General features: G+C 36.9%; 2 protein-coding genes and 2 long non-coding RNA genes across 13 annotated transcripts; 2 read left to right on the forward strand and 2 right to left on the reverse strand.

Moving 5' to 3' along the window:
- Positions 1–248: 248 nt before the first annotated feature.
- Positions 249–4,703, forward strand: PpV (Protein phosphatase V). Its single transcript, XM_012289638.2, has 7 exons — positions 249–625; positions 765–860; positions 996–1,203; positions 1,292–1,371; positions 1,447–1,552; positions 1,639–1,800; positions 2,024–4,703. Exons 1-7 carry the CDS (start codon positions 557–559, stop codon positions 2,212–2,214), a joined length of 912 nt encoding a protein of 303 aa, XP_012145028.1. The 5' UTR covers positions 249–556; the 3' UTR covers positions 2,215–4,703.
- A 2,286-nt stretch (positions 4,704–6,989) lies between these two features.
- On the reverse strand, positions 6,990–220,051 carry Hr4 (nuclear hormone receptor 4). Of its 10 annotated transcripts, none has more exons than XM_076531306.1 (12): positions 218,681–220,050; positions 213,934–215,038; positions 34,835–34,939; positions 25,233–26,258; positions 24,354–24,900; positions 22,220–22,430; positions 21,350–21,703; positions 14,473–14,607; positions 13,748–14,011; positions 13,248–13,440; positions 11,965–12,092; positions 6,990–11,229 (listed from the first exon to the last, which is right to left on the reverse strand). In XM_076531306.1, exons 3-12 carry the CDS (start codon positions 34,932–34,934, stop codon positions 11,149–11,151), a joined length of 3,039 nt encoding a protein of 1,012 aa, XP_076387421.1. In that variant the 5' UTR covers positions 34,935–34,939; positions 213,934–215,038; positions 218,681–220,050; the 3' UTR covers positions 6,990–11,148. The 10 variants fall into 10 exon arrangements, with proteins under 10 accessions (XP_076387421.1, XP_076387419.1, XP_076387420.1 ...); XM_076531304.1 differs by having other exon boundaries at positions 213,934–215,256; XM_076531305.1 differs by having other exon boundaries at positions 218,538–220,050.
- LOC143264387 (uncharacterized) lies at positions 43,053–186,981 on the forward strand. The gene is made up of 2 exons (XR_013038106.1): positions 43,053–43,107; positions 186,489–186,981. It is a non-coding gene; the product is annotated as an uncharacterized LOC143264387 (long non-coding RNA).
- Positions 220,052–224,754: 4,703 nt separating the features above from the next.
- On the reverse strand, positions 224,755–226,956 carry LOC143264388 (uncharacterized). The gene is made up of 2 exons (XR_013038107.1): positions 226,819–226,956; positions 224,755–226,684 (listed from the first exon to the last, which is right to left on the reverse strand). It is a non-coding gene; the product is annotated as an uncharacterized LOC143264388 (long non-coding RNA).
- Between the last annotated feature and the right edge of the window lie 6,260 nt (positions 226,957–233,216).

The following is a 233,216-nucleotide window of genomic DNA, read 5'->3' on the forward strand; positions in this document are numbered from 1 at the left end:
GCTTCTCCCATTATACTTAATTGTTATTCAATGAAAATCTAAATTATACCTAAGAATACAAAGTAAAATCATTAAGAATTAAAAATTATGAAACATTCTGCACGTTGGATGTATTTTCGATATCACAATCATTGTAACAGCGCATGTGTATTACTATAAAGTACAAAGTGTGTAGAAACGAACAGAGGAGATGCGCAGAATGAACGAAATCTCGTTACCTAGTTAGTATAATTTCTCGTGTAACAGCGTACACTTTCATTCTGTAAAGTGAAAATCCTGAGCCAATGGGGTGAAAGGTTTAAAGAGAATGAAAGTTGGTCTTGTTTAATCTTCTCTCACAGGAGATTATCTGTGTTTGCGTTTAACACAATGAGGAGGAATCCTTTGTTAAATAAAACGTTTACAATTTTGAGTGTAAAATGAACAAACTTCGTAAAATTAGTTTAAATTAAATGTCCAGTGTAATCTTTAAAAATACAAATCAACTATAAATTCAGCGTATCTATATGTAGTGAGTGAGGGCGCGATCGGTATTTTCCTACGATACGAGTCCAAAATGTCAGACATCGATAAATGGATAGAGATTGCAAAAGAGTGCAAATACCTTCCCGAAAATGACCTCAAGGTAAATAACGTGTACGAAATATTATTTTTTATTATTTTAATCGTAATATATTTTATCGACATGTTTGACAAGATGTTAAACATACGCTAATAAATCACTTCTGTTCGTTGTATTTCTTTTGATAATTAACTTTGTTTAGAAACTTTGTGACATCGTATGTGACTTACTGTTGGAAGAGTCTAATATTCAACCCGTACCCACACCCGTAACAGTATGCGGAGACATTCATGGCCAGGTAAATTTCATATCATTGTTCTAACCTCAACATAACATCGATATCTACAGTGCTACTGATAACTACGTCGATAGTAAAAGTTACAGATGTTTTTAAGTAGCTTACTAAACGTTATGATTGTTTCTTGTTTTTCAGTTTTACGATCTAGAGGAATTATTTCGTAATGGGGGTCAAGTGCCCGATACAAAGTATATATTCATGGGAGATTTTGTAGATAGAGGGTATTACAGCGTAGAAACGTTTACTCGCTTACTTACACTTAAAGCTAAATGGTCGGATAGAATAACATTGCTTCGAGGGAATCACGAATCCAGACAAATTACACATGTTTATGGTTTTTATGGTTAGTGTGCATTGTATGATATATCTTATAAAATATTAAAAATTTATTGTTTATACATGTGTTAAGTTTGTTACATCTTTCTTTGCAGATGAATGTCAAAATAAATATGGCAATGCTAATGCATGGAAATACTGCTGTAGGGTATTCGACTTACTCCCCATTGCTGCCGTAAGTGTTAATAAATATTGACAAAATTTCATATAGTCATATGTACACATATTAAACATAAACATTTTGATTTAGTTAATCGATGAACAAATATTTTGCGTGCATGGAGGATTGTCCCCAGCGATTAGGACATTAGATCAAATTAGGACGATTGAAAGAAATCAAGAAATTCCACATAAAGGCATGTATACCATCGTGGTGCAATTATACTTTACTTTACTTTACCTTTACTAACTTACGCTAATAAACGATTATTTTTCACTTCAGGTGCTTTCTGTGATTTGGTCTGGTCTGATCCAGAAGATGTCGACTCATGGACCGTCAGTCCACGTGGAGCAGGGTGGTTATTTGGAAGTAAAATAACATATAAATTCATGGAGATCAATTCTCTTAAGCTCATCTGTAGAGCTCATCAGTTAGTTCATGAAGGTATACATTTTTATAAACATACACTTATTTAATAATATATTAACTTTTTGTAGTAAAAAGTCATTTGTTCATAGAATTTTATTAGAGAAAGAAAATAAATTTAATACGTTTTGCAATAAAAAATTGCTGGATGTATGTGATTCTGTGACCAAATAGCTTTTGACCACAAGGGGTTATTGATAAAACACAGTATTTAAAATTTTTCTTTCCATTTTATTTTCAGGTTATAGGCACATGTTTAATGATAAACTTCTAACAGTATGGTCAGCTCCAAATTATTGTTATCGTTGTGGTAATAAAGCTAGTATTTTAGAGTTGAGAACTGTCGATCAAAAATGCATAGTGCTATTCCGGGCAGTGCCTGATTCTGAAAGAGTAATTCCGCCTTTAACAACTACACCATACTTTTTGTGATCTAACTTAGTGCTCCATTTGTTTGGATGCAGAAGGGTGGTATCTGCGTCTAGACTTTACGGAATTACATGACTGTTTCTTCACGTTGATAGACACAGGCTGGTACTCTGACGGAGCATAATATTTTTCGGTGACGTATCGAAAGACGGTACATTATTTAGATTTTCAGTTTTTAAAACGTTATTTTTTTATGTTTTGTAAAAGAAAAAAAAATTGTCATTTAAAATAAAAAAGAAGCAGAATTATCATGTGATTATCTATTCAGGGAATATTCTTACGCGTTTTTTAAAGAGATTTACCCATTTTTGTATGTTGAAGAATTAACTTTTATACATAGTACGTCTGCCATTGCATCAGCCTGATTTCTTTAGTTCAAAGAACGTTTCGAATTGGAACGTGAACACTCTGTGGTCTAGACGCTTTTGCTGTCTACTGTGTACATTCTGAGCATTCGCATCTCAGAGCAGTATTGTGAACGTATTGTTTCAGAGGTTAAGAGCTTTTAAGTAAGTTGCGAACGCGAACAACAAACGGTTCAGTACTATAAGAATGAATAAATGAAGAAAAACATTTAAACATTCCGCGGTGGGAGAGTCTCTGAGTATAGTGAATGCTTAACTGATATTATGATCGTTGTGCGTAGAATTCAGGTTTATTAAAGCGTGAGCATATATACTACTGTTAAGGTCTTCCTGAGTATGTAATTGATCTGTTTCTGGTTTAGATACTGTGTGTGCTGCGTGCAATTCTTTTAATACTACTAGATGCGCAATCAGTGTTCTTAGCAGCATAAATTCGGCATCCGCCGAGGTACAAATAGTATGTAGCCAGTAGCCAAAGTTTTCCTGCCTAGGTAAGGAAATTCAGTAGAAAAAATTGTATTATATAATAGGGTTTTTGTTAATATTTTTATGCACATGATAAACTTTATATTCCATTCTTTCTTTCTTCTTTATTACGAGCTCAACGTACCGTTTGCAAAATATTTGAAGAAAACAAAATATATATATAAGATATATATTGTTGCGATGGTATAAAGTTGTCCGTCGCATTCAATATATATACATTGAAATTCTTTCCTAGTATCGGCCTTTCCAGCCACATTTCACTTCTATGTACACAGAGCAATAGTTTGAGTACTTTATCGTTATTCTCGGAAGCTTTGTACAGTTTCCATATTATATGCCAAATCGCTGTCGTACTGAATAATTATAATAGCTAGATTGTCATAAGTTCATTAATGTAGGGAGCAATTTTTAAGAACCGAGACCCTTAGCAATGTGCCTCTAAATTAATAAGCGTTTGTGTAATATAATGGTATGATGATATTGATACATAATTAATAGAACGCACCGGCCATTGCGTATCATAAGCCTGAATTCTGACCATCGATTTGCTAGCTCATGATAATTCCTAACCGATCACAGACCCGACATATATGGCATTGGCATTGGCACTGGATGTCAAGTTGAAACTACTCTATTTTGAATTTTGTGATATAGTTCAAGTGAGGCGTGTGAAAATTGCGTCGATGTTTGTAACGATTTTCCATGTCGAGTCGTTCGGGGATGTTTTGAAGACTTGTTATTTCAAGAAGTATAATCAACTTTTGAACAGTGCCTTCAGAACTATAACATTGACGGTCTACTAGAAGTAACACTTTCTACTGACAGAGATAATCATAGACGAACTAGGACGGATTCATAATAAATAACAGAGAGCTTAATGAAAAAAAAAAAGGGCGTGTATTAAGGAATTCTCTTCATCTTTTTTATATTCCAGGAAGTATTATTAACAATCCCTTTATGATAATTCGTCGTTTATTATTATTATTATTATTATCTCTCATAAGATATTTCGGCGTCCATTTCGATTGCTTTACATACGAGATACTTTTTACATTTTACAATATTATCGATAAAAATATTTATATATATATTCAGATTGTTAACGATATGCAATTGCACGATTTTACATTTAATCAATGCTTTATATTTACATTATCGATATTGTATTAGATAGATTATTATACAAGTTAAGACACGGAGTTTACGTTACAAACTCGACCCGTCGATTTTTCAGCCTCTAATATATATCGTGAAACTGAGGTGAAGCATGAAAATGCCTATGTAGTACGGACATCCTAGGAATCGTAAAAGTATTAGCCTCTGTGTCTACTTAGGTATTCGCAGTATTCACCTTTGAATGCCTCTGTCTGTGATCGCTTTAATCTTATCGAAGTGTCCAAGCGCTTGCGACGATTGTACATCGGGTAAGCTCCACGTTAATTAAAGACAATTACATTAAATAAACGAGACTAAATAATTTAGCTTAAACTAATATGTTCTGTGCAGGAGCTTGAACACTGCGCATAATCCTTAAAGATCTCACAGGTAGACAACATTTTAACGATCATGTACCTTGAAAGTATAGACTTTGTTATGTTAATGTAATGAAACGTCTGTAATAAAAATGCGGAAAAATTGCAACTGACATTATCAATAATACTCCCGTTATTATTGTGATAAATAAAGTACAAATATATACACACATATCTATATAACTATACGATATCGTGAGGTGTTGAAGGAAAAAAAAAGTTATCATTATGTAGGCATGGGTGTGGAACAATAAAGATATCATCAAATCTGTTCATCTTTAATTAGTTTATTTACTTGTAATAATATTATTTTCATCGCATATGTATATATATATCATTCTATTATGATATATATATATCATTCTATTTACTCCTTACTATTTATATATAATAATATAGTGTATTTATGTTCATTATGTATAATATATTATCTACATTTATAATCCCTATGAAAGGCATCTCCAAACAGACTTCAGATTTACTTTTTTTTTTAAAATATCTTATTTATTCATAAAAATACAGGGGGTTTACGCGCCACCTGTGAAATCTAGCCTGTTTTGCCCGGAACCGATAGCTTCCGATTATTGGTCGGACGAATAACATTATTATATCTTACAAATCTTTCATTCTTGCAATAACAACGAATTTATTATGTTTCTCAACATCATCTATATGTACACATCCTTACGCAAACAAGTTAAAGGATTTTTCCGTTCAGCTACGAGTCTGTAAGCGCATACGCGTCTTTTTTTACTTCTCGCGTTTATTATTCAATCACGTAATTGATATCATTCACCATTGGGTTAAACGACGAAAAAGAAAAAGATCAAACGATTTCAAGAGCTCACGATACGATACGGAGAACGAAATGCAGTAAAAATGCAACGGGATAAGCTAGACGAATATTAACAAAATCGTTAGCTAGACGAAAAATAAATAAAAACTAAAACGTAAATCTTTAAAATAAACGCATATATTCTCTTCTCCACCGACTAGACTGTTTAATTCGAGACGTGCATCGACGAGATAAAAGGAAAGCACAAGAGAAGATCTCCGCTCAGTCTCTCGATAATTTAAAACAAATAAAACACGTTTCCATAATGCTTCGATTAAAAGTAAAATTTCAAAGAAAATTGCAAGTGTTCAGAGTAAAGGGACTATAAGTACAATCTCGTTAACGATTCATCGAAGACCTACAAAATGTATAAAAACTATAAAAAAATGCATAGAACCATGTTCGAACGCTTCCCAGGGTGTAATAATGATTCTTTTAAAAATACGCTCAAAGCTCGATAATATGAACAATTATTAACAATCGAATCAAGCGTAAACTTGCAAAACGTTCAATGAAAATTTCGTAGCGATCAACGGGAATTTGTAATTTCGCGCGGAAAAAATCGATTTGAAAAAACTTGTTTAGTGGCAACGCAGCATCCGGTTCCCGGCAGAGCGGCGATTCACACGGCGCTCAAATCTCAGTTACAAAAGGAATAGTCGAAGGTAAACGAGACGATAAAAATGTACTTCCTAAACGTAGGTAGAAATTGGTAACTTTGACTCACTCATTGAAAAAGTATTTCCTCTTGCCAATCCGGCATTCGTGCTTTCTTTCTGCCCGTCGTTTTTGGGTTAACGTTTGTATTGCGCGCGCCTTCGGCTATCACGTGACAAGCAGCATACTTCAGTGTTCGCCAATCCGTTCAAAGTGACAGTCCGCGTTAGTTTCGAAGTGAGTTTTTTAACAGTGAAATCAACGACTGAATTGGAAAAGTGATTCAATATTGATGACTGATTACGTGTTATGCAACGCTTCAATATATAAAGGTATGTCGTAATTGTATAAGCGTAATTGTTAGTGACGTACAAGTGATCGAATGTTACAAATTTTCTACATTACAAATTCTTTAATTTCTCGTCTTTTATATTGCAAATCTTCAATTTTCTGAGTTCTCAAACACTAAAATTTCTAAATCTATGTTTTTAAATTCATAATTTTACAATGTTGAAAGTTCCGAATTTTTCATCGAGACCGAAGGGATTTATGGCGGGCATTAGTCCGAATTCGTCCGACTTCTCCCGAGAGTAACCGAGTCCGACATAGGCTACTTGTACATCTCTAATAATTATAAATCAATGATTATTATTAAGTTTTGCGCAAAAGAGACATATTTAACATATTAGATTTAACATATTTGGACGATCAAGAACGAAACTAGAGTCCGTGTTATTCCGTTACAAAATCTTGAACGATATTATCCTGCGTGAGCAATCATGTTGCTCGGAGATCACCGAACTTTATGCACGCGATTAGAAACACTGCGCGGCCGCTTGACACCGTATATAATATATATATAGAACAGGTATAACACGGAATTATACAAAGAGACAGGACTAGTACTTTCAACGTAGTTATTATTAAACCTTTCGTACAATATGTACAAAGTTAAACCCACAAACGAGAGGCATATGTTTTTTTTATACTTTTAAATTTCTTCTTTCTTTCTTTCTTTCTTTCTCTCTCTTTTTTTTCGTTTTTTGTTGTTTCTTTTTTTACTTTTTTGCTCAATAGACTCTCACTCGCACTTAAATATTAAAGGTTGGGCATGATAATACTCGCGGTAGTATAATGCCCTAAGTCTTGCTGATCCAACGCGTAGCTCTCCCGTAAGCAGCTACTGTACTCCCAGACATCGATGCACATTTTCATTTTTATACAATATACATATTTATATTTATATTTATATTTATATACTTATATGTATATATATATAACGTAATATTAAAGACAGTCCAACTCGGCGCTTTTATCTTTTCTCACGCGGTGTTCATTAACCTCCCCTCCCTCACCCCTCGTCTTTCCGTGTCCGACACTGCCACTCTATGTACATGCTAACAATAAATAGAACGCGACAAGAAAACGAGTTCTCCGCGGGGAAGTACGTAACGTTTAATCGATCTAACGAGAATAAAAAGATTGATAGGCGATTGAGGAGGCGGTTATGATCGGGGTTGGAAAATTCAAGGGAGCAAGGGATGGAACGTGAAACATCTACAAAGAAGGGTGGAGATGAAAAAGAACGAGCCCGTGTCGTCGCTTTCTCTCCCGGTATATTGCACTATTTATAAGAACGGTAACTTCGAAGCAAATTGTTTTTCGACACTCAACATTCCCTTTTGGAAGAAGCCTAAAAAAGATCCATTCCTGGCCAATGTTATCGAGACTCTTAAACTAAACTCAGCGAGGTTCTTTGCTTATTAATTTCGTATCTCGCGGGGTGCGACCTCATCGACCGTCCAATTGAACACAGAGACAAGTGTACGATGATGTCCGGGGAATACAGGAACCGTTACCCCCAGTTCCTTAACCGCAAATAATATACATTGTTTACCGTATTGAAGTATCCCATCGTTAGTTAAGTCTTATAGTATGGACAAGTATCCTTAGGCTAGTAGGCCCAAGGTTTTTTGCGTGTACAGTTCTCGTGTTGATTTTTTTTTCGTACGTAAGCTCGCGACCACGAGTCCGGCGAAAATACTTTTCGACGAATTAAAAATATGATCAATGAACAATGTTACGCAAAAGTTTTGAGCATGAATTCGGCTGGTAACGCTACGGTAACTGTCGTTCCGATCCAGAATCATTCGTAGATCGATACGCGAAATCGATTGAAACGGGGATAAATGCAAACACGACCAAAGACATCGAAAACACGACACGGATCTTTGGGAGTGAAATAAAGGGCATTCATTTTCATCGTACTCGTGATCGTACGGCGTACAGGTGATTTAGCGCGTGTTTACGATAACTTCTATGGAGGCAAGATGAAATAATCACGTCGTGATAGAACGTGCGCTGATTAATCGTTACATGCGTATACAGGGAGCGTTACTTTTTTATTTCTTTCATTGCCTCTGCCAAGACACCGAACGACGTTTCGAATGGCGTCAACCACCGGTTTTCAGCTTGTCTTTTGTGAAGATTTTCTCCTACAATGAATGGGTTTCGATATCCTAAATAATTGAGCCAATCCCGAGCTCCTGGAATTTCTGCGCGGCAAGGAAATTTAATATCACACGTTTCGATGATATATGTTTACGTGTAATCTCGCTATATGGCACTATTTCGTTTCTTTCAACAATTTTCACTTATAAAGCTTCTTAATATATATAACAAAATTTCTTTATATAGAAATTCACAAAATTCTGAATTAAAAACTTAAAATTTCACGAATTCAGAAATTCAAAATAAGTCTAGTTTAGAACATCTGAATATTGAAATTGTTAGGTTTAAATTTCAAAATGTAAGGGTTTGGGAGTTTTTAAATGAATGAATTAAGAAATTTATATACTTAGAAGTTTTCAAATTGGAATATCTAGTAATTTTTTAATTAGAAAATCTAGAAATTTTTAAGCTAATATAAAAGTATACAAATTAGGAAATTTAGTGGTCTAGTAAGTTTCTAAATTCAGAAATTAAAAATTTGTCTACTCTTCTGACATCAGAACTTCAATACTGAATGCATAGAACTCTTATAAGGCCAAATCTATACAGTGTCCCGCTACAACTCCAGAGCCATATAGCGAGATTGCACTATATCTATATCTACGCTAATAAAATGATGGGAACACATTTGTTCGAATTGACATAAAGGGAAAAGAATATCAGAAGTTTCCCCGCGAAACAGAAATACCAAGTATCTGTTCATCTTTCGTTCTACGCGTTTATATCTTTCTTTTTCCTATCATTGACATGTATGTACATGTATAATACTATGAAATTATCGCAGTCATTTGAACGAGGAATCACAAAAAAAGAGAATCTACGATGAACACCCGACAACGAGAAACGGAAGCGCGCTCATTCGAACGATCCGATCCTCGTCCCACCGTTTTGCAGAATAAATTGCATCACGATAACAAGCTACGAATTACACTGGAATATAAAAAATCGTTAAAAAATCCACGTCAGTCGAAAATCAGCGAGTTCGAACGTTTCGTATCGCAAGGCGAGTTTCCAGCAAAAAGCGACGAAGATTCTTCGAAAGCGTTTGAAAAGCAATGCTCGAAAAGTCTCGGTACCATTTTTTTCCTTTTTTTATTTTATACTATCTGTAAGCTTCTCCGTGAATCTAGGAAGAGGATCAGTTGGTTCGATTGACGAGATAAAAGGATGAACATCTTCGACCGGTGAATGATGCACGTGTTACGCGTAAACGTTACGTCGATGGTGATCGAATGTAAATGAACAAAAACAGTGAATATATGTATATATATAATATAATATAGTCTTCTGTGTTGCGCGCTTGGACCATGATTCGGAGCCGTGAACGACGACGAGGACGACGATAACGACGAGGATGATAATTAGATTTCCTTACGATTTCCGTTCAATGGCAGCCTTCAAAATGATATTCCTTTCCCAGAATCCCTGTATCTTCTCTCAATGATAATGTCGCACTTACATTTACCGCAGGGTCGACGAAAGTGTGCAGGCATTTTTGGAGTCCGTTTCGCGTATTTGTCCGATGATGCGCAAAGTGGCAGTCGAAGTTTACCGATCGTTTTAGTTTCTTGTGTTTGTTCGTCGTCGATCATCATCATCGTCATCGGCGTTATCATTACAGTCAGGGGATGGATCATCAACATCGGTCGATGGATCTTTCGGTCGTTTTGGTAGCCTGCTATTTTTATCTGATAGTGATGGAGAGTAGTAGTAACAGTAGCAGTAGTAGTAGTAGTAATAGTAGTAGTAGTAGGTGGTAGTAGGTGGCCTACAAGTGAGCGTACGTAACGAGAGTCTTATTATCGATCGGATTATGCAACGTGAACACACAATGACGTAGTTGCGTGGTACTGCGTACAGAAATATATTATTATAGTCTTTTAGTTTCGATAAAAAAGTTCAGTTCCCTCCTCGATTGATTTTCCATCTCGAGGTGGCGCATCTCTCTCTCTCTTTGTCTCATTCATTCGTTTCTTCTTTCTCTCTCGCATTTTCACGCTCATTCGTTCACTCTCATGCGAATTCTTTTATATTCTTTCATTATTTCTTTGTTTCTCTTATCTAACGCATTCTCTCCGTTTTCGTTTCCATCACGATCTTATTTATTTCTCTCTTATTCTCGTTTTCCTTTCTTTTTATCTTTCGATTTAATTTTCGTTTTCTCTTTCGCTCTCTTGTATTGTTTTTTATCACGTTTTTTCACGGGTTTCCCGTTCCCTTTTACGTTCCCTCTTCGTTTGTACAACGCAACGAACACACACATTTATATTATTTATATTATTTATATGTATATATATATGTATATATATATACTTTTTATATAATTATTATACATACGCAAACAAAGCCTTTCCCCTTTCTTTTTCTTTTATCTGCACGAGACTTCTTGGTCTGTCCTTTGTTTGCTGTTACGCTCGTTTTGTTCGATTCTATCTTTCATACATACATATATATATAGATTTCTTTTTCGTATATATATGTATATATATTTATATGCGTAGTATGCGTATAGGTATTCAGCTTCGTTTATCGTCAATTTATTTTTTATTTACTATCTTTGAATTGTTGAGTTCAATAGGAAAGGAACGTAGAACATTTTACTCTCGAGTAGAAGAGCTGCCGCCGATTGTACCTGGAATTCACCAGAAACAAACAAGGATCGAGATAAATTAAAGGGTTTCTTTCATTGTTCTGTCTGTCAAAGTTAAGAATTTCGTATCGGTAATTAATTATAACAATGGCGCTTTCAAATTACTTGCCTATTGCGTATCAAATGGCTGATAGGGAAGCGTACGAAGTATGACATTCGACATTGTATCATTTCACAGACTTTAAGCTTTAAGTTGATGCGAGACCAACATTATTTTATGTTAATTAATCTCATGAAATTTTGTTAGACTTTATATAGCTTATTCAAAATGGCTGACTGTTTAGTGTAAATTGCAATCAGATGTTTTTTTATAAAAAGAGAATCAATGAGATGCTTATGTAGTTATTTTCTATGTACTTTAAGCTTTAAATTGATATATCATAAGTGCTATTTAGTGACACTTTTATTTCATCAAATCTTGTCAGACTTTATAAGATTCAAAATGGCTGATTGTTGAACGTAAATTGCAATCAGCTATGTTTTATAAAAAAGACAATCAATGAGATGTTTATGTAGTTATTTTTTCTGAACTGTAAGCTTTACATTGATATATCATAAGCGCTATTTAGCAACACTTTTATGTCACCAAATCTCATCAGACTTTCTACATTTCAAAATTTGCTATTTGATATGCAACCAGCAAATGCGTCAGTACGCTTCGAATCAAAAGTTTGAACCCGAAATATCGATTATTTTTCCGTGTTTCGTTGAACTTACTTCAGGCAACCTGACGAGAAGATCGTGAAATCGATTCGGCTGTTGAGGCGCGCTGTGTTCGACAAAACTTCGCAGACAGCTCATGTACCGTTCTTGTAGATGCTCTAATTCCATTGTACCTCCACGTGCTAAGAGAGGACAAATACAAGAGAAAGTGTCGTGAATATGGTGTCGTTAGAAATTTGCGTACACTTATGATTCTCTTGGTCACGCTTTTGTGTCTAATGTTTGACTTCATTAATTATTCTTCTATTATGGATGAACTTGCACGTAATCACATATGGTTGGACAACTACTTCATTGTTGCTCGCAATCAATCGAACGTATTAATATTAACGGATGTTAAAAGCGGTTAAGGACATTTATTATATTGGAGAAGTTCAAATATTTAATTAACATATATTTTTGCATCAATTTTTTCGATGTAGCAACTTTCATATTTGCAAGTATTTAATGTATTTTGTGAGTGTTATTGTAACATTTAGCAGTGTTGTAATTATAGTATGTTGTCACATATGTAATATAGGAACACATGTAATATATGTGATATTATAATTGTACTTACATATGTAACATATGAAACTCATGTAGTATATGTAATATAATATAATTGTACTTTTATATATAACATATATATACAACATATGTAACATACGTATCATATGTAACATGTGTATTATATGTAACATATGTAACATAAATGAATACATACGTAACATATATGTATCACAGTATGTAATATACTAAATATCTTAGGTTAGGTTAGGTTACATACTAAATATGTTACATATGTAACATACGTAATACTATAACAGATATACTTTAGCAAAAATTTATAGACACACTCAAAGCAATAAAAATGTCATGAAAGATTTATTCATTTTAGCATAGTAATTAATAAAGCATTTTTACTCTCCATCTTTCTTAACAACTATATTTAACATCGAAGCAATTGATTTTAAGATTTATGTTCATCAGACATTTTTTACTTCTCTCGCTATGATTCATAGTCTCAGGTCATTTTCAAATGTCCCCATATTTTAAGCAAATTAATCATGATTAATTGGTACATACATTGATGACTATTATGAAATGAAATATCGTTCGAATGATCGCAAGCAACTCTACACGCTAATTTGTCAAACTTACATTTTGCTTCGCCAATTGCAGCATTAGCAAAAAGGATGCATTTCTTTATATTTTAAGTATCTCAATAGAGCGTCGGAAAGTATAGCAAGTTTTCCGATCGTTCGTTACGGTAATGTAAATTAATCGATACTTACCTTGCGAGAGCATGGTGATTACTTTCAGACAGACATACTCTTCCATCCGTAGCCTCACCCTCCTGAACATTAACGTGACGTACGTGATTTTTTCCACCATGAGCCCTACGTCTTGCTGTAATTGGTCCATGGTTATCGGTCGGCCCATCATGTTCGTTAGGCACGTTTGTAACGTATACATGTTGTTCGAAACCTGCACCAATACTTTTCTTTAACAAGTTATCACCTGAGATTACTTTAGAATTAACAACTCAATAACTATAACCACTCAAAATAATTACAACTATTTTCAAGATTTATTTATTATTTTCATTGCACAATCAATGTGCAAAAAATAAGTCTAAAACACGTAACTAAAAATATTTTCTGCCATACAACGTTATCGATGTCTCGAAAAAGTTCAATGTAAGAAATTGCCAAACCGTATTGTTCAGAAGTGAAAGTTCAGTATCGAATTGATTAGATCGGTAACAACGCAAAAAATTAAGAAAGTGAATTACTTCTTGCATAAAATCCGCCCCCATCACGTCGGAACCGACATTGGAGAACTTGTGCTGACCATGTATCGCTTGATAGGCGGAGGTGGTCAGCACCAGGATTTCGTGCCATTTGTGGGTGAGCAACGTCGTGTGAACTTCGACCGGTAGCTCAAGGTAAAAGGGTAACCTTTTGGTCCACTGCACCAACTTGTACACTATGCTGTCTCCTATCTGACACAGCTTGTCGCTTAGGTTTGATTTATGGTCCAGCAGCTCGTCCAAGTTCTATGGTACGAGAAAATCCCTTTTATTCAACATTTTTAAAATGCACCTAAAATTTTTATACTACTATTTTCACGCCAACATAAGATTTTGTAGGACTAGAGACCAAGTTGCTTAAAAAATTGATACTGGAAATTTTGAAATTTAGGGCTTGATAGACCTCAGTCTGAGTTTGGTTTATGAAGGATTTCTGTCGATAGAAAATTACTATTAACTATTGCTAATAAAATTCAGTTCATATAATGATTTGCAAGTCGGTTGAAAATCTGTGTCTGAAGGCACTTGTATGAATATTTGTAATTTACAAGAATTGAAAACTGTGATCAAACGGTAAAGACTTTGTTTCAAGTAGAACACCAGAGTCTGGATTAATTACGAATAAAAAATAGCTGTGTTTTCTAAAAATTCTCGAATTAATTTGTGTGTTAAATTGCAGCCTACAAGTTATTGAGAATAAAACGTACCCTTAACGTGGCGATATCTTGGAACTCGTCGCAGTCTATGAGGGACTGGATCATGGCGACGGTTGCATCGAAAGGGAACGATCGATCCCTCGAACTGCTCACTGTGTTGTCTAGCCTCTGTCTTAAATGTACCACCTTAAACAACAGAGATTGTGCACTTAGATTCGATACCCTTCGGAGGATTTATACGGTAGATTATAAGTAACTGTAATTAACGTGTTCCTTGACTCGTGGGTCAGCATAATCCCTATTTGTACTACGTCTCGTATGTGGGTCAGAGTCGTGATTCTAAGGTTATACACTTTTGATAAAGAAGGCAATTTATTAAGGGCATACATTACCTTCTATGAAGTATTTATACTGAATGTCCCACTTAAGTCATTTAAATTATTTTCATCGTTAGCTTACTGAAAGAAGTACGCAAACTGCGGCTTATTTAGTTTTGATATACAATTGAGAATAAAAATATGTCAGAACGATTTGAGATATTAATTATTATTTTTATCTGGTAATTATTTATAATTTAACTAAATATAAATAACCTCGTAAAATGTAATCGAAGAAAACGAGCAACATATACTTAGCGTAAGAAACACTTAAAGTTTAATAGTTTATTTTACTAGACTTCAGAACTAATTAAAGCTAACGCGGAACTGAAAATGTAGAATGTGATTTGTTTATAGAACACGCTTATTCCTTTTTAGAAAGTGAAATTGAAGAGTATCGCTGCGTTCGAAATCAGTTAGAAACGTGCGAAGGCATGGTTTTGCATATGAAAGTGTTTAAAAAATGGCAGAAGTTAAGAATAATATTACGTAATCCCTTCGTTAAAAAATTATTAGAGTTCCAGTTTGAATGAATACTTTCTACCAAACAACTATCTGATACTTCGCGTGATACGTTGGTTTTGCTGACTTTTATAGGCGAAATGGAAAATACGTTCTATGGTTTCACTTTTTAGTGTCTGTCGTAAAACAAATGATTTACTATCGTGTTTACTGCCTGTCACTCTTCCACCCGCGGAGCTGATTTTAGAGTGTCATTATCACGTCATGATAGGTTTATATATTCTTTGAAAATAAATATTTAAGCATTCTGCAATTTTTATATTATAAGCTTCTAAAACCCGAATTTCATAGTTATCAAATTTCTGAAGTTCATAGTTTTAAGTATTCAAATCTCTAAATTGTCAAATTGTCAAATTTTCAAATTTTCAAATTCCTAAATTCCGAAGTCTAAAATTCACCAGCTTAAATTTCTTAAATTTCCAAATTCTTCTTCGACATAATATCCACATCCACGTTAACCCATATCTTTAAGTCTTCCTAATGCCATCATCTTTATCTAAGAAGTCCAACAAAACGATAAAGAGCCAAATCTCCCCAACTTCGTCGACCAAATCGCTCCTGAATCGAACAGAGACGTAAAGTTAGAGTACGATCGCTCGTCATCCCGGTAGTTGAATAATTTCGATCGATCGATCGAAGAATCGCGAAGCGGTGCTTCCTACGTCAATCCGGCCTTTCACTGACCTTTCGGACCCGCTGGTACTTCCTCGAGGTCGATATTCGTCGTAGCAGACGAAGAGGGAGAGCGGCCTCGCTCGGCGATACCTTCGGGGAAAGCTGCGATCCTCACCTCCGCGGATATACCCTTAAGTTTTCTACACACGGTCGCGAACCGTGGGACACGTTCTCGTTGCTGAAGGCGATCGAGTTGGAGGTGGAGAGACGAAGGTGTTGGAGGAGGAAGAAAAGGAGGTAGGGTGAGGTCAGTGTCCCTTGTGTGCAGACTTTCACGAGTTACGAAACTGCCGGAGAACTGCCCGTCCTTGGCACCGGCTGTCGCTGATTTTCTATTGTCCCTACCTCGCAGTCCTCGTCATCGTCGCCGTGTTTCACCTGGTGATTCCTCTGTTCCACCTCCGCGGTTAACCCTAATCTAACCCATTACTACCCTTTCTTGTCAACGTCTCTCTTTTCGTACGTACTTCGTAACCCCTTTCGTCTTTGTGTTTTACTTTTCTGAATAATGGGTTAGTGATTAGTCCATTAATGGGTTAGTTAATGGACTGATGTCAGGCTAATATTGAGTTGATGATGATATCAATGAACAGGTGTCAAGCTAATATCAAACTAGTAATAATATCAATGTACTGATGTCAATTTGACATGAAACTAGTGTAAAAGGTATCCTTAAGTCGAATATCATTATTTTCATTGTAATTAATGGTATGAAAAAGTAACTGATGGGAAGATACATGAAGAGTGAAAATTTCAGAAATGTATATTAAAAGACGATAAGAAATGTTGAAACAGTATAACCTTCCATCTATTATCTTATTCGGTAGCCTGCATAATGTTATTCTTCAGTGAAAATAATTTAGATGTTCAACTTAGGTGACACCCTCCACATCAAGTGTACACTAAACTATCTATTATAAAGTACATATATGTCAAACTTTATATTACAAGCTATATTATAAAATATGTCAATTGTACATCATATTGTAAACTTTTGTAGTAATTTTTAAAATTAATATGTACAAGTCCTGGAGTTCCCTTGCAAAGTATTGTGCACGCGACACAAGATGAATTCAGGTCTAGTAGTCTGGGTAAATCTTAAGCTCATTTTTAAGAGAGAGTTTACTTTCCCTAAGTGAATGCAGACCTTTTCTTGTGAATGTAAAAAATTGTTCCTAATTGTTCCACATTGTTTTGCCAAAAATATGTGCAAAGCATGGAACATAATTTTTCATTCAGTCGAATTTCCTTCTATTGGGTCATCTTGTGGTGTGAAGAATTTCAAAAGCCTTCCATGCATCTTTTAACTTTGTAACAGATTTATGATACATAATTTCAATCTTTAGAACATGAAAGAATCTGAGACGTGTTTCAAAGTACGATAAGACGAATAAAATCATAATAATTCAGTAGAAGTAGTTATTTTATATTGTAAATTAAGGGGAATTAGATAGTGATCATACTAGCACGAAAAGGTGTAAGTCTTTCCTCGAAATTCTAGCGCAAAAGTTCATGTTTTGAAGAGAGTATCCGCGTTTTGCAGCGACATGCAATGATTCGGCCGGAGATGGAAAGTGACCTCCTTAATGGAGCTCCACCGGCAATATTTATCCGGTCCTCGAGTCATCGATTTCACTTTTGGCAATGGCCTCTAGCGGGCCGACTGTTCCCGGTAATTCTTCTCGTTGTTTGCATACCTCACGTGCTCGACGCGCATAACAACATCGATTAACCTTTATTATCGCCGGCGATAATACCACGCACAGTAATCCGCGTTTAACATCGGCGTGAACTTTCGTGCAACGAGTTGCAACTAGAGATCGAGTACTGGTGTGGTGCAATAAATTAGAATCTGAGTGGAGATTTTCAGATTTGTGTGCTTGGCGAATTTGGGAGTTGGGACTTTGGGGATTTGGGGAGTTGGGAATGGGAAGGTGGTTATTTTTAGATTTGGGGATTTGGGGATTTGGAGATTTAAGGGACTTTAGGGAGTTGGAGAATTAAGGAGTTAAGGAGTTAGGGAGCTAGGGAGTTAAAGATAAGGAGATTTAGGCATTTAAGGAGTTAGGGAGAGGGAGACTTAGGAAGTTAGGGATAGGGAGATTTAGGGATTTAAGGAGTTAGGGATAGGGAGATTTAGGGATTCAAGGAGTTAGGGATAGGGAGATTTAGGGATTTAAGGAATTGGGGATAGGGGGATTTAGAGATTTATGGAGTTAGGGATAGGAAGATTTAGGGATTCAAGGAGTTAGGGATAGGCAGGTTTAGAGATTTAGGAATATAGAGATTTTGGAGTTTAGAGACATAGGTGTGTAGAGATTCGGGGATGTACGAATTTAGGACTATAGGAATTTGGTTGTTCTAGGATTTAAAGATCTGGGGATCTGGAGGTTTGGAGATTTGGAGATTTGGAAATTTAGGAATTTAGAAATTTAAAGATTTGATGATTTGGTAATTTTGTGGTATGGAGACTTAGAGATTTGGAGTTTTGGAGTTGTGGCGATTTGGAGATTTGGAGAGTTGGTGATTCAGGAATTTATAGATTTAAAGATTTGATGATTTGGTGATTTATTCAGTTTATAGTATGGAGACTTGAAGACTTGCAGTTTTGGAGATTTTGAGATTTGGGAGATTTAGTTTAAGGTTATTTTTCATCGTCGAAACGTAACAGTTGCGACCACACAACGAACACTTCCATGGTGTTAAAGATAATATAATGCAGGTTTAGAAGAGCACGAAAAAGCATGCGAGACAACGACGACCAGTCGGCTCTCGAACTGCTTACTCGTTGTATCTATTGGCTTTCGTAATGTGGGAAACCTTGAAGCTTGCGCAAGCGGACTCGTAAGAAAGTGAAATTGCAACGGAGAGTTCATTCATTTCAGGATCGTTTTGCTGAAAACAGATTGAAGTTACCCGAATCTGACCGCTTTTCTTTATCGCGTCGTTTTTCTACCTGTATCACATTTTTTAGCCTTTTTACCATTCGAATGGTACACAAACTTCTTATACTTTCACAACGTGATAAGTATGAAACGTTTTTATTTAAATTTACGTCTTATGAGGTAAAGTCGAGTATCTTGTTTAAACTTACGCTGAAATCTTTTAAGATTATGAATCTTTATGTTGGTCGATTTTTAAATTTTCAAGTTTCCAGATTTTTGCTGTTACAAATTTAAAAGATTTTATATTGGAAAATTCTTTTTCGAATATAATATATAGATATTTGAAATCCTGAATCATTAAATTATCAAATCCTTGATTTCCAAATGTCCTCATTTCCGAGTTCCCCAAATATCCCCAAAGAGAACGACCATTGCGCCAACCGCAAACTACACAGAAAATTCCGCGATTTCATAAGAAAATAACTTTTCCTTATTCTTAATGAATTATCTATAATTTTATTGCAAATTCATCTGATACGAGAAACGTACTTCAACACGAATATATGTTATTAACGACCTCATAAGAGTTGCAATATTTTGTATCTGTTTCCGACAAAAAGAAAAATTCATACGTGTTTCACAAGTGGTAGATTCGAAGTGTTAATTTCACCGGGTGAAATGATCATCCCGCGATTTAGATCGATTTACGAGATTAAACGGTGGAGATAAACAGCGGGTAGCCAAGAGAAAGAGCGTGTACACGGGGTCTCGAATCTGTAGCGAATCCAGAGGGAAGAAAGATTTCGACGAAGCATGTGATCCTCGATCGCGTGCAGCTGCTCCGAAAGTGAAAGTAAAGATGCCTTCAGGACGTTCTCATCGACGCTGAATTCTCTCGCGAAGAGATCAACTTTTGTCGACCCGAGCTCGATTTCTAGCGAGCCGACACGAATAAATCACTGGAATCGTTGTTACGTCGCGGACGTTGATCTATATGCGCTCCGACCAAAGAAGAGGCAGTAAAAAAAGAGAGACACACACAGGCAGAGGGAAGGATGTTTCGCACGTAGAATCGGCTCGTTAGATAATCGGTTTGATGGAGCTGATAGAGAAATCCCGTGGAATCTGTTGATGCAACGCGAGCTTGTACGAGTTATCACGCAGGAACATCGCGTGAAATCGAATGTGTTGCGTCACTCGCCGCGAAGAAATGATCAAACCGGTAGAAAAACAAGTGGAAATTACTTTACTCGTTTCGGAGTTTCACTGGATACGCGGTTCCCTAGGGAAATTCGTGGTGGAGGAACTCCGCGATGTTGACGGGGAATCTTTGTAACGATAATTAAGTAGATTTTCATGTCTTCTTTATACACTTTTTTTTATTTGGAAATTTATGATTTTCTTAATTAAGTTCTTAATTTTTCGAATTTAGGGAGTTTAGAAAATTAAAAATTTTCAAGTTTGACAATTTTATATCTTTTAAATTTTTAAGTGGTCAAATTTGAAATTTCTTATCGAAAAAAAACCTACATCTGGATATACACTGTATACATATGTACAAATATGCATACATGTGTACTCACTTCCGTCAACATATAATGGAAAATGTACAACCTCAAAATAAATCTCGATCGCGAAACAAATTCAATTATTATCTCCTGTTGTATTACAAATAATTTTATATTTATGCATAATAACAAGTCTAACTAGTATTTAAATATCCTGCATAATAACATTTCATCATGACACTCAAAGCTTCCAAATTATGCTGATAAAATAATCACGTGTGCATTGAAATCGAATATACTGGCAGCGCCAATAAAATAAATACACACTTTATTATTATGTAATTCAATGGTCGAAACGAGCAGGGGTTAAATTGATATAATACGTGTTTCAAAATTACAAATATTAAAAATTATCTTCATTAACATGCACGTTTATTATCTCAATTATTATTGTGCTTGAAATTTTGATAAAGTGTTTACTAAATATTAAAGAAATGCAACTTGTACTGACAACAATTTTTCAATTTATATTAATAAAATTCATTAGAGTTTATAGCATTTATTATATTCGTAAAATTCATCAATTTATATTCATAAAATCTGTAAATATCCATAAAATTCATCAACTTATATTCATAAAACTCCTCAATTTATGTTGATAAAATTCATTAACTAATATTTATAAAGTCCATCAATTTACACTGATAAAATTCAACTTATATCCACAAAATGAATCAGTTTATGTACAACAAAATTTGTCGATTCTTATAATCTTATAACCACCCCTTCAATCACGACCGCCCTAACAGAATATCTTCACTCGACCTAATAATCAAGAACTACAAAAATGCAACCTAATAATCAAGAACTACAAAATTAGACCTTGAATCCTTAACCCGAAGAAAAACAAGACAAGAAAACTATTCAAAAAAATGATGAAAGAAGTATTTAAAGTACTTACTTCGGAGGGGTTGGTAAGCGCCGTCTTCAGGATCGTACCGTTAACAAGGTGGCCCGAATGTGCAGGGTGACTCGAGTGACTGGTGGTAGATTGTGAGTTGAGCGGGTCGCCCGACGAAATTTTATGATGGTGGAGAAAACCACTGGCTAACTGAGCATGTTGCTGTTGGCTATGGTGTGCGACTGCAGCCACAGCCATATGCTTTTCGAGCATCGTCGAGCCCATGGTGTTTTTATTACCACCAAGGGATCCCGACCCGTTAACGCCACCAACGTTACCGCCGCTACTCATGCCACCCATACTTCCACCCACTCCGCTTGCTTTGTTACTTTTCTTGTGCTTTTTGTACTTCACCTGAACAAATATTTCCTTTATTATATCAAATATTATATTATATATTTTATGTGTGGAACATTAAATTAGATACATTATTAAATAACGATTGAAACTTATTTTCAGAAACAATAACAAGACTCTTCATTTTCAGGTTGGTTTTCTGCTTTTTCATACTTTATGGAACTTTTCTCGTATTTTATGGTTATAGTAATATTGAAGAACCTTACTAAAACTCTCAAGTTCTAAAATCCACAAAATCCTAAATTCTCAAATCCTCCAATTTCGAACCCTTAAAATTTCGAATCCCCAAATTACCAAATCCCTTAAATTTGAAAATCTATCACCAAAAAATTAGAGAACAGCCCCCTTCTCCCACGTTTCAAATTCTCCTAGAGAAGTCCACCATGCAACCAATACACATATTCTAACTATCAAGTGCTTCGAGTGTTCAGAATTGATTATCGCACGTAATGTATCGCTTCAACAAAAATAATGGAAAGTAGCAAGTAAATGTGAAGTGAGGTTAATACATACCTTGTAAAGGTTATACACAGCACCAGAATTTCTTCCTCCAGGCATTCGATCCTCTCGAACGGCCTGAAGAACCATACCCTGTTCAATGCACTTTTTGAAGCGACAGTACTGACACCTGTTCCTTTGGGCTTTCGTGATTTCGCAGCCACCTTCCGCCACGCACGTGTACACCCGCCTATTTTGCACGGTTCTCTTGAAGAAACCTTTACACCTGCGCACAAATAATTCATACCCTCTTACACTTCATTCCATGAGTTTCTTCACCAAAATTTTTACGTTTCTCTCATTTACTTTTTTAACATTCTATTACATTCGATTGTGTACCATTTCTGATGCATTTTGTTGCAAATATAAAAAACAATATTTCACGAACTGGATTTTGTCAAATATTAATTATTAGCAAAATTATTGAAAAAAAATTTGTTGAGAATACTAGATTAAACTAGAATACTAAACTAAATTTTACAAGAATATGCAAAACAAATTTTTTAGCGATATCTCCAACGAATTTAATCGCGAAAAGATCTCTTCTCTAGGTAATTAATAGTCCAAGCGAAGCATCATAATCAAATCAGTAATCTACATATCTCGAAATACCCAAGCCGGTTAGCACGTCTTCCGGCAATGCGTAACACGACAGAGATTCAGAGGATCCGCTTAATTAGAGATAATTACACAGAACTATGTAAGGAAAGTTAGTATTACACGACCCTAAAGGGAGGATCACGGCGAACTATGACCTTTGGGTATCCTCGAATTGCACCTGCGTGATAGCATTGAACTATATCGTTCGAGCAATATATTGTTTCGAGTGTCTTCGAGGTTAATGCGTCACAGTTCAACTATGAATGTAGATACATAGATATCCTCCCACGACGCAAAACAACTCTCTCTGTGTGTCATCGTTTTCTCTTTCAAGATACTCGTAACTCGATACGCTATCTTTTTTATTCTATCGTTGCTTTGTCCTTTGTACGCTTTCCACCCTCAAACGAACTCGATCGTACTCGTCAATCTCTCGACGCTGAATTTTTCAGTGGTACAAAAGTATCTTTGAAATGGAGTTTCGGAAATGATCACTTTGATAAACCTTTTTCACAAATCAAGTAATCTTGACAATTTGCGGTATACATACTTTAGCTGGCAAATTGTTGGAAGTAATGTCTCTTTAGTTTTTAGAGATTATGCATATCAAATTGTATTTGATGTTAAAACAAGTGATCAAAGTTGATGAAAGCTACTTATTGATAATTTATTGACTTATGATTATCTGATAATCATTTCACATGTCCAATTTCGTCACCAAAGTTCAACACTAATAAAAAGTTAACATCGTTACATCAAATTTCCCGGTGGGTAAAAATGTACCACTTCTCGAAGCTAATAATAGCGGTCTTTCAACAAGGTGAACTGAAAAGCGTATTTCAAGGTGTATCTCGTTCTAATATATCCAGCGACACGGTTGATTAGTTTCTAAAGTCACAAGAGGGTATCGTTATACTGTTTTGCGTCAGTTTATCCAATGTGTATCGTCGTATCCAACAAATCCGGCAAATTAGTTGAGAAAAGTCGACGACGAGTTTCTCTATGCATCCCAGCGTAGCCGTAATTCTGCTAGTATGAATGTTTAATCTGTTTCTAGTACCGACCCGGTCCCCCGAGAAGCGGGAAGCAAACTTTCAAACTTAATTCGTCCGACAAAAAACTCGTAATGACTAATCGCATCATTCGCTTCGTTTCGTTTCAAAATTGTGTTAAATTCGCAAAAATAAGCTTCGTTTCAATACACAGTAATTTGGCTGTGTTTAATATTAAATGAGCTAATTATTAATTCTAAATAGGTATCATTCATGTATTTAGATTTCTGGATTTCTATATTCAAGATTATTTCTAGATCGTTATACAGAGATACCTAGACACCCACATTCTCAAATCACAAAATCTCTGCATTACTAAATACACATACTCATATGTGTACTTCTCCATATCTACATTCTCAGATCACATATCCCTTAATCCCCATATCTCTAATCACAGTTCCGAATAACTCCAACTACTACGAACCTACTAATCTACCGATATATTAACAAATACTTAAGCACCCCAAAATTGCATACGAGTAAAATAAACTTACCCTTCGCACGTGATGATACCATAATGCAAACCAGTAGCCTTGTCCTCGCAAATCATGCATATCATAGGCGTCTCGTCTTCCTCGTGTTCCTGAGGTGGCATAGGTGGTGCAGGGGGTGCGACCGACAGCGACTGCGACGCCGACTCGGACTTGACAACACCTCCGTTCCTCGCCCACGTTTGACCGGAACCGGAAGCCGTCAGGTTCAATGCCTGCATCTGTTGCGCAGCCGGTAGCTGCGTGAGCTCGCTGGCCCATAACCTCTCCATGTTGAGCGGAGGGCCGGACGAGTAGGAAACAGAGGGTGGTTTGCCCCTGGACTCTTGCCCGAGGTTCAGGAGCAGCTGAGCAGCCGACTCCTCCGACGAGGAACAGGATGCTGCCGCGGCCGTGGTGGTCCACGATGCCGCTGGCGGTGGTACGGGATCCAAAGGTGGCGCTGACCATATCATCGTTCTGACGCCACCGATTTCGCCCATGATCACCGTCGGTGGTGGTCGCGGGGGTGCCGGCGCGGGCCTCTGCGCCGGTGGTTTCATCGTTTCGCCTGAAATCGTATATAGATTCGTCCAATACCATTTTCACAACATTTCGATGCTTTTCAGAAGTGATGGTCACAGTAAAATATTTAAAGACTTCTTTTGAATCTTGCAAATCAATCTGGTTAGAAACATGGGGTTTAATGAACCGCAGCTACTTCTAAATCTGATGCACACGAGCAACATCTTTCTAACTTGCAATCAAATTCGTTTGCTTTTGACTAATACAAAGACATGATCGTATGCAGAAAAGTCACCCACGTGAAACATACAGTGAGTCAGATTATTGCAAAAGATCATGTTTCCAAATGTAGTTAATATGATTTGAAAATGAACTTACACGAGGAGGCAGTACTAGTCGACCCAGTGCTGGTGGAAGTAGCTCCGCCACTACCCGTACTGGTGCTCAAACTCGTGCTGCTACTAGTGGACGCGACAGCAACGTTCTGCCCGTAGGACACTGCGCTGTTGATCACCCCGTTAAGTAGCCTCTGCGTGGCGAATCCTTGAACACCGTTGTTTTGCGACCAAAATTGATGATGAGCCAGAAGATGAGGCGGTACCGAGGGTACCCGGGGTCTGGGCGGCGTCGGGGGTGTCTGCGGTTGTTGCTGCTGCTGTTGTTGTGAGCCATGCGTGGTGCTCGCGCTGGGGCTCATACTCTGGCTAGGGCTGTACTGGGAAGATGGACTGCTCCGGTGACTAGGTTGACTGGAGGTCTCTGAACGACCACCACCGCCGCTACCACCGCCGCCTCCTCCATCGAAAACCGAGTTATCGGACTCCTCCTTGGTCTGGGCCGACGAAAGGTCACCCTTGTCGGGGCTGTCGCTCCTCGAGGTCGGTTCTTGGGGCATGGGAGTCGTGGAGACCGCTTGCATCGGCGAGTAAGGCGACATTCTGGTTGGTATCGGGGTACCAGCACGCTGTTGTTGATGCTGCTGCTGCTGCTGTTGTTGCTGCTGCTGCTGCTGTTGTTGCTGCTGCTGCTGTTGCTGCTGTTGGTGCTGATGGTGCTGTTGTTGCTCTTCGACCACCCTGAAGCCCACCATCGAAGTGGCATCCGGGAAGACTGAATCGGGCGACGCACGGTCCGAGCAGGATGTGTCGCGAGCTTCCATGCCACTTGCCAGCCCAGTTCCGCGGAGAGGATCTCGCGGTGTCCCTGGACTCGGGATGCCTAGCAGATACTCGCTTTTCACTTTGACCACGGGGCAGCCCGGCGAGCCCGGCATGTTAGCCTCCGGCGACAGGGTCGAGGTGTCAGCCATGCTCTCCCCTGGAGCAGGAAAGTTTATGGGTGAAGGAGCGTCCGCCGGCTGGATCCCGAGCGGCGAGCCTGCTGATCCGAGGGATACCGGGGAGTCTGAGAAATAAGGCGTTGGTCTCACGTTTATACTCGGTGGAACATTTGCACACGTTTACCTCGGGAAGGCCGCGATTACGGGCGTGGATGAAGCGCGATTAGTCCTGACACGCGTGTCGTGTGCACATGATTATGGACTGCCCTGGCTTTTTATTTTCGTGATGATGGGCGTGGTGATGGTGGTGGTAGGGCGATTTTTTTTTTAAAGAATATTCAGCGAACGATAGGTTTGCCGGTTTTGTGGTGAGTTAGTGACGGACGCATCGATGATCGAGGTTCAGCGCTGATCATCTTTGGAGCAAATGAACTGGTTCGTGAACAGTTTATGATTGTTACCTTAGATAAGCTTGATTGTCATGCGGCGAGAATGATGATGGGTATTGCGAATATAATTTGCGAACTTTGTGAGATGGTGTCCCTGGCTATTAGGCTTCTTTGGACCAGCTTTAATCTGAGAGGGTCAAGTATAGTTAGAAATTTGCAAATATGCTTCTCGATTTCTGGGTTCTCAAATTCAAATCCCTAAATCTAGATATTCTCGTGTTTTCACATTTTCGAATTCTATAAAAGTTTTAATTTCCTAAGTTCTTAAAATTTGCAAATTGGTAAATCTGCAAATTTTTTTAATCTCCGAGTTCTCAAATCCCAAAATTCCTAAATCTTCAAATTCTCAAACAGATTCCTAAATCTCCAAAACCTTAAAATTCACAAATTTTCACAAAGTTAGAAATATGGCAAATCTGACTACTTCCATCCCTAGAAATCCTACGAATAGCAAGTTCTTCTCACCAAAACCATAACTCCCCTAATTGAACCTACATATCTCACCAACATACAATACACATGATACAAGATTCACGTCTGATTATAATCTGTATCGATCAGATTGTCCCAACAGAGATGAACACGTTAGCCAGCGTTCTGTTTTGACACCTCAGTACGTAACACTTAACGAGTATTGTTCATTACTATTCTTCTTAGATTGGGCAACCACGTTTCACCGTGCATTAATAACAATTACTGCGAGCCAACGATTCCATCCTTATATCTGATTCGCACGAGATTATGAAAGTTACATGGCATGAAATTCTTCTTCGTTTGAGAGTTGAACTATTCGGTTCAATGATCTCGTAACCATCTCGAACTGCTATATTCACGTTAATGGGTTTGGTCTTTCGTGTTCAAGCCGTTATGAAAATGTTATTAATCATCGTGCATAAGCATGCCCGGTGGTCTATCGCGATGATGAATAACATTTATTATGGTATGCAGTCGATCTGCTTTATGATGTTGACAGACGCATTTCGAAACCTATCGTATTTTCTTCTTCCTGTTCGCATATGAAAGTAAATACCCTGAGAATAATATATATTAACAAACTTTTAGGAGCAAACTCTATAATAGTTGGAAGCGATACAAGTCGATCTTTAGGATTTTTTTTTGCAATTACATATCGAAGATAAAAAGTCAATATAGTGTTCCAGGCTTGTTATAGTAGTATACATATGTATACATGTGTATGTAGATATACATATAGACACAATAGAAGTACATAGATGTGATTGACAATATAAATAAAATTTTTCTATTTGCATCGTTTGTATCAAATTTAAATTATTTGTATCGGTATTAAATGTTTACGTCTAGTACTTGCATATCATTTCAATTTTTCAATCTCCTTAATCATTCATAACAAAATTAGAGTAACTTGATGTGAAGATATTTGAGAAAAAAAATGTCAAATTTGCTAATTTAATAATTTTTGAAAATTTTACAAGTAGAAGAACAAAAGTGTTTTTATCCGTCAGCTAACCATGTGGTCTGACTTGCTTTTATGCCACATCCAAGGGTGCGAGATTACATGCGCGGCAACAAGGATATTTCACAGCCAGAGCAATTTACCGAAACGAAACTGTAATACTCGTTCGAGGCGTTTAGGTGGCGAAAAGGATGTGGGACTATGGCGTGTAGGTCAAGGAAGGAATGCAGTTGACAAGGCCGAGCTATGATTGTAGGTACCTAGGTACCAGTTTCCAAGCTATTAATAGCTCGATCACCGTGAATATCGGTTCCCGCGGATTATTCATTTACCGACTCTTATCGTCCTCCTCTCGTTTTGATTTTCTCGCGAGATGGAATCGATTCCCCGGGTTATTCAATCTTATTTTCAACCATTCCCATTCCGATCGCGCGTAACCGTACGATTATTCATTCATCGATGTCGCAGTCGATCGACGAGTCACGAACAATGCATGATTGATGAAATTAGAGCTTCGATTCTCAGGTATTCTGGGATTCGCTATTGTTAGGGCTGTTTGTCTTTCGGGTGTGAATAGAGTCGTGTTTTAATAGTCGATGATGTAGATGCAAGTGAATTTTGGGTTCTTTAGAATTATTAAGATTTTCGGATTTTGAGACTTAGAGATTTCGGGACTTTGAGACCTATTTTGAAACGTTAGTCATTGAAGAACCAGTGTTAGTTAACTATTGATATACAGATCAAAGTTACCAACTAATCGTTAATAAGCACTGTATGAATTAATACAATCAATATAGTCCTCCCATGAATTAATCATAAATATACACATCAATATTATCCTGCATGAATTAATCATAAATATACACATCAATATTATTCTTCATAAATGATTCATGAAACAATGTTATCCCTCTTTAATCAACCTCTGCGTACAAGTTTCCATAACGAACAACAAAACTGAAAAATCCTCCCCATCACATACAGTCTAATCCGTCTAATCCACATTCAGTAAATGTCCACATGTGACGAGTTAACATATCCTATTTACCGAATATCGAAGAGCAATAGTTCTTCGAATCGTAGTAGCAGTATCGATGATCGAAGATCGAGTGGACACCCATCGGTCCCGATCTAAGGAAATCGAGGCTGTGATAAGACGGCACGTGGAAACCGTAGTAAGGATGATAGAGATACGGGTTAAAGGGAGGGAAATTATTTAACGGTGTTCGTTGAAGCGCTCTCAAATCCATGTTTAACGAGTTCCAGTATTCCAGCCAGTGGAGATTAGACACCAGGAACATGTTGCCTTTCAATGGAGAGTTCATTATGCCGGTAGCGTAGGTAGCATTATCCTTGGTACTTCTCTGTATATCGTCGAATATTCGTTGAACCGTGAGAACGTGTGTACTTGTTGCGTGTCGTTAGAATATCGAGTTCTTCGTTAAGCTCGATTACTTTCATCGATTGTCTCCGTTGTCTCGGAAATCGTTGCACTTTTCCACTGTCGATTGATTGTCCTCGTGTTTCGATCTTGAGAAATGTTTCGATACAAAATAAGTATGTAACTTTTTTAGAATTTATAGTTGAAGCGATGTTAGAGTCACAGTTTGTACATGAGAGTTCATATGAGAGCTTGCATATTAGGGCTCTTAGAAGTCTCTTTGACAATACGTTTTAAAGCAGATTTAAATCAGTGATACGAGTGAAATATGTATAACTAGACAATGAAATATTTAGATAACGGTACATGAATTATTTCTGCAACATACAGTTACGCACAGTCTAACTATTTTATCCCTTTTATTTTTTAAGCAATTTTCTAATAAACTTGAGAGATTTTAGAGACATTTTAGAAAGCGTTATTATACTACAAGGCTATTTTTTTAAGATTATTATACTATTTTTTGTATTTGAACAACATATTTATGTAAAGCAGTACAATGCTATAAGAAGATATAAGTTTGAGTTACCGCATTTAAATTTAAAATTAGATTAGAGGAACTGGTTTCCACTAAGCAAAAGTAAATAATTTCGTCCATTAATATTCAAAATGTTTGTTAATTATATATGTTAATTTCAGTTTTCTTGCATAATAACTCTATTACAAATAAATTAACAAATGTAATGAGGTATATAAATCTTTTTCGAGTCTATGTATAATATATCGCTTGGTGCTATAATTATAATATTCTGGTTTTGATTATAATCTGATTTTGGTGCTGTTTACAGACAGGAAAACCACTGTTTAAATTAAATTACAGGTACCAGTTGATATATAAATACGTACTCTATGACAATAAAGAAATTCTGTAAGTAGAACTGTCTTTATGTAGCGATGCAAAGCGTTAAGTAGAACGAGCATAGCACTGATCAGACGTACCGAAAAATATCACAGTTTCTTTCCTTGTATGAGCACAATTCATTTTAAGGTAGAGGCCAACGAAACTTTCAATTATCTTCACAAAAATGTTTTCATACGAAAAAGTTTGAGCTTAAAATTTAACCTTGTTGTCCTACAACCATTCAAGATGTCAAAAATATTTATACAAAAATTTACGTATACACTGCAACTACCAAAAGATTAAATATAATTAAATACACAATTTGTAGTATAATTAAATACAAATTGCACTGTATAGAATTAATTTCAATTTACATACAAAGATGCAGAGGTCAAAGATCTCAACCCTCAAAAAATATTCACCTCTATTAAAATCGTCCTAAAACTTTACAAGCTGTCTACTTTAAAATATTCATGAAAAGATTTAGCATGTGCTTGTCAAATATTCCGAGGTTTGTAATTGAAGAGAGGAAATAAGGCTTTTAAAAACTTTGTAAAAGGTTCATATGAAAGCTAATGTTATTACATTTAGTACCGTTTTTAAGCAACAAGTTTTAACTCCCTGTAAACAATCTGGGTCGTTGACACAAATAATTTTATAATTCTTTTTATTAATACTATATCTGATACAACGATTGCATAACGTCCGATAAATATCCCAGATTTCAAGGATTTCTAAAACTAAAATAGTAAAGATGCACCTTGCCCGCAAAGCCCGATATATTTTATCAATAAATTTTGAGTCCCTCGCTTTGGCACGTATAACCTTAATTATTTTCACTCTTCAATAAAATCCCAGACAAAGTCGCACCACAGCCAGAAAACGAAGAAAACATTTATCAGACACGGTTTTCCGCGTGCGCTATCACTTTGAACTATTCCGGTCTCCGGAGGCTTTCCATATTGTTGCATTCGTCGCACGGTTCCGCGTAATTACTCCGTCGATTTTTTCGCGTGTGACGTCGTTCGCGTGTCGTCGCGAAAGATCAATGATTCCCCGAGACGCGTCGCTCGAAAAAGCCCATTCATGTCGCTTCCGCGTAAATCTTCGAGATACGACGCTCTGAAGCGGGACACGCGAAGCGCGAGAAACTGCGCGTTCTTCAGCGCTGATCCTCGTCCCGACATCGCTGTCTGCGTAACAACAATCCAGGTTCAGCATCGATTCCGCTTCCCGCCAACGGCGATCTCTGACCTTTAATCGCCGGTAGGTCGAGGGTCATTGGTATCGCTCGAAAAATCGATACAGCCTAACGCACAGCTGCACAGCCTCTTTGGTGCCTCTTCGGCAGCTGGTTTCGTTGCGACGCGAAAAAATTCCGCGGACGAAACGTTACGCGTGTTGACGCGAGTTCAGGCGAAGCCGAACTAGCACCGGGAAACCGCGTGGGTTGATATTCAACCCTGCACCGACGCAACCACCCCCTCTATTCCTGGACCTACCTTCCCCTCGACACCAACGTCTCAACTACCCCCATGGTAACCAATTTCTTCCTAACTGATAACTCGAAACCAGAATTGGGATAATGGCACGTATGTTGCTTCTGGGAGGTGGACATGTATGGTGCAAACGTGGATGACGCACAAGTGGAATTTATGTGGGATTCAGAGGGGATACTGTTATGCCGTTGACTGTACGAGGATACATCGTGTTGCTTATGTGAATACAGTAGGATATTTTATATTGACTGTATGAAGTGATATGCATGAGATATTTCATTGTGTGGACTGTATAAGGTGATAAGGTATTTTGTGACATCAACTGTGAGAACTGATATGCATAAGATTTTGTAGCATTGATAGTATGAGATGATGTAAGGTATTTCAGTGTTGGCTGTATGAGCCGATATGCATAACATGGTGTCGAACATATGAGGTGATATGCATAAGAAATTTCATGATAATTGGAGTGATTAAGATTGCTGTCGGAACCTTGCCACAGATTATATTGTCGTGCATAGTATGATCGCATTAGACATTATGTATTGAATGGCTACGTGTTAAAACTCTACGCATGGTATCATATGTTAAGTCTTCACATGTGGTATCATCATATGTTAAGTCTTCACATGTGGTTTCATCATATGTTAAGTCTTCACATGTGGTATCGTCATATGTTAAATCTTCACATATGTTATCATCATATGTTAGGTCTTCTCGTACCGCTATGTTAGGTTTCCACACATGATATCGTCACATTTATATCTCTGTACATATCATCATATGTTATGATTCTTTACATGGTATTGTCAAAGGTTAAATCTCCATGAGTTATATCGTCACGTTACATTGTCACACGTGTTATCATTAGATGTTAGATCTTCAAGCGTTGCATCGTCACATGTTATATTTCCTTGCGTGGTATTGTCACATAGTCTCCACGCATGATGTCATAGGTCAAACCTCCATGTTATATTGTTACATATGTTTTCACGTGGTGTCGTCACATATTAGATCTTCATGTATAGTGTGACCATACATTAAGTCTTCATATGAGGTATTAGATTTCCATGCGTGGTCTCTACGTGTTAAGTCTCCACGAATCATATGTGATGCGTACTATTATTCATAGGTTAGGTCTCCACATGTAGTGTATCCACACATTGGTTTCAACGTGTAGTATAACTACTCGTATAACTGGTACGTATTTTCACGTGTAATATAGTCATGCGTTACATCGCACATGCTGCCACGTGTTGTCCACCCGTTAGATCGTCATGTGTAGTATGATTATGCGCTATATCGCCACGTTACGTCATATCGTCCATTCAGATTCTTAACTTGTTACGCTACCGTCTGTAATATTTTCCTAACCCTACTGTAGTCCTCAATTTATAAGTCATTTTTAATTTTTTTTTTTAATAAATTGCTGCTTATGAATTCCTATACTTCAAGATTAATTCTTCTTTGGATTTTCTAATTTACCTCCATAATTACTTTCTTAAGGTTAGTATCGCCACAGAACGTTTCAAAAAAACCTTTTCCTTTTTAACACAATTTTGCTTTTCATCTATACACAGATTGTTCTCCTTTCCAAACTACAGCTACTTAGCTCAATTTTTAAACGATAACTTAAAACGATAAAAGTTTAAATAAAAATATATTGCCCGAAGAATTTCATAAAGTAATGAAAAAGAAATTGAGAAACTTTTACATGTTCCTTGCAAAGTATATAAATACAGCAAAGCCAAAGAAAATGATGAAATTAAATTGAAGCAACTATTTCTAAGAACTCAACTTCCCAAGGAAAATTGTCTCGACTAAACAATTTTTGCCTGCATATCCCGGTAAAATGAAACTAAAATAGAAGTAGATATCCCCGAACGATCGAAACCGGGTAACAGACTCGAGGGTCCAAGTTTAACGGAAACTCGGCTACATTGTTGACACCATTATGCAAATAAACTCGTATATATTTTGTTGCAGCAGCATTGGAGAAGATCCAGAGATCCATCGAGTCGAAAGAGATAATAAATTCGTGGTTCGAACTAGCCTGCCCGTAAAAGTTGCGCTCGCGTAATGATACGTTCAAGCGTTTATGGCGTTCAAAGCGGAACAGATGAAGCATGATTGATGTTACACGCGAGTTCCATGCGCTGTACGGTGTAATGTACGCGGCTTATGAAAATCGGGCCAATAAAGGGTATCAAATGTGGCATTATGGGCGGTAACTAATCATTACAGTTGCGCTGACCAGTCTCACAACTCGTTCCCAGTATTCTCAATAAGAAAAGATTGCCTGCGTGTTTTACTTTGCACAATGATATACGATCTTACTCGAACGCACGATTACGCCTCCCGTTGTTGAAATCACCATACGCATTGTTTGCCTGTCGGGTTTTACAAACAACCATTACGTGCGGGACAATTAGAGATTTATGATCGTTTAAGATAATTAGAGGGGACAGTTTGTAGGGGATTTAATTCTCGGTTGATTGTCAAACTTTTCTATTTTTATTTCCTGTAGATTTTCTATTTAGATATTTGAGAATTTGTGTGCTTTTTTAGGTTCACAAATTTTGGAGTATTTAAATTTTTAAGCTTTTAGGTTCTTTAATTTCTAAGCTTTCAGCTACCCCCTATTTCAGTTACTCAGTTACTTAACTAGTCTTACTAGTTGTAAGACACCCTGTAAACTTGAAAATTTAAAACTGCATAAATACCCTAAAACTCTTTATCAAGCATTGAATTTGCCCACCATCGATCAAACTAACTATACAAAAATAGTTTCTATTCGAAATCCACCCAAACACGAATACCTGTCGTTATAATTACGAGAACCACTGCAACGCGCAATGGAAGCTGAAATTACATCGTTAGACACTTGGACGTTGATCGCAGGAGCGTTGACGATGGAATATTAGTTACGTGTCGACAGCGAAGATGTAGATGATGCATAAATGAGGTAAATTTTGCACACGATCGTATAGGGATATTCTGATAAAACAGAGCGAAGAAGGAAACAGAATTTCTTACCGTCGCTACTACATCGGGAGTCGACCTTTCTCCTTTTCAACTTGAGGTCTTGAAACAAGCTCATGTTGTCTAGCTCACACGGGCTGCTCGTAAGGGTCATAATTCCTGTGAACAGAACACAAATGTTAGAAAATTTAGAGTTTGTATAAATGCAAAATGCTATAAACGCAAAAGGTTTGAGCGGGTCATGTGCTCTTTGTCTGGTCGCAAGGGAAAGGACAATAGTCAAGGGCCACGGTGTCCTCGCATGTTTTACCCAGGCATTCTTTTGTCGACACAGAATAAATATTTCATCGAGTCAATTTCGTATCTTAAATTTACAGACCGCTCAATTTTTCCAAATTTTTCCTAATTTTCTTACGCGAAGATTAGCCTAGCTTCGTAGCGAAGCTAACGGAATAAATAGTCGAAGGTAATCAACGATGACGGGTTCAAAGGATCGCGCAAATCAAAGTCGCGATAGACGCGTCTCGCTGGTGTCTGCTGTGAAAAACATCTTCGTTAATCACGAAATGTCTAGTCACGTTTCTCTTTCATTATACAAACTGCGATGCATAACGAAGCTTTCGCGGATATTAAGTTTCAACGATTCATGAATGAAGATTATCTCGGACGTTTAGTATTGTTTTATTGTTGCGGGTATGTTAGAAAAGTTGGCGTTCTGTCGAATAAATTGTTTTGAGTAATTGTTAGAAATTTTAGAATGTCTTAACATATACAGTGACTCTCATTTGTAACTAGTCTCTGCTGTGTTAGTCTCTGATATGTTATTATATGCTATAAGATTTATTTATTCAAATTAATTTGTCGTGCAACAAATGTTAAGTAAGTGTTCTCAACTCTATGGTAGCATGGTATTATCGTATGTTAAGTCTTTATATGGGGTGTCGTCATATGTTAGATCTTTGCTGGTGGTATTATCACATGTTAAGTCCTCACATGTGGTACTGTCACATGTGGTACCGTCACATGTTAAGTCGTTACATATGATATTATTGTATATTAAATCTTTGTTGGTGGTATCATCACATGTTAAGTCTCCACATATGGTATTGTCACATGTGGTATCGTCACATGTTAAGTTTTCACATGTGGCATTGTCATATGTTAGGTCTTTGCTGGTGGTATCATCACATGTTAAGTCTCCACATATGGTATTGTCACATGTGGTATCGTCACATGTTAAGTTTTCACATGTGGCATTGTCATATGTTAGGTCTTTGCTGGTGGTATCATCACATGTTAAGTCTGCACATATGATATCGTCACATGTGGTATCGTCACATGTTAAGTTTTCACATGTGGCATTGTCATATGTTAGGTCTTTGCTGGTGGTATCATCATATGTTAGGTCTCCACATAGAGCATCGCCATGTTAGGTTTCCATATGTGATATCATCACATGTTATGTTATCTCTGCAAGAGTATTTGGATCCATACATATATCATTGTTTGGTACAGATACTAAAAAGAGCAAACTTAATTTAAAATCTAAAAGATCAGACTATTCTTAGAAGACTATTAGAAATTCTTAGAGTCAGATTTTTATATTATTTTTATAAATTCCTCGCATTGTACTACAAACGACATGTCATTAGTGATATGTGACACGTCTTGAAATGTCAAGATACATGGAAATTATTCTCGACACTGATATGTCAGGTACCGATATTCATTTAATCACAGTCCACTCACCTTGACCGTATTAATATACCTCGCAAGAAGAGTCTAAAAATTAATAACCTTGTTATTAACCAACGTTTATCAAATGTGATATACTCTTGTCAAATCTTACTGATGCTATATGACATCCAAGTTAATTCTTATTTGAGGAAGCTTCTGAAAACATTGTTAGTCATTCGGTTTCGTTGAAAATATCGGCTATCGCAAAGAGAATGGACTGAATGTGAAAGTACATACGTGTATTGGACGCACGCGTTCGCGATTACGGCGAACGCATAGTTCGCCATTAACCCCTCTTTAGCCAATAGCATACAATTGGATCGTTTCATGGCAGTGTTTTTCAACGGTGCAACGCGAGAAACCCTGCGATTTTATAGCGAGAGCAAATCTTGGAATCTTTATTACGATGTACGATCAATGCTGCATCTGACTTCCCTGGGGCAAATCTGGTAACGCTTTGACTACCGGGACGTTCACATATGGTGGTACAGGACCTTTACGAGGTATACCAGTTATACTTTATAAGTGATAAACTTCATGAATGATAGACTTCATAAGTCACTTTTGATATTAAAAATTTGTGCATTTAATTGGAAATACGTTTACGATGTACTTGGAACAAATAATAAATGTAACAATTGTGGAAAGATTTAGTGCAAAAAAATTGGATTGGTAGATATGTTAAGAGAGGGTTTTTATTTGAGAATGGTAGTTCAGTTGGTAGTTTTGCAAATTTGGAACTTCAGAAATTGGAAACTTTGGGAACTTGATAATGTGAGAACTTGGGACATTAGAAGTGTAGGAACATGGGGACTTCGGAATTTGAAGAGTTGTAAACTTTGAGGATTTCAGAATATCATTGGAAGCGTTTGAAGTTTAAAAACTTGAGAGTTTTTGACTTGAAACCTTCGAACTTGGAAAATATAGAAATCTACAAATGTGGAGAGATGAATGTATCTACAATATAGAGACATAGAAACCTAGAAACTTGACAATTTGGAAATACAGAAATTTAAGAATTCACAAACCTAAATTCACTTTCATAATCCAATAAGTGAATCGAAAAATATAGAACCCAAAAACAGCAAAATAAATACTGCAATAAAAATGACAGAACTATAAACTATAAATTTTTGAGAGTCATTATTCTCGATCCAACGTGATCCACAAACTGATAGCCATAATTTTCCGCCCTTCTGAGGAATCAAAAGTAGTTAAACAATCGTAACGAAGAACTTTATAGAATCGCTCTGAAAGCTGAACAAACGGTGCACTCTAATGGAATAATTAAGGACGTCGTTCAATGGACCCAGTTCACAAAATCGTCTTCAGATGAGTCTTAGGAACGGGAACGCGACGATTGCCACACCGGGTCAGTCAGTTAAATAATGTCTGCCCGGTACTTCTGATAATGACAGATCGCGACCGATTGCTGACTCTTGGTTCGCAGTAATTAATAACGTAGCAACATCAACAACGGTTTTACAAGCCGTTACTGCTGCAACGGTCCATGACACACGCCATGAGCCGTTTCAATAAACGGCGAACATGCCGTGAACAATGCAGGCCAATTGTATGCGATCGCTCGCATGCAACTATGTTCACCGTTACGCGAACATACCATCGTTGTATAATCGACGTTACATTGTGTTAACACCTTGACTGTCGCTCGACCGTTAAATGGAGGGACGTTAGTACAATGTTGCAAAATTAAAAAGAATATGTCGCGTCGTAACTCGACATCAATTTTTTAACTTTTTAGTATATTGAAATCGTAGTTCTTCATTTTATTCATTTTGGTGGATATTAAGGATTTGGATAGGGAGATTGGGATATGAGGGTATAAGGATTTAGGGATTCAGGGAGTTTGGAATATAAGGAGTTAGAGATCTAGGAATTTATATAAGGACTTAGGAGTTTGAGGATTTTTGGATATGGCAAATTTAGAGTTTAGAATTTTTTGAACATAGAGATCTGAGGATTTAGAAATTTTGATATTAGGGGTTTGGGGATCTAGGGATTTTTGTATATTACAATCTGAGATCTAGAGTAATTCGGGACGATGGAAACTGGGATCTAGGGATATTCGGAACGATGGATATTGGGATCTAGGGATACTCGGGACAATGGATACTAGGACGTAGGGATATTCGGGATGATGGATACTGGGATCTAGGGATACTCGGGACGATGGATACTAGGACGTAGGGATATTCGGGACGATGGATACTAGGACGTAGGGATATTCGGGATGATGGATACTGGGATCTAGGGATATTCGGAACGATGGATACTGGGATCTAGGGATACTCGGGACGATGGATACTGGGGTTCAGGGATATTCGGGACGATGGATACTGGGATCTAGGGGTACTCGGGACGATGGATACTAGGACGTAGGGATATTCGGGACGATGGATACTAGGACGTAGGGATATTCGGGATGATGGATACTGGGATCTAGGGATACTCGGACGATGGATACCGGGACCTAGGGATATTCGGGATGATGGATACCAGGACCTAGGGATTCAGGGATATTTGGGGCAATGAATACTGGGATCTAGGGATATTCAACTCGTAAGATATCGGGAAGTAAAAATATTAAGATCTGAGAAAATCAGAACATGGAGATATCGGAATATAGAAATCTACGGATTTAGGGATCCACGAATTCAGAGATCTAGGGATTTAGGAATCTAGATATTTAAGTGCATATTGACTAAGAGTAGTAGTACCATAAAAGACTAGAGACTTTAATAACTTAAAAACTTTGAATTTGATGATTCATAACCAAAAATTCCTAGGTACGCAACAATGTTACGCTTACTAAACAGACCTTGAATAATTGTAACTTATTGCTGTTTTATCACTATCTTACGTATGTTTTATCATAATTTGTCACTATCTTATGTATCTATGTCAATTATTATTGTATGTATCTGTGCTTATGTCATTGAAAAGAAAAGAAAAACAGCAATTCAAAACACGTATGCAAGGCTGCAATTAGCATGATACGTTTGATTTGCAACTTTGTGCAAGTTTCAATTTAAAGAACCGTTCACATACCGGTCAGTCGTGACTGCCGATTTATAACCAAGTCAAGCTTCCTGTTCCGAAGTTTAAGTAAATATTCGCGGCTCGTAAAATCGTGGGGGAACTTTCTCTGTCACGTCGAGTGCTCTTAATTCCAACGATTTCTCTTATCCGCGGCTCTACACGTTAAATGATTTCTCTTATGTTCCTGCTTACACACGGTTCGTGCTATAACCACTTTCTTCTCTCTTCTGTTTCCCCTTTCGAACACGCCAACTACGTTCACTGGGACGATCTACAACTTTGGACTCTAAAGCTTCGTCTCCACCGGTGACCACGTATTAACCTATTCTTTCTAATTTTGTCTACTAATTTGCCTATTATAAATGGGAGAATAATAAATGGGGACTCATGGGAGAACAATTTAATATTGCATGTAATTTATCGCTGAATTAAAGGCAAGTGTAAGATCGCACAATGCAAACATAAAAAATAAAAGTTATCGAGTTTTGTGATAAAATATGAGAGGAGATTAAAGGATTAAATCCTCACAGTTCATTGTAGTGACAATAAAATGAATTATATAGAAAGTCGTACGAAATTATGAAGCAAATGAAAATTTGGAAAAACGAGACGAAAAGTAATTCGATTAGGACGAAACACGTGTAGATGAGAGTGGAAGGCGTGCAAGTGCAGCTAATCTGGTTCTCGCCTAGATAGAATACCGTCGGCGTTAAATAGCGCAGCAATTTAACGCAAACTATCGATCCTCACCCTCCGTCCACCCTATATTTATCGAAACACGCCTTCCACCTTGCAACGTCCCACTCGATCGCAAGAATTACACCGCACCGGGCCATTCTCGATAACCGCGAAGCCACTTGAACGCGTAGCGGCTGGAGCCGCGTGCTCGTCGACCTCTCGAAAGAAAATAGCGACTAGCAGCAACCACTCCGGGAACCTGAAGAAACCGAGCCCCTTGGCCGCGATCGAAAACATCGCAGGGCGAAACGTTCGTCGCCCTGGGCTCCGATAGCCGGTCAAGTACACATTGGCGTCGCTAACATTCTACTCTAAAGTACACTACTTTTACAATACCGCGCGTTATATTGCAATCCCTTGAATAGCTGTGCGATTAAACTTGCTCTGCAGCAACATATATTGCTACGAGCTTTATTGCTGTTTACTGTATTGCTACGTTCTATTGCCTCGCGTTATATTGCAATTTCTTTGGTTAGATGGTAGAGTGATATGTGTTCTGTAGATACATGTTAAATTGCTGCGAAGTTTATTTCTACACGTTTGTTATAGGTATTGCTATATGTTTTTTAACCTCGCGTTATATTGCAATTTCTTGTATGGTTAAGTGATAGAGTGATATGTATTCTGTACATATATGTTAAATTGCTTCGGATTTCGTTTATACACGTTTATTATAAGTATTGCTATGTGTTCAATAACCTCGCGTTATATTGCAATTTTTCGTATGGTTACGTGATAGAGTGATGTGTGTTCTGTAGGTGCATGTTGAATGGCTACGAGTTTTATTGCTACACGTTTACCATAGGTATTGCTATAGATTCTATTGCCTCACGTTATATTGCCGTGGGTTAGATTACTACGCGTTTGATTACGGTACATTAATTTCCAGCAATTATATTGGTAAATTGGCAAATCGAAGAGCTTGAAAATTTAAAAAATGAAGAATTTTGAAATTTGAAAGTTTGACTTGTTCAAATTTAAAAATTTGCAAATTTTAATAATTCCTGCCCAGGGTGTCTAATAACCGTTTCAAAATAAATCCCAAAAATGTAAAAATCAGCTAGAAGAGAATACAAAGATGAGAACCCATCGGCAAGGAATAACGGCCTAACGAAAATTACAGTAATCCGAGAGTGTTAAGTGAAACGAAAAGAAAAGTGTGAACTAGCGGTACAGGTACCCTATCGAGATACGCCAATGAAAGTGCAGAGAACCTTCGAGAAAAGGAGGGCGCTTGTGCCGTTGCGAACGGCGCTTAATCGTTCTTCACAACCACGTGGGCGAGTGTGTGCACGGTAATCGCGTGCAACGCCAGATGGCGGCTACGTGCACCAACACAGGTACAAGGCGCATCCACGACCGAGCTGTCACACGCGCTTGCGCGGGCAAATACTCGCACACGGTCTCACACATGCAAGCTCGCACTCGAGTCGGCACTGAGCGGGTATATACGTGGTGCAGCGGGGTCCTTGCTCCCTGACGTATGTGGGTCAGCAGTCTCACACACGTTACTATTCTTGCGTAACCAATGCATGCATACAACCGAGAGCTGCCGCCACTGCGGCGTGCACATGCACACACCGAGACGGAAAGTGCAGCCAATGCACTAACCTACGGTCTCTTCTTGAGAGGCCGCCGGCGATCTTGCTCTATGTATACACACCTATACGTACATGTGTGTACACGTGTGTGCAATCGCGCTCGTGAGCGTTCTTCTGTGCCGGGCTCAAAGCCACGCAAGCCGCTATATCTCGGCCAAGCTTTTTCGAGGTTCAAGCTTTACCCTGATACTCTCCGTGGTATTTGCTTCATTAAACGCGACGCTGTCGCGAGAACGAAGAGGGTTCACAGGCTTTTCAGATATCACTTTTTCCCCTGCCATCGTCCCGTTGCACGTTCGCCTGGCTACGCGGTTTCTAATTCAGCGTCGCGACCGCTGCTCGATAATTGGAAAGTTGTGTAACGCGTTATTATCGCGTTTTAGGCGTGTTCTCGACGCTCATTCGGGATCTACGAGATTCACCGCTCAATTTGTTCAGCTGCTTTCGGATCTACGCTTTCGAAACGCTAGCAACTTTTGTTGCGGATTTGGTTAAGCTGATGCAACGGTGTTTCTTAGTTTTATCTTGCAAAAATCTCATGTTTAGTTACGTTCATTCTTCATATTTAGGAGCTTGGAGTATCTGTTGATAATATGGCGATATTGGTGTTTGATATATTGTGTTTGATTTGGGGATCGAGGGATTTGGAGAACTAGTAAAATTATTAAAATTATTAAAAATCATCTTCCGAGTATTCTTCAAACAAAATTTATTAAACAAATTAATTTTCTAAACCTCAGTATCCCCAAAAATAATTGAATCTGTCCTAACAAATTTAATAAATCCTAACACATAGTATCGATTGTATAACACTAAAAATCGATACTATAATAATAGAAGCAACACGAATGGCAACTCTAACATAATCACAAGATATTCGTAGAAAAATACTTTCCCGTGCACGAGCGTACACGAAAATTGTTCATGCCTGCAATGTTTAGTACCATCGAGTCCGGTGTTTATGTAACCAAACGAAAGGTTAGAGATTTTGTTTTACATAACGAAGAAAGTAAAAATGTTGCCTGATCGATCGGCGCTCCGGGCAATCGGCTACCACCTCTTTTCGCCTCATCAACCAATATTTGTTCACGTACCGTGCAATCGTATAATTATTTTCGTACATTTATTTTCAGATCATCGCCGCCATGATAATCATCGCGACAGGAAGCACGTTGCATAATTCATCGCTCGGTAAGCGAACCTGAAGCATTGATTATCAACTTCGATATTCGATTTAACATTCTCAAGTGAAATCAACAGATCATTCGTTATATCTTTCGTTGCATTTTTTCAATTTTTTGAAAGGGTATCATTTCTGAAGAGATAGTACATAATATCTTTTTAGGTTTATTTATATTCATTTTTTTTTTTTAAGAAATGGTTGTAATGTATTTTTAAAAAAAAATTGTTAAAATGTTTGTCATAATGTATGAAAGATGAAATTTAATTAAAAATAATTAAGAATTTTTCTGATAATTTTAGTTGTAGTAGAATGTTTATTTATAAAGAGAATTGCATAGTTTATTTTATAATAGCAACACATTGCAACGAAGGGTTGAAACATAGTTAATATTAGTTATTAACTATGTCACCAATTATGTATTTCGTTATGTTATTTTTAATCTTAAATTATTATGTACGTTGAAGTATACAAATTTTTATTGAATATCTTTTTTAATTACTACAAATTTTTATTGTATACCTAAATGTTTATCACATAATGTATGTCCAAGTATACTATAAAATTTTGTACAAAAAAATGTAAGTATAAATTCGAGCAAGTTCTTTACAGTAATGTAAGAATAGAAAATCTCGTAATTTCTGTGGGTGACATATTTTCGGTCAAGTTGGTACCATCATCGCGAATCTAGTGGCACAGAGCGTAATTTTATGTAGCACGGTAGATTTTACCGGTATAGGGGCCGACGATGGTGAAAGTGACTCTCCCACGCCATGACATCCTAGATCTACAACTCCCCACTCTACTGTCTGACTCTAACTGTCTGTTTCTCCTAGCCGGAGCCTCTCTTCCTTTTTCTGTCCTCGGTTAACTCCGGTTCAAGTACCCTGCCTCGCGATTGGTTCTTGCAACAAGGAAACGAATTCTTGACAATGGTAATGAGTCGCGGATAAAATAATGTTGACTCGAGCAACCAGGAAATAGCCGAGATTAATTAGCGATGGTCCGATATGCGCCATGCAAAATTCAAGTCGAGTCGATCGTATCTTCGGGCTGTGAAACTGGGATGTTGAACATATTTACTTTGTTGATTATTGGATGGGGAGGGGAATTTTGGAAGTTTGGGATTTGGGGATTTGGGGATTTGGGGATTTAGGGATTTGGTGATTTAGGGATTTGGGAATTTAGGGATTTGGGAATTTAGGGATTTGGGAATTTAGGGATTTGGGAATTTAGGAGTTGGAAATTTAGGATTTGGGAATTTAAGAGTTGGGAATTTAGGATTTGGGAATTTTAGAGTTGGGAATTTAGGAGTAAGGGATTTGAGGAGTTGGGAATTTGAGGAGTTGAGAATTTAGGAGTTGGGGATTTGAGGAGTTGAGAATTTGAGGAGTTGAGAATTTAGGAGTTGGGAATTTAGGAGTTGGGAATTTAGGAGTTGGGAATTTTGGAATTAGGAATTTAGGAGTTGGGAATTTACGTATTTTGGATAATAGAAATTTGGGAAAATAGGGAATTTAGGATTTGGGAACATAGGGATTTGAAAATTTAGGAATTTGGGAATGTGGAATTTGGAAACTTAGAAATTTGTAAATCTATTGATTCGAAAATTTTCTCCTTGACAATTTTAGAGTACAGTAATCCTAAAACTTGAAAATGCAAGAATTTCAGAAAAGTTCTTCTACGTTAAAACTTCATAATTGAGAACCTACTTCTATTTCAACATTTATGTATTTGTGAATTTAACAAAATAAAAATTTGAAAAAGAAAATAAGACTATAAAACATGAAGAAAGAAGTTAGTTGCCGTCTTGTTTCCTCATACTGTTATAATTGTATAAAAACAAGAAAATATTTCTTTTATAGTAGAAATTGAAGACGTGAAAAATTGAGCTAGCCTCCATTATCGCAGCTCGAGTAGTACCGTTATTTGAAAAAGCGATATGTCGCTTATCGGAGCGAGTCCTCGCGGATGTGCAACCTGGTTTTCAACCACCTTCGAAATCAGTCGACTTATCGGAAGGGACGATATATTTCGTGTAACGGTACACCACGTGGGAATACTAATTTGGGAATGAATCACTTCTCACGTTGCTGTCGTAAAAGACTCTTATCACTGTTATCGTCTTTAAGGAACATTTCCCGTTTCGTGATTGAATATTTTGCTAACAAGACTTGCAAGCTTCTGTATGTGTTTCTTGTAAGAAGACACTCGCTAATTTTAGAAATTTGGGGGTTTAGGGATTTGGGGATTTGGGGATTTGGGGATTTGGGGATTTGGGGATTTGGGGATTTGGGAATTTTTGGATTTGGGGATTTAGGGATTTTGGGATTTCAGGATTTGGAGATTTGGGGATTTGGGAAGTTGAGAATTTGGGGATTTGGGAATTTTAGAACTTGAGGATTTGGAAATTTTGGAACTTGTGAATTTGGGGATTTTTGGGTTTGGGAATTTTGGAATTTTGGAACTTGGGAATTTGGGGATTTTTGGGTTTGGGAATTTGGAAATTTTTTACTTCAGGGATTTGGGAATTTGAGGACTTCTGTACTTTGAGAATTTGGGGATTTTTGAATATTGGGAATTGTGTATTTGGTAAATTGAGAAGTTGGGGCTTGAAAATTTGGGATTTTGCAAATATGACATTTAAGAATTTAAAAGTTTCGAAATTTGGGAATTATGGAGATTTGATCATTAGGAGAATTTGTAGATGTGAGAAATTAAAAATTTGACAATTTGGAAATATGAGAAATTGACTAATTTAGAATTTGAAAATACCATAAGCTAGGGATGTGAGACTTAGGAAATATGACAAATCAAAAACTACAAAACCTAAAAATACACAATGCCAAATATAATACAGCGTATAAATACCATAATTCGCATACCAAAAATGAACTAAAAAATCAGAAAATTTCAGAAGTCACCACAAACATATCAGCCCTATTAAAAAATCCAAATAAAAATCCGACCACCAGTTAGCATCGTTCTGTTACGGGTAGAATCAGAGCGAAAGAAGGGTTGCGTTACCCACGCAGCTATCGAGAAATTTCACCGGCGGTTAGCAGCGATGTTATAAATATCCCCCTTCTCTCCGTGAACTTTTCTTACGCGTTTTTCGAGGGAGAAAGGAGAAGGAAGAGGGAAACAGAGGGACAGGAATGGTGTCTGTTGGATGGTCGTGAGTCGGGTAAGCAGTGAGAACGGCCAGTGAGAGTCAGAGCTCGGTACGTTGAACCTCTGCAGTGAAAGTTTCTATTATACCACTGGCCTTACCTTACTTTTCCTACGGCAAGCTGTGCCGTGTTGTGTCATAAGTCGACGAGCAGCGTGGAAACATCGAAATTCGCTTCGTCGATCCCTCTTATCGTTTATTTTCAGTATCGTCGCAATACCCACACCTAACATATGTACTAATACCGCTTTTCATTTGGACTTTATCTGTTTAGGACGTATTTATGATATTTAAACGTATTCCATTTCGAATTGAAATGGAGCACTTTTGAATCGTATGGATTTTATTCGATTATTGTGATTCGAATCGATTTTTCCCAAATTTGGGAAATTTGGAGAATTCGGGGAATTTAAGGAATTAGGAGAATTTAGGGAATTTAGAGAATTTGGAGAATTTGGTGAATTTGGTGAATTTGGTGAATTTGGTGAATTTGGTGAATTTAGAGAATTTAAGGAATTTAGAGAATTTGGTGAATTTGGGAAATTGGGGGAATTTAGAGAATTTTGAGAATTTAGAGAATTTAGAGAATTTTGAGAATTTAGGGAATTTAGAGAATTTGGTGAATTTGGAGAATATAGGGAATATAGGATATTTAGAGAACTTAGAAAATTTGGAGAATTTGGGGAATTTAGGGAAATTTAAGAAGTTGGGGAATTTGAGGATTTAGAATGTTAGGATTTGGGTATTTAGGTACTTGAAGAATTTGAAGAATTTGGGGACATTTGAAGTTGGGAAATTTAGAAATGAAGGAAGTGATGAATGAGAGGAATTTTAGTGAATTCGATGAGTTTTAGAAAATTTGGAAAATTTGAAGAAACTGTAGAATTTAGGGAACCTAAAAAATTTAGAAATTTGGGAATTTTTGGATCTAGGAGTCGGATAATTTAGGAATTTGAAAATTTGGAGATATGGAAATTTGAGGATTTGCAAAATTGAAAACATGGAAATTTGAAAATTATGAGACCGTCAAACGACTAATTGTGCACTATGTGATTCTGCAACATGAACCCACCAGTGTTTAGAATTTCCCCTAATTTCACCCTCGAAAAATACCAAAGCGTACCAACTCCTAAAATAATAAGTTAAAAATATACTACATTTGCAAATTGTAAATGCTTGCACTTTTCGCTCTCCATTGTCATACCACTCCCAAAGATTCCTCAGCAAAACCCATAAATCAAGCACAAGTCAGCAAAGATTTAAAACCCTACTCAATTCTCCAGAAATATATCCCAGTTTTTCCAAGGCTACTAATTGACATAATAACAGAAGTTGTACTTGGTCAAGCATTCCGCGATACGAATGCAGAGAATTTCGACGGATCAGCGCATAGCTGTTTCTGACGGTTGCAACACGCTTTGGCCGCGTGACGAAACAGCAGGAAGCCCGTAGAAACATTCTCGTTCGCGTTCTACGAAAAATCTCGCTAGCTCGATGTTGCTCGAGCAACGCTCGCGAACTTCGCTTCGTTACGACACACGGTGCAAACGAAGTTGCCGATAGAGCCTCGAAACTGTTGCAATCTGGAGCAAAAGTCCCGTCTTGTTGCGAAGCGACCAAGAAACCCCATGGTTTCAGATTTCTGTTTGCGCAATTCGCTATGATTCATAGTTAATAATCGGCTGGACAAACGATTATTTATATCTTCCGCGTTTAACCCTTAACTCGGGGTTTCAAACCATTGTAGACAATTTTACTTCAATTTTAAATGTATACATACTTTTTGATATTTTTGTATTTTTATTATTTTACAGCGAACTCTCTCAGGAATTTTTAGATAAAATTTTAGCTGTTTATATTGAAATGGAAATTGTTTTAAATTTTTCTGTGAAGACCTTTTGTCTATTTCTTCACATTTAACATTTTTTTGTTATATTCAAGTTTACTGAAATCAGCTGTGAACGTCTTTCAAAGATAATATAATTTGAAGGTTGAAACTTTCAAAGATTATTTATATAATTTTTTATAAGTTAAACTGAGCAACTTTTTTTATAAAAAATAGTTTAAGTGGCTGGTTAAGTGGCTTCTTAAACGTATTAAAATGTAAATGTACATATTACACATACAGGTACATTATACACATGTCATTCGCTTCATTTTAATCAAGTGATTAAGAATTAAATGAGTCATAAGCAAATTTTGTGTACAGACTTGATTTTACGCACAGATCAAAGATGGCTACGATTAAACGGCGGTTTCGGTTACATTTTAGTGGAGGTTTCCTCGCCGCGATTTCTAATCGATTCCTTGAAGTTGGAAAGGGAATAATAATTCTGGTTGTATTCCCACCGCCACACGCGGTCGCGTCGCTGAGTCGCAATTGTGATTTGCAATTAGCGAAGCGTGCAATTGTGAAATCGCGTCGCGCGGTGTTATTGACCTGGAGGACGCTGGCTAACTGACACCCGGTTGCACCACGGGAACCGTTTCTATGTAACTTCCTCGGAATTCGTGGTTATAGCGTTTGGAGAAAGAAACATTCATGGGGAATGGTTTAGGTTCGGTGACATTGTGTGTTATTTATGGTTGGAGGATTTGAGTATTTGCAGATTTGGAGGTTTGGAGGTTTGGAATAAGTGGGGTGTTGTGAATTGACAAGTAGGAAATTTGGGAATTTAGGGATTTGGGGATTTGGGGATTTAGAGATTTGGGAAGTTTGGGATTTTGAGGTTTGAGGGATTAGAGAGTTGGTGACTTGGGAATTGAGGTATTAGGTACTGAAAAGTTTGCAAATTTGGATGTGACAATTTAGGATTTGAGGTTTGAAGATTTAAGGATTTGGGATTTGAGAAATTTGGAAATTCGGGGATTAGAGGTTTGAGAATTAAGAATTGGAGGATTAGGAAAATTAGGGATTTGGGATTTGGAGGATTGGGTACTGGGAAGTTTGCAAATTTGGATGTGACAATTTTGGAACTGAGGATTGATGATCTGGGAGTTTGAGAATTAAGAGTTGGGAATTTGGTGAATTAGGAACTAGAAAATTTGGCAATTTGAATACGACAATTTAGGAATTAAGGATTGAAGCCTTAAGGATTTGCTTATTTTGGAATCTGAGAATTTATGAATTTGGTAACAGCAGAACTCGTAAATTTGCATATTTGGGAATTAAGAACCTGACAATTAAAAATTTATAAATTTAAAAATTTAGTCTTCTCAAAATTTCAAAATTTGAACAAACTGAAATTTGCAGAGTTGAATATATAAAAATTTGTAAACTAAAAAAATTAAAAACTTAATTCTTCCAAATTTAATATTTGCAAATTTGCAAATATGAAAGAAGTGGGACTTCGGAATCTAGAAATCTAGTAACACACAAACTTGAATTAGAAAGTAGAATTGCAAATTCGTGAATTTGAACTTGTATATCTCAGAATTTAATTGATTAAGTAGCCATTAAAAATTCGCAAATTTCTAGCCTAAAAATATCTAACTTTCTAATAGGAAGTTTGACACAGTCTAATATGAATTTAATCTCTCTAATCACCCACTTCGACATTCGTTTAATTTTCGCGACAAAATGTACACTTCAGCCAAAAGTTAAATATTCATCACTAGAAGCTTCTTACTGCGATCATTCTAGAACCCTGGCTTATTCGAACGCGCGTCTCTTAATACATTTCCTTGTGTTCTTCTACCTATTCCTAACTAGTCACTTCCTTCTCAATTGTCTCCACATTCGTTTATACTTCAGAAACCTTTCGACGAATATGGACATCATAAAACTCTCCACTTTATAGATACAATCATTTCAAAATTAGTGATCATCGAAATGATTTGGGTCTTAATCTATTTGTTAACTTATTCCAAAAAAATATATCAAGAGATTGGTCCTGACAGTGATGATCAGAATAAGCTAGGTCTCAATCTACTTACTAATATGTTTAAGAAAAAATAGTCAGATCAAACAATTTGTCTTTAGTGTTCAGAATCACCCAAGTCGCACTGTATTCACTCATTCCAACAAAATAGCTAAATCAAACGATCTGTTCTCGGTAATCATCAGAATTACCCAGGTCTCTATTTGCACCCATTCCAAAAAATATCCAGATCAATCAATTTATCCTCAGCGATCATCAAAATCACCCAGGCCTATTCGCACTCATCCCAAAAAATAGCCAAATCATTTGTCCTCAGATCGAATTAAAATGTTGCACCAACGTCGGATGCCAAACCGTATAAATATAGAACTCGTACCTATGTGACGACCTTGCAGAACACTCATCTTCGCGCACATGGTATGACACAGATGAAGAACAGATTATCCAAAATCGCCGTCACACCGTGATTGGCCGTAAATCGATCACCAATCGTTCGTCCATGCGACACCGGGTACAGGTTCGCGACATAGATCAGCTGGTCTATAATTAAACACACGTTGCTTCGTGCACCGATCGTTCTCGCGAATTGAATTCATTCTTCGAGGTTCACATCGACCAGGTCACTGTCAGATGCTGGTGAAAAATCACTACACGGTTCATCGCGAGACACTTTCGCGATATCACGAACGATAAACTTGTGAACAACTTGTGGATAGACTTGTAGATTTTAAACTTGTGGATAGACTTGTAGATGATAGACTTGTGGATAGACTTGTGTACAGACTTGTGGATAGTCTTGCGAACGACAGACTTGTGTCCGGAAGAGACCTGGGCACAGAGGAGCCGAAGTGAACGGCTCGCACGGCCTAAAGTTTTTGGGGCAGCCAGTGGTGCGGGCCACGCGATCCACCGAACTCGTGGATCCACGATGGGTGGTGGTGGCACCAGTGACCTCGATACCAACCGAGGCCCTCCAATCCCAACGCCCAATGCCAAAAACTCGACACGCGTACACAACGGAACTTTCACTCTCTCCGAGTTCCCTGTATCGGCTGGAGGAACACGGGGAACGGAAACCGAGGATGCGCTCGAGACCAATCAACCGATAATTTACGAACTCAACTTTTATTTAGGTACTGAATTTTTCAATTTACCTAGAAGACGGGAAATATTTCGCGAACTTGTAGAAAGTTCAGGTTCTCATTTTCGAATATGGAAAGAAATTTGATAATTTGGAAAGTTGGGATGTTGAATTTTGGGAAGTTGATGTAGAAAGTAGGGAATGAAGATTTTAGTACTTGTGAATTTAGGGATGGTTTTAGGAGTTTTATGATAAGGAGACTTGGTGATTTATAAATTTGTAGATGTAGAAATTTGAAAATTTGAAAATTTAATATATACACTTCTGGATCAATGTAGAAGATATCGACATCGATAGTTTCATTATAAGTTAAAAAGGAGACCTAATCCTCAACAGTGACCTAACTACCCTAAATTCTACGTCCAAAAACGTAACTGTGCATTCTCACAAGATTACCTTTAAGAATTTAGCAAGTCCTCTTACACTGAATTTGTATATGTGATCACCACAGTTCACACATGTGGACAATATATGCAAAGCAATGAAGTTTCTGTTTTCAGTCATTTATTGCTCGAGAAACATCATATGCTACCCCCTGTGAGTATCATACCCTATCTCGTGAGTATCATAAACATCCTAAACGCCAAGAATGTCTTCCTCGAATAAAAAAGCTAATGAAAATGGCGTTATACGAGCAATTGCGAAACGTATCGATGCGGAAGAGTCAGCGTAAATCGTCGATTAACCCCTGTGGTTACATAAGCGTGCTCTCGCGATTATGCACGAAATGTTGGGAAAAAAAGGAAAGAAGTCGAGTACCAAATAAGGAACGGAGAAGGCGACGTTACTCTCTCGCGTCACCTTTTCTTCTCGTTGCGATTTCACTTTCGATGATCGTCCGGGAGAGCATCTTCGGAGTGAAAGAGCGTCAATCGTTGTTTCGCCGGTAACCGATAAGAAAGTAATACGAAAGTCTGGCAGTGGATGAAAGTTGTCGATGCAACGTTCGCTCGATTTCGGAGTGGACCTGTTGTTTTGCTCGGCCGTGCCGTATATATTCGATGAAAGTAAAAGTACGAGGAGGACCTTGCGGCGAAACGTCGTCATCGTACATGACATCGAATCCTCCTTCTGCGTCTTCTTCCTCCCCTCTCTCCTCGCCGGGCTGCTCCACCTGGCCGGCTATATACCGGTTTTTTGGACGAAATGATACCATCTTACAGGAAGATCGGACCTGGTGAAAACCGCGTCCTCGATGGAACAGGGTTACATTACGTCACGCGTGTCACGCTATTGCGATTCGATTCTTGATCATCGTCGATCCATTTCACTTGGAGATGATCTTGGTTAAAGTTCAGGGAGCAGATGGTTTTAGTAGTGGATATGATATAGTTTTGGAGTATTTGGAAACTTTGAGGTATGGAAAGGGATGTTTAGGGAAGTCAAGTTTGAATTTGAGAAATTGGGAATTTAGGAATTTTGGAATTTGGGAATTGATGGTTTGGTAATTTTGGAATTTGGGGGTCTAAGGATTTTTGGATCAAGGGATTTTGGGATTTTTGGATTTGGGGATCTTGGAATTTTGGGATAGAGGGATTTGAGGACCTAGGGAATTTGGGATCTAGCAAATCTGGGGATTTGAGCAGTTTGGAATTTAGAGAATTTGGGAATTGAGGAATTTGGAAATTTGGGAATTGGGGATTTGATGATTTGATGATTTTGGGATTTGGGAATCTAGGGATTTTTGGATCTAGGAATTTTGGTATCTAGGGATTTGAGGACTTAGGGAATTTGGGATCTAGGGGATTTAGGAATTTGAACAGTTTGGAATTTAGAGAATTTGGGAATTGGGGAATTGGGGAATTGGGGAATTTGGAAATATAGAAAATAGGAAATTTAGGGATTTGAAGGCTGATTATTAGGTTTGAGCACACAGGAGTTAAACTGAAAACTTGAAAATTTAATTCATTAACAATTTGAAAACAAAAAATTAAAAGCCACAAAATTTGAAATCTTGAAAATTAAATTTGCCACCATAAAAGCTAGCAAATCCAAAATCTTGAAACCTGAAAAATTTGCAACCTTGAAAACGTAAAAACATGCAAATAATAAAGGATCAGGTCCTAATGTAGAGTTGCAACTCCCTCCCCGTTCTTGATCAATTTACTCCAAATTGATTATCTCGATCACGAATGAATGGTACCACTTTTCGGTTACGTAACAAAGCGAATGATGAACTTTTACATTTAAACAACGGTGTAGCAAGATTGTGCGTAGGAATGCCGGCTAGGTAAACCGGCTTACGGTCTCGACGAGCGTAAAGGAATTTAAATTTCCTACAATGTTGACTAGGCTTTACGCGAAGTGAACGGCGACCAAGATCGACGTGCACATATCGATATCGACAATACACCGAGCTTCTGTTTATCGGGAGAAACACGTCTCTCTTATAGATGAATACCCCTTCTCGACATCGTGTTTTCCTCTTTAGTGTTTAATCTTGTGATAAACCTTGCAGAAAATCGAGCCTGAGAGTTTCTGTAGCTCTGTTGGTTCTCTTCTAGCTCTGTTAGTTCTTCTTTTACTAATTCATTTTTTTAATACCCTGTATTATTAGAGATCAGTGAAAAAAAGATTCTCTGAAGAATTTATATACTTTGATAATATGTACAGTCATTTTGTATAAATAACATAAATAATTTTTGTGAAAATGATTTTTATTTTCATATGGATGAAAGGATTCCATACAAAGAAAGACAAAATTGGTAAAATGAAATTATGGTTATAAGTAATTATTAGTTCAGCAATTCACTGGTCCTTGAAAATTACTGGTCTTGAAACGAATACAATTTGAATCAATCTGAGTACAATGTGAGTCCCAACACTTCTACCCTTATTGCACAAAATGTCCCATCTTTCTACAGTAAAACCTTGAGTGATTTCCAACTACAAAGACAGCAAATTTAATCAGACAATAGAACAACCTATAAATCCAATAATTTTTTCCGAAAACCAGGTTACCTAAAAATCATTGAGAAACCTAACAAATTGTCCCGTCCTTCGCAATAAAATTCTACATACCACATCGCGCAGTCAGACATCCCAATCTGTTCTATGAAGCATCTTACACACCTAAATACAGTCACCCAGATACAATAGTCAGAATTTGAAACGTAGCCAAGAAATTCCATAATGAAAGCTTGCGCATTTTATCATGTGATACTGTTAAAAGTCACACACGGTGTATTAGTCATGTGTTACATTCTTTGCGAACAAATAATACAAGAATTAATGTGGCAAGTAAGACCACATTAATATGCTTTTTATGTCATACATCATGTGTTGCGTTAGACCTTCGGAACTCGAAGACAGTTTTATTTGTAGTTGGATAATTGCTGTTGGAAATGTAGTGAGATCTTCATCTGAAGCAATTTTAGCAAGGTTTAGATAAATTTTTAGGTTTTATTTATTATTTGGGTAGCTGGTAGTTTATGTCTCATATCAGTCATATTAGCAAATTTTAGTAAAAATATTATAAATTTTTAAGGTTTATTTATTAGGAGGTTGTTTGGTTTTTCATATCTCATATCAATCATCCTTAGCAAGTTTTAATGAAAACATTATAAATTTTTAGGTTTTATTTATTAGGAGGCTCATATTCATACCTCATATCAATAACATTGTAATTAATTTGTGTTTATGTTAGAGTCACAATGTTGGTCATTGGTGTTGGTCAATAATATTCGTGTTAGATCATACCGTTCATCAAATCATACTATTCATCAGAACATGTTTACAGACATTAGATGTCGATACAAAAATCAAAGAGACGTACCCTTACATATCTAACACAAATGTATTTCATCAGTTCCATCATTTATTAATCATCCACTCCATAATGAATGAATAACATTAACCTAACTAAAAAATAGTTAATGGTGATACATATGACAGTGTTTCAGTAAGAATCTCTAACGATTCTGAAATATTCTTCCTGTAGTTCCAGCAGTTCCTAAATAACTAGTAGCTCAGTGGATTCCATTCCTATATCACACTTGCAGTAGTAACCGAAAGCACCCCAAAAGCTTAGGTCCACTTAAGAAATACGTTATTCGGGAAAATCCTCTTGATCCAGAGAACAAAACACAGTTTCTCGTGTCGCGTGCCGTCCCACCACCTGTTACACTCGGTTCACCGGTTGCGTAACCGGTTCGACGATTCATCGTTCTACGAAAGTGTTCCACAAAAACAACGAAAAGGTCTCTGAGACATAGCGTTTCCATTTCTATATTGAAACCATTACGATTCTTGTCAAGTAGCACTCTGACGAGTTTCTTAAGCCTTAAGGAAATGTAGGTGGAGGGTAAGCCATTATTTATCGATTTTAACGTCTGGCAAGTTTTACTTTTGCAATTTTTCAAATTTTTTGATTTTCACATTTTTAACTTTTACATTTGGAAATTTACAAATTTTTATATTTGCAATATTTGAAATTTCTTAATATTCACATTTTGGATTTTTGTATCTGGAGATTTTCAAACTTTTATGTTTGCAATATTTAATTCCAATTTTTTTTAATTCCAATTTTTTAATTTCCACATTTTTGATTTTTATATCTGGAAATTTTCAAATCATATTTGCAGTACTTCCAATTTTTTAATATTCAAATTTTTTATTTCTATGTCTGGAATTTTTGAAATCTTCACATTTGCAATATTTCAAATTTTCAACTCCTAGTATTTTTACATTTTCAAATTTTCAACTTCTCGTACTTTTACATTTTCGAATGATTGTATCTAGAAATTTTTAAAATGTGGACTACCTCTAAAAGAGGAAGTGCAAGATTTTTATTAACCAAGGTCCATAGAAATATGACCAGGAAAGATAGAATCACCTTAGAAAGACTCCTAACAGGCCACTGCAAACTCACGCATGACTATTTGCTTAAAAAGACCGACCCTCCATCATGCAATCTATGTAATCAACCACTATCAACGAACCATCTCCTATTCGAATGCGAATCACTGGATATAAAGAAGAAAGTACAAGATAGAACCAGTCACAGCTTTAACGTCGCGAGAACACATTGCAACCCAAGTACCTGAAAGAGATAAGGTACAAATTTGAAGAAAGCATACAAATCTCTTCACACAAACTTTTACGTTGTTAAAAAAATGTCAAACTTTCAAATATTCAATTTTTCAAATTTAGAAATAATTTGCAAAATTCATAAAATTCTTTTCATATTTCTCAAATTTAATTTCTTACACTTTCAGTTTCCAAATTCACATATTTTCAAAATTTGTAAACTTTTGCAATTTTTCAAAATTTTCACATTTGTCCTATTACAAAAAATTTGCATGTTTATAAATTTTTCATTCGCAAATTTTCAAGTTCCTTAATTTTTATATTTTTGAATTTCCAGGTTCTCAAATTTCTTGCAAATTTGCAGGTTCTCAAGTTTCTACATTTTCAAATTTTCAGAACCCCAGATTTTCAAACCTAAACTTCTCAAATTTTTCCAATTCCGAAATTCAAAAATATAATTTCCTCTTCCTGAAGCTTCCGAATTTCTTTGAATGAAGTATACTTTAATCTCGTTAAACAATATCAATATCGACAGTTTCGAAGGTATAAAATAATATCCGATTTCTCAGCGATAGATTTTGAGATAATTTTTGCTCGATGGCGCTCGCGGATCTGTTCGTCCTTCGCGATCTTTCGCGAGGCACGTTGATCGGTCCGATGGTCACGGTTCAGAGACGGCGAAATCATTTTTCCGCAAGAGGGGCTCGCCAAGTTCAGATCTAGATCGTCGCATCGGCGCAGCTGCGACCCGATATCAATGGTCGAGGTAATTGCACGGGTTAAAGGCCAAAAGGCTACGAGATTCGATGGCGAGAAGCGACTTCTCTCGTTGTGTGTGCGCGCCTCTCTGTGTGTTCGTTCGCGCGTGTGTGCACACACACACACACACGTACGTCCAGTGCATGCCTGCCGGTGTGATTGACATCGGTAAGTATGCCATGGCCGACCGCTCACAACGTGCTGGTACGAACGACTGTAGCACTGCCCACACTGCCACGTACGAACACATCGATCGACACTCTAACACCGCCATCCGTCTGCCTAGAAAAACCAACCGAGAAAATCCTGATCGGCCAACGCGTTTCCGTCCGTTCAGCCATCTTCGTCACTTTTTTAACAGCGCTCTTTCGGAATCGTGTTAACGCTTTTACGAAAAAGTCGAGGTTTTTTTAATTGTGGGTATTTTGTCGAAGTGACATGGACATGGTGGTCATGGTGCAGATTAAATTAGACACAGAAAAAGAAAGATGAAATGGGAAGTACCCTTGTTCTTATATCATATGTGGTATATGTGGAGCTGCAAATTTGGTTAAATTATTTATGGGGAAGTAAACGGGGTTTTGTTGAATTCTTTATGTTGAGAGAATGATGCGCTGATAGATTAAGAGGTGAAATTGAAAGATTAAGTACCCAAGTTCATATGTGACCATGTGTCATATGTGACCAATACTGCAAATTCAGATAAATTATTAATAGGAAAGGAAAACGAATTCTTGTTGAATTTTTAGTGTTGAGATAATTATATACAGTAATAAATTAAGAGATGAAATTGAAAGATTAAGTACCCTTGTTCATATGTGACCATGTGTGTCATATGTGACCAATGCTGTAAATAAAAATATGTTATTAAAAGTACATTGTCAGAAAAATACAATACTTGTATTATACAAGACATGGTTTAAAGATATCTCAGAGAAGAATCACAGAGTATCAGAAAGTACAGTTGTTTAGTGTAAAAATATTATATGTTTTTTAGTAACAGATTTACACATTAAATATAATATTTACTTTACAGCAAATGAATACATTATAATTTTAAATATGCGACACAACGATAACTCATGTTCAATTAATGACACAAGTTGTAGACTATAAAATTTTAAATTTTCGTGCCACCAAAAAAATTTGGACACAGAATAAATATACACTTGATATAATTATGACTTTTATATAGCATAAAAGTTATTCCTGCGCAAAAACCAGTACAAAAAATCTGGCAAAAAATGGACACTAATATAAGCCATCGATCATGCAGTGACCTTGACAAGTCCTGTGAAGAACATATATAAACTAAATACAATTACTTATCGTTTTTACATGAATTCCTCCTATACAAAAAAATTGTAATAAAAAGTAATCAAAAGTCAATAGTTTGTGAGATAATTTAAAAACGCTTCCTTCTAAAATGTTAAACTACTTCACGTACCGATATTCATGAAACTGGCAGAGAATAAGATAATCAAATATACGAATTATTTGTTCATAATCATTTTTAAGTATAATACCCGTGAATAAGACATGTGGATATAGATTTAGAAGCATGTTTCTTGTTTTATTTCGTTCTCATTCAGAAACATTAAACGACGCTCATTAAAAGCCTGTCGTTAATCGACGAACGGGAGTCCGTGATCTTGATGGAATTTCCTTTGATCGAAGACGATTCGTCCCGCTTGATCGTCGTGTCTATCACGAGATGTCGGAACGACGAGCTATAACGAGTTAGAAGCTATAAGGCCAGCTAACGTCCATGAGAATCGACCTCAAGAGTTGTTGCTGCACTGTGTGTCATCGTGATCGTTCTGTGTACACAGCTTCTGTTAAACGTGACGACTAACTAACACTCTTTTGATACTTCTACTTCTACCCGAAAATAGGGGACAATTCTTAGCACTTCATTTCATTTATTCTTAACACTAGCATTTCATTTCATATTATGTAGAATACCCTCTTAAAAATAGGATGGGTTAGGTTAGGTTAGTACTCTTATAATACTTTTAGTTCTACACAAAAATTAGGGACAACAATTCTTTGTATTGTTTTATTTTATATTATGTAGTACTCTTTTAAAAATAGGGTAGGTTAGGTTAAGTTTGGCTAGGTTATAGTAGGTTTGGTTAGGTTAGGTTAATTTGTTATTATACAATTTTTAGAATATTCTCTTAAAAATATAAGAGAGGTAGTCTTTTCTGAGTCAGTAATTAAGTACATAACTTAACACGTATAAACTAGCTAAATATTTAGGTATACCTAACCTATATACGTATTACATACATAACTTAAAAACGTAAATACTAGCAACCTTATTTATTGACGATGTCACTCAAAAGTAATACAACATCATTTATACTAAATTCTCAAACTTAAGACCCCTAATTCTACTCATCTAATGCTAAGAAGATAAAAAGCTTCATATCAAAGCATGCCATGAATTATTCCACAAATATCTGCATTTGACCTTCATACAATTTGGTCTTCACATATACATATATCAGTACCTTCATTCCTATACCTTCACTACAGAAAAATAATTTTTCTTCCCATTTTTAAAATTCAGTTTTTGTAAATCATGCGAAGACATACGAAGACTATGAAGATCATATGAAGAATCATATGAAGATTTGATATGTAATGGTATATAATATGGAGTGAGTTATAGTAATCACAAAGAGAATTGTATATGTGACAAGACTAGTTGCAGAAAATGAAAATGAGAATAGTTAGGCGATATTAACTACTATTTCCCGAAACAGACGGTCTTGTTTACATAGGGTTCTGCCAACTCGCAGCGATTATGGCGCCGAGTGTCAGCGGGGAACGTGACCGAACCAACGATATTGTTCGCTTCTCCTGAAAGGAATAAGCTCGGCTAGAAAACAAAGTGGCCGAGAAACGTGCAATGGGAACAGAGTCTAAACTGCTATTTATATACCGTGTATACTCGGGTGCAACGTAGGCTTTCATCTCGGTATGGATAGAGACGTAAATGTGGATGTTTTCGAATTTTCAAAAAATTTGTGTTTTTATGTTTCTCTTGGATTTGTATATTTGCAAGTTTTTTAATTAGGAGAGATCCAAATTTCTGGGTTCCTGAAATCTTTGCATTTTGAATTTGTAATTTTTCATATTTTTAAGTTTCTAAATTCGCAAATATTAAATTTGGTAAATTTCCAAATTTCTACGCTTCTAACTCCCCAAATTATCAAATTTCTAAATTTCCAAATTTCTACGCTTTCAAATCCCTAAATTTCCAAATTTCTACGCTTCCAAATCCCTAAATTATCGAATTCCTAAATTTCCAAATTTCTACGCTTCCAAATCCCTAAATTACCAAATTTTTAAATTTCCAAATTCCAAAATTTTCAAATCTCTAAGTTTCCAAATTTCTACGCTTCCAAATCCCTAAATTATAAAATTCCTAAATTTCCAAATTTCTACGCTTCCAATTTCCTAAATTACCAAATTTCCAAATTTCCAAATTTCCAAATTCCAAAATTTCCAAATCTCTAGGTTTCCAAATTTCCACGCTTCCAATTCCCTAAATTACCAAATTTCCAAATTTCCAAATTCCAAAATTTCCAAATCTCTAGGTTTCCAAATTTCTACGCTTCCAAATCTCTAAATTATCAAATTCCTAAATTTCCAAATTTCTACGCTTCCAATTCCCTAAATTACCAAATTTCTAAATTTCCAAATTCCAAAATTCCCAATCTCTAAGTTTCCAAATTTCTACGCTTCCAAATCCCTAAATTTCCAAATTTCTACGCTTCCAAATCCCTAAATTTTCAAATTTCCACGCCTCCAATTTCCTAAATTACCAAATTTCTAAATTTCCAAATTTCTAAATTTCCAAATTCTCTAAATTCCCAAATTTCTAAATTTCCAAATCTCTTATATACAATTTCTCTACATTTCCAAATTTCCACGCCTCCAATTTCCTAAATTACCAAATTTCTAAATTTCCAAATCTCTAAATTTCCAAATTCTCTAAATTCCCAAATTTCTAAATTTCCAAATCTCTTATATACAATTTCCAAATTTCCAATTAATAAGAAGATACTAAAATCGAAATAAGAACCAAAAAATATTAAAGTAATAATAAAATAAGAAAATATTAAAGTAAGAAATCAACGTATGAATAACTGTGAAGCTAGACAGAAGTTAGTTGTTTAGTCGTATCAATAGACTAGAAAAATGATGGGAACAGCGTGTTCAATTGGTAGGCGATACGTGCGTAAGACAAATATGTTATAAACGCTCGAGCCACGATATCATATCGGGGACTGGAAGCGATTGCACTTTTCAGTCTCACGGATAAGAAAAGAAACCGCGATCGATGCTCGTCATTCTTGGAACCAGATCGAAACGTGCTGACCTAGACTTGTTATTTCAATCGAATTATTTTAAAACCGTTACTCGAATGACACATTATTCTAATCCGTCGGAAAATCTGGGCTACTTTGCATGGTTATGGCGATTCATTCTCTTGGGCTGTTTAGATAAATCGATGTTTATGTTTTATTTTATGCTTTGAGGAAAGTATGAAGTATAAGTGCTTACAGTGAAAAGATGGGTGGAGTAAAATATAGAAGTGTCTTTTAAGTTGTTTTAAGTGGTTTTAAGTAGTTTTAAGTAATGTAGTTTAGGTTGGTTTTAAGTAATGTAGTTTAGGTTGGTTTTAAGAAATGTAGTTTAGGTTGGTTTTAAATAATTTAGTTTAGGTTAGTTTTAAGTAATGTAGTTTTGGTTAGTTTCAGTAAGTAGTTTTAATAAGAGGTTAGGTTAGGTTAGAAAAGTGATCTTTCATTGTAATTTTGTGATACAAAATTACGATTTGTAAATTTTTCAAGCTTTCAAGTTTCCAAATTCCTAAATCTTTAAAAATCTATAAATTCCTAAATTACCAAAAGTTCAATTTTTCCAATCTATAAATCAGTGAAATCATAAGTGCAAATTACTCAATTTCTAAATTTTTACATCTGTAAATTCTCAAATTTATCAATTCCCAAATTTCAAATACCTCTTTGCAATTTCTAAAACTTCCAAAAGTCCAACTCATCAAGTTTCCAATACCCTAACCGACAAATCTCCAAATTCCCAAATTTACTGATCCGAGATTTACTCAATTTTTGAATTTCTAAATCTCTAAATTTTCAAATTCGAAAATTCCAGTCTCCAAATCAGTAAGTCGGTCAATCAATAAATTCTTGTCTCCAAATCCCAAAATTTCCCAAATTCCAATTTCCCCAAATTTCCAAATTTCTAGATCCAAAAATCCCTAGATCCACCAATTCCAAAATCACCAAATCCCCAATTCCCAAAATTCCAAATTCCCAAAATTCCTCAATTGTTAAATTACCAAACTTCTCAATTCCCAAATTTTCTAAATTCCAAACTCCTCAAATCCCTAAATTCCCTAGATCTCAAATTCTGTAAGTCCCTAAATCCCTAGATCCCAAAATCCCTAGATTTCCAAATTTCAAGGTCCCAAAATCGCCAAATCCCCAAATCCCAAAATCCCAAAATCCCAAAATCCCAAAATCCCTAAATCCCAAAATCCCAAAATCCCAAAATCCCAAAATCCCAAAATCCCTAAATCCCCAAATCCCCAAATGCCCAAATCCCCAAATCCCTAAATCCCTAAATCCTCAAATCCCCAAATCCCCAAATTCCCAAATCCCCAAATCCCCAAATCCCCAAATCCCCAAATCCCCAAATCCCCAAATCCCCAAATCCCCAAATCGCCAAGTCCCCATCTCCCCAAATCCCTCAATCCAAAAATTTCCAAATTCTCAAATCCCAAAATCCCCAAATTCCCAAATCCTCAAATCCCCAAATTCCCAAATTCCCAAATCCCCAAATCCCCAAATCTCCACCTCCCCAAATCCCCCAATCCTCAAATCCCAAAATCGTCAAACCCCCAAATCCCCAAATTCCCAAATCCCCAAATTCCCAAATTTCCAAATCCTCAAATCCCCATCTCCTCAAATCCCCATCTCCCCAAATCTCCACCTCCCCAAATCCCCCAATCCAAAAATTCCCAAATCCTCAAATCCCAAAATCGTCAAACCCCCAAATCCCCAACTCCCCAATTTTCTCAAAATCGTAAAAACTCACATCGCAACGCAATTACCACCAAAGAAAGACTATAATTGTTCTTCAGAGAATTACAACAGCAGTGTCGAATTCCGTAATTGCACAATGGAAAAATATATTCGCACGCAGATGGTAGGCTCCCGTCCATATACGCGATTCGCGATGCATGAAACAACGTTCTCGCTCGCACACCAGTAACGAGCAGTTCTTCGTTACCGAGCGAAAAAATGAACAGTCGATTTTGCAAGCGCGTTCCCATAGATCGTTAGATCGATTTCGATTCGTTGACGGGTCTGTTGCATCTAACGACGAAGGTGCAGTGTCATGCACCTCTCGAGAGCGTGTTTCTCTCTGTAAGAGGCCCGAATGGAGCTACGGGGATTCGAATACCGGTACTCGCTGACTGCACGTGTCAGGGTCAAATGACATCATTCAGACGCAAGGATCTTCGCGATGGTGTGCCGACGTTTCTGTCGTCGTAATTCATCCCGTCGATTGTTCGTGCTTCTGGTAACGTTCAGAGGAACAACGATGTTAAATCGATCGACAACTCTTGAACGATGATAAAAAATTACTTTAGAGTCACGTCTCTCTTGATTAGTCTACGATAACACTTTTTTGTAACATTTAGCTGCGGTGTTAATATATCAATTTATGTGAACGGTGTTGGGTTGTGTTTCATGTTTGATTCAGTAAATGTAGGATAGGAAGACTGTAAGTATAATCACTATAGGATAGTAAGATTGTAAGTATAATCACTGTAGTATAGTAAGATTTGTTCATTAAGGAAGTATAATTGTATGGAAGTTACTGTAATTAATATGGCGGCAAGATATTGTTATTAGTTACACGAGGGCAATATAGGCTTTGTTTGGGTAAGGACACATAGGTAAACTTGACTATTTTGAAAAATTGTAGAACTGCACATTTTTAGAAAATGTTTAGACTTATGTATTACCTTTTGAAAGCTAGGTAGTACTTCTAAATCTCAAATTTAGAATTCTCAAATTCCTGTAATTTCAAATCTCCAATTCTCAAATTTCCAATTCTAAAATCCCCAAATTTTTAATTCCCGAATTCTCAAATCCCCAACTCTGAAATCCCCAAATTTTCAAATTTCAAAATTTTAAAATTCCCAACTCTCAAATCCCCAAATACTAAAATTCCCAAAATTTCAAATCCCTAAATTCTCAAATTTCCAAATTCTCAAATTCCTAACTCTCATATCCCCAAATTCTCAAATCCCCAAATTCTCAAATTCCTAACTCTCATATCCCCAAATTCTCAAATCCCCAAATTCTAAAATTCCCAAATTCTCAAATTCCAGCTTTCAAGTCCCCAAATTCTCAAATTTCCAAATTCTCAAATTCCTAACTCTCATATCCCCAAATTCTCAAATCCCCAAATTCTCAAATTCCTAACTCTCATATCCCCAAATTCTCAAATTCCAGCTTTCAAGTCCCCAAATTTTCAAATTCCAAAATTCTAAAATTCCCAACTCTCAAATCCCCAAATTCTCAAATCCCCAAATTCTCAAATCCCCAACTCTCAATCCCCAAATTCTCAAATCCCCAAATTCTCAAATCCCCAACTCTCAAATCCCCAAACTCTCAAATTCCCAACTCTCAAATTCCCAAATTTAAAAATCCCCAAATTTCCAAATCCCCAACTCTCAAATCCCCATTTCCCGATCCACTAATCAACTCACAAAAATAAAAATATACAAACACATGAATTTGCAACGGCACAAAAGTAGTCCTCCGTTCGGATTGGTTTAAACGAAAGAAACAATCGGTACAGAGAGAAACTAGAACAGAGCTTGGAAAGTATACCTTGTAATTGTTTTGTTCAGCAATTAGAACACCGTTTTATCGTAAAGGATGCTTTTAAGCACGCCGTATCTCCCGGTTCTATTCTGGTCCCTGTGTCAGATCGTATTATAAAGCCTTTAGTTTTAATCCACTGCAACGGCAACATAACGAAGCTCGCACTCCTGCTTGCATTCGTTAATGAGTCACAATAAGGTCGACCACTCGTTAAGTCATTTTTCTTCAATGCGTAAAAGCGACACTATCGTCGACATTATAGTATGAACAAGTTGCATTATTCACTAGACGTATCTCTTTCATGGTGTGTACAACTCTTTCGCTTGTTGACGATTTTATTGTTTTTTAATGGGACACTTTCGAATTTTTTAGATGGTTGTTTGGTGGAGTGGCTTTGGAACTTTTTTTGGGTTTAGGGTTATGAAGTTTTTAATTTATAAATTTACTAATTTTCCGCTTTTGTAATTTTGTAATTTTTTGATTTTTTGATTTTCTAATTTTCTGATTTGTTAATTTTCTAATTTCCCGATTTTCTAATTTTCCAATTTTTTAATTTTCCCATTTTCCCATTTTCCAATTTTCCAATTTTTTAATTTTCCAATTTTCAAATCTCTAAATTTCCAAATCTCTAAACTTCCAAATCTCTACATTTCCAAATCTCTAAATTTCGAAATTTTTACATTTCCAAATCTCTAAATTTCCAAAACTCTAAACTTCCAAATCTCTAAACTTCCAAATCTCTAAATTTCCAAATCTCTAAATTTCCAAATCTCTAAATTTCCAAATCCCTAAATTTCCAAATTTCTAATTTTTCAGCTCTTAAAATTCCCAAATTTCCAACTTTCTAAATTTCCAAACTTAATTTTGAAATTTCCAAAATTAAAAAATTTCCTAATTTCATTTCCAATACCCTATATTCACAAACTTCTTTATTTCCAAAATCTCTTACAAAACTTTCACAATTTTCGTCCAAACCCAAAATTGTAAAATATGAAAAGTTTTAAAAAGAAACTAAGATTGTCGTTCAGATCGTAACGACAGAAGTTTAGTTTCACTAGTAAGCGTAAGATGATGATGAAACACGTCCCGTGTACTCCGTAAGCCCGTCTGTTTTTCTCGTGAGAACCACGAGAGATTTGCTGAATGGTAATCGTGCACGAGAAATCAGAATGAGAACACATCCATTCGCATCACGGAAGCGAGTTTCCTGCTCGAAGGTCGATTTTTCAAGCAGCTATCGATATCGTTGGCAACTATTCGTCCTCTGCCATTGATCGCGATATAACGACACAATGTTACTTTGGCTTTTGTTCGTAACACCTGGCAACGTTTGGTCTCTGGTGAAAAACTGCGTTTATTAAGACTGGATGCACTTTCAATTTCAATGTTTATAATTTATAGAAATTACGGAGGTTTATATTGGAAATTTTTGGGTTTTGGAACTTGAAGTTTAAGTATTTGGTATTTTTAGATTTGAAATTTCTGTATTTTTAGACTAGGAATTTTCGTATTTTTAGATTGGAATTTTTTGTATTTTTAAATTGGGAATTTCTGTGATCTTAGACTAAAAATATTTGCACTTTCAAATTTGAAATTTCTGCACTTTTGGACTAGAAATTTTTGCTTTTTTAATTTTACAATTTCTACATTTTTAAATTTACTAATTACTGGATGCTTAAATTGATATATTTTCGAATTTTGAAGTATCAAATTTAATAATTTTCAAATTTCCAAATTCTCAAATTCCCAAATTTGCAAATTTCCAAATTCCAAAATCCCCAAACGCTAAAATTTCAAGGGCCCCAAATTCCTAAATCCCTAAATTCCCAAATCCCAAAAATCTCAAATCCCCAAATTTCCTAATTCTAAAATTCCTAAGTCCCCAAAATTCCTAAATTCCCAAATCCCCAAATTCTCAAATGTTAAAATTTCAAAACCCTCAAATCCCTAAATTTTGAAATCCCTATATCCCCAAATCCCCAAATCCCTAAATCTCTAAATCCCTAAATCCCCAAATTCCTAAATCCCAAATCCCCAAATCTCCACATCCCAAAATCCCAAAATTCCAACTCTTCAAATACCAAAACCAATTCCCCCAAATAATAAAAAATTCCAAACGTCCAACTCAGTCAACCAATTTGCCGAGTTTCGCAATCGCCCGTGGCGCGATCACCGGGCATCCGATCTGCCCACAAGCGCGTTAAACCACGTCAGTTTTGCGTTAGAACGACACCAGAGGTACGACAAGCATGGCGGACGTTCGTGTACGTAATGCCGCGATTACTGGCCGGTATATTTAGTTTGCGATTGGCATAGGTCGCGAAGTGTCTGCTGGTTGTTATCTATTTTCTACGCACGTGGCCTCTATAGGCCGAGATCTAGCCGGTTATAATCGGTGACACAGTATGGTCGCGACGCAAAGGAACGCCTTGGTGACATTTTCGGGATAAGGTTTCTTCTCTGGCCACACCGAAAACTCGCAGTCCCTGAAATCGGTTCATCGGATAAGGTCGATCTTTTATCACTCAAGAATTATCGACGATCTATGTTTACGATGAGACTTATTTAATCGATGAATCTGTTTTCATGTTGTACTATACGTTATGCTGGATTAATCTTTTCCAGTACGTATGTGTTTTGATCTCGAATGGGTTCCAGGTTTTTATCGTGGCTGATAGAAAAGAACAATAGGATTAAGTGGATGATATGCAGTATTACCTTATCGGTGCTCGTGTTCGAGACGTTCAATGTTCTTGGGTAAAATTAATAGAGGAAAGAAAAGCATTTTAGTGTTTTACCTTTATGGAAAATAGAATTCTTGTTCTGTATGCATTAGAAAATATTTTATTATTTCATTGTAGGAGTATGATAGATACAAAGAAGGTAGAAGTGCTTCTATGGCGTATCGAAAGAATTTGCTGACGTGGTTGATAAAATGATTGCAATATCAAAGGAATCATACGACTGATTTGTAAATAATTTATTAGAATTAAACAGGAAATGAAATAAAATTAATAAAGTATTTGAAATAATTAGTTATTTTATGCAATGTAAAATTATACATTATAAATAGTATTATTTACTATTGTATTAAGTTATTCAATACATTGTATTAACACTTTGACTGCTACGTCACATATGTACATATGCGATCCTTAAATCTCCATACAAATCTCTTACTATTATTGAGAATTTCTTAAGTCACTCAATTTAAAATATTAGTATTACTTGAAATTGTAAATAGGAAGTGTAAAAAAATATTTGCTAAGATTTGTTAACAATTAAATTACCTAATCGAAGCTTCATATGTGACGTTTAAATTTTCATATAAGTCACATATGTTATTGAGAATTTATTCACTTATTGAAGTACACTCACTTTTAATTGAAACTACTTGTACAAACTATTTGGAATTGTGAGTAATAAATGTAATGAAATATTATGAAATTATTTGTTAAGGTCGATCAATACATAAAATACTACCTAATCAAACTTGTGTTACCGCCATACTAGTCAACATGTGAATTAACATAATTTATCTTAAATAACATATTGAAATAGTAATTCATCATATCAACTAACAAAAGTCATCATATTAACCAATAGAATCCATCAAATTAACTAACATAATACATCATATCAAGTAACATAATTCATCATATCAAGTAACATAATTCATCATATTAATTAACATAATTCATCATATCACTTAACATAAGCCATCATAACAATTAATAAAATTTCCCAAATTACCACAATAAAAAATAATTTCAAACGATTACATTTCAAATAAAATACCTCCCATATTATATAGAATTCGACAGTAATCGATCAAAGATCAATCGATAGATCAGATGGATAGTAAAATAACCTCAGAAAAGTATGAGGAAAGTGCAATGAATAATTGCAGCAGCGAGGCGGATCGTAGTACGCTGGTACGACTATAGTGGAGCAGGCAAGCTGCACGTATAGATATAACGTGCATTCGTACGAACGTTTGTACCCGACCTATCCCAAGCTCCGTCATCGGGAGAGGGCGCCCGTCGAGCAGCGGAGGTTAGGATAGGTTAGGGACGTCACCGGCTACTGCGCTCATCCGCCAGAATAACTTGAAGCGGGGTTGCACAACTCTAGTTCCCGCCATGTGCCGCGTGCTCCTTACTTATCGTTTAACGCGTTCAACGTCGGCTTACTAACGCACATTTCTATCGACATACTAATTACTCATCTATTTTTTATTATTTTTAATTATTATATTCTTTATTTATATTTATTATTCTTTGTTTGTTTATGTGGATATATGTCAGGTGATGTTAGTGATCAATTTATTAAACTCATTTAATCAGCATAAATCAATTGCTGATTTATTGTTATTTTTAGCAGCAACAAATTTTATTTTGTTTATGTATTTTATTGATATATGATTATGCACATTATGTAAGTTAATGATCAACAAATTTTATATTGTTCATATGTGTTATTGATATATTGTTTATGTACATTATGTACATTAGTGATCAACCAATTTCATATGGTTCATATGTGTTATTGATATATGTGTATGTACATCATATGCATTAATGATCTACAAATATTATATTGTTTATATGTGTTATTGATATATGTTTATGTACATTATGTACATTGGTGATCAACCAATTTCATATGGTTCATGTATGTTATTGATATATGTTTATGTACATCATGTACATTAGTGATCAACCAATTTCATATGGTTCATATGTGTTATTGATATATGTGTATGTACATCATGTACATTAATGATCAACAAATTTTATATTTTTCATATGTGTTATTGATATATGTTTATGTACATCATGTACATTAATGATCAACAAATTTTATATTGTTCATATGTGTTATTAATATGTGTATGTACATCATGTACATTAATGATCTACAAATTTTATATTGTTCATATGTGTTATTGATATATGTTTATGTACATTATGTACATTAATGACCAACAAATTTTATATTGTTTATGTATGTTATTGATATACGTTTATGTACATTATGCGCACTATGTACATTAATGATATAAATTCATATTGATATATACATATGTAAATTCACATATGGTACTGATATATTGATACATACTAAGATGGTTGTTATAAATAAACCAAGAATAATTAAAGAACGAAAATAACAGCTAAAAATATCAACGCAAACAGTTATTATCTCCAAGACACTTTTGGCAGTTCCATCCTTCAATTAGGTAAATAACAATGTAACGAGAGGTGTGACATTTAGCAAGTGCCGTTACTCTAAGCGCCATCATCCTTCAAGAAACCGTCATCATCCTGTCGCGATCTGACAAGCTAACTTCTGATGCATTTACATGTGCCAAAGTTTGTTAACTTGAGGTAGCTCGCAGATTATCGGGCTAGCCTCAAAAGTGGGGCAATTGGATCGCACGTAAATCACGTTACAGACACGAGTTTCGATAGAATTTCATTTTCACCGGAGAATTCGCTTTTAATCGGGTTAAACGTTTCCGTATCGTATCCGTTATCGTTGTACGATTGTTTGTCGACAATTTCGCAAACGCATATGTCATACACGTTTATGCAACGCCACCGCGAACGGTGTTTAAAAAGTAATTTACCGAAGGGCGATGCGTCTTGCACTTGTTTTCGTGACGCAATCGAGAGAGCTGGATCCTTACGTAATTAGCTGAATAGCTCTCTTGAAGGCATTCTTCAACTACCTATGAACATTCGTGCATACGTGCATTTGACTAACAATCGTACGTACGTATAGACGAGTATTTATAGATTACAGAGAAACCGTTCCGCCCTACCGTGAACGATCGTGCAAACTGAACCACGATGATCCTGAGAATAGATAGCGACCAATTAAACGGAAACAATAGCCTTAGGCTAAGAGAACGTGTCGCCTGTAAATCAATGAAATCGAACAAAGAGAAAAACATTACTAGTGTAGTCTTTTCTTTTGTGGAGCATGGTGATTAGATACACGTGTTTTGGGTGTTAATGATACTCTAGCGAAAACTAGTGTCATGATTTTTACGTGAGTTCTAAATTTTTCAAATTGATTTTTAGTTCTAATGTTATCAAGTTTCAAATTAGTGATAGAAATTGCAATGTTCTGATGTTTCATAGACTTAAATTAATGAAATTTGTATTGTCAAGACAATCTATTTGTTAATGTCTTAAAGTTCTAAATTCCTAAATTATATTAACTTGATGACCCAATGTTCATATGTACCAAAGTCTGAAATTAGTGAGATTTTAAACGTCAATGTTTCAAGCTTGTAAATTAGAGAAAGAAATCCTAATGTACTAATGTCTCAAAGTCCTGAATTGATGAAATTTTGAAGTCTAATGACTTAAAGTTCCCAATTTCCAAATTAAATTAATTCTGAAGACCCAATGTTTGAATATACCAAAGTTCCAAGTTAGTGAAATGCAGAAGTCCCAATGTTCTAACATTTTAATATTCCAAAGTCCCAAAGATCTAATATCTCAAAAAATCCCAAAGTCCCAAATAATTAAAATTTCAAATCCCCAAATCCGAAATATCGAAATCAATAAAGTTGCAAATCCCTAAATCCTAAAATCCCAAATAATTAATACTTCAAATCCCAAATCCGAAATATCGAAATCAATAAAATTGCAAATCCCTAAATCCCAAAATCCCAAATAATTAATACTTCAAACCCCAAATACGAAACATCCAAATCCTTAAAATTATAAATTCCTAAACCCCTAAACTGCAAATCCCGAAATCCCAAATAATTAAAACATCAAATCTCCAAATCCAACACCCCTAAATCAATAAAATTGCCAATCCCTAAACCCCAAAATCCCAAATAAGTAAAATTCCAAATCCCCAAATCCCTAAAATTACAAATCCCAAAAACCCCAAATAATTAAAACATCAAATTTCCAAATCCATAACCCCCAAATCAATAAACCTTCAAATCCCACTTCCCAAACTTCTAAAGTCCCAAATTCCAAATCCTCACATCAAAAAATAAATTTCACTCCTTTATTCCCAATTTCCACCAAAGGTAATCCAACCATGTTAACACACGTAACGAGCGCGGTGAAAAGATTTTAATTGAAAAGTTTTAATTCCGCAACGTAACAGTTACGTTAACACGTGTTCATACTGCACGCATCCCATAATTTAATGACACCTTCAAGGTTTCCGGAATTCGTTAAAAAATTATTTTTGTATATTTGACGCTTGCATCAGCGTTGTATAGTCGACGTTTGCCTTCGATGTCTCATCTCTTCCTGATCTACTCAGTCGAAGCGTATATAGAGAGACGGGGAAAGGAAGGTTTTATCCTGCGGCAAAATTTGTACAAGAAATTCTCACGAATTTCGGTGAGCCGGAAGGCAAGCATCTGTCAACCAGCGAACGACCTAGACCTTTCGACTTGCACGAAACTTGTACGACAGATTTGCATCCGTCATTATTGTTCTTTTCTTCCTGCTTGTATTTCATAATTTCGGTAATCAAAGCAAATATTTCATTCCTTAACCTTTCGTGAATATCTACAGATTCTAAGATCTATTCTTGGTAATTAGGAAATTTAAAAATTTAGAAATTTACAACTTTAGAGATTTAGAAATTTGAGAATTTGATGACTCGAGAATATGAAAATATATAAATTTGAAAATTTATTCAAAATTATATTATTCAATATGGATGCATACAATGCTTCACAAAGCCCGCGAAAACTACCCCTTACAGTAAGTCCGAAGAGTCCGAAGTCAAATGACCAAAAATCAATACAAATCATACATTCAACTTTCTTACATCTTACGAAATAAAATCGAAGATTCTCGCAGAATGAGAATTTCACGAAATGAAAAGAAGTGACTTACATCTTTTTCCAGTTAAGACATCCAAAATACGAAAATCGGTGGCACAGGCAGAGTCTTTCCGAAATTCTGGCGACGATACCGTCGGGACCGGTATTAGCAGGGTCACCGACGTGTCTACGACGTATATCGTCGATCAGGTGTCAAGGGGAGGTTCGTCGTGTTACGTCAGCGTTTATACACTGTCGACACCCACATGTATCTATAACCCGTACACAGGCACACATACACGTATACACGGGTCACAAACGTCGCTCTACCAAAAAATCCGTGGTGCTCGATGGACAACGTGTTTCCGGCGTCTCGTCCGTTTTCTCAGATGTTTGCACGTGCACTTGCTCTTCATTTGTTCCACGATCACCCAGAAAGTTCAGTTCACCGATTTGCGGGAATAATCAGTCTATCAGATCAATAAAATCAATCAAAGCTGACTAAACGAAGCCGAGAAAAAAAATGCATAAAGAAATTGAGCGAGCAAAGTTTCGAACAACCCTTCTGAGATATCGATCCTGTTTCTTAAGTATCGTTCAAGCAGCGTGTCCAGTTGTACGACCCAGTTGCACGTGCGAGCTCGTCCTCAAAAGTGGGTTATCCTTTGTCTTGCGAGGAAACGTTTACGCGTCCTCGTCTTTTCGTTACCACCGATATCCTCTCGGTTTACCTCCTGTTTTCTTCGCAGACTCTCTTTGCCATCCGTTAAAAATCCGTATGCGACGAAATCTCGATAATCCCGGTAAATAAGGGTTCATCGATCGTTCGCGATCCTCCTAACGCGGCGGTTGTGCAGTCCAGAGGATTCGGGTCCGCACACGTTTCCCCGCGAAGCACAGGCTACGAACTACGAAGCTTCGTGATCGGTTAACGAAACCGACGTCGTTCGTAACTCGTTCGTCCACGTTTTTCTTCACTGTCCATTTCACTGGACGGTGCACCACGCGACCGCGTTCACCTTTCGAAACGGCGTGCAAAGTCCAACTCCCTTTCCCGCAATTTCTTCGCTCGGCCGTTGGTCTAGGCACGAAAAAGTGTCCGGCGGTGACCAGCTCTCCACTCTTCACGGTGGCGTATATTTTCGAAAATAGCCAGACGAAATTCCCTCGGAGTTCGTTGCACCCTCGGCCGGTCGCGTATTCAGACTCGAATCGGGTTTATCCGAGCGTGGTGGTAACCCTGTCGTCGTAACATTATCGGGCGACAGCGTGCTTATCGCCGGGTCACCGTTCACGCGTCCGCTTTCACGGAGACGAGACGCGTGCGGTGCGTGTGCGTGGACCAAAATGGCAGCCATGCAACGGTTACGTAACGAGGCTCGTTCTTTTTTTCCCTCCCACTCCCGCGGATCGTTGCACGACTCGTTTAGCAGGAAGCCACGAGGTACACCCGCGACCGGGTTCCGCGGAAAACGATCAATCGACGCGTAACGACGGAGAGCGTCGACGATGATTCGATCGGAACGCGGCTCGGACAAAGAAGCGCGTCGATATCGATCGGCAGTGTGGTCGGATCGTTCGAATCTGGTCTAGCGAAATTTCGCATTTGACCCCGTCACGTGATCAGTCGAGCCTCCCTCTGGCAGTGCGATTATACGAAGGTCTCGTGTACGAGCTAGTTGGCAGTGTAATGAAAACGAAGTCGATCGATTGTTCCGCGCTCGAGATCCTTTCCCCGGTTCTTCAAGGGTTGCGCCTTTCGAACGGCTGATCGCGAACTTCCTTTCAGGACAGCGCATGCCCGCCGCTGCCGCACGAATCAGAAGACATACGGTGACTTTGGCCGTGGGACCAGCGAATTCCGGTCGTCCCGTTAGAAAAGAAAAACACGATAAAACGAATAAAAATCACAGCAAAGAAGTAAGGTGCGCCACCGATCAGGCGGCGATATTAGTCGCTATTGGCAGTGCTGGTTACGAGATCAGACAAACGGGAGGATCAGTCGCGTTCCATCGGTCGTTTCTGTGCCACTGGGCTGACCAGCTAGCCCGTCGACGACCTTTTCGGGTTAAGGACAACCCTTTTCGCGAAGGGACGAGGCAAGCTTCATCATCGATGCGGGACCGCGTGTACGGAACGCAGAAGCGAGAGAAAGGGACAGGACGCTGGTGCGTTGAATATTCTCGCTCGATGGCACTTCCGGATCGTGAGCCCCATGCACTTTCTCCCGATCGTTTCCCGGTTTAGCTACTCGATTTCTCGGCGCGTTGCGCGGTCCGATCGTCGAATTCGACGAAACTATTCCGAATCGATTCGGCGGTGTGCCGCATCGGAGTGCAACGTCCGGCACCGATAATTCTAGAAATCGTGGCGCGCGCGTGACAGCCGCTCGTTAATTCTCTGTCGCGATCGCGTCACCGATGGAAACGATCGCGGCTGGCCCGTCGCGAGAGGGTTGCACCGGACGAGCGTCGAGCACCGGCCAGCAGCAGGTTGTCGTAGGTCGCAGGACGGTCCGTTTCGTCGGTTGGAACTGGTGCTTCCGGTCGAGGCACGTGGCTCCACGCTCCGGACCGTGTCAAGCAAGGGACGGCTCGAGTTTTCGCGCGGGACACTTCCGGTTTCTGGTAAAACGACGACGTCCATCACCATCACCATCACACCCACCACCATCGGCACCACCTCCACCGTCGCGCGTGTCTTCCTTCTCGCCCCGACTTCTCCCGTGTACACGCGCGTATACCTGGCCCACCGTAACGCGTACCCGCGTATGCGTGCCTGCGTACGTGCCCGCTCGCGTGCACGTGTGCGCGTGTAAGTGGACGTGTTTCTCTCTCGTCGTAGCGAGGTGTAAACCGAGTGTCGAGCTGAGTTGGCTTCGACAAAGTAGGGCGACGACTGGGACAGCGGCCACGGGCACCAGCGCTCACCGACGAGGAACCCGTGCGCCGTGCGGTGGAGGAACTGTGGAAGTGGAAGAGAGAACCCTCCTCGTAAAACGGCAGCGTAGCTCTACTACGTTCTCCAGTAGGGGAACCTCTAACACCGCTGCAACCAGCCTAGTCGATCGCTTAGCGTTACGCGAGCCGCTCCGCTCGCGGAACGACTCTATCTGCATCCTATCTACCGAACCGTTACCGAGATCGAACCGAAGAGCTTTTACCTTAGATCTCTTATCAACCTACCTACCTTCTCCGCACCATTTCATCCACGAACTTGCACTTTCGTTTCGACCGATTTCTAACGCTATGATACTCTAACGATACTTCGACTCCTTATCGATCGATTCGACCGGCTCTTCCAATTACTTTCGAACAATATTCTTCTTGGGACCTTTTCAAATTTTCATCTCGTTCTAACTTTAAGTAAACTAACGTATCTCGTTCTATTTCAGAGAATCTAAATTCTCGAGAGAATTATGTTACATTCTTCTATTTACATTTTTAATGCATAAGGTAATGCCTTGTTTGCATAATGTCTATATTTTTAATAATTAATCTATATCGACATTATTACGTTTCGAACCCTTGGTATATTTACAGTAATTATATTTGCGACTTTTGATCAACGTTTCGGTTTAATTTTATCATGAAAATCTTGTACAGTGTAAACCTACTTTTACCTGCAACAGAGCGTTTCTATCGATTGTACGACTTGTTACGTATCGATTATACGGCGGTTACTTATCGAGCGTGTATCGCGGCGTGAGGCGCGCGAACAGACATCTAATTAAATGGCTAACGGGCTTATTGTATCGTTTTATAAATGAGAACGCTTGTTACGTAACCGGCTGGTCGCATTGTTGACAGAAGCGTGGTTATTGTGCGGCAGGGAAACGCGAACAGCCATCGCATCGAGGTTTATCGTTGAAATTTACCGCAGCTAATGGCCGGTATTGTAGGATTTTAGCGAGGCCTGGCTACGCCGCTCGGCATCGATATCTTGATTGAAACGCGAATTTCAAGTGTCGAACGTGCGAATTTCGCGTGATCGCGTGACAACGACACTTGCGAAACAACGGGAACTAGTGCGGACCTTATCTTAAATAGTATGCATCGTTCTGGAATGTTGCGTTGAATACTTTCCATGGGAATGTCTTGTTCGCTATATGCAAATTTCGCTTCTTCAGGATTTCAGGATTTGGACATTTTCAAATTTATTATGTTGGAAATTTGGAACGATGCGAAATGTTAGGTTGTATATTTCTGTATTTTATATGGGAGAATTTTGTTAAGGTACCACATATGAATTTTATGTCTCTGAAGATTTGATTTGAAAATTTAGAAATTCAAGTCCCTGTCGATTGTCGTTTTATCATATTAATACTTGCCGATGTGCAAATAATATTCGTAGCTAATGATATAAAATGATATCATAATAACTGTGTTTATAATAAACTACAAATCTATCTTAATATAAGTGGTAAGTAATTATACGAGCAAGTTTTGAATGTAGGCCAATCCATTTGACGCAGAAGTTTCTCAAATAAATCATATTATTAAAGCTCCGCTAAATACAATTTGAGGTTAAAGATTCGAGAATAATTAGATCTGAAAATTGTCAAGTTAAATTTGCACTTTTCTCCTGTCATTCTTCGATTGCGCAATATTTAGATTAGCAAATCGACGTGTTAACCTTTCCAGGTCTAATCTTTCCTGCAATTACAGGAATACATTATACTCGTATGACAAGATCAATACCCGTTGAATATCAGACCGATTATTGCAACACTCCAATTTCTCGATTTTAGAGCTGTCACACCAAAGTTAAATATTTACGAAAATCAATGCAAAAATGTTTTTTAAACGCGAAAGAAATGTTTCGAAAGTGTCCGAGTGAATTACGAGTAATTATTTTGGAAAAGAAAGGCTTAACGGTTCTAGGAAGACTTTCATTCGGTAGGCAGTGATACTTTACGATGATTTGGCTGGGAGGAAACAATAGATTGTCAGAGAGAAGCCGAGACAAAAGCAGACCAGGAAAACAGCTCGAAGGGAAGTGTTTAGAATCAAAAGAGAAAGCAGCAGCGGTATAAACTGCTTACGAGAACTCTCGTCAGGCTGTATACGCGTTCCTGTTATTCTTTTACGGTCTAGGCCACGATGTTCGATAACCGAAAAACTTTCACCTTCCGAACCACGTTACACTCGCGAGTCCATGACCAAAAGGATCGTATCGTGTGTTTTAGCACAGCTGCGAGCAAGCCCTGTCCACGATATAGCCTCGGTTCTCTTGATCTTGATCTCTCAATCGGCCCGTTACATAAAAACGCGTCCGAAATATCTTGGTTAAAACGGCTCGTGAAAAGGTTACGAGCGAATTCCTCCTCGTCTTTGGCGCGAGAAACGGCCGACCTGACCTTAGCGTAATTAGAACTATACAGATGATTCATTTTTCTTTCTTTCGATCAGAAATTTTAATGTAATGGCCCATGCAATTCGTGGATTATTGGTGGTTATGGTAAGTTTTTTCGGAAATTTTGAAATTTTAGAATTTTGGGGATTTTGGGAATTTTGGAATTTGATGGAATTTTGGGAATTTTAGAATTTGATGGAATTTTGGGAATTAAGGATTTGGTGATTTGATCATCTAGGGATTTTGGGATCTAATGATTTTTGGATCTTGGTATTTTGGGATCTAGGGATTTTTGGATTTAACTATTTTGGGATCTAGCGATTTTTGAATCTAGCTATTTTGGGATCTAGGTATTTTTGGATCTAGGAATTTTTAGATCTAGCTATTTTCGAATCTAAGGATTTGGGGATTTTGGAATTTTTGGATCCAAGGATTTGGAGATTCAGTAACTTTTGGAGCCAGCTATTTTTGGTTCTGGGAATTTTGGGATCTAGGGATTTTGGAATCTAGGTATTTTGACATCTAGTGATTCGGGGACCTAGGGATTTTGGGATCTAGGGATTTGGGAATCTAAGGATTTTGGTATCTAGAGATTTTTGGACCTAGGGGTTTGGGGCTTTTGAAATGTTTATATTTAGGAGTTTGGGGATTTGGAGATTTGGGGATTTTGGGAATTAGGAAATTTGGGGATTTGGAAATTTGACGATTTAAAATATTGAGAATTTGAGAATCCCTAATTGTAGAAAATTTGTAAGTTAACAATTTGATGCTTTGGAACTGTGGTAATTTAGGAAATTTGAAATTTTGGGAGTGTAGAAAACTTTAAAACTTGAGAACTAGAAAATTTGAGAATGTAGAAATTTAATTATTTCCAAATTTGAGATTTTACAAATCTACGAACGTGAGAATTTGGGACTCCACAAATTTGAGATCTAGACCCAACTCAAACTTGTAAGCTTACAATCCTCCATATTAAAGGATCTAAATGTATGACCAAGACAATTCATAAACTTGCTATCTGGACCAACCATTCTTTCCAAAGATTCTTAAACGATCTGCGAACTCTAAAACCCACGTTTCCACCAAAAGAATCTGGAGTTCTTTCCATTCGCAGAAAATTGAATCACTCTAATTATTCGTTTAACAAGCATCAGAGTAGCGATCATTCGTGAAGAGTCGTAGCGTCGTTTAATTTTAAAGAAAAGACGTAGCATAACCCAGTTATTTTTCATAGAAATTGAAGGGAATCCTTGCTGTAAGGACATTCGCCGAACAGAATTGCAGTAGGAAGAATAGTCCTGTGAAAAGGAGTACCGCGAGTGGGGGATCGTTCAGGTCGAAGGCCAACCGGAGCGCTCCTTGGAGCACTGCACGTCACAAGGATCCTCCACGTCGTTGCCCTGACCTCAAAACTAGCTGACTCTCGCTATCGCCGTTACAATTACGTTCTCGCTATGTTCAACCAGATAGAACTTTGAACGATATTGCTCAACACTGTCGTTTCGTATTCTTAAAATTCACTCGAAACTTTGTAATTACATGTCTCGTTACGCGTTAAAACAGCGCTTAAACCTTTCTAAGAGACATTCCTTTTATCATGTATCTCACTGGCTAATGAAATTTGTGGTTTCTAGTAAAGTTACGAGACATTCCTTCGCTTTTCACTATAGCGGGTTATCTGTTAGGATTTGTGGTTAGGTCTCTCGTAAGATTTCTAGTTAACTAGGAAGATTTCTCATAAGATTTGTACTTATGGAACTTGTAGGATTTCTATGATTTGCAGTTACAGAACTGGTTTTTGGTTACAAAATTAGGAAGATGTTTCGTTCTTACATTTATTTTTTCGTAATAGTTTGAGGATTATTTGTTGAGATTTGAGGTTAGGTTTTTAGTAAAATTTCTAGCTATAAAACTAGTAAGGTTTTTTGTAAGATTTGTAGTTACCAAGCTAGTAAGATTTTTAATAAGGTTTGCAGATTAATAAGATTTGCAGGTTATTTGCTAAGATTTGAGGTTAGATTGCTAAGCTTCATAGTTAAACTAGTAACATTTCTATTCATAAAATTAGTAAACTTACTTGTAAGATTTCTAGTTACAAAACTAGTAAGGTTTACTAGTAACATTTCCAGTTACAAACCTACTAAAATTTGAAATTCTTCCATATATACCTCCCATATATAAACATCATAATTTTAATCAACACATAAATCAAACAAAAAATTTCTCCCAAACAGATATCTTAATTTTTAAAAACTATTATATTAAAACTCCCATAATGAAATTTCCTGTACTTTTAAGTACAGTGGGGTTAAAAAACGACAGCGGAGATTAGAAATGCACGTGTGTGGTACAAACGATCACACACGAGGGAGCCATAAAATATGGCGTACAGCTAAAGGAGACAGAAATATCTTGTCCTTTTTTGTCGTGATTTAAAAAAACGATTAACCATTGTAGTACCGCATGTTTGTACCTCGCGGACGATTAATCTTGCGGTATTTTAATAGTACAGTTTCGAGTCGTAAAATGTGGGAAACAGGAAATTTTAGCGCGATGAAACTTTTCGACGCTGCAATAAAAGTCTGTTTGACGTGAAAACCGTGTATGCTGCGATTCAATTCGAGAGTTTTATATACCGAAAGTAATTTTCATTGTTAACGAGGTTATCTTGACCTGGGGCATTGAATCGATAATTTGTAACGGTCAGTCAAATTGCTCGGTTAAAGTTGTTTACCCTTCGACTCAACATTCAGAGGAAGCGTTCTACAATGAAGCTCTCGCAAAAAGCAAGATTCAGGTTAAACAAATATGTTGTTCAAGGTAGAACATTGCCTGCTCAAATGACGTTGTTTGCTCGGGTATTTAATACGCTGAAAGCTCCTGACCTCTGAATTACAGTCAAACTCGCATGAAGAGAATATAACGTGTTGAATTCAGTCGGTCACACACTTATGGCTGAAAGATAATTTTCTTAGAAAGAAGTACAGTTTATTTATTTTAAGTAATGTTATTATTTGGAAAATTATTACGGGAAGATTATTCGGTAGTTATTTTTATGAGGTAATTGAAAATAAATGTCATTAACAGTATTGGTAATTTGTGAATTTGAAGATTGAAAATTTGCAAACTTCTCAATTTCTAAGTCCCCACATGTGAATATCTCCAGCTCAAAAAACGTATGAATCTGTACCTTGAAACTTGTCCAAGTCTCTCACTCTCAACTCAAAGAAAATTTGAGTTCTAAAATTTTAATCGCAGAATTTAGCAGCACAAGACTCACTGACGCTAAAAGTATTCGAAAGGTGACTTCGTCAGAATCGGTACATTTGGAAATATATTTCATCTAAATCTGCAGTATCATACCACACACGCAAAAAAGCAATACTGACAATTAGCAAAATTCATCAAACTTCCCACCCTTCAAATTCTACACTACCTAACCAAAAGTACCTTCAGCCATGTCACATCAAAATGGTCCCCTTACCAAATGATATCCTCACACTAATTTTAAATTCTCCAGCCTTTAAATTACCCAAGTTGCAAAATAAAAAGAGTCCACCAAGAACCTAGGTAAAGAGTCGAAACGTAGAAGGTTATAGTCGAGGATTTTTAGGTGGGCTGAACGGTCACGTTGTTCCGTGGGAAGGCTGAGTTCGGTATACAAACGTTTCACTCTCGACGAGCCGGCTGGATAACGGGGCTCTGTTCACGATGGAGGTAGAAGGTAGCTCGTCGAGAAAGAAGGGAAAGTAGTTCTGTGAGTCAGTGGGGCTTGCGGTACCCCGCGACGTTCAACGGTTAAGCAGCCTCGAGTCTTGGAACGGGAAACGGTAATCCAGATGAGCCACATCGTTTATCCTTTTCGAAACGCGATGCTCCTCTGCCGAAAACTTTCCTTATTTTTTTCAATCAACCGTACGTGAACTTTCTTTACCTCGACATTCTTTTTCCTAGGTCTTTAATAATTCATGTCTAGGAAACTACCCTCTGAGATGCAAGTCCTTAGGTGCATGAAATTTTCGCGATGGTTGTATTCAGGGAATTTTGGCAATGTTTGTGGAAATGAAGTTTTAGTAACATTTATTTAAATGAAATTTTAGCAACGTGTCTATAAATGAAATTTTAGCAACGTGTTTATAAATGAATTTTTAGTAACGTGTTTATAAATGAACTTTTAGTAACGTTTGTATAAATGAAATTTTAGTAACGTGTCTATAAATGAAGTTTTAGTAACATTTATATAAATGCAATTTCAGCAACGTGTCTATAAATGAAATTTTAGTAATGTTTGTATAAATGAAATTTGAGTGACGTTTGTATAAAGGCAATTTTAGCAATGTTTGTGTAAATAAGATTTTAGCAATTGTTTGAGTAAATGAAATTTTAGTAATGATTGTATAAATGAACTTTTAGTAATGTTTGTATAAATAAAGTTTTAGTAACATTTATATAAATGAAATTTTAGTAAGGTTTGCATAAATGAAGTTTCAGTAACATTTGTGTAAATGAAGTTCAGTAACATTTGTGTAAATGAAGTTTCAGTAACATTTGTCTAAATGAAGTTTCAGTAACATTTGTATAAAAAAAATTTCAGCAACATCTGACTATAGTTGAAAACTCCAGTTCTCTTCAACTACGAATTTATGATGTGTGAGCTAATTTGTTCCCGAACGTCACTAGGTCTAAAAATAGCAAAGGTATAAGGTTGAAGTTAAACCATAGACGGTTGTCCGCTTAATTCAGCTTCGATTCTCCGTAATTACATGTCTGTACAAATAAACGAGTATCGACACTACAAGCAGCAATACGAGTAGCATAATGTCTCCACATTGATTTCCGTAAACTTATTAAAAGTAGAATCCCGTAAAAGTAGCTGAACTATCTCAGTTTGGATCTGTTCGATCTACATTAAAGATTCGTGAAGGCGCAATTTGTAGCAAAGCAAATAGAGCGGCAAAATTCGTTCTACCTGCAGCAAGTTAGCTAACGACTTAGTGCAAAAAGACTTTTCTATTTATTCTTTGTCAATTGCGTTGACTACTATGTCAAGGATACACTGCCACTTTGCTGTTGCTACCAGCGTTGCTTGCATTCGATCGGTCAAACACAATCGCTGCTAAAGCATCGTAATAAATCAACGAACCTATCGAAACGATAAATCGATATTTCGATCGGTTAGAAATCGATGCGTGGTTGCTTTTTTCGTTCCTTATATAACGCACGCTTGCGAAACTGTTACGCGATATTGGAAGAGCAAAACGATCATTACAACACGACGATAGCAGGAAAATGAAATTGTCGTGCAGTCGGCCAAGAGAAACTGCTACCTTCTCGTAATCTTTCCTTCCTGTCTCTCCACTTAATACCATGGTGGTTATTTTACGATTAGATACCGTGTGTACCGGTTCAAACTTATGGTACAATGTCCCGGTTCTAAATCATGACAATTACCATTCTAGAAACTTTTATGCGTTTACTGGAACGCTGGAAACACTGACAGTATGCCACATCACGATATGGATTATTCAGGACGCAAGGATTCATTTTCTTTGAAAGTGCTGTAAATTCGGTGAAAGAGTTATTCTAGTTTTAGACGTTCATAAGATGAAAACGTAAATGATTGTAGATAGATGGATAGGTAGATAGATATGGTGTAGATAGACATATATGTAGATGGATACACATGTAGATGGACATACATGTAGATAGACATACATGTAGATAGACATACATGTAGATAGACATACATGTAGATAGACATACATGTACATAGACATACATGTAGATAGACATACATGTACATAGACATACATATAGATAGACATACATGTACATAGATATACATGTAGGTAGACATACATGTACATAGACATACATGTACATAAACATAAATGTAGATAGACATACATGTACATAGACATACATGTAGATAGACATACATGTACATAGATATACATGTAGGTAGACATACATGTACATAGACATACATGTACATAAACATAAATGTAGATAGATATACATGTACATAGACATACATGTAGGTAAACATACATGTACATAGACATACATGTAGATAGACATACATGTACATAGATATACATGTAGGTAGACATACATGTACATAGACATACATGTACATAAACATAAATGTAGATAGATATACATGTAAATAAACATACATGTAGATAAACATACATGTAGATGGACATACATATAGATGAACATTCATGTACATAGACATACATGTAAACATACATGTAGATGAATAGATAAACGCAGAATATTCGAACACTTAATAAAGTTGATAGAAAGTTAATCTCTCAGCGAAACTAGTCAAGAAAGTGTACAGCCTCTTATCTTAGACTTTGGCTAGAAAAGTTCATGGGTCCTCAAAAGACAATAGATGCAAGATTCAGTTTATCTCCAATCATATCCACATAGATCTAGTCTCAATCTGGCAAAACTGTCCATCGTAGATGTAACCGCAAGTCGGACGATTCATGGTAGACAATAAATAGAACGGTTTAGAGGAACCAGAGCTTGCATCGCGAATTTCATTTTCCATAGTGCGAAACGCAATTCGACACGCTTTCCTTTGCTCGGTCACACCGGATGCAAGAATAGCGAACCGAAGTGAACGATCTGACGGTCGGAAGAAACGACGAAGACGATGGTCGTGCGAACCGTGGCTCTGCTCAGCACGCCGTCACGTTCCATTTAGGCGGGAGCCTGCAGAAGAAGCCACGGTTTCACGAGCCCCTCTCGACAACGTGTAAGTAGAAAGTGTTCCTTTGCTTATTATCGCGCCAGCGGCCACTTCCTCGTCGGCCTGACCTTTCCCTCCGCTTCTATTTTTTCACCGCGAAGGAGGAGCGCGAGAACTGCATCCGCGATCGTTAACTGTTAACCAGTTCAACTGCACCTTTTCGTTTCTGCCAGATGCAAGACTGATATTTTAATTACATTTTTGGGATAGCACGATTTCGGGGTTTGGCAAATTTTGGGATTTAGACATTCTCAAATAGGAAACTTTGATTTTTGTCGATTATGGAAATTTAGTATCTGAAAATTTAACAATGTGAGGATTTAAAAATCGCTAAGTCCACAAACAATATTTGATCTCAGGTTACAGAAAACTTTTTCGCTTATACTAATTATTACTCAAAGAAAATGTACACTCCAACTGTACAATTAAACCATTACTACACACATACATCTAATAAATTAACAGTCAGAATTAACTCATATCATTCAACGCCTTAATACCATTTTTTCTCAATTACCACCTAACCTTACCATGCAAGGTCCCCTATTCCTATTCCGCGGATACGGGGTTCTAAGCTAGCAATTGTGAACTGGTTAATCTCGTATCTGGTCCTGGCACAATTTTCCGTTCTATCGGCTGACGGAATCGATGCTGGCTGGTCGTCGACGCGTTGCTCCAGACAACCGGGCACCGAGATGCTTAGGTCAATCTACGTCGACGGATCGTCCTTCGGTTTTGTTTATTCGCCAAAGGGGATTCGTTGCGACACGAACGGTTTCTCGACGAGGTGGTATCGTTCCACGGTGTTTACGAGTTGCGAATAAGCTTTTTCGCGGGCGAACGCGGTGGAGCGAAAGAGAGCGAAGAAACCATGGGAACGAGGAGAAGTCGAAACTGGAACGTGGCCGGAGTAATCGGGGAAATCAAGGAGGAGCATCCTTGAGGCTCTCTCTTCGGTTTCTCCTGCGATACTTCAACTTTTGTACAATCGACAATTTCCCTAAGGAAAATATTGCTGGGATAAGATTCACCACGTATCAATTTTTAGGGAAGGCTTCAAAATTTGTGGGTACATTGAGGGCTTTGAGGGGTTGTGGATTTTGAGGGTGGAGACATTTATGTTTCATATAAAAACTATGTCAAAATTTTCAAGAACCTAACTTGACTTAAACTTGACTTTCCTCATATGTTACAAGAATTCTACTTTAACTGAACTAATCAAATAACATCTTATCAGCTTCACATAAGAAATTATGTCACTAAGAGGATAAGAGCTACATCCAAATCTATGACTGAATGAACGGAACCGTTTGAAACAGTGAACCCGTACAGGTTGAACGACCTGTTCAAAACGCAATTGTTCGGATCGGTTGAACGACCTCGGGACGGCCGCGACTTTATTTTTTTTAAACAATGGGGAAAGTGTTGCGAAAGCAACAAAGCCGGCATGTAACGTTGGCCTCACGTGCGAACCCGAAGCAGACAGACTTCGTAAAACCGCCACGGTGCCGAGGGAATCCTTTCGTTTTCGCGTGTCACCGGTCGCTTTCAAGCTCGTTCTCTTGCTTCTAGCGAAATATTTAAGCCTTTCACCGCGGTCAACGTGAAACTCAGACTTAATGGACGGTGTGCTCGACTCGTTACGAAACGAGTCCTCGACGGTTCGGCTGGAATTCGGACGAGGGAAGGTCAAGGGCTGCCGGGCACCGGCTTTCACCAGAAACTCGATCGGTGCCCAGGACATCTTGTACAATTTCCAATTTACGCTAGTTCCACTAATTTCGACACGTTTTTTAATCATTTTAAAGGTTGTTTCAAACGTTTACGATCGGTGAAATGTGTCACTTTCGAGATTTGTTGATAACATTTTTTGAGGAATGTTAGTTATATCGGGGTCATTGGTGTACTTGTTTAGGGTTTTTTGAATAGCTTTAATTTTATGTTTTTGTTTGCAGTAGTTTACTGGGGGAATTGACTTTGGAATATGATATTTAAATATCATATTAACTGTATTATTAAGAAAAAGCTTGAGAGGGGTTGAAAGGGGTTGATATTTAAAATACATCATTTAATTCTGCTGACAATATCTTGTTAAAATATGTCTTCACATAGAATTTAAATATCAACCACTTATTGCATGATTATGTCTATTTTCATTGAGAAGTAATGAAGGGGTTGATGTATAAAAATATACCATTTAATTTTGCTAACAAATTTTGTCAATATTTTTCCTATAAACATCTACAATTCCTAAACATCAACCCCTTATTACATGACTCTAAATACCTTCATAAAATCGAAGTAAAATAAAAAACTTATCAGTACATTTGCCATAAGAGATATACGTTCTAATTTTTATCAACCCCTTGCACTTCTAACATAGTACATAGTACATAGTACATGCAGTGAAATGATATTTAAAGATTATACATAAGGAGGTAAATCTCTAACGAGAAAAGCATGGAATTTGTTAGCAGAATTAAATGTTTTCTTACCCTTGCTACCCCTACAACTCTACAATGCTTGCACTATAAATTATTCTAAGAATATTTACTAGAGCTTATCTGATGCACAGTCACGCGATGGATAACGACTGATTTCCGTAACTTACCCTTAATTCCTTACCTACCTTGAACATTTTTACAAACGCACCCCTTTGTGTGTAGAAAGTAATCAATTAAAAGAAAATAGAAACGTTACTTTATACAAACCTTTTCATTAAAAATAAAGCATCAAACTTGGAACGTTTCGTTCTAATTAAAATTTACTTTAATTTATTAAAAAATGTAACAACCATGAATTGTTATAACAAAATTTCCTGGTGAAGATTAATGTCTTATTAGAAAATTAATTCTCTGTTAGTCATAACTAATTATTTTTGTCGTAGGTATCAATATTATTTTTTACATAAACACCCTTTTAATAAAAAAGCAATTTAAAAACTGATATCATTTTGTTACAACCCCCGTAACTTTACAACCCCGTATTTACTATAAAATGAGGTAACAAATTATCGGAGAACGCGAAGAAAATCGATAGAGTGGTTGCCGAACATCATGTAGAAGGATTGTAGACAAAGTTCGCAGCTGATTTTCATTACCCGCGAGTTCCCGGTTCGATTTTGCCTTCGAGCAGATCCCGGTTCGTTTTAGCGAAACTAAACCGCCCCTTCATTCACGTTTATTGTCTTCGGCACACTGAATGAGAGTGCGTTGCCCCGTGGATCCATGAGAAACGATTATTTCCACGTTCGTGTTCGCACGATATCGCGATGCCTTCGCTCGTGTAAGGCGACCGACTCGCGAACGCGTATGCCAGCTTGTCGATTCCTACGTGCGAACCACGTTCGAGGAATCGATTGCGTAAATGTAGGAAGCGACGATGCATTCACCTTTTGCGAGCTGTAGCCTTGTTCGAGCAGCGGTTCTCAGCTCGATGGTTTCGTTCTTGTACGACGAAAATACAACCGAGATTTCCTGCGCTGATCAATTCATTCATTCAGAAGGACGTTAGTATTTGGATGTCTGCCAAATTACCGCAAGAAAAATATGCGACATGTAAGTTTGGTGGTTTGGGGAAATTAACAAGAGGTAAATGGAATGGTTTGGTGGACTGTTTGGTTTTATTTCTTAGTTAGTTTAATTGAGGAAGATAATATTTGATATAATAATAAACTTGACGAATATAGAAAATGAAGGTTGAGCAAATGTGCAAGATATGGGACATTTTTTACATTTTTCAATCGTTTAAGCTTTTCGCTGGTACACTATTCAATTTCCCAATTTTTCAATTTTCGATTTTTCAGTTTTTCAATTTTTCAAAATTTCAATTCTTCAATTTTTCAATTCATCAATTCATCAATTCATCAATTCATCAATTCTTCAATTTTTCAATTCTTCAATTTTTCAATTTTTCAATTTTTCAATTTTTCAATTTTTCAATTTCTCAATTTCTCAATTTCTCAATTTTTCAATTCCTCAATTTCTGAATTTCCCAATTTCCCAATTTTTCAATTTTTCAATTTCTCAATTTCTCAATTTTTCAATTTCTTTATTTTTTTATTTCTGAGATTGCAATAATTTAAATTTTGAAATTTATTATATGTAAATTTCCCAATTGTTAATCTGTGCAATTTGTAAATTCCCAAGTTCTCAAATCCCTAGATCCCTAAATCCCTAGATGCAGAAATCCCTAGATCCGGAAATCCCTAGAACCCAAAATCTCTAAATCTCCAAATCCCTAAATCCCTAAATCCCTAAATTCCTAAATCCCTGAATCCCTAAATCCCTGAATCCCTGAATCCCTGAATCCCTAAATTCCTAAATTCCTAAATCCCTAAATTCCTAAATCCCTAAATCTCTAAATCGCTAAATCCCTAAATCCCTAAATCCTTAAATTCCCAAATCCCCAAATCCCTAAATCCCTAAATCCCTAAATCCCCAAATCCCCAAATCCCCAAAATTAAAAATTGCTATATTTCCAAATTTAAAAACCTAAAAATTAAAAAACTTGAAACACCTAAATTTCCAATTTCCCAAGTTTCTTAATTCATAATCGAATTTTACTAATTTCTAATAAAACGTTCACGCTATGTGGTATAAAAATTCCCGAACAAAAACGAATGTTACGCTTTCGAACGATTTAACGAGGTCCAAGGATCTGATTACGAATATCGTCAATTAAAATCACTAAAACGTTACAATGAAACAATTTCCACGACGAAGATCAAGATCCTAATGCGACTTTATATAATCCGAAGTCACGAAACACGCGAATAAAACGCGGATAAGATTTCTTCGTACGATCTATATTCTTCGATAAAATTGACTTTAAAATCACGTGTTACGCAGTCTCGTTTAATTAAGTTACATGGATCATTCTGATGGTTTCGACTGTTTCCATATATGATGTGTGTACAATGTTGTGGATAAGGAAGTAACGTTTCTTTACGAACAAACACTATGCAACACTGCGTGCGAACGTGATAACGATTTAATTAAACACGGACGTAACTATCTCCAAAACGAATTTTTACGCAAACTTATTCCGTGAAGGGAGTGTGATTTTCCATTTTTATCTTCCTTTAGAAACTTCGAATTAATTGTATATATTTGTTTCGAGTATGAGTCAAGGTGGATTAGTCTTTGTTTTTAGTTATAACAAATTATTAAATTAAGTCCAAAGGAGTAGCCGTGTTTAATTAATAAATTAAGTATCAACACTATGAACAGAGACTACGAAGACTATCAATGTTGCAGTTTATGAATTTTCATATGCAAACACATTTGTTTACATTTCGTACATGAATCACATAGGTATGTACTCACATATGTTCCACTGTTTTCATGTTCCTCAAAAGTGTGACAAAATTCTAAAATACCGAAGAGTACCATAGGTGTCCAAAAAACGTGACAAAATTTAAAAATACCGAAGATTATCATACGTTTCTAAAAAATGTTAAAATAGCGAAGATTATCATAGGTTTCCAAAAAACGTGACAAAATTTTTAAATACCGAAGGCTACCATATCTTCCCAGAAAATCAGACAAAATTCTAAAATAGGGAGACCATCAAAGGTTTCTGAAGAACGTGACAAAATTTTGAAGTAGCGAAGACTATCATAGATTTGTGAAAACTTTGACAAAATTGTGAAATATCGAAGACTTTTATGCCATAAATCAATCATACCTTTTTTCAATAAAAATAGAAATTTGAGAGAAAAGCAAAATGAAAGGTGTCGAAGGGTTAATATAACAAAAAAATAATTGCAGAAATTATGGAATATTATTATAGTTTCTTGTAGAACGTCTGACAAGTCGATTTTTAGAAAAATCTTTTTACCGCCAGAAACGAGATTTTTTCGAAGACCGTATATGTAACCTGTCGCAAAATCGATACGTCTCCGTTAAAATCAGTCACGATACGGTTTTGCGACACCGCAGCTTTTTTCCAGTATGCACCCCGGAAGAACGGTGAACTTTGATACTCGAAGCAGGTCAACGTAGCCGATCGGTTCGCGTGGAAACTCGAAACGAACGGCGAAATGCTGGAACACGATACGACGCGGAAGCGATCGCAGTCGATTTTCGAAATCGAGCTACGATGCCGCAATACTCTTAGTATTAATCCGCGAACTCACTGGATTAGCAATTTGATTGCCACAGACCTCCTAAATTACCGAGGATTTCAGATCGAAAACTCTAATCAACGCGGGTATTATGGGGAGACATCTTGGATATTGAAACTATAACAGCAAAATGGCTGACATAGATTTCTAACCTAAAATTATAAACGATATTGGTTTTGTGTATATTAATTAATAGGGACACATTTTTGAATGCTATTGAAACTATAACAGTAATTGAAAATGGCTGCCATAAATTTAAAATAGAAAATTATAAAGGATAGGTTTTGTACATATTAATTAATAGGGACACATTTTTGAATGATATTGAAACTATAATGATAATTGAAAATAATTGACATAAATTTAAAATAGAAAATTATAAACGATATTGGTTTGTGTATATTAATTAATAGGGACACATTTTTGAATGCTATTGAAACTATAACAGTAACTGAAAATAGCTGCCATAAATTTAAAATAGAAAATTATGAAGGATATTGGTTTTGTGTACATTAATTAATAGGGACACATTTTTGAATAATATTGAAAGTATAACAGTAATTGAAAATGGCTGATATAAATTTAAAATAGAAAATTATAAAGGATAGGTTTTGTACATATTAATTCATAGGGACACATCTTTGAATAATATTGAAACTGCAACAGTAATTGAAAATGGCTGCCATAAATTTAAAATACAAAATTATACATATTATTAGTTTTATGTATGTTAATTTATAGGGAGACATTTTTTAATTACATTAAAATTATATTGTTAATTGAAAATGGCTAAAATAGATTTTAAATTGAAAATTCTGAACATCAGCAGTTTTGTGTATATTTATTAATGTAGACATTTTTGAATTTCGTTAAAATTGTAGTAATAGTTCAAAATGACTGACATAGGTTACAAAGTGAAAATTCAGAACATGACAAGGTTTATGTATGTATGTTGATAGAGAGACATGTACCCATCTACCTAAATTACAATCCTTCCAAACACTCAAATCCTCCAATCTCATCAAACATAACCTTAAACATATTAATAACTAAACTGATCACCCATAACCTAAAAAAGTATACCTAACCTCAAACACTCAACTAAACAGTCAAAAACCCAATTAAAGTCCTCCAATTTAAAAATCTGTTGTTCTCAAATTTATCTACTTGCAAATTCAAATACCCAAAAAATTTAGAGTAATCCAACATCCACTGTCTACGATTACAAAGATGTGTGAAATGAATGACAAGTTACGTAAGAATAAATAACAATAGGAGTACGTCTTTTATATTTGTTATAAGATAGCCTCACTTTATTAGTCCGTATATAGATATTCACACGCTGACTCCTCGATGACGAGGCTATCTGACATCGAGTCATTGAAGCACGGCTGACTCATAAATAGTGGGTAGAACAACTATTATCCACGTTCTATGCACTGTGAACGATGGGATTTGTACGGTGTTTGACAACGAAGAACCGAGGAGAAAGTTGCCGACACGGGAGAACCAGCAAGATGCGCTTCTATTTTATAACGTTTTATCTTCTCGATTATCATAGATCTCGTGAGAAATTGAATTTTCTCGTAGACGGAGATCAAACTGGGGGAGAAATGTGGGTCAGAAACCATGGGATCATCAAAAGTAAAAATTTAATACTGGAATATGGAATATAAACAGGGATGTAATTTTATATAATCACCTTTTTCGTAAACATAATTTTTTATTTTAAATTTTAATGAGATCAAGGTGGAGAACGCAGAGAAATGTGGGTCGGAAACCATGGGATCATAGAAACTAAAAATTTAATTTCTCAAAAATTAGTACTGGAATATGTCGATTAAGCAGGGGTGTAATTGGTAATTTTGTACCATCACCTTTTCCGTAAACATAATTTTTTATTTTAAATTTTAATGAGATCAAAATGGAGAACGCAGAGAAATGTGGGTCGGAACCCATGGGATCATAGAAACTAAAAATTTAATTTCTCAAAAAATTAGTACTGGAATATGTCGATTAAGCAGGGGTGTAATTGGTAATTTTGTACCATCACCTTTTCCGTAAACATAATTTTTTATTTTAAATTTTAATGAGATCAAAGTGGAGAACGCAGAGAAATGTGGGTCGGAAACCATGGGATGATAGAAACTAAAAATTTAATTTCTCAAAAATTAGTACTGGAATATGTCGATTAAGCAGGGGTGTAATTGGTAATTTTGTACCATCATCTTTTTCGTAAACCTAAAATTGTGATAGCATGAGGGACTTGGAGAGTGCTATAAATTTCTCATGACTAAATTTTTCTGTAATTAAGTATTACAGTATAATGAATTTTCAGTGACACAGCAGAAACACGTAAGACGCACAATAACATTAATTAACTAGGATATTAAGTATGATTATTCAATATTTTTATTTACGGCGGTAGCTTAGATGATACTTGATTTCCTTCTTATCTGATGATTTATTAGTAAAATTATACTGTTAAATTCATGATGGTATGTTGTAAAATGCCACTGATATTTAGAATTCTTTCTGAATAGCCATTAAGTGTTCTCAGTTTATTCTATAATTTTAACTGTATTGAAAATTGTGTATATATTAATTAATAATAAAGTGTATTTATTTTTTTATTTTTGTTATCTAGATTAGCACCTACCCACTTACAAATTTACAAACTCATAACTTGCAAATATAAAAATTTTAAAAATTGAAAAATTGAGAACCAAAACCTTAAACCATCTAAATCTTTAAATTTCTAAATTCAAAAACCCTTCCCTAAAGAACAATCTAAAGAACCCCCAAACAACAGCAAATTATTAATCGAACAAAATAAAGTACTAAAAGATAGCGTTTAATGCTTATACATTCTACCGTTCGACGTGGGTGGTAAGCACAGCAGAAAGTGAAATGATAAGACGGGAAAGTCAGGAGTAGACTCAGGAGAAAGGAGCCACGACTCAGTATAGTGGCATTAGCATAATCGAATGATAATGAGGCTAGAATTTTATGCTATGGTCATTGGTTATTTCCGTAAATTGATCCCAAGAACGAGGTGAACTCCGCGAAACGAGTGTTACGAAGATTTACGTGCCGATTAGGAAATCGAAAGTCGAAGCGTAGGATCATTCAGGGAGTTCGAACGGTCGGTGAAATTCCTGCGGGTCAATTTTGCACGCTTGTGGATGCAAGTAAAAAGCGTTTCGTTATTTCACACCATTATAGATAAAGGTGCTAAATAGAATGATGGTTTGGCATTCGGTGCTTTGTAAATGTCAGATTCTTTTTTTAGAAAGCAATCCTAAGAGAAATTTAGGAGGTCGATTTTGTTGCAATAATGATTGTTCGAACAATTAAGGGAACAGAAAAAGTATAGTGAATGATTAATTGAGATTCAGTGTTTGGAAAAAATTTTCATCGATTCATATTTTCTGTGAAAAATCTTTTATAATTGTAAGGTTTATATTTTATAAATAATATTTATTAGAGTCATTTATATTTTTTTTACAATCAGTTGTTTCATACTTTGTAAATTTTTTTTAGAATTTTAAGAAATTATATTTTTCATCATTTTATGAATTATATTTTTTTAGATTTACTTGTTTCTTCTTGTGTAAATTATTTTTCAGTATTTTAGGAAATAATATTTTTCATAATTATATGATTTACATTTTTTTACAGTCACTTATTTCATGTTTTGAAAATTTTCTTTAAAATCTTAGAAAATTATAATTTTCATAAACATACGATTTATATTTTTTTACAATCACTTGTTTCATGTTTTCTATTTTTTTTTTTAATTTATAAGAAATAATATTTTTACAATCATTCGATTTTTTTTTAAATCATTTGTTTCATATTCTGTAAACATTTCTTTTATAATCATACGATTCTATAAATACTTTTTACAGTCATTCAATTCATATTTTTTACGATTATACGATTAAAGGTATTCGCGAAAATTTATATTTTTTATATCATTGTAAAAATATTTACGAAACATTTGATGATGCACAAATATCGTACAACAAAAATTATACAATAAATAGCACCACTTTTAATATTTGTGGATAACATATTCCATTAATATCCCCGATACAAAATGGCTGACTTTCAGTTACAGCAAACAATGGGCCAAACGTTGCTTTACATATTTCGATCAGCACATTTCATAACGAACGTTGCAGCTAATTTACTGCAATGTTTACGAATTTTAATTAAATGATGAAAAATGATTTTCTTTGTACTAACACTTTCATTTAGAACAATTCAACGAAATAATTGATCGTAAATGTAATTAAATATAAATAAAAAATTAATTTCAGAGTTATGCGGAAATAACAAGGAGAAACATAATAAATATATTAATGAATCTACATTACAAATTATACGATCTTTATAAAAATTAACGAGATATAATTAAGAGAAATCTGATATTAAGAGAAAATCAGCAAATTAAAACATCATAAATTTTCTAACAATTTACTGATGAAATTAATGAAACTTAGTGCTAAGTAAAAATTAAGAAGTCTACATTCTGATTGTACGATTCAGTTCTGTCAAAAATTTGTTCATCGATCTTATTAAAAAAATGATTAAAATAAATACTAACCAGACTTGTGCAAAATTACAATTTCAATTTTTAATTATTTCCATAAAAATTCATTTAAAGTCAAGATACTGTAAGAAATAGTTTCACTCCATTTTATAATGTAATAGAAATTTTCATTGCTAGTTTCCTTCATTCGTCTGAGACTATGAAGTCATTGTACCTCGTTACAACCTTATTTTTAATTTTTAGAAATAATTTACATTCACATGAATAATACCTACATGTACCGATTTAAACTTGCATAATAATACAAGTAATAGACAAGTAAAAAAAAGTGCAATTTAGACAATAACCCCTTTGTAAATAACCTCCACCGAAAAAATTCAATTCGCGTAAAGAAACGTTAACATAGTAAATGAAGCTAATAAAATCTCACCTCGAATTTCCAAGCACAAGATCACCGACACGTCCCCATCGGACGCGAATCTTTAAATTCGATGCACCCCCTGATCCTACGCCACTGTTGATGTTCCCTCTTCGTCGAATCCACCCTCTCGCTCCGCCAACGTCACATCCTGCGCTCTCGGTGTATCATAGAGGGAGGGTTTCGCCCCGTTCGGTGGGGACCACTTGAATGACGTCACCGAGCGAATAGGGGTGGAAGTGGATGCGAGAAGAGGGGCGTCAGTTGCGCGCGAAGGGTGGTGGAAGATCGTAGGGGTTCGGTAGGGGTTGCTGGGTAATGTTGGGGACGGTGACGGGGTGAATGACCGACCTAGACTCGAAGTCAGGGGTGTGCAATGTATGAAACCATCCGTAATAGCAACCCTCCTTCAAAGCAATCTACAAGGGTAGGCTTTACACCCTCTTTCTTCGTGTTTGTGTTCTTCTTGTTGCCTATGCCTGTGACCGTTGTATGGAGAGATGCTAGCGCGTTACTCGCGAGGGTTGGAGTGCTTTAACGAACGGAACAGTGTACCGAGAACACATTTTTTTTTCTCAAATTATATTATTCATTTTCAGATTAATGACTGCCGACGAAATTTTTATTAGAGCGGATTATAATGATCGCTGCGAGGTTTAAGTACCTCGATCGATTTATGAAATTTTTACTGCAACGTTTCATATTTATTCTAGTACACACTAGACTTCCTTCGAAAATATTGAATTTGAACATTTTTCAAAAATTCTATAACACATTGTTTCAACCCTAGTTAGACTACAGAAAGTTCGTGCGATGCAGCGCAGATATCGAAATGTTAAATCGAACTTGTTTTTACCTGGAAGTATTGTAAGACAGTATCACGTCAATCGTTTATTTGCCTTTTCAGATGCAATCTCTCGTATCGCGCGAATCATCTCTGATCGACGCCATCGTCGCGTGTCGATCCATTTCGAAAACTTCGCAAAACGGTATTTATAAACAGAAATCGAGCTTCCTCGTCCGGGGATCGCGATTAGGCTGATTTGAAAATTCAACGAGACTGTAGTGTTCGGGGTCAGAAGATCATCGATGCAGATCGGCTTCTGTGCACCGATGACTCGGTGTCCCAGAAAGATAAAGGCCGTTCCCGTGGTCGGTAAACTGACTTAAGCGGGACTTAAGCCCCGGGGTGAATCGAGTGCACGAACACACAGTAACACGATCGATGAACGAACGAAAATGGGATCGCGGATCCGCGAGTTCGTGAAAGCTTCATCAGAGTTCTCATTAAAGCTCACCAAACGGTCAAAACAACCAGATTGGAGCTTCACTGAATTATTCAACCAATGGACTTTTTTAAGCAAAACAGATTTTTAATTTCACAAATCTTTTGAATTTTTTGAGGAAGTTTTTAGTAACTTATAGAGGTCGTTACTTGTAGAGTTACTCTAAATAATTTTATCGATTAATTGTTAAATGTGATTATCAGGACGTAGGCGTTTGTGCAAATTTTAATGAGCTCGGGTTGATTTGTATTCTACCATTGTATCTTTTCTTTAAATCCCATTGGATACATAAGATAACATAGAGAGAACTATCTTCAAGATAGTAAATAAAATATAGCTATGGTATACGAAATTAAGCAAGGAGCCATTAGTATGTGTGACAGTACATCAGCGTTTCATGATTCAATGATTAGAAATGTCATATATGAAACCAGTCTGTAATACGATTGACGAGCAAATCGAAGGCAGAGATTTGTGAAAAAAGGTGCACAATGTGATTGTCCCGTCGGTTTTAGGTTGTTGCATGCACGAGGGTTAGACTGGTCGTTCTTCGTGGCGTTACTGCTACACCACGTGGTTCGTATTGATCCTCTTCGGTGGGCACGATGAAGGAGAGCGAAAGAGGGATGGAGAAAGAGGGGCGAGGGGGTGAGAGAGCAGGTCGATGTATTCTCTCTCTATCGAAGCTTCCCTCGTTCCTTCTCGCTCGTTCGGTGTCTTTCTCTGAACAACGCGTCACCGACATGTTTCGTTCTCTCTCGTCGCAGAGGGTAGCAGCCTAGTGCCCCTGCCTCTCGGTCGTTCACCCTTCGTACACACTCGATTCCGATTCTATGTTCTCGTTCCCGTTCCCGCTATCGCTTCCTCTCTTTCCCTGTCTTCTGTACACCAACGATCTTAGAACTTGTCCCGGACTGTACTTGACCCCACCGAGACGCGTGAGGAATTAACAAAGCGAACTTATGGAAAAAGAGGAATCCTCGTTATCCTCGAGCTAAATACTTCTTTATACTGTCATTGATACTTGGACGGTATTGATACTTTGAACTATGTTTCGTTTTATTTAATTTCCATTTTCTGGGAAAATGTTCGATATTATGGAGTTTATAGAAAGCTTGATCCTTTTGAGTGTTATGCATGTATGGTAACATTGTAACGTATTGTGACATATGTGGATAGTAATGAACATATAGAATACGTATCGTGATGAGCATATGAAATATACTTACGCATAATAAGCATATAGGACTTATATTATACTTAATAAGCATACATATATTCTATACTCATATGGTAATAAGCATATGTAGAATACACTTACATCTACACAGTACATAATGAACATACAGAACATACTTATATTAATGAATTAATACTAAGTATATAAAATATGTTATAAAATATATAGTGACCCATGAAAGTATGAACCATAAACCCTTTCTGCACCCCAGAATAATTTTGTTCCACCATGAAAGAATTACCCCGTAAAATACGAACGTAAAAACTTGTAATAAATGTTTAGAAAAGTAAATATTTGTCGAAGGATTTACTCACGATTATTCGGAGAAATTAACGCGAGACGATGCGATAGTCGAAGAGCAAATGACGTGGGCTTACCTGAAACAGAAAAAACATTACGTAAATCTCTTGGTCAACAACTCTCCGCGAAACCGAGCACTAATTTATCGTTTTGTCCTCCCGTGCATCGCAACCTCGCCCTCCGAAAAAGGTTAAGGTCGTTAAAGAACCGTCAAGATATTGCGACAGGTAGTCGAACACGCACGCGCTCGCACGTGTCCTCGCTAGGTGCGTACATGTTGTAAAATAACATCGCTTCGAAAGCGGTATTCTTTGACCTTGTTTTGCAGGAACTTAGGGCAAACATTGTACAGTGCTGATATAACGTTTAACGTGATTTCACTCCCGAGTCGCATTTTATTTCTGACATTTAACTACTGCCTGTTTGTTTTCTTTCTAAATCTAGATCTACCTATACGCTTATGCAAGTTCTACGTATCGGGTAGATACTGCGATTGGTTTCAGGTTTATGCAGCCTAATCTGATTCGAGTCTACTGTAATTACTCAGCTTCTCAAGAAATTTATTTCATCCTACAGAATTTTACAGAATTACAGATTTTAGAGAATTTTTTGAATTTTAGGTCTTTTGATGGTTGCGAATATGAATGCTTGAAGTGCGTGTTTTAAGCACTTTGCAATGTGGAGCTTCTCGAAAAACATTTCTGACGTTATACTTTATAGCTGCTTCACAATTTTTTAATATTCATGTCCATACATAAGAATATTGTAGAATATTATACATATGGAACATATACATATGTGTTGAATATTATCTGTTCTAAACATTTTGCTAGTCAAACTTGTCAAGCTTTGAGCTTGTCAACAAATATTTTGATGCTATATTTTATTGATATTTTAGAATTTGCTAACATTTGTGCAAATCGACATATATGAACGTCAATATGTTGTACATAAACATATGTCCATATTAACACATTTCTGGTATAAAATTAAATAAACAGATATTGATGTCAATACATTACAAGTAAACATAATTAATATCAGTTGCAAATAAATATGTCCCTATCCACATGTTGCAATGAACATGTATGAACATATGTGTACACATATGTCAATATCAGCATACCATAAATAAAAATATATTTCCCTACAAAATCTACTTGTATATCTACAAGTATTGCATACTTATATTTCTATAATTTATTAAACAACTAAAAAATATCAAGTACCATAAAATGCAGAGTTCAAAAGCGAAATGAAAATATTCGAACAGCAGAACAAAATTAAAAATTTAGAATAATTCTCTTGCAAAATTCGATGAATTCAGAAATAATTTAAATGTAAACGAATTTTGTAAACGGTAAGCGCAACTTTAACCGTTTTCGTGACATTCGTGTCACAGTATAAAATCGAGCCATTTCCTATGCGTTTGCTGCGTCTGGCACGGGTTGAAAAGAGGCTCACCCCCAGGAAAACTTATACGCAGAGGATAAAAGGTTTCACCACAGCCTCCTAGTATTAGAAAACTTTCGGTGAAATGCGAGCAAGCGACAGAATGGAACAACACCTCGAAAGAGCTTATAATGATTTTCCATGTTGCACTCTTAAGAAATCTTGTTCCGAGTTGCTCGGAATATAATTAACGTAATATTTATGGGTGTTTTGTCAAACCTAAGAGCGCTTCATTCTGGCAATTTTAAACGGATTTTTAAGACCATATGGACGTCTCCACAGTTTGACGTTCTTAACTATTGACAATAGCTTTCTAACAGGCCAGAAAAACACGTTTTCCTAATGCCAATATATCTTTCCTTAAAGAAGTTTATTTCCATGGTCCTAAACTGTGCACCCCTGCGGGGTGCAATGTTTACGAAAATCCTTGCGTACTCGGCGGGCCAAGGCACTCGGGCTCGATCATTCAGCAGTCTCGCAGTGTGCCCCATTACTCAGTTCTTTTGAAGGACCCAAATCACTTAACTGTTTGGGTCACCTTATTAACAAAACGTTATTTACAACCTTGGAGTGAGGGCTAAAAGCCTTACAATCTCATTCGTTGAACCATCTCACCAAGCACTACTTTTTAAGGGTTACATAAAAGTTACGTTTGCTCATTTTGATTTTCGTCTCAAAATATAGAAAAATATGGGATTGTTCAACCCTTTGTACCCGAGTACCTCTTTGAGAAGTTATTTTGATTACCAAAATAAATTTTTGAGCACAATTGTTTCGGTATCTACAGTTTTCTACAGAATTCAGTTTCCATACAAATTCCACTGTTTCGAAAATCTGAGTGATAGAATTTTTGTTCAGTTAAACACGGTGTATCGATGTCAATGATACCCCGCAGGGTTTTATAATTTCAGTATCGATTAATTCACACGGTGTTGTTAGTAAAACCAGATGTCAGTGAACCGACCCTAAAGAGCATCCTGATTCATAGCTTGCGAATGGAGGGATTCGACCCCAATGGGAGAACCGATCAAGGTCATTGACCTTCGAAGGGGATATCCTTTCGTTGCCATCGACCTGATGAAAACGTTGCGGGTTAAACGTGGCCTCCCGAATTTTACTCTTTTGTTGGAACACTACTCCCCTGATTAACCATATCCCACCATTTACCGTGTACTACCCTCATCAATCATATCCATTCATTTCAACTTACATTAATTCAAATATTTGTATGTTTACACATTTTTTAAAAATATTTTTTTAATTTCTAAACTGTGTACTTTATTTAATTTTTAAGTATGTGTATTTTATTTCATTTCTAAATATGTGTAATTTATTTAATTTCTATATATGTGTACTTTATTTAATTTTTAAGTATGTGTACTTTATTTAATTTCTATATATGTGTACTTTATTTAATTTCTATGTATGTGTACTTTATTTAACTTCTATATATGTGTACTTTATTTAATTTCTAAATATGCGTACTTTATTTAATTTCTAAATATGTGTACTTCATTTTCAAGCTTAAAGTATGCATACTTTATTTTTAAATTTAAAATATGCATATGTTTAAACTTAACATATGTGTTCATTTTTAAATTTGATATACGATCATACACATTTCATTTTTGCTCGAAATACGATCACATACGTATTTCATTTTTAGACTCGAAATTTGACCATATTTCATATTTTAACTTGAAACGCGAATACGAGCACTTTTTATTATGCAAGATTATATATCTTCCCCCATCGAGCACAATAAAATACTATCTTTGATACAGTTTGTTAATCCGAATCAGTTTAGGGTGCAGCAGAATCATGTCTGTCAACTTGAGTTTAAATATTAATTTAACTTCTTAAAATATAAAATAGCTGACCTTTATGAAATGTAGTCATATGAATATATAATTAGTTACATATAATGCAAAATAATTCTGAATAGTAATAAATGTATGAAAATAAATAAATGAAGATAGATGTGGATAGATGTGGACATACATTGATGTGTATAAATAAATATAGATAAATAAATGTGGATAAATAAACGTAGATAAATACACGTGTAAAAATAAATACGAATACATGCAAATAAATACAAACTACACATACAAGTAAACATATTGAACATATGACAAATTCTAAAGATGCTTCCGTCATATATCTTCTGCATATCAAATGCGATAGCTAATTCCAGTCGACAGTTATAGCGTTATCTAATGTTCAATGAATCATCGTTATCGATCGTACAAGAATAAAACCCCTCGTGAAATGAAAAATCCGTTATTTTAAAACGAATTATTTAACTGTCGGGGGTTGCGTGAACGTTCGTTTTAATGATTCGATTAAGTATCGGAGATTCGCAATTAGGCCACGCCTAGCCTACTTTCGTAGAGTGCGTTCACCTCGTCGGGAGGGGGTGACTCGCCCCCACGAAGTCTTTTCCTGGGTTTGCACTTGCGCGGTGTGTAAAAGCCATCCACGTGGCCGCCACGTGGTCGCCGAAGAAAAGCAACGGACGTTGCCAGAGGGTGGCGTTCACGCCGGAAAAAAAATACTCGAGGGGATGAGTATCGACCAAGGGCAAGGACGAGGGCATGCGTACATCACGCACACTTTCCCGAAACTTCGAGTCTGAAGATCGTCAAATACGATTATTCGAAAGGGCTCATTTATCTTTTAGAACTGGGCGGTACATTTTGAGGACTATAGGTCATAGTTTGATAACTGATTACTTAATATTATGGTCTGATGACTGCTGTTTCATTGTGCAACTCTTTACAAGTTTGTAAATGTAGTTTGAACAGAATATTTTCTTATGCAGTTAAAATTTAGAGAAACTATGTAACAGGACAGGGGGTGAACGTTCAAATCATGAGAATGTTAATTTCATTGCCTCTGTTCAATTCATAAGAAGATTAAATATAAGCATATGTGATCATATGTTATTCTTGTAAGTACTGTATTTATCAACAGATAGAAACCACTTCAGTATGTACACTTTACATATGTATTACATATGTATGTTTACATATGTACCTTACATATTTTTATATCTTGCTATCACAAAATAATTTAACTTCAAAGTAATATACAAAATGTCTACTATCGCCAAACTTAATTGACAATATTTAAAAAATCAAGGTTTCGAGTATCGAGTATCAAAAAGACACCCTCATCTAAATCTCCAAAAGAAAGATTTAATAATCATCCAGATTTAAATCTTCAATCCAAAGCATCGACAAAATCTTACATAAAAAAAGAATGATTTTCAAATGGAAAAGTTTGAAGAAAAAGCAGATTGAAATTTAATGTCCAAAATCGAAAATAGGGAACCTTGAACGAAAGTGGAAGGAACGTATGATCGATGACCGTATCTTTTCTGCCCGGTTGAAAGACAGAAAAGTGTGACGTGGTCGGTCGCGGAAACGACAATCGTGCCGCTTGGTAGAGAAACGGAAATTGATGTCCTCTTTCCAGCTCATTTCCGGCAGGCATTCGTGCGCGAGGCTTACGCGCACGTTAAATTGCCTCGGCACCGTTTTGGACAGCCCTGACTATTCGTATCGAGCGGCAATGCCAAGGGCAAGGGCGCCCTTCTCCCACCCTTCCAACGGCCCTCCAAACCCCCATTTCTCTTCCTCGTTCTCTTCCTCTTCCGTCGACACACACGCACAACAGGAGGCCAGGGCCACGCACTTCGTGTTCCTTCCTTTCCGACATCCGCAGACGCTGAATTAACCAATCAGCGAAACCGCTTGCTTGAGACGGTGGAGAAATGTGGGGGCACTGTATACATTTTTTGGGGATGTTGTTTTTTGTACGATTTATTATTTTTTTCATATTAGGGATATCAAGCTAATAATATTAGGGATATTAACCTAATGATATTAGGGATTGAGATGACGTTAGAGAGATTTAATACAATTGAGCACTACGGAGGATGCATGTCTGTCTCTATTATCATTTAAAGATGCATGCTATGGAAATTTGAAAACTTGTTGAATTCTGCAATTGTTTAATTTTGAATATTGGGGCAAAGTTAAATTAAAGATTTTTAATTGGAGCGTTCATAATCCATTTACCCAATTAATTAATAATCATTACGTAAATGTCCGTGTAGTTCTACCATCATACGTAATAACAGTATCTTTTGACCCTTCTTTGTACTCTGTCGCAAATATGGAACAACCCTCTATGACATTCTTGTACTAAAAATAAACGACAAATTTCATGATTACATAAATTACAAAACATATTTCTTGCCTTTCATAATTAACTCTTTGAATTATATTATGGTGACGCATTCGTGACGCACTCGTGACGGCGCCATTCAAATTAAAATTCAAACGTGACTGAAATAAATCATATTTATACCACTACTCAGTTTGAAGTTCAATCACTAACTATAATTTACATGAATCCAGAATATACCTAACACTTCAACTTTCTTTATTAGCCTCAAAATTACAGAAAATCCTCTCTGAGCAAGTGTCGAAAAAATTATAGGTTATACAGTTAAATACGATTTCTTCTATTATCAAAGCATCAACACTGTAAATGCACCCGATGTAAGATGTGCAAATAACAATGTACACAACACAAGATAAATAACAATATAGTTTATACAAAATATATACCCAATGGTATCAATCCGTTTCGAATTTCAATTCCCAGTTCCATCATAGTACAATTACAAACTGGTCGATAACGTAACGGATCACCGTCGTTTCGGCTCACAATTTCCGTCTCAAACTTTCCTGCGTCGATCGAGTGTCTTATAAATCCCGGCTGGAACTTCTCTCAGCATTCGATACCGCCACCACCCCATAAATCTGCGCCTCTCGCTTCCGCGTACACGGAAATAACCAGATCGTTCAGGTGACAGCGGGAACGTTCGAATTAAAAACTCGCGGGTATAAATAGAGGCAGGGAGAAGGAAAAATTGGAGAACCATGACAACGAAAGTGGGGTTCCGTTACGGACGAGGTAGGGGACAAGGAGAAGGTGAATTTAATCGAGCTGCGAGAGGAAAGGGGAAAGTGTAGGAAGGCGAAGCAGGGAAGGCAACATTCGCCAACGGAGAAAGCCGCGTTCGGCTTCAACGGGGTTAACGCACTTGACGTTATACTGTCTCTTGCGACTAACGATGATGTTTCTACCATTACGTAAAAGCAATGGCGAACCGGCTCCCGGACTCTCTTCTTTGCACGCGCAGACGGGATCGGAATAGCTGTTTCCTAGTATCGAGGAGAGAGCTGAGAAAGAGGGAACGGCCGACACCGCCGTGTTTTGTCGCGATTTCGCGTACGTACCTTCTCCAAACAAAAAGCTACGTTGCGGTCGCTATGTGAAAGCACCTTTTGTATGCGTTCTTTGGTAGTCGCGAGTCGCTTTGGGGGATATTTTGGATGTTGAGGTAGGGTGGTTCTGATTGGAGGGTTTTGGGAATTTTGGGATGTGGAAAATTGAATTGTAGGAATTTGGGGATTTAGGAGGGACTTATTAGAGAATTTTGGAAATTCTTATTTGGAAATTAGGAAATTTGAGAACTTGGGAATTTGGGGATTTGAGAATTTTAAATTTGAGAATTGGGGCATTGAAAATTTGGGAATTTGAAAACCTTTTAATTTGGAACCTAGGGAATTTTAGAATTAACAATGAAGAATCTAGGGAATTTGTGAATTTGGTAATTTATAACTAGGGGATTTTAGAATTTTAGAAAGAAGAACCTAGGGAATTTGAGAATTGTTTAATTTAGGAACTAGGGAATTTGAGAATTTTTTTAATTTAGGAACAAGGGAATTTGTGAATTTTGTAATTTAGGAACTAGGGAATTTGAGAATTTTGTAATTCAGGAATTAGGGAATTTTAGAATTAAGAATCTGGGGAATTTTATAATTTTATAACTGGCAATCTAGGGAATTTGAGAATACTGTAATTTGGAAATTAGGGAATTTTAGAATGTCGTAATTTAGGAACTAGGGAATTTTCGAATTTTGAAATTTAAGCACTAGGGAATTTTAGAATATCATAATTGAATACGTAGAGCATTTGAAACTTTTGAAGTCTTGAAATTGAATTTTGAAATTGAATTTTTGAAGTCTAGAATTTCTGAATTTTAGAATTTCTGAAATTTAGAACTGGAAACTTGAGAATCACAGATTTAAATTTTATTGAACCTCGAAATTTTAAACAAAATTTGAAAATTAAAAAATTTGTTTTGTTTCTCTTATACACCATCTGATGTCCTAGATATCTCACCCTAAATGCGAACCAGTCCCTATTTCGGGATTTCAGACTCTCACTGATCCCTATCTAATACTATAGCAATTAACTTGATTTCTTCGATTTCGTGTTCAAAGAAGGAACACTTGTACCAAGCATCCATTAGTAGAGTAATATTGGTACGATGTTAGCAAGTAGTAGATTATGTACCTCTAAGTAGTTATGTCTTGTTGCTTCATGGAAAGCTTGTAGGAAGTGGATCAAGACTCTTGGAAAACGTCAGTGTCGTAATCAGACTTGGCATTAAATTAATCCTCTATAATCCTAATATTTTTCCGTGACTAAAAGAAAACGTACGTTACGTGAAACCAGGTAACGAGTTTCTAATGCGAACTCGTTACTAATTTACAATTTGAAAAATTAATTATTAAGAGGAAGGTATAATATTTGTATTTAATATACATCTAATTTTACAGTACTCTACAACTTATATTAAAAATTATAATTTCTGTTGTAAATTACACTGAAACTTTGTACTATTCTATAGTGACTTATTTTAAAAAATATTGTATGTAACTTCTTCATTAAGCAATCTTCTGAATTAGAAAATGAATGAGTAAAATTTATAAAATTCTTCAAATATTCTTCTAAAAAATAGATTTGTAAAAATTAGACGTAATTTAATTAGATATCGAATTGATTGAATTTTTTTTAAAATCCTGCACGAAATATTAACATTTATGATTAGCACATCTCAAGTAAAAGATTTGTTAAATTCGATAGTGAATTGAGTTAAGGTATCGCAGGTGATGAAGTAGCTTTTTCGTAAATTGACCTCGAGTTTCCAGGGAATTTATGCCTGTTTCCCACCGAATTGAAAATGTATATCGAACCGAATTTTTCCACAGGAAAAAAAAATTCTACGTCGAAAGTAAAAAGGGGTAGACTGTCAGGTTGCGAAAGTGGAACCTTCTATTTATGGTGTACCCAGCAGCCCCGTAGATTCCTAATATGATAAGCTATAAAACGGAATTCTAATTTCCATTCGAAAACACAAATTGTAAAACAATTTTCTCAATTTCCTAAATTTCTAAAAATTTCTAAATATCCCTAAATTTCTAAATTTCTTAAATTTCCCAATTTCTACATTTTTCAAAATTTTGCAAATTTCCCAAACTTTCTAATTTTCCGAAATTTCCTAAATTTCTTACCTAAATGTATATCAATAAATTGTTTTAATAAATAGATAAAAAATGTGCAATTTCTTATCATTCATCTGTGGTACGAAAATGCAACGAAGTTAAATTTCACTGATATTCTACACGTTAGTAAATATTGCAGTCATAGCAAGTTAGAAAGTAGCATGTCTGATCTTACGGAGATTAATTATTAAACCCGTTTCCAAATACACTAAGAGTTATGTCTAACCATAACTTCGAGTTCCTGAACTATTTGAAACGGTTAATAGATAGCAACAAGTTTGCCACAGATTACTGAAGATATTACGTTCAACTCATTCATCAGAAATATTCTGATGAAGATGTATGGAGTTGAGGACGTGAGAATTTGACGATGGAGAAATTCGGGGGTTTAGATATTTGGAAATGTGGGAATTTGGGGATTGAGATATTTGGGAAATTGAGAATTTGGAGAAATTTAGGAAATTTGAGAAAATGAGGATTTTCGGGAAAATTATGAAATTTGGGAAATTTAGGAAAATTGGGCAATTTGGAAAATTTGGGAAAATTTGGGAAAATTAGGGAATTTAGGAAATTTAGGAAATCAACTAAATTTAGGAAATTTAGGAAATTTAGGAAATTTATGAAATTTGGGAAATTTGAGAAATTTAAGAAGTTTCAGAATTTCTAAATTTAAGTCTGAAAATTTGCGTACTTCCAAACTAAATAATTTGTAAATTCATAAATGTATAAATACAGTACTGCAGAACTTTATATTTCCGAGTAATTACAACTTCATAAACCTTCAAATAATAAACCTTAAAAATTTCACAAAAACCTATAAAAAAGACAGGTAAAACCAAAAATTCTAAAAATGGTCAAGTTCACATTCCTCATTCAAAGTACGCCATAGCATCCGTCTACATTCATACCGCACATAATTTCGCAACAAATCCGTCAAAACCGAACGGCGCGCGTGCACTCGAAAGTTTGTAAATAACTGTACACTTTGTATATAGCCGTTTCTCCAGGCGAAACGTTCGCAAAAGCAGGAAGCATGTCTGAGAACCGCTGAGCAAAGAGAAAGTTGCGACCGACATATTTTGCGTTCGCGCAACCGTGCGATGTGTACGTTAGTTGGCCCGTTAACATGGAAGACACCCGACAGAGAGATGAAACGAACGAACGAACGGTCTGGACGTACACCAGGAGAAAAAAGGAGCGAGCCGGCGGCGCTAATAGCTTCATTCGTTGCCGTGGAAAGCAGCCCTGCTAAAGCATCAATTAAGGTGTTACGAGCGAGCCGTGTTCGCGCCATTTGCGGCGATCGAGTGGAATTCCTTTTTGCGTGACCGCAACGAACGCTTCCTTCTGACTTCTCCGTTGCGACGACAAACCTCGTTTGCTCCCTTAAATGTACACGTACAGGGTGTTAAGCCTTAACTGGCTAATAAGGACAATCTAGTAGAACATAACTTGTAGTACACTTTTACTCGAATGTTTATTGAGGTTTAATGGGGATTTGGGGGTGAAGGAATTTTGGGATATGTGGATTTGGGGACGTGTGAATTTGGGATATGTGGATTTGGGAATAGAGGAATTTTGCGGTATGTGGATTTGGGGGTGTGAGATTTGGGGATATGTGGAATTTGGGGATGTGGGAATTTGGGGATGGAGATATTTGGCACATAGGAGTTTGGGGATGTAGAGATTTGGGGACAGGTGGAATTTGGGATATGCGAAATTTGGGATATGTGGAATTGGGGGATGTGGGAACTTGGGGATGTAGGAATTTGGGGATGTAGAGATTTGGGGACATGTGAATTTGGGACATGTGGAATTTGGGATATGTGGAATTGGGAGATGTGGGAATTTGGGAATGTAGGAATTTGGGGATGTGGGAATTTGGGGATGGAGAAATTTGACACATAGGAGTTTGGGGACATGTGAATTTAGGACATGTGGAATTTGGGATATGTGGAATTGGGAGATGTGGGAATTTGGGAATGTAGGAATTTGGGGATGCGGGAATTTGGGGATGGAGAAATTTGACACATAGGAGTTTGGGGACATGTGAATTTAGGACATGTGGAATTTGGGATATGTGGAATTTGGGATGTGTGGAATTTGGGGATGTAGGAATTTGGGGATGTAGAGATTTGGGGACATGCGAAATTTGGGATATGTGGAATTGGGGGATGTAGAGATTTGGAGACATGTGAATTTGGGACATGTGGAATTTAGGATATGTGGAATTGGGGGATGTGGGAATTTGGGGATGTAGGAATTTGGGGATGTGGGAATTTGGGGATGGAGAAATTTGACACGTAGGAGTTTGGGGACATGTGAATTTGGGACATGTGGAATTTGGGATATGTGGAAACTTGGGGATGTAGGAATTTGGGGATGTAGAGATTTGGGGATGTAGGAATTTGGGGATGTAGAGATTTGGGGACATGCGAAATTTGGGATATGTGGAATTGGGGGATGTAAAGATCTGGAGACATGTGAATTTGGGACATGTGGAATTTAGGATATGTGGAATTGGGGGATGTGGGAATTTGGGGATGTAGGAATTTGGGGATGTGGGAATTTGGGGATGGAGAAATTTGACACGTAGGAGTTTGGGGATGTAGAGATTTGGGGACATGTGAATTTAGGATACGTGGATTTGGGGATGTAGGAGTTTGCATATGTAGGACTCCTCACATGTAGATATTTGATGACATATGGATTAGGGAACATATGAATTTGGGAATATATGGATTTGGAAAGGTAGAAGTTTCAAAACATGTGAATTTGAACATACAGAACCTAGGTTACATGAAACTTCTGACATGTAGAGATGTGGGAACATATGGATATGGGAACATGAGGATGAGAGTGTATACATTGATGGATTTAGAGATATATGGATTTGTATATGCAGACATTTGGAGATACAGAAATTTATAGAAACTTCTCTGAAATGTATAATAGAAATTTGAAGATATAGGGATTTCAGAATATAGGAATTTATTAATATAGAATTTTAGAAACGTATGAATTCAGGAATTTTTATATAGGAACTTAGGAATGTATGAATTCAGGAATTTTTATATAGGAATATAGAAATGTATCAATGTAGAAATTTTTATATAAATTTGATAAATGAATTTAGAAACATTGATATAGGAATTTAGATATGCATTTGGAAATACATATAAGGAGTTGAAACCCAAAGATTTAGAATAAAATCAATTGAATTTGTTCGTATAAACTGTCTTGCTTACACAGAAATAAATGTATAAAACTATTAATGAGTTGAATCGTTCATTGATAACAGTTGCGGAAGCCAGTGTTTCGTTTCAATAGAACTTTCACGTGTGCAAACACATGCAAAGATAACTCACGTTTCAGAATGATTTACAATCGAGCAGGTAGGGGATAATGTATTATAAAGGGGAGAGATAGGGAGAAATGTCGTAAATTAGAAAAGTTAGAGAATGGTGTGTGGAATATTGCAAGTAACAGAATGAAACGTTTCATGTGCATAGGGGGCACAGAAGAACTGATATGCACATTATCGAATAGATGCGGACCTAGAGAAAATGGCGATATAGGTAGAGACTCATATCTTTACATACGAAAAACTTATTTTTTCTTGATATATTTTAGTTCCATACATATTAAATTGTATAATATTTAATAATTGTATACATTCTTTGTGATTATTATATAAATTGTAGAACGATTTAATTTAATCATATTAAGTGATATTGTACATTATTTGTATAGTATTTAATAATTGACAACTAATAACTTAATAACTAATATTATATGCTAGATAGCAATTTTATAATTGTTAAGGGAAGAAATTACAACGTGCAACGTGAAATTTTAACGGGGAGTTAAAATAACGAATCAGTTTAGAAATGATTACAATTGCAAAGTGAGTAACTGGCTCGAAAGAAGATTTTAATTTGCATTTTTGTAATTTAAACGATTGTAATGGTAATTGTGAACTGTTAGCAGAGTATTCTATTTAAATTAGGGACAGATATGCGCACTTTAGTTTAGAAACGAAGAAACTTCATGATAAGTGATATGAAACATGTGTGGTTAGATTTTGGTGTGTTCATATGTGTACTTCTATTACATATGTGTAAATTCCAAAACTTCTAAAATTCCAGAATTCAAAAATTTTCAAATTTCCAAAATTCCAAACTCCGCAAATTCCAAACTCCCTAAATTCCAAATTTCCCAAATTCCAAATTTCCCAAATTCCAAATTTCCCAAATTCCAATTCTCCCGAATTCCAAATTTCCAAAATTCTAAACTCCCCAAATTCCAAACTTCCTAAATTCCAAATTTCCCAAATTCCAATTCTCCTAAATTCCAATTCTCCCAAATTCCAAATTTCCAAAATTCCAAACTCCCCAAATTCCAAACTCCCCAAATTCCAAACTTCCTAAATTCCAAATTTCCCAAATTCCAATTCTCCCAAATTCCAAATTTCCAAAATTCCAAACTCCCCAATTTCCAAACTCCCCAAATTCCAAACTTCCTAAATTCCAAATTTTCCAAATTTCAGTTTTCAAAAGTTCCAAATTTCCAAAAATCCAAAATCCCAAAATGTAAAAAATTTGAAAATCCCCAAATTTCCAAAATTTCAAAATTCCAAATTTGCAAAATTCCAAAATTCTAAAATTCTACCCAACGAAAACTATGCCAATCCACACCCAAATCTCGCAACCCACTTTTTAAATCACTGTTCCAATCGACCAGACCCGAAGAAGTCGAGTAAATGAACGAATAGGAAATAGGAATAGGAAATTGGCTATTTCTATAAGCTGAAACGCAAGTGTTGGTGAGGTAGAACGGTACTCTAATAAGTCTTGCAAGTCTGCCCTCACTTTCGCTGCGCTTCAGCCCGCCGCGCGCGTACCTACATGCTGAAGCGCGTGACGAGCATACGGGGTCGTCATTAAACGTTCCGAAGAAATAATTTGCTTCGGACGTATATGGAGCAGCCACATGTGTTCCGCGCTTAACCACGTGCCACACAGATATGAGATCTTCGTTTGAAATTAAAAGACCCGCTAAACTCTTGTCATTCCGCTCCCTATTACATCCTAACTACACCCTATTTTCAGTTTTATTGGAATTTTTTAATTTAAAAATTTACATATCTTAAATTTTTATATCAAGAAATTTTTAAATAAAGAAGTTGAAGACTTGAAGAATTTAGAACTTAAAAAATGATTAACTTGTTAGAAATTGAAAAATGATTAACTCACTGGGAATTAAAAAATGATAAATTCAATAGAAATTGAAAAATGATAAATTTAATAGAAATTGAAAAATAATTAATTTATTAGGAATTAAAAAATAATAAACTCAATAGAAATTGAAAAATGATTAATTCATTAGAAATTAGAAAATGTTTAACCCAGTAGAAAATAAAAAATGATTAACTCATAAAAAATTAAATCATTTACTCATAAAAAATTAAATCATTTACTCATAAAAAATTAAAAAATGATTAACTCATTGGAAATTAAAAGATGTAAATACTTAAAAATTAAAAAATACAAATACTTAAAAATTGACGACTAAAAAATGTAAAGTTCTCAAAATCTGTAAACTACAAAATATTTTCGAAATAATTTGAAGTCGTCTAAAGTTCACGTATTCGATTCGAGAAAATTATGAACGATGCAGTTAGTTGCACGCCTATCTTTCCGAAAGGAAGCGATCGTTGCATCCGAGTGAGCATCGTTTAGTCCGGGAATAAAATGGTGTCGAAGATGCTTCGATGTCATTATCAATCGGTGGCGTTAACGAGTGCTGGCCCTGACTTGTCCGGCGCGAATCACCGAGTCATGAACTCGGCTGCACGGTGCATATCTCGGCGTGCACTCTTATTCGTGCGTTGCATAGCCTACTAGCGAATGCAAGTGCAAGGTAGTGCGACGGCTGGTAACCGATAGAGGTGAGCGAAAGTTTCTTACGTCACCCGTACGCGGCTACGAGCAAAGCGCATGGTCGTCGGTTGCGAACTCAACTTCAGTTTCAACGACGTACATACGCGTTGCATTTCTGTGTGCGTTCACAGTCGCGCGGTTTATAACTACTTCTCACTTTAGCGTCTAGAGAAACGTTTTTCTTTCTGATACCTTCGAAAAACTATAATCCTGTTACTCAATCTTTGTACTATAAAAACTATAATCTTTAAAAGCAATATCAAGCTTTTAGAAATAAGCTTTAGATTTCATTCATTTTTGAAAGGCTTGGGAGTTGTTCGAATGTTGCTGTCGTATATATACGTCATGATCAATTATATTTGCTTGACCTGTCGTATATGTACGTCATGATTAAATATATTTGCTCAACCTGTCGTATATATACGTCATGATCAATTATATTTGCCTGACCTGTCGTATATGTACGTCATGATTAAATATATTTGCTCAACCTGTCGCATATATATGTCACGATTAAATATGCTTTTTTTACCCTGTCGTATATATACGTCATAATCAAATATGTTTTTCCGACTCTATCATGATAAAAAGTTTGCTTGGTCTGTCGTATATATACGTCATGTTTAAATATACTTGTTTGATCCTGTCGTATATATACGTCATAATAAAATATGTTTGTCTGACCCTGTCATGATAAAACGTTTGCTTGGCCTGTCGTATATACACGTCATGTTCAAATATATTTGTTTCACCATGTCGTACATATGTATACGTCGTAATAAAATATATTTACTTGGCCCTATATATTACTAGACCCTTGACGTATATATACGTCATGATTAAAGCTAGTTAATATATATATGTACATATGAATATTTTGATCGATATAATTAAACTTCAATATCAAATCATATTTGGTTAACACAGACATCTAATAAATTTCATTTTTTTTAATACAGAAAATTGCAGTATACAATATGGAAATTTGACAGCAATGCAAAAAATCTTTCCAATAATTTAGAAACTTAACAAACCCCTTACAAGTTGCATACCAATAATCAATAGAAGTACAATGTTGAACCGACAGAACAAGATACAAGTTGTCCAATAACGTGTCTTTTGACAGGTTCGTAGAAAGCGAAGCAGGTTAAAGATTTTTCGTTAATTCTGACCGGTAATTCGAGTCCGACACGTTTTGATTAACGAGGGACACGTTAGAGAGACTCGATAAGAATGAAAATTGTCGATCGCGACGGAGCGTGGCGGAAGCGTTGTGAATCGCGCTTAAAATGACCCGTCACGAAGCAACGACCCGGAAGCGATAACCGCGCGCGAGGTCGAAACCACGGTCGATAAGGAGGTCGGTCGCACACCAGCTCGTCACTTTTACAGGGTGGGATCAGTCCGTGTGGACACGGCTAATCGAAAGCAATCTGAGACAACACCGATGCGTTTCTGACATATTGCGATCGTGCCGACAACGCGCCACCGGATTTGATATATTGTTATTTTTCACGCGACCCGTGGAGGACTGTCGTGCTATTTGATCGAATATTTCATCGGTACGGTCGATACTTGTTCGAGAGTGGTTCTTGGCTTTTCTAGGAAAAATCGCGACCCGGTGATTTTAAAATAGAAAGTATCGAGTTTGGAGATGTGGTGGTTTTAGGGAATATGGTGAATTAGGGAATTGTGGGTTTGGAAATTTAGGGAGGGAAATTTGGAAGTCTGGGGAATTTGGGGAATTTGAGGATTGGTAGTTGTGAGATAAGGAGGATAGAGATTTGGAAATTTTGGAGTTTGGGGAATTTGGAAATTCGGGGTTTTGGATTTGGAAATTTTGAAATTGGGGGTTTGGGATTTGGTAATTTAGGAATTTTGGAATTTTGGGATTTTGAGGATTTTGGGAGTGGGGGATTTGGGGATTTAGGGGTTTAGGAATTTGGGGAATTTAGAAATTGGCAATTGTGAGATGAGGAAGTTTGAGATTTGGAAATTTTGGAACTTGGGAAATTTAGAAATACAGGAGTTGGAATTTGATAATTTAGGAATTTTGGAATTTTGGGACTTGGGGATTTTAGAAGTGGGGGATTTAGGGATTTAGGGGTTTAGGAATTTGGGGGAATTTAGAAATTGGCTATTATGATATGTGGAGGTTTGAGATTTGGAAATTTAGGAACTTGGGAAATTCAAGTTTCCAAATAAAAAGCTACCAAACATTCGAATTTGAACATTTCCACCCCCATAGTTCCCTTTAAACATTTCCACTCCTGTAGTTATACCTCTTGCACAAGTGATGCAAGTGAAATTTCGTTCCATTACCGAATGAAGTAACCTAACAAAAAATTCTATCGGAAACTGCTATATAATTCAAATAAAATTACAGTATTAAACAAAATTATGTAGAAAGTAATATTCGAATAAAATGCAGTCTATATCGCCGGAAACCGATTCCGTTTCTCTAGCTCCGCGAATTTATCCAGACGAAGTTTTCTTCCTTTTGCGTTCTTCCGCCCCCGTTGGTAGACAATCGTGGCCGAATGAAAATTCGCGTGCGACGCGAACCGAGAACATTGCGACACAGGCATGTCGCAGCGTGAATATCACTTAACAGGTACCCGCGATATGTTGCAATGGCCTAGAAGCGGTAACTAGGCGGAGGGTGAGAAACATCGAACAATGTAATGTATACGACCCTACATCCTTGGAAATTGCTCAACGAGTCCATTAAAACGAAGGAAACGAAGGAATTCGCGCTTCGCTCGGATTCAACGTGCCTCGGCGTCCTTTCTTCCTCTTCTTCTTCGCTCTTTTTGTGCCAACGAACATTTAGAAGATAACTCGGTCGTTTGTAATTTACTACCGGGGCAAAAATAACCCTGGAACGAGAAAGGACAGTATCGGGAGTGTGGAATTCACCTTCTTTCGTCGTGATTGCCCACTGAGGGATGAAACTTCCCCTTGCATGCCACGGTTTTTCTTACTAGGGTACGTTTAACTGTTCATTCGCAACTTCATTGAAGTTCATTCAGAAAGAAAGAAGTTGGCGCTGGTGAAAATATGGAAGATGTTTTGAGAGCAAATGGTAGACCAGACTTTGGTAGACTGAATTAATTATTGGAGATGGACTAGACTTTATCTTTTATTAACTCGCTTAAATTATTGATGTTTAGATATTTATATTTAGTACACGGGGATTAAGAAGGGGAGGATATTTTCAGAAGTCTTTTTTAACTATTACACTATTTATTAATGAATAATTATATTTAAAATTGAATCTTCTCTTCCTTAGATGAATAAGTAAGAACTGTAAGAATGAATGTCGTAGGTTTTTATCTTCTTAAGATGAATAAAATTGTATCTAACAGAGAATATTATAATTTTCATTTTCAAATGGTTAAATAAAAATTGTGCCTAACAGAGAATGTTTTAAATTTTCATCTTCTTAAGACAATGAAATAAGAATTGTATCTAACAGAGAATATCTTAAATTTTCATCTTGTTAAGATGATTAAATAAAAATTGTATCTAACAAAGAATATTTTAAATTTTCATCTTCTTGAATTGATTAAATAAAAATTGCATCAAATAAAGAACATCTTAAATTTTCATCTTCTTAAGATAATTAGAATTATCTTATTATCTTAAGATAATAAGAATTGTGCCTAAGAAATGTCCTACGTTCTCATTAAGATAAGTAAATAAAAATTGCATCTGCAACAGGGTGTCATACTTTCCTCTTCCTAACAATTAAATCCTAAGAATTACATCTAAAAATCATATGTTCTATCTTCCTAAGATAAATATAACATTCTGAATCTCTTAAATTTATCTTAAGTTAAAAAATTAAAGTTCTCGAGATAAAAAGTTCGTACTTTCCTAAGAATAAAGGGGTTTCGAGCACCAAAAAATGCATCGAGGGTGAATAGCATCTCCATGGTTCCCAACCCCATTGGGAACACAGGTCCTCAGGTTGGTTCGAAGTGTCCATACGAAAGCTAGTTGTGGACGCGGCTTAACGAGCATGAGCGTCGTGTTGCAATGGCCCAGAAGCGGTAGCTAGGCGAAGGGTCAAAAACACCGAGCGGCACGGTTTCTAGGCCATGCGCTGCTATCTATAAACCCCTGCGAGCTTCACTCTTGCCCTCCCTTTCGTCTCTTCCTCCGCCCCTGTAACAGCTCGATCCTCTACCTACACCACCTACGGAGCTGCACCTACACTTCCATACCTAGGTCACCTTCTCTCTCGCGCTCTCTCCCTTTCTCTGCTTCTAGTTCTTTCTCTCTCTCTGTCACTCTCTCTCTCGTCGCGTAGATCTCGCTTTCGCTTCGTTCGTTTGTTCGTAGGCCGAGCCATCCGAGGCGATACCACGTTCAGGAGTTCGAGATACACGCAGAGAGAGAAAGAGAAATTATAAGACGAACTCGAAATAGAGGGAGCTGCGAAATTTTACGGTACCACGAAACGCAGTCGAAAGGTCAATCAAATTTTATGAATTATTCATTCGAACGAGTAATTTGTGGAAATCGTTGAATTTTTGTTGCGGACATTTATCGGACTTTCAGGTATTGAACCTTTCTGGTATATGGTTTTCAAATATCAAACCTTTCGAATATACGGGATTTAAAGGTCGTATCAGCATAACGGGTATATGTGCAGTTCGTTATGAAAATATTTTAAACAATTTAACAATTTGTTACGGCAAATTGTAGAATAGTAGTGTGATAGTATAGCAAAATAGTGAAATAGTTGCATAGTAAAGTGAAACTAATAGAAGAGCAATGATGAAGAATAAGATAGTAACATTTTATGATGTAACTGTAGAATAGTTGTATAGTAGAACTGGTTAAGGAGTAGAATATTTGAAGAACAATATAGTAATACAATAATATAGTAGTATAGTGAAATAGTGGAATAATAAAATGAAAATAATAAGTAGTATAGGATAATGCTATAGTAAAATAATACATTAGTAATGTAGTGGTATAACGGTATAATATTATAGTAGAATAGTATGGTAGTGTTATAGTATAGTAGTATAGTAATAGTATAATAGTATAGTTGTTTAGTAATATAGTATAATTGTATCACAGTATAATAATATAATTCAATAGTACAGTGATATAATATTATAGTGGAACAGTACACTTGTATAATAATATAGTTGGGTACAATAGTTGTATAATAGTACATTAATATAGTAATATAATAGAACAGTATAATAATATAGTAGAATAGTATAATATATAATATAGTACAATAGTGTAGTGATATAATAGTATAGTGGAACAGTATACTAGTACAATAATATAGTCGAGTATTATAGTAGTATATCTGTGTAATAGTGTAGCAATATAGTAGAACAATATAATAATATTGTAGTATAGTAGTATAGTAGAATAGTATAATAAAATAATAGTAAAGCAGAATACTATAGTGGTATAGTAGTACAGTATAATAGTACAGAAGTGAAATAATATAGTCGAGTACTATAATGGTATAATAATACAATGGAATAGTAATAAAGCAAAATACTATAGTACTATAATAGTATACTACACCAGTATAGTAATACAACAAAACAGTAACCTACAGTGAAAAACCAAAATGACAGTACAGCAGCCTAACAGTATAATAAAATAGTAGCACATTACATCAATAAATCACCACAACGAAATGACAGAATGTCTAAATCCATCCTCAAAGAGAGAAATCGTGGGTCGACACATCCCGAAGTAAACAGAGCTAAAATGTGGGTTCAAGCGAATAATTTGAAGCAGTAACCCTCTTATGTCAGGGAATACCTTCTCGATATCGAACCTGTAGATCGGCCTCGAGTAATTCGGTGCTTAAACTTGACAATGGACAGACGAATGGTTGGACTTGAACGGGGGAAATAATGCGATACGCGTGCACGCACATTATACGAGCTTCTTATGCGGTTATACAACCGATCACGTATGTATATCTGCGAACCCGGTTCGCACGAAAGTGCCACGCGGACCCGATCGCTCTCTCTTCCGCCAGTGGTGCTCATCTATTTTCAATTTTCTATCAAATCGATTATTGGAATAGGTTTCGATTCATCTGGAATAGGTTTCGATTCATTTGGAATAGGTTTTTATTTGTTAATGTGGAATTATTGGTTTGTTAGAGGTGGCTTGTCGGAAATTTTTTGGAGAGAATTGATTGTTTGGGGGATTAATAGTTTAGGGTTGGTTTATGGATTCCTTAGGGTTGGCTTGTGGATTGATTCAGTATTTTTTGGAGGTTTGTTAGGGAGAGATTTGGTAGAGTTTTTGGTTGGTTTCTTGGAATTTGGAGAGTCATAGGATTGGGGGATTATTTGGGAATTTAAGGATTTGAATATTGAAGACTTTGGGATTTTGAGAATTTGGGGATATAGGGGTTTGGAAGTTTGAGGATTTGGGGAGTTACAGAGATGGAAGTTTGAGAATTTGGGGAGTTGGAGAGTTGAAAATTTGAGAATTTGGGGCAATAGAAATTTGGAAATTTGGAAATTGAGGAATTTAGAGATTTGGAAATTTGAGAATTTGGGGCAATAGAAATTTGGAAATTTAGGAATTGGGAAATTTAAAGATTTGAAAATTAGAGAATTGGGGAATTTAGAAATTTGGAAGTTTGAGAATTTGGGGAGTTGGAGAGTTGGAAGTTTGAGAATTTAGGGCAATAAAAATTTAGAAATTTGGAAATTGGGGAATTTAGAGATTTGGAAATTTGGGAATTGGGGAATTTAGAGATTTGGAAATTTGCGAATTGGGGAATTTAGAAATTTGGAAGTTTCAGAATGCGGGAATTTAGGGATTTTACGAACGTGAGAATTTGGGGTTATATAGAATTGTAAATTTGAGAATTTAGAGAGTTAGAGAATTTGAAGTTTAAAAATTTGGAAAGATAGAAATATGGTAAATTTGAGAATTTGAGAAATTAAAAAGTTGGAAAGAGAATTTGGAGATATACAAGTTTGGACACTTCAAGACTCCGAAGTCCTACAATACAAAAATTTCAAAATTCAATTAAGAAATATACCGATTCTAAAATTCGAAAATTTGAGATTGCTTGCAGTTTCATGGCATTCGCATTCGATTGCCATCAGCCCCCTCGAAATTTCTCAGGAAACCTTAATGGCTTAATTCCAAGTAGCGTCTCGTGCAAAGACAATCGATTCTATTACGGTACCAATAATCCATCCGCGATCCAGCAGAAACATAAGCCCGTTGCGCGATACTCGGCAAACAGGACGTTGTCGGCCCACGTAGTCGTATCGATTTCCGTGGCGAACTCTACTCGTTAACCGATTAACAACCAGTATTATAATTCATGCATCCGTCTCAACGGATGATGCAACGATTACGAAACGCTGACAGCCGCGTCAAGAAGGGGGACTCTAAAGAGAAGTAAAAAAAAAAAGAAATGAACGTAATCGAACGACAGGGGAAAGTTGCGAGTGAAATTCAACGATTTTTCTCCTTCTTCTTCTTCGTCTTCTTTTTCATCAGAATCCGGTCTCATGATTCGGGATGCAGTCTGCAAACGTTCTCCCTTCTCCACCGTTCGCGCTCTTTTGTAGCCACGGTTAACGCGGTTCAACTAACTTTCACTTAAACGAACACTCGCTTCCTGATCGTGCGACGAACCAGTCGCATGATCGAACTAGGAAAACGTGATTATGTAAACGCTCGAATCGATCAGGTTAACCAGCTGGGGATTTTTTTCGGTCGGCCAATTGCGCAGCTTGAACCTTTGCTTTGTTCAAGGACGACCGTGGGCCGCAATCGTTTTCAACGTACTAATCGCGAAAGTGAAACCTAGTTTGTCGGAGCCTCGTAGTGGAAGAGCAACGACCGAGTTATATACTTAAAATCGGGACAATCGAGCTCTCGATGGCTTCGCTAACTTTATGCGATTTCTTCCTTCTAGTGTTTTCACGTATTGGGAATTTTTATCTACGTTCAAGTTCAGTATGGGACTTGGGATACTTCTACTTTTATTCATGGTTCAAGTTCAGTATAATAATCTGCTGATAGGTAGATCACTTGTGGGATGCGATACTCTTATTGATTTCAAGATATCTGATTCGTATGGGGTTCAGAATATTGCTACATTTAGTTACATTCGAGTTTAGCAAAATAACATGATAATATATTAACTAAGTCACTTATGGAATGTGATAATCTCCTTCATTTGAAGATATCTGATTCATATGGGGTTCAGAATATTGCTACATTTAGTTATATTCAAGTTTAGTAAAATAATATGATAACCTACTAGCAAAGTCACTTATGGGATGTGATACTCTCCTTCACTTGAAGATATCTGATTCATGTGGGGTTCAGAATATTGCTACATTTAGTTGCATTCGAGTTCAGCAAAATAATATGATAACCTACTAGCTAAGTCACTCATCAGATGTGATACTCTGCTTCATTTGAAAATGTCTGACTCCTGAAATTCTCAGAATACTTGTACTTTTATTTATAGTTGAGTTTAGCAAATAATTTGATAATCTATTACCTAAATCACTCCACAGATGTGATATTTTACTTGCTTTGAAAATATGTGATTTGTGTGGGGTTCAGAATACTCCTACTTTTATTCAACTTATAATATAAGAAAACAGAATATTAATTTGTTGACCAGATCGTTTGTAAAGCCCAACTTCTTTTCATCTGAAAATATGTTATTCATATTCAATTTAGAATATTGATATTCATTTTTAAATTGAAGTTTGCAAAGTAGTATATTATTTCCTCATTTAGGAAGCTTCTTACATGTGATACTTTGTTTGATCAGAAAAAGTCTGATACGTTTACAGATTAGATAATTGCTAATTTCATTTAAATCATTGTTTGAACGATTAATTGAACAAAATGATGTATTAATTTGATACTAAAGTCACTTTGTATGAAAATTTGAAAAACTTCGACAATATAGGATTCATACAAATCGAATTGTGAGAAGTCTCACGACAGGATAATCAATGAAAGGTAATGCACGTATCATAGTCCTCTTTTGGTATTGTGGCTAGAACCTTTGTTTCGCGTTTTCTAGGTGCGATGATTCAAACGGAACAGAGTAGGCGTAACCGTAGGAGTCGCAAGCAAGTCGTGGTTTATCACTTCGAAATCGAGGGTGAAAACTTTGAAAAAAAAGTTATACAAACTTTAACGATTTCCTTTAATTTTACGATTCGATTTGGAACCAGAGAGAAAACAGCGCAGCTACGCTGCAGCGATCATGTCACTTCGCTTCCTGTTGCGTAACCTAATTAACCACTTATTTAATACCGACCCATCGACCGCAAACCATAGAGTAATAGAAATGCGGCATGAAAGAATCGAGAAAAAATGTGATGGAAAGCTGCGGAGGATCACGTTATCAAACTATCGATATCTTCATTTATTGAAAGCATAACATTTTTTTTAATCATACATATTTCTAATGAATTCTATTGAATTCTAATGAAGTCTATGAAGGCTGTTTTGATAAGATCCTCGCAATATTCAACTCGAGCAATTTGTTGCGCTTGCCTGTGATTTTGTGACACGGTGACGGAAGTCGCATTAAACGCCATAAGTTTACAATTCGTTGCTCGATTCCAATAATGACTGTTGTGTTTTATAGGGGAGGTATACTGTTTTCAGGTAACATGTTTTAATAGATGACGCTAGTTTTCCTTAAAGTTAAAAAGTTACTTTTTGGACATACTGTGTACTTGATCTGAATATAAAATGTAAGTGATGTCGTACCCGGGTTGAAAAATAGGAAAATTTGTAAGCGTGGCATCATTAACGATATCGAATGGTTGAATCGGTTTGTCCGATGGATTGGTTGTTGGAAGCGCGCTCTCGTGGTCGAAGCTTTGAAAGCCCCCCACGGCTCTAGAGCGTAAGTTTATTGCCAAAGTTTTTGGACACAACGACCGCGGGTAACCCTGGGCACGGGGAATAGGCCATTGCGCACTCGCGTTGCGAACCTTTCGACGTGCATGCACGAAACGACGTAATCTCGCCCAGGGTTACCCCTCGTCCCCCTTTTCCCGTCTCTTACGTGTCCTTCCCCACCCTCTAGCCCCCTTCCTGCTCTATCGTTTCGATCGACACCTCGACTTTTCTCTCGCGGGATAGAACTTGATTTATTAGCTTTGTCGCGCTAAGCCACGCGACCGATTGCGTAACTCGCGAACCTAATATCCGAATCGCCATTTTTCGCGTCATCGATCTTTTCCAGGGCGATCGTTAACCCTTTCATGCCACGCAGTTACTCTTCGTTACATTCTGTTATAGGACGAAAATAGGATCGTTTGAAAATAGTCATTGGATAATGGGATCGTTTGTAAATAGTTATCGGATATAGGATCGTTCAAAAATAGTTATCGAATGAGAGGATCGTTTGAAAATAGTTATCGCATAATGGGATCGTTTAAAAATAGTTGTTGGATAGTTGGATCATTCGAAAATAGTTGTCAGATAGTAGGAACGTTAGGAAATGGTTATCTTTCCCGATTTCCAACTTTTTCAATTTCCACATTTCCCAATTTTCAAATTTTCAAATTTTCAAATTTCCCAATTTCCACGTTTCCCAATTTCCACGTTTCCCAATTTCCACATTTCCCAATTTCCAAATTTCCAAATTTCTAAATTTCCTAATTTCCAACGTTCCCAATTTCTAAATTTCCTTATTTCCGACGTTCCCAATTTCTGAATTTCCTAATTTCCAACGGTCCCAATTTCTAAATTTCCTAATTTCCAACGTTCCCAATTTCTAAATTTCCCAATTCTCATATTTCCCAATTCCCAAATTTCCAAATTTCTAAATTTCTAAATTTCCCAATTCTCATATTTCCCAATTCCCAAATTTCCAAATTTCCAAATTTCTAAATTTCCCAATTCTCAAATTTCCCAATTTCGACATTTCGCCATTCCCAATTTTCCCAATTTCCACATTTCCCAAATTTCTAAATTTCCCAATTCCCATCTTTCATATTTTGCAATACAACAGAAAAGCAATATATCTAATTTTGCTACATTCTCTTATTTTACCCCCCGTGTTCATTCATCGATCAACGTTCATTATACTCATTGATCAAATACGTGATTTCGAACAATCTCGATCAAGATCGACTCGTAATTCTGTCCATTTATCCTACCGTCATGAAAAGCCAGCGCGAAAATAGGTGAGAAGGTGATCACGACGAAAGAGAGAGTGAGGAAAGTGGGAGGGGAGCAGCAGGTACTACAAGAGCGTTAAATAATCGTTTTAATTAGGTTATGCACGAGGAAGTGACCTATGCGAGAGGCTGAACCTCGAGACTCGAGACCTTCTGCTGCCTTGTCTTCTCTCCACTGCCAAAACTGCTGAATAACACCATCCCCTCTCGTCCTCTTTGATTCTTCGATTTACTGTAATGACGTGGACGGGAATTTGTCTGCTTCGCACAGTGATTCTCAATTATGCTTTCAAGAAATGCAATAACATTTACATTTTGGTGGTGTAAATTGACTTTGCAAATTGAACGTGTTTTTTTTTCATTTCTAGTAATTAGAGGTGCGTTGCTAATGATTTTGTAAGGGTTATGTAATGGAAATTGTTAGGAAAGTATTTTAGGTATTTAGAGAAGTACTTAGTGGGTTTTATAATTGAGAAGTGAGGAGGTATTCAGCTGTGAGTTATGAAGGCTCAATTTTGTGTGGTTGCGGTATTTTGGTATTTGGGGTATTTTTGTATTGCGTTGGATTACTACGCGTTGGTTAACTACGCGTTAGATTACCACGCGTTAGATTCCTACGCGTTAGATTACCACGCGTTAGATTCCTACGCTTAGAATTACTATGTGTTGCATTACTACGCGTTGGACTAATATGCGTTGGATATCCACACGCTGGATTACTACGCGTTAGATTACCACGCGTTAGATTCCTACGCTTAGAACTACCATGCGTTGCATTACTACGCGTTGGACTAATAAGCACTGGATATCCACACGCTGGATTACTACGCGTTAGATTACCACGCGTTAGATTCCTACGCTTAGAACTACCATGCGTTGCATTACTACGCGTTGGACTAATAAGCGCTGGATATCCACACGCTGGATTACTACGCGTTGGACTAATAAGCGCTGGATATCCACACGCTGGATTACTACGCGTTAGATTACCACGCGTTAGATTCCTACGCTTAGAATTACCACGCGTTGCATTATTACACGTTGGATTACTACGCGCTGAATATGCACACGCTAGATTACTACGCGTTGGATATCCACACGTTGTATTATTACGCGTTGTATTACTACGCGTTGGATTACTGCGCGCAGGATTACCACGCGTTGCATTACCACGCGTTGGATTACCACGCGTTAGATAACTACGCGTTATCCGAAGCTGCCGCTCACGCGTCTGCGCATGGGTAATCCTCGCGCTCTGATTGGTCCGTGTTTTTTCTTAACCCCTTGCCGTGCTTTAACGAGTCTCACTCGTGACGCACTCACAACTCAAATGTGATTAATGTTACTCAAATTTTGAATACTCTTCAACCTGAATTTTAGATCCAACTATAATTTGCGTTGTCAAGTATCCCTGAATATAAAATACTTAGAACATTTTAATTTTCTTTGTTCGTTTTAATGTTATAGTCCTGAATGGTTAGTCTTGACTGACGCACCTTATAAATAAATGGCACGGCAAGAGGTTAATAATTCGAAAACGAAGCTTCAAACCCCATTTCTGCAAAGGGAAATCTTATTCAAAATCACATCAGCAATCTCCCATTTCAGGGACACACTAATTACGCGACAGCCTGTATACAAGAACGTATAAATACTTGCATAGTAAAACTCTCAATAACGCAAGTTGTTCTATCACGTCGAAGCAAAATCGAGTCCGATTATGAAATTGTCCCTAGATCCGAGTAAACGTGTCGAGTATCGTTTGACACGAACAATTTCTCTTTCTCGCGTGTATTTGAGCGTTACGAAACGCGTCGAAGGCACCGATTGTCGATTTCCTAGAGAACATCGATTACGGGAGTTACGGCGGTATACACCGTGACCGAGGTCGACGGCCGATAACCAGTTACATAAAAAAAAAGACGGCGAAAGAAAAGAAAAGAAAGGAAAACAAAAAAGGGAAAGAACGAAGGAAAAGAAGCGTATCCGTGGACCGAGTTCGTTTTTCTTTTCGAGGCAGGATCTACGGCCGGTTGCAACTTTCTCGAATTAACTGGCAACGATCTCGACCGTCTCGATTGCAAGTCGGTCGCGGCGACAGTAGCGGTGCTTGTTAGTAGACAGCCTATCGCGGTTACGCAACTAGTGAAACTACCTGGCGGCGAACGTTCATGAAAAATAAATCTTCCTAGGTCGATTTACGCTTTCCGGACGAACAAGTTAACTGGGGAGACTCGTGGTCGTTAACCCTTCGGGGACGCGCTGTTTCTGAATGATTATTTCGAACGCGTTCACAAAGTTCTTATAGAACACAAACAAAGTTCTATTATAATTTTAGAAATTTTTGTATTTGGGAATTCGTAATTTTGGAAATTTGCCTTTTGGGGAATTTAGAATGTTGGGTTTTAGAAATTTCGGATTTTGAGATAATAATAGGGGAGTTAATTGGGAGCGTGGAAAATTGGAAATGTAGGAATTTGGGGATGTAGGAATTTGGGGATGTAAGAATTTGGAGATGTAGGAATTTGGGGGCGTACCAATTTGGGAATATAGGAATTTGGGGAGACCGAGATTTGGGAGCGTAAAAATTTGGAAACGTTGGAATTTGGGGAGACAGAGATTTGGGAGCGTAGAAAATTGGGGATGCAGGGATTTGGGGAGATAGAGATTTGGGAGCGTAGAAATTTGGGGATATAGAAATTCGGGGAGACAGAGATTTGGGAGCGTAGAAATTTGGGGACGTAGGAATTTGGGGACGTAGAAATTTGGGGAAACAGAGATTTGGGAGCGTAGGAATTTAGGGATATAGGAATTCGGGGAGACAGAGATTTGGGAGCGTAGAAATTTGGGGATATAGGAATTCGGGGAAACAGAGATTTGGGAGCGAAGAAATTTGGGGATATAGAAATTTGGGGAAACAGAGATTTGGGAGCGTAGAAATTTGGGGACATAGCAATTTAAAACATGTCTCTCATTTAACATCTCGTTCCGCCTTAATCGTCAATGATGAATATTAAACGAATTGAAAGACGAAACAGAAAAATGTCGCATGAATAATTTGTGGTATGTCTGACCATATATATCGATTGATGGTGAATGTTTTGAAATAAGTATGAATAAGTTTTTAAGAGGAAACAGAAGAATCGCAACACAGACGCAGCGAGTCGGTCACGGTGACAGTAGTAGCAGCCAGCAGTGAGCAGCCTAGTAGAATTACGCAACTAGTGAAACTATCCCGGCAGCAGCAGTGCCGGTCAGCCAACTAGACAGTGTTCGTCTCGTTACGATATATCTATTATTCTATTAATAAATATATTTATTATATAAATATATACGTTCTATAATTACATACATTCGATAAATGCACAAATGCAAATAACTTCGATATATCAATTTTGCAAATATCAGAACTGATACAAATATTTAAAAACTGATTGCATGCTTTAAATTTTTATTTGTAGAAATAAATGTAGAACGCAGACTTTGATTTGTAGAAATATTTCACCCAAAAATATTGATACAGTACTTTCTCTTAAAAATCACTGAAAAGGTTAAAAATCTACTAATTTATTTATCTTCATGAAATTTGCATTTTTTGGAATAATTTTGTTTTTACAGACAACGTGGATGTATACCATCGCGGTTGTAACGGTAATTGAACATGAATCTTGCAAATGAGAAATTGAATATTAAATTTGCAAAAGAGTAGTCATTGAATGCGAACAAAGAAGGACCTTCAATAACATTGCACAGCTTCCTGGATATTGCAATTTTATTACCGATTTGTGTATACGCTGTGGAAACTACATAAGCGATTCATAAAATTGATTCAACCTCGAATGTACGCATCTGAATTCGTGGAACGATTATTTTGACAGGAACAAATTTTTATTTCGTGCTGAACACTCTGAATTATAACTACCGTTTGTTATTTATTAGTTTTGTTATAACATACGTGTTTTGTAAACGTGCAATTTGCAACCATGTATGTTTTATCCTGTGGACATTTTCGATATTTTTATATTATATTATATTTGAGTTTTTATGTTTTTATTATGTTATATACACTTTTAGTGTTCCTTATATATTTTAGAAGCTTATTTTTCATATTATTTTCTTTATGTTCTTTAATATTATTTTTTTATGTATTTTTTATTTATATATATTTTTTGTATATTTTGTATATTAATACATTATTTCCTACATTTCCTGTATTATTGATATAAAAAATAATCAGTTCATGAAATTGTATGGAGCTTCATTAACAGTTTCATGATATGTCATACATATATTGATCAGTTTACAACCTCGCACTGTTTATTTTACAGTTATACCTCGTTATCAATATCCCATTAAATCCTCAGTTATTAATAATTATCAACAGCATCCAGAAATATCATTAAACCATAAATAACTTATTTAAACTATATCCTACATAAATTCATTTTTATATTACCATATATCAAGTCTTCTTTTACAATATTACACATGCAAATCCTTTCAACGTTCTTATTAATCACTCCATCAATTAATGTCCAAAAGATTATAAATTTTCTATCACGTAACATCGTTCATTATAAAATATCGTTACACTGTTACGCCATACGTAATACGTCACGTTATTAATACGAATCGATCGAATATGTTGTTGAATTTTGCCGAGCGACGGAAAGAGAGAAAAAATTAGAGCAACGATGCGAGACGAGGGTATCGACCGATCGATTTTCTCGAGTGTTCCTCGTGCATCCACGATCGACAGGTAACCGATAGTTTCACTAGTTGCATAACGAACAGCCGTGCTACACGGTGTCAAACAGCCGGAGCGTGTTGTAATACAACAAGAAGCGAACTTCCCACACCATCGCAAAGTATAAGCCTTTAAACGAACCGAAGCATTTCATTTCGAGCTGGGAATTGAATCGAGCACCTACCTAAGTCCAGCAAACGAGCATTTCTTTTTATACTTTTCCGTTCTCACTCTCTTTTACTTTTCTTCGTTTGCGAGGAAACGAGAAATTTTAGGAAATAGGCTCTGAGATCGAGCAAGGATAAAATGGTAATTAAATTGGGAATTTGGTAATTTAGGCTAGTTAGGAATTTTGGAATTTTTTTTGTGTTGGAATTTGGGAATTTTTAATTTTTAGGAATTTGGGAATTTTTAATATTTAGGAATTTGGAAAAATTTGATATTTGGAAATTTGGGAATTTGGGAATTTGGGAATTTTTAACTTTTAGGAATTTGGGAATTTTTAATATTTAGGTATTTGGGAATTTTTGATATTTGGAAATTTGGGAATTTTTTATATTTAGGAATTTGGCAATTTTTTACATTTAGAAATTTAGCAATTTTTAAGATTTAGTTTGGCAATTTTTGATAATTAGAAATTTGGTTAATTTTTAATATTTAGAAATTTGAGGATTTTTAATATTTAGAAATTTAGTAATTTTCAACACTTAGGAATTTGGAATAATATTATTATAGAATTAAATATATAACCTTCAGTATACCTACTGAAAGCATACATACATCACTTCTATATACAATAAACTCTAAAATCCTATTTAACATATGTCACATATGACATATGATAAACACCCGAAAACACATAGAACACACAACCAATCTAAACTCAAAAACTAACTAAAAAGTAAGACTAATACCACAAAGTACCTAGAGAATACTATTACTATAATATTAAGAGCACATTATAAAAGAAAATTGAGAACCACGGAGTATAAGACGGCAACGTACTCGCGTTATCTCGTCGATGAACGCAGTAGAAGTGCATCGCAAGCGGTGCAACAGTTGCAGGCTTAGTTTGCGCTCGGCTGATAGGGTTGCGCAAACGTCATCGAAAAGTTCATGATACAAAGTCACGTTACGAAAACGGCGAATGACGCGAGCGCCTCGTTATACATCGACAGCGAGAGCGAGAACGAGAGGAACGAACGAGGGAGTGCATCGGTGAATGTTAATGCCAATTCGAACACGGCTGTAATAATAATACCGGCGCCATGGCGATCGAGCACACGCTCGCTTGCACGCGCCCACCGCGGCAGCCTCTCGATTTCAATCCGAACCAGAAGACTTGCTGTCTCTTTATGAGGTCCCGAAACTCGTTTCGTTTCGATCCTTTATTATTTATTTGCGCTTTTTAAGTTTTGCGTGCCTTTGCGCATGTACTACTGCGCATGTTCTTATGCGCATGTACTTCTGCGCAGGTACCTCTGCGCACATAACACTGCGCATGAAGGTACTTTTGTAGGTTATGACTCTAGGATTTATTAGTTGAAAAGTTTATTGAAATCTTTGCAAATTATTACTTTTCTGTTATATATTGTTACTATTGTCTTTTACTATGTTTATCACATTTATTACACTACAGATTTATTTTTGCAGACAGCAACTCTAGGACTTACTAATTGAAATGTTTATTGAATTCTTTGCAAATTATTATTTTTCTGTTATATATTGTTACTATTGTCTTTTACTATATTTATCACATTTATTACACTACAGATTTATTTTTGCAGACTGCAACTCTAGGACTTACTAATTGAAAAGTTTATTGAATTCTTTGCAAATTATTATTTTTCTGTTATATATTGTTACTATTGTCTTTTACTATATTTATCACATTTATTACACTACAGATTTATTTTTGCAGACTGCAACTCTTGAACTTATTAGGTAAAAAGCTTAAGGAATTTATTTGAAGTTATTATATGTCTATTATTACCACATTTATACCACGACATATCACCCATGTTTGAATGACGCATGAATTTATATTTGAGCTAATCTACACATCTTATACAAAATAATAGTAATTATGCAACAATAACTGACTTTATTAAATATTAAATATTGTAAGGCATAGTACGTATAATTAAACATTGTCAGAGTAACTGATCAGGTTTCTTGAGAATAAGATTACTATTAATTAGCGTTCTTAACAAATTTAACGTAAGCGTTCAAAGTGCTGATTGTAACTACTATGTGTTTCACTGACCTTGTCACAAGTGTAACATTATGGATCTAGTTTTGTAGTAAGTCTAAATACTGGTTGAAAAGTTTAACGAGTTCATTTGATATTATTATTTCCTTATTAATAATTGTTGTTGCCTTTATGTATAACAGTACAGACCTGGTTAAAAATACTTATTTCAAAAGAAGATAGGTGCTACATTTCGCGAAGAAGAAATCCACTTAAAATCGCGAAATTTCCATGAAATTGATTGAACTCGTGCCAGCTCGGGCGTGTTCCCGATTTTATATGCCACTTTTGGCAAAACTTCCGTTTTGCAGCACCGAATGCTTCCAATTTAAGGAGATACCTTTTGGGAAATTAATGGGCGAATGACTGACTTTAGTCCTAAATCTAGGAGTCAAGGTGTAAAAAATATAGGGTCTGATTTGAAGATTTGAAAATCTACGAATGTCATTTACAGATCAAAGTGTTTAATCGTCTAAAGATCTGAGGATGTAGAAGTCTAAGAATCCAAAAATCTCGAATTCTAAACAGTCAGAAATTTAACATCCCTAATTCTAGAAATTTAGAAACCCCTTAGAAGGTTTCTCCCTAAAGTAGAAATCTATAAATGTAAAAATAAATCTCCTTAAAATCCTATAAACAGCTAGAATTACAAAATGAAGCTTTTGGTGCGAAAAGTTACAGAGATTAATAAAGATACTCTTCCCTGATCCAAACGTCAATAACAATAAAAGTAACAACGGTTAGCAGTATTGTTTCCCTTTTACTCGAAATGGTGGAACGCAACCGATGAACATTTACCGTTTCTAGGTTAAACCGGTTCGCTTTCGCGATTTCTGAAAACTAGGCGAACTTTTCACGTGCAACCCCTAACCTACATTCCGTTTTATCTGTTACATTTCGTGAATGTAGCGTGGTTGAAACAAGAAAAAAATCTCCATCGCCGATAAGAGATATTAGTTGCTCACTAAAATTTCACGAAAGTTTAACCGTGATTACCGAAACGCAACCCTCTTTGGGGAACGGAACGTTATCGAAACGAGCTGCATTTTTCTCCTCTTTTTTTATCCGATGCAGCTTGAAATTGTGAACAACCATAATAATAAGATAATACCGAAAGTGGGACGAAAGTGACGTTCATATTGGCGGTATTTGTTTTTAGGAATCGATACGTGTTGCTATTTAAATACATAATTCAATATGAATGTTAAATTCTAGATACACGTTGAATAAATTTATAATTCGACGTAAACGTTAAGTTTCATAATTCAACGAAAATGTTAAATTTTATAATTAAACATAAACGTTAAATTTTATCATTCAAAATAAACATCTCGGATAAAAATTTTTATATGTATACATAAATTTAGGTATTTAATTATTTATACTTCGTATAAGTAGAATTGCAATGTTTTGTTATGAGGTTAATAAAACAAAAGTTGCGACAAAATATAATTTCTAAAATATTAATATATTTATTGAAAAGTCGATATATTTCTTAGTAATCGTTAAGTGTTCAGTTACCTCGAAATATTCTCTGTTTTAAATCATCCAATTTATCATTCGATATCTACAGGGAAAATCTCAAAATACAGAAAGCTATCTACAATGAATTATTTATTTAAATAGCTTTAAAAATACTGTATGCTCGGCAGATATTTTCCTGAAAAATACCTAACCTTGCCATAATCACCGAGTGGAATAACTGATAATTTATCACGAAGCATTTAGTTTACTTTACGGTTAGTTTACCGAGTATTTCCCGAAATATTCGCGTATTTACGAAAGCAATTGAGGAAATCGTCTCCTTGGAGGCGATAAAACAGCCGTTAAATGCAAACGAATTGCGCGAAGAGGAAGCGCAAGCTCAAAGAGGGTGGCATAAACCGAAAAATAGAGCAACGAGGTTTGCAAGGAAGTTGCTTCGTTTTTTCGTCGTACACTCGAGAAGAAAAACTCCCCGGATCTTTTGATGTTCAGCCCGACTAAATGACGATAATGCAACGGCCGAGATCCATTATCGTTTTAGAGGGGTCGCGTTTTTCGCGGCTCGACATTTCGCCGCGTACATTTCCGCTCAGACATCGAGCAGCGAACGATTCACCTCGCCTGGCCTAAATAAACAACCGAGAATACACCGACTCGCTAGCTAGCCGCTGTTCTCGGTACATGCTGCCGACATCGTGCTGTTTATACTAGACTCGATGGATCGCTTTTGAGACACCGGAAACGACGCGGTACAACAGCCCGAAACCGATTATGTCTATGGGTATTTTAACGTTTGCCGTTTTAGGGGATCTGCTTTAGATTTTCATCCTATTCAACTTTACTATTTTAATTGTCTAAACTCGCAAATTTAAATTAAATTTTCCTAATTGCACAGATTTTTAAGTTATTAAATTCCCAAATTTCTAAATTCCCCAAAATTAAATATACTGCATTAAAATCTTCAAATTTTAATATTTTCAAACTTCTATATATTTAAGACCTTTCTACTTCAAGTAACTTAAATAGCTAACCTATACCTAACCCATATATAACCTATACCTAACCTATACTTAACCTAAAATTAACTTATACTTAATCCACATTTAAAATTTAAAAAAATTAAAAAATCATGAATTTGAAAGTGTACAGTAAACACTTATATACCAAAAAATTAGTAACATATCTAACCCTGAAATATGTATAGCAAATACCGATGATCCGAGGTCTCGACAATCGAAACGCGAGCACAGCGTGAGATTAGAAAACAGGAAGTGCGTGATAGCAGTTGGAACAAAGAAACATAAAATTGCAAGGGTCACGATACTCTGCGAACACGATACGTCAAAGCGTTAACAGTAGATCCACGTCTAGCCGCGATAATCCCGAAATAGAGCATGGAACTCGTCTCGAGCAATTGTCGTAGCAAGATCCAACTCCTACGATCGTTAGATCGCGAGTACAGCACGATCCAGCCGACCGTGGATCGTGTCTTCTCGGTGGAAGGTCGAGACACAGTCAAGCGATGGAAATATCCATCGGGCAATTAAGGCGAGGAAGAAACAACACCAGCTTTCAGCCGTTACATAAGCGTTGGCCCTTACGTTTACTAGTGTCCGCCGCTATCGCAACGACATTTTTCCACCTACTTACCGAGGTATCGGCGAATTTTTCACCGACCTACTTCTCCTTATCGTCTCGCAGCCTTAACGCAACACGTTCCACGAATCCGCGAAGAGGCTTGTCATTGAAAACGTTCAAGATCTAGTGCAGAACAAACGTCTGATAGGACTATTTTTCTGATTAGGGAAATCTATGCTCGACATTGGCTCGATTAAAGTGGTCTGAGGACTCGTTTAGACGAAGTGACAAACCTTGCAGGTGAATCAAATCTACCTCAAGTTCTTTCTGCAGGACGTAGTAATATTGAATGTTTGCAGTTAGAAGTACTCGAAGTTGAAAGTAGTAATGATCATTTTTGAAGTAACATTGAATGAATTATTAGAATGAAAATGTAGATAAATAACGAATCACATAGACACATTTGCTATACGACTCACCAGGTGCGTCAGTCAGAACTAGACATTCACAGCTACAATATTAAACATATACAGAAGTGAAAATGTCATACCTATTTTATATTCAACAATCCTCGTCAATGTAAATTATAATTAGACTTAAACTTGGAGTTAAAGAATATTAAAAGTTCAGATAAAATTCAACATATTTGACCTATGTCATTACTCAGTAAATTTAAACGTAAGGTACCAATTAAAAAACTGATCATCACAGTAAAGTTTCATCGAAGATTCTCAAAACTTACAGCGTAACAATCAGTGGCGACCCCGGTTTTTCTTCGCAACGCGATAGGAAAAGAGTAAAGTGCATCTTGACTGTGACCTAGCCCAAGAGTAGCAAGTACGCGAGGAATTCTTATTCTGTGCGTTCCTCGGTTGGAAGAAACAGAGCAACATCGGTGGCTGTAAGCTTCGTAACCGACCTCAGACAACGCGAGCCGCCGAGGTCAACGCGACTTGGTCTCTCCTATGAGCTAGGTGAACGTTTTTTTTTTTCTTTCCCTCTCGTTCCGCGAGATTCAAGGATTCCAAACATCACTTGACCCAGATCTTCGTTAAACTTCGACCGCGCAAAGACGTAAACAGACCGGTAGCTAAGACAAGGGAATGCGAGACGAGAATCGGCGGAATGCTGGGAACTCGTTGGATTATTGCATGTACACGCATACATGCGCACATGTACAGGGACAGTAATATATTCATGGATCAGATAGATAACAACTTACACGGTGTATTAATTATCTTTATGAACTGGTGTAAATTGCGTAGGGGACATATTCCACAATGGAACGTAAGTGTAGTTCAATTTGAAGTACATGCATTTGTGATAATTCAGGTTGAATAGTGTAATGTGAGAAAATCGGACTTTTTTTATTATTAAGTATTAAAGAATATGGGGATGTTGAGATATGAGGGTTTTGGAAGGTAGAGACATTGGAATGTAGGGATTAGTACAATACTTTTATTAGTAGAATCTAGAATCATTTATAGATTTCAGAGTTCTTAAAACTTAAATACAGTTCAAGGATTTCATAATTTAAGAATATCATAAGTTCTATCTAACAAAAAAATTATTAAGAAAAATAGAAAAAAAATTTCAAATAAAGTAATCCTCAACACGTCATTAATTTCATAAAAATTTTAATATAAAAGTGACTAAAGTAACATTCCTATGAAGTGTTACAAAAGATTGTACTCGGTACAGTATGCAGCAAAGGAGTTTTTGCATCCGCATCGAACAAAATGTTAATTAATTCTACATAACGAGTCTACCTATTCGCAATGAAATTTTTATTTATCATCAAGTTTTTAATAAAGCACAGAAGCATTTATCGCAGTCACGTGAATAATAGCCAGGACGGCGAGCGTTATAGCAGGTTTATTGTCACGCAAGCCAAGCGCGATCCGCAGTAGATTAAGCCTCGGTGGCGTACGTCGTCAGACGTACTCGGTTCGAGATACCGCGAACGCTTTACAGTAAATAATAAATTAATGAGCACCAAGTCCCCGTTCAGCAGGCAAACTATATCCTCGAATGAAGAATTCTCCGTGCGTTTAAAACGAGTTGATTCGCTGCGAATAATAACTGTTTTTAATAATTTTTAATGACTTTTAAGTAGAATGCGTATTAAGGTGAGAGTATTAGATCTTGGTGCAAGTTCTTAGGGATGCGATAGCTTGACAGTTTTTTTTTATTCGTAGTTGCAATTCAATTAAGTATTGAGAATATTGAAGAGTATCAAAGAGTGTTGAGATACTTTTAGGAAGGTTTAGGAAGGTAGGGATATTGGAATGTAGCAATCTTGGAATATAGGAACTTTGGAATATGTGGATTATGATCGTGGTTCATCAATCAGAGCGGGAGGATTACTATGCGTTGGTTAACTGTGCGTTAGATTACCACGCGTTAGATACCTACGCTTGAAATTACCACGCGTTGCATTACTACGCGTTGGACTACTACGCGTTGAATACCCACGCGCTGGATTACTACGCGTTAGATATCCACACGCTGGATTACTACGCGCTGGATTACTACGCGTTAGATACCTACGCTTAAAATTACCACGCGTTGCATTACTACGCGTTGGACTACTACGCGTGGACTACTACGCGTCGAATACCCACGCGCTGAATTACTACGCGTTAGATATCCACACGCTGGATTACTACGCGTTAGATTACCACGCGTTAGATACCTACGCTTAAAATTACCACGCGTTGCATTACTACGCGTTGGACTACTACGCGTTGCATTACTACACGTTGGACTACTACGCGTTGAATACCCACGCGCTGAATTACTACGCGTTAGATATCCACACGCTGGATTACTACACGTTAGATTACCACGCATTAGATTCCTACGCTTAGAATTACCACGCGTTGCATTATTACGCGTTGGATCACTACGCGTTGAATATGCACGCGATAGATTACTACGCGTTGGATATCCACACGCTCTATTACTACGCGTTGGATTACTACGCGTTGGATTACCACGCGTTGCACTCCGACGCGTTGCATTACTACGCGTTGGATTACCACACGTTGGATAACTACGCGTTATCCGAAGCTGTCGCTCTCGCGTCTGCGCATACGTAATCTTCGCGTTCTGATTGGTCCGTGTTTTTCCTTAATAATTCAAAAACGAAGCTTCAAATCCCATTTTCGCAAAGGGAAATCTTATTCAAAATCACATCAGCTACCTCCCATTTCAGGGACCACTAGATTTGAGACATCCTGTAGTAGTAACAATAAGATCTAAGAAGTTTAGTGAGTATTTTTAGATTTCTGGTTGTCAGAACCCTTAAGCAGTAGAGTCTTTTGTTTGCAGTATACTATTCATATCAAGGTATTGTGTCTTATTGCTTGCTTAGGTCGCTTTGAGGAAACAAACCCATTTCATACGTCACTAGTATTTCCAATAATATTAATCCAATACAATTAATCTTCATTCGAATTTTAGCTAAACCAATAGAAAACTATTTTCCCTCAGCAATAACACAAACTTACACATTCAATCCAAACTTTTGTAAGATGTAAAACTTCAAAGAGACAAACAGTCAATTATATAGCAAAATACTAGTCCGAAGTCAAGTTCATTTAGATGCAGCCCACTTATGTTCACTTATTTCAAATCTAATGACACCGTTTAATGACTTAATATCGCTGACGCACATATAACACCGAACTCTTACTTGTTACCATCGCACGATCACGAAGCAACATTTTATCACTAAAATATCGATACAAGAGCAAAAAACAGGAAGTTTTTATTTTATCCGGTAAGTAGACGGCGGAGAAAAAAATAGGTGTCGATCGTATTAGCATATTACAAATCGTTCAAAGTACAGATCATAATTATTTGCACGGATACAGTAATTTATTCATTTATCCGATCAGAAAGGAATTTGTAGTTCAGCGTTAAAATTAACCGCAGGCTGCTGACACGTCGTACGATTGTCAAGTTCATAAGGATCTCGATAAGAAGAAAATAAAAATAACCATGCATGGATTCCATTGTTCTCCTAATTTTTCGCATTATCCTGTGGTCGAGGCTGCGCTTTTTACACGGCTGAATGAACCGCGAGCCGAAGACTGGCTCTCTACCTTGCACGAGCAATGATTTTTTTTTTCCTTGCATGCGATTATGAATCACTGCATAATATCCTCTCGACGGCCTTAACCGACAGAAGGAAAACGAAAGGACGCGAACACTTCGAGTTTATCTATTTGTTCCATGGGTTTATTTTATCGCGAAGCACGCGCGTTTCTATTCGCGAAGAAGCAGGATATCAGGACTCGAGGTATGAAGTTATGTTCTTAATATTTTATTTCTAATGTTTAGATCTACGGATTTTTTATTTTTTAAAATTTTCAAGTTTGAAGATTTCTATATTTCGTTGCATTCCCATATTTCTAAATTTTCAAGCTGTGAAATTTTCAGGTTTCACAATTTTCCGAATTCTCCAAATTTTTCAAATTCTCAAGCTTCCCAAATTCTCCAGATTTTCCAAAATCCCCAGATTTCCTAAATTCTTAAGTTTCTCAAATTCCCCAAATTTTTCAAATTCTCCAAATTCCCCAGATTCCCTACATTCCCCGAATTCTCCAAATTTCTCAAATTTTCAGATTTCTTAAATTCTCTAAGTTCTCAAAAATCTCCAAATTTCCTAAATCTCCCAAATTCCACAAATTTCCCAAATTCTCCAAATCCCCCATATCCCTCAAATTTCCCAAATTGCCCAAATTCTCTAAATTCCCAAATTTCCCAAATCTCCAAAATTCTACAAATCCCCTAAATTCTCTAAATTCTCCAAATTCTCCAAATTCCCCAAATTTCCCAAATTCTCCAAATTTTCCAAATTCTCCAAATTCTCTAAATTCTCCAAATTCTCCAAATTCTCCAAATTCCCCAAATTTCCCAAATTCTCTAAATTCCCAAAAATCCCCAAATTTCCCAAATCTCCAAAATTCCACAAATTTCCTAAATTCTCTAAATTCTCCAAATTTTCCAAATCCCTCAAATTCCCCAAATTTCCCAAATCCCCCAAATCCTTATTTTATAATACTAAATTCTTGCAACAGTATCGGCACCATATACCGTTCTCAATGAAGGGGTTAAAAGAGTCGCTCGTTAACACTTACGAAACAGATCTTGGCGAAGAAATTTCTTGCAGAAGGATGACGAAGAGAGGAGAAACATCGACAGAGTTGCTGTCATCCGCATCATCGAGTTTCTCCATCGGGCCACGAAGAGGAGAGCCCTCCGTCAATCGGATCGCAAGTAGAGCGTGCACATCGTGTGTACACGAGCAGACCCTTTAGCGGTGAACTCGTGTTCGGAAAGCTCATTCGCGTGAACTTTATGCCCTGAACGTTGGAGCTTCATGCTCGCGAAGGAAAATGCTCTGCGACTTGGCTTTTTGATTTTCTTCGGGTAATCAACATTGATGATCGAAGAAAACATTTTCATTGACCCTTAATACATTATGTAAACCATTAACTTATATCAGTCACAAGGTAAATCATCAATTGTACCAAATTAAATTGGTTTTGTAATTAAAAAAGGAAAGGATAGTTGTGAGTATTGGTAGAATTAGATGGACTGACTTTTCATTGCAATTTTTACTGTCGGATATTTTTTAGAATTTCACTTAAAATGCGTAATTTATATTATTATTAAAATGTTTTATACAATGTTTGCTATGTGTTTTTACAATGTGTACGCAATGAAAATCTAAATTTTGAAATCCTAAGTAAAAATGCCGATAGCCTTTCAAGTAATATTCGAAATGATGGAAAGTGATCGGTGTCGTCATTCAAGAATTAAACGAAGCGACTAAGAAAAAGAGAAGACGCGTCGCTTGAAAAATGAATAGCGATATGAATAGAGAATGAACTGGCGCGTGATCTCGAACGAACGGCGCTCCTGAAGGCGAAGGAAAGTGCATTGCATAACATAATAAAAACTTCAATAACTTCGTCCTATATTCCAAAGTAATTGGCCTTCCTCTAATATGCACGACACCTTCTTGCCGCGGTGGTAATTCATGCTGTGCGCGAGTTGTTACATATTCTAAAAAATCGCGTCCCCTCTCGACGATGGAACGCCGCGTTGCGTACAGCCTTGCGCAAAATACGCGATCTACGTTCCTCTCGTCACGTCGCATCGTGGAAACCGTGTATTTCTCATGGATAAATGGCACTTTTTGATAATTTATCATTTTTAAGAATGTAAGTATAGACTTCAAAAATATTAAATTCAACGAAGAGGAGAATCACGTTTTCTTTATCTTCGGAATTTGGATAATTCTTCATAGGAATTGGGACGAAATATTTTGAGATAACGATGTGTACCTTTTGTGGTAATCTACAAAATTCCTGGCATCTTGACCTCATTTAATTTTCTACTTTTAGGTAGTGTTAGCTCATCTCGTAAGTAGTTTCGTCACTCCTTGCGTTCATAGATAAGTCGTTTCTTTGTTTTATATTTTAATATTCAAGGGTGCAGAGTTTTAACACAAAAATCTTATACCCCCCCACTTATTTTGTTCATTACATTCACTTATTCTAAGTATGCCAATTTTTTGGTACAAAAGACAGTATTTTTAGTAGAAAATAATAATGAAAATTTCTTCTAAAATTTTCTGATAAATTAAATATTTTCGGTGCATGTAATATTAAAAATAATAGCAAGTGTTTACTGTTCCAAGTATATTTCTAAAACGTATTATCTTCTCCAGTATCAGAGTGACATAAATCATACGTTTTTTAAAATATGTATTTGGAATTGTTTGTAATTAAACTTATCTATCATTGTAAAATTTTATGAGTAACTCGTATGAAAATGGTTGGTGTAGATGTTTCAGTTTAATATTAAGTATAGGCTTCGTGTAACATGTTAATTTATAGTATCTTTGTGGTACACATAAATAAACAATCAAAAATCAGGATTATTTGGCAGGAAATTTGAATGTATGTTTTTATTGAAATGAAGATGAAACTTGTAGTTGTAATACATTATAATATAGTTATGGTTCATGATGAAGTTGATCATGTTATGATCTTGACATTTTTGATACCATCACATCATTTTTATTACATCACTTCTTGTTACCATCATATTTTTACTACCATCATGCTTTCATACCACCGCACCATTCATGTCATTTTTGATACCATCACATTATTCTTGCTACCATCATGTGATTTTTATACCATCACATTCATGTCGTTTTTAATATCATCACATTTACCATATCAATAAATGATAGTACCATGTTATTTCATACCACGATGCCAGTGTCAATACCATCATTCTCACTATTCAGCAACGTTCTATACCCTGTTGATACACGAGCATATTTTACATCAGCTATAATTATTGCTATTCCTACAAATATTAAATAAAACAGGTCGTTAGCCACATTCACACTTTTCGAAATACCGTAGCATTTATGTAGTGACCTAACAGCAAGTTAGCGCCTACGAGTGCATCCGTATCCCAGATTCCTCGAACGAGCGTACATTTGAACTTCATCCCAAGTTCAAGCTCCCCGTACACAACCCCATGATCGAGCGACCTAGATCGAGCTTGGCCACCCCCTCGAAAGCCACCCACTGCGCTAGAAAGCATGCGTCGAACGAATTTCGACCTCCAATTTACAATTCTGACAAAACGTCCCTAAACGCTCCCTCCCGTAACGGTGAAAATTTCGAGTAATCGACGGCCCAACAATTAGCGATCGGTCATCGCGGAGGGGGTTCGAGGGAAAATCAGGGCGCTTAGATGAACGAATCCATCCCTGAAGGTATCGTGTGTGTGTTGCATGCGGCAGCCACGCAGACACGCACACAATGTGGCTCGATGCACCGAGGAGAACGAGCGAGTATATACGTGTAGTTGCAAGAGGAGAGGGGTTGGAGCTCGACGGGGCGGAAGGGAGGAGGGTTAGGTGTAGTATCGGTCATTACCTCCGGCGAGTAACTGGGTCAGTCGTCACAGCGCCTCGGTTCGCTCACTGGCTGCTCGTTTTGCATCGTTCTCCCACCCTCTCTCTCTCTCTCTTTCTCCTTTCTGTTTCTCTCATACCGTCCCTTCCATAAGCCTCTCTCTTTCCGTCTCCCGGTTCCTCTTCGTCGCTCTGTTCGACCGTATCCCCGCTTCGAAACCTTCCACACGATTCTCGAAGCGGCCACAGGAGGTTAGACCTTGGATCTGAACCGCGGCTGTACAGAAAACATCCGCCTTTTTTTCTCTCTTTCTTTCTGCTCCCCGTTTTCGCAGCGGGAGAGACGTTTCACGGCTGCGAGATCCAGCCTCGCTTTTCAGGGAACAACGACCACCTCTGTTCCCCGGAACAGGGTGGCTGCTTCGACGGACTTGTTTTCTGGCGGCTGAATAACGTTCCTTGATGATTATTAACTCTCCAGGATACTCTGCTGGGAACCGCGTGAAGAGAAATTTTAATTTTGGTCCGTGTCGAAAGTTCTTACTTTTTTCCAGATTATGGTTCACCGTTTCAAAGTTCAAAGGTGATGTTGATGGTGAATATACTCTCTGGTAACTCAATTCAGTCACTTTGAACGCGAACAATTTTTGACTAAAATTTGTACTGACAGAAACTAGGAATTTATAATGATAACGTAATTAAAATTTTACCTCATCAAAAATCGATGAGATAGTCTGCATATAATCGGTCTTTTCTTTTAAAAAAAAGTGACATAAAATTCTTTACCAGTTGTGTAAATATTGTTTACGTTTGATTAGAGCAGCTGGGATTACATGATTTAAATAGCTGATTTGCAAACTTGTTTTAATTACAGAATATTAATGGTATTCGAAATTTTCATTTGATTAGAGTACAAGGGCATTCGACGTGCTAGCACGTATTGTACACAGTGCATAGACGTCATTCATGACCTACGACGTATCACTGGGAAACTTCATTTACAAGATAAACATGTGTTTTCGCTTAATCGCTACGTAAAAGTAGGATGAAACTGTAATGAAGTCAATATAGAATTGCTTTTACGTAATTGCATACTGTTAGACGTGTAAAATAATGATCATTTCAAAGACTTTTCTGATAATTTTTGAAACAATTTTTGTTATTTTATTTTTCGTGCTAACTGAAATGCAAAAGATAAGCAATTATAATATACATTTTCAAAAGTTGTTTATTTAGCAAAATGATATTAACCATTTTGAGATAATTTTCTTAAAAAATGTTTTAAAAGTGTCTCGTCAGAAATGTAACATGAAAGAAAAAATGCATGTACATAAATTTACAAATAAGCATTATCTAAGCGCTTCATTAAACGAGATGAATATCATTAACATAATTGTATCTCAAACTCGATAGTACAAATTCAAATTATCCGAGTCATATGCAATTATTTCTATTATTTAAATTCGCTAGAAAAAACAGATGTCTCGCAAATAACACGCGAGCGCATCGATTTTCTAAAAATAGAAAATTGATAACTCCCGACCGAACATAAAATAATAAAAAAATAGATTCCATCGATAATCTAAAAATATAAGCAACGACTTATTAAACTATTTTTACCATCTTTCTAACCCCTTTCATCCCCTTTTCTTTTGCGTCGGTTTAACTTTCAATCGACACGAAAAGAAGACGCTACCTGTTGGGAATAAAACCTGTCCACGTGAAACCCAGTGTTCCACGTGACGCGTTCATTGTGGCGGCGAAAGAAAGAACGCTTGATGTGTTTCGTTATGCAACCGAAGGACAGGTCGTTGTGCGACAGCAATTACCGCTGCAAGCGGAAGAAGCGGGATCAAGAGGGTGACAAAATCTGCGAAGGGCTGTGAACTAATTCACATTAGTTCCTTCATACCATTTTTGTTAATAGAGTCATTTCACATTATTTCACGTGTCATTTCACATGTTCATAATTATCGATGAAAATGTAGATTTCTTAAATCTTAAATATGTAAAACAAGATAAGTTACTTTTATACAGAACCGGTTAAGTTGCCATGTGTTTCATTTCAGAACCCATGTTCTAATCAACCATGAGAGCTAAAATAATAAATTAGACTTCACCCCAAATTTAAACGAGCAACATAATGCAAAACTGAAAGTAAAATTTGCCTTCAAGTATGAATGTTCCCCGTTAATAAAAAGAAGAGAGCAAACGGAGTCCTATTCCAAGAATCCCATCAAAGTAGGCCAACTTCCTAAAACCCGAATCTTGTTCAAAGCCATCGGCAGCGTCTTCAAAGGGCTGTTTTCTCCTCGCTCCGGAATTTCAGTTGAAAAGGGAGCAAGAAGAGACGGCAAAAGAAAGAAAGGGTTCGAAGTGAGCAAAGTGTATCCCGGAACAGTTTACACGCACAGAGGGAGTAGACGGCGACGAACGTCAGCGAAGAAGAAAGAAAGCGAGGCGGAAGGAGAGACTCATCGGATACATCCGTGAGCAGAAGAGAAAGGGAGGGAAACCGAGTCGATGGGTCGGGTCGGCCCGTACGGGCAGAGGGGCACCCTTGGCACAACGAGAGAGCGAGAGGAAGAGAGAGAACCAGGCGGAAGAGTGAAAAGGGGCAGACAAGGTAGGAGGGAGGAAGAGAGAGAGAAAGCAAAAGGGATATTGGGGTAGGTCGGACGAAAGCACGAACAGAGTATTGCCTGAGTGACGCCAAGGTGGGGAGGATCACGGAGGAGGTGGAACACGACTGAAACGGGGATACAGAGAGAGAGACGAAAGGAAAGAGGGAGTCGACAGGGAGTCGAAGGGGGAAAAGGAAAGAGGGTAGGGTACCTCGGCGGAGGGTTGGAGCTCGAGGGGAGCCAGCGTTCCTCAACCTTTGCCCCAGAATGCCCCTCATAATACTGATATGCAACGCTTCGAACCCGTTAATCGCACCGCTCGCAATTTCGACGTGACCGTGCCCGACGACGCTTCGACTGGCCACGCTGCCATTGCAATTTACCTCGTTCCTCGAATATTTATGCCCACAAGCTGCGAACTTCTTGCTACGCGCTTCCGGTTAGAGTAACGATGCTTCTACTCTTTTTACAGACATGTTTGCCAACCACCTCGTTTCCAAAATTTACGAGACTTATGTAATTTTTCCCTGAATGCTTTTATTTCTTCAAGTCTGCTGATTAAGGGACTTTTAAATACTCCTCAAAGTACATTTGCTACGTGACTCGTATAAATACTTCTAGTATTAATTGTAGATCATGTACAGAAATCATGTACAAATTGACTGACTATTACTGAAATTTCAATGATACAATTTTTAACTTTTGTCCTACCGTTTTACATGTGTATCACATTTTCAAAGCTGTTCCAAAGTTAGATCTTCAGTAAATCTGAAAATTGAGTTTGCTCAAAGTGGTTGTAATTATGACAATTATAGAATATAAAAAATTATGATATCCAGTGAGATGGCATTATTACATATAATTTTCATGTTCCTCATATGTACAAAACTGAGTAATATGGTTCAAAATGAATATTTGGTTATACTATATTATAGTGAATTTTGGTTATATTAGGGAGTAAAATGACAACATGCACAGCGAATTTCGCACAGTTGATAGGCTGTTAAAATATGAATTAATAAATTATTAGAGAGCGTTATCACCCCCCACGAGATTAAATTTCGTAGAGTTCAAAGGATTCGCAAAGCGTAATCTTCGCGTTGATGATAAGCTGTTTATCAACGATGACGTACAGCTCGCTGGTATTTCGAATCGATAAAACTCGAGCACAGTGAACACACGTAAAAATAGATGCCGACCTACCCTAACCGGCTCTAGACGCACCCCCTCCTCTTCTTCCTTCTGACGGTCTTTTATCGAAGATCTCACGGAGCTTTTTCTTTTGCGCTTTCCTTGTCCTTTGCAACCCCTTGCTATACCGCTCCTCGAATACTTTATACCCTCTCAACCCCTTCTGTTACTATCTTCTCTCGAATACCAGGACTTAACTTCTTCCACGAAGAATTTTCTCGAGAATTGAATATGGGTCGTGGGTCAGTAAAATCGACCACAAAGATATATAGTCCTTTTAAGCATTGTTGGCATGGGGAGAAAAAGCGTCGTTAATAATTCATGAGCGCTTTTCCCTAATTAAGGCTGAACTAATTAAACTGCAGGTTCCGAGGACATTTTGTTTCGATAGTTGAATTCACTGTTTACTGTGAATGGTTCTTTTACAACGTTCTCGTAAATGCTGCTTCTTTGCAGATTTGTGCTACCAATTTTTACGAAAAATCTATCCCCGTAAATTTTACGTTAAAAAATAAAAATAGAGCACAAAAATGCGCCGCTGTTTTTTCCAGACTTGTAGTACCAAGTTTTTCAAAAAATCTATTTCTATAAATTTTACATTAAAAAACAAAAATGCGTTGCAGTTTTTTGTTGGATTCGACGAATTTTTACGAGAAATCTATTACTGTAAATTCTACATTAAAATATAAAAATACAGCATGAAAATAAAATGGCAGTATTATGTTCAAAAGCAACACACAGTAACAGAATATAGAATGTTGCATCTGATTAAAATCTTTGTAACGAGTGTTGAAAACATTTCTTTCGCATCAAAAGGTATTAAATTCTCGCATTCAGCGTCCGTTTAATTATTATACATTTATAGCTCCGATTGAAATATTTGGTGTGTATTATTATCAAGCTCGTTTCATATTCTTTGAATTGAATGCCGCATACAAACAGTTTAATCGAAACAAAGTTTAAACCGTAAGCATTAATTAAACTCGATAATCAATACAGAATTAAACCAGGTTGAAGTAGGTCGTACACTATTATCGTCGATTATTTTCATACTAATTGTTCGATCGCATAAGAAATTCATTGGAAATAATTTTTGATCAATCATCGTTGTAATAGAATATTTTGCGACCTAGTTCGACCGAACACACTTTCTCGTACGTCTCGTCTTTTCATTCCTTTGCCGCGTTGATCCTCTTTCATTTCACTTCTTTTTTTTCTCTGCTACGCGTTTCACGGTGTGTCGCTGCTTTTAAAGAGTCTTTAATACGAGAGAATGCATGCGATTTGCTGCGTCGACGAGCAGCTTCCGGGTCAAAAGAACGTGGGGACGAATGACTCTCTGCAAAGAATCCGCTGTGTTCGCGAACTGCCTTAATTTTTTGTTTCGACGCATTGTTTAACGAAACACTTATAGACCTTTCAAAGGGGAACAGAAGTGGAGAATTTTTTTAATGAATTCATCGATTGGTGGATACAAAAGAAATTAATACAATGGAACGTAAATGTAACAGAATCTCCTTTCTCTGTTTTATTACACATTTTGTATGCGGTGCATAAAATTTAAATTTATTATTTATTAAATACGCGTGCTGAGAGTGATGTGATACGGTTTTGAAACGAAACTGGATATTTACTGTTGAAGGTGAATAAGTGAATTGATAGAACTGTACTTTGGTGTAGAATTGTTATATTAAAATTTATTGTACTGCATTGTTATCATTTTACTAGTAGCATAATCACAGTGTAGCACATATTATAATATACAGGGTGTCTCATAATTAGTGGTTCCAGAAATGGGGGGTAGCTGAGGTGATTCTGAATAAGATTTCCCTTTGCAAAAATGGGGTTTGAAGCTTCGTTTCTGAATTATTAAGGAAAAACACGGGCCAATCAGAGCGCGAGGATTATTACGCGTTGGATTACTATGCGTTAGATTCCTACGCTTAGAATTACCACGCGTTGCATTACTACGCGTTGGACTAATACGCGTTCAATATCCACGCGCTGGATTACTACGCGTTAGATATCCACACGCTGGATTACTACGCGTTAGATTACCACGCATTAGATTCCTACGCTTAGAATTACCACGCACTGCATTATTACGCGTTAGACTAATACGCGTTGAATATCCACGCGCTGGATAACTACGCGTTAGATATCCACACGCTGGATTACTACGCGTTAAATTACCACGCATTAGATTCCCACGCTTAGAATTACCACGCGTTGCATTACTACGCGTTAAATTAATACGCGTTAAATATCCACGCGCTGGATAACTACGCGTTAGATATCCTCGCGCTGGATAACTACGCGTTAGATATCCACACGCTGGATTCCTTCCCGTTAGATTACCACGCATTAGACTCCTACGCTTAGAATTACCACGCGTTGCATTATTACGCGTTGGATTACTACGCGTTGAATATGCACGCGATAGATTACTACGCGTTGGATATCCACACACTACATTACTACGCGTTGTATTCCTACGCGTTGGATTTCTACGCGTTGCATTACCACGCGTTGCATTACTACGCGTTGGATTACCACGCGTTGGATAACTACACGTTATCCAAAGCTGCCGCTCTCGCATCTGCGCGTGCGTAATCCTCGCGCTCTGATCGGTCCGCGTTTTTCCTTAATAATTCAACAACGAAGTTTCAAACCCCATTTTTACAAAGGGAAATCTTATTCAGAATCACGTCAGCTACCTCCCATTTCAGGGACCTACATTAATTGTGAGACACCCTGTATATATTGTGGTATGTTACTATTGTAATTTTGTAAGATTGCAGTAAGCATAAAGTACTATAATAATACACTATGTTAAGTACCATCAGTTTCATAGTACTTCTATTCCATTAATCTTGATATCACAAAATTAATGATGTACTCGTAATAACAAGCTATCGTTCTAATAAAATATATACTATATTGTATACTACAGTAATATAGTACATTATGCTACAATATAATGTAGTATATTATGTAGTATAGTATGTATCATATTATGTAGTATAGTATGTATCATATTATAAAGTATATTATGTAGTATACGCAGTATACAATGTAGCATAATATACTACACTGTGCTTCAGTACCATAACATTGTAAGACATGTTACATAATAATATATGCAGTATATTACAATAAATAATTTTGTCGAATTACAACATACAGTACTACAGCACTAACAAATGCAACCAACATAAATTCAACATAATTCTACATAAATCATAAGTCATAATTCTAGCCATATTAATAATCTAATGCTAAACAGCATTGCAAAGCAAAATCTTCACAATCGATGAAGTTCGTAAAGGATAATCATTAAGAAAGATAGGAGTATAAATGTTAGGTATCACGATTAGAAAATGAGAAATTAGATGTTGATGAGAAGGCTTGATTCGAGGCGATCGTCGCGATGCGCTGAGCCGCCTAGAGCGAGTCTGATAAAGCGTCTATTTTTGCGAGCGTAAAAGCCGGCTGTGCGCGGTGCAGCGGCGCTCTGCGTGAAGAGGGTCGTGCCACAATGCATGCTGACCCATATTCGGGTCGTTGCTATTTCAGATCCATCCTTTCCATAGAGGAAGGTCGTCGGACTACGCGGCGAGCGCTGTTATGTAACCAACGCGGCTTGTTTTTAACGCCCGCCTCGAAAACACGCGATCCTACCAGTCGATAACGAAAAAAATAACGATCAGATTTTTTAGTTTGTCTTTTTGCTTCGGGGAAGATTCACGCATCAACTGACATTTTTCACACCTTGTAATTAAAATACTAGTGAAGTACGTTACACGAAAACTGTAGGTAATTGACTTTGTGCTTGTTAAACCATTTTTCTTTTGGTTCGAAATTTTATAGGAGTACAATGTATAGAAATTTTAGTATACATTCAAGTATAAATTCTTATATTTGATATCTTTAGAATAAGGTAACTTTATGGCCTTGGAATAAATGGTACCCTTAAAGCATAAGTAGCTTTATTGAAACTCTTATAATTTGACACCCTATCACTAAAATAATACTGTATAATATTGTATTAATAGTAATATTGATTATACAAAATCTCACAATTCAACTTGTACATGAATTCACATTGCAGATATTTTCCCACTGGTTCTTCCATTTGATTTATTCTACACATGTATAGCGAGCGATAAGTCTAGAGGCTACAGTGGCCATGTCGTCAATAGCAGACACACCTCTTCTTTTTCAGTTGAAAACTCCTTGCACAATAGCGAGGTGTGCTTAGGGTCATTGTCTCGTGAAATGAAAGTCTCTGTGGTTTCTATTCTAGAAACAATTTCGTTGTGCGACCTGCTTATTTATATATCTGTACATAAAACTTCTCCTTCAAATTCACCAAACGCAAATCGAAAACTAAAACAGTACAAGTATAGACGTTATTAATAATTGACGTTCGTCAAAAATGAAAAACCCTTGATAAAAATTATTATTGTTTATTCTTATTTATTTTGTTATTGGATTAATCAATTGACCAATATACAATGAACTGTATAACATTGTTGATATTCGCTTGATTATCGTCTGTAGATTTATTTCATTTGGTTATAAAATGCGTATAAAATTGAACGAAACATATCGAACGAACGCAGTAGTTAATTTCTCGTAGATGCAAAATTGATTCGAGCACAATTGAAACCGTTTATTATTATTTATTGTCTCCATCCACTTGCCATAGACGTTACGTAACAGGCTCATTGAAAACCATCGCATTTATTATAGCGTGATTCTACACGCTAGTCATGAGAACGTGTCCTTATCTTCGGATAGTATGCTTATCGAATAGAATCAGATAATTCCGCCAGCTATTCGACTATCATCGATCGAGAAATTTAATCCGCTATCGGCTCCGCGTCTGACCAATGACTGACCTACACTACTGCCGGTGTTTTTTTCCGTCCTTCGAACGCGAAAAGCACGCTCTTTTGTTTCTGTCGGAAATTAAATTAACGGAGATTAATTAGTTAATAAATTATCGGATATGCTCGCTGGAATTTTGGAAATAAAATATTCATATATGAAACAATGTTCTTTAATACGGTTGCGTACGAAATTTTGAATAATATTTTAATCGAAGAATGGAATTTATTACTTTTTCGGGATTCACTAGTTACTCGAATGACGCTCAGTTATTTTAACATTATTTTGTATTCATTTCGTTATACACTGAAAACTGAAGGTTTTCATCAATTATTGTTAAAAGTTGCAAATTTTGTATTTCTTTAAAATAAAAATAAACGACATCGAATATTAATCTGTCTCGAAGAAAAAATAAGTTATATGCAACTAAATTAATATGTAACTATTTCTTTTCGGAAACGGTTACCGAAAAATCGAGACGAAGCAATTTTTATAATTATATGCGTAGTTCTGTTATTTCTGTAAAAACAGAAATACCTTGTTTATTTCATACATTTTTCCCCGAGAAATTCATATAAGTCGGCGTATGAAAATAGAACCGAACCGATAAGATAAAAGTACTACTCATCACGATTATATATAGCATGACACAGCGTGTCGAAACCCTACTGCAATCGACTTTGCGCGTCTCTTAAAATCCAAGGAAATGATAAGTCTCGTTAAAGTCATCAGAACGTATTTACTCGTTTAGCGTGGTAAGATTTCCAAGTAGTGGTCACTTCGCTGGACGATGAAGTCACTCCAATGATATCCCCTAATCGTCCTAAATAGCGCTGTTTCAACCGCAATCGTGTCTTATGTTCTGATTTCGATGAAATTTATGGGCGATGGAAAAGATGGGTGAATTGAGTTGAAGGCTGGGGAAAGAATTAGAGATATTTCTGGGTTGAGAAATTTTCATATTGGGAATTTCAAAATTGGGGATTTGGCGATTTGGGGAATTTTCAGATGTTCAAATTTGGGAATTTGAGAATAGGGAAATGGGGAAATTAGAAATATTTCAAATTGGGGAGAGAAATTTGGAAATTGGGGAATTTGGGGAATTGGGAATTTGGGAAAATTTCAAACTTTCAAATTTGAAAATAGAGAAATTAGAAATATTTCAAATTGGGAAATTTGGAAATTGGGGAATTGAGGAATTGGGGAATGTGGGTATTGGGAAATTTGGATATTAGGGAATGTGGGAATTGGGAAATTTGGAAAATGGGGAATTGAGAAATTGGAGAATGTGGGAATTGGGGAATGTGGACATTGGGCAATTGAGAAATTGGGGAATGTGGGAATTGGGGAATGTGGAAATTGGGGAATGTGTGAATTGGAGAATATGGGAATTGAAAAATGTGGGAATTGGGGAATGTGGGAATTGGGGAATGTGGGAATTGGGGAATGTGGGAATTGGGGAATGTGGGAATTAGGGAATGTGGGAATTGGGGAAGGTGGGAATTGGGGAAGGTGGGAATTGGGGAATGTGGGAATTGGGGAAGGTGGGAATTGGGGAAGGTGAGAATTGGGGAATGTCGGAATTGGGGAATGTGGGAATTGGGAAATGTGGGAATTGGGAAATTTGGAAATTGGGGAATGTGGGAATTGGGGAATGTCGAAATTGCGAAATTTGGAAATTAGGGAATGTGGGAATTGGGAAATGTGGGAATTGGGAAATGTGGGAATTGGGAAATGTGGGAATTGGGGAATGTGGAAAGTAGGAAATGTGGGAATTAGGAAATTTGAAAATAGAGAAATTTCACTATTCGAAACTTGTTACATTGAAAAATTGACAAACTGAAAAATTAGCAAATTGCTATATTGTGAAATTGACAAATTGAAATACTGATAAATTTGTTATATCAAAAAATTAATACACTGAAAAATTGGTACCCTGACAAATTAGTAGATCGTAAAGTTAGAACCTGTTAAAAAACCCCAAAATTTGCACCTGCACAAATTCCAACATAGACAATAACTGTAGCATTCCTACTGATTATTAGAAAATTTATTAATACCGTTTAACATTCACTAATATTGAATAAACTTCATCTAAAAAGAGCATTAAATTCTAAAGGATCGTGCACAGGTAGCGAATTTCCTGGAATGTTAGGTCGTTTTCCCTCGCATCCAGCCTCCCCTCGATTCACTTTCGCTCTCGTTCCCGTTCCCTCTCGCCTTATCCCTTTATTTAGCCGGGTTAACGCGAGCGAGGCTAGATCGCCGCGGACACTCGTGCTTTCGTCGACAATTTCACGCCTGGCCGAACAGGCGTGTACCATGCATTATGCCGATGCACGGGAACGATAAGATACGCCCAGGTTGCTCTCACCTTGAACGCGGAACCTTAAAGACCATAATCGAGGAAAACCCGTTCCCGAGCACTCGATACCGCTCCTAACGGAGATCCATGGACGAGCGTGGACTAACCTCGACGACAGTCCTCGAGACTTTTAACCCGGCATATGAAATGCTGTTTGCTTTTTGCTCGCTGACGTAACCACTGGAACTGGAGCAAAAAACGAATTGTGTTTTAATTGCGTAATTAGCATGCGACCGTTGGGACTGTCGTGCGAACTTTATGCTGCCTATAGAAATGTGTTTTGTATTGGGTTATGTTAGGCATTAGGTCCTTTGTTTTCGTACAAAAAATTGACATACATCTTGTATTTTGAACGGTCGTGATGAGGTTTTGTTCAACTTTACGGTTGCTGTTTTGAAAGGGTGTTGGAGCAAATTTTTTTTAGAAAAGTGTTTACGATGGTGTACATTCATTTGATTTTGTGATTTTGAAGCAGTGTTTGTTAGGATGTTTAAAAATGTTCTTATATGATTTATGGAAAGGTGATTTCTTTATGGTTAGATGAAGAAGTGATTTTCTTCAGATTTTCCTCTTTCTGTTTTCATCAATAAATTTTTCGAGTAATTACGTTTCATTTGTTTGAAATGGATAATTATCGTATGAAACAGTTTTAGAGGTATAGTTGTCTTAAGGTATGTTAAATAATTAATTTTATTGTTTATGATATATCAAACGTTGAATACATACACCTACATATAACAGCTTCGATGAACCTAACCTATTACCTTCACTAGTTATATTAAATATACTAAACATATTAGACATGCCAAATCTTAGACATACTAGACATAACTATACTAAATATACCAGACTAGATCATCAAACATCTCTAAGAACCCCTCATGTTTCCTACACATAAAATCCCCAAAATGATTTATGATCTCAAAACGAGTGACCAAAAACCAATTCAAAGATGAATGGTATTAAACACGTAGATCTCTCGCCCTGAAATCTCATCACCGTTCTCATTCCCGATAAATCAAAATATCCAGTCACCGGTCAGTTCCCCGAAGTGCCATCATCGCGTTCGTCATCACTCGTATCTTCAAAACTCCCAGATCGTGAAAAAAAGCCATTGAACAAATCCCCACGGGTTATCCAAAACCGTAGGGCGAAGAGAGCTGAGAAAAAAGGAGACGGAAAAACGGATAGGTGGAGGAGGGGGTTAAGCGATCGAGGAGGGGTACAGCGATCATTAATCGTTGGACCGTCACGGGGGTCCAGTGTCGTCGCATCCGCTGCACTTTCTCTCCCGCCGCTGCCGCTGCAGCGGTGCACTAGCAGGGTGTAGGTTACGCGGCGTGAAACGTCGCCGGAGAATCCCCACCTGGAATGCACCTCGTCGTCGAATGCCCCACCACGTGCCTGTTCTCACTCTCCGTGTATCCCCACCGACGCGGTGGTTGCACCTCTGTGTCCCACCACCATGGTGTTTCCCCTCTTGTCCCTCCTTAAACGGCTCACCGCATCCCTGCCACTGCACCGACAACCACCACCATATGACTCGTCCCCACTTGCCTCGAATGTACAGTCGGGTGCAACGGAGACTTCTCGAATGGTGACTACTGGTTGATTTGGGAATTTGGAAATTTTGCAATCGATGTAAATTCATAAATATTTTGAGAAAAACAAAAGGAGCCTTTGTGGGTTAATTTTGAGGTGACACTGTCAGATTAAAAGGAAATGGAAGATTGAGTATCATTGTTTTTAATAATCTATATGGTAATGGTATTGATGGTCGATATAGGGGTAGATGGTCCAGTATGGTACTGATGATCAATTCAGGATTTGCAAGACTAGTATCTAATATAGTAGGATGACTTGAATGCTACTTTAATATGCTATTGGGGGTTTGATTTGAAGTATTTTCTTTCTTATGTATAATAGACAGGAAAATTCAATTTAAGAAATATTTGTGAAGTATTATTCGCATTTCTGACTTAAAAACTTGTAAGTGTATGAAGATTTGAGAGTTTATTAGTGTCGACATTAGTAAGTTATCAAATTTAGGATTGGATCTAGCTCCTAGCCCAGGAACGCAGTGTAACCTAGGTACTCCTAGTACTAACAAGTTTAAAAAATTTGGGAATGTGGATATTACTAAATTTCTGAATTTGAACTCCTTAACTTCTAGGGATCTGGTGAAATACTACAGTCAGCGTAATCTATCATCTACTCAATGGTAAAACAATTAAAAAACTTAAACCTTAAAAAATTTGAAAATATAGAAAAGTGAACATTTGTGAATTTCTGGATTTGACCCAGCTGCTAGGGACAACCTGGTGCAACATTCATCGTAACCTAGACACTCCTCCCGAGGCAATGCAAGCGTATGTTGCACCCGAGTGTACGTCGCGCAGTGATGAATCAGGGGGCGAGGAGGGGTGACGGCATGTCGCGCATGCGCGAAAATAGTAAACACTCCCCGACTGCGCAATGCGACTCGCGTTGAGGCAGGCCCGGGACGAACAGACAGCATCAGCAACAGCGGTGCACCAACAACCTCGACCACCAGCGGATAGGTGCACGAGTAGGAGAACGAGGACAGGTATACGCGAAGGAAAGGGGTGGTCTGGGTGGGTGGGCAGCTCGATACCGGTCTGGGTTCAATGCACACCGTTCACCCACCCCACGCGACAGCTCACCCCTTCCTTTCTACCTGCTTCTCTCGTTCAACCCCTTCTCGGCCATCCCGCGGATCATGCACTACTCCCACCCCTCTCGGTCTCTACCCCTTCGGTTGCCAACACACTTCGAGGGCTTTCTCGTTTTACTCGATCCGTCCTTGCCTGACGTTCGACTTAACCGCTTCCATCTCGTTCTCACGAAAGACGAAAGAGGTGGGAACGGGTAGATGTTTTCTATCGGGGAGAAAAGAGGACAGCTTGAGGATGGTCAGGGTACGAGCCTCCTCTCCGGATGCAGAAACGAGAGACGAGCTTTTTGCGAGTTACGGATCTCCAGCTAAAGACAATTGTTTGCGATATGGGGTATCAGATGGGCTTTCTCGTTTTAACGGATTTGGGGATTGCTGATGGGGCGGCACCAGGTGCTTTTTTATTAATATACTATTTTCCCTTAGTATTTTGCTTAGAATTTGACTGTTGAAATAATTTATCGACTGAATTTAATTCTTAGCATTTTTTAGGTCGACATGATAAATTTGGTAGTTTATGATATGTTTTGATTTCTCTCGACGCGAGATGCGTAAGCGATCTAAAACGAGGCGATGTAATGCGAGGACAACATGCACAGCAATGCAACCCATGGCAATTTAGCAGCTAGCGATTCAACATATGCCTACAGAACACGTAACTGTAATACATGGTTGTACAACATTGTGGCAATACCATGCGTGACACTATAGCATGATAAATAATCAGATACACCCTTCTCGGTACTGACAAACATCATTCGCTCAAACGGGGCAATAAAATAGATTCCAAGAACACTACGAAATTGCAAATCTATTTACAGACACATCAATTAGCAAATTTACTATCAAGATATACTATTAAGTGATGTACTATCAAGATATACTAATGTACTATCAAATTTCTCCACCAAATGTTTTATTACCTAAAAACGACCACTATTTTACCAAATGATACATATGTTTATACATATGTTAAATATGTCTATACATATTACAAGCTACAAGCGTAATATTTATTGCAAATTGATAACATCATAAATTAAATAGCTAACGCGTTCAAGAATAACTAACTGTTCCCTACAAAAATGTTTTCATAAGAAACTGTCGAGTGTCAACATAATTCAACAAGATTGGTGCTCGTAAGAAGAGTACCGATTTCCCGGACAGCAAAACGCATTACAAACTTTACGGGAATGTGAGGCGTTCTCCAACGTTTCGACGTGCTTCCTTCAAGTTCGAGAATGACAGTCGACGATGCATTTCTCCTGACCACCAGGAAAACCGTCTATCGGTTCTTGACTGCGTGAAATCTTGTTTCACGGTAGATGACGTAATGGGGCTCCCATAGAAAGGGAACGAGTTCGAGTGTTTCATGCAGCGTCGTTGTTGAATCGGAAGCAAATAAGGATGAATTTTCTGGAAGCGGAAACCCTGCTGGTCGCCGATGCTTGTCACAATTTCAGGATGAGGAGCTACGGGACTCGTACATCGCCGCAGAAATCGTGAGTTGCTCGACGCTAAACAGCATTTTGCGAGGAGTCTCTTCTTTACAAATGGAGATATGACTTTCAAGTATATTTTCGCTGAAAATTTGCTACTCGTGGAATTGTAAGAAGGTGTGATTAAAGTAGGTTGCAAAATTTGAATTGATTTAAAGATGTTCTTTAGAGGATTCATATGTTACATATGATGCATATGTGATAGTGAAGAATAGTGTGATGTGGACTCTGAAGGACATGATGTTAGAACAATGTGATGGAGAATAGTGTGATGTAGACTCTGAAGAAGATGATGTTAGAACAATGTGATGATGAAGAATAGTCACATGTGGAGCTTGAAGAATATGTCACATATGATGATCGAGATAGGATAGAGACTTCAAAGAATAATATGAAGTCATGATATGATGATGAAGAATAGTATGACGTAGATTTTGAAGAATAATATGACGTCATAATATGATGACCAAAAATAGTATGATGTAGACTCTGAACAACATGATGTTAGAACAATGTGATAGCAGAAAATAGTCACATGTGGAGCTTGAAGAATATGTCACATATGATGATCGAGATAGGATAGAGACTTCAAAGAATAATATGAAGTCATAATATGATGATCAAGAATAGTATGAAGTAGACTTTGAAGACTCATATGACATATGATGATCAAGAATAGTACGATGTTGACTTCAAAGACTAATATGACGTCTCTACTGAGAATAGTACAGAATAGTACATAAATTTTGAAGAATATAACACTCTAAAAATATTGAGACTCCTCAAAGAGATTTACCAAAATAAAATCATAAAAAATGAACTAAAACATCCAGTAACAGTATTTCAATTTTGCGTTATAGGTAGTAAAATGATGTAGTAAGGGAAACGTTGAGCATTTATTCTTTCAGCAAGTTCGTGTTCCGGTCACATATCTCCGGGTTCATATTAAATTATACGCAATGTTAGAATCCTGTGAGCGTAGCCACTCTGTTTCGTTATCACTAGCTGGTTGGCAAGCGATCCAACGGCTCTTTGCCTTATCGGTTGACAAAGGCAAGCTGGCATCGTCACCTAGTCGCGACCATTGCCAAAGATATCAAGGGTTAAAGACCTGTCCGCACGTTACAAAGTATCGTAATGTACAGTTAACTGGAAGATATAAGGAAAATCATTTTCTTCTGATATTTTGCTTTGTACTTGGATGGCGTTTCTTGGCGAGTTTGTTGGACTTGTCATTGTTCGAATATAATTATTTCTATTATTGTTCCAGTATTCCACTGTTATCTCATTACTGTTCTACTATTCCAACGTGAGGATGCAACATGTGGTAACAATGTGTGAGGAAGTGTGGATGCTATGTTAATACAATGAAGGTACGCGTAATCTAACACGTGACAATATGTTGCAAGAGTGTGGAACATGTGGCAATATAACGCGTGACGATATAGCGTACAGTAGCAGAGCCTGTCACAATAACAGCCTTACGTTTCATCTCTAATTAACAGTACATAAATCAGAAAAGAACAGCTATCGTGATGACAACTCTGTTATATTGAAAAGACCTTATAAAAGTGTCAATAGAGAGACCACATAAAGAATAAAAGCAGAAAGTTTAGGAAGAGAAATGCAATCGTCCCATCCCTCCTAATTTTAATTACCGTCCGCTTCCGTTCCTTTGATCGCGATACGTGCACAACCGAATGCGGAAATAATTCATTCGAGAGGTCGAAGCACACCGTTCCGCTGTCGCGTTTCGATCGCGGTCTAGCAAACGACCAGCCGAAAGAAAGAGAGAAGGAGGCCGGGGGCGAAGGAGAGGGCTCAGGCCAAGGGAAGACATCGAAATTGACATGTCCTCCGGGAATACCTCTGCTGGCATCAATCGAGCTTTCCCAGCGTAGTCGACGCCCTCAGCTACTATTTCGATGTTCAGGAACGAAAGGAAAAAAGGAGACACAAAGAGCCACGCGAACGAGAATAGTCCGTCACCGGGGCTGTTTTGACGAACCGCCATATTTACGATACACTCTTTTTCTAGAAGCGCGAGTCCGGGACGCAACAAACGGTTCCACACCGTTTTATCGCCGTCTCCGCTCGCTCGTTCCGGAAACAAATGAACACTTTTAAGAAATTGACGGCGGTCTACAGGCTCGAGTTTTTCCTTCGACTCGAGACCGGTAACCCCGCGGACGTTTCACTTTTATCCCCTTTTAATGTCTCCAACGTTGTCTCTTTCTTTATCTCTCTCTCTTTAAACTTTTCTTTCTTTGTGTTGTCGCGTTAAACGTCTGCGCGATGGACAGAGTATTTCCTTTGTTCTGCTGGACCGTGATGGGTCGTTTGCTGGGGAAGACGCGAGGAATTTAATTTTTGGTAATCGAGATTCTCAACAATTTACGAATGCACTTTTTCATCAGAGAAATATCTTTGTAGCGAGTTCAACGATTCAACAATTTCATTCCTTCAAACTGGAGGACTTCGGAGACCTCGAGCTTCTTAATATTTTCTTATTAATTACAAGTGAAAAATAGTGTACATTTTATAAACTATTTTTTCTGCGTCACATTTTGAAAAATTCTTCATAATGCAAGAAACTAAATGTCAACATATATGTGCAATATGTAGTCTCTCTCTAGTTCGATGAACTTCAAATTGCCTTATGCTTTCAACATACTAAAAATGTTTCTATTTTTCTCTCAACACGCCACATCAAATTCTAATTATACCCATTTATAAAATAATTAAACGCGACCATAAATCCTTTGTTGCATAATTTTATATAAGTAACAATAAGAAAATAACGTTAAATAAGTACCTTCAATTTTAACGCGTGTTCACTTTATTTAGCAAAAGAAGCAAAGAAAAGATATCTTGCATAAAAATGATTAAACAGAAAAAAGAAAGGAAATCGACTTGTCTCTTGGATCAAAAATTTCATTAAGTTCATCGAAGTTAAAAACACAGAAAAGAGTATAAGATTTAGAATTTGCTGCAGAATATTTGCAAAGCGGAAGGGTTAAAAGGAAAGTCGTAAAGTACGAATTCGCCTAAAGGAGTTTCGAAGCTGAGCTCGCGAAATGACGTTAATCTCCGATACCGCATGCAGACAATCATCCCCCGATCTAAAGTTGTCGGGGCAAACGATACGAGAAAATCGATCAATCCCTGAAATCGCAATAACTTCTCTCCATACCTCGGAGCGCAAGGATGCGGTACCCGACCGAAGGAGAGCGTCTCGGCGAACTAGAACTTCGAGAAGGGACGCATTGACCCTGGCAGCCGGAAGATCCCGGCTCGTCCGGTCGTCTGGTCCCGGCGTGGCGTCTCCCTAGGGTCGCCGTCCGGAAGACGGAAATCGAGGTGACATCGATAATTGGCCGATCCAGGCCGAGCAACCGTTCGTGGCGGTCGTCGTACGCGAATTCCAGTGACGATGGCGCGAATCGATCGCGATTAAAAGTCCAGCAGCGATGTAAACAAACTGCGGAGCTCCGAGAGCAGTAGCGAAGAGGGCAGAGGGAGGATGCTGGCAGGTGGCGGGAGAGAGACGAATCGAGAAAGAGAGCAACAGAGAATGGGAGTCATTGGTGCGTTACCTCGCGGAGGTCATTGACCGAGGGTGGCAGAGAGAGAATGGAGGGGTAGCAAGAGGGGTGCGCAGTTGGAAGGGGTTTCGACTCGGAGCGAGAGGGCTATATATCGAGAGAGGTGGAGGGACAGAGAGAGAGAGTTTGCACGGGATGTTGGAGGGGTTCGCGTGCAGTTGCATCGACCGACGGCTCAGCTGTGCATCTCGATCCCCCTCGTGCTCGCACCCCGCACCAACAAACCCTTGCTTTTGCAGTTCGTTCTCCTCTGCCCGCCCCCGGCGCCCCCCTCGGCCCCTGGCCTAACCTAGCGCCAACAAGTTCGCGATGCGAGTTCCTCTCACACCCCTTGCGGCCCGGACCTCGCGCAACCACCGAATCGACGACGCCGTCACGGGGGATGCTGCGCTGTGAACGTGACCCTCAAAACGGCACAGCGTGTACACACCCCGCCCACGGGGCCGCGGTGCTGCTCCGCTCCGATCCGCTCCGAGACACGTATGAACGGTGCTGGCTGCCGCTAATGAATCGGGACTATGCTCTCGCCCGGCTCCGTGAACTTCGGTCCTCCCTTAAGACACGGGGTTCAACGAACCCTGCCCACCTTCCCAACGACTTCAGCCCTCCTACCGGGTATCGATGGGGTACTTCCTCTTCTTCTTCTTCTTCTTATTTTATGGTGTTTCTTGTTCGAACGGATTTCGGTTCGGAACTATCGATTTGGGATATTGCATTCGTGCCACGCTTTTATGGCATTCGTTAACTTCCTAGGGGATGCGTGTTAATTTCTTTGGGGATGTATTTTCGGGGATGGATATTTGGTGCATGGAAATGTACAGGGTTGTTCCTTTTGATGGATCGAACGGAGAAATCGTTTTACTTTTTTGGTCATTTTAACTACTTAATCTATGATTTTTTTCGACAGTTCAGTTAGAAATATTTAATCACTGTTGTAATATTAAAATAAATAACAAAACTTCTGTTAGACGTATTTTAAATTCAGCAATCTTTAACTGTACAAATTGTAACTATTGAACTCAAAGCTGAGTTATAAGGAAAATACAATTCATTTTCATTGTATTTCAACATGTGGTGTGCGTCACGAGTGTCACTTAATGTCATAAGCCAAAGGATTAAAAGAGTATTTTTCTATTTTCAATTTTGTTCACTTATGTATCTACATTTTATTCTTTCATCTATAACTATTTTTTGGGTAGTTTTATTGCTCCATCTTTGCAGACTTTCGATGGGTAAATGCTCTTCCGAGTATTCCTCTCTGAACAAATACTCTTTCATATGCTTTTCACAGCAGTTCAGAGAACGGAACGCATTTTCTGTCCAACGCAATATCAGAAAATGATGTTTTACATATTTCATACTGTATATTGATTGTGATGCAAGAAAATTTCAAATCTGCCTTTATTGAATACATTTCTATTTTACCATATAGAATATATTCATAATTAATGATTTTTAATTATTGTGTAAATTTGATTATTTAGTTTAAACTGTACGAATAATAATTTTGATGCATGATGTTGTGATTATTGTAGATTAGAGGCATTTGTATTGATGATGAGTTTGATAAAAATAAAGCTTGTTATAAAGAAACGTTTAAATGATTTTTATATAAATCTCATATACTTGTGAGAAAAAATTTTAATTTCAAATTTAATATCCCGGTGAAAATGCATTTATTTAAGTGTCTTATTAAAGTAAAAATTTTTAAGAAATTCCAAACAGAAACAAAAAGGGATAACAAATAAAAATTTTACCATAGTCACGAAATTTTATAAAGAAATTGCAGTTAGTAGTTGCAGACTCCTACTTACATATATGTTCATATTAAAAACTATAATAATTATAAAAATAATTACAATAGACAAATATATAATAGAGTGAATGTGTATATATAAATCAAATCTTACACTGTCCCTAAAAAAAATGATAGTACCAAGAGTGTTTACCCGTGCCAGCTTTTATTGAACGTAGCTAAAACTCGTTTTCGAAAAAGGACAAACGTTGAAGTGTAATAACAGCGAACGGTTTCGATGGATAAAAATAATTAAGAGCAGATCGAATATGAAGCCGAACGAACGGTTTACTGAAACGAACAAAGAAAACAGTATCTGTAATCAAAGTCTGTCCCTCGGTGATTGTAAACGTTCTCCACAGACAGGAATCAGCATATGTGATACGCAACAAGTCGGTACACCGTGAAAACATGGGGGTGATGTTATTGTTCCATTCAATTTGATCGTGCTGCGTTATTAAAAGCACAGACTAAAGGTATTTGAAGCACCCGTTTAAAAACTGAACGTTTAACCTCTGAGAATAATTTTCCTTTATACGCTTTCCGTCTGAAGAAATTTTCTTCGGTAATTATTGTATCGCTTCATTTTCTATTCGCTGTAAGCAATTTTCTTACCAACGGTATTGAATACCCGATGAGTGACATTTACAAAAAAATTTTTCTTTTAACTTATTCGCTTTTTGCAAGCGTTTCAATTACGTATGAAAATTTCCTGGTGATAGACCCGAGTCCATTCAGGCCCTTTTCTATTTAATGAAGTTTTGCATAGGAAAGTGAGAGCACTTGTGCTTTTTAAAAAATAAGGTTCTTTCTGATCTCCGGTATGAAATATTCAGAACGCGAATTTCAAGCGAAAAGTTATGCTATAACGAAAATAACCAAAATGTTCTGTAGGGTAATAATAAACAATAGCAACAGTGGTAAATAATAATAGTAATAATAAATTATAACATTATATAACATACATACATTATAATAAGCTTGACAATAAATTTTCTAATTAATTTCTATGAGGGTGCAATTTTATATACGTATACTTGAAAACCTAACCTAACTTTTTCTTCTTATTCTCACCTGAGTTTTCGAACGGTGTTTTCCTTGGTGTTCGCGAGTTTTCCTCATAAAAGAACCATAACACTTCAAAGACGATTTACCAAAATTAACCTTAGTACGGAAAGAATGATCTCCCATTGTAAATCAAGAATCAACAAAACGTCGAAACGACGCACCCTCCTCCCGCATTTTGCACCACCCTCTACGCTGGTGGCATAACCAACACTGCCGGCACTCAGAGTGCCGTTGCACTCGTTTTATGACCGGCAGACCGGTAGTCTGCTGCATTATAGGATATACGACCGGAGGCTATATCCACGTGTCTGGCTTGTCGGGGAGGGGGTTTCCACCGTGGCGAAGGGCGGTTCAGGTGGGGAGTCGAAAAGACTTTGAAAAGTCGGGCCACGAACGACTTCTAGACGAGGTTATTGGCCAAAGGAAATGTTACGTCTGCCAGGGAATGTCACTGCGCGTCCACATACGTGTAATTGTGCAAAATGTATCGAATCGCGGTCGAGACATCGAATTTCAGTAGAAATATTCTTATCTAAAGGGTTGCGGAGCTGAGTCGTAGAGATTGTTTTATTTAAATTTTGTGGATTTTTGAGAAGTGATAGAATTTTTGGAAAATGCATGGAAAGGTCTATCTTTCCCAATTTCACGAATTTTCCAAATTCTCAAAATTCTCCAAATTTGGAAATCCTCCACTTTTCCAATTCCCCAAATTCTCGATTCCCTATTCCCCAAATTCCCAATTCCCCAAATTTCCAAATTCCCAAATTCCCAAATTCCCAATTTCCCAAATTCCCAATTCCCAATTCCACAAATTCTCAATTCCCAAATTCCCAATTCCAAATTCCCAAATTTCCCAAATTCCCAATTCCCCAAATTCCCAATTCCCAATTCCCAATTCCCCAAATTTCCAAATTCCCAAATTCCCAAATTCCCAATTCCACAAATTCTCAATTCCCAAATTCCCAATTCCCCGAATTTCCCAAATTCCCAATTACCCAAATTCCCAATTCCCCAAATTCCCAATTCCCCAAATTCCCAATTCCCCAAATTCCCAATTCCCCAAATTCCCAATTCCCCAAATTCCCAATTCCCCAAATTCCTAATTCCCCAAATTCCCAATTCCCCTAATTCCCAATTCCTCTAATTCCCAATTCCTTAAATTCCCCAAATTCTCCAAATTCCTAATTCCTTAAATTCTCAACTTCCCAACCCTGAAATTTCCAAATTTTCGACCCCCCAATCCTCAAATCTCAAATTTATAAATCAGCTCCCAAACCTTCAACTCTTTAAATCCCCAAATCGTCAAATTACCAAATCTTGAAATTTCCCATATTACCTAACCCGTAACTCTCACCACATTACTACGTAAAATACAATAAAAGTTGCGTAAAGAATCTAATAAAGATCGAAAGATTTCTTGACCCTTTCCGAAAGAAGCTCCGCAGCACAAGGGGATGATTCTATCAAGTGGCCATTCTTGCTCAGCCCTTACCCGAGAATTTAAAATCACTCGAACCGGGACTCCATATCGAAGAAGATGATTTCCAGTTATGGGGATACGAAGTATCCATGACAACGTTTGCCACACGCTGATGTACACGTTACACTCGGCCAGAATGATGGGGTAGGTCAACGTACGGTTTGTCGCTTGGCAACCTAACAACCTACCCTGCAACCAACTGCATCCAAGGACTAAACCCTCCTTTTTCTTTTTTCTTTTTCTTCTTTTTTTTTTTAATCAGCGCCTTTGTTCCGCGGTTCGATTGTCTCCGCGTTCGAAGAGCTCGAGAACGCGACGGTGAAAAAATGGAAGGGGCGGATCCGTGGAAGTTTGATCGACGACGAGGGTAGCCTTTGCTTTTTCTACAAATTCGCGGATGAATGACTGCCATTGGCTGTTTCGAAAACGACCCCCTGAGAGCGTAACCCACATTTCAGGAGGTGCCTGACCGGGGGTCAACGTACAATTTTTTCCATATTGACTTTTGTTTCTATATATTTGTTATTTGCTAGTCGACATTTGTTAGGTTGACGCTCGTTATTTTCGTTTGATAATCTTTTCGGATTGTAGGGGGATTTCGAACGCGTTTGAATTTGTTTTTAGGGTGGGAAGTATGGGGAAGGTTTGAAACTTTGTGACTTAGGAATTATATTTTAATTTGTAGAACAATTTTGAAACTTTATAATTGTGAGCTACTTTGTGACATTGGAAGTTTGAGGCTTTGGTTCTTGGACATTTGGGAATTTGGAAATTTGTCAGTTATGTCTGTATTGACAATTAAGGGTCTCAGTGAAGGGATGTAACTTCTTCTTGGACTGTTAATTGTAACATGAAACTTTATCTGTAACAATCTAACGAGTGATAACTTTAATTTTTACATATCATTCTTGATATATGTACATTCTTAATATACCTGACATTTTAATATACTTAACATTTTTCATTTTCATTTAGATAAAAGTAAAAATAAATAAAAATATAAATGAGTTAATATTTTATATTAAAGTAGATAGCATGTGAAAGTGAGCTAACACCTTCATCCCCCAATACAAGTTCCTTTAAAATTTGATGTATTGCATTGTTTGCATCTGCACTTAATCCATCGAAGATAAGAATCGCACAATTACAACCTTCAGCCGTTAAAGGAGTTATCACGGCAATTGAATTACGATAGAATTTTTTCAATGCGTCCTGTTCATGAACGCGATAGCATGAGCTATCGAGAAATACGTGTCAAAGGCCGTCCCTGACCGGTAGAACAGTGGCGTGCGGACAACCGTTGGCGTGTGCACACAGCAGAAATTGATGGTTAAGAAAGTCAGGCTAAATCATATCCTGTCATAATTGCTGGTAGTTTAACCTAATTCCTACTAGACGACTTACGCGGCCACCTACCGAGCAGTCGATTTCTCAACCGACCAGGAATCCTTTCTTTAACCCTTAATCATCGGATGCTGGGTCAATTTAGACTTTGAAGTCATTCTTAGCGTCATCTTGAGATTTAGAGTTTCAATTCATTCTTGGCGTCAGCTCGAGATTTAGACTTAGAATTAATTCTTAGACTCATCTTGAAATTTAGACTTAGAACTTAGCATCCGAGATTATCAGTCATTGTAGTAATTTTGTTATAATAATTCGATATAATATAACATGGTGACTGCTACAGGGAGTTGAACATTTTATTGAATAGTATTTTTTTTTGTAACAAGTCTGACCGAATATTTTTACAGTATTTTGTTATATTTATTTCTCACAGGTCTAAGAAATTATTGTACGTATTTTTAGTTAGAAAGTGAACAAACTTCTGGTAGATTTATGTAGAAATTATAACTCAAATATGGCGGACATGACAAGAGTTAAACCTGTCGCATTTAAACATTTTTGAGGTTAAAATTTCTGAGGTTAGAAATTCTCAAGTTTCAAAATAATGAAGCTTCTAGTTTTGAGTCCGGAAAAGTTTCGAAAATAATCCTCATTAAAATCTTATAAAATTTAGTGAATATTATAAATTTACTTCAAAAGCGTATTTATGTCTCAAAAATTAGATGATGCTTTTCGTACCCTATTAAATTAATCACAAGTATTAGTACAAGCTTACATTAGTATAAGTTTACGTCTCCAAAAATTGCTAAAAACAGTGGAATCGTAAATAATTTACAATACAACAGAAATAATTTACAGTAAATCGGAAAAGAAAATTGAAACAACAGTTCACTTACAACAGCATAAACTTCTCGTTTTCTCAGAGGTTTGTTTCATATGCTTCCACGCAATTTCCGTTCTCGTATTTCAGAGTTTGTAAATTTGTTTGAGCAATGTTTGCACGTGAATTGCGGGTAACGTAAATCTCTTCCACGTTCAGAAGCCTATTCTTTAAGCGTATAGTTAAAACCGTGATTATTGAAATGGAAGAACTAGAAGAATTTGTACGAGAGAGTTTTAATCTTGTAATAGAATTGTAATCATGTTTAGAAATTTGATGCAGTTATAAAGTTTGTAGAAAGTTTTTAGAATGAAATTCCGTGTGTTATGAATCGAAGAGGACAGTTTATCGTTGCTACGATGGAAGATAACGATTTCAAGGTATATTCCCCTTTGCACAATGCAACACCGATTATCTGAAGCAATAAGGGGATAAATCGCTTCCGATAGCTTGGTTTTTTCGTATCGAACCGGGATAACAATGCTTTGAAATATTTTATATAGGAAAGACGGAAAACTGTTTGCGAAGATAATGTTTTATTGCTTGATATCTGAATTAACGGAGTTTGGGCACCAAATCTGTGGATTAATCAAAATTAAGATACACTAAGCAAAATTTATTAAATTTCAAATCTTGAACTGGTATTTTTACTGAATCACATATTTTGTAAATTAACCAAGATTTCACAAATTATTGAATTACCTCAAAATTTCATTTATGATTTTATTTCACTTGCACCTAAAGCGAATTTTTAAACTGAATTTTTACTATGCCATATATTTTGTAAATTGACGTTAATTTGACAAATTATTGAACTATTAAAAATTTCATTTACGATTCTATTTTATTTTTACCGAAAATGAAATTTCTTAATTTTTACCTTGTAAACGAAAAAATTTTCTTTCAATATTTTTATCGAACAAAATAAGTATTTTTGTCAATTTGTTATTTTATTACTACTCTTCAATAAATTTCTATAATTTGTAATACATTAAATAGTCGATTATTGAGTACGCGTATTTAAGGAAATATGCAAACAATAATCGCGTGGAGGTGTTGAAATTTGATGTAGCATAGTATTGATTAAACGATATGTTGATTTCTGGTTAAATTCGACAATTAGTAAGCGGAAGTTGGTTGGAGATATTGGAAATAGATTAGGACAGCTACGAATATGGGAAATGGTCAATTCGATATCGAACAGAACCACACAATACACTTCCAACTTACCTACACAATTTCTCTCGTTTTTCTCCGATACTGTTCCACCCATTATTTACTCATGTTTGTTTAAAATTAATCGCTACACGATACAGAAATTACTTACACAAATTTATTTGCAAGTTATTAAAAATTTGTTAATTTATTAATGTCTTAGTTTGTTAAATACTCTTCAATTTTATTTTTTTATTAAAATGAAATATCTTTCAATTTTATTTTTTTATTTTGTTAACATAAAATATTCTTTAATTTCATTTTTCTCATTTAAGTGAAACGTTCTTTAATTTCATTTTTTCATTTAAGCGAAACATCCTTTAATTTCATTTTTTCATTTAAACGAAATATCCTTTAATTTCATTTTCTCGTTAAAATAAAATATCTTTTAATTTTGCCTTTTATTTTACTGAAATAAAATATCTTTCAATTTTGCCTTTTCCTCTAATTCTTTCATTTAAAAGAAATATTTTTCGATTTCATTTTTTTTAAAGTAGTTTGAAATGTTACGAATGTTATTTATAGTCATACAACCTATAAATAAATACACAAAAAAAAGTTCAGTATGCATGATTTTTTTATCAGAGAAAATTGACTGTTCGAACGAAATACCTTTGGCACACGTTCAACTTCCTGTTTACCGATTATTAACTGCTGATATTAGAAACTAATACACCTTACGGGTTGTATCGTTCGATCGTATTTTACGCTGCAAATATCGTTACGGGAACAACCTGGTCATGTGATATTTATGAGTTCAATAAACGTTTATTAAAATTACCATGCATGTACGCCTACTTCAAACAACTACTATTTATGATAACTCATCGTTTAAGATTACACAAATATTCTTCAAACTTCGCTTAAAATGCTCTTTAAAATTATAAGTGTAACACTTCGAATGTCATGTAAAATTCATCTTAAAACCCTACAGACAAATTTTTTGTTAATGGCGCATAAAATTGCAAATGTCGAGTTGTATGATACAACCATCACTTACAATAGAAATTTGGGAAACCAAATTTTTTTAATGAAAAACAAAAAACCTTATGAAAGTGAACTTTTGAAAATGTGGAAACTTGGATTCTCAGATATATTCAAATTTAGAAACGTAGAAATTGTGAAACTTATATTTTTTTCAAAATGAAAGATAAATGTTATGAGACTACTACCTGAGCACTTAATCAAGGAAATCCTACGTTGAACCCAACTGTACATGATTATCGATGTTATACTATTATCTGCAAGTACATTCAATCAAGATAATGTACCGAAGCTGATTCAATTCCGCTCAGGTGTTGTTATTAAATATGCAACCCTAACACCACCCTTGGGTCCACGGTCTCACTTTTCAAAACTATCTCTATATCTCCATAAAATTTTTGTAAAAATGTCAACTTTCATCAAGCTCTCATAGTTCACATATCCCCAAATTATATATTTTTCTGCTTCAGTTCAAATTTAAATATAAAACACTGTAAGGTCAGTTACAGCTGTAAGGTCAAACGTAAACCTAGGGTTAACTGTCCACTCCCAAAACCACCCTTAACGTTCTCGTTAGATGACAACCAGAATTTTAAGGGTCGTAAGTCTATCTCCGCATCACATGCAAGCAAGCCCAATCTATTCCGATCGGAAGTGTATTGAGAAATAGTTGGTCATCGCGAACCAAAGTCGCATCTGCCGAACCCAAAGCATCTCGCAATATCTTACCGGTTGCTTTTGTAACCGATCGATCGTCTTTCTCTGGGGCCTCGCGTCTTAAATCTCTTTTTTTCTCTCTCTCGCCCTTTAGACACCGCTAGACAAGCGTGTTTCGCCGTCGCGATTGCGCATGCACACCGCACCAGCGTCAGATTAAATTCGAAACGGCCTGTAAAGCGTTACCGAGACACGTTGTGTTTTGTGTAGTTTGGAATACGTGTAGCGCAGAGTGCGCCGTGGGGTCAACGACCCGTCTACGCTGTGGAACGCACACACACCGACCTCCATCGGCGTGTACACACGGCACACACGCGTGCCACGTACGTCCGTGTAACCGTGTACACGCACACACGAGGAATATCGCCATGCACCTCCACCAGATGGAGCTGAATCTCCCTCCTCTCTCGCGAAGCTAGCGGTGCGCTTCTCTCGTTTTGCTCCGCGCAAGAATCTAGCCTAGACACTATAGAGGGCATAGAACAACGGACAGCCATGCAATATTCCTAACGAATTTTAGAGGGTGTAACACGTGCACGCAGAGGCCAGATACACGCGGCGCCACGCTCTCTACGCCACATGTTTTCACGGCGATACGGACTTTTTTCAGACCCGTGTTCGATTCCGAACACGACGACAACGGTGGTGGGATATATTTTTAGGGGAAGGTACACCGGATACGTGACGTTCGCTTCAACGTTCGACTCTACTTTTGGTCGATGCCGGCTATTTTAGAGCAAGATCTTGCTTCTTACTTCCGACTCTAGGCTACACCGTCACGATTCTTTTACACGGAGAAAATGGAATTGGAAGATAGGAGGATGAAAGAAGGTATTGTCGAGGTAGATTTACTGTGGGTGACAATGGAAGGTTCTTTGGGAGGGCTATTGGAGATTTGGTAATTGTCGTAATGACAATTTACTTTGAGGGGACTTTGGAAATTTGGGGATTTAAATAGTTGGATGTTTGGTGGTTGAGAATTTGGGAATTTGGAAATTTGCGCTGGTAGAAATTTGAGAAGTTGGGGTGAAAATTTGGGAAGGGGAACATTGGGAAAAATTAGAGATTTGGGGGATTGGGAATTGGAGATTTGGAGGTTTGGATATTTAGTAATTATTACAAGTTTAGATATTAGGTGGTTAGGAATTTGGAAATTTAAGAAGTAAAAAATTTGGGAATTTGAGAAATTAGGGGGTGAAAATTTGGGGAAATGAAACTTGAAAATTTAGGGAATTGAGAAATTAAGAATTAGGGAATTAGAAATTTAGTAATTTAGAGATTTATAAGTTTAGATATTAGGTGGATAGGAATTTGGAAATTTAAAAATAAAAAATTTGAGAACTTGAACTTCTGAAAATATGGAATATCAAATGAAAATTTGGGAAAGTGAAAAGTTGAAAATTTAAAAACTTGAACGACTGACAACTGAAGAGGTACAAAACTCAGAATTTGGAAATAGCGTACTAAAAAATTTGAAGATGAGGAATATTAAATATTTACGAAATAGAGATCTGAAAATTTAGGTAAATTAAGAAATTGAGAATTTGGGAAATTAAATATTTGAAAATTACATATCTAAAAATAGGGTGGTTTGGAAATAGATTTGAAGATTTAGAGATTAGAATAATTAGAAATTTGAAAATTTCAAAGTTAAAAGTTTGGAAACTCAGAAACTTGTAAATTTAAACTTTCAAAATTTGTAAAATAAAAGTTTGAAAAATAATTTGTAAATTGAAAGATTAGAATCAGTAAATTAAAAATTTATAAATTTATAAATTTGCAAATTAAAAGTCTGAAAGTTTGATAACTTACAAATTAAAAATTTGAAAATCCGAAATTTAGAAATTTGAGAATTTAAAAAATTAAGCAATATAATTTCCAAAAATAAAAATTTCTAATTTTCTAATATATAACTTATGTTCTACACCTACAGAACTCCCCCAAAGATATCTCGAATCTATAAAAATCCGTAATTTGGGGTATCGCGGCCCAAGTTCCCCACCTATCTACGCCAATGCATCGCGGATGCAGCCGGACAGTAATTATTCGTGGCTGCATATGAGCACTTATGTCAGGCCGATAGAAAGTAGCCGTGTATCGTGGTCCCTCGTGCAAACTCCCCTTTTAGCGTTGCGAAGAATTATCGGGGTCGAGTGGCTGCACAATCGAGCAATTATAAACATTATTCGCATTGTGCTGCCTGACCCATCGCGGAAGCTCAGAAAGCGGAAAGGAAACAAACACGTAAAAAATAGAACATCTAAACGTAGAGCTAATTACGTGTAAACGATTCACCACGTGTTCAAAGAAACGGACATAGAATATACTCCAGGAGCAAGGATCATAGGATACATTTTTATTAACATCGCTAAAAACTATAAATTTACAGAAGAACATATACAGAAAAGTATACAACGTTTAATTTCGCAGAGGAGATCCCTAGACGTCTGCACAAGCAGGGACTCGACGCCGCTATTACGGATTCCCGGAAAAACAACCCTTTCGAGCAAACGTCAATTACACAACGGTCGTTCCCGACGACTCATTAGAGCGTAAGATTTGCTCTCGTATCGTTGGAGTCCAGGTCCTTGACCTGTCCCAGTCCACCTCTGGTTGTCTACCGTGTCCCGTCAACACACTGTCCGCACTGTCTCCCCCTCGCACTCTGCCGTCGTCGATAATTCGTCGAAATAAGAAAACACCTTGGCAGAGGGTGAAATTTCGTTTGACACTCGCGGAAGCCACGCTGCACCCACGACGTCACACCTCATGCACCGGGGGCGAAAAGCGACGAGGAAGGTCGGAGATGGCCGAGCGGGCGTGGAACACGGCGCACGTGCGAGCGAAATAACGAGAGACGAAACCGAGAAGAGCGAACGATGAAGAGAGAGCAGAGAGGAGAGCCGCGTGCGAGAGGGAACGAGGAAGGGCGGTGTAGAAAGAGGGGGTCCTGAAAATCGACTGGACGTCGTCGTGCACATTCGTCGCGTTTTCACGGTCAGGCTTTATCGATCGTGGAAGGAGAGGGCGAAGGAGCGGAAGGAAAGGAGTTTCGGAGTGCATCGAAAGGGCGTTGAACCCGGCCTTTCGGCAGTCGCGGCGCCCATAATGCAACGATTGTCGTCCTGCCCGACCGTCCCGACAGCTGCCGATCTCCTAACGTTCTTTCTACGCTAACGACCTTTGTGCGCAGCCAAATTTTTTAAAACGAAACAGTTAATGAACCTTTCTTACCGTTTATGCAGTCGACGCACCGGAGTACCTCGTTGCCGTAGGTCCGAAACGGTCTCAGCCACACGATTCTTTTGTAAACCAACTGCACCGAGCAGAGGTGCGACTATTATTTTTAGGCGGAAGTGATATCGATAATTTTCTCGTTAAGGCGAATTTTGAGGTGATTGCAGTATAGTATGTAATTTTAATTTGGATATAATTTGCTTTTGAATTTATTGCAGACATTTTTGTGATTTGCTTTTCTTGGAAAGAAAAATGTTTTTATAGTTTTGGGAATTGGGTGATATACAAGTTTTGTGATTATTGGATTTTTCAATTTTTTGAATTAAGTTTTCTCGTTTTTAGATTTTCTAAGTTTTCGAGTTAGGTTTTTTCTAATTTCTTAATTTTTCAATTTGAAAAATTTCGACTTTTAAGATTTCCTAATTTTTGAATTTTCTGTTTATCAAATTTTTTAATTTCTTATATTTCTAATTAAGTAATTTTCTAGTTCCTCAGTTAAAAAACTTCCTTGACTATGTAAATAAAAATATGAATACTAATACATATTAATTATAATTAGAAGCTATAAATTACCAAGTATAATCCTACTGATCAAATTCTAAATAAAATATTAATTACATCGAAAGACACAGCATGTCTCCACGCACGTCGTATTCGTTCACATAATTTGCAACATATGAATGTATAATGACAAATTTATCACGCGTTGCATTCTATTTCAATCAGTTTCAATGACTTCACTGTTCACCTTAACAATGAGCGTCTTTCAAAAAGTTTACCACTCATGAGCACTCATTGTTACCCTTCAAAACCCAATCAAAGTTATTTCAACACCTAATCATTGATCATAAATCGCATTTACCCACGAACGTTCGTGATTAATGATCAGAGTTTAATCTTCAAGTTCCGTGATGAGGTCAGATCTGACTGTTCAAGATAAATCTACCTTTTCTGTATTTGGAAGGTAACTACTTAAAGATAACTAGTAAAGTCAATCAATTAATTGTTATATGAAATAAAATTCAGGTTATATCGTACAAAATAGATCAGTTAGGAAAATGCTACTTTTACATAGATTAAAAATGATGAAGTATATTGTTTATACTGTAACTGATGTTATTAAGTATATCAAGAGTTAAAACCTAACATACCTCTAAGTCATATGTATTAGTTATTATGTTTTAACATAAGTTATAATAACAAAATAAAGGTTAGAACTTTAATATGAAAGAATGCTGCTTATCGATCTAAAATGATGAAGTATATTTTTTAGACTGTAACTGAAGTTATTAAATATATCAATTATATTAATATGTTATTAAGTATATCAAGAGTTAAAACCTAACATACCTCTAAGTACTAGTTATTAAGTTATAACTTAAGTTACAATAACATAAAATTATCGGTTAAAACCTTAAGATGCAAGAAGTTTCAATGGGTCTTGAAAGATAAACCAGAGTTCAGATTTTGAGTGATCAAATTTGAAAAACCTTAACAATACCATCGACATCGCCAAATTACCAATAATCCGATAGTCACACCTCCACCATAACAACGCATCATCAAATATCGCGATCACCATCACATTTTCGCGCGAAACACACCCCCGTTATATGGCCGGCCTTACGTCGGCCATCCTCGCGAATCATCCCGAGTTCCGAAGATAAGAAAAAAAAAGGTGAGCGCAGCTCCGCTTCCGAAGCACCCGAACCCGCCACTATTATTATTAGTAGTAGTCCCTTTTCGGCATGTTCACGCCCTTCGTGGTTTTTCCATGCATCCACGGGTAGCGGGGGGGACAGGAACACAGGGTGGTCGAAAGAACGAACGATGCTGTGTGTGCGTGGCTGTGTTAAAGGGAGAAAGAGAGCGAGAGAGAGAGAGGGAAAGGGTGAGATAGAGAGAGAAGCAGAGAGGGGAGACGCATGTGCGAGCAACAACGATGTATTTCGGTGCAGCGCTCCATACACCGCGTGGAGGTCAATGCCCGTCCTTACTCCGGCCCAAGGAACGGGCGGGAGGGCATTCAGGGAGGGAATCAGCGGCGTAGAGGTCGGGGTAGGGAGACAGAGGGCAAGCACTGAGCGGAAAAAATGAACAAACATTCAGAAAGACCAGAAAAGGGACGCTTCGAGTGTGCTCGTACGCCGCTACAACCCCCCACCCTTTCACGTATTACGTTTCGCGTTAACTTTCCTGTTAATTGACGGGCTAAGATTTCGCAGCGAGTCGAACCGATTTACTCACACCCTTTCGCTTCGGAAATCAAAGTGGAGGAAAATCTATGCAGGCTTTTAGGGTAGGTTCTGATACGGTAGGGTCAAAATTAGGCACTTAGAGATCGTGGGGGTTCGGTTCGGAGTTTGATTTTTAGGGTTGGCAAGTTTTTACGGATAGCACTATTTGAAATTAGATGTTTAGGGAAGGTTATTTGGGTGGTGTGATAATTTGGAATTTGGGGATTTGAGTGATTGACAAATTGGGAATTTTGGGATTTGGGGATTTAGAAATTTGGGGGTTGGTAAATTGGAAAATTAGGAATTTGGGGTTTAGAGATTTGAGTGATTGGAAAATTGGGAATTTGGGATTTTGGCAAGGTAGAAATTTGGGAATTTGGGTGATTGGAAAATTGGAAATTTGGGGATTTGGAGATTTCGAAATTTGGGTAATTGGAAAATTTAGAATTTTAGGATTTGGATGAGTGGAAAATTGGGAATTTTTGGATTTGGGGGAGTAGATAATTGAGGGGTTGGAAAATTAGGAATATGGGGATTTGGGGATTTAGAAATTTAAGGGGTTGGAAAATTGGGAATTTCAGGATTTAAGGATTTAAAGTTTGGGCGATTGGAAAATTGAGAATTTGGGTGAATAGAAAATTGGGAATTTGGGGATTCGACATTAGAATTTTTAGAGAAGGTGGTATAATCCAAAATTAAATTTTTAGAGAAAGTTAATTTCACTCAAATTTGAACTTAGTATCCTATGAAAGTTTACATGGCGATAAAAGATAAATGCAGTATAAAATTAAATTTTAAAATTAGGTTATATGTTAACTTAATTTAAAATTTAACATTTAGGGAAACTTTCTTGCTAGTTCAACTTGAATTTAATTTTTTGAAAAAGGTTACTTAGGTAGATTTGAAATAAAATTTTTAGGGTAGCTAATATGTATGTAGGTACAATTAAAAATTAAATTCTTGGAGAAGATGATATTTAGAATTTTTTTTATGGAACTCATTTTGATGGAATTCTAAATTAAATATTAATTCGAAGTAAGAAGAGAATAAATATTGAGAGAAAATAGAAAAGGAACACTTCGAGCGGTGTTCGCCGCTACAACCCTCACCCCACACTTTTACGTACTACTTTTCGCGTTAACTTTGAACTACCGCAATTTAATCACACCTTTTTCCTTGATTGGATAGCAAAATTAGGGGAGTTCTAAAACGTCTTCTAAATTAACTAATAATGTCTACACCCCATAGCAGGATTAAGTGATTGTAAATGTGAGAATTTAGAAATATTAAAACTTAAAACGTAATTAAAACGTAAATTATAAAAATGTATAATGTAAATGTAAAAACTGAACATTAAAAAATTTGAAAACTTCAAACATGAAAGCTTGAAAACTTGGAAAATCAAACACTCAGAGAACTAAAAATTTGAAAACTTGAAATCTTAAGAATTCGCAAACTTGAAACCCGAAAATCTTTAAAACCTTGAAAGTTTAAAAACTTGAAAACCAAAAAATTTGACTAATTCTTAAGCTTGAGAATGAAAAAATTTACAAACTTGCCTGAGTAGCAAACTTCAAAAATTGCTAAATTTCCTTTCAAAAACAAAATACACTCCCAACAACACCTACCACATCTGAACCTAACCTCAAAACCCTCTCGCCACAAAACAGAAGTAAACAATAATAATATCTGCATCTCTAAAAGCAAATTAATTACCAAAAACAAAAACCCGTCAACACCTCAATAATCCCCTACAAATTCAAAACAAATAAAGAAGACCTTCTTACAAATTTTCTGTACAATTATAATTTTCTCTTCCTGCTCCAACATTTATTTAAAACTCCAAACAGCCACATTTACCTCACGGTATTAATTTCTCGTAAACGAGTTTCCGCATCCCGCTACTTGTCGACTACTTCGTTTATTATTGGTGTTGATTATGCAAACATTTTGACGCATTGCCAATCGGCCGCGATGATTCACCGAGGCTCAGAAATTATTCTAGTTGGCCGGAAATCTGTTCGATGCACGTGTTGCTCGCGAATTAACGAGAATCCCACAAATGTTTGTCCCGTTTACGCGATTTTCGTTGTGAACCCAAGTGCAGATCCGATTACGATTCCTCCAGTTTCTTCGACGACAATTTTTGCTGCCATTTTATGGCTCGAAGTCGTTGTAACTTCTTGCGAGAGCCAGTGTCAAAGGAGATGCACCAAAACGTCGTGGTCCTCGGGGTAAAAGGAAACACGTAGCAGACAGGGTTGCTCTTGCAACATTGATTAGACATTACGACCAATGTCAGATAGTGGATATAGCAGACCGTGTGGTAGTTTTTTATGGTATTAGAGGTAATCACGCACTGGGTTTGTGTAGTAATGAATGTTGGAGGTTTTTGGAGGAAGAAGGGGTGTTTTAGGGATAATATTATTAGGGTTAGATGCAGAGTTTCAAATTTTTGTGGTTTGGGAATTTGCACGGTGGGAAAATTGAGGATTTGGGATTTGAATGATTGACAAATTGGGAATTTGAGAACTTGGGAATTTGAGTGATTGGAAAATTGGGAGTTTGGGGATTTGAGTAATTGGAAAATTGGGAACTTGGGAATTTGGGGATTTGGGGATTTGGGTGATTGGAAAATTGGGAATTTGGGGATTTTCGTGATTGGAAAATTGAGAGTTTGGGAATTTGGGTGATTGGAAAATTGGGAGTTTGGGAATTTGGGTGATTGGAAAATTGGGAGTTTGGGAATTTAAGGATTTGGGGATTTGAGTGATTGGAAAATTGGGAGTTTGGGAATTTGGGTGATCGGAAAATTGGGAGTTTGGGAATTTGGGGATTTGGGGATTTGGGTGATTGGAAAATTGGGAATTTGAGGGTTTTCGTGATTGGAAAATTGGGAGTTTGGGAATTTAAGGATTTGGGGATTTGAGTGATTGGAAAATTGGGAGTTTGGGAATTTGGGTGATTGGAAAATTGGGAGTTTGGGAATTTGGGGATTTGGGTGATTGGAAAATTGGGAATTTGGGGGTTTTCGTGATTGGAAAATTGGGAGTTTGGGAATTTAAGGATTTGGGGATTTGAGTGATTGGAAAATTGGGAGTTTGGAAATTTGGGTGATTGGAAAATTGGGAGTTTGGGAATTTGGGTGCTTGGAAAATTGAGAGTTTAGAATTTGTGTGATTGGAAAATTGGGAATTTGGGGATTTAGGTAATTGGAAAATTGGGTGATTGAACGATTGGAAATTTGGGGATATAGAAATTTGGAACCTTGGAACCTCAATTGATCAAAATTTTGAAAATCTTCAAATTTGGACATTTGAAAATTTTTAAAAATATAACCCTAATAACTTGAAAATTACCAAATTTAAAAAAATAAAAATATAACACTTCCAGAATAAAAAAATAAAAATAAGAGAAATGTATAAAACTTGCAAAACACAAATACTAGTAAAATAAAAAAAAATTAAAAACCGTAATTGAAAAATGTGAGAGTCTGACGCAGAATAAATCAGCTCGCACCGAAAGAACAAAGAAATAAATGGTTTTAAAGGAAGGATTACTACCAATTGTTTGAAATCGGTTTGACGTAACGCAAGCGAACGTATGGAACAACTCGGAATTAATTGGAACAAATATGTAAAGGGAGATTGTTTTCGGGGATTATCAAAATCGCTTGAAAGCTGTTTTTAGTTACTGCATGGTGCGCGGACTCTCCAAAGCATGAAATTGTTATTGCAGTGAAGAGCTTTCAAGCAGTTCGAGAATTGTTCCTCTTTGTCCTGGTTTTACGCTCATTTGGAGCAATGGTATTTGAACACGGACACAGAATACGTCCGGAGGATTGTAACAGTCTAACGGATGTTAAAACCGGTGTTAAACTGCATTTTATTATTCTGGAGGAACGAATTTCTAATTTACTTTCATTCATTTACTGCCATTTTTATTACTAAACACTTGCTCATTATTAACTCTCAATGTTTCGTAAATTTAACTTTATAACCTCAAACTAAATTTGTATGAATTGTTGACTGAACCAGTAATTATTTCATACTAGTTTCATACACAGTATGTCGAGAAAGTAACGGAACTTTTTAACTTTAAGAAAAACTAGCGCCATCTATTAAAACAATATGTTATCTGAAAACAGCCTTCCCTACAAAACACAACAATCATTATTGAAATCGATCAACGAATTGTAAACTTATGGCGTTTAATAAAAAAATCTATGTTAACAATACAATGTATTGCATACAATACAATGCTAGTCTTAGTGCTTTCAAAATAGAAAATAATGAAAGCTAAATAGGATCATAGAGAAGATCGGTGCGTAAACCAAGACGAAGATATTCCATCAGCCACGTTAAACACAGCGCCATAGATTTCCCATAATAGCGCGGAAATCCTGCAGAAATGGAGCGAAGACAATTGTGATTATTGTAGAGACAACGATAACCGGTGCATCGTGAAAATGAAATCGGAACTGGGTACGGGACTGTTTGCACTGGTGGATTCAATTCGCTACAGATAGAGAGAGAAGGGTAGAAAAGGGGTTGGAAAGGAAAACAGAGAGCGTAGGGGGTTTGATATTGCTACACACGGTGGATTATAAAGAAAGCGGAAACGTCAGGGTAGCAGGGTGCGCAAATGGAAATAGAAACGGGCATATTTAAGCGGTTACATACCGTGTGACACCGGTCATATACACGGATATCGGATACGCTCTCATTTATCATCGCCATTAACCCGGTGACACGGTGAACCTTGCTAATCTCACCAGTTCAAATATAAATTCCGCTTTGACCTTCCATTTTACTACTTTCCGTCGTTAACAATACTCTTTTCATTCTTTCATTTCCTACCCTCTGATGTACGCGTTTCAACCCCTTCGCTCTCTACATTATCATGTACTTTCCTTTTGTTTCATATTCGAACGTTTATTTTACATGTTTATTTTATATTAATTTTTTTATTTTTTTAACAGTTATTTTATTTCATAATCGAACATTTATTTTGCATGTTTATTTCATATGTATCATTTTTCATATTCATGCATAGTTATATTCATAAGTGGCAGATGTAGTAAGATAATAATATAATAATACAGAAATACGGTAATATAATTGTATAGTTACGTAGAAACACAGCGTCCTAGTAGCATATGAATATAGCAGCAAATTCGTATAGTAAAGTAACAAAACATTAAAATAATAGAATAATAGACTATTAGAACAGTATACTTATATTTCAAAATTCCTCATATTCCTCGATCACAGCTAAAGTGCGTCATGAGTGCGTCATGAGTGCACCACAAGTGTCTCATGAGTGCGTCATGAATGCGTCACGAGTGTGTCACGAGTGTCTTACGAGTGCGTCATGAATGTCTTATGAATGCGTCATGAGTGAGTTACGAGTGCGTCATGAATGCGTCACGAGTGTCTCAAGAGTGTGTCATGAGTGTGTCACTGATGTCACGAGTGCGTCATGAGTGTATCAGTAGTGCCTCATGATTGCCTTATAAGTACGTCATGAGTGCGTCACGAGTTAGACGACCCATCAAAATAGCGTGAAAGATTAATAAGAAGTAAGATGAGTAAAATAGGAGTAATAATAACGGAGTCGATTCATTAAGAAAGAGAAAAGTAATGGAAAAAGATTAGTGGAAAGTCGATCGTTCGATTGGCCGAACCGTTCAACGACCCGTTCCCGATGTGGACGGGATCGGAAGGAACATTTAGAAACCAATTTCCCGGACAAAGAAACGGTGATTATCCGAGAGTAATCGCGGCATGCCGGTAGCTAGTCGACACCAGGAAGCGAGCCGCTAAACTCCCCCGGTTGCGGTGCAATTGCAATCATCTCGCTGCCTAGCCACTTTCACTGGTGACCTACTGTTACGACGTCCTGGCTTGCCAGTGACGCGGCACCTTCCACACTCTATGTGGCTATGTGCCTATGTATGTTTGTATCTGCACACACACACCTATGCGTTTGCGTGCGCGTTCGTTTCACCCTACGCGTGCAGCCTATTCACGATTCGTACGCAGAACCGTTAGCTGAAGAGAACACCACGAAGATCGAGACAGAGAGAAACGACCCGGTGTTTGCTTACTTTCATTTATTCTCAGGTGCTTTATGGCGGCTATGAAATTCATCGAAAATGGTTGGTTTAGTCGGGGATTATGGGTGTCTGGATACGGTGGGGGCTTACTCGTTTCCTGGGATGATAATTGTACGATTTTATATGCGGATGTTGAAGAGGAACGCTAGAAACCATCTATGGGATTTGGAAGAGTTTGGAGATTATTGTGAGTTTGGAGCTGTGGGTTTGAACAACGTAGCTTTTGAACTTTCTTGTGGGATGATAATGAGTACGTATGACGATATTCAATTTTAGAGTTCAGAACAATTTTTCAAAACTAATATACTTTTGCTGTAATTTGAAACTGGATATTTGAGGTATCACGTTCGAATGCTTTGTATGTTTTGAGAGGTCTAACTCGGTAAAAAGTCAACTAACAAATCTTATATAATATTTACATTGCTATGATCCGATTAATATGTCAGAGCTACTACAAAAGTCTGAGATTTAAAACGAGGTCGGCCATTTGCTATTTATGATATCTGTATAATAATACCTCTACAGAATATAATTATTTGCAAATAGTTATTTTCACAATAAAGACACGGAATTATATTTCATATATTAGATTATACTTCATATACTATAATGTACTCCATTGATCGAAGATTGAACACGAACATAACCTCGAAAGAATTCAACTTCTTGCTTCATGAAGTTCACAGGAAACAAGATAGCTGCAAAAACATAATTGCTCGAAGATGAACACATATTAGAATTACATGTTACAGTATACTCCATCTACGAAGATTAAAACGAACGGAAGAAGTACAAACGCTGGAAGCATCCACCGTTTGTCTTCTCTTGTGCTTCAACTTCCGCGTCACGAGTGTCATGATCCGCACGGTGGCTGCTGGATCACGAAACATTCCAACGAAGAAGATCAATCCTTAACTCCGCGATATTCTCAACACGGAGAGGCAAAATAAAACGCGGTAAAAATTTATTTTAATTTATTTAAGGTTATAACATTTGAGGTTATTGTTTCTCAAGATGGCGGTCGGTTAATATACAAACTATAGAAATATAGAAATGTTACAATATAGACTTTATACTAAAATAGTACAGACAACAGAATTATACAAAAATTATACAAAATTCTACAAAAATATGCAAGCAATAAAATTTGTTAGTTTAGATGAATTTTGTGAATATAAATAATAGGATTTATCAACACAAATAATAACCAACAATAATTTAATAAATGAAAGTAATTTAATAATCTAATTATTATTTATTAAAATAAATAATAAGTGAATGTCAGTGTGTGCAAATGTTTGAAAGTGAAACTTTGCTTCCTCCTTGTATACCATATTTTTCAACTCCGTACGAAGATTTGGAAACTAGATATTCATCCGGCAATTCATCATCTCCCTCCATTTTTTTAATGTGCCCCAAGACACGTTGAGCATGGTCATGGATTCAGAAACCAGTTCTCGCGATCAAAGTTGTGCACCATAGTCACTTGAACAGCTAACCTATCTCGTCTTCTACAGCCTCGCCAATTATCCTGGCAGTGCTCAGGACTTCGTCGAACTGCAAACTATCGGATTAGAGAGATCCACGAAGCCCGACCACTCGATTCGATAGGTTAAGTTCGAGCTTTCCATGTAAATAATTGTTATAATTATGGGAGGAAATTAATTTTCTAGCGGGGAACGTGAACTGGTCGTGATGACGTGAAATTAACCCCATCTACGATCTAAATGAGTTGGTCGTTTAATTCATTGAACTCCTGATTTTTAACTTCGCTTTAAAATGTAGTTAACGACTTGTAATTTATATTTAAACGAGACATGAATAAAAGTGTATAACATTAATAAAAATATTAAATAAACATTAATGTAAAGAATTATTAAAAGCTCATCATAATTCATTATACCACATCAATTTAAAAAATGAGATTTTATTAAGATTGTTACATAAGTACATTAATATTGTGACAATTATTTGTTCAATTATAAAGAGTTCATAGTTATCATTTTTAAATTACTTTCGCCAGAAAAGTGACTAATAAACACCATCTTAATTTTAAGCTTATTTAATGTACATTTATTTTTAATTATTTCATTAATGAGTACTATAAACGACTGGTAAATGCAGTCTTAATAAGTTGTATATCGAATTCATTTCGTTTAAATTTATTTTTAATTATTTAAGTAATTAATATTATAAAGGTAGCTGGTAAAAGCTGTTTTAATAACAATTTGAATATCAAATTCATTTCAATCAAATTTATCTTTGATTCTTAATTAATGAGTACTATAAACATGGCTGGCAAATGCTGCTTTAATAAGAAGCTGAAAATCGAATTCATTTCATACAAATTTATTTTTAATTCTTTAGTTAACGATCACTATAAAGATGGCTTGTAAATGCTGTATTAATAAGTTATTGAACATCAAATTCATTTTATTCAAATTTATTTTTAATTATTTAATTAATGATCACTATTAAGATGGCTGATAAACGCTGTCCTAATAAGTAGCTAAACATCAAATTCATTTCATTTAAATTTGTGTTGAATTACTTAATTAATGAGTACCACAAAAATGACTGACAAAAGCAATCTTAACACTGTACTAAATATCGGAATTATTTTATTTAAATTTCTTTTTAAAAATTCCATTAACGAACACCATAAAAATAGCTAACAACGAATAAAAATTAAAATTACATAACTAATGAATATACTTAAAAAATGAAATATAAAGAACAATATAAAGTAATAGTGTTCAAATAAATCTTATAGCTTCCGTGATTCAACTATCGAATCGTGACAAGAAACAAAAGAAACATCGACAACGCTAATCGTAGAATGGTTGTCGGTAGCAACCCCGTCAGAAAATCATTCATGGAATCAATGATCGTTCGTGCTGGCAGAACGTCCTCGACAGCATTCTCCGTTTGTTCCTGGTTGCTCGTCGAGCGGGAAAACGCGGAAGAGAAACGCAACGGGCAGGCCGTTGCCTCGAGAGGGCAAGGTGCATGAACCGTGGGTGGTTGCGCAAACCGTAACCTCCTCCTTGTCGTTGTCGTCGTGTACCTGACCATGCAGGCGGGTCTCGGTTCTACTGAGACCATGATCGCACGCAATATGCATAAATTACACGCGTGTATGGGCATGGGGGCAACCTGGTGGCCCCGCGGCGGTGAAAGTTGCCCGAGGTCAACAATTACCGGTAATTCTTTTGCGTGGACGATGGGCTACTGCTCATTGGTCACTTTGTGTATATTCTCTATATTGTTCAACATTCGTATGTTACTATTTATTTATTTAGATGTTCTCTGAGGATTTAGATATTCTCTGAAATCTTCACATTTTGAAATTGTAAAATTGGAAGACAAAATTTGAAGATTTAAAAGCGTTGGAGAAAATATAAATGAATAAATAGAAACTTGCGAATACAATATATGTCTAATATATGTATATGACATAAAAATTTTTAAATTTAAAAATTCATAAATTTCTAAGTTTGAAAATCCATCATTTCGAATACTAAAATAGCATAGAATCGCAACTAAAATGGAAATCACGTTCCTCAGCTTTGAAGCAAAGTTATTTTCTTCGAACGATAAATGCAAAGTAGATCTATATTTTTCTTCCAGGATAATCGCCCGTCCTCGAGTATTGTTACGTAAGAAATTTCTAGCCAGACGGATCGAGAAGGCGTACGCCTTGAAAATTCGAAAAGTACAATGAAAACAGCGGCTGTCCATCGGTGCTTTACGAGCTTGAAAGCTCTTGCGTGGCTTCCGAAGTGCAATGACACTACGTTTCCAACCACCGCGACCTCTTTTTCTCTTTTATACGTCACGAAACTTCTTTCGATGACTCTTATACCGGGGACAATCGTTATTTAATACGAAGCATTCCGATATCGAAACGTCGAGCGTGAAATAATCGATACTTTATTTTTGTGAATTACTGGAGAAAACTAGAATTACTGAATTGTATTAAAATTAACGGGAGACTCGGTTAACGTTGTTGATGCAGAAAGCAATTTTTAGTTTTATTTTTAGGTTGAAAGTGTAACAAAATTCTTTACTAAAAATAATTTCTCTATGTTACAAAAATTGTCAAATAAAAATTTAGAATATCTGTAAATTGTTTTACTAACAGAAAATTTCTCTATGTTATAAAAATTGTCAAATAAAAATTTAGAATCTCTGTAAATTGTTTTACTGACAGAATATGATAAAAAAGATTTATTAATTTGAATATTATTGCAGAATGTTCAAAATCACCTTTTTATAAAAATCTATTTGATATCACAGATATGAATAAGTGAAAGCGAATTGTGCGGAAGTAAAACGTACACTTAAATTGACGAGCGAATAAACATTGAAAACGAAGCCACAATCTTCGCTCGGAGGTTCAGAGTTCAACAAGATGTATGCAAATTGCAAGGAAACGAAAGGTACGTTCCTTTTAGTACGCGACACTCTTAAGAAATTCAAATGTTACGTTCGACTTTTCGAATACTAAGCGTACCGTGCTGAATGCGACAATGACACTTAGACAAACAAAATAGTAATGAGAAGCTGGCTATAAATAGACGTTACCGTTAACACTTTCTTTACTATGAGTCAATTCCTTTTGCTTAACTGCTAAATTGCAGAATCTGTCGACTGCGATCTTAGTAAGATCAGAGCTACTTGCTGATGTGTTTGTTCAAAATAATCTATGTTCAAGATTATTTTTGGTAAATATTTTTTTTCAATGTCTATGTTGTTATTATTTATATTATTTTGCTATTTTTATGTTGCACTACACAGCATATACTTTATTACTGTGGCGCTATTTTATGAATTACGATGCATTTTCAGTGTTAAGCACTCAACTTGTATATTTAAGGGATGATTTTTTGAGGTTAGGAAAAGACACGATTTAAACTTCTCAAGTAGTTATATTTGACTAATATTAAGTCTCTAACAATTATATGATTCCCAAATGGTTTTAGAATATACATCATCTGTGATAAGACATATGTGACATTCTAGAAGCAAAATATCCACACATGTGTACGTATCATTAAAGAGGTTATGTTCGGTTGCAGTAAAAATGTTCTAATACTAAATATCCAAAGATTTAGTTACTGTTACAATTGATTTTGATTCTAACAATAAATGAACATCAATTTATATTATACTCAAGTCATAATATGCATCATATGTGGTAAAGTCATGTGATCTTCGAAAAGCATAGTAAATATCCACATATGCATACGTATCTTTGAAAAGGTTATATTCGGTTGCAGTTAAAATGGTCTAATATTACATATCCAATGATTTAATATGATGTGTGTACCACAAAGTACCTATTATTAAACAGAACATTTCGAGAGAGGATTAACGAAGAGACGTAATAGTCAAGGGTTGCTGATCGTTACAGGAGGCAAGAAATGCGAGTAATCTCCCTTCCTCGTCGGGGTTGTCCCGATCGCCACGGAACGTTACATATCACTCGGCCCGGATAAAAATACACCGTGGGAGCGATGACTCGGGCATAAAAATACATCGAAATGCAACTGCGGGAGGAGACTTGCATTCGCGCGTATCTCGAGACGGGCCTCAGCTCGAAAACACGCGCGTACCAGCGAGGAGGATTCGTGAACGCGCGCGCCGACTGAATGGGACGTAACAGAATTTACGAGCTAGGGGAGACTGCAGGGAAACTGCATTGACCGATACGAGGGAAATTTCCATGGGGTCGTTCACGGTGCAGGAGACATCTTACACGTTACAGTGATTTCTAAACGCTTTCGAGAATCGATTTTCTTTCGAGGATTTATATAGGTTATAACTAACTATTTCAATTAATCAAATCTGTAACAGAAGGTACAAACAGACAGTTAAAAAGAATAATTATATTCTTCGTTGTTTAACTATGTATATACTTCGTTGCTTAGCTGTGTTGTTTATCAATTTTCAAACGAGATGTTCAAACCTTATTAACATCAGAATGAGACTTGTTAACCAAACAAATAAGTATATCAAGTTTCATGCAAACATTGAAGGATATGTTGCTCCACATACATATGTGGATAGGCTGTTTAAGAATGTTCAAATGTAACGTTCAAACTTTATTAACATCAGAATGAAATAGATTAACTGAAGGAATAAACATAAATAGATACATTATGTTCATACAAACATTGAACTAATAAATATATACATATTTATTTTTATGCAAATATATACATACATACACATATGAATGATGATACAAAAGATATGTCACATATGAACACATATGCGAATACATGTATGAACACGAATATTGCATATGAATACATGTGCAAAATAATCAAGCTAGAAGAGTAAAAAAATAAAATTAAAGTACAATTATTCACTAATAGTCATACAAATATACCTGAATAAAATAAAACCTAGAAGTTATCCATGAACCAAAATTATAAAGTATGACTTTGATACACCTGTTCATCCCCGAAACCCCAAACTCAAATTAATTTTCCGGCCGTATCCGCTGGAAGCGACAGATAAGGCGTAGTTAATCATCGCGGCAGTTAGTGGAAGTAAACGACAGCTTCCCCGAAACAACGTTCCAATTATTCCAGTCGAATTCGAGGAAGGAAACACCCCTGGCAGTTCGTCGCCAGAATACAGGTTCTTCGAGGGCCTGTAAAAGGCAGCTTTAGACATCGAATCCCCGCGACACCCGCCAGAAAAGATCGCCAACGTTTCGGCTCCTTTTTTAAGCCTGTCGCTTTTTCCCGCCGGTTCGTTCGGCTTTTAATAACTCCCACGCGTAAAAGCGGGTCCCTCATCCGCGGTCGTGTGCGTGCCTGGATGCTGTATTAACCACCGCACCAGTCAATGACCCTGCCATGCCGCTTCAACGCCACACGCCCATTTGCTCTTTGCAACGCGACGAAAGTCAGCCTGTTACGCATTGCCCATCCTCCGCCTTTTCCGTGAATTTTCGGGTGGGTTCAATGAAAGGATCGAATGTGACCCCAGAGATCACGTTTCGGTTGGGACAATGTGATCGGATGGGGACCTTGCACCTTGCTTCTTGGGGACCTTGTTTACGGGTGCTTTGGCGGATTTGAGAGGGTGGATAATTTAAGGTTTGAAAATTTGGGAGAAGGTAGAAGAATTCGGAGAGTTAAGGATTTGGGGATGTAGGAATTTTGGAATGTGAGGATTTGAGAATGTGAGAGTTTGGGGAGATGGAGATTTGGGGGTATGGGATTATGGGGACGTAGGAAATTGGGGACATGGGAATTTGGGGGCGTAGGAAATTGGGGACATGGGAATTTGGAGGTGTAGAGATTTGGGAGAGTAGAAATTCAGGAAGATAGAAATTTGGGGAAATAGGAATTTGGGAGCGTTGCAAATTTGGGGACGTAGGAATTTGGGGACATAGGAATTTGGGAGAGTAGAAATTTGGGGACATAGGAATTTGGGAGAGTAGAAATTCAGGAAGATAGAAATTTGGGGAAATAGGAATTTGGGAGCGTTGCAAATTTGGGGACGTAGAAATTTGGGGACATAGGAATTTGGGAGAGTAGAAATTTGGGGACATAGAAATTTGGGAATGTAGAAATTTGGGAATGTAGAGATAGAGGAAGGTAGAAATTTGAGAACGTGGCAAATTTGGGGACATAGGGATTTGAAGGCGTAGAAATTTGCAGATGTAGAAATTTGGAAATATAGAAATTCGAAAACGTGGGAAGTCTTCCTCTAAAAGATACCATACCCTTTTCACTCATAACATGCCACACTTCATATGTAGTTCTAGGTCATACCTAATCTACAACTAGCCTATTCAGGGTGTCTTCAACATCCTCCACATATCTCCATATTTCAAACCAAAGAAGAATAAAACACTCCTAAAATTAGCAACATCAGAATTCATAGACGGTCACAAAACGTTCATTTGATCCAGTCAAGTGGCCAGTAACCGGTTGTCAACAATTCTGCTCCTGAAATTGGGCAAACCTTAACCTTCGGACGGAGCTGCTGCGAATGCGGAGAATGTGGCGCAACAACCTAAACCTTGCCAATGGAGGGAATTTAATCTCGACCACGCTTTCCTTCCTGTCGGATAACAAACACGAGAGAAACAGAGATAGGAACAGAGAGGAAGAGCAAGAGAGAAACTTGACAATAGGTCTCGCTGTTGCGGTCAGCTGACTGTTTGATAAAAAAAAGAGGCAAGATAATCCCGCAACGACGATGATAACCGAATCAGCCTCGACGACTGTTTGCACGCAATGAATTTTATTTCGACTGGCCTCGATTGAATATTATTAACGCTTTTATTGCACGTTTCGAGGTTGTTAATTACTCTTGCAATTTTATATTGATGTGACGTACATGTTCTGTTAAATTTTTTGGCAGTATGTAATTATTTTATTGTGAAGTCGGTAATTAAAATATCTGTATGTTTTTGATTGTTGTTGGTTGTTTAATATACGGGAAGAGTGTAATAATCGAATAATGATGGAATTATGAAATAGTATAGCAGACAAGTAATGTAGCAAGAAATATGTAGTGACATATTAGATTATTAATGTATAGCAACAAATTAGGTTATCTCATTTAGGTATCAAGAATTACAGAATTTAGAAATTTTAGACATTTTAGACATTTTGGACATTTTAGACATTTTAGACATTTTAGACATTTTAGACATTTTAGACATTTTGGACATTTTAGAAAATTTAGGGCTGTAAAACGCTACAAGTTTGAAAATGTAAATTTTATCAAAAGTATAGCATTTTAATGCAGTCAAATAAATAATAAAACACTACTATATACAACACTAAAATAATATTAGAATACTAAAATCATAAAGTACCAAAATAAAATAGAAAATCTATAAAATAAAATAGTGAAGTACTGAATCATAAAGTAATAAAATCTCAAAAAATTTTAACCAACTTTCTATTAGCTTACAGCATCAAATGTCCGCCTCTTAAAGTCACATCGTAATGTTTATTTACACATGCTGACGTAGTCGTGTGCCGATTTATATTTCATTAATAATAAAGATACGATGAATGAGAGAGTAACTGGAGGACCTTATGTAATGGCGCGGTCACTGACTCCGATACACTTTCTCCAACGAGTTATCCGCCGTAGATACAGATAAATGTCCGGTATCGTTTGACGAACATAAGATAGACTACGAATTTTTTTCTCCAATGGAATTATACTCATTGAATTCAAGAAAGGACCGACCATTCTGCTTTCATAATGAAATTTATGCTCACTGTTTCTTACAATCATAGCCTCGTTCACTCGAATCACCTCGAACACTAGAATCTTAATTGACAAATTATGTCACTTTCTATGAAAATATTGGTGCTTCTGAAATCAGCAGGCAACATTGTAAAATAACTCTGACTGCCCATTAAGTCAAATTTTATTCATCTTTGATTATCAAAACAAAAATGATAAAAAATAAAAATTACCAAAATGAGGTCCACAAAAATTACAGCTTATATTAATGAATTAATGTCTCCCTAAAATTTTCATGTTAATCCAATATCTTGAGCGTATCAACAAGTAACCGAAGCAATTAAAGAAATGAAATTAAGCAATAACGACTCGATGCACTTTGCCAATGACGTTTAAAGAATCGCAGGTGGCAGACCTCGCCGCGTTTTCGCACGTTTGTGCGTTTTCATCCGTCCACCTCGAGCGCGGTTTCGCTCCTCTTTTTTTCCGTCTCCTACGCTGCCGTGAAACTAATTTAGCTACCGAGACGATGACTCGGGAAAAAAGACTCTGCCAATCAGTTTCCCCCGGGACGAAATTGCGACGGCAAAGCCGGAGTTTTAACGCGACGAAATCCGCGTCGAAAAATTTTTCAACCACTCGTAAACGACCTCCACGTGGCTAAAAATGACGTCAATGAAACGGAGAATAGCTTTTCTTCGTTATACTCTTCTTTCGAGACTTTCGTTGCTAACGTTACTATTTAACGGACTTGCAAGAGTCGCTTCTGATCGATGGACTATTAATTTGGAAACAATGGAACCGGAATTTAGTGGAGCATTATTAAGACTCTGGGTAAAATCGATTAATATCGATACATTAGAAAGCTTCTTAGGATATTAGACTTTAATTGCTGTTCTGATGGATTTGACAGTTTAAATCAAATCTGATAAGTTATAGTATAACTGATTTATGGTATAATTGAATATTAGTAGTAATTTAAAATTATTGGGCTGATAAAAATTAGTTCCATAAATTTATCTTCTATTGTCATTAATCACAAAATAATTTAACTACCCACTAAATGCCAAATTTTTCACATTTATCATTTCAACATGGTGGTCCCTCAGACTCCACATGTGTACCTCCAAGATTCCTGAGAAATATTTATTTAAAACTTTTAATAACGACAGACACATTCTTCCCAATTAAATATCAGTGTATCTACAAGATTTGAAGCTAAGATTTGATGCTGTTTCCATTGGAGGACAACTACAAAATCGATTAAGAGCGCCCTAAGAAACGAAAGAAAAAGGCAGACATATTTTGAGGGGAATGTCAAGATTAAGAGTTTAAAAGTTGCAGCAGAAAAGTTAAGTAAAAATTCGAAACTCTTTGCACTTCGTTAAACGCGTCGAAGTTCGCCACGTTCCAGAGCATGGTAGACTTCATGCCGGAATCGTTTCAGACTTCATAGAAAGCTATTTCGGTGCCAACGATAGAACTATTCAGACCTGGACGCTTCCGCGTCAAAGCTACTTAACGCGACTGGTTGACTTCATTAATCGTTACATTAAAGCGAGCGACGAGAATAGAAGACAACGACTAAAGTTTTGTCTTTGAGATTCTATCTACCGAACTGCACAACCTGAATACCGTTCGTCGATTCGTCGCGATCCGCTCTTAGATATTCCATCAAATTGACAGCTGCGAGCGGTTCGAGCATTTCCCAATGAAACTATTAAACTGCACCGTATCAAATGGCGAATTTCGAAACATCGAAAGTCTGCCGATGAGATGATTAGATGACGGGAAAGTTGACGCGAGGCAATTATGTTGTATCAATTCGTAACATTTGATAGAGCATTGTGCAAACCTTTCGTCATTACATACCTTTTATCTGAGGTCGTCAGATTTGATGGAGAAAATCTGATGATAATGAATGTTCAGCAAAAGGTTAGGTCAAATGCAATGTAGCAAATAAGAATTTATAGAAGCTATATAGTTTAGAACCATTTCAAAACTTTCATCCTTATGTACAATTATCATGTTTGATCAAATTGAGTCAAAAATGGTCATCGAGGGCTGAAAAGCACATTTAGCTAAGACTTCACATGTACCTCGAATGGAAGATATAACATTGAATCTATAATGTCCATCCAGTTAATGAACAAGTACTGTTAAAAATTGGAAAAATGGTTAAAAGAACTTCCGTTCTGTTATGTACAATTCATATGTACAATTATTAGGTTTGATCAAACTGAGTCAAAAATGGTTATCAAGGGCTAAAGAGTACATTTAGCTAAGACTTCACACGTACCTCGAATGTAAGATATAACGTTGAATCTATAATGTCCACCCAGTTACTGAACAAGTACTGTTAAAAATTGGAAAAATTGTTAAAAGAACTTTCGTTCTGTTATTTCTAATTAATATGTATAATTATTAGGTTTGATCAAATTGAGTCAAAAATGGTCATCAAGGACTAAAGAGTACATTTAGCTAAGACTTCACATGTACCTCGAATCGAAGATGCAACGTTGAATTTATAATGTCCACAAAATTAATGAACAAGAATTAATGAACAATCAAAAATTAGAAAAGTTTTTGAACTTGAGTGAATATTTATTAAAAATTGGGAACTTGATTGAATTATCTGCAGATCGTGGATTATCGATGTGTATGAATGTGGTTTCGCTTTTCGTGTCTCGGAAGAGTTCGCTCGAGATGGTTGCAACCAGGTTGCACAACCGTTCCTCATAGGCGGTCGAGCGTATCTCGAAGCAAGATCCAATCCTAGCCAATCTTATCCTAGGCCTAGGCTACCACTAGATCGTCTGTCTGTCGGGTTAGGTTGGGATAGATCGCGTATTACGCCGCTGCAGCAAACTTTCTCCCTGAGGACGATGCACCTGGCCCCACCAGACACCACGGTGGATCAACCACGCGATATAAAGCGTCGACTTGACCGACGAGACTCTCTCGATGCCGTGGAATCGATAGCGTTAGAATTTAGACGGGGATTGCGGTTGTTCATGCTCTTACGTTATGAGGGATTTCGAGCCTACGACGATTTATTCTGTGGTTGGAAAGATTGCAGGATTGTTGTTTATTCTTTACTTCTTTTGTTGTTTATTCTTTTCGGAAGTTTTCTACGGCAAATTTTATAGCAATGATAAATTGCATTGATATCTGCAATTAATTGATAACGAACCTGAAACCTTTTTCGACAAAAGTTTAACGATGTTGATTTTTGTATTCCATGAAAATATTCTTTTGGTAAATTTTTGTAGCATGAAATTCCGCATAAAAGATAACTCTTGTAACGCTACATGAGAGATACGATATAATGCAAAAATCGATATCGTTCACAAATTTTTGTCTGCAGCGGCAAATGAAATTGCGCCTCGCTTTAAACATGTAGTTTATCGAATAGTTTGCACAATGCGTTTGCTGACAGATTCTGGCACGGATTAAAAATGAAGGACAGAATATCGATGAAATTATTTAGTAACGACTAACTTTTAATTTTTTTAAATTTGTTAAGAGAGAATGTCATGAAAATGGAAGTTAAGCTTGTATAAAAAAATAAATATTTTGATATGTTTACGGAGAATAATATTAATCTTCTCATGGAAATAAATGATATAATAGGTAACAGTATAAGTCGAAATAAATTGTATCGAGTGAATGAACTCGACAGAATTAATATCCGAGAGAAAATGAGTGAAATCGAAATTTTTGAAACATTTATTCGACAAAAAGGACAGGAAAGAAACGTATCGATAATTAATCGATGCTGGTGTAATTATAAAAAGCGTTTAATACGGAACGCTTGCGAACATATTTTTCGGCGTTAATATCCGAAATAATCTGTCGAAGTGTGTACTAATAGCCGTCAATAATAAATTAAAAGCGGTAGTGCATGACGTTGAACGTGATTTCGGCGATAATTAGCAATGGAAATGATGCCCAGTCAAGTGGTGTCAATAGTACCGATGGAAATATTTATACCTTGGACAAATATCCACTCTATTCATATTGAACATTAATTGAATCAAGATATTTACATGATTGAATTACATTCTGTTGTTTCAAGTTTTGCAATTTTTTATTTTTTTAGGTTTATGGATTTAGAGATTTGGGGATTTGGGGATTTTGGGATTTTGGGGTTTTGGGGTTTTGGGGTTTTGGAGTTTTGGGGTTTTGGGGTTTTGGGGTCTTGAGATTTTGGGGTTTTGGGGCTTTGGGGTTTTGAGATTTAAAAATTTGGGAGATTTGAAGATTTAGAGATTTGGAGATTTGGAAATTTGGAGATTTGAAGATTTGGAGATTTGGAGTTTTTGAGATTTTGGGATTTGGAGATTTGGAAATTTTGAGGTTTTGGGCTTTTGAGATTTTGGAGATTTGAAGATTTGGAAATTTGGAAATGTAGAGATTTGAAGATTTGAAGATTTGGAGATTTGGAGATCTGGAGATTAGGAGATTTGAGGGTTTGCAAATTTTGAGGTTTTAGGGTATTAAGATTTTGAGATTCTTGAGATTTGAATATTTTGAGACTTACAAATTTACAAACTGACAAACATAAAAATTTGTCAAGTAGAAAATTCAGAAAGCTAAAATTTTGACCCAAATTCTCAAATTTTCCAATACCCAACTTAAAATCTCAAATTCCTAATTTTTCCACTTCCCAATTTTCCAATTCACAAATCTCGCTACTCCAAATACACAATCTTGAAATTAAAAAATTTAAAAGAATGAATAAACCTCCGAAAAAGATTAGTTTCCAAAATTGAAGAGTTTACCCAAAACTAGCCAGACATTCGTGAATCTCTGACAAAGGAGTTCCTCAAGAATATCCTTCCTGAAGAAAACGTGACTTTTAGGGAATCTGAAAAACGATTACGTAGATGGAACGCGGTAAACGAACGTCTAGCAGTCACAGAAAAATCCTGATCGATAGAACGAAGCTTCGGTGACAGGTGTAAGACAAGCGAGTGATTTATGACTCGCTTTTAGATCGCGAAGATTTCCCTGGAGATGCATCCAAATTGGACTTTAGAAAGTGAGATGAGCTCATCGACTCTGATTTTTACCGATTCGACAGATTATAATGAGACTGACGTGCTATTTAAAAATAACCCCATATTGGAAACCAGCTTCGATCTCATAAATAATTTCTGTGAAGATACATTTCTGCATTCAATTTTAGAACATTCAAATCATTCATTAGATAGAATGCAAAATCGCTTTTAAATATTTCATCAATCTATGGATAATCAAAATTTCGTGCGCTTTAAAGCTAGTTAAACATTCATCAGCTCAATTTTCCCTTGTCTTTCCTGTCACTCCTGATATACAAATTTAAACGTTATTATAAAATATTACTGTTATAAATAATTTTATTATTTAAGGATCTTTTTAAGAAGAAATTAAAAACCGATTTTTAAAAGCCGAAGGTGATATACAAATTTAAACGTTATTATAAAATATTACTGTTATGAATAATTTTATTATTTAAGGATCTTTTTAAGAAGAAATTAAAAACCGATTTTTAAAAGCCAAAGGTGATATACAAATTTAAACGTTATTGTAAAATATTACTGTTATAAATAATTTTATTATTTAAAGGTCTTTTTAAAAAGAAATTAAAAACCGATTTTTAAAAGCCGAAGGTGATATACAAATTTAAACGTTATTATAAAATATTACTGTTATAAATAATTTTATTATTTAAGGATCTTTTTAAGAAGAAATTAAGAACCGATTTTTAAAAACCGAAGGTGGAAAATGGAGTGCAATAAACCTACTCACCAACAACTTGCAAGTATAGGCCAGAGATAAATTATGTTTCTATCATAAATGAAAAATGAAGTATCAATAATCACACCGAAGTAACATGGAAGTAATTTGCAGTTCTAAAAAATTGTTCATCCTCCGTTATGTACGACGCTTACAGGTAGACAGGCAAAAGCGAAATGGAAGGTGAGAGTAAGCAGTTGCTCGAAAGAGGTGAAAGTCCATAGGCACACCATAAACGAGTTGCACCGCCATTCAGCCCGTGGGCACCGTCGTTCACGGAGCGGAGTCCAATCGCGAGCGGACTCGCTCCACTGACTCGCGAAGCGTAGACGAGGATTCCGCTAACTTTACTCATGGTACCGCTAGTCCACGGTATCTGTTCACGGACCACCATAATGCCTTCACCGTGGCTTCCGGGTTTTCCCTTTCCGCTCGTGACTCGCACCGAGTCTTATCCTTGTATTTATTGTTGCAAAACATCGAACGAATCTTTCTGAATTATTGACGGTGGGAAAAGAACGAGGAGTTTAGAAATTGTTTGGTTAGTAGGGGAATGGGACATGTCCTATAGGGCTGGAGATTTCAATGCGTGGATATGAAGCTTTCTGAGGTTGCTGAGGTTTTAGATATTTTTTATTTATGTTTGCAATGATACAGATACTTAGTTTTCATTAGATATGTACATTATTTATTTTCATTAAATAGATATAAACATTATTTATTTTTATTAAATAGATATAAACATTATTTATTTTCATTAAATAGATATAAACATTATTTATTTTCATTAAATAGATATAAACGTTATTTAATTTTATCATTTTCTGTGTTGCATGAATAGTGTTGATGTTCAAATAAATAGAATAGGTTTGCATCTTTGTTTTAGTGTTCTAACTAAATTATCTTTATCAAGTTTTATTCTATATTTCAACACTTCTACATTTCTTTTTAATTTATAATCCATTAGAAGTTACAATGTGAATAATGATAAAAATAGTAATTAAGAGGTACCATAGTTATTTGCTCTTGATTGGTTATACATAGTAATACGTTATGTATAATATTCTTTATGAGAGATTTATTCAATTACGAGTTATTTAATAGATCCATTTTAATTATGATTTTTCTGATGAGTTGATTTAATTATGAAGTTTATAATAGGTTGATTTAAATATGATTTTTATGATGGGTTGATTTAATTATGAAGTTTATGATAGGTTGATTTAAGTATGATTTTTATAATAAATTGATTTGATTATGATTTTTATGATGAACGGATTTAATTACAATTTTTATGAAGGGTCAATTAAATTATTTTTATAATAGCTTCATTTATTAACGACATTTTTTAACAAACTTGTTAAGATTTTTATAATAATTTGATTTAATTATTATGTTTATAATAGGTTGATTTAAGTATGATTTTTATAATAAATTGATTTGATTATGATTTTTATGATGAACGGATTTAATTACAATTTTTATGAAGGGTCAATTAAATTATTTTTATAATAGCTTCATTTATTAACGACTTTTTTTAACAAACTTGTTAAGATTTTTATAATAATTTGATTTAATTATTATGTTTATAATAGGTTGATTTAAGTATGATTTTTATAATAGATTGATTTGATTATGATTTTTATGATGATCGAATTTAATTACAATTTTTATAATGGATCAGTTAAATTGTTTTTATAATAGCTTCATTTATTAGTAACTTTTTAATTTGACCAAGTCTAAAAACTCTAAAGAAATTAAAAGTGAGAGTTGCGAGAGAAAAATCATAAAACTATCTATGGTTATTAATGATGTGGCTAGTCCAAGGTTATTCGCATCCCCTATGACGCATGCGGGATGGTCATGGTGCCCCATGTTCCACGGGAACCCTGTTTTCCCTTTTATCGTCCCCTTCGTGGGATCCCACGAGGGTGAAAGTGGTATCACGTTATTGAAACTAGGAAAGTGACACGTTATTTTCTTCATCCCTTTTCTCTTGGCCAACCGTTTTTTTTCCTTCGTTTTTCTTTTTTCTTCCTTTTTTTTTGTTACGAACTTACGTGTGTCGAGTTTAATGGTTCGTGGGGCGAAAGGGTGACACTGTTCGATCAACAAGGGGTGAAAATCGATTCCTGCCTTTCTAAACGATGAAAGTTAAGGGATAATTTATATTACTTGTAACTGTATAAAAATTTAAGATCTCCCTGGATATTTTTTGTTGAAGTTTAACTTAATTCTTTTTATGTTGAAGTTCAACTACAATATGAAAACTGTTTGTAATTATAGATACAGAATTTCGTGTCACATGTAATATTTTTATATTATATTTTATTAAAATATATATTTTTCGTGTGAATTATAACGTGTGTAAATATATGTTCTTTATTTATATACATTGTAATACATGTAAATACGTTTTTATAATAGCTTTCAAACATTAACGTGTCTCTAACAGGCAATTTAAATTTTAAAGGGAGTAGGAACGGTTCTTTTTTAATTCTCGGCCACCGTTCGAGTTAAATTGATCCAAGACAGAACTCCAATATCCAATCTCTTCTTAATGACACACTATTTATGAGAAATTCACTATCCTTCATTAAAGATCCTTAAACATTAATGACTTCCACTTTTTATACCACCAAACTGAAATAAAAATTAAATACTATAAACATAAATAACACAAAAAAATTAAAACAATTAATAAACAAGTAAAAATGATATAAGAAGTATTACGTTCAAAGTTCGAAAGAAAAGCAATAAAACACAAGATTCACTAAAACAATCCAAAAGATTCCAAAGAGAAGCGAAACAGAAACTCGATAATAAACTATAATTCCGGCAACCATCCCGGTCGAGAAAAGAAGATAAAGTTCTCCGGTCACGACTCCTCATCCTCAGTTTTCGAGTTCGTAATTACAAAAGACACTCTCGTCGAATGCAGAGAGTGCGGGAAGGAGAGACGTGTGGAACGTATAAATCGTCTGCACGCGGTGGATGAACCATAGAGGAAGACAATGGCGAGGCACCGATAGAGCGCTGATGACACGACGTAATCAGAAGTCACGAATTATAGAGCATGCATAATGCAGGATCACAGCTACTGCAACATTCATGTAAAGCCACACGAGCCGAATTTTCGCGATTCTGAATTTCAATACGGGCCTAACAGTACTCCGGCTGAGCACGAACCTGTGAACGCGTTCTGTCCTCGAGATTTTGAGGGGTTTGGGATTAAACGCGTCGTCGAAATGCATAGCACGTGATCCACTTTTGCTCGCGCTGGCGGACACATTCGAATCTACATTTTATCAGATGCACGTTAATTTTCATAAATTAAGGCCTTGCACCTTTAATCTCCTGGATGAAATATTATTTTATGAAATGTGTAATCATTTTTTTACACCTCGGATTTAACCCTGAGAGGTTCGTTGCATAGGTCTGGTAATAGATTCTTCGGACGTCATCGATATCGGTGACGATTTTTTAGAGAATGAAATAACTTATTGTATGCAATCGTATTTTACTTTTGAACCCATAATAATTACACTTTATTACAATTTGAGTTATTAACAATTTAAAGAAAGATACAGAGCATGTTATTCACACACATGACCATTATTACATATCAAAAATAAAACTAAATGCATCTTCAAACTTCCCAAAACGTTATACCAATCAGAATATTCCTCGCAATTGTAAATCAAACCAATCAGAATATTCCTCTCAATTTTTCAATTTCGGAATGCAAATATGAAAACTTCGAAAATCCGAACTCCCTGCACTCCATTTTATCCAGCAAACTTCAGCCTCCACCCCCCGAAGCTTACTATAAAACTTCGACAAATTGCAATCCCTACGACTGTCAAATAGCGACAATTCTTCGACCTTCGTCAGAACTTCGCGTCATCCCGCAAGAAAAATGCGTTTCAATCTTTTCGTCGACTCCGGAGCTGACCAATCGACACCTCGTCGATTCGTGCATTTCCATGAAATTCGTATGTGTCCACGAGGAAGGGACTTTAAGTGCGGTATATTGACGCCCTGTTACCAGATTGAAGTTCTTGAAGGGTTCTCGAAGACGGACAGGAACGATTTCGTGCATTCCAGCGGCTGGAGGGGGTGAACACCATGGGGTAGAAAGGCAGACGAAAGTGTTTTTACACGCGGGAGGTCCTGAGAGCTTAAAAAAGAGCGAGGTACGAGAGAAAGGCGAATGTCTTACGAATTTCCATCCGAAGAGCTGGGATCAATCGTGAGATTCGCTGACTTGGATTTTAGACCATTCTGAAATACTAGTTTGGAGGTTGAATAAATTACTGAATACTACAATGTATATTCTGTGTAAATAATATGAAGAATTTAAGAAAATAATGGAGGGTTGTGGAGTTTCTTTTGTAGGTGGAGATGAAAGATTTCAAGGTCAATTTAAACAAAATGGCAGAGATCTTGATTTTTCTAAGTAAAATTATATTTTCATTTTCTTGTGCATGGATTCTTAGAACATTTGTCATAAAAATTATTGAAGCATGATACAAATTAATTGAAGCATGATAAAAATTATCTATGATATTGTTCATTTTCGTAGAAAATATCTTACACTTAAATTTGAAATATTTCATGAACTATTCACTTATTTAATATTACACTTCAATATTTTTATAAAAAATGCTAAGAAAAATCAATCTGCAGAAAAATATCTTTTTATTTAAATAAGTGGATTTGATCTTTGCAACCTCCGAAAATAATTACTATAATAGAAATCTTATCCAGAACTAAGTATCAAATTACTCATGAACAAACTTCATCCACATTTAACAAATAATGAAAATATTTAAGTGTGTGTACTTGTGACTGCACAGCTAATCATTTGTTCCCCCATTTGTGATGTGAACGGTTTGATCTATTGTCAAGCACCTAGTTTTAGAACGATTTCGTTCATCAACGTTTCAAACTCTTCCCGATGTCGTAAACTTCATCTACATTTCATCTTACACGACCTATTGGCCAACCGATGCTCAAACCCTGCTTTTGATATTTAGTCTGCACGAGTTTCGCAACGCGGAATTGTGAAGTATCGTCTTGCTGTTGCGATGTATCGAATCGAATTAATTGCCGGCTAATCGATTCTTTTCGGACACCGGTCCACTCTTTCGACTATATTGCTTAATCAGAGATTCGCTTAGCAGATAAAACCTGTTTAATTTGCGCCATTCGAGATAACGAGTAACTCGTTAATTAACCTTTTCACGAGAAAACTTATACTGGAAACTTTTCTGTGCAAACATTTAATAATTCGTAAAATGTGAACATATTAATTAACTTGCTTTCGCAATTTTCGAGTTGTTAGAAATCAAAGAAATTAATCAACTTGGTATGCACATTTCACTCGAATGAAATTTGCATAACGGTGCTGTTAAATCAAGGTTTCTGTATTAATTTTATCAAATAGCTATTTATATCAATTTTACAAATACCATTGGGTTCAATTATATACTCAGTTTGATCTAAATTAAGATATAATTTAATTCAGTATTAATTGTCAAATCAGTAATAATTGTTAGTAGGTGAGTTAATGTTAAAATATGCAAAGCTTTAATACACATATGATCATAAGTGTGGATTCTTTGATTAACAGAGTCAATGATACATTTTGTCATAGAAAATAGTGTTCTCATGGATTACTCATTGAATATGTAGTTTTCTCTCGTAAGATTTGTCAATGACAGTGCTATTTTCACTAGAAGATTCGTGTGTGTCACATCTCGTCACCCGATGACCTCACATATTGATATAACACGTGCGTTAAAACGCGCAGCGTGCCGATCCTAAGGGGACCAATTCTGAATACGAGGTCGACAACCGCGATGTGTCTCGTTGAACATGTCACTCGGTGATCCTAAGTCAACGAAAGTATTATCAGCCACGTAATAAGGTGTGATATCCCCATAAAATGTAACATGTCACAGCTTTGCGTATTCAAACGATCATTTTCGTAACATTTCATTAAACTCGACGGGAGAAGAAATTTCTCCTCTCTGAAAATATTGAATGAAATCTTCACGCTGTTTGACTTTCCACTCTCGAACACAGAATACCTCCTGATCAGACGCTAGGAAATTAATTCTACTTTTGTTTGATATCGTTTACTTTAGCAATGTAGAAATGGCGCTTAATTCTTCTTGCAGAACTATGAATTATTGTGATAGATTTGTACAGAGTAGAAAAGAGTGAAGTATTCTTAGTTTTGTTAGTTGGAAATTTTGAAAGACTCAATTTTTGGAATTTTCGAATTTTGTAATTGTTGAAAATTAGTGCGTTAGTGAAGTATCAAAATTTAGATTTAAAGTATTAAGGTTTAAATTAAAATATCAAGGTGTAGGTTAAAATACCAAGATTCCTAAATTTTCACGTTTCAAACCTCTCAAATTCCTAAATTCTGAAACTGTGAAATCTTGAAATTCATAATTTAAATTTCCAAACCCACTATCTCCAAATCCATAAATTTTCAAACTTCTAAACCACGAATGTTCATACTCCCAATTCTCATATTTTCAAAGCTCCAACTCCCCAATGCATAAAGCGATATATTCAAAACTGTAACACATCGTAGTCATCGAAGTTCGAGTTATCGATGTTCCATTATATTACCCTTTGCTTCGTAGCAAATATTTCCAGTCAAGTTCAGTTTCATTTCAACTTATGAAGATTTTCACATCAGAATCAAAAGAAATGAAAAAAATTTAATTTTACAGAGATTCATTTATACAAGTTTAATTCGAAGTTCGACTGCAACATTTGACGACATGTCAAATCTACTTAAGTTCTGATTTACAGAGATTTTTTTTAGCGAAATTAAAAAGAATGCAAAAATTGTGATTTCATAAAAATGTTCAAGTTTTAGAAAGTCAAGTCAAAGTTCGACTGCAACTTTGACCACGCATTAATTCAAACTAAATAAAGTTTCATAGCGATTAATGATTTTCGAAGTAAAGAAGAAGGGAATTTTATCTTGAAAATTTTGAAGTTTCCGAGTTATCGAGGTTGTAGTATATGGTCTCGACGAGGACGCGAGGGAGCTCATCGCTCGCGAATGCGGGGGCGCTGTTAGCTGTTCGAGCGTCGGTTGGTGGGGGTTAGTAGTTAGGGAGGGGCGAAAGGGGTGGCGAGTAGGTGGTGGGGGAAGGTTGTTGTAGGAGTGGGGATCGTTCGGTGGCAGCAGCGGCGTGCTCGGTGTCATTGCCTCGACGCTCGGGGCGGCCAGTGACTCCATCACTGACCTAGTGCCGAGGCTTGCCGAGCGGCGGCGTAAACGGCCGAGCCGGAGGCCGTCGACCTCGGCCGGCCTCCAGCGCGACACACACCGACATTACGAGTAGCGCCCCGCTGCCGTACACATCGCGCCTTGTCCTTCTCTTTCTTCTCCTGCCCCTCCCTTTCCACGCCTCTCTCTCTCGATCTCCGTCGCGTCTCCTTCGAGCTTCTCTGCCGTGGGGCTTTCGAACCGACCAGCTGGCCCGGTTGGTCCTGAAAATCGCGGAAATGCGCGAGTTACGCTTATGCGTCAACTTCGCGGCCGCTGAAAACGGAACGCCGCCTCCGATTTCTATTTTTTCCTCGGCAGATCATTCGGGAAAACGATCACCCGTCGACGTGGAAACGGAACACGTCCAGACCGTCGGTCTCCAGCTCGACTCGATGCTTGACGAGTCTGGACGTACGTACATATCGGTTTTATGACGGGGATCTGGCGATTCTGCTGTGCCGAGAGCGGCTTGTTGTTCTCGATGACGGAATTTTTAACGGGGCGTAGATTCGTTGAATCGATCCTTCGCCGAGAATCGTTATTACTTATTTTGATAAACGGCGGTGTGGATGTTTTATTCTGGAAAGTCATCGTTCGCTGCATGCTTAGTTTCATCGATCGTGACTCGCACGGATTCAATTTCTGGACGAATCATCGTGGCTGAGTAGCTTCTTCGGATCTTGTGTTAATGCACCGAGGAGGAAACGGAGATTTAGTGAGACGTTTATTGATTTATGTATTTCAAGTGCTGGCTGATTTCGTTATGCAACGTATTATTTTTTAAATAATTATTACTTCCAAATTACGTAATAATAATACATATGTATGCATATGATATTTCATGTCATGTATAAGAATTTATGGCAAGTATAAAGATATGTTAATAAGACATGTTTTTCGTTGGATAGTAATTTTAGTTCAGAATAGAAATAACGTTTCTGTCACAAAGTACTGCAGCATGACTAATCTCCTATTAATTCCAAAATTCTAGCAATTGAAATTACTCATCCTAGCCTAGCATTACTCATCGTTGTGCCAACCTTGTGACAACTAAAGGCTAAGGTCAATCTGAGGCGCACAAAGCTCCCCACGCCTGTTTTAAATTCTTCAACTAACTCCTCCAAATCTGACACAATCTTATTTTTTAATCGAACGTCCAATTTTAATTATGGGACATTTTTAACCCTCTCGGAGGTCTTACGATGTTTCGTTAGAGTACAAATTAATTTTTAATTTTTTTTTCCTTATGTATTAATGGTATTTTGGGATAACTTTTGGTGGTATAAAATACCGTTATGAGGAAAACTGTGAGAATTGATTGTATGAGGAAAACTTGTGTTTGAAGCTTGAAAAATGTATCAAAGTAATTCGTAAGTAGGAGGAACCACAATCTTTCAGTTATGAAATCTCTCCCTATTTCTCGTCGCAGGAACACGCGAACTAAAGACGCCCGACGAACCAACTTCCGGAACACCTTGCACACACTGGCGGCCCGAACATCCGCGACAAACACAATGAGATTGTAAATCAAGTCGACCAGGGCAGCTATTGAACGTAGGAAGTATCGTTGACGCGCGTATGAATCATTACGAAAGCGGGCGAGTACGTTTCTACGGGTTTGAAGAAGAGAAATGACGGAAAAATTGAAAAATGTCACTCGTAGAAGAGCGCAATTAGAACAGTAACGAATGGGAGATACTCCTTTCATTGATGGAATGACAGGAAACTTAAATAAAGAAATATTTAAGTTTGATAGGAGATAAAGAAAATTAGCAATTAAAATAAAGAAATCCTCAGTGAACATTTATTCGTACAAGTTGTATTTAATATTTATTCTATTACTAATATAAAGTTAGTTATGTATTAAATTTTGTGATATTTAATGATTAGAACCTGGATGAACGTTTTAGAAATTATTTTTAGGCAAATATTATTTTGGGCTTGTGTTTGAATTTGTCAAAGTTAAATGAAGATAAAATAAAATGTTTAGAGTCACATTTAAATAAAGTGTCGCACCTTAAATCTTGTTCAAACAATTAATTACTATTTTTTATTTTAGTTGTTAGTTTTGTATTTATTCTATAAATGAAAGTGATATTTGTACATTAGAAACACAGACAAAATATATTAAGTCACATTTATAATAATATGATCAAAGGGTTATATTCAAGGTTTAATACATTCAACATTAGGATTTTGAGAATTATATTTTTACTTCAGTACACAATAATAAAATAAATGTACAATAACTAAGAGTCCAATTTTTCTTTGAGAACCATAGTCAACGTTGAAGTTAATTATCGTCGAAGAATAAGAAACAGTAACCAGCTAAAACTGAAAAAACTTGATACTTTCTATCTACAACGTAACAAATCGTATCGGTAAATAGTCTTACAATTAGAAAGGATACATTTACTGTTCCATAATAGGCGTGACCATAGCTTCCGGATCGATAGAGGAAGAGGAAGTTGTATCGTTTAGATTCTGACAAATTGGGAATGTCGAAGAGGGTAGCGATCTCCGATAATTGTAGACACAATTATAAATGTATTAATTTGATTAGTCCTCGTTCACAGTAGTTTATCAATACAAAATATATCGAATAATACTATCTAAATTCTCAGATCCTTAGTTACACTTAAGTACTATATAAAATACAAGATCAACCCTTCAAACTTCAATTTTTTTATTTTAACTATAAACACTTTTGATCATTTTTCTTTGTTCTTTTTTAAGTAATGAAAAGAAATTTCTTTTTTACAAATTCAATTGCCTAAACCTCTGAATCCCAAGTTACAGTACATAACCATAGAATTAACCCCTTCGAGTTTCAATTTTTTAGTTCATCTTCAAATAAGTTTAATTATTTTTATATTAACCTTTTTTAGAAACTTGTATTCAATTACCTAAATCTCCAAATCTCAAGTTATAATTAAATTCTCTACATGACCATAGAACCAACCCCCTCAAACTTCAATCTTTCACTACATTTACAAATATTTTTGATTATTTTTATATTAACCTTTTCTAAATACTCATAATCAATTACTTAAATCTCTAAATCTCAAGTTACAATTGAATACTCTACATGACCATAGGACCAGCCCCTTCAAACTTCATCTTCAATCATTGTTATGCTCTCCTGTTCTAAATACTCTCATTGAATTACCTAAATCCCCAAATCCCAAATTACTCTACAAACCTCAAAAACTAACCCCTTCAATCAACCAACCCCTAAACAATCTTCCTTCACCTACAAACGTCTTCTATCATTTTTCCACTCTTTTTGCCTAAGTACTCCCCTTCAATTCACCCATAAACCTTAACTTCCATCCACCACTTCCTCCCTCTACTCTTCCCCATATTCATCCATCCTCGAATACTAAAATCTAGCATAAACAATTGTAAATCTTTCGGTCTCAAGTTCGAGAGCAATTCAAACTGTCCAGTTGTTTCTTTCGACAGCCTCGAAGTTACTGTTATTAGAACGATATCGTTGCGTGGAAGTAACGGTCTTGAAGGGAAAATTATGGTAAGATATACGGGATGCGTTCGCGGCGCGTTTTGTGTGTTCGGATACGCGGTGTGAGACCGGAAGCGAGATAAATGGGCCGCTCTGTTACGCTCGCGAGCGAACGTTTCAACGTGGTGCGAACACTTTCCAATGTTAACCGATAGCAAGAAATGGAATGGCTTGTTTGAATCATCCGTTGTAACTGTGTATCGTTCTTGTTCAAACGCGGAATACTAATGGCCTGTAAACATTACGGCACGCGATAGCGGTAACGAACATTTTGGAATACCTCGTACTGGCTTTTTGCAAGTTTCTTGGTAACAGACTGAGCAAACGGACTGATCGAATTTCTTCGACTTTATATTTGGCTTGGTGAGGCTGTAAATTCAGATTGAATTCGAGTTTAGTTCTGGGCAATTTAGGATTCTTGTAAGTAGTCGAAGGTAGAGGAAAGTGAGGAAAGTTTCTAGAATTTCAATTTCAAATTTTCATATTTTCATATTTATGTTTTGGGTCTTTGAATTCAATTCTTGAATTTTAAAGTTTCCAAATTACTGAACCTTCAAATTCCAAATTTTCTAAATTACAAACTCCCCAAATTCCAAGCTTCTCAAATTCCAAATTCCCCAAATTCCATGTTTCTCAAATTATAAATTCCCCAAATTCCAAGTTCCACAGATTCCAAACACCCCAATTTTCAAACCTCTCAAATTCCAAATTTTCTAAATTACAAACTCCCCAAATTCCAAATTTCCCAAATTCCAAGCTTCTCAAATTCCAAATTCCCCAAATTCCAAATTCCCCAAATTCCAAATGTCCAAATCACAAACTCCCCAAATTCCAGATCTTCCAAATTATAAATTCCCCAAATTCTTAGATTCCTAAGCCTCTACATCCCTAAATATCTAAATCCCAAATCTCTAAATCCCCAAATCCCTAGGTCTGTAAATTCCTAGTTCCCTGAATCCCTAGACCAATAAATCCCCATCCTCCCATCTCCCTAAATTTCTAAACCCCTCAACCCCCAAATTCTCAAATTCCCAAAGTCTCTACTCCTCTTTCCAAATCTGAAACCCCCCAAGTATCTTCACACTTAAAAACCTCCAACTTCTCAAACCCCCAAATACCTAAAAATCCCCAGATCCCTAAATTCCTAATTTTCCAAATACCAACCATCCCAAAATTATCAAACTTCCACCTTTTAAAGAATTAAAATGAAGCCATCATTATAGAACCCATTAACTATGTCGTGGTCAATTACTCGACGGTTGACCTATCCACTTTTCCTATATTCGTCATGGCATAATCGCAACACCTATTTCCAACCCCTTCGCGTGTCGGCCGTTAAAAAGAGTAGCCGCGAGGACGAAACGCGAACGAAAGAGAAGGAAAGAAAGGAAGAGAGAAAGACAGCAGGTACTGGAGCCACGTGCGCCGAGATTGGCACGATCCTAACCTACCCCATTCGTTAACCTGACCCGTGTCGCGATTCCTCCGCAGGTCGATTCCCATCGAGCGCGGATTAACCTACATACGCGGGGGCATTTCTGCGGGGTCGACACACCATCACGGGTAGCTGCTCGTCGATACAAAATTAACCAACCCTCACCCTTCGATCGGTAACGAGCATATCAGTCGATACGCAACCTCCTCCCTTTTTTTTCATTCCTCTTCTTCTCACCCTCCAAAGTGATCCTCTCGCGCGGATAATCGAACAGTGCGATGAACATTTTTAACGACGGGGACATTTTCAATGGACTTTGAATCCCCGTGTCGCAATTGGAACACGGGGGTGAAGCCTTTCTGATCGCTGGAACGTGAGAATTTTGTATCGTTTTGCCGATGGAAATTTTCCAGAGAAATTTATGATAAAGTGGGTTAGTAATTTATTTCGAGTTCGAACGATAAATACGGCACTTGCAGAATTGAAATTTCAGTTTGAATATTTTGTAATATTTTGTCGAATCTAAACGTATGTAATAAATGTTTGTGAAAATTAATTAACAGCAGGTGATTGCTAACAGCAATTTTTTAACAGAAACAAATTGTTCTTTGCAGTAATTAATTATCGACATAAATTTGTAATTAAATAATGTATCGTATGGTTTCTACTGCAAATTTCGTGCCTACCAATTATCACCTAAAACTTTTGCCATTAAAGAAATTCGAAGAAAATTCTCTGAGTAAAAGTTGAGATGATTACTATATCGTACACAGTTGATTATTAAATTACATACAAATTACTTGTTCATTAAATTATACACTTGATTACTAAATTATGCACAATATTCGATCATTGCCGAGCTGAGGCAATTTACCCCTAGCAGAAAGTGATTGCGAAGTGGTCAAAAGATCCTTCGTTAAGGTACATATTTCAAATATATCACGCCATCGTTGTCCCGGGGTTAATAGAAATTCTTGCACCTCAACAGCTCGAGAAATTCTCTCGAAAATGAATAACGCTGACGAGCGTTCCAATTCTTCAAACCCGACGCGTTTTCGAGACGAAACGAGTCGCATTGAAATGTAACCAGATGAACGTCGGCGACGTTTTATTCAAGAATCTCGGCCAAGCACATATTTTACCTTCCAATCCGGTCAAGTCCACTCGCTTTTGTACTCCGCGCATCGGATTTCGACGAAATCGGTTGAATTCGAAACGGAATTACGTTTTGCCCTTTGGTGCCCGACGTTTCGTCCTACATTCTTCAATTTCAACCACACCTATCTACACTGATATTACAATTACCTATCTACCTGAATATATTGTGGCAGATATAATAAGAATGTGTATATGAGGTGGCTATAAGGGGTTGGAAGATATGCGCATATGTGGAGTACACATATGAAGATCACATATGTGTATTCAAGAGCAGCATGTAATAGAAATATATTACTTTATTATAGATTATTCTAGGAAATATTATAAGAAGAAATACATGTATGTATAGTACATACATGGCTACAAGGGGTTCATAAATATATGCATACATGGAGTACACATATGAAGTTCACATATGTATACTCAAGAGAAGCTTGTAATAGAAATGTATTACCTTATCATAGATTATTATAGCAAATATTATAAGAAGAAATATATGTATGTATAGTACATACATGGCTACAAGGGGTTCATAAATATATGCATACATGGAGTACACATATGAAGTTCACATATGTATACTCAAGAGAAGCTTGTAATAGAAATGTATTACCTTATCATAGATTATTATAGCAAATATTATAAGAAGAATTACGTATGTATATGATCCATAGATGGCTATAAGGTTTTGAAGAATATATGCATATGTGGAGTACACATATGAAGTTCAGATACGTGTACTCAAGAGCAGCTTGTAATAGAAATATATTACCTTATCATAGATTATTACAGCAAATATTATAAGAAGAATTACGTGTGTATATGATTCATAGATGACTATAAGGTTTTGAAAAATATGTGCATATGTGGAGTACACATATGAAGTTCAGATATGTGTACTCAAGAGAAGCTTGTAATAGAAATGTATTACCTTATCATAGATTATTATAGCAAATATTTTAAGAAGAAGTACGTGTGTATATGATTCATAGATGGCTATAAGGTTTTGAAAACTATGTATATGTATATGTGGAGTACATATGTGAACTATATGTACTCAACAGCAGGAACAAACACATAGTTTATCATGTTTCATCTAAATAAATTAATCCTTACAAATGTTATTACATATGCAAATCACAATAAAGATTTTTTAAGTATACCAGCACGGTATAATGAAAGAATAAGTTTATGAAACAGTCCTAACATAAATATAACCGGTTAAGGGATAAGTAAATCGATGCAATTGTAACGAAGGAAGTTTTCATTTAACGAAGAGTAGAAAAAGTTTCTCTTAATTTCTCAGGACAGGTTGTTAATTACGAAAAATGTTAGGCAAGAGCAAGGAAACGAGCGGCTTCGAGGAGTTTACTGAGCCGCGGACAATGATTTCGCGGCGCGAATTCCCTTTTTAACGGGAAGGGAAACGCTTCCTCCTCGAGCACGCGAAAACGAGTCGCGGAAAGAGACAGTGAAGAAGTGAAACTCGATCCAGCGTCACAAACCTAGAGCTCGTTTCTATCCGCTTCCTTTCCTTTCTACCACGAGAGTAGAAGTTCCATTCTTGCGTTCTTTTCTTGCGACTCGCAACGGTATAGCAGAATCACTCTTTCCCTCGAAAGGGAAACGAAATCCTTTCAGATCGTGATCTTAATTGCTCCTCACGGGGGTTATCGAACGGATCTCGAAATTGCCGTGGAAATTAATTCACGCTGTACATGATTATATAAGCCTCTGATCTACGAATTCATATTCTGTGCATTATTTCCGTATAAAAATTCGATAGAAGATATCGCAGGCGGAAAGTAATAAAAATAAGTGCCAGCTTTTAGAAATAAATTTACGAAATTTATGCAATAATCAGTACGGATAAAAATTTGTGGACTACTTTTAGATTTCATGAGCAACTTTGCATACTTGATAACTTTGGACATCTACAATTAACGAGAATTTAATGAGGGAGTTACGTGTGTGAACTCTTAAGACACGTTGCATTATAATTCAAACTACAGTCAGACAAGGACATTATAAACAATGGTGCCATTTGATGGACACATAAATAAACTAAAACTCAAAGATTGGTAGTTTTCCAACCTTCTCTACTGCGCTATAGAGACATTGTATTATTAAAAAAGTCATTTCTTTCAAGGTTCAATTACAAATTACCCTCAACACCAGTACTGTGCCCTCGGGAAAAGTCCCGGAAGAACTACCAGTGCTAAGTTATCCTACGTCTTGTAACGCAATCAACCCCTCAAATCTTGCAGCGCCATATTTTCCTGCGCCGGACTCAAGGGGCGGGGCAAGAAAATTAACCAATGTCACACTTGCTTACTCTATTTTTTTCCTCTCGAAGGTCATCGTACGACACTAAGCAAGAGCAGTTCGCAGGAATTTGCCTACGTATCAAAAGTAGCGAGGTTCAGAGATAACAAGTTGGCGAGCAGAAACGCTGCACAAGTAACAATTTAGTACCTAGAATTGGACAAGCGACGAAAATGTAAAGTTACATTTCTACAATCGCGTCGTGGACATCGGTTAGATATACTTTTTGCCAGCCAACGAGTGATATCAGTGTAATCGCAAGAGAATCGTTTCTGGATCGAAGGGTGAACATACTGTTGCGGGTAGTTTGACTTACATTTTTGGTTCGTCGATGATCGGCCATCAACGTGAGCGCCAGCTGTCAGCGTAGCCTCAGCTCCCCACCGCGTGTTCCGGAAGTGCGAGCCTGTAACGCGACCGGGCAGAGGCCGGTTTCAGCTGCTTCTCGGCTCGCACCTGCGTGCCATTCTCGCGGATGATCCTCCGGTACCTGTTGTCGAGCGAGCCGAAGGGGATCGCTAGTCGGGAAAATCGTAATGTCGATCACTTTCACTGGCCGTTGCTTCCCTTCCGCGTGACGGACGAGGAGAGGGCGGGAAGGAGGCCGAGGAAACGGGACAAAGACGGGAACGAGACGGAGAGGGAGAGAAAGAGAGAGACGAAGAAAAGAGAGCGAAAGAAAGAGAAAGGGAGAGAAGACGATGACGTCGAGGCGGTAGAACGGTAGCAAATAGGAGAAGGGGGAAACGCGTGGAGTGCCGGTGGATCGTCACAGTTTCACTTTTAAATTCCTCGAGGCGGTCGCTCGCTAGCCGACTCTCCACTTGCTCCGCTCCGCGCCGCTCCGCACCGCTGCGCCGACTAGGTCGCGTGCGTGTTGTGTACGAGGGTTACCGTTACCGTTAACGTGACGTAGACAGCCACGGTAACGTCATAGACCGCTCTCTTGGCTGCGGCTCTTCCTGCCCGTCCTCTAGCTCGACTTCTACCAACCTCCAACTTGATCCTCGTTGTTTTCACCGAAAACCACCTAGTTTCGTTAACCTCTGAAGACTCTTCGATGTTTCGAACCACGCCTAAACATCGCGTACGACGGTCGACGACCGACCTGGAGACTTCATGGTTCTCCGGGTGAACGGTCCGGTCGTGACAACGGAAACAACGGGGTCTCAGTTGCGCGTCAATCTGGTCTGTGCACCGGTACACGAGCAAGCGGAATCACGCCGATTTCGACCACTTTCCGCCGCTGACTCGCCGCGGTCATCACAGTTCAACATCGAGCCGCTCGCCCACCCGACTGTCCTCGTGCGTACGTCCGGCTGGCTGGTTGGCCGACCGGCTCTATCTTCCGGGAAGGGACAGAAGTGTCCGTTGTGGAGCCGCTGGAAGACGCAGTCCGCGAGGATCCCTCTCTAAATTCGCTGTATGGAAGGGAAATCGTGGCACGCGTCCATCTTCGGCTACTCCGACGACCAGCGACGCGAGCGTGAGCCTTCGTTCTTTTTCGGATTTCGACGGGTCAACAGTTCGTGGAAAGTTCAGTTTATAATTCGAATTGAACTTCATCAAACTGATAATTTGCTGAAGCGGTTTTGTTCGTCTTATTGGCTGGTCGATTTTCCTCGTCGCCAGGTTCTCTCTTTAATTTTGAAGTCTGATTCACGCGTGGCTCACGCGCGTACACCGGCTCGTCACGAGGCCCATTTTCGAAGCGGGCACGAGACGAGGACGCCTCACGGTGGCGACGAACCAGCAACGTCGAAGATTTCCGTCGCTCTATCGCGACGATCGATCGATGGATTTGCGTTCGCTGCTGTATCGGAAATGAGACTCTAGCGAGATCTATCGAACCGTTCGAGGATCAAACGATTGTTTTGCCGGATAATTCTGTTTCTTTTTAGGGACTTGCTCGAGCGTCCGGGAGTACTGGTTACGATAAGGTTCAATCGATAATTGACTCGTTATCGAGCACAGCCGGTCTACGGCACAGGACCGCCAACCGTGCACGACAACCTCGAATTATTGCTGGATAACGAGATCAATTCGGTTAATCGCCGTTAGGTGAGCGAGTTTAGAGCCGATTTCAAAGGTCGAGTCGATCGAGCTTCCGACAAATCTCTTGTCACGAAAGATTATTTTCTAGGAAACGATATCGTTCACTCGACACTAAAACCTAACTGTAACCTAATCTAAACTCGAAAGTTCGGATGAATAAACTATATTAATCCAAACTATTCTGCAATTTTAATTAAGAATTCGAGTTTGGATGAAGAAAATTATTTTTAAGAAATAAATTACGATTAATTATCAATTAGAATAAACGATCTATTATGAATTGTTAATTATTGTAATTGCACGTCGATGGAAAATGCAGCGATTTTCGTGAAAGCTTAAAACAAGTGAACGAACTAATTAACAACACGTTGTGTAGTTAGCATTCACACGCTGCGAAATTCTGTTAATTAAAGCGTTTGCCGTGTCGCGAACAATGCGATTATCATCGATCTGATTAGCGCAATTACGGATCGATTAGACTACGCATACTTTACGGGTCAATATGGAAAGTATCAATGACTGTTTTATCGATGACCTTTCATCGATTACAATGATTTATTGCCATACGCTGCGTCATGGAGCGTAAATCCACGGATTAGCTAAGCTTTAGCTAAACTGTGAGAACAATATCTTACAAGATGACCGTACAATACAAATGTGACAATATACAGATTGCGAAATTTTCTTTTAATAATCTGATAATTTTATAGCTGATTTTATAGCTAAGGGAAATATTTCTTAAATATTGAATTCTTTAGTAGTTGGAAAGAAATTGAAGTTTCTAACATTAGGTGAACTTGACTGAACTATTGATTACTTAAAATCAGTGAAGTATATATGGTGAAACACTAATAAAACCTTTCAGCAAACAAACTTGAGAAATTTGTGAAATTCCACCACAATTACCAAAGTCATACAATATCCAAATTGCTCCAAATAAATAAACGAAAAATCTATTTCCTGCCTATCATAAAGTCCTCCAGAAGTGCTCAGAAGTAGAAAGCGGGCCTAATATCCCAAAGAATCGAAGTTGTAACTGCTTGATAACTCTTTAACCTCTTCGTGCAAGATTCCTCAAGTTCCTCCGAAATGGAAACATTGGTATTTTCCTTGGACGCGGTAAAAACGTCGCTCGAGAATGATCAACAAGCCGAAGAGTCACGGCACCGAGTTCAGTTTCGGGTAGTAGACAGGCCGTCTCTATTTTCATTGACACGTTGTTACACCGGCACGAAAGAGGCTCGAGCGTAATGCGGTGCCGCGGTGCCACGACGCGGGTTTTATTTATAAACCGCGTCGGTCAGAAACGGGCTGCGGTGCGTCGTGACGCGCGTGTCGAATATTACGCACGCGTACTGCGGACGCCCGCGTGCACACACGCGGCCGGAAAGGTGGTTACGGGATCGAAAAAGATCCAGCAGAATGATCCCAGCGGCAACGGCCAATCGGGACGTGAAACGCTGTTATTATATCGCCGGCTATTCTAATCCGGAGCGAAGTCGCTTCGAAACGGGAAGAGAATTGCTCGATACCCGATGATACTTCTTAAAATAACGCGCTAAAACGCCGTGGATTATATTTAGAGACCGTTTGGAAGCTTTTCGAGGATTTTCAAGATCGTCGGACACGCTTGTTTCCCTCTTCCAGATTCTAACTCACTTGACAACCGATGGGTCAAGTACTGACAAGGGTATCGACATGATTACTGGCAAGAATTGACTGTCAAGAAATATTAAAGCTTACCGATAACTCAGAAAGTTCCTTCTTTCGAAGTCTATTAAAACGATTTTGGTTTCAGTAGAATTATGAACTTGTAGCAAGGTTAATAGATGTTTAGAAAAATCAGTATATCAGAAGTGGAAGAATATGATTCGCGTGCATAACATTCCTATAGAGGGTTAGAAGAGGTTAGAGAAATCGACGAAGGATGATCGATGTTGATCGAAAGTCATCGGGATGATCAGTTGCCAGGCGTGTAATCTGTTCACGCGCGAGGTGATAAGACGCGTTATCAGTGACGGTTCGATAGATCGACGCAGTCGAATCGCAAAGATGTTTCGCACGGGCAGGTAGTTGTAACGAGTCATGTGCAGCAGATAAATTGTGTTCGAGCATGGAAGACGATCGGCGTATCGATCATCGCGACAGATCCCGTAGGCGAGAATTTGTCAAAGTAGAAACGGTCCTTTCCTGATGGGGAAAGAAGGAATTTGACGGGTCGAAATTGTTCGAGCACGAGGAAGCTGACGGCACCGTCGACGTCACTGGCTCGAGAATCACGGGAAGGGAAAGAGTGCGCGAAACTGGTGGCGCGAACGCGTCGAAAGAAACGGTCGAACAGGCCGCGTGGACGATGGAACACGTGTACTAGGTTGATGAAGGAACAAAGATCGGCTTGGAAAGAAGCTTGGATGAGCGAAGCGTGCGTTGTTGGCCGACGAGAGAGAGAGTGACGCGTGGAACGCGAACGAAAGAGAGAGTGGTTCGAGGGTGAAGGCGAGACGATCGCGATCGGTCTGGGACAACGAAAAACACGAAAGCACGGGGTTCGCAAGGAAACGCAAACACGCGAAAGATCGAAACTGAATTACACGCGTGGACGGGCGACGATATCGCGACGAACGTCATGCGTGTTATATATTATGCATCTATTTATATATGTAATGTGCATGTATGCGTGTGTAATGCATGATGAGTATATCCGGGGAGTCTCTCTCGCTCTCCGGCTGATCGCAACGTGACAGATTTCCCTTCCTGTTCCTTTATCTTTCCTTTCGCTTATTTATTTCGTCCGTTCCCCGTTCTCTATCGGTTATTATCCCGCCTCTCGTGTTTCTCCCCCTTTTTCTCGTTTTACTGCATCACCGCAGGTGATCCACCGGGGCTAAGGTTCCTCTTCGCTGTGCCTCTCGGTCCGGGCCCACTGCCCGCGACGACGGACAACGAACAGGACCACGTATTTTCGTTTAGAAACCTGCCGCGATAACGCGACGTGACGTGTATATTACATCGGCAGAGTACGAAACTATCCAGCAGTAAACGGCACACACTCGATTACGTTAACACTCGCGGTAACTCTACTAGATTACTCCTCCTACGCCTCCGTTTCTTGTTCCCGTTTCAACGTTCGCGCTCTTCCGCTTCGGTCGCGCGGACCGAAAACCGGCCAACGAAACAACAAACGGCGCACACTATTGTGGCCCGGTCGTCGCACTCGCGGCTCTCTTCTTCCTTCTCCGCCACCACCTCCGCCACTTCTGTGTTCTTTTCCGTTCTTCTTCCACCACCACCACCACCACCACCTCTCTCTCGTTTCTTCTTCTCGTACGTCGGCCGTTCGGTAACGAGTAATCCTCGCGGGCCGGCTGTCACCGACGAAACGTCACGAGGTGGTAGCCGCGACGTAACCGGCGATGTTTACGCGAGCGACGACCAGATCGAAAACAACCGACACCGTCACCGACACCTCGATTGTCCCGCGAACAACGTGGACACCGCACTCGTGGCCGATCAGCACTCTGCTCGAGCACGTAGGAGGATGCAGAGGAGACTCCGTAGAAAGCGTTCGGCACGCTCGTCCGCGATAAGCCGACTCTCCGCGCGTGCACGCGTGGAGCCTCGAAGCGCGACAGACGTCTCTCCTCCCTCGTGGAGAAGGGAACGGACGCGCGCGGTCAGAAAAGCCGGGGAAAAAGACACGCGGGGAGTGAGAGAGAGAACGAGAGAGGACAGAGAGAGCAGAGAGCGAGTGACAGAGACGGAAACAGGGACAGAGAGAATAAGAAAGACGTTCGTGGAGAAAAGAAGATGGACAAAGATCCGAATAGAGAGAAAGAGGGAGAGAGAGAGATCGTCGCGGCGACGGGGACGATACGGCACTAACGAGGGAGAGAGAATTCTCTCCGCGCCGAAAATGCTCGATATGATTTTTCGCGCGACCAAAAATCCACGGAGCGTGTTCGGCCACGCGGGGGTTCCCACACGCGCGAAAGAAGAAAACAGAGAACACGCGACGATGTGCAACGCGGAAAACACGCGCTCTCCGCGGCAGTCGGCGCGATCTCTCGCTCGTAACGCAACGTCGTAGGGAAACGCGCGCGCACTCTCTCTCTGTTTCTCGTTGCTTGCGCCCTGCCGGAATCGCGGCGACGAACAGAGGCGAGAGAAGGTATAGGGACACGGAGGAACGGAGCGGCCGAGAGAGAAACAGAAAACGCGGGGCGGAGAGGAACGACGGAGCGAGAGAAACCGAGAGACTCCACGGCCCAGACAAAGACGACGTTACGAGAAAGAGAGAGAGAGAGAAACGAGAGAGTGTACGGGCCTCTTTCTCTCTCTGTCGCGCGCGCACAGCACACACGAGGTTACGAACAAACGCGGAACAGACGAGGAGAGGCCAGGGCAGCGCGCGAGCGACGTAGCTCTCTAGCAGCCGGCAGCCTGCCGCTCGGGTCAATGACCTCTCCGAGCCGTCGTCGAGCTCTCCTCCGCTCGCGTTTTCTCCCTACCAGTCGACCTTCTCCCCACCCGAGTCCCGACGATCCCCTCCATTTTTCGCCGCCCCCCACCAAACGCTCGGTACCCCACCGTCGCGCACCCTCGAGTCAACGCGTCGACGACGTCGCTCGAAAGCGTAACGACGGAGGGGTGACTTTTCGGAAGGGGTGCTTGCACCATGGTGGGGTCACCCCTCCATCGGGAGAGCACACAGGTGGGGAGAGTCGCGAGTGGGGCGAAGGGGTAGCAAATCCGAGTTCTTTCTCCTTCTCGACAACCCCTTCTTTTTCTGTCCGGGGGTGGGGATCGGCAACCTCCACTCGCGGCAACCGCACACCGGGTTCACTGGTACAGTGTACCCTCTCGAACGGTGCAATGCTCTCTCTTCCTGATTCCGCTTCTAACCCTCCCTCCGACGCTTCGCCTCGAGGAGATCGACGCGGATCGCGGCCGACGAAGAAGGGAGAGAGAACACGCCCGAACAAGGAGGAGGGTCAGTGATGACCGATTCTGGCGGTAATGGGATACGAGCCAGGGTCAGATTCGGTGTGCGTGGGTAACAGAGGGTGGGATTCGAGTCGCCCTCACGCTCGCGGAATGGGTGTCACGATCGTCGATGCTTTCGAGTATGCTTTTTCCTGATATAAGCTTCCGTGGCAGACGTTCGTTCGTGTTTATGAATTAACCTCGACGTTTTGTCGGGAATTAATGGTCTATCGATTAGGCCTCTTTTTATTTTTATTTAAAAATTATGACGTTCTTTATTTTATAAGACATATTTGTTTTGTAAATTTTATCTTGTTGATTGTCATAGATTTTTAAAAATATTTTTTAATATAATGTCATAGTTTTTAATGTATCTATTTTCGCTTGAGATGAATGTTTAAAATAGACTATTTTGGTCGTTACAAAAATAAAGGAATAAGTGTAAGGAACTTTTATTATTTATGGCAATGTAAATAATTTGGTGTTCAACTCGAGACCCTGTAACAAAATAGACTATATTATTAATAAAAAAAAGGTAGACAAGTTTCTATTAAATATAGAAAAATATAGAAAATCAGATTTGAGAACCAATTATCCGTACCCTTAATAAGTAATCTTAATCTTGATTGTGCGAGCAAATAGATAGGCGGGGATATTTGATTAAAACGTTTTTAGTAATGTTCTTTGAAACGGTATTAACACTATCGTTTTCTGTTCGACAATTACCTTGTTCTTCGTAATATCTTATCATAGCAAAATGACATAATCAATTTTTATACGAAGTCTTGACCATCGATTAGGTAATGGCCGTGAAACCCTTGAATGTTATCCACGAAAAATTTAAAGCAAGACTTATGATTTCAGTGAATTTGAGAGTTTGAAATTGTAGATTTTATAGTTTAGGAAGTTTAGAACTCCTGGTCGCCATTTCTTTTTGTACAATAATTCGAAATACGTATTTTTCAACGAATTTTATAATATTACACATGTGATGTGTAAGAAAAGTGAAACAGACTGTAATGCAGGTTATTAGTAGAGAGATAATAACTTCAAAAGAATTCATTTAACTTAAAAACTTTGCTGTTTACGGACAGTACAAATATGTTCGAGTGCAGAGGCTTGAAATTATATTGAACTTGAGAATTGAGAACTTGAAACACTTGAAAATTTAGAATTTGTAAATGTAAAAATATGGAAATACAGATATTTGAAACAGACATTTGAAGATGCAGTAATTTGGAAATATATAGATTTGAAAATTAATAAATTTGGAAATGTAGAAATTGGCGATGCAGTAATTTGAAAATAAAGAAATTTGGAAGTGTAGAAATTGGAGAGGTAGTAATTTGGAAATATAGGAATTTGGAAATGTAGAAATTTGAAAATGAAGAAATTTGAAAATGTAGAAATTTGAAAATCTAGAAACTTGAGAATTTGTAAATTAAAAAATGCAAAAGTTTGAAAATGAAGAAACCTGATAATATAAAAATGTAAAAATTGGAAACGTAAGAAGTTTAAAAAATGTCTTGAAACTAATCAAACACAATTACTTCGATTTCACACAGCTTGCAACACCTGTAATTCCCAACCTCCATATCTCACTCACGCGTTGTTCAAACATCCCGCTACTTCACTACATCGCGAGTTATCGAAGGTCAAATTTTCACTGTCGGACCTCCATTAATAGATTAGTCCTCGTTATTTCCTGTTATCGATGTTTCGAACTCTCTCGATAATTTTCGACTCGTGGCACCATAAATGGTCCGTAAGTTTCCTAAGTGTTCTGTATCATTGGATCATAGATCCGAGATTAGATCCACAGAATATGACCGGCAACAAGTGAATGCCCATGTTGTTTATTCCCTCATCGTAGCATAGAACATATCTCAGGAAAATTTCCGCAAAACAATTTATCATCAACATCAATTACTATAATTTAAAAAAAATGTTCTTTAAAGTTCAAGGACTTCAAACAAACTCAAACAAATTAGTCAAATTTGAAGAAAATGTTTTATGTAGTTCGAAGACTTCAAACAAATTCAAAGTAATTACTATAATTTTAAGAAAATGTTCTTTAAAGTTCAAAGACTTCAAACAAATTCAAAGAAATTACTCAAATTTGAAGAAAATGTTTTATGTAATTTGAAGACTTCAAATAAATTCAAAGTAATTACTGTAATTTAAAAAAAATGTTCTTTGAAGTTCAAAGACTTCAAACAAATTCAAAGAAATTACTAAAACTTGAAGAAAATATTCTCTGCAGTTCAAAGACTTTAAACAAGTTCAAAAAAATTACTAAAATTTGAAGAAAATGTTCTCTGCAGTTCAAAGACATCCAACAAATTCAAAATCGTTTAATTAAATTCAAATCACTAAATCATTAAATGATTTAGAATCATTAAATTATTTATTAACATGTATTATATTCAGGGACCACCTGTGTTCTACAAGGTGAATCAAAACGAATATTTAATATGTAGAAATGTAAAACACAAACGTTACAATTAGAGCTCTCAATGAAATCGTATCATATCAGCACTAAATTTTGCATAGTCAAATAATTTATTAAAAAAACAGATGACGTTAAATAATAGTTTCAGTTTCTGAATATCTTTGTCAACAAGGTTAGTCAAACAAGGTTATTCAAACTTATATTCATTTGCAAACTAAAAGTTCTATGTCTAAATTCCTAAAATTTGTTTTACTATCCCCTTTCAAGGGGAGCTTTTATATCAATAACGCTAAAGAAAAATTTACGTAGACACTTTTATGGCACTCCAAACATTAGAGCTTTATTTCAATTACCAAATCCTAGACATTCATTTCGAAATCCGCCATTGGAATACAAGTTAACAATTTTATCATACAGCTTGCATATTCATCAATTCGTGTAGTCATATGGTCGATGTTGTAACAAACTCGTAGAATATTTTTATTACGCAAACGTGTCTCCGAGCAGACTCTAACGGCGTGCTTACATTAACAGAAAACCGAAGGCGATGATAAAACACCGTATCTAAGAACCGCGATAAGAACATGGAAATCCGACTCTGACCTTAAACTTCAAACGCATGAATCTTGAGAAAGAACGCCACTTGTCGCGTTGGCCTATCTCCGTCTGACCATTAGACGATCGACTTAACTAATTAAGCCGAAATAACGAGCCTGTCCGGTTTTTACACTCACGCACAACACGATGAATAAATGAATGTATATGAGATTTTAATTGCCGGCGAGTTTTAATTCTCAGCATTTTTGCGAGCTACGTCCGGTCTCAGATATTTCGTTTCTTTCTACTTGCTGATCTTCACGCACGGAATCGTCGGTGATAAAAATTTCGAGCGTTATTCGCTACAGGAGGGATGAATAATGTTTTGGAGTAATTTTGCGGGGTGGTGTTTTTGGAGTTGCAGTGAAGTTAGGGAAGTCATTTTTATGGTAAGCTGTGTTAGGAGAAAATTTTATTGTTTTGGAAATTTGGGTATTGGGGGGTTGAGGTGGTGGAAATGGGAAAAGTGCAATTTGAAGCTTGGGGGTTTGAGAGTTTGAAAATTAGGATGTTTAGGACATTTAGGAGATTTAGGGAAGTTAGGAAATTTAGGAAATTAGAAATATGGAAATTTAGAGGTTTAGGAAATTAGAGATTTAGAAATTTAGAAGTTGGGAAATTTAGAAATTTGGAAAATTAGGAATTTGGAAATTCGGAAGTTGGAAAATTGGGAAATTGGGAAATTGGGAAATTGGGAAATTGGGAAATTGGGAATTTGGAAAATTGGGGATTTGGAAATTTGGAAATTGGGGAATTTTGGTATTCTGAAATTTGGAAATTTGGAAGTTGGAAAATTGGAAAATTGGAAAATTGGAAAATGGGAAAGTTGGAAAATTGGGAAATGGGAAAGTTGGGAAATTGGAAAATTGGGAACTTGGAAAATTACGAATTTGGAAAATTGGGAATTTGGAAATTTGGAAATTGGGGAATTTTGGTATTCTGAAATTTAGGAATTCGATAATTTAGGAATTTGGAAAATTGGAAAAGTGGAAATTTGGAAAATTGGAAATTGGAAACTGGAAAATTGGAAAATATTTAATTCTCTTAAACTCTTATTTTCAATTTTTATTTCCACACTCATACAATTCATCCAACGCCTTCATTTATCATATTTTTAATTTTCCCCTGAATTCACGAAATTATCAAATCTTATCTGAATTCCTATTTTGCCAGCCAGAGTACTATTATCGAACAACGAACAAACATCTTGCTCTACAAAGTAATGTATCTCTTTTCCATAGCGTAACCTTTGTCAAACGTTTTGACAGATTAATAACCATCACTCTTTATGGCGCCACGTCAACAAGAGTTTGCAGTAGTTAGAACAAACACGAGCACGAAATATCACGAATATGATTACGAAGATAAAAAGAGTCGCGCGAAAAATATGTACACATTTAGATTAGGTAACGCTTGCTCTTTTGAATTCGAATATACGAAATTCTATGTAAGATAACTATGAATAAAGATAGCACGAATTATGGATATGGTTTTATATTGCTTGAAATTTGATTGAATCAAGCTTTGACATTTTTGTGATTTAGTTCCATTTTTCTATAACAATCTTTTATTCAATTTGTGTATTTATAAATGGGGAAACGTGATTTATAGATGTCAGCTAATTGCAATAAACTGAAGTGACATTTTACGGTGGATGTATTTTGGTTATAAAAATTGAAGTCATAAATATACCATTCTGTAATATCAGTAACATCATATTTTTGCTTAAGAATTTCAACGGAGCACTAATGCAGCAATTTCCTATAAACTTCAAGCTTTAAATTGATGTATCGTGAGCGCCATTTTGTGCAACTTTTATGTCATCAAATTCTGTCAAACATTATTGATATCAGTTATAGAGCTTTTGAATTTAATCATATTTTTTCTGCAATTCACAATCGGCCATTTTGCACGAAAAATCTTAGCAAATCATTTATATAGTTACTTTGTGCAAGGTTTAACCTTTAAATTGATGGTCAACCATTTTATAGTATGAATATCGACAAAACCTTCACGTGGTCATTTTGTACAAACCTTAAGCTTTACATCGATGTATTATACTTATTACTTTGTGTTACTTTTATGTCATCAAATTGTGCTATACTTTTCAACAATCAAAGTTGATTATTATTCGCTGTAATTGATGGTCAACCATTTTATATTACGAATATCGACAAAACCTTCACGTGGTCATTTTGTACAAACCTTAAGCTCTACATCGATGTATTATACTTGTCACTTTGTGTTACTTTTATGTCATCAATTTTGTTGGACTTGTTAACAATCACAATTTGCAATGTCTTCGTATACACTTCATATAATGAATATTAATAAAACGTTTACGTAGTTATTTGCATTAAGCTTTAAGCTTCAAATTGATGTCTTATATCTGCCATTTTGTGTTATTTGTGTTATCAAATTATACCAAACCTCAACCACCAAATTTAGCTATTTATTCTAGCATTTATTCTAACTTCATACTATAAATATTAACAAAACATGTATATAGGTGTATATATTCATCAAGCCTTAATCTTCAAATCGATCTCTTATGTCTATCACTTTGTGTTACTTTCGTCATCAAATTATACCACACCTCAACCACCAAAATTACCCATTTCTTCCAACCAACAACTTCATACTAAAAATATTAAAAAAACATGAATATACATATTCATCAAGCTTTAATCTTCAAATCAAAACTCCACTCGATACTCCCCTATCGTCAAACACCAGACCTCCATATTTAAAAATCGTCAAACGTAATCGCCAATACTAGTAAATCTATTAAATCAACGATAATTAAAGCTACTCCAATTTAACACACTTTACCGATCAATCAATCTTTCAAGCATAATCGAAGGATTAAACGTCTGTCAGTAAAGGGGCGAAAGGGGTGAAAGTTGGCGAGACTCGCATCGATGTCTCCCGATCGAAACGACACGTGGCATCGTGAGAGCAACGAGAATGCAGTGTGTGGCTGTAATCAGAAAACCGTGCGTACGGTGGTTCGAGTGTTAACAGCAGTCCTTCATAGGACATTGACTTGAGATATCGTCGACTCGCTGCGACGACGCTATCTCGTTTTGGCCTATCGCACTTGTTTCGCTGTACCTTATCTGTCCGCCTCCGTCTTAAGACACTTTCTCGCAGCCAGCCGCGTGAAATCGTCATCGCCGCGAAAAGTCGCGCGAAAAAATCATGCGGTGACGAGACCCGCAGACCGAGGAAACCTTTACTGCGGATGGTTTCATCTGGAAACGGTAACGTTCCATTTACTGAAATATTTCAGTCATTTCTTTTCTTGGATTTGGGACTGCAGACAATTTTTAGGGTTTTGGAGCTTTAGAGGTGAACTTTGGCAAATTTGGGACTTTTGGTTTGGAGGTGAAATTTGGGGGTTTTAGAGTTTTAGAGGTGAATTTTGGCAAATTTGGGATTTTTGGTTTGGAGTTAAAATTTGAGGGTTTTGGAGCTTTAGAGGTGAATTTTGGCAATTTTGGGACTCTTGGTTTGGAGTTAAAATTTGGGGGTTTTGGAGTTTTAGAGATGAACTTTGGCAAATTTGGGACTCTTGGTTTGGAGGTGAAATTTGGAGGTTTTGGAGTTTTAGAGGTGAACTTTGGCAATTTTGGGATTTTTGGTTTGGAGGTGAAATTTGGGGGTTTGGGACTTTCGGTTTGGGGTTGAAATTTGGGCGTTTTGGTTTGGAGTTGTGGGATATTGGGAGATTTGGTTTGGGGTTGTGGAAATTTGGGATTTTTAGTTTGGAGCTGTGGAAATTTGGGGGTTTTGGTATGGGATGGTGAAAATTTGGGGATTTTGGTTTGGAATGGTGGAAATTTGAGATTTTTAATTTGGAGTCGTGGAAATTTGGGGGCTTTGGTTTGAGGTTGCAAATTTCCAAAATGAATATATAAATTTTCCAAAAACAATCCATTTACACCAATTTTTACAGTTACTATTTTCTCCAAATCGCCACCAAAATAAACATCTCTTTATCGATAATCCGTGAAGCGCTCCTCATAAAATGTCCATACTAATTAAATAGATAAAAATTAGTAAATTCTCCGAGTTATCTTTCACACAATCATTTGTAAAATACCAGGTGACGTACACAAGACATAATTTATGTAATCAATATTTGAAACTTTGAAAAGTTTCTGCAATATTAAAAAGTTTAATGGACGATTGAACGGTTAATTATATATTTTAATTGAGTGTTTCGATTGCTGTCCGCAGATTTGTTCATTCATTCTGTTTATTTAATTCTGATTTCTTTGAACGACGATGATACATGTTTTTTCTGCTGTAAGAAAATTAGCGTTCCATTTATAAGACCGTGGTGGGAAGTGTTTATCGAAAGGTCGTTGACACGTGACGTATACTGGAATTATTTAATTTTTATCGGAGTCTGTTTCGAAAATAGTATCGTAAACGAGTGTTACAGTACGAGAAACGTTTTACTGCCGTTTTGTGTATCGTCGTTTACCACCGTGTTATTTAACCTTTTTACTATTTTTATTTTTAACGATGCACTGTAATTGCACTGTGACAAGTTGTGTGACAAGTTTTTTAACGATCACTTTTAGAGAATCATTTATGCTAATTGATCTAATGTGACTTACTAACATTCGATGCAATCATTTACTAAGACCGTCATATAATGCAATAATTACTAGCAATTTATAAAAATAATAGTGATAGAGTACAGTATAAAATTACAAAATAAATGATATTGTCCAAAATAATTTACCAATTAGTAAATTGTAGTTTTAAAATAAATAATTGAATTCATGAACAAAGTTACGTCATATTTTTGACATTTAAATAGTATTAAATATGTATATGTACAGCACACCCATTTTATGGATACACTCCTATGAAATACACCCTTGAAGACATATTTTATTGCACACAAAATATATTTTATAAATACACCCTTCAAATAATAATTCTTCATATCATAAAAATATTAATAAAATTTGTTAACAAAAATGTTAGGTTATGATTATACTGAAATACATTTTGAACACTTCAACACATGCAAATAAACCCTAAAATACACCCTCTTATAGTGCATACACCCTTCAAATAGTAATTTATCAAAAAATAAAAATATTATTAAAATTTGTTACTAATCAAAATGTTAGGTTATGATTACATTGAAATACATTTTGAATATCTCAACACATGCAAATAAATCCTAAAATGCACACTCTTATAGTACATACACTCTTCAAATATTAATTTGTCATAAAACAAAAATATTAATAAAATCTGTCACTAAAAATGTTAACTTATGATTATACTGAAATACATTTTGAACATTTCAAGACAAATAAATTCTAAAATACACCTTTTCACTACAAATACACCCTTCAAATATTAGTTCCCCAAAAATTTAAAAATATTAATAAAAATCTCTCCCAAAAAATAATTAGGTTACAATTCTACCAATAATCATGTTAAACATCTCATCAAACACAAACGTTAATATAAACATCACCTGCGACCGTTCTATCTCTCGAATAATACGATAACGAAGCATGCACACAGTAATTGGGAGAAAAATGTAAATTCAATTGATTTGGTCCGTGAAATGATCGTGTAATCCGCGAGCGTGTCGAACGAGCGAAACAACGCAGTGACAACGCTTCTAATTATAAAGCGAACTTCATGAGGCTTATCACACCGAGGCAGGTGGCCCTTGCGATGTGTTATTAATAAACATGCTCTGAACGATCGGTGAACCGCGAAGCTGTACTCGTTGCTTGGCAAAAGATCGGTTAAAAACCTTGACACCGATCGACGATGCTGAGGATAAGACGTTTTTGGGGGAAAAAAAATTGTGGATGGTCGATGTTAGAAGGGTTAGAAGTGAAAAATTTGTGGTTATTGGTGAACTTGAGGATTTGGCAGTTTACAATTTTGGGAATTTGAAGATTTGGGGGCTGTGGAGATTATGGGACTTCGGGAATTCGGGGAATTGGAGGAATTTGGGAAATTGAAGGAATTTGGGGAATTTGGAGAATTTGAGGACTTTGGAGATTTGGGGTCTTTGGAGATTTGGGGCTTTGGAGATTTGAGGTCTTTGGAGATTTGGAGACTTTGGAGATTTGAGGAATTTGGGGAATTTGAGGACTTTGGAGATTTGGGGACTTTGGAGATTTGGGGTCCTTGGAGATTTGGGGACTTTGGAGATTTGGGGTCCTTGGAGATTTGGGGACTTTGGAGATTTGAGGAATTTGGGGAATTTGAGGACATTGGAGATTTGGGGACTTTCGAGATTTGAGGACTTTGGAGATTTGGGGACTTTGAAGATTTGGGGTCTTTAGAGATTTGGGGACTTTGGAGATTTGGAGACTTTGGAGATTTGGAGACTTTAGAGATTTGGGGAATTTGGGGAATTTGGAGTCTTTGGAGATTTGAGGACTTTAGAGATTTGGGGAATTTGGGGAATTTGGAGTCTTTGGAGATTTGGGGTCTTTGGAGATTTGAGAACTTTGGAGATTTGGGAAATTTGGGGTCTTTGGAGCTTTGAGGGCTTTGGAGGCTTGGGGAATTTGGGGTCTTTGGAGATTTGCAGACCTTAGAGATTTGGGGACTTTAGGGATTCTGAGAACTAAGAGAGTTTAAGGAATTCAGAATTTTTAATTTTTAAGAATTTGAACTTTAGATATTTAAAAATTTTTGGTTTCGTGATTTTTGAAGTTAATAATTCGCGAATTTGAATATTTGAAAATTTTGAAACTTGGAGAATGTGAAATTTGGAATTATTAATAAACTGAGGTATTTGGAAGTTTACCATTTTGATAATTTAGAAACTTTGAAGGTTTGCAGACTTTGAGGATCTGAAGATATGAGGAGTTGCGAATCTCAAGAATTTAAGAAATTAAGAATAGACACACTGAAATCAATTGTACTATTCCTTATCATAGACGGTCTCCAATAGTTGGTAAATCAGTATCGATTTTCATCGACGATTTTCCGGAATCGTTAATTACGGCGTCCTTCAAAAAGAATGTCATTGCTCTCTGAGACGACTCGATACGATTCGAGGATCGTTAATCTCGTTCTTCTCGGTTTACAGCTTCGCGGAAGAAACGGATCTGAAGAAGATATTTCGTTATCGGGGCCACGGTGTCATTATCACGCGATACACCGTCACTACGAATGATTAATCGCGAGGCAAGGTCACGACAACGACCTGTCCTTCATTTTTCGATTATTTGCCGAATTTTGTGATACAATCAAAAGAATATATGTTTCAACCCCTACAAATTATTGTTCTTTCACAATTATAATAATTGTTCCTCAAAATGAATAATTATAAGTGTATCAAGTATATCAATACTTGAACAAGTATATCAATATCAATGTAAATATATCAATAATTATAATCAAGTATAATAAAATAACAAGTGTGATGAACTACACAGTTGATTAAAAATTAGTATTAAATAAAAAGTATAATAATTTTCATTTACAGTAAATACAAATAATTTGTCCAGACTAAAATTTGAATAATAATAGCTCTTAAGGGTGGACAAATTTTTTAAACGACTAACAGTCATCTTGCTTGCTATTTGTATTTTCTGTAAAATGAATATAAAATGAAGAACATGTAACCTTGTTTGCTACTTGTATTTCCTGTAAAATGAATATAAAATTGAGTTTGTAAAATATATTTAATACAATGTACTATCACCACCCTTATATCTTTCTCTAATTCTATTGATGCCAACCGACATTTCAACATCTTAAAGACCTTCCATCTGATCATCCCTAATCATCCCTTAATTTGAGGACCACAGATCAAGATCTAAAACTTGTTATCACGTAAGAAATGTGTGTCAAGATTCAAGTACAAGTACAAAGGGGTGAAACGTGTCGAAGTAGCCCCGTTCGAAGAAGATGAAGTTGTACAAAAAGAGAAAGGAGAAAGGAAGAGTGAGTGACCGACAGGAATAATTCGAAGAGATGAGACAGGGACCGGGAGAGCATGGAATCACGTGGTCGTAAATCTGTCAGAACTCTTTAAGCGTTTATGATAGCACGAATGCTTTTTTCTCTCTCGCATCTTGCGTTTCCTCTACGATCGGATCTCCCTGTCTCTCTTCGTCCCCGAGAACGGCCGATACTCTTTCTCTTGCCGTTTTTACCACGCTCGTCTCTTTCCGTTCGTCCTCGTTCAGACACGCTCTAGCTCTCCTTTCTTTCTTTCTTCTTCCTTCTTTCTTTTTATTTTTTTCTCCTCGACGGCCGCGATTGCACTTTCTCCGCCGTTTGAACCTCGACGACCCTCGCCCGGGAATATTATCGACACTGCCAAGTTCACTTCTGTTTACATTCGCCATGCTCGACGACCCCGCGACACGGCGAGAATACGCCTCGCGGTTTCTTCTCACGAGATGAGGATACTGAGTGATTGGAAACGACTGTTTTGGGAAAAAATGATGTATTAGAATGATTATAGTAAGACGGTGAGCATGTGGTAGTGCTCGACTGAGAGCTCATGGGCACATGGGGTTGTTGCGCTGAGGTGACGTTTCGAATTTTTTAATTTTTTAATTGAGGGATAGAGGAAGTTGAAGATATTCAACTTGAATTTTTAACTTCCTATATTTAAAAGTTTAGAAATTTGCAAATGAGAAAATTAGAAATTTAGAAATTTGCAATAAGATTTGAGAAATGTAGTGTGGAATTTTTGAATGTTGGAGATTTGAGTATTTGGAAATTTGAGAATCTAAGGATTTTTAAATTTGAGAACCTAAGAATTTGCATAATTTAGAAATCTAGAATTGTGGGACTGGGAGAATTTAGAGATATGAAAATTTGGGAGTTCAAGAATTTAGAAATTTAAGAACTTTCAAGTGTTAAAAATTAAAAATTAGCTAATGAAAATTGATAAATGTGAAAAATGAAATTTTTGGGATTTTTGAAATTTGGAAATTAGAGAATCTATGGACTTGGAAATTTGAGAATCCAAAAATTTTAACAATTTAGAAATCTAAAATTATAAAACTGAAAAATCAGAGATTTTAAAGTTTGGGAACTGTCAAGTTTAGAAATGTACAATTAAAATTTATTAATAAATTAGAAATTAAAATTATTTACAACTAAAATTTGTTAATAAAGGAGAACGAAAAGAATTCGAAAACCAAAGACTGTTTGCACTGTTCATATGTAGCATCCATATGTGCTCTATCCAAAGCTCTCAATGCAACAAAAGAAAGCATCGGAATAGATCTATTATCTTAATAGTTCATGGTGAAACATACTACCAGTGTCATCTACTCACAACTTGATAAACTGTAGCATGCACATTGCTACATCAATAAAATATCATTGGAGTTAAATTATCTACTGTGGGATAGTGGCAGAAAAATAGTACCATCCTTATTCTTATGTCATTTCCTATATAACCGACGAGGTACACTACAGTGTGTAAATTGTAGAGATGGTGCTACTTGTTCCATTTTCATGAAAATTCAATTAACATTGATTTT

Source organism: Megachile rotundata, chromosome 4 (assembly GCF_050947335.1).
Source record: "Megachile rotundata isolate GNS110a chromosome 4, iyMegRotu1, whole genome shotgun sequence".
Classification (NCBI taxonomy): Eukaryota; Metazoa; Arthropoda; class Insecta; order Hymenoptera; family Megachilidae; genus Megachile; species Megachile rotundata.

What these genes read in the sequence shown, in the direction of transcription:
- PpV (XM_012289638.2), top strand. Translation starts at nt 557, where the DNA reads ATGTCAGACATCGATAAATGGATAGAGATTGCAAAAGAGTGCAAATAC. An exon ending in ACTTACTCCCCATTGCTGCC is followed by an intron (nt 1,372 to 1,446) that starts GTAAGTGTTAAT and finishes ATTTTGATTTAG; the next exon opens with TTAATCGATGAACAAATATT. An exon ending in TCAAGAAATTCCACATAAAG is followed by an intron (nt 1,553 to 1,638) that starts GCATGTATACCA and finishes TTTTCACTTCAG; the next exon opens with GTGCTTTCTGTGATTTGGTC.
- Hr4 (XM_076531306.1), bottom strand. Translation starts at nt 34,934, where the DNA reads ATGACCCTTACGAGCAGCCCGTGTGAGCTAGACAACATGAGCTTGTTT. An exon ending in GGTATCATCACGTGCGAAGG is followed by an intron (nt 22,431 to 24,353) that starts GTAAGTTTATTT and finishes ATTTGTGCGCAG; the next exon opens with GTGTAAAGGTTTCTTCAAGA. An exon ending in TTCTCGTCAGGTTGCCTGAA is followed by an intron (nt 11,230 to 11,964) that starts GTAAGTTCAACG and finishes GGTGAATTCCAG; the next exon opens with GTACAATCGGCGGCAGCTCT.